The following is a 283919-nucleotide window of genomic DNA, read 5'->3' as shown; positions in this document are numbered from 1 at the left end:
TGTTTGTTATTTTAAAAAATAAATATTGAGATTAATTGTAAGGTATTCTAATTTTTCTTCTGTATTGCAAATATACGAAAAAATAAACATATAGTTTGATGTTAAGATATTTGGTAAATTCAATGTTCTTTCAAAATTACTTTTAACTTTGTTTGAAATGAATTAATATTTAATTTCAAAATTTGAATAAAAATGAAGTTATATTTTAAAAGACTTAAATTGTAACTTTCAATTGTGATGTAAAAATAATGAGATTGATGTAATATTTGTTACGATGATGGAGACAAAGATCGATGGATATTTTTGTTCACAAGAAAAATTTATTTTTAAATCATAGAATTCATTTTCATTGGTAGAAATAAATTTAGTGTAAATTCAATTAATATTAAATGAAATTCTATAATGTCTTTATTCTAAATATATAAAGTAGAAATTGAAAATGTGATTCCACCACAGAGGAGGTTAAATTTTGAATCAACATAAAATTTGAGGACGCCAAAGTGTTATTCTCTTTAATTAACATCAAAAGTTTATTTTATATCATAATAAAAAAAATAAAAAATTATAATTTTTCTGAATATATGTATGGGAGCAGAGAGCAGGAGGCGAGGAGGACAACAAATTATAAGGGATTTAGTATTATCCAAATTATTTATTTATGGGAAATAGATTAATAGAAGACTTTTCCTTCCGACTCCATCCAAAAATCAAAATCAGATGTGGACTTGACTTAACCATTTATCCAAGTGGGGCCGGGCCATTTAAAGGATAAAGAGCAGTGTATGGGCTGATTGCTGGGACTCACTTTTAGATCGTGTCCAGCGAAGTACCCTATACTTGCTTCTGATCTCGGTGAGCCTTATACTTGGACTTGGGGCAGACAGATAATGCAAGCTCTCATTCAGACGTACCGGCAAGTCAAACTTGCTCCCATCTTACCAACATATTGACTATTGATGTACATTGTCAATTATTAACCCTCGTTATTTATTCATAGTAAAACATGGTTTGACTAAAGTTAGAAAGTATTTTACTATTTTGCCTTCAATTTTTAAAGTCTTTTTTTTTCTTGTATTATTATTATTATTATTATTATTATTATTATTATTATTATTATTATTATTATTATTTATTTATTTTTAATCCCAGCAATTGTATAAAAATTTACACTTAGCTGTTATTGTCCCATTATGTAATGTTTTTTACTCATTAGTAAATCTCTATTCTCCATACTAAAAATTAATATCGATATATATAGAATCACTATATCTATTTTATCATTTTAATTTTATGTTTTTATTAAATAATATAACCTGTCAATCTTCAATTCCGTTTAATAATAATGAAGAAGATCCAAACCCGACGAGATGACTCCACGGGTATGAATATATAAATTAAATAAATTACTTTTATATTATAAATAGTTGCTTAATTATCCGTCCAACACGGCTCTCCATCCATAAAATAGCAATACCACGTGAAGCTAACAAAACTTGCAACTCGCCATCTCTTCCCCTCCTCTTTTGCCCCTCCCCAATCGCACAACAGGGAGAAATTAAACAGACAAAAGAGAATCTAATTCACACAGAAGAAGGGTCCGGGAAGAAGAGAGGAGAGGAAGAACGGCCGGCCGACAAACCCACCTTTATCCGGTCGCCATTGCCACCTCTCCAAGTCCCAACTTAATTTGCCTCCTCCTCCTCCTCCTCCTCCTCAACCCCATTAAGTTTACACATGTATATATATAGATAGCCAAGTTTTCTTAATTCTAAAAAGATTGATTAATATTGATCTTGATCTTGTTGTGATTCAAAATGGAGTCTGAATCGGGGTTAGGTTGCCAATCAGTGATGTTTAACCCAGTTCTCACAGTGGGAACCCAGTTTTCCATCAGCCTTGTGCTCTGCCATTTTTTTCAGCTCCTGTTAAAGCCATTCGGCCAGCCCGACCCCGTTGCTCAGATTCTCGTAAGTACGTCTTTTCAACACACCTGCCCTGAGTGCATATTCCTCTTTCTTTCATTAATTACTTTGCCTTAGATATCTAGTCTTACCTTTGTTATCTAGAAAAAAAAGGGGGGGAAATTGGAGATTGTTGACTAAATTGGTGTAATTTTGTTGTTCGTGTCACAGTCTGGATTGGTGCAAGGTCCCTCGGGGTTGTCGAGAATAGAATACATAAAGAGGGTATTCTTCCAGGAGATGAGTGCAGATTACTACGAGATAATGGCATTGTTTTCTCGGACCATTCTTATGTTCCTAATCGGCCTTGAGATCGATCTTCGCTTCTTGCTGAGGAATCTACGTCCGGCTAGCATTATCGCCGCTGGAAATTGCATAGTTTGCACCATATTTGCAGCCGCAATGACCCCTTTTATATACCACCAGACCGCATCTAATGGCTCTATGATCACCATGGCCGTAATGCTCACGGCAATCATGTCTAATGCCGCCTCTCCGATTGTCATCCGCTTTGCGGCCGAGCTAAGGTTCGCCAATTCAGATTTTGGGCGACTGGCGATATCTTCTTCTCTGATTAGTGACATTTACGCTGTCCTAATGTTGGTTTTGAGCTCAAGAAAAAGACTGGGAAGAGAAAAAGAGTCGTCAATTTTATTGGGTTGTGTTTCGCTTTTCATGATTATAGCCGTTATCATTCTCAACGTCCACCTGGCGAATTGGCTGAACAGAAGGAATCATAATCAGAAAAACCTTAAAAACAAGGAAGCATTTGGGATTTTGTCAGTGGTCCTGATAACAGCTATGGCCCTCGAAACTATGGGATTTAACAGCATCATTGCCTGTTTTCTCATCGGCTCGATGTTCCCAAGAGGTGGGAAAACAGCTCGAACATTGCTGCACAAACTCAACTACTCAGTTCACAACTTTATATTCCCAATTTACCTGGGCTACGTGGGTTTCCAAGCAGATTTAAATACCATAAACAACATCCCCAATCTCATCCTCGTGGTAGTATTTATCGTGTTGAGCCTCGGCAGCAAGATCAGTGGTGTCCTTGCAGCTTGCTCCCACCTAAATATTTCCCTGAATGACGGTGTTCTTTTAGCTTTCTTAATGGACCTTAAAGGCCATGTTGATATTGTTACCCTTTCTCTCGGCCTCCAAAATAAAGTAAGTTTGTTTTTTTTTTTTTTTGTTCTCTATTTAATTCGGTTAATACTTAGCGTGGTCATTAGTACTCAACATTTTAGTGCATATTAAGTAAGTTGGGTACGTTGGGATTAGTGCAGATGATCAGTCCAGACTTTTATCATTTGATGTTGACAACCCTAGTGATTAACACGTTGATAGTGGGGCCAATGGTAGCTTTCATGGTGAGAGGAGAAAATGAGTCCCTTGGTTACAAGCATGTAGATTTGGAATGGCTAGAACCAGAAGTCGAGCTACGAACGCTAGCTTGCGTACATAATCCTCGCCATGTGCCCACCATTCTCAACCTCATTGCAGCATTGAGAGGCTCAGACAAAGGCCCTATCACGCCCTACTTGATGCACCTGATTGAGCTCACGCATAAAACCAAGCACAATCTCTTGTACAACCAACGAGAAGATGATGAATTCAGTGATGAAGATAGCTATGGCGGTAATGATGCACTCGAAATTAACGAGGCCATGGATGCTTTCGCCATTGAAACAGGAGCAATGGTTCACAGGGTGAAAGCTGTCTCGCCCTTTACAAAAATGTATATCGATGTGTTGGACCAAGCAGAAGACATGCGAGCATCAATCATCCTCTTGCATTTTCACAAGCACCAGAGAATTGACAGGAAAATGGAGGTTGGCAAGGAAGGGATAAGAACGACAAACCAGAAGGTGCTTCGATATGCAAAGTGCTCTGTCGCCATTTTGGTGGATAGAGGGTTGATGTGCAGGTCGGAAGGTATTGGATCAGAATCTCTACAACATGTTGCAATCTTATTCTTTGGTGGAGCCGATGACCGAGAAGCTTTGGGATTTAGTCGACGACTTTCCTTGCACCACCACTTACACCTCACGATCATCAGGTTCCTACCAGCATCATCTAGGAACATAAATGAAGGGGTTAATGTTTCTCACAAAGAGACAAATGTTTTACTAGCCATATCAGATCAAGAGACCGAGAGTGAAGCAGATACTGCAATCCTCACTGACTTCTTTAATAGGTAAGTTGAAATAGGGAGTGCATGGCCTTTATAACCCGATATATGATATATGTTCGAAGATGATTATAGTTCCACAAAGCTTTCAAATAATATTCTTTTATATTATTCTAATGGGTTTTGGTTGGTGGAATTAATATTAGGTATGTGACATCAGGGCAAGTGGGGTACGTAGAGAAGTATGTGGAAAACGGGGCGGAGACAGCAGCAGCGTTAACGGAGATAACAGACATGTACTCATTGTTCATTGTTGGAAAGGGTAGACGCGGATACTCGCCATTAACCACTGGATTGAGTGATTGGGAAGAGTGTCCAGAGCTCGGGACAGTTGGAGATCTCTTAGCTTCTTCAGACTATGACATGAGCGGTTCAGTTTTGGTCATTCAACAACATAAAATTTCCAAAAATGATGATGAATAGTAGTAATGGTAATTTCTTAAGGCATCTAATTCCCAAAGTGGTTCATGTCGAGGGTTCATGACAAATGGAAAAGAATAAGCAAATAAAAGGGTTGTTTCAATTGAATAAGGTATAATAACCCATTCTCCGATTGAAGTTCAAATCTCTTTGGAGCTATGCTTCCATTGAGCATACTTCCACACAAGAAAGTTGCCTGTGCACAAATATTTGGAGTTCGAGGTAAGGATTACAAAAATGGCCGCTGATGATACTTAACAGTGGATAGGCCATTTTCACAAGTGAGCTCCATTTTTAATTATGTAGGATTTTTTTTTCATAGGATTACAAACCTGTATAGAATTTATCTTCTTTTCGCTTTTTTTGTGGTTTATTTGTTATTGTGATTTTGTAATTTTGAGAGAGTAAGGAGGTTAATTTTACAAGGAAACTTGAGTGGAGATGAAGTTGCAATTCAATCTCATCTTGTTTCTTTTAAAAATAAATGGAATATCATCTCTTTTTTTTCTTTTTTTGAATGCCAAATAAGCAACACAAGAACAAAAAACTACCAAAAAAAAAGACAAGCATCCACTTGGAAAACTTTGGGCCACCTCTTTACAAACAAAGCTAACACCATTTATAGATTTAAAGAACAATAAGCTACACGTAGATTGCAAGGCGTAGATCAACTAATAAAGGAAGAATGTGTTGGGGTATTGCTTTTTGAGCTTCTAAGTTCCGTATTCGAACCCTAACTAGGAGATAGTTTAGCAAGTAAAGAGCGACCTTGAAAAATGAAAAATGCTTGCCGCCTTCATGTTTGCGGTTGTACTAGGGGTCGAAACCTGTTTGTTGGATTCTCTAATTTACTTCGCATGCTGAAATCATGGAGTCAAACAGCAGGGGCACTCGTGATGGCACGCGTGTTAACAAAAAAATAATAATATAATAATAATAAGCTACAAACTACTTAACTTACACAGCAATAAAAACTAAAAAAACTTAAAAGAAACAAAAAGGGAAATTCCTAATCACGATTCTCACGAAGCTCTAAACAAACAAGCCCTTATCAAACTACAATAAAAACCCACACAAGGTGCTACATTTGATCCCTAATTCAATCACCACCCTCTTGGGTCCCAAATCTGAAGGGAGAAACATTCCAGAGACATCTTAGACCAATACTAGCCCTTGAGGATATATAAAACCTAAAAGCTGGTTGGAAATCCCATTTGCTTGTATGGTTGAAAGTTTTAGAGCACTAACTATTAGATTGATAACATGAAAGCCTTGAAATGCCACGTCACTTTATCTTTTCTTGTCCCAAAAGTGAAGTCGCTCACCCTAAGCGCCCCCACCCTCAGCCCGACAAGAATGTGGGGGGATATTAATCATGGTGACTCAACTTATCACAACGACTAGACCAGTGCTCACTGCGCATAAGGAGCTCCACTCACGTGAGAGATTACTCCCACACTGCCGCTGGCGAGACTTGGTCCTTGTCCCAAACTTCACCATTTGCGACCAGTTGAGCTGCCCATGCAGGCCACTTTTAGAAATGGGGGAATCAAATATTAAAAAATAATTAAATTAAAAGTTAATTAATCTAAGATTTAAATGATTAAATAATTAAAAAACCTTTAAATCAATTCAAAAAAATGTTAAATAAAAAAATTATAGACATGCAATAATAAATATATAAATAATTTTCTTATATGAATCAACAAAAAAAAATGGTGCTACCTATGCGACTCGTGTTATATTCAGTAAATGTTCAACTAACATTTATCCATATATCTATTACATTCATCTCATGAATATTGGCATGTGACTCATTATTCTTTAATATTAATATTTCATATTAATTAAAGTAGTAGTCCATGTGTCAATTTATAATCAATTTATCATATTTTGTTTATGAGAAATATAAGAACTATCCATTTTATTTAAGGATGATAGGTTAAAGACATGTTCAATTTAGCCTCTAAAGATTTCAACAATGCCAGTCACAATAAGATGGTGAACACATTTACTACAAGAATTTAGACTTGTTCTGATAAACTAATTCGTCGCAATAGGTATGAAAATTCCAACATCATACTTATTGTAACGAAATGACACTATAATAAAACAACAATTTAGAGACGGATTTTTCAGACGAAATTTTTTTAAACAAATTTAGAGATTGGAGAAAATCCATCTCTAAATAATAATAATAATAATAATATTATTATTATTATTATTATCTACATTAAAAAAAGAGATATATATGTACATATATCTATATTTAAAAAAAGAAAGAGAATGTAGGCGGACCGGGTCGGATCCGCCTACTAAAAGGAAAGGTCGACCCGTGCTGATCAGGCTAGATATAAATAGGATGGGTCGATGGTAGGAGTAGAAAGTTCCCCCACCAATTTTGCTCTCTCTCTCTCTTAGTTTTCTCTCAAAAACACCTTTCTAAATCACCGATTTATGCCATATATCCAACCATTCGATCGTCAATCCAACAACGTTTTAACTATGAAAGTGAACTCAATGTACAAGTAGACAAGTCTTTCAGTTTCATCAGCACATTTTTTTTAGTATATATCCATGATGTATGTATGTATATATGGGATTTGGGTGTTTGGCCGAAAGTTTAAACATAGATTTACAAATATTCGACTGTTAGATTTTGTTAATTTTTGGGTATGTTAGTTGATGGGGGCAAGGGTGTCGGGTGCTTGTCTCTGATCGTCGAAAACGGTCGATGGCAACTGACAGTGTTTCACTTCGTTTTTCTAAACTTTCATTGATCGTGCAAGCCATCTCTTTAAAAGTTTGAGGGCTTATGTTTTGTTTATTTAATTATTTTGTCCTTTTTTGTTTTGGTGAGTATGTTGGTAGGAGAATGAATGGTGTTGAAACTCAAAACATGAGCATTTTCATAGAAATAATGGTGCTTGCAACACACTATCAAATTTAAGTCATAATTTAGATACTAATTCAAAATTATATTCCTAATTCTAAAAGTAAAATAGTTTATTATCGAACTATTATAAAGTATATTGACTAATTTGATTCAAGGTTAAATATTTATTTGATTACTTTTCAAGTATTATGACTATTTGAACTCCTAAACTTAAAATATAATAAAATATTTGATAATTTATTTTTTATTTATTTACATAATAATTTATTTGACATTTTATTTTTATTTTTTTATTAACTCGACAATCAATTTAGATAACTAATTTTGATGTTATCATTATCCTTTCTATTTAATATTATGTAAATAAATATAAATGGTAAATATATACATAAATATAAAAATGAATTAAAGTAATATTTGATATTCAAGAAATGATAATAAAGATTATTATTGAAAAAGTATATCTAATAATAGAAAAGTACATACACAGATGAGAAAGCAAAAAGCCACTTTTGTATAATTTATTATTAAAAATATATCTAATAATAAATTTTTATGATTTTTTATAAAAATTATAATTTTTTAATATTTTATAAACCAAGTTGTGTGACACAGCACTTAAAAAAAATTATTAAAATTTAATTAATAATTAATTATTTTAAAAAAAATTCCAAATCCCCAAATCCTTCTTTCCCTCTCCCACTCCCTCTGTCCCTCAAATCCCTAACTCACTCCGGCTCCCCCCCTCTCTCTCTCTCTCTTTGAACTCACGCCCGAGGTCTCCGCCTTTGCCTCCAGTCGTCGTCGCCGCCTTCGTCTCCCGCCTCCGGTCGTCGTCGTCGCTTCCTGATCCACCTCCAGTCATCATCGCCGCTGCCTCAAGGTCTGGTTCTTCCACCTCCAGTCGCTGCTACCATTAGTGGGAAGTAGGAGGAGAGTGGGCTATTGATAGTTCCTGTGCGTGTGTGTGGGTGCACACAAAGGTATGCCTCATTTCTCTCACATTTTTTGGCTAACAATATGCGTTCGGATGAAGCCAATGAAGGAAACAGTTGATTGTGTTGGACTACTATCTTATTTTGTATATCTTACTCATGGTCCAGCGGCCGCAGAAATGGTAAAAGAGTGATCCATTCTCACTGGACTCTCTCTCTCTCTCACAAATCTAAAATTAATTTGGTGAAACAAATTAAGGAGAGAACAGAGATGGTGATGGAACACTACCAAACCCACCATATTATTATTATTATTAGATTAGATAGAGATTAGCAGTTTGGTGATACAAAAACGTTGACATATGTTAAAATTCCGTTTTGATGGAAATAATTGAATATAAAAAAATATATATAAGGATGGTTGGTACGCATCACTCACACATTTAAAATACTCAAGTCAGTACATGTTGAAGTGGCAGACATAGAATCCTTTACCAATATCCTACCATCATAGAATCTTATATATATATATATATATATATAAGATTTTGATTTAGATTTAAAATCAAGTTTGTAACATTGTGGTGTGGCCATCAATACTCAATTGTTTGTAATTTACACGAAATTAAACAAATATTTGTCCTTGTTTTTCTTCCTTCTCAGACATATATGGAATGTGATGATTTCAATTAATGCTGATACTCCCCTACATTGTTCTTAGTTTAGATTATTTACCCCTAAATCCAGGCTCATTTTTATTAGTTTAAAAATGTTTTTGAATGAAGTGTCGAAGGAGAGTCGAATGATTTTTGGACAAATAATATAAATTATAAGACATTAATTTAGGCATCAAATTTAAAAAAAAAAAGGTCATTTTATTATGAGTGAGTGTAATGAACCGAACCACCAATGATGAATAATAAACTGCAATTAAAAAGAACAAAAAGAAATACATAGAGAAATATAATGTCATGATAGGAGCAATCAACAGGAGATGAGGGCTGTTGGTGATGGGTATTAAAACTCATGATTAATTTTTCTTTGTGGGGTCTTGTCTTAAGAGAGAAATATAGTTTTATAACTTACTTTCAAGTGTTTAATATTTTTAATTTTATTGTAGAAGCCATTAATTTATTCTTTCTTTTTTATAAAGTCATATGACTCTTGTGATTATATAACTACACAATTATATAATCTTATATAATTTTGTAGTTACGATTATCCTACCATCTTGCCTTTCCTATTGGAGGCCCAACTTTGTGAAACATCTTTGTTAAGGTTGGGCTACTTTGGATTGCTTTCATTGTTTTATGCGGTTTCTGGATTACTTATATTTGGGTAAATGTTTGTCTCATGCTTATTCTTCTGTTGCACATGCATTACAACCACTAAACATCTTAATATGTTTCTATGATTCGCTTTCTGTTGAAAACATCTTTGTTAAGCATAATTGCTCTTTTCATTTCCTTTTAATTTTCTGGAATTGCTTGGGGTTTTTCACTTGCTAGCTATTAATTTGTGTTCCAGAATCATTGTTCTTGCCAGTGGTCACTTGCTTTGCTAGCTATTAATTTGGTTTTTCACTTGCTTTTAATTATGGTTTAAGAAATTATCAAATCACCACTAAAAATATAATTGATCTTGTCTACCAAAATCAAATTTATTCACCTATTTAATATCTCTAACAAAATCAAATTTATTTCAATCTAATCATTGTCTTATTTGCCAAAAAAATAATTGATCTTGCATTTTCAATTGTTATTTGTGCGAATGATCTATCATTATGAACATGTTGGTAATTCTCTATAAAATGAATTTTGTTGTGATTTTAAACAATCTTACAGGAGGTGTAGTCCGGTTAGAGGGGAGACTCTACTGGACTTTAAAAGGAAATAATATTAAATAAAGAATATAATTAATTAAATAATTTTCAGCAATTTAGTTAGATTTGCTAGAAGTTAGCCTTAGATTCCCTTTCAGTGACTTCCTCGATGGAGTGAGGAGGTCACTGAATTGTCTAGTTGGACAGTCTGAAAATTTGATATCGTGTTGTGTGCCCGACGAATACGTATTAATTTACTCATGCCTGATACAAAAATTCGGTAGCATCTTATGTTGTTCTTTGGTTGTATATAGGAATATGTTTTGATTCATGCGATTGACTCAAATTGAGTGTAACTTGTACGAATCGACACATAATCCTTATCGTACATCTGGAGAACTGCGTTGAGATGCTGCCAAAATTTCGTACCGTGAGTAAATGCGCCCGCTAATGATCATATCACAACTCATTTTTGGATGGGATAGGTCCCAACCTTCAAATTTTAAAGAGGAGTTATAATGAGTGGTTTGGTAGAAAAAAATTAAAAAAACTCAAATAAAAAAACTGTTGTAATTATCCTTGTATATATGTGGCTAAGGGGCTATTATATATATTAGCCATAGGGGTTGAGAGTTTTGATGTGTGCTAAGAATTGATGCGAATCTATTGCAGATCATGGATGTACGTGAGCAACGAGTATGGATGTATGACAGAGTGGCACCTAATTGTCGAGGGATAACAAATGAGTTCATATGTGGAGTTGAGAGTTTCATACATTATGTATGTGCTCGGCCACAGTTCACATGGGACGATGAGACCTTAAGGTGTCCATGTGTTAAGTGTCGATGTAGAAAATTTCTAAATGTGGATGATGTGCAGTTGCATCTTTATCAGAAGGGATTCACGGCCCATTACTATTACTGGACATGCCATGGGGAAGAGGAGCCTCCCATGGAATCCCAGGTCCGAACGAATGCTGGTGCTTATAATGAAGCACAAGGGGTTTACGAGGATAATCCAAATGCATATGATGCAATGGTGATGAATGGTGCAGGTCCTTCTGTTAGAGCCTATACATTGGAGAATGAAGAAGAAGAGCCCAATGTAGATGCGCAAGACTTCTATGAAATGTTGGATAATGCAAGAACACCTATATATGATGGTTGCATTACTCACACCGAATTTTCTACAGCGGTGAGGATGCTTAGCATTAAGGCTGATTTCAACTTACCTGAGCAATGCTATAATGCTTGGGTGCAACTAATAAATGAGTTGATGCCTGAAGACAACTGGATGCCCAAGGACTTTTACAAGACAAAGAAGATGGTTTCTAAACTGGGCCTTGGGTTCCAAAAGATCTATTGCTGTGTTAATATGTTGCTTTATTTTAAGGATGATACTAATGCAACAGAATGCAAGTTTTGTCATGCCCCATGATATACAAGCCGTAAGGTAGGACCTGGGAGGCGAAAGGATGTTCCCATTAAACGGATGTGGTATTTACCTATAACACCTAGGCTCCAAAGGCTTTACGCGTTGAAGACAATAGCTGGGGAGATGAGATGGCACTATGAAAACTCACGAGAGGCAAGTGTGTTGTCCCACCCATCTAATGGAGAAGCATGGAAGCATTTCGATAATGTACATCCTGATTTCGATAATGTACATCCTAATTTTGCTTGTGAACCACGCAATGTCAGGCTTGGGCTGTGTGCTGATGGCCTCACATCGTATGGTCAATCTAGGAAAACCTATTCATGTTGGCCCGTGATTGTCACTCCTTATAATCTTCCTTCATGGATGTGCATGTGACATGAGTATTTGTTTCTTACAATAATCATCCCTGGTCCTCACAATCCGAAATCCAAAATAGATGTGTTCCTACAACCTCTCATAGACGAGTTGAAAATGTTATGGGATATTGGCCTGCCAACATACGATATTTCACTAAAACAAAACTTTCAAATGAGGGTTGCACTGATGTGGACTATTAACGACTTCCCAGCCTCTGGTATGCTATCAGGTTGGATGACTGCGGGTAAATTAGCATGCCCGTATTGCATGGAGAATTCAAAAGCATTCACGCTGAAGCATGGTTGGAAGACATCATTTTTTGATTGTCATCGAATGTTTTTGCCCATGAATCACCCATTTTAAAGGAACCGAGATGCATTTGTTAAGAATAAGATTGAGAAGGGTGGGCCTCCACCACGGTTGAGCGGTGATGGCATATGGGGTCGAGTTTGGGCGTTGCCAGATATAACTGAAACAGGTCCAATTCGCACGCAAGGCTACGGGACATACTACAATTGGACAAGGAAAAGTATTTTTTAGGAGTAGCCATATTGGAAAACAAATCTCATTCACCACAATTTGGATGTAATGCATATTGAGAAAAACATATTTGATAATGTTTTTAACATTGTGATGGATGTCAAGGGCAAGACAAAGGACAACATTAAGGCTAGGATGGACATAAAAGAGTATTATTGACGTAGGGAACTTGAGTTAGTAGCATAAGGTAATGGCAAGTACTTAAAGCCAAAGGCTCGGTATGCTCTCAATGTGGAACAAAGGAGAGTACTGTACGAATAGGTACGTCAATTAAAACTTCCTAATAGATATGCATTTGATTTGGTTTGTTGTGTAGACATGCAAGAAGCAAAGTTGTATGGCATGAAAAACCATGATTGTCATGTTTTCATGGAACGCCTCCTCCCAATTGCACTAAGAGCACTCCCAGACCCTATATGGAAGTCTCTAGCAGAGTTGAGTCAATTTTTTAGGGAATTGTGTTCTTCAAATCTTAGGGTCGATAAGCTAGAAATAATAGAGGAAAATATTAAGGTAACCATTTGCAAATTGGAGCAAATTTTCCCACAAGGTTCTTTAACTCAATGGAGCACTTGCTTATACATCTAGCTTATGAGGCACGTGTTGGCGGCCCAGTGCACTATTGTTGGATGTATCCATTTGAGAGGTAATTAGAATGGAAACATTACACAATATCCTTTGTTATGTGACTTAGAAACTTGAGTTAATATATTTTTGTTTACCCCATAGGTTTTTGCACACATTGAAGCGTAAAGTTAAAAATAAGGCACATGTGGAGGGCTCCATTTGCGAGGCATACATCATAGAAGAAACCTCCACTTTTTGTTCGCATTATTTTGGACCTGATGTACAATCAAGAATCATACGAGGTCCACGAAATGATTATGGTGTTGACCTATCGCCAGATCATTCAACTTTTTCCATCTTCAATCATTCTGGTCGACCATCAGGTGTATACAAAGATTGATTATTGGATGATCGAGAAATAGACTGTGCCACATTATATATTCTTCTAAACTATGATGAGGTCCAACCATACATTAAGTAATCACTCATATCCTCGGTATTACCAACTTTAGGTTTCTCATTTGCATATATGATTAACATGGCCTATATAAACGTAGTTTATTTGTGGATTCTATTAAAGCGGATGCACCACACATGGCTGAAATTGATGTAGATAAGAGGATATAGGTTGATTTTCTGAAATGGTTTAAGGAACACGTAAGTATATCTTAAATTACTGAACTTATTATCGTGACAAATATATGCCATGTATTTCATATGCACAGGTGCATGATCCAACTAATGAGATTAGTGATTAACAAATACGTGACATGTCATGGGGGACCTTGAGAATGGTGCGCACATGGCCTATGTACATCATCAATGGGTATAAGTTTCACACAGATTCATGGAGTCAAGGCAAGCCAACAAGAAACAACGAAGTTTGCATTAGAGGGTCAGTATATGGGCAACCTGAAGATGACTATTATGGTATACTTCAAGAGGTAATCCAATTGGAATACTCGGGATTACCAATCAAACAAGTGGTGCTATTTAATTGCATATGGTTCGACCCGACCCCTAGACGTGGGACTCGAATACATGATCAATATGGAATAGTTGAGGTCTGAGCTAACAGAAGGTACAATTGGTATGATCCTTTTATACTTGCCTCTCAAGCGCATCAGGTTTATTATGCTCTGTATCTATCTTGACAACGAAATTTGGTAGACTGGTGGGTGGTCATTCGAGCTAAGGCTAGGAGCACAGTTCATGTCCCAACTATTGAGAGACCAAGAGATGCATATCAGGCAGATGAGGAAATGCCAATGCAGTCGACTGCAGTTGGAGATGAACAACTCGACACCCTTAGAGATGAAGTTGGTGAATTTGAATGGGTGGATGAGTACTCATTTGATTAAAACCTTGTTGCAGCTGATGAGGAGCTACACGTTGAAGAAGTCGAAGATGAGGACGAAGAGGAGTATGAAGATGAGTAGTCAGACGACATGGAATAGCTACATAGGTGATAGTGAACAATTGGAATCTTATCCTTACATTTAATCTATTAGTTCAAAAGCACAATTTGAAACACGAGTTCATGAATATAACATAAACCATTGTTCTATATGATAAATCATATTTTATTTCAAAAGTATTTAAAAGTTGCTATCACAATCGGTATGATCCTTTTATAGATTAGAAAGTTTGCTTGCGTCATCCTTCAGGCGAGCTGAAGAACTTGCAATATTGTCCAGTGTTCTAAAAATCGGCCTAGGCGCCGGTGAGGCTCTAGGCGGCCCCTGGCCGCCACGAATATGGCCTAGGCTGCCCCTCTAGGAGCCGGCCCGATTAATCGGGCAGCGACGGAGCCTAGGCAGCCCAAGCCATGCCTAGCTGCCTAGGATGCCTAATTTTTGTGTTTAAATTTTATCTTTCGTCGATTTCGAAGCCTCTCTTACTCCTCTCAACCGTCGCCCTCTCATACTTCTCTCACCCCAAGGCCCGCCGCTGCCTCAACGCCGCTGGTACCTCCTCGCTGTCTCGAGCTCCATCGCGACCTCCTCACTACCTCTGCACCGTAAAGCTCCATCCTTGCTCCGCGTCCTCGTTGCGTTAACGCCACCGCTGTTGTTGTCAAGCTCCATCTTTACTTCTGCTTCCGACCCCCCATCTTTCTCGCTCGCGCGCACTGGCGCTGTTGGATCTCTCTCTCTCTCTCGCGCGCGCGCTGTTAGGGTTAATATAGGGTTTATTATGTTATTTAATTTTTTTTGTTTATAGGTTAGATATATATATTTTTCTATTTCTATTTATATGTAGTTATATATATATTTTTCTATTTATATATATTAAATATATATATTTTTATTTATACGTTAGATATATATCTAATATATATATATTAGATATATATTTTTTCATGTCACTTTTAACTATGATTTAATTAAAAATAACATTAAGTTACATCATAAAATTGAAAAATATAAAAAAAATTAACAGTTTTTCTAAGCCCGCCTAGGCGCCCTAGGCACTAGGCCCCAGCCTGACGCCCGACTAACGCCTAGCACCTAACGCGTTTTAGAACACTGATATTGTCTCTAACTTTTGGCTTTCGATCTTTAGTCTTGAATGGACAGAAGTGAGTTACCTTGTTGACTTCTTTGAGCGTTCTTAATACAATTAATCATGGCAGCATTTGCATGTTTGGGTACATAGTATGTTAGATTCCCCCATATCCTCCACCTTGATCCACATGCATTGCACAAAATTGGCTTGTCAGGTGGTCCATTCCTCCACATTGGTGTGTCTGTTTAATATGTGAATCTATTAGCATTCAAAACAAAAAACCCAACTACTTGTTCACCTACATAGATTGATCGCTTATATTGCTCTCATTGAGGCTAGGATGCTACATGAATTTGTAGAAATGTTATAATATATACTGAATACCTGAATGACCAAGTCCTTTACATTTTTAATATACATGAGAACGTTTAATTCTATGTGAACATGAATGACAATAAATTAATTCTACAACACATCACTGACCCATCAAGAAAATAATGAAGTAAAATCGATTTCCAGGGTAACTATGGTAATTTCTGAGGCTGGAATGGCCTGATGGAGAGGGCAATACTAAGTTGTTGAACTCAATATGTCTTGACCTCGTTTACAAACACAAACATTAGCATGCAAGAAATGATAGAAATGCATCTTTTAAAGCCTTAGCATCTAAGGATGTCAATAAATTCAAAACAGAACTGTAATTGCAATTAGCTTAATTGAACGCCTTTTGGCTTAGTTAGGCATCAAGGTAACTTTGGAATTAATAATGTCTTTGATATGTAAAAAATATGTTGTTTTCTATGAAATATGGACATGTATGTTTCCATTATGTCTGTACATGGATTGCAGTCCATGTTGTGCTCTTTGTAACCCATCACTTACTTGGAAACATTCATGCATTAGGAAATCAGATTTAGTTATCACAAGAAATAAACATTATTTAGTCTAATGCCAGCTTTTCTCTTGAAGTATCACAAGCTAGAGTTCCTAGCTAGCATGCTTTTCTGGATATTTAGAAGGTTATCAGGTTAGTAGTGTCCTTGCAGGATATGACATTAGGCATTGAGTTGGGATGGGATTGCCAGAGATGAAAAGGGAGAGGGTAGTGGCAACAAAGAGAGGGTCTAAGTTTTTCCCAAGGGCCTCGTCTCTATCTCTCTAAAGACACGTGGCCTCTTCTTTTGATATGGGACTCTGTTGGTAGAAATTAGCTGATAACTGAGGTGGTAAGAAGCATGCCAGACCGGTCCTACATTTGATGTAGGACGAGTCTGGTTTTCTGAGAATACTAACTGGTTGGAGGCTTACTTAGTGTTAGAAGGCTACAGAAAACTGTTGAAAAGGCTAGGGTTATGTAATGGGTTGATAAGCAATTTAGAGGTAAAATATGGCTGAAAGGATGAAATTTGGGGTCTGAAATAAGGTCTGGAAGTAGGGTTTACGAAAATAAGAATATAAAAGTGAAAGTAGGAAAAAGTGAGAAATATTTTCTAAGCATCTCACATAGGTTTCCATAGACATCACATTGAGGGTTAAAATTGCATCATGCACTTCAATAAAGCATACAATGCTTAGAGAAAACTGCAATAATTGTTCCATTCACTAATTAAAAAAAGAGAGATTAAAATGGCGTTTGTAGGGTTCTAGTTATGCCATTCCAATTAGCATATGAAAATTCTTTTCCCATTAGGAAACTAATAAAACTGATAGCAATACTCTAAGGAAATACCATAAATAAAACCTAAACACTATAAATAGAGTTAACGAAAGACTTTAGGAACCATTATGCCGAATAACAAAATTGCCCAATGTATAAAACATAAAAAATTGAAATTTAACAAAGCTTCTAGGAGGGGTCTTCTTTAGAAACATCTCAAATCATTGCTAGGGCCTTAGAACTGGTTTTAAGATGCTTCTTATGTGTCTTTAGAGGCTGCTGTGAAGTCCTCCACCAACATTATAGTAAAGGCACCTTTAGCTCTATTATTACCTATTTAAACTTGATTCCTAGAGGATGAGACCATAGAGGTGTGCATTATTGTCCATATGCCACCTCAAGAGGCTGCACATGGAGTCGCTTTTGATGGTTATTCACAAATCATGACGTGGAGGTGCGAGGTGTGTCATTGGGTAGAATTGATATGCACACTAACAATTTCTTTAATCATATTTATATGGAAAAAAGATAGGAACTTCAAGTGGCTGGGCTATCTTTACCAAGTAGACTTTCATCATGCAACAAAAGAGTGATATGGAAGAATGGAATTGATGTTCAAACTAGTTAAATGGAAGAGTGGAACTGTTAAATAAGATTTAAACCAAGAGATAGTACAAGATTAAGCTAACATATACTTGCAAATCCTGGAAACTGATGAATCATGAAAATAAAATATTAAACTAACTGATGAATTATATTTTATTGTGAAAGTATTTAAAAGTTGTCATCACATGCCTACTAACTGTTGTTTGCCTTATATGACAAGATATGTCACAAAGAACACCATATGGTCAAGGTATGTGACGTCGTCAGTTTAGAGAGAGTGCTAGCGAGGACCACATTGGTACACTCTACACCCCATCTTTATCCTATTCATCACTTTGCATGTTGAATCCCTCACAATTATTTATTTTTGTAGAGGGGACATTCATCTCCTTCTGATGTGAGATTTGATTCCCTTAGCCCACATACACCCAGTCCTACATTGATGGTCCTTCTTCCACGCCTGCTGAGGTTGAGGGTTTATCAACGCCCACTGCTACCCCTTAAAACCGTACCATGATAAGTCCCTTATGTTCCTCGTAAGAATTCTTGATTTTATTAATCAATTTTTATTTGCACAAAGTTTTAGTAGATGTTTTCACAAATTAATGTGTGTTTCAACAGATTTGATAACATTTGGTGCAAACGAGATATAACACGAATAATCCAAAGTAAGTTTGAGAAGCCATCCCCAAGTTGGAAAAAAACAGATCCTGTTGCCAGGGATATGTGGTTTGGCGAGTTTAAGGTAATGTGTTACTTTAGTATATCTATACTATTTAAAGTTTTAGAAGCCATACTTGTTTTTGCTTTTGACATGTTTTAACTCAGTGGATAATTTTTTAATATATTTATGCCCTAGTAGTTTAGCATTTAAGCACTAAACATATGTAAAATATGAGCTCTACCAATAGTGTTTTTTATTATCTATTCTCTATTATGTTACACACAAAGTATTATTACAAAGAAACTTTCTAAAATGAAATATGTAATTTAATTACAGTAATGTCAGATTGTGTTGTAATTCTGTGCATCTCATGAAAGCTGAATACATAGCAACATTTAAATACACTCCTAAACTTTTTATAGACAGATTTGGATCAAAAAATAAAAAATTAAAATGAACACATCAAACATAGGTGTGTACACATATAACTTTTCAGCTAACAACAAGCACGAGCAACATCCAATTATATAGGTTTTATTTGGAATTTGTTGTAAATTGTACTGAAATTAAATATTCAACCATCTATTTTAGTCTTATACTGAAAGCACCTATCTATATACATATAGACATCACAAAATAAATTAAGAATTCCTTAGATAGTGTAAAACATTTCTCAGGTGTCGACAACAATATTTAGTTCAGTAGAAAACTTCTCTTCTAAATTGAACTTCTTTAATAGCTTTTGTTTTTCTTCTTTAGTCAACAATCAGTGTATAGGCTTTAGGGCATGCTTGGTAATATTAACAAGCAAGTCCGTGATCTAAAGAAATAAAAATGAGATATTAAGGACATCAAACAGAAAAATCATAAAAATTAAGCAAATTAGTCTAAAGGGGTTGTTTACAAAAGCAATTTTTTAAAAGGGAGAGAGAAAGTCAAAACCAAAATCGCATGTGTTCCTAATGCCTAAGACTCTCTACTTTGTGAGGATTGGGAGAAGATCAAAACTAAAATACTTCAACCAATCTAGTATCTTATGTGACCACTTATCTATATCTTTCCTTACATGTATTATGTTAAGATTGTCTTGAATCCAAATTTCTATTACTCAATCCAAACTAATTGTAGATTGTTTTCAGTAATTTGTTTTCGTTTTCATTATTTCGAAAACAAAAATAATGTTTATAGATTGTTTTTATTTTCAAAAATTTCAAAAACTTTTGGGAAAAACAATGAACATAAGAAAAAAGTATTTTCACATTTTTCATTTTATTTTTTTCTTCCCACCTCTAACAACACAAGGCAAGAAATGTAGGAGAAGAGTAAAATATGCAAAAAATTAAAAATAAATTAGAGTTATTAAACAACATGTTAAGTTTCATTTCTTTTCTTAATGAAACAAACATAGAGGAAAATTTTCATGCCTAGTGTTAATAATATGCTCAATCAAGTTAGAGAATTATTTAAGAAATATGCATATTGCCATGCTCACCAAATCACAACTAAAGAACCTGTTAGAGAGATTTATTCCTTACTCAACACTTCAATTTTTAAGAAGTAACTTTTCCAACATAGCTCTCGAGAATACTATTAGCATATAAATAAATAAAGTAACTGTTAGATATGAGCCCTAAAGACCAGTTCCAGTGACACAAAGGGACTCGATCTTGTAATTCTTTAAATATTATTTAAATGGCAAGTTTATGTTTTTATTTAAATTGCAATATGGTTTAAATTATAAAACATATATCCATTAGTATAATAAGAAGTGGATACCATTCTTAAGTGTTAAGAATACGAGTTATGGATAATCCACAATTTGTTATACTATAAACATGTTCCTGGCCATAGAATTCCTATCATGGATGATAGCAACTCGTAAAGGCCAGCACATTGTCTTCCTCCTTGTTTCAGTATGAGATACTGAAAGATAAGGTTGGTGAGTCTCGTGCCATTCTGTATGAGCTATAGAAGGAAGATAAGTGGGTGCTCGTTACAAGAACGAGTTCACTGAACGGAACTGTTAACATTAAATCACATGGGTTATTTCTCACGGGTCAATGATTTAATGTTAGCTGCGATTTTACAACTAGTCCTTAGACCTGAGATGACATGGATATCTGTGTATTGGTGGATTAGGATATCAACGATATCATGTGGTTGTTCTAATCAAGGATAATCATACGTATCTATGTGCCTGATTCAGTGATACATGAGGTATGTGTGCATTAGACATGGAATCTATCACCTCGAGATTTATGAGGAAGATATCCTATGCGATCCAGTAATCACTTGACGATAAATCCTTGACCGAGGTAATATGACGATGGAATTTGTTCCATACGGGTTGTGTCATAATTTGTCAAGATTGATTTTGGATTTGGTCATATGACAAGATTAAGAGATTCGACCTACTGACCATGATCTCATATCTTGTCGGGATATAGGATGATAGAAGGACCGTATTGTATGGTAACGTAGTAAAAGGTTCACAATACCCGCTTCACAATAAATTGGGTAATCATGATATATTGCTAGATGTCACTCATGATTTACGAGAATTAATTGTTGATTATTCTTGTTGCCAATTTATTTGTGGACCCAGAAAGTCCCACCCAAAAAGAAATTACTTTCAAAGAGAAAATAAATAAATTAGTAATTTTATAATTACTAATTATAGTGCATTTATTTATTGGATAAATAAGAATAATTAAATAATTATATTATGAATGTAATTATTTAATCATAGATTGGGTTGGGCCTTTTGCTAGTACATTAGGCTTGGCCCAATGGCACTATTGGATTCAAATAAATTCCATTGGATTGGGCTTGGTCCAATTGCATTAAATGGAATGGGCTTGAGAAGCCCAACCCATTTAATGAAGAATAGTTTTTAATTGGAACTATAAATAGCTCCAAACTCTTATTTTCTCTATAAGTGTCTTCTTGATTCACTTGAATGTAGAGAGAATTTTGGAGAAGTGTTCTTGAATCTAAGAGGTAAGTTAGAAATTTTTGTGAAAAATTTCTTCTACTTATCTTCTCTCTTTGATATTCTTGAATAGAAGTGATTTCGGGTGGACCGACTCGGCATCCTACACTTGGAGGATTATACGGCGGGAAATCTAACGGTGAAATAAGATTTCATCAAAGAGGTATTTTTCGTTTATGCCTTCGTTTTATTAAACCATAATTTCTGAAAAACGGGATACCTCCAAATTAAATTTTAATTTCCGCTGCGCATATGATAAGATCAATGTAACTCAGTAACTTGTTTATAACTTGCTTTAAGTTGTTGAAAAACTAAACCTTGAAGATCATTGATCTTGATTTCAGATAAAGTGCATTTTAATTAGTTTTTTTGGAAAATAGCAATTTATAGGATTGACATTTAGAATTTTGTTGATGGGCATTCTTGGAATCTAATATTTAAGGTTTGATTAATCCAGAATAACTTTATTATTCATCACACACGTTTGCAATAGAAAAAATCAATAATTTGGCAATTTACATTTGCAAATTGTAGGAGTTTGAATTAGGAAAGATTAATTTAACTTTTGATTTTGTTTTGCTTTGCTTTTTATATTAACATTATAGAAGAATTGGTTTTGGGAGAGTGAATTGGAATATCAAATAAGGATAAATTTTGAAAAGACGGCCTCTGATCGTTTGTCCGACCTTTTGTTCCGTGTGAAGAGGGACTTGACAAAAAAACCATCTTGGATGTGTTATGTTGTATTTGAAGCACTCAAGGAGTATTAGAATACTCCATAATTTAAAAACAAATCAAAAAAGACCAAGAAAAATCGGTTCTCAAATGTTGGAGATAGTAAGCATATTTGTGGTTCCATCTCCATGTCCAAGCATAGGAATAGACTAATAATATTTGATATTTTTATTATACATAATTATTTAAGTATGATTGCATGAACACTTTATTTTTTTCCCTTGCAGTCTAAGCTATTTGGTTGTCCACCTACACAGACTAAGTTATTCATTGCGATGCACCAAAGAAAAGATAAATCAAGATTCGTTGACAATAAATCCGAGGAAATTTATGTAAATATACAACAATACTTGTGTCTTATATTTTATTATGCTTAATTGGCCTTTTTAATAGTACAACTTATTCCATGTATATATATACTTGCAGGTTGACTACCAAACACACCAACATGATGCATCATCACAATCATCAGCAGTTGGCTCGACAAAAGATAGTGACGCTGTTGGACAGCTCTCGCAGCCAGCTTTTGATGAGACATTATTATGGTTGGAAAAAGAATGATCGTGTATGAGATGGGTCAAAAGCACATGTTATCCCTGGTTTCTATCATATTTTGTCACCATCGTCACCGCCTCCACAGTCGTCATTGATCTCACTTATAACCCAAATTCAACAAGCTGTTAGCGTAGTTATACAATCATTTCACCATCGCTTGTCAGCCATAGAAGAAAAATTGCATAACTCTTTTTCATCTCCGTTGCAATGTAATATCTATTCATGGCAATGACGGATCCTCCTAATGATCCGAATGATTTGAGGGCAACGGAGATGAAAAATGGTTATGTAATCTTTCTTCTATGGCTGACAAACGATGGTGAAATAGTTGTATAACTGCGCTAACAGCTTGTTGAATTTGGTCTACAAGTGAGATCGATGACAACTGTGGTGGTAATGGTGACAACATATGATAGGAACCAAGGATAACATGTGTTTCTGACCTCATTCCATGCACACACACTTTTTTTTTCTTGTCTATAACTTCTAATCATAATAATGTAAATTGGCTCTTAGGGCACACTTTTTTTTTCTTGTCTATAACTTCTAATCATAGTAATGTAACTTGGCTCTTAGGGTTATCCAGCAGCGTCACTATCTTCTGGGCCCACCTTTTCTCTACCCACGTGCAACCTCCACCCCTGTATACTTTTTGTTAGTTATAATAAGGGTGTACAATTTTATCATTCACTAAAGATAATTTGATATATATATATATATATATATTTTAATAAAAAAAACATGAAAGGAGGTGCCCTGGGCCTATATATATATATATTTTAATAAAAAAAACATGAAAGGAGGTGCCCTGGGCTTGGGTCACGTCATTATGTAATTACCTTGGTGAACTTGGATGCTAGTCACCTCTTGGGAGCTTCTATACTATTAAACTTTGGATTATATATTTATCAAAAAAATAAGAAAAACTTTGGATTATACACGTTTTCTTTTGAAAATTTTCTTTTTTAACGTAACAGGGTAGAAACTAGAAGGTTAATTAAGTTAAAAGTTAATTACGAATTTGCTTAGTAACATATCTTATTAAAATCTTCTTATTAGATTTCACTTAAATTTGTGAATATTTATTTTTTATATTTTACTTTCATCTTTTTTTTTTATCTGGTGGGTACCATACTATCTATAGATTCGGTGATTCAACTTATATTCAAAATTAAAAAAAAAAAAAAAGAAAACTCAACAAAAATATATACGATTAATGATGTGTAATTATGATATATTATTGATATATGGATAAGTCTTTTGCAATAGTTCTAAGGTAGGCCGTGGAACCCTAATTAATTAGCTCCCAGTTCAAATCTTGTGATAAGTAAAATTATTTTAAAAAAGTTTAACCGAATCCATTTGATTTGTACTGATTTGCTATAATTTTGGTCATTTGTAATTTAACAATTCAATTGTTTGTATTCTGTGGGGTGATCGATGATCTAATTAATTATATAATATTCTTCATTTTGAGAATAGTTTAAAGGATAGGCATGGTTGGCAAACTTGGCATAGAGATTGTAATTAATTACAACTTAGAATTAAGCCCGTGTTTGTGTTGGCATGGTTGAAAGGGATGTTAATTAAAATTAATTACTTTGTTCTAAACGAAGAATTGATTGCCTCAGAATTGAGGGTTCTCTGTCCCGATTCCCCCCATAGTGTTTGTTTTCTACCTGGATTTTCTCGCCCGTATATGTTTATTATATATATATTGGATCATTAATCACTAGGGTAAACAGTGTAATTAAATTATAATACTCAGATTCACCCTCTCTTCCAGCAGGTTGGAACAGTGACTTGTAATTGACGTTTACCTGCTTGTTCAATTCTCATATATATATATATGCTCTTTGTTTCACAATTGGATACCTTCCAGCTGGTTATGGAAAATTAATGAAAATGACTTAATAGTAATTAACATTAATTAATGATTAATTACCCCTCCCTATAAATTCATTCCCCGAAACTCACAGATCAGTACGTACGTGCTAATTAAGACATAACATTAATGGCAAAAATCTGCCTCCACCTACTTCTTCTTCTTCTTCTTCCCCACCTTCATCTTCTATCTCTGGTGAAGGCAGATGTGGCGGCTATTTTCATATTTGGAGATTCAACGATGGACGTTGGGACCAACACTTACTTGAATGGGAGTGTCGTTCGAGCCGACAGGCCCTTCAATGGGATCGATTTCCCTTTCTCTGAACCCACCGGAAGGTTCAGCAATGGCTATAACACTGCCGACTTGCTCGGTGAGTAATTAATTTATTTCATCATCTACTGTTATCCAAGCATAAATAATTAGCGATCTCTCTGACAACGCTTGATCACGCTCCCCGTTGTTAATTTGCCTGTTTAATTAGTGAGACTACTGAGTGAAAATTACAAGAGAAGTCCACCACCTTTTCTCTCTCTTCTCCGTCACAATTCTACCTTCAAGAGAAAGTTGCTGCTGGGCGCCAACTTTGCTTCAGGGGGATCCGGGATTCTCAATACAACTGGGAAAGTATTTGTAAGCTCTCCCTCCCTCCACAACACCCCCCCCCCCCCCCCCCCCCCTTCTCTCACTCTCTCTGACTATATTTATAATAATATATAAAAGGGCAATTTGGGTATGGGGTCGGGACCGCTTTGCAAGTACTTACTGTATTACTTTTTTGCAAAACGGCTATTTCAATCGGCTGAACTTTATGAAATCTTGATTACAAAAGAGAAATTTTACTACGGTACGTATTTACATTAATGGTGTTGAGAACATGAACCATATATATATATATATATATATACATGCAGGTAGAAGTTGTCTCATTAGGAGACCAAATCCAACAATTTTCAACAGCGGTGGCGAACATCACGGAGTTACTGGGACAAGACAAAGCAGCTGCTCTCATCAGCTCAAACTCCTTGTACATCATTAGCGTAGGCAGCAATGACATCTTTGAGTATCAACGCAATGCCAGCAACGTGTCCAATGAAGCCTTCCTATCCACTCTCCATGATGAATACCTCAGCCATTTGAAGGTAATTAAATTAATTCCCTATAATGTTAATTATCTAGTTTGTTCTTCATGATCATTAAATTATACTTTTTGCAGAATCTGTACAACCTGGGAGCCAGAAAGTTTGGAATCATAAGTGCTCCCGCGATAGGATGCTGCCCTTACGAACGATATCTCAATCAATTGTACAACAATGGAAGTGGGGGTTGCTATGATGAAATGAACGACTTGGCTCAGTCCTTTTATAATTTAACTGAGATCATCTTGCAAGAATTCAGCTCGCAGTGCAGTGGAGTGGTATACTCCCTTGGCAACGCGTATCAGGCCACCATGGATGCCATCAACAACCCATTACCCTTTGGTAAGCACTCTAGCACCAGTATGGAATATAGGTTTCAGTAGACTTGAAAACTGAATTGAATTAATGTTATTTGATCGATTCTGATCAAGTTTGTTTGGGTGTGTAGTGTTTGATTTTCTAGACCGATAGACCTCAAGTTTGGTCGAGGTTAACATCAAGTTGGAACCAACTCGACCAATATATATCGATACCCCCTAGGCTGTATGTTGTAGCCTTGTAGGTCTTTAACTAACTAAATTATATTTTAGGCAAAACCCATGCATGTATTTTGTCACTTTTGTATACTTAATTAATTTCGTGAACAATATCAAATGATGATCAGGTCTGAAGGATGTCCAAACGCCGTGTTGCACAAGTGGAACGTTCACTGATTTGGGGTTGTGTACACAGTCAGATAACCTTTGCCGAAATCGGGAAGACTACTTGTTCTGGGACTGGTATCATCCCACCCAGCATGCCTCTCAGCTGGCGGCTCTCACCCTCTATGGCGCAGCACCACCGTTTGTGACGCCGGTGAATTTTAGTCAACTGGTTCTGTAATATACGAAAGCCTCAAAACTTGTCTTGTAGCTCATTGAGCTTAATTAATTGTGCTAAGGCCATTGCTTTTATAGGAATTTAATCGTCAAAGACCTCCGATGCAATAATGATTGGTCTAGAAGCACTGAAGTTTGGCTTTATCTTCAACTTGAAAAGTGTTGGGTGATCTTGATTAATAAGAAAACTTTCAATTTCCTTATTTTTCTTTTTGATAGATGTTGAAAAATGCACCGCCAGTATTTGAATTGATGGAGAATGTTTTGGCAGTTAAATTAACGAAATCGAAAATTTGTCTTGCATGAAAAAATTGAGAGGGCGTAGGTTTTATAGAAATGAAATTCAGATATATTCTTGTAAATTTGCGTCGGACAATATATCGGTCTTGATTAAATTAAATATATTTTTTTTTCCTAATCTACAAAACCGAGGTTAGGACCAGCTAGGAGCGTTTCCAAAACTGCACTTTGAAGTTCAAGTCAATATAAATAAATATGAAAAATGTAGGAGGAGGAGGAAAAGTGCCAAAAAGAAAGAAATAATTACAAAGGATAGAAGTTAGAGAAAGAAAACTGACTTCTCATTTAAGATGGCCCTCTCCAAACGAACTAGACTTTAACCTGGGTTGTGGCCCTATAATTAGGCCCATCAACTGGGCTTCATTTGGGCTTAGTCTCATCGCCACGTCAATTTTCTTCAACCATATTTACACAAGTAATGAAATAAGTAGAAATTTTATATAAACATATATCATGCAATTATAACTATTTATTAAAAATAGAACTTTATAAAAGTGATAGTCATAATTGTACAAATATCACTGTCACGCCATTTTATTAATATTTATATGAAATATTTTATAAAAATACTATCATTACCATTTGCTCTATAAGTTTTGTCCCAGCATCCATGTGATCGAGGATGATTGGATTGGGCATCCTTTGGAAGAATGGTGCGTGCCGTCGGGCTCTTGTGTTCCGGCCCATCCAATTCTCATCTTTTTATTTTAGCCTTTTTATGTTAAATCTCATCAATGACCTCTTTGGTTGGGCCATTTACTCTTACTATTTAAAGTTTTTGATTTTTTTTTTTTTTTTTATAGATTACGCGCTATCACTCGTGCTCCCGTCGAACCCGCCCTAATATCATTACGAGAGAGATAAAATAACATAAAAAATACCCCATCCCAATTAAGTCAATCATTCAAACTTATTGTTTTTCTTGTTCGGATAGTTGTTGGCAAGGGCGAATCCAGGAATTTTAAGCAAAGTAGGCAAAAATAACTTTATATTATCAAAAAAATTAAAACAACATAATATTAAAAAATATAAAATTTATTTTTTAATTATTAAATTAATAAATTTTGCTACCGTTGTTAACTACTGTAAATGTTAATTTTATTTTATTTTTCATCCATTTAAATTATTTTATATATTTAGAATTTAAATAAATATATTTGATTCATGAAAACAACATATTGGAAAAGGTCTTCATTTCTCTCAACTCATTTCTCACAGCTTAATAAATCATACAAACAATAAAAAAAAAAAAAATCTAATTCATCCACGCTGATAGCTTTGAATTTTGCCAATACTCAATGCTGATGATATCTGCCGAACACGACTGATCCAAATTTATCGACATTTTCTTTTGAGATATGAACAAAATTACCAACGAAGCTCGGATCCAGTTTTGGAATAGGGTTGGTTTTTGAGTGAAACTGATTTTGAACATTTTGAGAGTTTGCATTCCTTCAAAAAGACTAAATAAACTTACAAATTGTTAACCTAAAAATTCACACATAATTAGCAAATTAAGTTCAAAAACTGAAAAAGATTAAGCATTTAGTGTAGTGGCCCACTACCGGATAGTCCCGCTAGCATAGGATATCCGAAAGGAGGTCATCACAAGTGTGATATAGAACAATAACATACAACACCATAATACTATCCTTAGATAAACTCAGCGGAAGCTAACATAAAGGTTTACAACATCTTAGACCATAGTCTAAACAAAATGAAATACAAGGGCACTAACAAATTTTACAACATAAAATTTCCTCACACTTGCCCTCATCACAAATGCTAACATAGACCATCTAATTTGGAAGGTCTCTGTACACTTCTAACCCTGGGCTTTAGCCCCACTGGGCTCGCCCTCAACCACTGCTCTACTTGTACCTGGAATGACATGAGAGTAAACAAGGTGAGCCACAAGGCTCAGCAAGTGTATTTATAAAGCATGGAGATATAGAATCAAAGGCAGGGATAATCAAGATAGAATAAACAACTCTATGAGGAGATATTAGTATAACGCGACTCATAAGTTCTCGGTTTACATTAATTTCTCATGCCGTGATTATTACATATATTATGCACTCGTTCCCATGCTCATGCATATGCACCAATAGTAGGGAATTTTTCTGCATAATTCTCAAGGCTCTCACGGCCTATATATATATATATCCATATATATATATATATATATATCCATTCATGAATATATATGTATCATGAAAATACATCAACAAATGATAACAATTTGAGCCACGCCTTCTGGGTTGATGGCCACCTCACCCGCGTCAAGCGCTCATAGGATATCCTTTCTCATCCACGGACTTAGCCGTCGCGCAAAATAATAGGTGCGCAAATCAGTATAATCATGCATCACATATGCATATCCCCATTTCATGTCAATCCTCAATGATTAAGAAAAATCTCAAATCATGCTTAACATGCACAATTACATAAATTAAAGTGTGCACTATCTTATGATCACAGGGTAAATTTTAATACATTTATTGACTCATACTTATAGAAATGCCCAAATCAATATTTACGGTATATTTTTACCCCAATAATAATCGCAAGGAATCAAAATTTATACATGCAAGAAACACTAAATCTTGCATGACACTAGACCCTAATGAATAAATGTCATTCCTTAAGAAATGTAGGGTGACACAAAACCCTATTTAAATTTTTGCAATGTTCAACAAGAAAACGAATTAATATTGCAAGATTTATCGAAATAAGGAAAATAAAACCCTTTTATCCAACAATAAGGGTTATCAAGAATAATTCAAAAAAAACAATGGAAGAACTATACAAAAATCATAATTTTAAACGTAGGAATGATAGACTACATAGGAAGAGTTGAATAACAACATATTTCATAAATTTTCAGATTTCAAGCATATTTTCAAAAATCCAATCTGGGCTCAATATTTGGTCAATTACCACAAACGATATACCAAATCAAAGCCTAATGAGTCTAGTTTCTGGAACATCAACTGGATTTGAAATCGGAAATAATCACAAGGAGATATTCCACAAAAACCGAAACAAGGCAGAATTTGTAACAGTAATTTACAGAATTCTACATAGAATTCAACAAGGTTGTTATGGGTACAAATCATAACCAAAAATTTCAAATCTTATACTGAATCGAAGCCCATGAAGTCTATTTTATAGAAAAAATAAATGGATCACAATTTGGATATAACCACAGAGCATTATACCCCCAAAACCGAAGCAAGAACAGATTATTCAAAAATAGAGCAGAAAATTTCCAGATTTTGGGCAAGAATTTACAAGGATACTGTAGGCTCAAAACACATCCAAAAATTCTAAAAAATTTACCAAATGAATATTATCAAGTCTAGTTTATACAAAAACAAACGGATCTTGAATCAGATATAACCACAGAGAGTTATACCCTAAAGAGAACAACAAGGTCAGTTTACTCGAAAGCAGTAAAATTTCCAGATCTTAGCAGGGATTTACAAGGCTATAACATGATCAAATCTTAGTCAAAAAATTCGATTGTTGTGTCTAAAATGAATCCTAAGATGTCTAGTTTACAACCCAACAAACGGATCTCAATTTGGATATAAACACAAGGAGTTATAGACCAAAGAACATAACATGGTCAGTGAATCCGAGAATAAGAATTTAAGAGCAACAACTTAAAAATGAAGGAAACAAGCCTTCTAAGATGGAAACAAGGTTGAAGAACTTGCATTAAAAAATAATCAAGAGAAGAAGAACTTACACAATCATAAGGAGAAGAAGAAGAAGGAGATCTTGAATTTGAAACAAGAAGGAAGGGAACTTGCCTTAGATGGTTGCAAATCCAAAGAGATGAAGACACCCCTTGAAATTGAAAATTCCATAGTCTCCACTTAAAGCTTCAATGAAGAAGAACAATGGAGGAAGAAGAGACAATCGGGAGAGGGAGAAGAAGAAGGGAACAAGAAAGTAAGAAGAAGAAAAGGAGGGAAAAAATGTGGGAGACTTGTCTCCCAACTCCTTTCAATCCATCTCCCTTTTAATTTTCTCTAATTTACCCTTCATACTAACACACACAATTCACATATCTTTTACCCATTTTGGTCATTTTATCATTTTCTTAATTTTTTTTCTTTTTAATTAAGATACCATTCTCTATGCCCATGGCCCAAGCCTAAGTCAAAATATATAGCCCAAGCCCAAGTCAAAATATATGGCCCAATCCAATTAAGGCCCAATGGACTTTTCTTGAGATTTGGGTTCAACCCAATTCATTTACACTTAAAATTTAATTATTTATCAATGGTCTAATTCAAATAAGGCCCAAACCCATTTAGCCCACAACTTTGAGACTTTTTCACACCAAATATTATTTTCATTAATTTACCCCCATTACCAACTCATATAATATTTTTAACAATTAATTAATAAAGGCAACAACTCTAATGTGCAAACTAAAATACCCATAACACCTAAACCCACTAACGGGTCGTTACATTTAGGGTTCATCTTACTTACTATTGGAGGGCAAAAATTCGGATACACAACCGTACATTAAATCTTGAAGTCTAGCTTAAACTTCATAAAGATTGTAGCGACAGCCTCATAACGATCTCTTACTGGAAGATGGGCAGGGAGATTAAAGGCATTTTTGGCACCAAAAGCCTTGTGGATAGTTTTAAAATCAGTAGGTCTTTCTTCGTTACAGAAATAAGGGGCAAAGATACACCATTGGATATAATTTTTTTCTCAAGAACCTGCAGGCACCGCATCGAGAACCTTATGCTAGAGTTATGGATAGAGTTGCAACCGGGGCAACAAATGAGGTTGAGAGAGCATTATCGACAGTAGTAGCGTCAATGGCTATGACAGTTTGTTTTGCTCTCTGGTAAATAATGAAAAATAAGTAATTATTGTAACACTCGAGAAATTTTCCAGAAAGAGGTTGAAATGACATTATTCTTGAATCTTCGAGAATGAAATGGAAGATTTAAAATATGAGGATCATAATAGAGCTATTGGGAAGTTTAGGGGTTTCAAGTAAGGGGGCCAAAATGAAATTGAAAAGTTGTAGAAGGGCTAAAGAGCAATTTTTGGAAACTTACACTGTCATGGCTGACCAACTATTGCCAGTCGCCGACCGACGCCTTTTGACCATTGGGATCTTGAGGGAAGTGGCCAAATTTTCAAGTTTTTGACCGTGTCTTGGTCGGAATATTTCGGGGCCCTATAAATGGGTTTTCGAGGTCAGATGTCACTAGTTTTGGGGTCATCCAATAGGAGATTGAGGCATTTAAGACCTTGGTTCAGGCAGCCATGGCCGTTTCGAGGCTCAATTTTAGCTATAAATAGCCAAGACTTTTGTTCCCCATGTTAAAGAGGTTAATATCTCTAAAAATAAACTAGATCTAATGACTAAATTTCCGTAGATCTAGTTTTTAATTTTCAGACAGATTTAAATAAAAAAAAAAAACACATTGCCCGTCGCCGCCAGCCACCACATCCAGCATTTTCTAGCGATCCAAGACCACTACTCGACTCCCTTACCCCCTTTGTCTAACATACCCTAAAATCAATAAAATCCAATGGTTGCAACCCCGTAGATCTAAGATTAAAATTTTGGCCAAACAGAATAATGCATATATACATAAACACATCATGAATCTATGCTAAAAGTAAAGCTAATAAAACTGAAAAGCTTACCTTGTTGTAGATCGAGATTGATTTCACGGTGATAATATGGTCGGATTCAAAGATCCAATGATTGGATTTTGCAAAATAGGTGATTTACAAAGCTTTCATGAAAGAGATAGAGAATGAGGAAAACAAATGAGAGAAAGGAAGAATACGAGGCTACTCGTCATGGAGACAACACTCTGCAAAAACTAGCCACGATATTTGTAGAAAGTCTGCGAGACATGCTGAAGAAAAACACGAAGACGCGTTGGGACCGCGACAACATCTGGACGGCAGAGAGAAATTCGAAGACACGCTAGACGCATAATGAGAAAGAAAATAATATATATAATTTTATATATAATTTTAAATAAATTTGTAACAATATATATATATTTATATATTCTTTTTGATTATTTATATTTTAAATAATTTTTTCTCTCGAATTTTGTTTCTTTTCAATTTTACTTTTACATCATTTCTCACATTCAAATCCTATCTCCATGTTGAAAAATTCTAGAAAGTTTGACGGGTTTATTGACTGGGTTACCGAAAAGGGGCAAAAAGACGATTTTGCCCCTACGCCCTACTCTCTCCTTCCCCTCCCATAGATTTGCCCCACCCTTGCTGTTCTCGTCTCCCCTACCATGGCCGCTGTCGTTGCCTCGCTGCAGGGCGGGGCAGTGGCCCGCTTTGCAAATTTATAAAGTAGACGGAGCTAAAATCGTTGTTTTATCCCTTTTCTATGAGCCGCTCAATAGGCCTGTCGAATCTTATAAGACGACTCCTCCACGTATATCCTCTAGACTATTCCACTCACGATGAAGTCAAAGACGCTTTATCTCCCTACAATATGGTACTACCCCTCCACGTGTCAACCCTCATTCATCCTAGCCAACCGTCACTTTCTTAAAGTTGAAATTGAAGTTTTAAAATTGAAGGGCGAACAATTAGGTGGCCAACAGTAATAATTTTTGAAATTGAAGCGTGGGCAATCCGCCCCTGGCTGTTGGAAAATTAGTGAGTTCACAAATTTAGGTGAAATGTCACATTTTTTATTGGATAAAATATGAAAATTGACTAATAAAACTCCAGCACTTGAATTCCCCAAACTTTATCCTTCTCATTATATTTGAATTATAAAAAAATAAAATAATTTATAGGAACTTGAAATTCTAAAAGTAAAATTGTAGGCACCAATAAGAACTCTTGATTTAATTGAAAAGGTGTTTGAGAGTATTTAAACCTTAAATCTTAACCATAAATATAAATAATTTATATGAAAATGAGTCAAACCATGTTGAGTGTATTAGTGAATTTATATTTTGTTAGGTCGGGGGCCAAACCTAGATCTAGATTTGCAGTTTAGGTTTGAAGAAGGTATTGTAGTTTTTCTATTTTAATTTTTTTATTCAACATAAAGGGCAAAAAAATTCAATTAACTAGTTGTGTATCTTATTCTCTAACGTATTGATGTCCAAATATTATTGTTGACTCCATAAGCGGCCGTATGACATGAAAATCTGATAGGATGTTTAAAAAATTGTACTAGTTAGTAGTTATCTCAGTAATTATTATTATTATTAGTAGAAGTTTGTTTTTAGGTTGGAGACGAGATCACCAACTAAGAACCCATAAAATCCCTCAGACCCCACCTTAACTGAATGGGCTTGGATTTCAGTGGGCCAAGTGGGTAGTGTACAAAACAAACCAATGCACTCAACGTATTCTAATTTCATTAGTTTAGTTTAATTTTAGCAGAAAAAATACTAATTGTAAAATATTTTTCACTTATTCAAAATAGTTTTGTAGCTTTTTTTTTCATATTTTTCCCTCATTTTTCTTTTTTAGTTTGATTAGATGATGGCCCGTTTGTTACAACTTAATTAAAGAAATTATAGCTTATACATTCTTAGATTATAACTTCTAAAACTTAGAATAAGTTGTGAACCTGTTTGCTGCAACTTCTTAGAAGTTGCAGTTAAGTAGTTGTGGTATTTGATACCATAAGCTGTAAAATAACTTATTTTTGTATAATTGTCTATAATATCCTTAGTAGTTATAGAATGATAATTTAAAAATTAATTAGTGTATATGTATAAGTTTCAAGTGTTATAAAAAAATTAATTAAAATATAGAGAGAGGAAGATGACGAGAGAGAGGAAGATATTTGAAATGAAAATAGCGGTGAAAAAGAAAAACCTATGATTGCGTAGATAAGAGAGTAATTCTTTACTAAAAATAAAGGTAAAATTGTAATAAAAATATAGTTATTTAAGTAAAAGTTCTAAAAATTGAGGTATCTCAATTTTGAAAAAATCAACTTCTACCCCTTCTAAAAGCTAGTAGAAGTTATAAGTTAGAATTCTATAAATTATAACTTTTAAATCGTAAGCCGATGACTCGTATCGATTTTAGCCCCCAATATTGAAAGATTAATTAATCGCTGGAAGGTTTGAATATTTTTATTCTAAATCCAAGACGATACCATACTTGGGGCCATATCATTCTTACGATGGTGACAATGCCTCGAAGAATGTCTTAATCAAAAGTTCATCTCCTTTGGACATGACTCAGCGAAAAGAGAGCTGAAGAGAATCCATCTGTCTGGTGCTTAGTCAATAACACGCTTATCAAGATTCAAGATTCATCCAATTACACTTACACGGCCAGCGAAGAACAATTAACACGAAACATCTAAAGCAGCAAGTTGTAGAATGAGAGAACTTTCAACTGTACAATTCCACCAAAACCCTATATTAACAACTTTCAACAAAACCGTCGCCTCGCCTGCGTCTGTTGCAAGTAAGTTCGTCTCTAGGAGATGCATCTCATGGAATACATCGGCACCGGGGAATCCACCGCCGGCGCTCCGTACACCCTCGGGTGATCGCTCTCCAGGCCGTAGTCCATCATTGGCCGGTGCTCCAGATCCTCGTCGTGATCGTACACAAAATCAGGGATCTCGATCTCGTTCCTCCGGACGTGCTCCCACAGGTAGTCCAGCCTGCTCACGTACCTCAGTTTCCCGTACAATCTGCAACCGCAAGAACTCCGATCAGATTCGAATCGGTCGGCGTTTCAGACCACAAACGAACTGGCAGGCTCACGTTAATGTAACTCGCTACGGAAATGCTAAAATGCCCCAAGAGAGATAGAGAGAGAGGTAGATGATATTTCTTACCCTCCGCCGAACATGAAGCGGCCGAAGGTAGCGAGGAAGAGCCTGGACTGCAGGCCGGGGTGGAGAAAGTACACGGCCTCCAGATTGACCCTGACGCTGATCGGAATCGCGTCGTAGATCGACCGAAGGGCAGAGATTCCTGGAAAATTCTCGCTCCGCTCGACATCCGTGTGCACGTAGAGCACCGCAAACGGCTTCTTCTCCAATTTAGGAAAGATATTCTCTTCCAGATACTTCTTCACAGTGTCGGCACTCACAACCCGAGCTGATCCAAATCAACGCATCCAAAGAACAAAAAATAAATCCAAAATCCACTAAAAAAAAAAAAAAACAGTAGAAAACATGTGTTCCGGTAACGTACGTACCGGGGAAGAACTTTCCGATGATCCGGAGGATGCTGCGGCCTTGCTTGTCCCTGCCTTGGATCTTGAAGACGTCGATCTTCTGGATGAGAAGTTCTTGATCCAACGGAGAATCGTGCGAAAACGGGGGCGCGGAATTCATCGATTACTTGTAGGTATGTGGATATACAAGAAGTCTCCGGTGAAGAAAACCGCGAAGTAATCTTGGGTATATATACAGAGGGACGGGAATTAGGAAGTCAGAAACAATAGAATTAAATAAGATAAAAGCGGTTGGGATTGTGATTATAATAATAATAAAAAAAAGAAATGGGGATGGAGAAGACAAGAGGAGGCCCAATTGCCATTATCCAGAGAGCGAGAGGGAACGTGAGCTGTTTGAGGAGATAAACAGGGGAAGGTGCACCGCGGGGAAAGGGAAGAATCTGAGGAATATTCTCAGGAATGTTCCCTTTCTGGAGTCGGGCAGGCTTTGGACTCTTCTCCCTAGTGCAGCAAGCGTTGTGGGCCGTGCCTATCCTGGCTGGCTGTGCCCAGCCCAGGGCTACTCGGCCCGTCGCCTGGCCTGCTACTTAATGGGCGGGGCCGGCCGGCACGGTTCGTTTCAAATATTTAAGTAAATATGATTACATGAATTTTATTTGTTAGGTAACATACTGCCATTGTTAAATTGAGTACAATTTACGTAAACAAGTTGTATGTCTTACTTTTGACTTAAATTACATAATTTTTATTAGTGCTAGCTAGCTAGGGACATATTATACTCATTATAACTGTCATTTTAATTTAATGTACTTTTTTAAGATAGAAGAAGATTGGAGATACTAATGATAAAATAACAAATCTGTGCATAAGTGATAAAATACATAAATAAATCCATAACATTATTCCAAGAACAATTTTTTATGCATGCATTTTTAGTATTATCTAATCAATTAAAATTTTATAATATTTTTACATTAAGAAATTAATAAAAGTTAATGTCAAACCTTCCTAATTACCCCATGAGCTGGCTCTGCCCGACACGTTTAGGGATTAATAAATATGGATAGTATAATTTCTTCCCCATACTTTGTCCCCAACCCTTCTAATATCTCTATTCAATTCTCAATTATTTCGGGATTTAACGTCCTAGCAGCACAACTAGGTGGCAAAAGGAAGGGACTGTAAAGTCATGCTGAAGATTGCTAGTGTAAGATTGATTTATAGGGAAGTCAAATCTGCATTCTTCTGAGAGTGGTACTTAGTAAGTGTCAGTAGACGTAACTTCAAACCCCATCTAGGTATATTTTTTATTTATTTCCTTTGTGATAATCTTAAAATGGGTTCGATGGAGCACGAGTTAAGACACGTAATTTTAAAAAAAAAATTATTTGAAAACTGAAGGAAAAGACAGACAGACACAGGCTGTTGAGCAATGAATGAATGGGAATTGGGAGGGAGGCGGCTCACTCGCTATCTTGTGGAGAATGCTTTCCTAGTTGGCAGCTACTACAACTACTGCTTGCGTCCCACATCGGAAGCGAGCGAGAGAGAGGGCTTGAAGGTTGTACTTTAAAAAAGGGTGTCGGGGGAAGGGGTAAACTATCTTTGCGCTTGGGGCAATGACGCAGCTAGTGAGGTTCTAACCGAGGCGCGTCAATTGCTGGTTGAAAACTATTTCCAAACCCCCTCTTCGGCCTGGGTTATGCCTTGGCCGTCGAGAATTTCTGGAAGGGCTCCCTCTAACCCAGGGTAAAGCCCTACATTACAAGTCCTAAATTTTTCGAGCCTGGCTCCCAAATAAATATGGGAGATTAATTTAGATTAATTTCTCGTTTTATTGAAAGGTTAAGTACCATTTTATAATGTCTTAGTCATGTTGGGATCTGAAGTCATGATATTTCCGCCACATGAACTTTCTACAAATGGAGTGCCAGCAACGAAGTTCCTCAGCAAATTTTAAATTCTTGTTTCGGGTTCAGTTTGTCACGAGAAATTCTTAACCCATTGCAATTTTTAAATTCATTTTTTTCGTCCATATTTCAACATTCTAATTGCAATTTTTGTTTCTGTTGGCTCTTGAACCCATTGGGACATGCGAGTTCGAAAGCTTGGAGACTCATATTTAGGAACTGCTATAATACTGTCTATGGGGAACCATATCCATTGGGACATCATTGTTGCACAACATCATCAAGTTCGAATCCAGATACACTTGCAAGCTCTGACAATTCCTGCTCCCCACTAAGAACCTACACCGAAGGAATGGAACATATTAGATGCAGTTTTTTTTTTAATGCATGAATGAGTTGGGTAAAACACACGGTTTTGTTTTACCAAATCCCATTTAACAATAGAAAGAATATATGTGATTCTGGCCAGCCAACACAACGAAGAAAAGTTGGCGATAGAGGATCCTCACCTCCCCGTTAATTACCCATGTTGGGAAACCTTCAATTTGAGCATCAGCGCAAGCCTTGACTATTTTAACCCCTTTCCTGTATCCATTAGGGAAGCATTCCACATAGTCTAAAAACTCTGCAGCTTCACGCCCAAACATCTGTGTCATCAAAGCAGCAGTCAGAATTGCTCTAAAAATAACAGGTTTAGTAGGAAAATTTCATTATCTCTACAGAGACTACTTTAGTAGATTTTAGCTCCTCCTGAATACTTGCTTATGTCTTTGAATCAACATTCAATGTAGAGATAGAGGTTCGTAGCGGAGGAGGCAGTACCTGCTTCTGCTCAAGGCAATGTGAACACCAGAAAGCTCCATACATTTTAGCTCCTACAGAATGTAGATGTCTTGCAAGAGCAATAGCAAAAGGACTTGATTCTGTTGTAATCTCAGTTGTAAAAGGTTCCAGATCAATCTCAGCAGAGCTGGTAGAGGAAAGGAGAAGTTCAAGATAAATGCTCCCTTAGAACTAGTCAAAAGGATGCCCATGAATATCAGTATTTGGAAAAACACATCAGAAGTGAAAACAGCAGCAAGTCTTTACTGCTAGGAGATTAAAAGTTAAAACACATCAGACTTAAATAATTGCAATCTGTGAACAAGTCTTGCATTGAGCAGGCTTGAAAAAATGCTAGTCCCCAAGAAAGCCACAGGATTACCAGAATTGAAAGGGAGAGAGGGTTGAGAAAGTGGACAGTGGAGAGAATATCTGAGGTCATAAAAAGGGCAAATCGAAACTCTGAAAAATGATATTTTTATATTATATGATGGTTTTGGGGACCCCTATTATGGTGGAGATGTCACATCAGAACATTGATATACCCAAGGATGTGAGCAGTTTCAGTTTACTATGGTGTCATAACTCCATTCTTGGAGGTAGTAGCGCAATTATTTTTACACATAAAAAAGTTGGTGCAAGATGGTTTGCATTTCTCTCGTGGTAGGTCAAGGCAAAGTCACCTTTGAGGTGAGCACTTCACTGAGTCCATCAGGGCCTCCAAGTCACTATATCTTCCAAACCCACATGATGTGAGATACTAGGCCTGTCTCAACCTAGTTTCTTGGAGCTTGGAGTCATCATATAGCTAGATTCACAAGTCATTGAGATCAAGCTCAACAAGAGTCCACCAGTCCGCATGGTGGAGGGAAATACCCATCAGGTCTAGCCTCCAATTCACCAGTTCTTCCAAATTCAAATGAAGTGAGACACTAGGCCCGTCTGAACCTAGTTTCTTGGAGGATTATATAGTTAGAGATTGACAAGTCATTGAGATCAAGCTCAACAAGTCAAGAATCCACCACTTTGCATGATGGAGGGAAATACATAGACCTCGCCTCCTCATGATGGAAGAAGAGAAGGGGGAGAGTACTTCATTACAGCAGACCCTTAAAGGTCAGCCTCACAGCATGAGGCCTTACATCGTAGGCAACCCTAATGGAAAGCCGAATGCTCCCGCCAGGAAGCCTAATATGAATTAAGATACTTGCACTCTAGTGGAATGGCTTCACTAATCTGGAGCCAGCGTTTTGCATATTCACAGTAAACCATCCTGACCTCAGAATTCTTCTGTCTCATCCACTTGTTAATAACGGATCTTGGGAGTCAAATTAGGATACTAGGATAAAAATTTGTATGATAGTGGGAATTATTACCTTACAGGGACAGATAGAGAAGTATTATACGATGTGCCTAAAATAGCCACCACCAATCCCGCTAAACACAACTGTAAACCCACCACTTTTTGTATTTCCTGCAATCCAAAATCCTGCAAACAAACCCCAAGGGAAGATTTTCTAACATTAAAACCAAATATTTGATTGTCAGCAGGTCACAAAGAGATTAAATTTACTAAAAAATAAAAAAATGTGAAACCTTTATAGTAGTAAAAAACAAGCCGAATGACAACAGAGCTGACATCAAACAGTATGAGCAAGGTGTTCCTGCAAATTTTGTGCTTAGAATGTATAAGAAGTATGCACTGGCAGTAGCCATGGAGGTGGTGCATCCAAGTAATATCAAACGTCCACCATTTTCATCCATCTTGAATGGCAAGTTGTTTTGAGCCAACTGTATACCAAATATTGTAACTAGTCCATATGCAAACATTCCGATCAATGGAAGAGGAACACCTGGCAAATGGAAAAGGAGTTCTAAATAACTTCCATTAGGTGATATTTATTGTCAACTAGAAATTACACACTGGCTAAATAATAGGACATAATAGATCAAATAAAATGTAACTGTACATTCAGAACCATACCCTCTCCAACCCCATGCCCAATTAAAAAGGAAACTACAAACAAAATTATTCACAAGCAATATGAGATATCATGTGAAAGGCGAAGGCCCTGTTGCATATTGAACATTAAACAGAACAGTCTATTGTCAAAGTAGCTTAGAAATCAATTGATATAGGTTCCCAGTAAATGACACAGTCACTTGTCATTGTATTGGTCATGGAGGTATTCAAACAAAAGCCAAGTTTTTATAGGAAGATTGAGCACCCAAAGAAGCAAATCCATCCAATTCAAGTACCATATATTATGAATGCCCAAAAAAGCTTACTGAAAATATTGAATAAAAGGAAGAAGCAAATTCATCCACTAGAACTCTACATAAAAGGGCAAACCAGATCACAAACCAATTAGTGTTAACATCTGATGAAGAAAAAAGTTTGGATAGCTTTATATCATACATTAGATAAAAGAAAAATAAAAATGGAGAGAGAAACCTCAATAAAAAGGGTAATGCTGTACAAAGAGAAACTTCTATCATAATTTTTTACCAGAATGATGTGGCCATTTTTCATTCTGCAACTTTGAAATAAACAGGCAAGTCATATTTTTAAACCTACTATTGCCACAAATGACATATTGTTAAAAATTACGGTTGAATAGCATTTCCAAATAAAAAAAGTTTCAAGATGTCTCTGAAATCACTATAAAGAAAAAATGGATGTAGTTGATCCATTTCAAAAAATTCAACTTCTAATCATGTATTTGCTCTAACCCAATTCAAGGAAAATCCAAATGCAAGGAAACCCTTCCGCCCCTTAAAAGCCTAGTTAAATTCTTTGTTCTAAAAGCATTCACTGAAATGCTAACTTATTTCTGTTGGTTTGGGTTTCCCTTCTCGGTGGAGGGAAAGCCCAAGGCCTGTATAGTCTAAAACCCATATAGATGGTATTTACATAATTTGGTCAACCTGTGTGGAGTTCTATTTAATGAAGACCCTGGGCATATAATGCAGCGAGAGGATTTTTTTTGAAGAAGAAATATAATGAAAATTGCAAAAAAGAGCAGCCATCAAAAGAGAAGAGAAAAGGGAGTGTTCAGTTTTTTATAGGATTATGCAACTTTCATCAAGCTGACGAATTGGGTGGCAATATCCTTTTCAATCGACCTGAAATTTGCACGATGGAGATTTAATTTGGTGTCCCCTAGTTTGGGTTTCTGATCCTGTGGTTTTTACTCCTCACTGTGAGGAACTTTTCTACGTAAATTTGGTGTTCTTTGTGCCTTGTTTACCAGCTAAAATTTTGTTACTTTGCTCTATATCTCTCCTTGATCAAATTCCTCTCTGGGGTCACACAAGAGGTTGAATTAATTTTTTCTCAGTATTACAGCATGTATTGTTCCTTTACTGCATTCTCTCCCATCAATTTCTACTTAACGTACCTGTTGAGACTTCCGAAATAGAATATGATATATTACAATAAACCAAAAGCCAGAATCAGACAACAGACACAGAACTGCATACACAAAATCAACAATAAACCACAAACAGAGAAAGAAGAGAAGAATACCAAAAACAGAGGCGTAGTCGCTGTTGAGGATGTTGCCGCAGGTGCCCCCGCCAATCGGGCAAAAGGCATCGGAATTGGTGACCTTCAGGTACGTCAAGTAACTGGTTTCAAGAAACCCAATCACTCCGAGACCCGCACACCAGCTGTATGTCGAAATGCTCCTGGAAGCAGAGCCAGATGCAGCAGAAGCAGACGACGTCGTCTCAGCTTCAGATTCCGTCTCTCTGCTCGGCTCCGTCAAGCACTTCACCTGTAGCATCATCACTCGGCTGCTATTCTTTAACAATACAATCACACAAAACCGTCTTAAGTGACTCAAACCAAGTAAATAAAAGAACGAATTCAGATATCCGGAAACGGTTTTCTTTTTCCTTTTTCAAGGAGTACCTTGATTTGGCAAAGCGAAGGTGGAACAGAGAGACGATGAGTCCTAGCGAATAGTGGAGGAGACAAATTCACAAAACTTGACATCGTTTCCTTGAATACAGGTCGCCAATTCCTTCCCCTTCTTCTGTGTTCAGTGTTCTGGTGCCAATCTTCAGCTCTTCTTTCTGTTAACAAGTAACACTGCCTTGCCTTGTTCGAGTGCTTTCGGCACTGAAATCTTCCTTAGCCCACTTTTGAGGATGGCCCAAATCAGTTGCCCCAAAATGGGGCTTCCTTCAAAGCCCAACTATATTATGGGCAAAACGTTGGGCCCCTTGAAACAAGGCCCCAATCAGTTTACCCTAAATGGGCTTCCTTCAGAGCCCAACTACACTGACTATGGACAAAACATTGGGCCTATGGGCTAAACATTGGGCCATGAAGGCCCACAAAAAACCGTGGGGAAATCGTGTTCAGATAAAACCACTAGTTTATCTGACACACAGTGACAAATCAATTCGTCTCAATCTCATCTGTGTTGAATGTGGTGGTGTCAGCGACAACCATGATGATTCTAAATTTTATCCGGATAAGGACTCGAAAGCGGCGTGCGTGTCCGACGATTCACGCACGCATCCCGCCAACTTCAATGCCAACACTTGCTCCCATTTCAATTATCCATTCTAGCGAACCATGACCACTATATACACACACACACACCCATTTCAATGTTCATCTCGTTCCTCAAATTCTTCCGGAAGTCTCTGTCTCTCATTTTGATTGATACACACCGCATCGAGGACCGCTTGTGTAAAGTACAGTGGAGGAAATGATGGCCAAGCTCTTAGTTTCAGCCCCTTGTTTATCAATTCCTCAAAGCTTCAAACGGAGGTCAATCCAGGCTACTACTTCTCTCTTTGAATTTATATCTATAATATTGTATACATTTAGTCGTTCTCCCGACCCATTTGCGTATATAAAATTCGTCTCTTGTAGGTGGGCTCCAGCTTCATTGCCGCTCGCGGTGATTTCTAGGTTCCAAGCTCCCAAAAGGCGTATACTCGGCACGGAAGACAGATTCTCGGCCTTCGAGTAAGTGTTCGATGAATTTAATTTTTGGGTGTTTCAGTTCGGCTTTTCTACAAGCAGTTGGACGCGTTATTGAGTGACGGGAATTAGCAGTTGGATGGCTACGGCGGGACGGGGTGTGGAATCTGCAGCGGGTGTGCCGACATCAGTGCCGGTTCGAGTGGCCCACGAGCTTCTTCTGGCTGGACACCGGTATTTGGATGTCAGGTATTTGTGATTCACTCGGTTTTTTGCAGATTTGAGTTGTGATTTTTCAGAATTGGTTTCTACTGAGGATTGGTTGAGTAGAAATGTCATTGTATGGTACTGGGTATATGCATGCTCCGATTATTGTTCTTATGTTGTTAGTGGTGGATGTGGTTATGTGCAGGACGCCTGAAGAGTTCACTGCTGGGCATCCTGTTGGGGCCATCAATATTCCTTACATGTTCAAAGTTGGATCAGGTTTATGTCTAATTTGTTATTTATAAGTTTGGATAAGGATGATCTTGCTTTTGGACTGAAAAGGCATTGATTCAAGCGCTAGATATTAGAATGTACATGCGTTTTTTGGTTTCTAAACCATAATAGTTTTAGAAATTGCCGGCATACGAGTCCAAATCTTGTTTTGCTCTTGCATGCCTTTAGTAAATTTCATATTACTGAGGATCTTCCAAGAAGAACTATCAATGTTTCTTATATTAATAATCAGAATTGATGAGCATGGTGGAGCGCATAAATCGAAGTGTTCTATTGTTTGGCAATGTTGGTACTTTGAGGCAACTGTGATAACATTTGTTAGGCATCATTAAGTTGTTGCTCTGTTCTTAGGTTGTTTTTTCTTGCAGGCATGACAAAGAACCTTAAATTTCTGGAGGAAGTATTATCACACTTCGGGAAAGATGATGAGATTATTGTCGTGAGTTCTAATGTTTGCCCACTTCACTATTTTGCATGAAATTCTTAATTCCTTTAATTGACGTCTTGTCGAGTTGAGTTGACCAATATAAAGTATTTTTTTATCCCTCAAGCAGAGAAAATATCATGTCAAGTGAGTACAAAATTTCAAAAAAATGTAAATGATTATCTATTGTCAAACCTTCCTCCACTCATAAAGTGCAAAATTTAACAAATTCTTGTCATTTAGAGGACTCAAAACGATTTTAGTTGAGAAGAAGGTAACTGACAACAGCAGAATTTGACTATAGAAAAAATGTTTATTAGACTTTGTAGATTGGTTCAAATTTATTTTAACAATATTCAACTTGCTTGTGTAAAACATTTATTCATGCAAATGATGTCTAGGGAAAAGAAAAGGAGAAAAAAAAGAAAAATACAAGTCTTAGTCTCTTAGCTATCTTTTAAGAGAGTTTTACTTCTTCAATTTCAGGGGTGCCAGGCTGGCAAAAGATCAATAGCGGCAGCAACTGATCTTGTATCAGCTGTAAGTTCATCCTCTAAACAGAAGGGACTCTAAAATGATTCTAGATCATATCTATGTCCATATATCGTTTGGTCCTGTTCCTGTTTATGCTTCCATTAGAACATGCCTACTAAGATAAAAAAAAAATGGTGTTTTAGAATGCATGAATTGCAATGCAGATGTTAATTTTTAACTATTTTTAATTTTTTGAACAAACATTGAACCTTGCTGATATTGTGGATCTGCCTAAACATGTTTTCTTTTAGTTACCCGGTTACTGACTTTTTGGTTCCGCTGATAAAAAATGTTCTATTGATCACCATATGAGGCCTTATTGTTGCTTAATTTGTTGAATCTAATCAGTCCTCTCACACATTGTATGTGAAATTTTTTATCTCGCGTCTCCCATGTGTTTCGTTATGCAACCTCCTCTTGCTCTTCTGATTCTCTATCTGGGGGTTAAGGATGATTGCAATGTCTGCTGAAACTTGTTTATTGTGATGGAAAGACATGTCCAAGAGTAGACAGACCTGTCCTGTAGACATAAGAAATACTGTGGTGGTAGTTAGAGATGCTGCAGATGGCTAGCAAATACTGCAAAGACATGCGACAAATTGTTGTTGTTGGCCCTTGTGCACGGACTATTTGTGGGTGATTCATTTGCAGATACATTGGTCGTATGGGATTGAATATTTTTCAGCTTCTTATTCAGTGAAAGTTTCATGATTTTGATTTAACTGTTATGATCAAGTGAAGGAAAATGGAATTGTACACTTCTTGGAATCATTCCATTTGTGCAGCTGGAAAGTTACAGGTCTCTGCTGAACTGAAAGGAAATTTCAATTGTTTTGATGCAGGGTTTTACAGGTGTCACAGATATTGCTGGTGGGTATGCTGCCTGGACACAGAATGGACTTCCAGCAGAGACCTAAAATGCTGGGTTTGAAATAAGTCTAGGGTTTTGATGTACAAAATTAAGCACTTGAATAAAATGAATCTGGTAAAGGTTGACAGTATGTACCATAGATCCTGGGATACATCATTGGAAATGGTCGTCTCTCATCTCATCCACCTGTAATTAACATATAATAATAATACGGACTACTATACTAGTTTCAGTGGCATACCTGTTTTTATATTTATTTAGTGGGAATTGAGTTAGAAACTTAGAATAGCAAGAGTATATATGACAAGCTCACAGAGTGATAGAAGAAAAGTTATTAAAGAAAAAAACTTACAAAATAGCTCTTCACAGTAAAATGAGAGTGAAACCCCATTATATATAAATTGGGTATGGCTTCTGCTATAAGTATGCTTCCATGTACTCGAACGGAATAGTTATTATTTTTTGCTTATATATGTAAACGTGACTCGCACAAGGTTGTTCGGTTAGGTAGCTTGACCCAAGACATAAGCCTACAATGAAAAATGTCAAATTACGGTAATATAAGAGAAAATATTTAATACAATGACAATATCACATTATCGTGTTAAAACAGTACTGTAGCTTCATAAAATTTATTTCATCAAAAACCTTTATTGTTAAAAATGATAGTTAATTTTTTAAATGTGAAAATTACTCTCAAATTTAAAATTCCCTCTCTTTGAATTAAATTCAAACCGATGTGAATTTTACTGCGACCCCTACAATGTCATTCAAACCTTACGAATGATTATTGATTTTTTATTAACTTAAAATCAAAAGAAAATTTAGAAAAAGTGATTTATAGTGATTATTAGAATAACGACATACAAACAATACATACAGGCAGAATGATGTATAACTCTATTAAATTGGTTTAGTATAGAAATTTTATTAAAATATCATATATAGTAATATTATATAATCACTACTTTTTACTGTCATATACTGTTGAATTTAAAGATCAAATTTGTCGCCGTCTCAAGGTGCGCGGAAATCGAAAATATTTCGAAACCAAACGTGAAATTCATCCCAGCACGTTGCCTTCCCGTGGGGTTTCATAATTACGTCCCCCTCTCTCTCTCTCTCACGCACGCACGCACGCGCGCGCACACACACAGAGGCAAACATGGCGCGCACCTTCCTGATTTTTGGTAGGAACGTCAGGCAAGTTTCCATAGGCTGAAATTTATAAAAACAGAGATTTAAGCTGTCGTCAAGGAGCTAGTTTAGAGACGCAGACGTCCAGCTGAAGGAATGGGGAATTCCCGGCGTTGGTTTGGCATTCTCCGTACAAGACCCTTCAAAACATCTCCTCAAGAAACTGTCACCGTCTTCCACACCATTGACACCACCACAACCTTCAGCCAAGAACTAACTACGCCTAGAGAAGCTGCCAGCGCTGAACTAACCGCATCCGAGAAGAAAAAGCTGTCTAAAGAGGACGATGCAGCCATCAAAATCCAAGCGCTCTTCAGGGGTCATCTCGTACCACTTCATCCCCTCAACATTATTCTCAACAACATTGCTTTTTCACGATACTACACAGGTTTAACTAATAAGCTTCGTTCTTTATGAATTTTGTCAATAGGCAAGGCTTGCTTTTCGGGCACTAAAGAGCCTGGTGAAGCTGCAAGCTGTGGTCCGTGGGGCGTCCGTTCGAAGCCAGGCCCGGATTGCCCTCCACTGCATGCATGCGCTCGCTCGGCTACACGTCACCGTCCGTGCTCGGCAGCTCCTCGGCTGATGATTCATTCCACCTGTATATTAACTTTCTTTTTCTTCTTTACATTTTCTAGTGAAGCAAGCAAAAAGGAAACCACGAACGATTGATCATCCCAACACAATACGCTTTTGATATAGAAACAATTAACACCAAAATGGCAATCTTTATCCGTGAAAATTCCAAATTACTTAAGTTCGTCTACTTTGTCAAATATGCCTTGGTTAAACACATTAGGAATAAAAAATAAGGCAGGTATATTACAAGTTATAACTGGGCTCAACACCAGGAGGAATAATGTGCAATGCATTTTCGAATTGTGGAAAACGATGACCTGCAGGATGACTTATTATAACATTCACACCTTTAGTGATGACCCCCTTTTTTGAAGGCTGAGAAGAATCCACTGAATGATCCATCCTTGTGATGATCATTTCCATGCTCTTCCACCTGTTTCAACAAACTTACATAACTGAAAATGCCAGTTCGTGAATAATTCAATGGTAAAGAGTTTGACATGGTAAAATGACCCACCTCCTTGGCTATCTGCTGCAGGATCTCCATAATTTCAGAGAAGTTGGGTCTTAGAACTGGGTTTTGCTGCCAGCAACTCTCTAGCAGCTTTGCCAGCTTTGGATGTGTGTGCTTGGGAATTGTTGGTCGCAGACCCTGAGAACCATATCAATCAAAACATAATAATTGAAAAGATCATTTCCCACACACTCTACACGAGCATTTTCCTAACTTTAAGGAAAAGGATTCCCTGTGCACATGTGCGCCTGCATAAACTACAATACCTCTTGTACAACACCAACAGCTGCTTGCAAAGGAGTCAAGAACGAGTATGGAAGCTGGCATGTTGAATCATACAATGTAAACCTGGTTATTACAATTGAGATACAGGAAAAGGAAAAAGGAAATCTGCAATGAGGAGAAACAAGAAAAAGCTTACCTCTCCTGTCAAAAGCTCCCATAGGACTATCCCAAAACTGAAAACGTCTGCCTTGTGACCATATGGTTTGTGTCCAATAACCTTTGGTCCATGCATGCCATTTTATGGAGAGACCAACTATTAGAACAAGGGACTTTCAAAAAATGGATAGTTAAAAACATATATGAAGGTTATAAATGTGCTTGTGCCGAACATAAGAAAGGTAAATTACGTCATTAAAACATAAGGGCAGACTAGAAAAACCAAAAAAATATATATCTATATATATCCCATCTCCATGCGACAATTGTGGGCCTGGAAACCAAAAATTTATTGAGGTTATCAGCGAACAACTTTAACATTCGTCATCTAGTAAGTCACAATAACACAGTTACAAAAAGCTTTTTCACTGCTAGCTGCACAAGGCCATCAACAAACTTGAGCATAAAAATGTGTGACAACTCACAACAAAGATACAACAACGATTACTGGTATTCTGAAAAGGAACCTCTACACAGGTAGCACCCAAAAAGAAACCAGCACTCCACAAGTAACACAAATCAACTTTACATTCAATGTGTGAAAACAATGCCTACCTCTGGAGCCATCCAACGGTATGTCCCAGTTTCTGCAGTCATTACTCCAGATTGAGCTTGCACTCTAGAAACTCCAAAATCAGCAACCTTAACTACCTGGCAAGAGAGGAAATGAATTTCATACAAGAAAATATAACACAAACAAGGAAAAGAATTGCAATACAATGATCATAAGATGTAAATTAATCCAAATCACCAACCAAGAAGATCACTTTCACAACCAAGCACATCCGTTTTTCTGTTGAACAACTAGAAAGAGTAGAAGGAAATAAACTTATCCCAGTACCTAAATGAACACACTCTAGTGTTAACAAAGATCCCCGCTTTCTGCTCTACAAGCATGTTCAAAACAAAGTCAACATGCCTGAATTATCAAAATGAGAGCAGTGCCATTACATAATATGGTCAGATATACATCACATTCAACTCATTCAAAATTCTATACAAAAGAAGCAATGAAGAATTAGTTACAAATAGATGAAAATTGTATGTTTCAAAAGTCTGCTTATTCCCAAAGACCCAAGGAAAGTGATATCTCTTCCCTTTCCAGACAACTAAGCTACATATAACCATGCCTCAACCATGATTTTTACTTTCCACCTCATACCTCATAAGTGGCAGGATATACCACTCAAGCTAATAGATGAGGTGGAAAAGGTAATACAACAGAAATACCTCTCAAGATACAACATGAAAGATCAGAAATATCAATATCCCTTCAACTATACTTGTGATTGTCATGTAGGGAATGTGGCAAAAGCATCCATATTGCTTAGTTAATAAATATCAAGATCTAACACAAGTCTCCAATAAATGGGAATGTGGCAAAACCATCCATATTGCTTAGTTAATAAATATCAAGATCTAACACAAGTCTCCAATAAATGAATCAGCCACTTTGAAATTAGTAAAATATGATATTGATAAATATAACTAACCAATCAAGCAGAACTTATTCCCTATGGCTAAAACTCAAAAAGTCAATCAATCTTTACATATGATATTATAACGTCTTTGTATAACAAGTGATGACGTCTTTGTATAACAAGCGATGAATATTACACCAAAAGACAGCTGGGCATTGATTTTTCAAACAAAATTGCCAAATACGAATGCATCACACTAGTCAAATGTAAGGTCATAGTGAAAAGACAGACCAACTAGTTTACTATTTCTATATCAAGAAGGTAAGATAATATTCCATTTGACTTCATTAAGAGGTCTTTTATGTAATTATATGTGTTACCAATGGTTTAAGCATAAATATAAACTGAGACAAACCCAATTAGGTGTCCAGTTTTTCCTTTAATTCTGTGTAAATTTCACATGGTATCAGAGGGTTTTGATCTGTTGTAACTATTTTGAAATCTTCATAACATTGTTCATTTGGATTTTCTACACATTTTGGAGTTGTTGAAATCAGAACACATGGTACATACACTGCATTTACACGGAAATCATATGAAAGCCATTGTTTGGACGGAACAAGTAGAATGGAGGTTCATCTACTTAAAGCAATTGTGGCACTTAAAGTAACTAACTGGAAAACCTGTATTGTATTTAGCAATTTGGGCCAGCAAGACAAGCTTTAGTTAACTGAACTTGGGATGATTGCACAAAGCTCAAGACCACAGATTTGGAACACTGGACCTGATAACTACCGGTTAGAATGAGAGAGAGAGAGAGAGGGAGAGAGAGAGACTCGGTGCCCTTGAGGTTTGGCTTAAATGCAAGCAGTACCCCTGAGAATAGCAATTGACCTTCCTCGACTTCATAAACCATGGTGCACAAACCCCCCTGCCATTGCTTAACCCCAGTTAAATTCTTCAAAATGACCCAAATACCCTCACTCTCTCTCCCCTTTCTCCTCCTTCACCCTTCCCTCCTCTCCCCCAATGTGATGTGGCCATGACCGGAGCTTCCTCGATGGTGGTGGTGGGTAGCGGTGGTCTCTCTCTCTCAAATGGCAGAACCCAGATGGGTTGGCTTAAAACCACAGTAGGGTCTCTTTTTTCTCTGTTCTCCTCCCTCAACTCTCTCTGTTCAATTTAGCCATGGCAGTGGGTTCCCCTTCTTTCAGGAGAAGGCAGTTGAGATAGAGTTGCAGTGAGAAAGAGAGCTGTTTTGCTGAAGCTTTACAAGAAACCTCTGAAAGTGAACGTTGGGAGGACGAATTTGACCCTTCCCATTGAGGCAGATCTCAGTTCAGGTCATTACCAGACACTACTCTCCTTCATTCCAACTCTTCTACCAGTTCTGTCTCTGCATCAAGAATGCTTCCACTTCCATTTCAATCTCTACATATATATATATGCACAATTCAGATTGTTCAGTTTTGTTTTGAATTTCTTCTATTTTTGATCTTTCATGCATACATTGGACTGAAATGCTAAAGCCATATGCTCAGAAGGCCCTTACTGGATCTTACGATTAAAATTATAAAACTTACTTCTTCATCATCATTTTCTTCAGGCATTTATTTCTTCTTGTTTTATGGGATCTACACATTAAGCCTCATTACAGACATTTCTTTGTTTCTTCCATTATTTCTGTTGTTACACGATTACAACAATAAATTTATAAAATGGGAAACCACCGATGGATGACCCTCGTATGGTGTATCTGAGCGATTAGTGAGTCTCGTAGGGCGTTTCCGAGCGATGGATGAGTCTCCGGAGGTGTTTCTGAGCGATGGATGAGTCTCGTAGGGCGTTTCCGAGCGATGGATGAGTCTCCGGAGGTGTTTCCGAGCGATGGATGACCTATTAGAGAATAAATCGGTTAGGAGCGCAGGCAAAAGTCCCCGCGCGGACCCTCCGATGCCTAAGTTAGATCACCGTAGAAATTGAGTATTCGAAAGTAAGAGAGTAAATGCGAGAGTCAGAGATTGCATACCGAATGAGGGAAAGTGACCTCCTATTTATAGCAACAAGAGGGGCATCCATGTGTCGCGTGTTCCGAGTTTTGTGGCAAGAATCTCGGAGAGGCTTTGACCAAGCCTCGCGGGAATAGCCTTAGGCCGAGTTTCTTGGAGGCGGTGGCGCAAGGATAGGGGGCACGTGGCACGTGGATGTCAGTGCGGCGCCTTGGGTGACCCTCACCTGGGGGTTTGCACGAGTGCAGGCAAGGAGAGCACGAGGGGTCGTGCGCGCAAGTGCATGGGACCGGTTGCGAAAGGGGGGCGTGCGCGAGGGCGCGCGCGGGAGGCTGTGCGTGTGAGCGACTGCGCCCACGGGCGGCTGCGTGCGCGGGCGGCCGCGAGCAGGGTGTGCGCGGCCGCCCGCCGGCAAGGGCGCGCGGGGCCGCCTGTGCACAGGGGGGGTGCACTCGGGGGTACCTCACCCCCGAGTGACCCTCTCTGGGGGGGAGGACCGCGCCCAAATGCGCGCGGCCGCCCTTGTGCAGGGGCGCGCGCGCAGCCGTGCGCACGCCCAGCTGCGCCCGCGCAGCTGGGCGCCCCCGGGCGGGGGCACTCGGGGGTACCTCACCCCCGAGTGACCCTCTCTCGGGGGAGGACCGCCCGAAAACGCGCGCGGCCGCCTTTGTGCAGGGGCGCGCGCGCAGCTGCGCGCCCGCAGCCGTGCGCACGCCCAGCTGCGCCTGCGCAGCTGAGCGCCCCCTAGGGGGGGCACTCGGCGGTACCCTACCCCCGAGTGACCCTCACTCGGGGGTGGCCCCCGCAGGCTAGGGGCGCGGCCTCCGCCAAGCAGCCGCGCGCTGCTTGGCCGTGCGAGCGCGGGCCTGCGCGAGCGCGGAGGGCCGCGCTAGGCGCGCCCGCGCCCCTGGGTGGCCTCCTTTGGTTACCCAGGCCACGTGGCGCTTTTTCGGGCTGCCATGCTTGCATCGCTCTTCAGTATCTTCACACAACAATTTCCATTGCAGAAATCGAATCCCAGATTGCTGGGGTTCTGTGATGCAACCCCTGCAATCTAGGATTAAGGGAATTGATCGGGTGTCACAGCCTGGCCGTGACAAGCCGTTCTACTAATCCCGAAGTGAATGAGAAGGTGCAAGAACAGAACAGAGTAGAGAAAGAAGGAAGAGAACAGAGAGAGAGATATAGAGGAAGATTAGAAGTAGAAAGAAATTCAGATTCTATTTCATGATAGTCTCTCCAGAGAGCCTTGGAGAGGATATACACTAGCCGGAGGTAGGATAGGCCCGCTACAACAGATCCTATTCCCTCTTTCGGTTGCAACCAACCTTTTTGTCCTATTCGCCCCATTACACGTGGGCCCTAAGGTCAAACTAATTCTCAACAAAAAATGACAGAAGGTTAACTAAGAATTACAGAAGTAAGAAATAACAGAAATTACAGCTATGAAGAAATTAAAAATTTGAGCAAGCTAGGTTCATCTCGTGACAACTGGATCCTTGCGAAAGGACCTCTGAATCCGACGAACTTGACTAAAAAGCTCCCAATTAGGTCAGTAGCTGGCTGAATGGCTGATAGACCAAATAAGCACAATAGCTGTTTAGAGCCAAAGGAGGCTCTATTTGGGATTCTATAGCCTACACACTTGCCTTTAGGGTATTGAAGTTAGATGAACTTCCATTGGTTTGATGACACCAACGAAGGAAACCAACGCAAAGGCTCTCAAAGGCATTCTTCTTTTTGTTGGTTTATAGTCCACATGGGGTTCTAGTCTTGTTACTTTATGTTTTGGAGTCAATTGATCCCTCGATCAAGTCCTAACTAGAAATATCTTAAGAGAAGAAAAACGAGAAATCATTTGGGTTCAAGGCGAAACCCTTCTCCCCGTTATGGAGTTCTTCTGCTATAATCTCCAAAATCAAGGGTCAGACTGGGGAGTTAGAATTGATTCATGCAGAGATGCTCCTCTAAAGCTGAAGTAAGGGATTGTCCACCTCACTGCCTCATTTTGGAATATATATATATATATATGAGATTTGATTCTATCAAATCTAAACAATCTTGTTTTTTTGAACATGAAGAGATAAAGAAGCCATTGCCATTGCCAGAAACACTGGAGATGGAAGTCTTCTTTCATGTCTTGACAGTGAAGTAAGACCAAGCTGGCTCATGACCTTATTATCCTAGGTCGAAACAAGTTGATAGGATCCCCCTTTTTACGTCCCCATGCCCCCATTGAGTATGGATCCGAGTTCCCCAAAGGCTAGCAATCAAGCAGAAATAAATGGTATTAGGTGGAACCAATGCTGAACTGTAGTTTTTTTTTTTTTTAATTTTTACTTTTCCTAAAATCAGAGAGGAGAGAAAGGAGGGGTATTTTGGTCACTTTTTTCATCTTAAACTACAAGGGAAGTTATCGCTATTTTTAAAACATGAGGGTAGTCTCTGCAGTTAGGGAGAACTCAAGGGTGGTTATTGTAATACCCCCCTCCCCCCAAAAAGAAAAAAAGATGAGTTTAATGGATTTGGGGTAAAGGCCATGCAAGGTTTGGGCTAGGGCTGTGGGTTAAGAAAAGTCAAATAGGTTTGGAGCTTAGATCAGGATACAGATTTGGTATCAAAACGAAAGGGTTTGCAGCCCTACTTGTCTTCCTCACTTGGACACAACTAAACAGGAAAATCTCAAAGAATGTCACAGCAATCCATGGCTGGAGCATCTGACTCTAGCAAGGGTTCCAGTGAGAATAGAACAACACTGAGGAAGACTCCTACCTATTATTAGCTAAATCAACACTAGTAGAATGTCATGGTTGCAGTAAAAACAGATATTGACTTTGATTGTGACTGTAACATCCCGCATCGAGCGATAGGAAGGATCGAAACAACTTACCTTGATGAGCCTACGCAAACTTCCCAGGGGTCACCCATTCTTAAGCTTTCTCAGCTCAAACATACTTAACCCGGGAGTTCTTGGCCTACATTCAGCCCAAAAGGTATCCAACTGGTATTGTTTCATTTTTTACTTATTCTCGATATATACTACCATTCTCTAGGCTCTTGAGGTATTACAGTGACTGACAGAAAAAAATTGCAGCAAGTAGTTGGGTATAATGGAGATGATTCTGCATTGGTGTGGTGTTGCACAGGCTGCGGTGGATCAAAGTTTACTCTGAATCCAAATTTAATGCAAAACCAAGGGAGGAAAAGAAGAACAAGGAATAGGGAAGAAAGGAAGAGGAAAAAGAAAAAATCAGAGAGAAAGGAGTAGAAGAAAAAGAGACAACTAGCTTGAAGCAATTCTAAAATTTAATTTCTATCCATTAATGCAACCATAATTTAAGTTTATTCTGAATCCAAATTTAATGCAAAACCAAGGGAGGAAAAGAAGAACAAGGAATAGGGAAGAAAGGAAAAGGAAAAAGAAGAAATTAGAGAGAGAGGGAAAGGAGTAGAAGAAAAAGAGACAACTAGCTTGAAGCAATTCTAAAATTAAATTTGCATCCATTAATGCAACCATAATTTCCATTTATTTGCTTCCCTTTAGATCGTGCTCCCATGTCTTCACATGCTAAACTGTCTTCTGAAAGGCAAATACACAATACATTCATAATTTGCCTGCCTAGATCAATAAACAACTCAAAGCAAGTAACGCATTACATAAACTTCACACTAATTCACATATGAAGAGGTTACCCAAAAAAAAATCACAGACGAGGAGAACACCAAGCTATCATAGCTCATTTGGTTAGAGGACCCATTTTGTAAGTAGGAGGTTTTGAGTTCAACTCTCAAAAGAGGACATGTTTTTCATTTTTAATTTCAGTTATTGAGTAAGGACCAAGTAATCTCTTCAACACTTGTAAAAGTATTACGCCTTACCCTAGCTGGTCCCCCGCATGGATTAAAGAAGAGGGGGTACATTAGGTAGCTAATGGTCAGCAAAAAAATTGTCAGATCTTTAAACTAGAATTTTGAACATGTTAGTATCTGAGTTCAACTAGAATAGTTTTCTCCACGTTTCTTTCCAATTTACAAGCTTGTAGTGCAGTTTTTCATAAATTTTAGCCGCATTTAATATTGAGGGCCTTGTCACATACAAAGGCAATGCTACTCCCATCATATGATCCTTTTTTTGTGCCATTTGCTAGCCTTAATCTAAAGCCAATCACTCTTTCACAGACATCCTTTAACCTTGCACATAAAGATAAAATTGATGCTATTTTAGATGAGAAGATTGTATTCACCAAATGGAGAGATCCAACGTTCCTTTGTTCATTAGGTGGATCGCCAAAACTCAGACTGCATCTAAATTATTATAGAGGCATAGTAGCAACATGATCTAGATTTATGGGAATTCAACAAGAATCAATCAGAATCTTCAATTGACAGGGTCAATTTTTTCCCACACCAAGACCATTCAACCACTCAGCTTATAGTTGGGCATTGGAATTTTGAAAATCAACTAAACTCAAGGCTAAGATTTCTCCAACAAGGGAGATGAATACAGTCAAGAACCCATTAGATGATCATTAATTTTAGGATTCTTCCATTTTAGTTCTGTTTCCATATTGTACAAGTTGGTTTTACATTATCAACTATGTAATGGAACGTGATAATGTCAATTATCTTCATTCACTACCATCTCATGAAAGTTCTCCATATGAAGATGGTGTTGGAACTTTATCTAATCATTCCCTCATAGAGGGTTACATCAAGAAAGGTGTTTGATAAAAAAATTTGACACGTTGTTGTGCATGGGATTTGTATTACCAATATGACTTTTAGAAGTCAATTGGCATTATGAATGCCATGCCACCGACCCTAACTTTGTTAGGATAAAGCACAGTTAAATATGATGGTAAATTCAATGATATTATGATATAGTTTGGTCCTCAGAAATGCGTTGATCATTTTGTCTCCTACAATAATTTTACAGACTGTAGAACAAGACAACAGATCCTACGTTGATCATATTGTAAATAAGATTGATGATAATAAGGGGATAACTGAACTAAAATTGTTTCTACATTCTCTTTTTCATGCTAAAAATTGGGAAGTATTTCTTGAGTACTGAGATGGTTAGATCCCAACTCAAGTATGTTCATAATTTATATCTGAGACAGGAGTGTCAAGAGCCAAGCCTGTTGAAAATAATTTGGACCAAATCCAAACTTATAGCACATAAGAGGTTATCTATTGAGTGATCCAAACCAATATGAAAGACTAGTTAGGAAGCTGAATTAGTTCACTTTTACTTGACCAGATATAGCATTTGTAACTAGTGTTGTCATTAGCTCTTAGACTAACCACATACAAGTTACTGGCATGCAGTAATTTGTATTTCAAGATACCTTAATTTGCACCAGGAAGTGGTTCTTTTGTATCAAGACCATGTTCATATATGAATTCAGAGATGCATAGATATGGATCAGACAGCTTTCCATCCAATAGCAGTCTAATACAAGGTATTGTATCATTGTGGGAAGTAGCTTAGTATCATTGCAGGGTAAGAAACAACACTGGCAGCTCCATCTAGTGCTAAGTCTGAGGATAGGACCATGGCAGATAGGACATGTGAGTTCACAGGGTTAAAACACATTCTTGTAAGTCCAGCATCCACAGACCATGAGGGTAAGACAACAATCCACATAACATAGCTTCCAATCTTAGGCTTTATGAAAGGACTAAGCACATAAAGGTGATTGTCATTTCATCCAAGAGGTGTTACAAAATGTTATTAAAACCACCCATGGGGAATCTAAATATCAACTTGCAGATTTGTTTAGCAAACCTTTTGGGGAGCTAGAGTTATAACAAGCTTAGAGTGCAGATGCATATGCCCCAGCTTGACGGAGGAGGGGGCAGGGTGCAAGGTATTGTATGTAATTACATGTATTATTAGGGTTTATGAATAATGTCAATGTCTTATATTTCTTATTATAAATACAAACTGACACAACCCTAAAATTTAAGTCTCAGATTCCTTCATTTCATGTAAACTTCATAAAATTATAGATGAGGCAAAAGAAAATGGAGAAACGCCCAAACAGTAAGGTAGAAACTCAAGTTTCAAGAGATAAGAATTGGATTTATTATAATGATGATATATAGGTAAAATAATATTTTCTATAGGCAACATAAATGATACTGAAATACCAAGGGAAAAAAGATTCTGCATAAAACAGGGCCATATTATGGCATAAAACTTCAAACCTCGAAACCATGATGGAAGAATAAAAAGTGCCCAAAAGTGATGAAATAATCTTGGCCCGTATGAGATAATGTGTGAATATAAATTAAAGTAAACAGACAATGAGTAGAAATGCAATCCAAAATGGGTAGCAACCTATCATGTGCCTATTAAATAAAAGGCGGGAAACAGAGATAGCCGTAGCACATGGTAGTTAGCGGTTGTATGGGGCTTTTGGGCGGGAGCTATTCATTTTTCGAATGGCCCATTTGTCTGCCCACTGGACGGAGAAGATCAGTATAAATTTACACTAATCTCACTCTCAAGGTAGGAATGAATTGAATCTTAAAGTCTTCTCCCAATTCTCCCGCTCTCTTTCTCTCTCTCCTTATCTCCCTCACGATCAGATCTCTCATTAGAATTCTCTCGAATTTCTTGCGGAATTCCTGAGATAGATCGGTCAGACCCGTAGGATCTGACAATTTGGTATCAAAGCGATCCTAGCCAGGCGAAGCTACAAGAAGAATTGGTGATGGAAGACGGCACATGGATGAAGAACATGGAGGCGCAATTACACCAATTTGGTTCCACGGTATCAGATCTACAAACGAGAGTTGATAAGCTAGAATTGGGATCCAACCACAATTATGAAGCAATCATCTCCATTGATTGCAAATTGGACGAGGCGGTCAATCAAATCCGAGAAGTGGGAGCGTAGATTCGAGAGCAATTACAAGGCTTCGTGGTTATGTTCACGCGACAGCTAGTAAGTCTCTCCCCAGATTTTCCTCCTAGGGAGAGAGTAGATCCGATTCTTCTCGGCCATGGGATGTGTCAAAGGAGACCGGGAACCTCTGAGGTTGGGAAGAACTAGGAGAAACAGGGGAAAATGTGGTTGGACGAAGGCAAGGAATGAATGGAGGTCTTGGCCATCCAGGGATACCCATGCCAAAATTGGATATCCCTATGTTTGATGGGAGTACACCTTGGTGGTGGATTAGACAGCGTGAGAGGGCCTTTGAATGGTTTGGGATACCGAAGCATCAGAAGGTAAGTATGGCAGCGACCTACCTTAATGATGGTGGGGATGATTGGTACCAAGGATGGGCCAAAATGAGAGGAGAATGCACATGGGCAGAATCTGCAGCAGAATTTTGCAAAAGGTTTGGTGAGAGAGGGATGACGGATGTGGTGGAGGAGTTTAACAAAATCAAACAGAATGGACCGGTGGCTGAGTACCAGAGGAGGTTTGAGGAGCTGAAGGCGTTGATGCTCAATCATAATCCATATTTGACAGAGGCTTACTTCGTCTCTAGTTTTATTAGTGGATTAAATGAGGAGCTAAGGCCCATGGTGAAGGTGTTGCTGCCACAAACCTTTAAGCATGCCACTGACAGTGTCCGATTGCATGAGCTGACAGTGGAAGCGCTCATGAAGAAACAACGGATCAAGAATAAGGGAGGAACACATAATGTGTAGACTCCCGTTGGGAAGATTCAAGTTAGAGAAAATTGGAAGGGTATACAAGGGGTGAGGAATTCACAAGCATTGGGCTCGAAGACACAAAGTGAGAGGTTGATCGAACAGAGGAGGCAGTCTAATCTTTGTTTTAAGTACGGGGATAGATACTTTCCCGGGCATCAGTGCAAGAAGCAACTGTTTCTATTGGAAGGAGAAGAGGAGGATGTAGGAGAGGAAGAAATGGGGAATGTGCTGGAGGAAGGAGACGAAGACAATGGAGAGATATCTCTACATGCCTTGAGGGGACTGGCTAATAACAAAATCATCAAGGTGGAAGGGAAGGTCGGAGAAAGTAAGCTAATGATCCTCATTGATAGAGGGAGTACCCACAATTTTTTGGATGAAAGTACTGCCAAACGGTTGAAGTGCTCCCTGGTTAGCACACAGCCACTTTCAGTAACAGTGGCCAATGGGAGTAAAGGGATGAGCAAGTCAGCTTGTGCCAATTTCTGTTGGGAGATGCAGGGTGAAGAGTTTGAGGTAGACTTGAGGTTATTAAAATTGGGGGGGTGTGATGTGGTGTTGGGGGTAGATTGGATGAAGCAGGTGAGTCCCATTTGCTTCGATTTTAACAAAATGGAGGTGACTTTAGAGAGAGAAGGAAAGGAATGACACTGGTGGGCAACAAGGAAGCTGGAGTATGCAGGATAATCACAGGAAAACGTCTACAAAAGATGCTTAAGCATAAGCTAACTTAGGTGGCCCAACTTTTTTCTATACAGACGATGGAAGAAGAGGAGAAGGATACAAGGGAAGATGGTGAATTGCTCCTGGCAATCAGCAACCTTTCTCAATTAGAGTGGGAGGTAAATCAACTCAACCTACTTCATATGCTTTTGTTTGAATATGAGGATCTCTTTAAGGAGCCAATTAACTCTACCCCCTTCCAAAACCCACGACCATTCCATTAATTTGAAACCCAATTTGGGACCCTTTAATGCAAGACCCTACCGATACCCCCCTCCCCAAAAAACACAAATAGAACAAATGGTCAAAGAAATGTTACAATAGTCCCTAATCCAACCTAGCCATAACCCTTACACATCCCCGGTATTACTGGTAAAAAAGAAGGATGGATTGTAGCGTTTTTGCATAGATTACCGCCAGTTAAACGCCGTGACTATCAAAGACAAATACCCCATCCCCCTCATTGAAGACCTTTTAGATGAACTAAATGAGGCCACCATTTTTTCTAACCTCGACCTAAGAGCTGGCTATCACCATATTCAAATGAGCCCAAAAGACATATCAAAAACTGCCTTCTGAACCCATCAAGGCCACTATGAGTTCTTGGTAATGCCCTTTGGCCTTACCAATGCCCCAGCTACTTTCCAATCCTTGATGAACCTCATTTTTGAACCTCACCTAAGGAATTTCATCTTGGAATTCTTTAATGATACACTAGTGTATAGTCGAATCTTTGATCAGCACTTGACACACCTTAAGACCACCTTCGAGATCCTTAAGAGTCAATCAATTGCATATTAAGAGGTCGAAGTGTTTTTTTTCTCAAAGGCAAGTGGAGTACCTCGAATACATTATATCAAGCCAAGGAGTCAGTACGGACTCAAAGAAAGTATCGGCCATGCAGTCCTGGCCAAGACTTACGTCCCTAAAAGCTTTAAGGGGGCTTCTAGGTCTAACGGGGTATTATAGAAGATTTGTGAAGAACTACAGAATCATCAGTAAGCCCTTAACTCAATTACTGAAGAAAGAAGGGTTCAAGTGGGGAGATCAAGCTGAGGCAACATTTGAACAACTTAAGAGGGCTATGAGTGAAGCACCGGTGTTGGACCTACCTAATCTTCACAAGACCTTCGTGCTGGAAACAGATGCGTGTGAAACTGGGGTTGGGGCAGTGTTAATGCAGGAGGGAAGGCCTCTAGCCTTTCTCAGCTAAGCCTTAGCTCCTAGGCACGAAGGGCTAAGGTGGTGTTCTCTTTGTGTTTCAGTTTTGAGTTTTGAGTTTTGAATTCATTTTGAGTTTTGTGTTTTGAGTGTCTGTTTTGAAATTTTTAAAAACGCGTTCTCTTTGTTATTCTAAAAAATTGTTTCTCAAAACAGAAAATTGGAAAATGCGTTTACTTTGAAATTTTGTAAAATGTTATTTTATGATAATTTATTTAAGAAATTTGATTCAAAATAAATTATAAATTTCATTTAAAGAATTTCAAATATAATACAACTTATATAATTTAATCATATCTAATATATTAAAATTACAAAGTACATTCTAAGTCATTTTTAATTTCACTCAACTATTAATTTCATAATAAATTTATTTTTACCTATAAATTAAATTTGATATTAATTTTGAAATTTAAATTATTCACAACATAAATATTTTAAAAATATATAAAGCATAAAATAAAAAAATCTATATTAATTGGGCGTGGAGGCGCGGAAGGGAGAAATGGCAGAAGGCAGTGGCGGGCGACTGGATTTGGGCATGGCAGGCGGTGGCGGTGGCGGTGGCGATGGCTTGGGCGTGGAAGGCAGTGGTGGGCGAGAGCGATGGCTGTGGCGATGGCGGATCTGGGCATGGAAGGCAGTGGCCGACGGTGGCTGTGGCAAATCTGGGCTTGGAGGGCAGTGACAGGCGAGGGCGAGGGCGATGGCGATGGCGATGGCGGTGGCGGTGGCCGATCTTGGCATGGAAGGCAGTGGCGGTGGAGGATCTGGGCTCGGAGGTCTATAGCGAGAGAGGGAGATGGCAGTGGCGGGCGGATTTGGGTGTGGCAATGATGGTCGTGGCAAGCGATTGCAGTGATGGCGGTGGCATGGACGATGGAGGCAATCGAGCTTGAATAGAAAAGAAGAGAAAGAGAAGAGAGAAGAGAGGTTGAAGAAAAGGGATGAAAACGGTGGCTGTTTTCCGTGTTTTGGATGGAGGCTGGTTTTGGCTGAAAACAGCCAAAACGTGTTTTTGGCATTTTGAGTTTTCTGTGTAAATTTTTTGTGTGTTTTACAAAATGCGTTTTTGAAAATGAGTAAGTAAACGCGTTTTGAGTGTTTTGAAAAACTGAAAATTGAAAACGGGCTGAAAATGCCAAAGAGAACAGCCCCTAAGCATCTATGAGAAAGAGTTTATAGTTGTACTGATGATAGTGGACAAATGGAGACACAACCTTGAAGGGGGCCAATTCGTGATCAAGACTGATCACCAAAGCTTAAAGTTTATGTTGCAACAGAAGTTACACACCCAATTACAAAAGAAATGTATGGAAAAATTGATGGGCCTTGACTATACTATACAATACAAGAAGGGAAAGGATAATGTTGTAGCCGATGCATTGCCCAGATGTTAAGAAGAGGGAGAAGCAGTAGCTATAATTGCTTTCCAAGAGGTGGCCACCAGTTATGATAACGACGAGCAGAGAAGAGGGATACAAGAACAGTTGATTTTGAACTCTTCCAGCAAACCAGGATATACACTCAAGAATGGGGTCATATGATACAAAGGGAGAATAGTAATTGGGGACAGACAGGATATCAAGCACAAGATACTCCAAACCTTACATGAGTCTCCACTGGGAGGGCACTTGAGAATTCAAAATACATATCACAAGGTAAAGCAACTCTTCTTCTGGCCTAAATTGAAGGAAGTAGTGGTTAAGTTTGTTATGGCATGCGATACTTGTAAGAGATGTAAGCATGAGAATGTAGCGACATCGAGATTGCTACAACCTTTAGCTGTCCCAAGACAAGCATGGGAAAGTTTATCAATGGATTTTGTGGAAGGTCTACCTAGATCTGAAGAGAAGGATTGCATATTAGTGGTGGTGGATAGATTCACCTATTTTGCTCACTTCTTGAGCCTATCTCACCCATACACTACCCAAGAAGTTGCCAGAGTATTCCTGGACCAGGTCGTCAAGATACATGGAGTCCTGAGAAACATCACCTCTGACCGAGACAAGGTCTTCACCAGTCTAATGTGGCAATCCTTACTGAAGTCCCTGGGATCTAAGCTGAGCATGTCGTCGACCTACCACTCCCAAACTGATGGACAAACAGAGAGAGTCAATCAGTGCTAAGAAAACTACTTGAGGTGCTTATGCTTCCATCATCCCATGAGTTGGCACAAGTGGTTGTCATTAACCTAATGGTGGTATAACTCTAGCCACCACACCTCTATCAGAATGTCCCCATTTGAAGCCTTATTTGGATATAAACCCCCCTTACTTCCTGCTATCCAAGAGATTACTAATGTGGCAGCTGTAGAAGAACATCTCCAACAAAAGCAGGAGATTTTGGGACAATTAAAGAAGGATTTAGCATTGGCCCAAAATAGAATGAAACAACAGGCTGGTAAAAGAAGCGAGAGGGAGTTTGCAGTAAGGGAGAAGGTATATCTAAGGCTAAGGCCAACCCACATCCGTGCGCTAATTTCAACACCAATGACTAAGCTGAGCCCCAAGTACTATGGTCTTGTCACGACCTCGCCCTTGTAACTGGAAGTTGCTTCCTTTCCGATAGAGTCGTAGGGAGAAATTTAGTAGGTAGCGAAGAGAAACGGAGAAGAAAGAAGGAATTAGAGAGAGAGAAAGTGAGTGAGGGAAAAACAGAATTCTGATATTCTCATGCATGCCCCTTCATGATGGAGGGACGCAGACATATATGGGCTGTTTGGAGGGGATATTCCCCTGTCAGAGGTGGGCCCACACCTGGTACGATCCTAACAAACTATATTCTTCTTTCCACTGGCCGATCGTTGCTCTAATACAGCTAATACTCAAATAGCAATGGTAGAGTTCACACACCGAACTACTACCAAAACAAACTAAGTACAAGAATTTTAAAAAATGCAATGGAATTAGATGTTGGAGTTAATGGGTCATTCTGTGACAGGTCCCTTCCCTATTGCGGCAAAATTGGGTAAAGTGACATATCGGCCCCAGCTACCGGAGATTCCCGTATCCACCTGGTGTTTCATGTATTCCTGTTGAAGAAGGGTATTGGAGGTCAACAGGTGAGTGCAAGCTTGCCCCAGGGTACCGGCAACAGTACGCCCCAAGCAGAACCTGCGGCTATTTTAGATAAAAGGGTTATCTACAAGCATGGAGCCCCCATGACTCAGGTGTTGGTGAGGTGGTCACATCTCCATAACGACCACAATACATGGGAGTATCTACCTGACTTCCTTACACAATTCCCGAGAGTAGCTTGTTTGCTTTGTATTTCTTGAGGACAAGAAATGTTTCATAGGGTGGGAAAACTTGTCATGTGCCTATTAAATAAAAGGCGAGAAATAGAGATAGCTGTAGCACATGGTAGTTAGCAATTGTATGGGGGTTTTGGGCAGGAGCTATCCATTTTTCGAATAGCCCACTTGTTTGCCCACTGGACGAAGGAGATCAGTATAAATTTACATTGATCTCACTCTCAAGGAAGGAATGAATTGAATCTTAGTCTTCTCCCAATTCTCCCGCTCTCTTTCTCTCTCTCCTTATCTCCCTCACGATTAGATCTCTCATTAGAATTCTCCCGAATTCCTTGCGGAATTCCTGATATAGATCAGTCAGACTCGTAGGATCTGACACAACCATAAGGGAATAAACAAATGAGATTAAATAACACAATCTGGACCCCTTCAAATGCACATATAACATATATGTGAATGGATGGTTGACAAACTTACAAAAAAATCAATCACATATCCCATCAGTCTCTTACCTCATTTTCATCCATCAGAAGATTGGCAGTCTTCAGGTCCCTGTGGATAATATTGTTTTGATGCAAATAGTTCATTCCCTTGGAAATATCAAGTGCTACTTTGAGTAGAGCAGGTAGCTTAAAAACACCCCGTTGTTTATGCAGGAAGTTGTAAACACTTCCTCTGGACATGAACTCTGATAAAAAGAAAATGTTCACCGATAAATTATTACTTACCTAATAACGAGAATGAATTAGAAGAAAGAATTACACCATAAGTACCAGTCAAGATGCACAGGTTTGGAGACTGTGTGCATGCACCAATGAACTGTACAACATTCTTGTGCCGAATTTTCCTGCAGGAACCAAGAGAAGTAACAACTAAAATAAGAACAGTTATATTTCCCTTTGGGGAGAAGCTGTGTACAAATAGAACCCTCTCTTGTCCCTCGAAAAGCAAGGAGCATCATGCACTAGGGACACCCTAAAGGAATAGATGGATATGCAAGTAACTAAAAATGGAATAGCTGCAATCAAAGATAGAGACACCATGTTCATCAGTTAGCTGTCTGCCTTAAGGGTAAGTCTATAAAGATTCTGATCCCAAAACTCTAGTTTGTGTGTGTGCTATGTCATCAAAAGAAATAGGAGAAAATTCCAGGGCGAAAAAAAAATGCTAACACTGTTTATAAATAAATTGCAGAAAATACAAGGGCCATTGGGAGGTCATAAAGAACTGGGTTTGCATCAATCAAATATATGGATGCATTGAAAAAGGAACCATCCACATTCAGTCTTCAGTGTAGTTGACTGCATTCCACATAGATGCCCAACTCAAATTGTGGGCTTTATGTGTTGATGTTCTGTTCTATGTTGGTCAGCTTGTTTTTTGCCTAGTTGATGTATTGATTCAGGGGATGATTGGCTATGATCTCTAGAGATTCATTAGTCAAATCATCCTTGATATAGACACTGATCTAATCGTCATTTTTTTGGAAATTATTGACATTGATTATTTGTCCAGATTTAGATACTTTCCTATCCTTAGTACAGGAAATCTTTTTATACTTTGTACAGCTTAACTTTCCTATGTTATAATCTCTTACCCTATTAATAGGGCTGTATCATTCATACGGAATATGAGACATTTTTCAGTCTATTTTTCCAACATGATGAATTGTCTACGAGGCTTGTACATTGATCTAGGATGTTTATTCTCTACTCTTGTGCCTAAGGTAGAGGAATTTGTTGGAGAAGATAAGAAAAAAATAAGTTCAAGTTATGAATGGGAGGCTAAGAGATAAGGTTGTTATGAGAGAAAAGATAGGAGTATTTCAAACTAAAAGGATAAATGGAAGAAGAGATGAAGCAGTTCCAAAACGGATGAGAAGAAGTCAAGTTCAAAATCTGTTCTAATCTGTAAAGTATTGTTTTTGAATTTGTTGTATCCTATCCCCATATTTTAGGAAATATTGTAGGATATCTTTTGTATATATGTCAGTCTACGGATCAAAGCAAAGTAAGGAAGAACATTTATTTTTCATTCAGCCTCCAAAACACTCAAAATAATTCTCCTACCCATCTTGATTATTTTCTGTTCAGAATTGTATCCTAGACTGCTAGTGTTTGTGTTTTGCATTCATTATTTGTTATATATATGTGAAACCCCAGTATTTTTGTACCTCATTTATTTTTCCAATTATAATTCTCACCTATATGATACAAAGTAATAATAGTAAAAGGCAGAAGAAGAAAAAGAATAAGAATTAACTAATATACAATGACTAGCATAAAGGACATGCTAAATATTCAAGGAAGCACTATAATATTTCTATGCATAAGCACGTGGCTAAAAACTTGATATGCCTCGAGTCATGGTAGAAAAGAACTAGTTACCACAGGACAACTGGCCTTGAGAATAAGCAAACTCGTGTTCACCAGTGCCAAAGCCCTTCGTGAGGTAACATATGTAATTTGCTAAAGTTATGGCCTATTGCTGAATAAATATAAGGGTAAATAGCTTCCAAACACCGTGTGGTTTGGGTCATTTGCATGGAGACCCCCCTGTACATTAGTTTTGTCTCTGGAGATCCCCATGTTTACCTTTTTTTGCTCGAACACCTCTCTGTTAGTTTTTGACACATATGGCACTAATTAAAATCAACTTAGGTTAAATTTAACAAGTTTTCACCTAATCTCTTACTCTAATTACAAGAAACAAAATAAAAAGAAGCCCTGAAGAATAAAACCTTCAGAGAAGGTTACCAGTAGAGGCATGTCAGCCTCCACTGCAAGGGAGGGATGGGGAGGAAGGGAGGAATCAAGTAGATGACCGAGGAGGATCTTGCCACCTATGGTATCATCACGGTCACACTTACTCTTCATCTCCTTCCAGCTTCCTCCTTGAGGTGCACTCACGAAACTCTAGCCACCAATTAGCCAATGAACCTGAGCCCTCACTCAGCCACCACTGCCCCAATTTGGTGGAAATCCTGAGGGGAAAAGGCCTCTGCACGTTCATGGTATCCACCGAAACCGACATCCAAAAATTCAGATAAAGATTTCGGTGAACAGTCCAGTGGTAACAACAAAAGAACCAAATTGGTCAAGCATTCAGAAAATTATTCACTCTACCTAAAAGATTTTCAGTTTGCAGCTCCCAAGTGTAATTGTGCACAAGGTGCACTCAAAAAATCTCTTATCAAGTTGTTCTTTTACAAATAAAATCCCCAAACAAATTTAACATCATTCACTAGGTCATGTTTTCTTTTCTTTTCTTTCTTTCTTCTCTCGAACAAGCAAGTAGATGTTAAAGAGGTAAGAAGGGGGGTAATGATATCCATTAGGTATTAGGACAGCTCAAAAAGAAAAAGAACCAGTCATCTCAGCAAGATTGAAACTCACGGACCTTGCAAAAATTAAGCAGAGAAACATCTAAATAATATTTTCTTCTTAACACCGGGTATGAAATGCAGACAAGTAGTAAGCAAAGAAAAACAATGGCTGAGATGACATTTAAGGAGGTCTGAGAGAACCTGTATGCATGTTAGGTACAGAAGCAGTTCAGAAAACCTTCTTATAGAAAATATATTTTGGAAGAAAATGTTTGCCATACCAGGACCTGGCCAACTGCGTGGCACGTGGGGGTGAAGCTTGCAGATTCTGACGATACAAAGGAGGGAAGAAAGGGACTCGAGTTCTGGGGAAGGAATTGAGGGTTTCAGAAGGGTGGTTGAGTAAGGAGGCTGTGGAGGGTTAATGGACGAGGCTGTGCAAGATGAAGGAGAGGAGAAGCAAGAGAGGTGAGAGGAACTTGAAGGCAAAGAGAGATGATGAGAGTCCAAAAGGCAACTAGGCTTCTCATGGCAGCGAAGATGGCTGTGAGGTAGGGGCTAGCATTTTGGAGGTGCAACAATGGGTGGAGATATATGAGCAAGACTCCTCTGCGTTTGTCCTCTGTCTCTTCTCCTCTCTCTCCCTCCCTCTCTCAGCCGTTGCCAACAGTGACCCTTCTTTTTCCTTAAGTACTGCTGCCAGCAACATTCTCTGAAGAACAGAACCTCTGTTCTATTCTTTGGGGCCTTTTTTTATTTTTTGTAATTAGAGTGATAGATTAGGCAAAAATGTGTTAAATTTTAACCTAATATGATTTTAAATAATGTTGTAACAGATGAGGTGTCTGAGCAAAAAAGGTAAATCACAAGAATCTCCAGAGACAAAAATAAACTACAGGGGGTCTCCATGCAAATAACCCAAACTACAGGAGGCCTAGGGGCAATTAACCCTAAATTTAAAGATAAGTTAATTTTGTAAGAGAATGTAAAGGCCATTGTCTTGCCAGTAAACCCCCCTGTGAACCTAGTACTGTTACTTCACATAAATGCAAATTAACAAGAGAACTTTGAATCTATCTTGCATCATCTATTATATCACTATATTTCAGACTAGATTGAAGGCAAAGCAGAAAGCAACCTCTTCAGCTGGTCCCAGATGAAAATATAATTGATTAGAATGATTCAGAACTCCTGCAACAAAAAGGCCTGAAAACATTGAAAGATTTCACCTGGACAATAAAGAACCCACTAAAGTAACTGCCTCTTGCAAACCTCACATAGATACATATGAGCAAACTCGTTCTCTGACTACATAATTTTGGCATAGTCTCTATATTCATTAAAGAACACTCCTTTTGCAATGAGGTTTGAAAAGGATGAACTAATCCTAGATGCCAAGGGCTGAACATCAGTAGCAACAAAAAGTAAGTTCCAAAACAAATTGTGGAGAAACCAACAAGTGCCCTCAAAATAACCAAATAATTTAACAGACCTCATAATGAACACTTCCTGGGCAAACTCTCTCAGCATATCTTCATTCACCCGCTCAGGCTTCAGGACTTTGATAGCCACTTCTTGACTACAATATGTACCTTTATACCTGACGACAACAAATCATAAGATATGCTGGAAGTCACCACAACCAAAAATAGGTTTGAGAGAGAGATAAAACTCACAGATCCCCAAATGAACCCGATCCAACTTTGTGTTCATATTTCAGCAGGCTGGCATCAATTTCCCAAACATCAGCTCCATCAGTAGGTATTTTCACATAATCAGCAGAGGAATTGGATTGGATTTGGTTATGGTTGCTAATAGGCAACAATGATTGTTGATTTGAACAAAATCTTCCCTGCAGAATGTTTACTGAGTATCATTTACCAATAGACGTATATGACACACAGAAAACAAAAGGGAAGAATTAAGATCTGGCAACATAAGTGAAACATGGTCAAGTTCTGAAAACTGTCTTCAAAGGCCACACCGCCATTGAGATGGGAGAAGAGGGTAGTCAAGGCTAATAAGTCAAAGACAAGCAAGCCTACTAATTAATGAACAATGAGGAACAATTATTCATCTATGCCATGCAGAGCATACCAAAAAGCTGTTGGATAAAACTTTTGTTAAGACATTTGTTGGATAGAAGTAATGCCGATTTACATTCAACTCTCATTTACCTTTGTTTCTCCTGCCAAGTTAATTGTGACTCTGAATGTATGTTGGGGCTACTTAATATTGAGAGCACAGCACAAATGAAATATGTTATGTTCTTAAAACGAAGTGAACAAAAGACGCAAGTTGGACTGTGACTCCAGCAATCCAACAAAAAAATAATGAGGACAACATAAAAATTAGTAATAGCTAAACAAGATCTATAATAGTTATGGAATAGTATGCTCAAAACTTTTAAGATGCATTCTGACAAGTAGTTCAATTGTCTCAAAGTGGATGATAACCCCAACAGTATCCCAGATAATGAACTATGAATATCAACCTAAAGTAATTGCAGATGTACAACCCATGAAGAGATTCTTGGCAACTGAGATCATACAGCTGCATCCTTTCATGATTTCGCACCATAAAATTAATGTGATTTTAGATTGTAAGCAGTTAGCATTTATCCAGGAGTGCTCAAAACATGAGAACCAAGTACTAATTTCCATTAACATCCTGCATATTTGGTAATATGTTTTGAAAGCTAACTCAGTATAGTTTTAAAATCTAACTTTACCAAGTTGCATATTTTTTGTATAGAACATAAATCAAAATAATTTGTTCTGAAGATGCCATTCACAAGTTCAGCAAACTAGGGTAAAGGGAGGGCCGGTGGTTTCTAGATGTTATATTTCTGATTTCTCCATAGCTTCAATTTTATTTATAGAGCATTAAAAACAGGCACATGGAGGATCTCAAAGATGATTTGAACTACCAAGTCATTATAATATCATAAACCTAGGGTGAAGCCTCCACTCCCCAACAACATCAGGTATGATTTTCCATTCCTGAACCCAATAGCAATAACATGTCCAAGTCATTGTCAAACTTACTGGCAAGCAAACATTGGGAAAAGGAAAAACATTTACATGTGTTGAGAATTCATATTAGCTTGTATTAGGTGTACTGTATAGACTAGTTGTACTTTGTACCTAGCTAGCATAGGTAGCTTGTACACAGCTGTTACCGTGTTTTGATATAAATACTAGTAACCCTGGCTTAATAGATTTGATTAGTTCTTTTCCCTCCAATTTCTCTTTTCATCTCATCTTTTTCTCTCGAACTATTTTTTATTCTCTCCCCCCCCCCCTCCCTCCCTTCTTTTCCCTCCAATTTCTCTTTTCCTCTCTTCTTTTTCACTCAAACTTTTTTTTTATTCCCTCCCTCCTTTGAAAATATGAGCTGCTTCAGAACTTCAATAGCAACATAATAAAATATATATATATATATATTTCACAGAGCACATGATAGTTGTACATCTTTTAAAGCTAAACAGGAAAAGGTACCATCTCTCAGCATACCATAAAACATCAATGCCAATCAACAACAAAAATTCATCAGCTTTATCTTTCATGGTAAGAAGCATTCATGCCAAACCAATACACTCTGCATAACCATTGGTTAAACAAGCTAAACATTGTAAACATAAGAGAGTAACTACCTTAGACTTTAGAATTTCCTTCTCGAGTGTATTTCTGAGCTGCTCAGTTTCCTAGATGTCTCCAAAATGGAAGTTATTCAGCATAAGATGTCATGAAAGAGTAATAGCAAGGGGAAAAAAAAGAAAAGAAAAGAAGAAAACTACAATGGTTTGCATCAATATCTCAAGGAAGAAAAGAGTTAAGAAGACACCAAAACCAAGAAAACTCCATATTGCTAAGCATGACTAGACAGAGAGAGCAATTATCAATATCATACCTAGTTGCAGCCATTATGACACCGTTCTATGATAGAGAATTTAAAACAAATGAAATCTTGAAGGTTCTTGGACTGCTCTTGAACCTAAAAACTATCTCTGATACCAATTTGTTATCCTAGGACTATGCGGAATGACCATTGGATGATATATGCCTCTCTCAACACTCTCAAATCCACCCAGCAATAATAGGAATTGAAATAGAAATTATAAGCAATCAAAAAATAGAATGAAAATAAGAACAAGAAACAATCAAACCACAAGCAATAGGCACGGATTTATCTTGGTTCGGTTTCCTTTGAGGAAACCTACATCCAGCCTTCAAACACCCCTTCAAGCAGTCTTTATTTCCAGACAGAAGATCAGTACATCACAGCCCTCATAGTCCACAAACCCTGAGTACAACACCACACTGTTTCCCCAAGAAAAAACCCCAGGACTTGCAAACAATCTTCCTTTCTTGAACAATGCCTTGCACTCATAATACAAAGGACTAGAGCACTCACAGAATGATTCTATCTCAGCAGGCGCCTTGCCCTCTTATTTTTTATTTTATTTTTTTTACATATGATGATGAGGATATACTAAGGCCTTATCCTCATCATCATATTTGATGTCTATGTTCTCAAGATCCAAACATAACTTGTTAAACTTATCTATGTGCTCCTGCAGTTTCTTACCTTCATCCATTCTAAAGGAGAAAAATTTAGTTTTCAAATATAACCTAGTAGACAGGGTTTTAGTCAAGTAAAGAGTCTCCAATCTTTTCCAAAGGTCTGATGCCGTGGTCATTTTGGCCACTTCCCTCAAGACTTTGTCCCCTAAACTTAAAATCAAGGTGTTAAAAGCTTTCTTGTCAATATCTTTCTTTTCTTTTGATTTTTCCTTTTTCTGTTCTTCAGTGGAGGTTTTAGGCAGTGTTTCTTCCTCATCTAAAGCCTCTTCTAGTCCTAGATTCCTTAGCAATGCTCTCATTTTCATCCTCCAAAGGCCGAAATCATTCTGGCCATCAAACTTCTCAATATCATACCTAGTTGCAGCCAACATGACATTGTTCTATGATAGAGAATTCAAAACGGATGAAATCTTGAAGGTTCTTGGACTGTTCTTGAACCTAAAAACTATCTTTGATACCAATTTGTTATCCTAGGACTATGTGGAATGACGCTTGGATGATATATGTCTCTCTCAACACTCTCAAATCCACCCAGCAATAATAGGAATTGAAACAAAAATTATAAGCAATCAAAAAATAGAATGAAAATAAGAACAAGAAACAATCAAACCACAAGCAATAGGCACAGATTTTTCCTAGTTCGGTTTCCTTTGAGGAAACCTACATCCAGCCTTCAAACACCTCTTCAAGCAGTCTTTATTTCCAGACAGAAGATCAGTACATCACAGTCCTCATAGTCCACAAACCCTGAGTACAACACCACATTGTTTCCCCAAGAAAAAACCCCAAGACTTGCAGATAGTCTTCCTTTCTTGAACAATGCCTTGCACTCATAATACAAAGGACTAGAGCACTCACATAATGATTCTATCTCAGCAGGCGCCTTGCCCTCTTATTTATAGAGGAGGCGGACACACTTGGGCAACTAACTAACTTAGGGAAATTACATATTAACCCCAACAAAATGTACTAATTACACTTAACCCCTAGCTGCCTAATTTCTTCAGCCGAGACTACTCCTTCATGCTCCCTTCCGATTCTGCTATCTTTTAGGACAAAACTCGAGGCAAACTTCAACACCTACTATAATGTAATTCAACACTTCACTAGTTTGTAAAAGATAACATGCTGAGCCCATATAGAAACCAGTCAGAATATACAATTTGGATACCAAAAAAGAATACATAGTAGCCAAGGCATGCGGAAGAGCAGGTTCAAACCTGGGACATGAATGGAGAAGTTGAATTAAACTGTTAAGGTTCTTCTTGCCCTTGGAAACCCAACTACTGTAAATACCCCATGGCTCAAATAAAGAACATGATACCACATATACTTGCAATCCAATTGAAATAACTTTCTACATCAGAGCATGTTGTAGTTAACAATTTTTTTAAGATGATTTAAAATAATTCTATAGAAAAAATATTCATGTTTAAAATTATGGCATCTCATGTCCTCAGAACTTATTTGCTTTAGTAATAGATGAACTCACTAAACACATTCAGACGGAGGTATCATGATGTACGCTATTTGCAGATAACATAGTGTTAGTGGATAAAACAAAAGAGGGAATGAACACTAAGCTTGAGTTGTGGAGAAACAATTTAAAATTTAAAATCTAAGGGATTTAAATTAAGTAGAAGAAAAACAGATGGTATTGAAACTTCATTTCATCATTACTCTACTCCGCCAGGGGATGTTATCCACTGTCGGTCCCAAGCCCGAATAAAGGAGGATGGTTGCGTTAGGTAGCCGATAGTCAGCGTAAAACCTAGTCGGATCCAAATATAAATTCTAGACAAACTATCTATTGGAGTGTAACCCATATAAAAGTCTAGAATTCATGTAGCCGACCCCACATAGTGGGATAAAGGCTGGATATGTTGTTGTTGTTGTTGTTGCAGAAGAAAAACAGAATATATGAAATGTAAATTTAGTAAGAATGCAAGAGTGAAGGATGTTATAATAAAATTGGAAGACCAAATCATACAAAGAAAAGACCATTTTCAATATTTGGGATCAGTGATTTAAAAAGATGGAGAAGTTCATGAGGATGTCACGCATAGAATTAAGGCAAGTTGGCTAAAATGGAGAAATACATCGGGGGTGATATGTGATGGTAAAATCCCATTAAAACTGAAAGGAAAATTCTATAGGACAACTATAAGACCAGTTTTGTTGCATGGCTCAGAATGTTGGACAGTCAAATACCAGCATGATCAAAAGACGAGCGTAGTGAAGATGAGAATTGTAACACCCGGTGTAACCGGTGTTAAGAGAATGAGAAAGGGAGTAAGAAAACTTTCAAAAATACCCTTGAGAATGTGCTAGATCCTTGAGATTGAGGATGCCCTATGAGAGGGACATTTTGGTAATTTGGATAATGGAATTCAACAAAGGGTAATTTGGTAAATTGGAAATAATTCCTATGTGGAATTAGGTGAGGAAGTGAATTTAATCCCAATTTTGAATTATGTGGAGATATGGGATTAATAATTCATGAAATGGGTATTTTGGTAATTTGGAGTGATTCCATAAAGGAATTTAATTATGAAAAATATTGGGAAATGGTGGATATTCAATTATATGTGAAAATAATTAATTTTCCCTAAATTGGTGAATTAATGTGATAATGCCACATGGATGACCAAGATAAAGAATTGGAAGCCAAGTTTGTGTCTTAGAATGACACTTGGCATAATCTTGAAAATTTGAGAGAAAAATTATATATTAGAAATGTGGGAGCATATATATATATATGTGTGGATTTATGAGTTGGAGAAGGATTTAATTAAATGCAAAAAGAAATTATTTTAGTCTTTCAAGCATTTAATGAGAGGCATGATGGTGTTGAATTAAAAGAAAAATCCAAAAGAAAAAGAATTAGTCATGCATTAATGGTGGAAAATGGTCCCATTAAATTAAATGGGAAAGAAATTAATTATGTCTCTCAAGTGTGATGGTTATGAAAATGGTCTCATTTAAGTAAATGAGAAATAAATAGAAATTTCAAGAATCCAATAAATGAGATGTATTCTTGAGAAAGAGAATTAATCCAAGGGTGGGGATTTAAAGAGAAGTAATGGCATGGATTGCCAACATATTAAAAGTGTGCTTTCTTTTAATGGTGAAGATGAAGTCTTGTAAAGGCAAAAGTAATCCCATGGGTGAGATTTAAAGGAAGGAAATGGCATGGATTATGTTTCTTCCAAGAGAGATGTATTTAATCTAAAGAGATGGATAGTTGGGATTTTCTCTCAAAAAGCAAATGGAAATCAAAGGCTAAGATGAAGTCTTGAAATGGAGATTTCAAGGCAAGAGTAGTATTTAAAGGGAAAGTAAGCCTTTGTCTCAAGTTTTGCCATTTCAAAGAGAGAAAGAAAGTGAGAGGAAGGAAAGAGTTGTCTTCCAATGAGAAGAAAAGAGAAGAAAAGAAAGGGAAGAAGATGAAGGTAAGGGTTCTTCCTTAGTCTAATAATCTTTTATTTCTCTTGAATGGTAGTAAGTTCCTTTTGGGATACCATCTTAGATGGGAGAAAATGAAGATGGAAGCTCTCTTGAAATGAAGATTTAAAGGTTCAAGAATGAGGTAAGGGATGGCCCCATGTGGAGGAGGCCTTGCATTGCATTGTAAGTAGGTTGCATAAATTTTTATGTATCTCTTTGCATGCTTTACTTGTACATGAGACCTATGGCCATGGGGGTGGGAAAGAAGTGGTAGGTTGATGCCTCAAACCATGTTGGGTTGTGAGGATGGAATAACCTAACCATGCCTGCATGCATTTGCCATTACATAGACTTGTTATGCTTGTATTTACTTTGCATATGCACCCTTACTGAGCTTTGTGGCTCATGAGGTTTTACCCTCCCCTTGTAGGTTGTTCTCATGTCAAAAGAGAAAAGGGAAAATTGCAGGCTTGTGGTTGGAAGCCCTTGATGTATATTTCTTGTTTGTTGTAAATTTATGGCTTAAAGAAGCCTAGGCTTGTGGTATTTATCTTGTGGCTTTATGTCTCGGGGAAGCCTATTTATTGTAAGTGCTTCTTATGATGTAATTTAATGGTTTGCAATGGCTTGTGAAGGCCTAGAACCATGGAGGTAATTTATTTGGAATAAATCATGACGTTGGAGAAAATGAATTTTTGTTATGAAAATAGGCTTGGGAATTGAAAATGTGGAGATTTTCAATGCATTTTTTTTGGAGTGTTATTTCTAGAAATTTTTGGGTTAGAAGGCCCAAGGAAAAAAAAAAGGTAGAAGCAGCAGGCAGCAACCCCGCGCGCACAGGCAGGGCCGCGCGCGCGCGCGGGCGGCCCGCGGGCGCCCAGCAGGCTCGGCCAGTGCCCAGCGGGGCCCCGGGCGTGCCAGCGGGCCCCGTCGGCTAAATTTTTTTAAAATTTGAAATTTTGGGAATTAAGGGGGCATTTCTAAATTAATTTTGGGCCCCGGAGGAATTTTTAAAATAAAGGGGTTTTTTGGGTATTTTGGGGAGAAATGACGAAATTTTGGAAAATAGAAAATGATGAATTTTTCCTCCAAAATTAGTAATCAATCAATGGATTGATTTTAATGGTGATTTATGGAGCTCGGTAAAAAATTATTGGATGGAAAAGAATTAAATAATAAATAAGAAAATGGTGGTTGGGCATCTTCATGAGTTTTCTTTTCAACCAAATGCAGTGTGGTTGAAGCCTAATTCTGCTAGTGAATCCTGGGGTTGAGGGAATGGAAGGACGAGCCTAATTCCCACCTAGGGCGTTTCGTCTTGAAACATGGTCCACCCTTCACCTAAGGCCGGGCAGGTGGATAATTCGGGTAATTGTTCACGAGTAACACTCGTAAGTGGGAGCGGGGCGTTACAAGAATACTAAGATGGATATGCGGCCATACAAGAAAAGATAAAATTAGAAATGAGGTCATTCGTAATAAGGTATGAGTAGTACCAATCGAGAAGAAGATGAGAGAGACTAGACTAAGATGGTTTGGGCATGTGAGAAGAAGACCAAGAGACGCTCCGATAAGGAGAGTTGATGAAATAGAATAATTAGTCAAAAAAAGAGGTAGAGGCAGATCCAAAAAGATTTTGGGAGAGACATTAAAATTTGATATGAAGTGTATGGACCTAAATGAAGATATGACAAAAGATAAAAATATATGGAAGTCTAAAATTCATGTAGCCGACCCCACGTACTGGGATAAATGCTAGATATGTTGTTGTTTCATGTCCTCAGAACATGTCATATCTAACACAAAAATAAAATTTTGACCATGTAAAACTAATGAACAATTATAACATATCAAGCCTTAATCCACTAGGTGAGGTCAGCTATATGAATAGGCATACATGATTACTTATATAAAACCTAAAAAAGATGTAAACGTTACCACTTTGTGAGGAATCATTAAGCTGAGACTTAAAAATCAAACTACGAATACCATAATATTGCATGTTATGAAATAGTTAAATGTTTTGCCAAACCTTTATGAGCATGTCAGTTATCAGAAAGACCTTTAAGACCATACCTCATGAGGCCAACCATCAACAACAAAGACATCCAAGGAGAAGCCATCAACAGTTGAAAATGCATGGGCTTCTTGAATGTTCAGTCCAATCTCAGAAAGCAAGGAAGTCAACTGGATGTTTAACGTAATATAGATGTCAAAACATTGAATTAGAAAAGTTAGCATGGAACAGTAGATAAATTTTTAACTTAACAGCTGTCATTGTATTTTAATACACTTTTCCTGTTCTTTTATCTTCTTTCTTCTATTTTGCAATTGTCAAAGAAAGGTCAACGGTATAAACAGATCAAAGACATATTCTTATTCATAACACATGTGACGGCTCCATGGAGTTACCAATCATGATCCACAACCTTATCTCCATACATGCCTTCAAGAAAGGCAACAAATTACCAAATTCTTATGCATAAACAGATCAAAGACATATTCTTATGCATAACACATGGGACGGCTCCATGGAGTTACCAATCATGATCCACAACCTTATCTCCATACATGCCTTCAAGAAAGGCAACAAATTACCAAATTCCAAGATTTCAAGACTGTTGGAAACATTTTTTATGCATAACTTTGGGAAAAACAAAAACCAACAGCATCCATATTGGACAGGTTATCATGTTCCAGATTGCCAATTTGCAAAAGGTGACTAATATAAATTGTTCAAGAACAAAAAATGGAAATGTACATGAGCAATTTGCAAAGTCAAAAGGCTCTTGATGATCAGTTAATATGTTTCTTTACATCATCAAGCCCAGACCCTCTTCTGATTAGTCTCATCCTCTCAATCTATTATGGTATTCAGGAAACTGAAAAGATTCAACCATAGGGACTTTATGCTTTATGCTATAATATTTATTTTGATAATTGGAAGAAAGAAGAGAACGCAAGGGAAAACATGCAAGAGAGCCTAGTATCAACTGGTTTGAATCCTCTGTTTCATTTTCTCATTTGGAAAAACATAAGGGCTGGTTTAGTTGTGGAAAATGATTCTCAGTTTTCTATCCCCAATTTTCTATAAGATCTCTGTTGAGTTGTTTTTGCATCGAGAAGAAGATCTAGAAGTGAGCAGTAAAGTCCTGATCGGTTTCAAACGACAGTTAGTTAGATTGTTTTATTCTAACAGTACTATGTAACCTAGGGGTGTTTTGGGTATTGCAATATCTGTTTTATCCCTAGAAGTGTTCGCACTAATTTGTCTATAAATATAAGGCTAAGGCAGTCGTTTGAGGGAAAAAAACTGATCATTCATTCTGATATTGTGTGAGTGCAGTGTGTGAGAGGAAAGGCTTGTGTCAAGAAAGTTCTTTGTAATCTCCAAGAAAGATTGTACTTGGGTGGGATAAGAGTGAGGGATTTCTTGTATTGTTCAAAGGTTGTATTTCTAGTGAAATTGCTCTTGGACTGAGTCTGGATGTAGGGTTTTTTTTTCATGCAATTCAAACCAGGATATTCCGCTTGTCTCATGTGGTTTGCTTTACTTTCTGTTATGTTTCTCATTTCAGTTTCATTCTTTAATCTGTTCTTTCAATTTTGTCCGTGAGTGTGTGCGGTTGAGTGTGGCATAATTTCAGTCTAAGAAATCTGATCCAGTGACCCTAGGTATAACAATCTCTAGTTTTCATTTCCCATAAAAAATTGAAAATTGCTTTCAAATGTTATAAGTACAGAAAACTCATTTCTAACCTAGAAAATTGGAACATATGTTCACAAATGAGAGTGTGAGAGGTTTTTCTTGTGTAGCTTACAGTGGAAAACCCCATTTTCCAAATCTCCAAATTAGTAAGGGAAATTCAGAAAACTCATTTTAGGAGTTTTCCAAGTTCAGTTTAATTTTGGAGAACCATGTTTTCCAAATCTCCATTTTTTGGTTAGAAAGTTTTTGTATTTAAACAAAGTTTTCCAATTTTTCATTTTCTGAGTAATTTTCTCGGTAACTGGGTTATTTTCCACAACTAACAGCTCCTAAATATTTTGCATATTTTCTCTGCAATGCATGGTATCATTCTCAAAATGGAAAGCACAAAATTCAATATTTTATTTTTCAAATCATTCAAATACCAATATTTGCTAGTTACAAGCAGCTTTCCAGATCCATACTGGACCACCCTATTTAGCATATTTAAGTCCAGCATGAGGCTGGATCAAAGATATCTATGTAGTGCACTTGCTAAATGTCCGGTAATCCAGTGAAATATCATCAACAGACATTATTTTCACTTTACTTCTCCTAATCTTTTAAAGATTCCAACTAGATCATCAAAATTCAAGATAGATCATGTTCAGAAGTAAGTCTAAATTTTAAACAAACAAACTATCATATAGAAGAATGTAAGATTCCCATTTCTCCACCTGCATGGGCTTGCGCTAGATGAACATACAAACATTAATTTGGATGTGAGAGAACTCTGAGAAGCATATGATGGATATAAGATTTTAATACAAATTTCTACTCCAGCTACCAATAGAGGACTCAGTACTATGGATCACTGCACTCAGTAAAATATATCTGCTACAACATGTGCAAAAGGGGTTGCTGTACCCATCACCACACAAAGGAAAGGATGGAGAAATTGCAATAATATGAAACTGTAACTTCATCATATGTTAAATTATCTATGTGCCTAAATGAAATGAAGATTAAGATCAAGAACCAGGCTGAAAATTCAAATACATAGGGTTCTTATTAACGTGTATAAAAAGCTACAGAAACATCAGTCGGTTGCCCATTTTGAGTTATGTACAAATGCACTTTAGCCAAAGATATGTCACTAAATGGCCAAAATTTTGCATGTGGGAGAAACATGTTAAGAAAATGAAATTATCCATCATGTGACAGACGGGAGAAGGGAATAATCACCAACCTGACTAAGGAGTTTTGGCTTGTCCGCAGTCGAAAATGTGATCTCATGCATTGGCCTGCATGGCCAATTTAAAATATCATTTGAGCAGGAATTTAAAATTATTAACATTCAACACAAACAATACGTCGCATGCATGTTCTGGAAACAACAGACAGAGAGGAAGAAGTAAATAGTCACTCTTTAAGAAGCAAATCAACTTTCACAAGAAGACTCCAAATGCAGCACAAAACGGGAGGCCAGGATAACTTCAATGCACCTCATATTTCATACTTAGCAAGACTACAAGAAATTAAACTGTTTATTCCCGTAAGAAATTCAAGAGAAAGATGAAAGGAAAGCAGCCTTAATGTGTTGGAAACTAATCTAAAATGTTATGTTTTTCAGAAATTTCTAAATTCAGTTTAGGATTGTTTCTTAATTCCAATTAGAGATGGCAAATGGGCCAGGTGGCCCAAGGGCTCGCCTCCCAGCCCAGCCCGGCCTAGCCCGGTAGTGTAGCAGACGGGCCGGCCAAAAGAATGCAAGCCATGCCAAGCCAGTGATCTGTGGCCAACGGCCCAGCCCAACCCACCAAAATGGCCCTCGGGCCCGCCCGACAAGGCCCATGGACCGGGCCAGCAAAATGGCCCTACAAGGCCTGGCCCGGCAAGGCCCTTGCAAATTTCTGATTGAAGCATATGGCAAGAATAATTGGTTTGAGTTTTTTTATGTATTTTAATAGTCAATTATTTTAATAGTCGATTTCAAATCATACTAACTTAAGCATCGAAGTGCTCTCGAGAGCAATTTCGAGGACAATTCTTTGCAAGTACTTATACAATTTGAAGGAATCAAGGAGGTTAGGCAACACTAAAATATCAGTTTATTTTTTTAATGTCATTTAATAACCTATTATTCATTTGAATCTTAATATATGTTTGTTATTGAAATCATACTAACTTAAGCATTGGAGTGCCCTTGGGGTTGCCCCCAAGGGTATTTTTTTTGCAGGTATTTTTAGCATATGAAGGGGTTGGGTGCCCTTTAAGAAGAGGGACATTGAAAAATACAAAATCAACAATCGCTTGTAATTACTTATAAATATATTTTAAAAAATATTTGTTGCATTTGAGAAAAAAATAAAAAAATATATTTAAAAAAATATGTTTAAAAAATTAAAAATCAATGCCCCACCGTCCGGGTCGGCAGGCTCGCGGCCCGGCCCGCCTTGGCCCATATATTAAGGGCCACAAGGTCGTGTTAAGCCCCAATTCCCATTGCCTAGCCCGGCTCCCTCGTGGACCAAGTGGGAGGCGGCCCGACCAGGCCTACCCATTTGCCATCTCTAATTCCAGTTTAGGATACTTTCCTAAATTGTGTTATTGTAATCTTCCCTAAGTTGTAAATACACAACCCTATAACTATGGTCGTATCCTAATGAGAAGAATACACACGGATTATTCCATTCTCACATGGTATTAGAGCCGTGGTCCTAAAAATTTTTCTCAACCTTCATTGCATTCTTTTGACTCCAGCACTGTGTTTTTTCCTGACCTTCATTGCCATCATTTGGTTGTTAGTGCTATCAACTCCTCATTGTTGTTCTACCTTCAATGCACCATCCTACTCTGTTTATCCCAAAAAAAATACGTCAAAAATCTCTGAGATTGCTCCATCTATGACAACAGGGAAGACTAATTCGCTTGATCAATCAACGAGGAGTCTTCCTACCAAGGATGCACCATTCCTACTACTTGGACGCAAGAATTACTTATAGTGGGCACAATTGATGAGGACCTTTCTAAAAGGAAGAGAAAAGATAGCCCACTTGACAACACTAGGCCCCAAGGCATCAAATCCCGGATTTCCAGCTTGGGATATAGAGGATTCCATGATCATGTCATGGTTATGGAGTGCTATGCAACCTGAGGTAAGTAGAAACTACATGTTTTTGTCTACTACAAAACATATTTGGGAGATAGTTAGATGTACATACTCTAAGGTTCAGGATGCCTCGGTGATTTTTGAGATTAAAATAAAGTTAAGTAGTACTAAGCAAGGGGCATTAATAGTAATTGAATAGTGCAACAAAATGAATGGATATTGGCTCGAACTTGACAATTACCAAGATATTAAAATGGTGTGTAGTGAAGATGCAGCCACCCTTAATAATATTCTTGAGAGGGATAGGATTGTGGAGTTCTTGGCAGGTCTCAATGCAAAATATGATCAAGTTAGGGTGCAAGTTCTTTGAAGGGAAAAACTTTGACACAGCATGTAGCGCGCGTGTGAAGAAAAACACACCAAAATAAACTCTTGAAAGAACAAACTTCAATGGCCGAAACTTGATTTTCAAGAAGACACAAAAACAATACCGTTTTGCTAAGAAAACCTAAATAAGTTGTCGAAATTTGTATTAAGAAAAACTGATTACAAACTCTAGGTTCTAAGCATATTTATAGTGTTTGGCTAATCCAAATCCATTTAATATTTGTAAACAAAATCCAACTAGAATCCTAATAAAAATAAAACCCTAATCAAATATGAAATAAAATTAAAATCCTAAAATATATGAAGTAGAATAGAAGTAAAAATCCTAAAAAATCTAAAATCCTAAAAACTTATGGAATTCTACTATAGCAATATTGTAGCGCTACAATTTCAGCGCTACTGTAGTAGTAATGGAAGAACTCACTAAACACATTCAGACAGATGTGTCATGATGTATGCTATTTGCAGATGACATAGTGTTGGTGGATGAAACAAAAGAGGGAATAAACACTAAACTTGAGTTGTGGAGAAACAATTTAAAATCTAAGGGATTTAAATTAAGTAGAAGAAAAACATAATATATGGAATGTAAATTTAGTAAAAATGCAAGAGTAGAGGATGTTATAATAAAATTGGAAAACCAAATCATACAAAGAAAATACCATTTTCAATATTCGGGATCAGTGATTCAAAAAGATGGAGAAATTCACGAGGATGTCACGCATAGAATTAAGGCAGGTTGGCTAAAATGGAGAAATACATCGGGGGTGTTATGTGATGGTAAAATCCCATTAAAACTGAAAAGAAAATTCTATAAGATAGCTATAAGACCAATTTTGTTGTATAGCTCAGAATGTTAGGTGGCAATTAAATACTAGCATGAGCAAAAGACGAGCGTGGCGGAGATAAGGATGTTAAGATGGATGTGTGGCCATACAAGAAAAGATAAAATTAGAAATGAGGTTATTCGTAATAAGGTAGGAATAGTGCCAATCGAAGAAAAGATGAGAGAGACTAGACTAAGATGGTTTGGTCATATGAGAAGAAAACTAAGAGACGCTCCTATGAGGAGAATTAATGAAATGGAACAATTAGTCAAAAAAAAAGGTAGAGACAGACCCAAGAAGACTTTAAGAGAGACATTAAAGTTTGATATGAAGTGTATGGATCTAAATGAAGATATGACAAAAGACAGAAATACATGGAAGTCTAGAATTCATGTAGCTGACCCCACATAGTGGGATAAAAGCTGGATATGTTGTTGTTTCAAGTAATGCTTTAGACATTGAAGGTTACACAGATGCGAATTATGTTGGATCCTTAATTGATTAAGATCTACTACCGGATATTGTGTGTTTCTAGGTGGAAACTTGGACTCTTAGCGAAGTAAGAAATAGAGTATTGTGCCAAAGTCAAGCGCTAAAGCAGAATTAAGGGCTATGGCACTTGGTTTATGTGAGTTATTATGGCTAAAAATTGTTCTAGAGGATCTGAAAATTATTGCTAATGGTCCAATTAGATTATTTCGTGATAATCAATCAGCCATTAGCATTACTCATAATCCTATACAGCATCACAGGACGAAACACATAGAGATAGATCAACATTTTATAAAGGAGAAGCTTTAGAAAGGTTTAATTCATATTCCCTATGGTTCCATCTAAGAAACAAGTGGCTAATCTTCTAACAAAGGGGCTGGCTACTAAAAGATTTGAAGACCTGGTATGCAAGCTGGGAATGATTGATATTCATTTACCAACTTTAGGGGGTGTTGATTCCCGTAAGAAATTCAAGAGAAAGAGGAAAGGAAAGCAGCCTTAACGTGTTGGAAGCTAATCTAGAATGTTATAATTTTTAGAAATTTCTAAATTCAATTTAGGATAGTTTCTTAATTCCAGTTTAGGATACTTTCCTAAATTGTGTTGTTGTAATCTTTCATAAGTTGTAAATACACAACCCTATAACTAGGGCTATATCCTAATGAGAAGAATACACACGGATTATTCCATTCTCACAACAACATTATATAAAATTAAACAAAATAGAGAAAAGAAAACATAAATAAAAAAACTACAAAGCCAATCAAAGATTATCCCACAGCAAACTACTTGTCAACTCTACTATGATCAAATTCTCCTTGGTGGTACTAGGTCATTAGCCTTTTCCAACTCAAGTAGGCCCGTCTCACAACCAGGTATGATCACCTATGTAAGTCTTATAACACCATAAGTTTGATAAATAGCAAGCTTCAATCTGTTCCCATTACTATCTCAACCCATTGCAGTTTTAGTCTCTCTTCACTAGCATTACCTTGATGAAACTGTTGAATTGTTAACAGCCATCTCATCTTAAGTTGTTAGATAAAGGTCTTAACTTTATCTTTTATATTATTATTTTTACTCTCAACATGCCCCCTCACGTGTAGCCAAGCTTAACCACATAACTAGTTTAAATGCATGCAACTATTTAAATATTTGATTAGCAATGAAATTTGAACTCAAGACCTTTTGCTTGCTCTGATTCTATGTTGAATTGTTAACACACCATCTCATTTGAAAGATTTCATTGCTAGATAGAGCATCAATTTTATTTATTATATTATTATTTTTATTCTTAGCCAAAACAATGTTATTTCCTTTCTGGTGCAAATATTGGTCTTTGATGCACATGACAAACCTATCTCAGTTGTTTCCTCTCATTTTATCTCCATTGTTTGCAAATGTTATGACCCAACAAATTCTTATTTAACATTGAATTTTGACAGACTCATTTATATGTTCTTGTAGTCTTCTTTTAAAATTTCCCTTTTTCTTTACAATTTCCCATTTAAATATTATATAAATTATGCAATACACCAAAATACTCCCATTTGTCCCACTCTGTTCTTATACTCTTTAAAAAAAAAAAAACCAATATCTTCTTCTTTATTGTAATAAAGCCTATGTGGCAAATGTTCGAATTCAGATAGATTTTTTTCTTGTGGGAAATGAATAATTTCACTTGAGATCGTTGCATGCTAAAATTTGTTGTTCATTAATATGGCCCAGTGAGATCATTCATGTTAATGCTCAACTCAAAAGCTTTACCGAGTTAACCGTGAAGTCGAATCAATAACACTGTCTCCATCTTCAATTTGAGAACCATTAGCTTGAAGTACAAGGGCTTCAAGATTTGGTGATGAACCAAAGGTAGGGGGTGGATGGATTCTGGAATAATGAGCAACACAGAAAGGAGTATTAATTCAATAAGAATGCAAAGAAAAATTAAAAGATGTGAAAAACAAAGAAAAATTATCACATGGGGTTACATTTGTAGATATTTGAATAGACAAAACAAATAATAAGGAACAACATCATATGAGTAATAGTTTACCCCTGTCTAGTAAACTGATTCAAACAACTTTGAGCATCATCTCTCAATACAGAATCCAAAAGCTTAGATTCCCCTGAATTTCCAGAAGGGACTGGATGGACCTGCATAAGATGATTCAGAAAGCAACATGTAAGGCGTTGAACTGAAATAGATTAAGCAAACACTTTGAAGTTTCAAAGCCAAGCTACAGGACCCATATACCTAAGAAACATGGATAGGAAAACATACTCACAGATCAGGATACAAACATAGGGATGCAATAATAAAATAAAAAAGCAACACATTGCAACAAAACCACAACCAATAAATATGTTATAAACAGAATCATGGTTTATTATATCTATACACAAAGAGATCATTATCCCATGTTTTATACATTGGTAAATAAGCGAGAACAAAAATCTTAAGACCAATCGAGTTGATCTGCAATTATACACTTGCATTACCTCGAATATCACTTTGATATTCATACTTCTGATTGCAACGGTGAAAATCCTACACTTTGTAGTTACCATGCCAACTCTCCATTAATAACTGCCATTAACATCAACAAGAATTAACCAAATTGTTGTTGCTTGACCTAATCTCATACCACTTTGAATACTTCTTTCTTTCTAGATTCACTTTGGTTCCCCCACATGATAGATAAATGAATTTACATCCACCTACAAGGATGAGTACATTGAAGACAAAATTGACCAGGGTTCTTTTATCATCAAATTTGAGGACCTCCAGGGACAAACATGAGATCTATGAGAAAAGAAGGATGGATTTATGGTTCTCTCTATCTTATTGAAAAAATACGTTCATAAATAGATTCGTACTTTTAGGTTTAAAGTTCTTCAAACTAAGAAACCTAAAAAATGAATATGTTAAACTTTCCACCAAACTCCACCATAAGACTGGTCTGATTTTAACAATTAGTAGTCGAGCTGCCAAACTCTGTCCCTCAAAGAAATTGAAATTGCAATGTGAATTTTTATTCATTGGCTCTCAAGTCATTCCCTTAAACTTGAAAGGTGCTCACTGAGTGACTAATAGATGATATAAATGCTTGAACCCCGAGATCCAAGTTCTGGAAATACAATATATTTGGCTGGAGGTCTAGAAAGTGACCTGGCATCTTCAACAAAAAGACAACTTTCTTAAAGTTTCCATAAATCTTATCCAAATACCCATCCTATTCCTGTAAATGTCAGATCAGAAATAGAAAACCTCATTCAGGCATCAAAAAGGAGTGTTTAGGGATCATATAGTACTATCAAACATGAGTTTAGAGATCTACACATCTCATGCCCAACAAGAGCATGGAAACTTGTCCTAATCAAAACAGGTTATCAAGGTGACAACATTTGTGTTCCAAGTTGTGGGCATAATGGTGTGTTCAACCTTGCATATTAGAGTTTCAAAGCCAAAGTCATAAATTAAGAGCAAAAACTCTGAGCAGGGCTACTAGTGATGTTTCAGTGTGAAGCTTCTTGTTGTTATACGAGAGAAGCAACTGTATGCCAAGTAGTGTAAAATAATAGAGCAGTGCAAAGTCCTATTGCACTCCTTAGCATGTGTGTTCAGATAAGTGGTTGTAACATACAAGTGACTTTTAGTGCTTAAGTGTGGGGCAACTGTAGCCATGTGACTAACTGATGTATCACAATAGCTTATACCATGCAAATGAAATTGTCAATTTAGTAGAGGACCAAACTAGCACATGATTGGACAACTATGCAAGGTGGTGCCACCACTGAAAAAATTATGTATGTTGTGACATATGTTGATAACTTAGATGCAGACAGCACCGCAATGGGCCATTGTTCCAGACAACAGCATGTCAAAGAGCATTTATGATGACAAAGCCTTTAGCAGGGAAAATGCTTCACTTCACTTGTTAGCAAGTTAGACATTCCAAAGCAACCAGTTAGCCTTTAGTTGGGAGCAAACAACCAAGTTTGTATATTTCCATGCTTGAGGCTTTTGTTGATAAGGCTTCTAACCATGAAAATGATAAAGCAACATGTCCTAGAAAGTCAGTTATGAAGCATTTGGACTTAATAAGTCTAGTAGACGTAGAAAATATATCCATCAAGTGGCAGTCAAACATTGATGTCATAGAACAAAGAGGCCTTACCTATAGCACCAAGGAGATGTTCGAGACCTTAAAGAGTCAACAAATCATGATTTTGATTTTTACTTATTCATATGCTAATAAGCTAATGTATACATTACTCAAGTGATAGGGTAAAAGTGATAAATTGATGAAACCAAAGCACAATTAAACATTAGAATTTTTTTTAAAGTGAATCATAATTCAAAATGGAGGTAACTTGCCATTCTATAATGTAAACCCAAAGTTAAAAATTTTAAGGCATAACTAATTGTGGGAAAGAAGATGCAGTGACTTAATGATAAGTCAAGTACAGTTGAATTAAGTTAATACTGGAAGCGTAATGTCAATTAGTAGGACTAGTGGAAGTTAGGGCCTTTGAAGTGGCAAAGGGAGGGAACTAATGCAACTGAGCAATAAATAAAGGACTGGTCCCTCTCAGGTGGAGCAAGAGGTGGTTAAAAAGAATATCGCAAGTCATCCCAAATATCAGAAAAATTCTATTTTGTCTTGTGATATCTCTCTCTCCATGGCTAGCCAATGAGTTTTGTGTGCTACCGAGACAGATGAAGTCTAGGAATTTCAATGATACCACTAGTCCTCATCTCCAATTCAAAAGTTTCAAACGGTAGTGCCTGGAGAAGAATGACCTTGGGGTTTTGCCTAGGACCCAGGATACTCAAATTTAACCAATTGAGGTGAAATATTATGGAGATGATCCCACTAGGGAGAATACTAAGAACATAGTACCTATAGCGGATGCCATGGGCATTTATCCTAAGGCATGTGATAAAAAGGCTAGCTTTGGGGCCTAAATAGAAGCACTGTGTGGTATCTCTTAGCTAAGGCAATCCCTATCGAAGAGGAAATTAAGCATTTGGTGAATGATTCACCTTATAAAACTGATTTCTGATACTTGAGGTTAGGCATTTAGTAGAGAGGTACTTCGACTTTGCCACGTGGCAAGTAGCTCATGATGCAGGATGATCAAAAGATTGATTTGATACCAAATTTGATGTGGAATGACCAAAGATTTGGAGAACAAATAGAAGAAAGTAGGGGAAGAAGGAGCTTGTGAAAGAAATAGAAGAAACCTGATAGAGAGAAGAGTGAGTGAGTGAGAGAGAGAGAGTAATCAGAAAGGGAGATCAATATCAAGTTGTCAGACCTTAACTGATTTGACAGTGAATTCCATAGAATTCGAAGAATTCTCTAGAGTTAGGGAGATAGAATCCGAGAAAGAAAGGAAAGAAAGATCGGAGAGAGAGAATTGAGGAAGAATTCAAAATGAGTTTGATTCAAAAATTCAACATGCTCCATACAGTTTGTGCGGTCCTTTATATAGAGAGGATTCCGCGTGTCTATTCTCGCCAAGGAGAGTTTTATTTACATTAGTGTCCCCTTCTAGAATTAACTACATAACTGCCTACCTGTGTGCATGTGACACTCGCCACCTGCATGACTTATTCCCCTGCTTGTGACTTATACCATGACAAATTCCCCCAGGCTTGAGACATTTCTTGTCCTCAAGAAATGGTGACTAGACTGGCTGCTTGCGGGAATTGCCTGAGCAGGTCAGGTAAGTATTCCCAAGTGTTGTTGTCATGGGAAATGTTGGACCATTTAACTAGCACTTGAATAATTGAGGCCCCGTGCTTGTAGAGTACCCGCCTATCCAAGATTGAGCTCAGTTGTGCTGTAACGTTCGCCTCCCTTGACAATTGCGATAAATTAGCAGCCACCTGCTGATCTCTCACTAACTTCTTAAGTAAGGAGACATGGAAAACCGGTGGTGGATCCTGGTCTCCTTTGGCAATTTCAGCTTATAGGCCACATAGCCTACCTTAGCTTCAATGGAGTAGGGCTCGTAGTACTTGGGACTTAACTTGGTTATCTGCTCTTACGCAATTTTCTTGAGGTGTGCTGGCCGGAGTTTCAAATAGACCTTTTCCCCTACATCGAATTCCCTCTCACTTCTCTTTTTATCTGCGTACTGCTTCATGCGGTTTTGGGCCACGGCCAATTCTTCCTTGAGCTGTTGTAATACATTTTGTCTCTTTTCCAACTAAGCCTCCACTGTAGCCACCGTAGTGCCCTCCCCAACAACTAGAAGAAGTGGGGGTTGATAGCCAAACAGTGCTTCAAAAGGTGATCGTTTAATCGAGGCATGGTGACTGGAGTTGTACCACCATTATGCAAGAGAAATCCATCTATGCCATCCCTTAGGGTGGAGGAAACATAGGCACCTTAGATACCCTTCCACACACTTATTCACCCACTCAATCTAGCCATTTGTCTGAGGATGGTAGGCTGTAGACATCTTCAATCTCACTCCTAAGGCCTTTATAAGCTCCTTCCAGAATAGGCTAGTGAAAATCTTATCACGGTCGGAAATTATTGAGTGGGGAGCCCCATGCAGCTTCATAACTTGGTCGAGGAAAGTTCTGGCCACTTCCTGAGCAAAATATGGATGAGTTAACCCAATAAAGTGAGCAAACATCGTGAGTCTGTCCACTATGACCATAACACAATCTTTTCCTTCCAATTTAGGTAAACCCTCTATAAAGTCCATGCTGATGCTTTCCCATGCCTGAGCAGGGATAGGTAGGGGTTGTAATAAACCCAGGGAGGCTATTGTTTCATGTTTGCATCAGCTACAAGTATCACAGGCCATCACAAACTCAGTTACATACATTCTCATCTGGGGAAAATAGAAGATTTGTTTCACTTTGTGATAAGTGTTATGGATTCCTAAGTGGCCCCCCACAGGTGACTCATGTAGGGAACTCAATATCCTCTTCTTTAAGATCTCATTGTTCCCGATCATCAATCTCCCCTTCTGTCTCATTATCTCATGACTTAGTGTATATCCATGCTTGTTGTTGGGGCTTAGGATTAATTGTTCCTTAAGCTCTTGCATCTTCTGATCTCCTTCATAACTTTCCTTTACTTCTTTGTATCAGTCTGGGGTCACCATCGTGAGGGTGGCAATGTGCCCTTCTTCAAAGCACTTGGAAAAGGCATCAGCAGTCACATTCTCCCTTCCTTTCTTATATTGAATGGTGTAGTCCAAGCCTATAAGTTTGGCCATCCCTTTCCGCTGAAGATGTGTCTGCAATTTCTATTGGAGAATAAACTTAAGACTTTCGTGGTCAGTGCGTGTAATGAACTAACCACCTTCTAAATAGTGTGTCCATCTTCCCACAGCCATCACTACTGATAATAACTCCTTCTCATATATGCTCAGTCCTTCATGTCTGGAAGATAAGGACTGACTGAGATAAGCCAGAGGTTTGCCCTCTTGCATTAACATTGCCCCTGTCCCCGTTCCACAAGCATCTGTCTCAAGGATGAATGGCTTACTGAAATTCGGTAATCCCAGCACCAACGCCTTAGACATGGCATCCTTCAACTGCCCAAATGCTTTCTCTGCCTCCGGTCCCCACTTAAACCCATCTTTCTTCAGGAGTTCTGTTAATGGCCGACTTATGAGGCCATAATTTCTGATAAAACGCCTATAATGGCCTGTAAGTCCCAAGAAACCCCTCAAAGCCTTCAAGTTGGTAGGCTTTGGCCAATTCACCATGGTTGCTACCTTCCTGGGATCAATACTCACCCCAGCCCCTGAAATAACATGCCCCAAGTACTCCACCTGCTTCTGGCCAAAGGCACATTTAGACCGCTTAATATACAATTGGTTGGACTTGAGGATATTGAATGTAATCCTTAGGTGTTGCAAATGTTGGGTGTAAGTTTGGCTGTAAATTAGGATGTCATCAAAGAAAACTAAGATGAATTTACGTAGGAAAGGCTCAAAGACTTGGTTCATAAGTGATTGGAAGGTAGTGGGAGCATTGGTGAGCCCAAATGGCATCACCAAGAACTCGTAGTGGCCATGATGGGTTCAAAAGGCAGTCTTATGGATGTCATCAGGTTTCATGCGGATCTGATGGTAACTTGAACGTAAATCCAATTTGGAAAAAATTGAAGCATTCTTTAGTTCATCAAGTAAATCTTCGATGATAGAAATTCGAAACTTATCTTTGATAGTTAAGGCATTAAGTTGACGATAGTCAACACATAAACGCCATGCACCATCCTTTTTTTTTTTTACAAGTAGGACAGATGATGCATATGGACTTTGGCTTGGTTGGATTAGGGATTGCTGCAACATTTCCTTCACCATCTTTTCAATTTCGATTTTCTAGTGAGGGGGTATTGATATGATCGGATGTTAACAGGTTCGGAGTTAGGTTTCAGGGTGATTGAGTGGTCGAGGGATCTTTGGGTTGGCAGGGAGTTAGATTCTACAAACAATTCCTCATACTCAGCCAAAAGTATATTAAGACAATCTAGTTGTTGTATCTCTATTCGATTTTGATCTCAGTTGAGTGTTGTTAAGTAAGATTCTCCTTGCAGCTCATTCCCTTCCTCTACCTTCTCAATAGCCTGGATTGAGAACAATTGGGTCACTTGAGCCCACTTGCTTTTGAGCAGCTTCCTTCCCGTGATCATCTTACAAGCCCGGATCTCCTTGCTGCCTGTAAGAGTCATTTTCTTGCCCCCCTTTTAAAAAGTCACTTCCATTCAGTTACAATTGAAGCTAATAGGGCTCACTTGTTTCATCCAGTCCACTCCCAACACTACATCACAACCCTTTAGCTTGAGTAGTCTCAAATCCACCTCAAACAGTTCACCCTGCATTTCCCAACAAAATCTGATGCAAGCTGACTTGCTTAGCACCTTGTGACCATTGGCAACGGTCACCGACAAGGGTTGGGTCCCTGTCATCCTGCAGTGGAGCTTTTTAGCAGTGCCTTCATCCAAGAAACTGTGGGTAGAGCCACTATCGATTAAAATCATTAGGCTATCACCTGGTACCTTACCTTCCACTTTGATAATCTTGTTGTTGGTTAACCCCTTAAGTACATGTGTTAAAATGTTGTCTAGAGTATAGGTTAAATAAGATCAGTTATAACAGTGTTTTTTGAGGGCCAATGAGGTATTAAATAGAAATTGTAACCCAAACTATAATCAGTGATAAGTTGGGGGTGTAAATTGTAAATATTTGAAAGTCTTCATTGGGATTCCGCCTCCTATTATAAATAGAGGGCAAGGGGATAGATTTTACCATTCTATTCTATTGTATCGAGTGAACATTCATTTAGAGAGAAAGGTTGGTGTTCAAGACTGCCTTGTAATCTTGGAGAGTGAGTGTTGATTGTACTCGAGAATAGAAGGTTTTCTCAAGTTGTTGTACTGATCATCCTTGGTAATAAGAAGACTGCTCTTGGGGTGTTTGAAGGCTAGATGTAGGGTTGCTTTAAAGCAATCCGAACCAGGATATATCTTGTGCCTATTGTTTGGTTTGTGTCTTGATTGTTTCTGGTTTTCTTTCATTTAAATTTTGTTCTTGCTTTCTGTCTTTTGTTTTCTATTGGTTGGATTGATTTCAAGTGAGGAGTTGAGAGAATTGGCATTAGGAATCATTGATTGAGTTGTCAAGAGTGCTCTTAAACATAACAGATTGGTATCAGAGCCAAGAACCCTACAAATCTTTAGTTTTAATCCCTATTATGGCTTCCGCACCTTCTTCCGCTAGGTATGACATAGAGAATTTGATGGATCAAATGATTTCGGTCTATGGAAAATTAAAATGAGGGCGCTGTTGGGAAATTTGGGATTAAAAGATGCTTTAGAGGCAGAACAGAAACTGCTCGAGAATGCCTCTGAAGAACAAAAAAAGGATTACAGTGAGCGTCGGAAAGAAATCAACAAGAGGGCCTATAATACTCTAATTCTAAGTTTAGGAGATAAAGTTCTTAGGGAAGTTTCAAGGATGGAAACGGCTGAGGCTTTATGGTCTAAATTAGAGAGTCTTTATATGACAAAAACCCTGTCAAATAGGCTTGTATCTAGAGGCAAAGTTTTTCACATTCAAAATGCAAGAAGGGCAAAAACTGAATAATCATATAGATGAGTTCAATAAAATATGTCTTGAATTAGAGAACATAGATATTAACTATGATAAGGAAGATAAAGCCCTTGTATTATTGCATTCTTTGCCAAAAACATATGAAACCTTTGTTGATATATTAAAACATGGTAAGGAAAAGTTATCCCTAGAAGACGTTTTGGGAGCATTAAACTCTAAGGAGTTGCAGCAGAAATTAGAAGGAACAGGTTCTGCTGGTGATGTTTTGACAGCAAGAAGCAGACCTGAGAAAAGAGAGTTTAAATCAAAGGGGAAGTCAAGAAGCAAGTCTAAGAATCGCAAGAAACAGTTTAAATGTTTTCACTGCCATGGGGAGGGCCACTTCAAGAGAAACTGCCCAAATAGGAAGAAAAAAACCTAGGAGGAAACCAACCCCGAATGCTCAAGCACCATGTGTGGCTTTGGCTATGAGAGTGCGGATGTCCTATAGTTTTTTCTAGGTATGCAGTAAAAATAGCATAGGTCCTAGGGTTAGGGTGTTCTTCTCATAGGAAAAGGGTATTTACCCATAGAGTCATGGTGGAGGGGGGAATGGTTTGTCTAGGCATCAAAGTAAGGTTAAGGGAATTGGAGATGGTAGAGAATAGGAAGCATGGTGGAGCTATTCCAGATTATTGGAAGCTATAAAATATGTCCCTGGTTTAATAAGAAAGCGTAATGTCCTTAGGAATAATTGGATAGTGAGAATTGGAGTCCTAAGAGTTGCCAGGATCTCTTATAGAGATGGAAGCAACCCTCAAAAATAGAGAATATGTGGTGCATGCTTGCAGGTTTTGTGGATAAGCTGCAGCCACTAAGGATAGCCTATGATAAATTAGGTTAGGGCATTTCTTGAGGATGGCTCACAATGGTGAGCAAGGACTAGGAGAGGTATCTAAGGCTAAGGATATTAGGAGAGGGGAAAATTTGCAGGTGTATAGAAATAGAAACCAGGTAGTTTGAATAGGTCTCCAGATAAAGAAGTCTCCAAAATCAGTAAATTCCATTAGAAATCCATTTCTAGGATGTTTTTTGGAACCTATCTAGGCCTTGTCTCATGGTGGAGCTAGGTGAGGTGAACCTAGTGGTGATGGTGTGTTCCCAAGGAATTCCCAAGCGTATATGAGCTTGCTGGAATTTAGGAAGCTTGCTGGAAATTGCTTCTGGTGTGAAGGGTTAGGTGTGTGGAGTTGTGTAATAGGTATACCTAGGTCTCCTAAAGCTAGGGTCCTTACCTATGAGGGAAAACTCTACTAATAGGACATGGAATTAGTTGATTCTAAGGCCAAGGGATGGAATTTGGAATGCTGGCCAGCAAGGAGAATCCTTTGGGATGTCCTAAACTAACCTATGAACCAGAGTATAGCAATAAGGGAAATCTGGAAATTTTTTTGGTCATATTCATTGTGTAAGCTTGGGCAAGATTGTGAGAGGGAGGAAGCTAGTGTTTAAGATAGCTTTGGCTCTTGCATTGAGGGTCCTTGTGATCAGTGAGGGGAAATGGTGTGTGCAAGTGTGTCCTTGTATGGTGTAGCCATTATTGATCAAAAGTCCAGATTAAGCAAGGAAAGGGAAGGAGAATCATCTTGTAGGAAATGAGCAAGGGAATAGAAGGTTTAGAGTGCTGCCTAGGATGGGTAGTGATAGGTCTTAAGTTAGGTTCCAGTGAGGTATGAAATTTGGGTTTATAGGATGCTTATGCACTGTCTTGAGTGCTAAGGATAGGCTGGGATATAGAGCTCCTTGTATAAGGAAGAGGGCTGCACTCATGTCCAAAATGAATGGCATGGAGCCATGTAAATTTGGGGAGAAATCTTGGGAATGGGTGGAGTGCTGTGAAGTGTCTATTTGAGAATTAAGGAAGATGCTGGAAATGGGAAAAGTCTAGGAAAAAGGCTAGACAAATGGCCATTGGTTAAAACAGTTCATGAAGGCTTAATTTGGGTCAAACAGGTGTCTCTAATCAACTAGTATCCATGAAAATATTAAGAGAGAAATTGGTCTTATAGAGTAGCCCAAGGGATTAGAGGTTAGAGGGAAAGGTAAGCAAGGTTTATTGCTTAGAAGGTCTCTCTATGAGTTAAGTAATTCCTAAGCCAGAATATTATAAGAATTGGAGTCTCTTAAGATAGTCCAAGGGGTTAAAAATGAGTGCATGGGGTAGCTGTGTCTTTTTTCAATGGTATGCCTTAGAAAAGTAAGTTAGCTTCATTGATAGTTATCCAATGGGAATCTCAAGGTGTAGCTGAGGTGGTAGTTCAGTGTTTGAGATTGTTGGAAGGAGGAGAAGCTTGAAAGATAAGGCATAGAGGTTGGAATAGGAATAGGACAGCTCATGGCAGCCTAGGAGTACCCAAATCTCAAGCATACCTTGTTAAGCTGGAAATAAAGGTCGAGCAATCCTTTTGAGTTTGAAGCAAACATAAGAAGAGAAGACAGTGGTAAAGCCTAAAGGCCGGTTTTGGGAACTAGGAGGAAGTCTAGCCGTGTTAAGGCCAATCCGGGTAAGGTGCACTGTTGATGTGATGCTGTGTAAAAGGTTGGAACCTTTGGGATTAAGGAATAATATCATGTATGGATTTGGTTTATGGTGGAGTGTACCTAGATGAATAGTTATGAACTTAGGGTATATATATATATATATATATATTGCATTTTGTATGCAGCAAGAACCCTAAAAGAAAGTCTAGGTAGGAGGAGTTGAAATCAGCCAATGGGCAGTCCAGTTAGCTTAGTTTTTTAGTCCCACCATGGAGTATATCAATCATATTGATGTTAGGAAAAGTTATTCATTAGGAAATCCCTTGAGAAGGATAATATCTAATGAGAGTTGCAGGTTTAGTTATTGCAGCTGAAATTTATCCAAAGGTGATCCATTGTTATGTTTTACAGCATTGATTTGTTTCTTTGATCTGTTTGTGTTTTTTGAGTGATTAGGTGCAGCAGGAAGAACCCATGAGAGCAAGTCAAGTTCATCTATTGGAAGGCCAAGGCTTGATGGATGAAGGTTGAAGTATACTCAAGACAATGGTGGAGAATTGTTAAAATGTTGTCTAGAGTATAGGTTAAATAAGATCAGTTATAACAGTGTTTTTTGAGGGCCAATGAGGTATTAAATAGAAGTTGTAACCCAAACTATAATTAGTGATAAGTTGGGGGTGTAAACCGTAAATATTTGAAAGTCTTCATTGGGGTTCCGCCTCCTATTATAAATAGAGAGCAAGGGGATAGATTTTACCATTCTATTCTATTGTACCGAGTGAACATTCATTTAGAGAGAAAGGCTAGTGTTCAAGACTGCCTTGTAATCTTGGAGAATAAGTGTTGATTGTACTCGAGAATATGAGGTTTTCTCAAACTGTTGTACTGATCATCATTGGTAATAAGAAGACTGCTCTTAGGGTGTTTGAAGGCTGGATGTAGAGTTGCTTTAAAGCAACCCGAACCAGGATATATCTTGCGCCTGTTGTTTGGTTTGTGTCTTGATTGTTTCTAGTTTTCTTTCATTTAAATTATGTTCTTGCTTTCTGTCTTTTGTTTTTTGTTGGTTAGATTAATTTTGGGTGAGGAGTTGAGAGAATTAGCATTAGGAATCATTGATTGAATTGTCAAGAGTGCTCCTAAACATAACAGCATGCAACGAAATTTATCCATTATCTTCTTCTTCCATTCTCTCCTCTTTGCTTCCCACAACTTCTTCTTCACCTTCTAGCAAGAGTAATTGCCTCTTGCATTGGTGTCCCGGGTGATACCGGTCACCACATTTGAAACTTAGCCCAGCATGCCTCCTTTGTTCTATCACATTGCCACTCTGGCCTACCGATTGGCTGCCAGGTGCAGTCACTGTCACCCCCCTTGCCCCGAGGTTCGCTCTGACCAACTCCCTTCCATATCCTCTCACCATTGGCATCACGGGTCCCCCATTAGCTCCCCCGTTCTGCTACCTTTGTTTCTTCACGATCGCTTCTTCCATGATCTCCTGTAACCTTGCATTCTCTGCTACCTCCTCGACGATTTCCGACCTCAGCATCTTGACTATAGGTTGAAGCTCTTCGTTCAACACGCTTAAGAGTTAAGGAAACAACAACAACAACAACATATCCAGCCGTTATCCCACTATGTGGGGTTGGCTACATGAATTCTAGACTTTTATGTGGGTTACATCCCAACAGATAGTTTGTCTAGAATTCATATTTGGATCCGACTAGATTTTACGCTGGCTGTCGACTACCTACGCAACCCTCCTCCTTTATCCGGACTTGGGACCGGCAGTGAATAATATCTCCTGGCGGAGTAATGATGAAATGAAGTTTGAACACCATCTTCACATGGAGAAGTTTCATGAGATGGTGGTGAATGAAGATAATTGATATAGTTGTGTTCCATAACTTAGTTGACATGGTGAAACCAACGAGTACAATATGGAAACACAACACATAGGGGTTCAGGGTGACCATAATCGATCTCCGCTCTTCGAATCGTGCTTGATAAGCCTGCACACTTCATTCTTGTCTTGTTGAATTCTTCTACGACATCCTTCCTATTTCTGTCTCCAAACCTTTCGCATAATTTGTCTGTGAATTCCCCCCATGGACACTCTCCCCTACTCTGTGACCAACCTTGGTACCAGGCATCCCCCGCATCATTGAGGTATGCGGCTGCCAGGGATAACCTTCGTTCCCTTGGTATATTGTACCACTCAAACATCCTTTCACATCTTCTAACCCACCACCGCGGGTTACTCCCATCAAATACGAGAATCTCCATATTAGGCACAGGGAACCCCGATTGATTGTGGATAACTGGTCCATCTCGCCTAAAGTCTACTTCTACATCCTCTTCCACTCTCGGTGCTACCTCGATCTCAGCGGCCCGAGTATTTCAGTTCTTTCCTCCGACACCGGTGAGGACCGGTTCCGTCCTTTCCCTTAGCAGGAAATCAGGTGATAGGCTTACCTAGTTCTGGCGCGTAAACATTACCATGAAGCTCTACAACTGCTCGTGGATGTGGTTTCCCACTTCATCTCTGATCCCATCCAACCTCCTCTCCAAATTGCTGAGGGACGCATCCACCCTTCTGCCCATCATCGTGATTGCATCATAGTTGTAGTTGGATCCAATTTCCAGTAGTTCCACCGGAGCTTCCAGATCGGTTAACTTCGCATGGAATTGTTGCACCTGTGACTTGAAATTCTTCATTCGAGTTCCCTCCGCCATCTACATCTTCAGCCCAAAATGAGCTTTGATACCAAATTTGCCAAACCTTAATGCATCTAACAGTGAATTCCAGAGAATTCGGAGAATCCAAGAAAGAGAGGAAAGAAAGATCGGAGAGAGAGAATTGAGGAAGAATTCAGAATGAGTTTGATTCAAAAATTCAACATGCTCCATACAGTTTGTGCGGTCCTTTATATAGAGAGGATTTCGCGTGTCTATTCCCGCCAAGGAGAGTTTTATTTACATTATTGTCCCCTTCTAGAATTAACTACATAACTGCCTACCCATGTGCATGTGACACTCGCCACTTGCATGACTTATTCCCCTGCTTGTGACTTATACCATGACACGTGTGTGTATTCAGTAATTGTAAACTGTAAATTTTAGAATACATCATATGCTCATTTATAGGTAAAATAACATGATTATGAATTCCAACAAACTATAATCACCTCAATAAATGATAAAACCTACTCAAAAAACAAGATAAAACCTAAACCAAATATAACCCTCATCATCTAAATAGAAGATAAACTAAAACAAGATAAATAAAATACATCTTTTAATACAACAAAATACATCTTTTAATATCCTATCAGCTCATCATGCCTTTGCACAAATGGAGGGTGGAGCGTTGAATGGAGATCCAGGGGTTTTGACACATGCAGTGTGTGTGTGTATGCACCCATACTACCAAATCATACAAACATATTGTGGAAAGAAATGGCTAATGCTCTGAGAAGCACGGCAAAAGTAGTCCTTGGACAGACAAATGGTAGAGCCCCTAACCTTAAGGAGTTTTGGTGGTGGAATGAAGAGGTACAATTGAAAATTAAAAATAAGAAAACTTGCTATAAGGCGGTATATCAATGCAACAATGAAGAAAATCAAAAAAATTATAAAGAAGCAAAAAGAGCAGCAAAAAGAACTGTTAGTGAAGCAAGGTCAAAAACATATGAGAATCTATATAAACGACTTGATACAAAAGATGGAGAAAGGGATATATATAAATTAGCTAAAGCAAGAGAAAGAAAAACACGGGATTTAAATCAAGTGAAATGCATAAAAGATGACAATCAAAATGTTTTAGTAAATGAGGGAGCGATTAAGGAGAGATGGAAGGAGTATTTCATAAAATTATTCAATGATGGTGGTGACACAAGAGTTAGGTTGGGACATCTTAGTAACTCCGAAGGGAATGTGAGCTACACATTCTATCGACGCATAAGTTCAAATGAAATAAGGCAAGCATTAAAAAAGATGAAAAATCATAAGGCAATGGGACCAGATAATATACCAATAGAAGCATGGAAATGCATGGGAGAAGAGGGCATCTCCTGGCTAACGCAACTATTTAACGCCATCCTTAAATCAAAAAAGATGCCAGATGAGTGGAGGAAGAGTACTTTGGTTCCTATATACAAGAACAAAGGAGATGTTCAAAACTGTAAAAATTATAGAGGAATTAAGTTAATGAGTCATACCATGAAACTCTGGGAGAGAGTAATAGAACAGAGGCTCAGAAAGGAAATAAAGGTGTCAGAAAATCAATTTGGTTTCATGCCTGATAGGTCAACAATGGAAGCTATATATTTACTAAGGCGTCTAATGGAAAGATATCGAGATCATCAGAAGGACCTACATATGGTGTTTATAGATCTAAAAAAGGCCTATGATAGGGTGCCTAGAGAAGTATTATGGAGGGTTTTAGAGAAGAAATGAGTCAAAATAGCCTATATACAAGCCCTTAAGGACATGTATCATGGTGTAGAGACAAGGGTCAAAACATGCGGAGGGGATACTGAACCATTTACAACTACAATAGGACTGCATCAAGGTTCTGCACTAAGTCCATACTTATTTTCCCTAGTAATGGATGAACTCACTAAAGATATTCAGACAGATGTGCCATGGTGTATGCTATTTGCAGACGACATCGTGTTGGTGGATGAAACAAAAGAAGGAGTGAACACTAAGCTTGAGTTGTGGAGAAACAATTTAGAATCTAAGGGATTTAAATTAAGTAGAAAGAAAACAGAATATATGGAATGCAAATTTAGTAAAAATGCAAGAGTGGATGATGTTATAATAAAATTAGAAGACCAAATCTTACAAAGAAAAAACCATTTTCGATATTTGGGATCAGTGATTCAAAAAGATGGAGAAATCCACGAGGATGTCGCACATAGAATTAAGGTAGGTTGGCTAAAATGGAGAAATGCATCGGGGGTGTTATGTGATGGTAAAATCCCATTAAAATTGAAAGGAACATTTTATAGGACAGCTATAAGACCAATCTTGCTGTATGACTCAGAATGTTAGGCAGTCAAATACCAGCATGAGCAAAAGACGAGTGTAGCGGAGATGAGGATGTTAAGATGGATGTGCAGACATACAAGAAAGGATAAAATTAGAAATGAAGTTATTCGTAATAAGGTCGGAATAGTGCCAATCGTGGAGAAGATGAGAGAGACTAGACTAAGATGGTTTGGTCATGTGAGAAGGAGACTAAGAGACGCTCCTGTGATGACAGTTGATGAAATGGAACAATTAGTCACAAAAAGAGGTAGAGGTAGACCCAAGAAGACTTTGGGAGAGACATTAAAATTTGATATGAAATATATGGATCTAAATGAGGATATGACAAAAGACAAAAGACAAAAATACATGGAAGTCTAGAATTCATGTAGCCGACCCCACATAGTGGGATAAAGGCTGGATATGTTGTTGTTGTTGTTGTTTATAGTGTCTATCTACATGGTTAAGAAAAACTAAGACATGCTCACAACAGATGGCAAGCAAAGATAAGTCATCAAATGAACATCAGAAATGGGTGCAACTATTGCACACAATTCTTTTATTGATATTTGATGAAAAATAATAGAAAAAGAGATAGACAAAAAATGAATTAAGAACTCAGAATACTGTTACAACCCTAGGGTTTAGAAAGGAATTTGGTAAGAATGCAGGAAAGAAAGATCATAAAGGGAGGGAGAGGAAGAACATAATAGAGAGAATTGAGGGGGAAGAGAGGAAAATCGAGGGAGAGTTTGGAGAATTGAGAGAGGGAAATGGAATTCAAATTTATTCATAAGCTGCCATCCTCTAACTACTCTAGCCTATTTATAAGCTTAGTGGCTTACAATTGCATATACTAACAGCTATAACAGAAAATACAATCAAAATAAGAAACATATAATTCGTATGACTATTATATCCTTGGAGATTCCTTGGGGTTGTGACAATCCCCATCCCTTCAAACAATTATTGTCCCCAAGAATTTACAACTGTTGACCCTGTTCTTCATCCAATTCCAGCCTTAACAATCTGATTTATTCTTCTTCTCTTTTTTCTTGCTCTCCTTCTCCTTCTAAGCTTTGTCCCATCTTCCCTTATGTTATGTTGCTTTTGTTTTTCCTACACAAATAAAATGTAGACTCCAAGGATCACCATGTCAAGGCTCCCTTCTCCAATATCCAAACTCCTGAACAGTGTGTCAACAACCTCCTTTTCCATCATCTTCTGAACCACATGGTTGTTCTCGCTCAAAGCAGCAATAGGATTGCGCACGTCCTCAACCTCCCGCTTCTTTCTTTAATCCAAGTCCTTGTTGCATGGTCGTCTTTCATCAGTGACATGGAACCTATTTGTAACGGCATCCTCATCTTCCAATGCTACTTCTTCAACTTCCAGCAAACCGATCACTTCGATCCTCCCCAAACCTAGTCCAATTAACCTTAGTTTCATTCAGAGTACTGACCAGATACCTCCTAGCAAGCTGAATCAGCAATGCATCCATTTGGTCCAATTTTTGGCCAAGATTATCAAGACTTTCTCTGTATTTATCAATTTTCCCCTCCAGGCTACATCATGTGGTTGCCTTTCGTCATTTCCTCAAGTTACTTACCTCAAACAATTCATTATTCCAATGACTGTTTTCCAATACTTGATTTAGCAGCCTAAGTAAGAGCCATCGAGATCTACAGAGACTGCCTGTTGATATTTCGATCCACTCTGTTGCAACCACGACAATTGGTCATAATCAGAGTCGGAACTCACCTGACCTAACTCGCCTTCAAAAGTCGAACACAAATTGCCAAAGTTACAATATGAGGATTGACCTGTAGGTACTGCCTCTTGGATTGGCTACTCTGGATCTGCTTTGTCTTCAACTTATTAATCACCCAAAAATCACGCTACTCTCCTCGGAATTGCGCCTAGAGGCTACTCCCAAACCTACTTCCACTTCGCCTTCAAAGGATAAGCTATTCTCCTCGGAATTGCGCCAAGAAGCTACTCCCAAACCTGCTTCCACTTCACCTTCAAAGGATAAACTACTCTCCTCGAAATCGCGCCAAGAAGCTTGGCTACTGGACTACAGTGACCTACCCTAACTACCTTCATCGTAATCGACGCCTTCCGTCTCACCCAATCACCTACCTTGGCCAATGGATTACAGTGACCTACCCTAATTGCCTTCGTCGTAATCGACACCTTCCATCTCCCCCAATCACCGACCTCTAATTGGAATTCTCTTGAATTCTAGAATCGCTCAAAGGCTCTGCTTCAATTGTGCCTTCCTTTTTGCCTTAGTCACATGCACACCTTTCTTCCCACTTTCTATTCACGATCAGAGTGAATTCGAGATCACCATTGGAGTAGTCGCCCAATCACCATCCACTTCAAGCTTGTATTGTTGGAATCCGTTGCTTCTTCCCAAACCTACTGCCAGGGATTGTTGGAATTACCACCACTTTCGGAAACGCCTACCGCCTCGATGAGTTCCACTTCCAGCTGCACCTTCTTTCTCGCCTTGGTCACATGCAATGACCTAGATCCAATTGCTTGGAAACAACAGCTAAAGATGACTGGGTCATCGTCACCTTCACATGTCTTTAATTTCGAGCCGAAGTTTGCCTTGCTCGGTTTCGCCTTCCAAATCCAAGTTTGCTTTGCTCGACTACGCATTCAAATCTGAGTTCAATTCTGCCTTACTCGCTTCGTTACGATCAGCCCTTGGTTCCTTCGGAATCGAATCAGAAATGTTGGTCGATCTGATTTATTGAAGCTTCTTGTGTGTCGGATCAAATTCTGAGATTCAATCCTCCATTGAAATTTGTTGCACATAATCGCCTTGGTCAATCGCTACAACTTCCGAATAATAGCCGAGAATCGTCAACTCTAATACCAAATGCTACGACCCTAGGATTTGGCTAGGGTTTAAAAAGGAATTTGGTAAGAACACAGGAAATAAAGAGAAGAAAGGGAGGGAGAGAAAGAATAGAACAGAGAGAATTGAGGGGGAAGAGAGGAAAACCGAGGGAAAGTTTGGAGAATTGAGAGAGGGAAATGGAATTCAAATTCATTCATAAGTTGCCATCCTCTAACTACTCCAACCTATTTATAGGCTTACAACTGAATATACTAACAGTTATAACAAAAAATACAATCAAAATGAGAAACATATAATTCGTATGACTATTATATCCTTGGAGATTCCTTGGGGTCATGACAAGTACGTTTACTAAGAATATTAACAATTTATCTTGAAAATCAATTGCTTAGTCAGGATTCAAGATCACCCTTCACAATTTTACAAGATTAACTAAATAAAGCAATCCCCTTGCCTTGCAAATGCCAATGCCAACCCCAATATAACAAAGAAGCAGTTTCCCAGTGGGAAATAAAATAATCCTAGTAACACAGAGAGGCGCAAGTTCACCAACTTTATCTTAACAGTCCCCTAGGGGAGCACAGAGCATTGAATACTGTAATAGCATTCCCCAAGCACCCAAATTGCTGTAAATATTTCAAATAGGCTTGACATCTAGCTAAATTTCTGGTCAATAAACCTGAATACAATCAAACAAGTTTATAATTTTTTGAACTGGAAGAGTGCAAGAGATTGAGGCTAAATTTCACCAAAAACCCAAGGCAGTTCATCAAAGAGTTGTCCAACCACTTGGATCAATTATCAAATTTTTCCATCATAATTTTATCTAAAAGCCAATATCTTCTTAAATTTTCATCAGATAAACTAAAAATACTTGGGAGAGGGGCAGGATATTGCGAGATCCAACTTACTAATTAGAAGTTATTCCTCTAAAAATAAATAAAGACGGAGCCCTTCCAGATTCAAGGTAACAAATATTTGGTCCAGACACTTACATATTACCAACTCAAATCTTTTTCACAAGCCTATTCACAATAATGTATCTGTAGTTAGGCAATGTTTGAGAGAGAGTTAATAATGGGATGGAATAAAAAAGAATGGAAATGAATGTAAAATATTTTCTCCTTGCTTGGGAGAGTACGGGATGAGAAATAATGTAAAATACTTTCTCCTTGTTTAAGAGATCTATGGAAATGGGTGGAATGGTAAAATATTAAACAGCAAGTGACCTTAATACCTTTTTAATGAGAAAAATAGAGTTTTATTAAAGGCAAATTTGAACTTTCATAAATTATTAAGGCTAATATTGTCAACACACAAAAATAAAGTTCTTCATCCATTCACCCAATTCAACATGACAAAAATAGGGCTTTGGAGGAGAATTGATGGAAAATGTTTTTCTCCATTGCCGTTCCATCCTAATCCATTATTTTTCTACCAAACGAGAAAAATCCTTTTTTGACCCATTTCCATTCCATGCTCCTCTCCCAGACACGATTATTCTTGTATTCCATGGAAAATCATACTAGTTGAGTTACGTTTTAGTTGTACAGAAAATGTTGCGGCTGACAAACAGGACCTTTACAAATAGGTCGCCTTTCTTAGATCCTCAACCACAAGGTTGCTTTTGTTCACAGTGGAATATCTTGAAGACAAGGATCGTGACAGGTGACAATGGTAAGATTGAGGATGCAACAAATGAGGATGAGGTTTACCTGAACAAGGCGAACTTCAAAGGCTGGTCTATTGGCAGGATCTTCTGCCAGATGAAGCAATCTCTTGTGCATGAGTACATCTTCTGCCCTCTCCACGTTTACATCCAAAGCATATCTACATATCAGCAAAAAGGATTTCTCACCGAATATACTCCAGAAATAAAGAGAAATACGACGTGAACAAGCAGACGAAAAAACATCCGATAATTTGCTTAGTGTGAGTTAAATGCAACACATGGAATGAGAATACACAATACACGTCAACACACATAAATTAGCAAGAGCACGTCATTCCTTGAACACCGAACTCAAGCAAGAAATATAAAAAAATATATAAACATCCGTTATATACCCGTGTGGTTACTGAAAATTCACAGGAATAACTCGAACTGGAACTAGCACATGATACTCTGTAGTTTTCTGGTTTCCAAATTCCCCACTCTTCTCCGATAGCTAAACAGAGCGAGGAATGAGAAATAAAACATGAAGCTAGGGCATGGCGTAGGCGTACCTAGGAGGGAGACGATTGAAGTGAAGCCAGAGTTGGTCTTCGAAGGCCGGAATTGCGGCCTCTTGATGGTTCAAGTGCTGGAGTCGACTGAGCACTTCGTTGAAAACCTCCAGCCTCTGTCTGTTCTTCCGACTGTGATTCGGCGACGACGGATCCGCCGCTCTACTGCCGCAACTCTCCTCGTTGTCAATCGCCATTAACAGGATAACGAAAACGAAAACGAAACCGAATTTAATCTCGGTGCAATTTCATCCTTGGATATTTACCGCTGCAGAGGCTATAGATTGGATTCAGAATCTTCTTCAGAACCGAGTCGGTGGGGGCGCAGAAGGATTAGCCTTGGATCGATCGATCAAGAGAGAAAAAGCAAAACGGTGTGCGTACTGAGGGAGGGTGAAGAATCTATTATATGTATGTTGTGCGTTGGGTTGGAGAGAATGGCGCCCTTCCCTGCCCTTTGTTTTTGTTTGTTCCTCTTTATTATGCTCATCTGGTCTGGTCTCCTCTAGTTAGACGGTGGGGCGGTATCTCAAAAAGGTCCGTGGGTTTCTTTTCTTTTATACCTGGGAGGAAAGCGACTTGATTCATATCTACTTTCTCTTTCTTTTCTTTTTTTTTTTTCCTTCTATTTTAACTTTTTCACAAAAATATTTTTTATAATAATAAGAGTGAATCGATCTCCTAATAATTAATTTTTATAATAAAGGGTAATGGTAAGTGGCAGAAAATGCATTTTTATTTTAATTAATTTAGATTTATTATTTCTTGTAAATGCTGATTACATATTATTTTTCATTATAAAGTAATTATTATATTAATGATAAATGTAGTAAAATATAATACATTTATAATTAATCGGTTTGTAATTAAAAATAATATGTAATAAACACATCTTATTTAAAAACAAAATGTACTTATTATATGTTAATTATTTGCTGTTTAATGTGTAAATAAAATTTTAATAAAAAAACCGAAAAAGTACCAAATGGTTGCATCAATTAGACTGCAGATGGTAGAAAATACTCATTAATTATTCATTTTATGAATAATTTAAAAATGATATTGATTAATTAGAAGAACCACCCTCTAATTATTCAGCAAAATGTGTCACTTATGGCAATTCAAATAATTATTAAGTAATTATTAATTATTTAGATTAAAAGATATACATATTTTAGCCCATATGCCAATTCAAATAATTAACCCCTTTTTGACACTTTTGTTAACTGAAAGAGTTACGCATGCACATAAATTTGCATCTCCATTAAAAGCCCAAGGCATCCGCGAGGCAAATTCAATTATTATCCAAATTAAGTTTTATAATTTACTGTTAATATTATTTTATCTTTCTCGTTGTACCTAATGTTTTAGAGTTGTAGCTAAAAAGTCAGAATTCTAATCAAATTAGAGTCAAAATTTCTCAATTGCACCTAATGGAAGTCAATAAACAAACTCTAGGGTGTTTAAACTCCAAGGAACCCAAAAAGGAGAAAAAGAATAAATGCAAATTAACTAATGAATGAAAATGGTGCCATGAAAATGGCCCAAAACTAAAACACAATAATAACAAAAGAACTTTTACGTTCCCGAAATATAAATCAAGTAGCGAATAAGTAATACGTTGAGATTAGTATTAATAAGTCACGAATTCGATATTTGATTTAAATAAAAATTAAAAATTTATTTATAATTTATCTTTGTTATCGAAATCAAAAATACAAATAGAGAAATCACGCAAAAAGAGTAATGCTTCCCTAAAGGTTAAAAATTCATAAGTTTCTCCCATCACGGCGGCTGAAGGAGCAAATCCAAGATGCTGAGGTGGAGTCGACGTGGAGGGATTGGGGTTGACCGTGCTTGGGTGGCCGACATTCATTGCATGCGGCAAAACGTAGCTGCTTGTGTTTTGCTTGAATTTGAATATTTTGGAGGCCAATAATGTTAGTAAACAATGGAAGCTAGCAAGAGGCGGCCCTTATCCAAACCAAAGCGGCCTGCACATGGCAATGAAGTGGGGTAGTCAGTAGGGGTTGAATTCATCAAAATGAGAGTAGACAGAGATGCCAAAGACCACGTCATGGAGACTCTTCGCCAGTGATTTCAATCCCACGCTTCACCATTATTATGGATTTCAGCAGACTCGGCCCCAAAAGAGAGATGAAACGTGACTACTTTTGGTTTTTCAATTATTTATTTGAATGTAAAATATTTTATAGGAAAAAGTATAAAAATATCTCCATACTTTTCTAAAAATATTGTGTCATTCCAAACTTTTAAAATATTCCATTACATACTTTTACTCTAAAAAAATAAAATTATTAAACATTTTTTGCCTAATTAACAATGGACAACGGACAATTATATCGTAACAATTTTTGTGATAATCTAATTTATCGTGATAGTTTGATATTGATAAATCACAATAAATTGATAACCCAAAATTTTGAATACACTTTAAAATCTTCTCTCTTCCCAGCCCCCTCCCCCTCACTCTCTCTCAAAGATGACATCGTTGATTCAAGGTTGAAGATGCAACTTTCCTCTATCTCTCTCTTTCTATCTCAAATATCAGCTTCGCTAACGATGTAGGAGATGTAAGGAGAACGAAAGTCAAAAGAGATGTAACTGAAGAAAGAATTAAAAAGACACTAGAGAGAAAGAGCTGAGTAGATGGTACTGAAGAGAGAAAAAAGACATTGAAGAGAAAGAAAGATAAAGAGCTCAAAACATTGAAAATTTAAATTTTCTTTAATTTTAATTTTTACAAACTTCCTATCATCACATCACACGTGACACTTTCTATACATAGTCAATATATAATGAGTGCTTAATAATTTTATTTTTTTGGAATAGATGTCTTCTATGAAACGTTTTGAAAGTTCAAAGTATCACATGGTATTTTTAGTACCTCTTTTATTTATTATTTTTTATTTTATTTTATCTTATTTGTTTTTATTGTAAAAATTATTTTTTTAATTAATTATATGTATACATAACCATATATATATATATATATATATGAATCATTGATGTATACGTGAGTTCATGTGTAAGTATGGCAAAATACAAAATTTAACTTTTGAATTTTTATTTTTTTATTTAAATTTTTTGTTATTTCAATTACACAATTGAATTTATTGTTCTCAATAAATTTGTTATTTAATGACATAATTGAAACAATAAAAAGTTTAAGAGTGTAATTAACTTGAAATTGTATAGTTCAAGGTGTTTTTGAAATAACAATAAATTTGAGTGTATAAATAAAAAAATGTATAAAAAATAAAATATGTATTTTGTGTGTATATTTATATATATATATGTATATGTGAATTTTTATGAATATATATATCTATGTGCGTGTGTGTGTGTTAAAGGCATAAAGCACTGTGATTTGGCAGTGTGGCACTCCAATTTAGACTTTGATCCAATTGCCAATCGGTTGTCTAAATTTGCAACAATTAGAGAGCTCTCTGTTCAATCATGCAACACGTGGAATCACGCGGTCCGATCAATAGTGAGCCTAAACATTTTCCGGCGAGAAGCAATTCCCATGCGGCTTAATCTTTTCGCAATCTCCAACTCCACAAACATAGTCCGTGGCTTCCTGCAAGGTCGTCGTCGGCAAGGTCGGCTTAGCCACACCCCACTCTTCGCCGGCGGCAGACACGGCGGTAAACCGAGACCCTGTAGCGGTCTGGCCGCGCCCAGAAACGGCGGCAGCTCTGGTGCCAAAGGCAGCGAGAATAGCGGCGGTGAAGCGCCGCCGGGCAGAGGGGAACTGGTCGGGGCCAACGGTCGGCCCTTGCCAGGAAAAGATCCAAAATCTTGGGGGTCTGAGAATAACAGCTTTCGGGTTGTGGGATTTCTTTCACTTGCAGCTGCAGAGAAAAAATCGGAAATGAAAAAAAAAAAAAAACCGAAAATGGAATGGAAAATTCACAAGAAATTTCAAATGGGTTGATGAATTTTCCTCACCTGTGATGTGATTGCAAGACAGAGTAAACGTGGAAAAGATAGATTGAAGAGGGAAGCCATCTTTCTCGGACCAAGTCACTGCACGGTTTGTATGATTGGATAAGGGCGTGTTTAATTGTTGTAAAATAAAATAATTGAGAGAGATCATAATTGAGTGAAAATCTGAGTTAGGAGCTTTTTATGTGGTGGAAACGAAAATGAAAAATATTTGTAATAAAAAATAAATATATAAAAATGAATATTTTTTAAAAATAAACATAAATAAGATTTAAAATGAGAATGAAAAATATTTCAAAAATAGAAAAACGACTCTTATAAGATATTTTCGTACAACATAAGAAACCTTCCACGTTAAAAACTTAAAATGGTGAAGTTGGACACTTTTATGTTTTAGGACTTTAATATGTTAATATATGCATATGCATATGTGCATCAACATATATATATATATCATGTGTATATGTATTTATCTATAGATACATGTATAAATGTAAAAATGTTTCGATGAAAAAATTAATTTATTAATTTTAGTGTAAATAAAAAAGTGATTCAAAGATTTATATCTGTAAGCTATTTTATATCATTTAATATAAAGTTTCCGTTATAAATATAATTTTTTTTATCTATTTTGTCAAACAAATAGCAACAAAAAAAGAATTACATCCAAAAAGGAATACATGACTAATTACAGGACCATTCAAAACTTTTCTAAAATTCTATTAAGAGTCAGTTGAAGGGGGGTGAATAGTCTTTTTCACTTTTAAATTTGTGAGTAATATATTTGGATAATCACTCAATCAATTAATCATTTGCCAGTAAATTCAAAACCTCACTTCTCATGTCTCTATTTTATGAAATCTCACTTGCAAAGGTAACGAAATGACCTGCAACGAAAAAGTACACAAATTTAAACAAAGACTACTCTCTTGCTTGTAAGAATTGGTGAGGAAGCAAAATATGTAACTAAATACCAAATGGTCCAAATCTCAGTAAGTAAATCAATAACACATGCTTAAAAAAATAATTTTTAATGTGAAAGAACTCTTCAAATTGACGTGTAAATATCGGACTTTTGCAAGTCTCCCAACGCCGTAGCATTACCTACCATCTTTTACATCAAAGAATTAAGTTGCCTTTTTCTTTATTTTTTAATTTTCAATTTTAAATTTTGAATTTATTTTTAATTTTTTATTTTAATAATCTATTTTTAAAAAATTAATAACTCGTTCTCTTTATTATTTTAAAAAATTATTTTTTAAAATAAAAAATTAAAAAATACGTTCTCTTTAAAATTTTAAACATAATTTTTAATAATATTTTATTTAATAAATTTAATTATTCAATAAATTAAAAATATTTAATATTAATATATTATTAAAAAAATATATACATTTTAAAATTAATGAGTTTTGTAATATTTTTTATTATAATAATAAAATAAAAATAAATAAATAAATGTGTTTTGAGTTTAGAGTTTATTTTGAATAAAAACACTTAAAAATAATTTTTTATTGTTTTGAATTTTTTTATAATTTTTTTATTTTTAAAAATAACAAAAAATATATTTTTATTATTTTAAAAAATTAAAAATTAAAAATAATTTAAAAACATCAAAGGTAACGCAACCTTACATTTGGAACAGTGTGAAGGCCATGCACACGCCTCTAGTCCGAGCACCCGTTTTTTCAAAGCTTCAATCATTTGGCTGTCATCTTAATTTTGATAGTGGTTTGGTGATTACCTTTTTGAAACACTTCTTTTGAAGTCAAATGTTGATTAGGTGATATTATTGATTATTGTATTATCTACTTAACAAAATTTTTAATAATTAAAAATATCGATCAATTTTAACAAACTGTGAACCAATTTTTAAAAATTGTCGACCATCCTTTATACATGCTCATAATTATTTGTTGTCAATAGTTACTATATAATTTTTAATTAAAAGTTTTAAGAATTATCAATCAGTCTTTATAAACTGTTGATTTGACTTATTTAAAGTTTTTATAAAATAATCAACTAAAGATCATTTAAAGTTCTAAGAATTGTTTATCGGTGATATGAGTTTATTAAACTAATTATACAAACTACTTGAAAATGAATATCTTGAGAATAAATTTCAAAGCAACGGAGAGTTAGAAACCTGATGTCTCTTAAGAGTACGAAACACGTTAAAATACAAAAGCATTGATTCTAATTTAAAATAATAAGAAAATAAAGTTAGAAAAATAAAAAGAAAAGAAACAAGAAACCACAATGAGAATTTCTTAAAAAAACAAAAGGGAACAAGAAACCATACCCAAATAGAATTTCCAGAATAGAAGCAGATCTGTGAATAGAGTACATAAATAAAATTAAGCACTAAATCTACTCAGTGTAAATTTTGGCGCACTGCATGATGATACGATCCATTACTCTTGTTCAAGTTAAAAGAATAAACACAAACCTTTCTTAACATGTTATTTCTGGAGGGAGATATGAAAGAGAAACTGAGATATTGGCACGGCTCAATCAAACCAAAGGTCTACCCACAATGAGATATATATATATATATGTATACGGACGTTATATATATGTGTGTGTGTGTGTGTGTGTGTGTGCATGCCACTGGAGAAATTTACAAGTAGCTGGCTTCTGGGCAGATGCTTAATTTGTCTGAGTGAACCAGGCCAATATCAGAGTTACTCTTTCATGAAGAAGAAGAGGATATATTCATGATCAACATTGAGAACAAGAAGAAGATGAAGCAACCCAGAGATTCAGTTTCTTCTTCTTCCTTGAATTGCCAACTATGGAAGAAGGGTTGGAGATAGAGGGAGAGAGAGAGAGAGGAAAAATGATGATTTGGGAGGAGATGGGGATGGGAATGACCGAGGGTTAATTGGGATTTTAAGAGGCGGATCGGAGGGGAGAGGAGAGGCTCTCTGCAAAATTGCATTTAAAACCTCGACTACCAAAGCAGAAAGCAGGGCCACCGCATTTAACTCCATTATTCTCCCTTTCTCTCTCTCTCTCTCTCCAGATAAGACAACCCACCATCTCCAAGCATCTCTTCCCCTCCACAGTACTCTTGATTTAATAGGGGCACCTACATCCCAATCTCCGTTTTCATTTCATTTTTCTAACTCCCCCACAATTTGAATTTTGAAGCAAAATATTAAGAAAACAAGGGGGCTGATTTTCTTCCTGTATGTCTACGACGGATCGCATGGCCATGATCGTGATACTGGCTGTCCTCTCCTGTCCAACTAATAAGGCATCGCCATTAATGAGGGAATCTCTTTCTCTCTCTCCGCCTCGTTCTCTCTTCAATGCACGCATTGCAAGAGAGAGAGAGGGAGGGAGAGAGAGAGGGGTGCAGAGAAACAGATACAGCAGAAGAACATTAATAATGGGGCGGGGGGGAAGGGAGAAGGAATCAATTTGAAAACAATGGATTGACACATATATTGAATGAGGTTTCCGGGCAGTTGAAGAAGATGGGCTTTTGCCCGTGAACGACACCACCCAGCAGCAGCAGCAGCAGTAGCAGAAGCAGAGCAAAGGAAATTAAAACCTCCCTCATTTAAGACACTACTGTTCAGTTTTTATTCTTGCAGATGAAAGGAACAGTATAGCACCTACTCCTCAAACAAGGCAAGCTGCCCAACTTCCCCTTTTGTTTACTTTTTTTTCTTTCTGTCTCTCCCTGAAGATCTCTTTTAATATATATATTTTTTCCAAAGAACCAAACAGGAATTGAGGATCGATCGATCCTCATGACATTATTATCTGCGCGTTGATCATTAGCCATTAATCATCTGTGACTCCATAACATAAGAGTACGTAGTTGCATTGCATATGTATAGCCGGGGCGGGGGAATGCACTGCAATGCAGCTCATAATTAATTATTCCAGCTGCTTTTAATGTTAATTAGTCTCCGTACAAGGAGCATTTCCTGTCTGGTCTTGATTTGCTGAGTTTCCTACACCCCATCTACTTTTTCTTCTTCTTCAACTGCCCAGACACTTGAATGTCAGCCCGCGGCTTAATTTGATTCCCTCTTTAATGCTCCGACCTCTATACCCTACCACGCTCTCTCTCCCTCCTCACACATATATATACGCACAACTACTAGTAGTAACTTTTACAGGTACAAGTGATGGGATGCTATTCTTCTTCTACGATTTAATTTGTTATTTATATAATATGGTAGCACGTACGTTTAATTAATTGTTGGGTATATTTTAAACACGATGACTAAATATTGGTAACGAGTTGAACAATTTTATGCAAAGTGCAAACTTCTCTTTACAGCGGCAGTGCTTCGATCGACACATGCGGTGATTGGCTTGAGATGGCTGCAATTCTAACAGAAAATTACTTTAAATTACGTATAAAAGACCTGTTCAATACTTATTACATAAAAGATTATACAAACTTAAAAAGCAAATCCAAGTACCTAAAGCTATGTTTTTGAATCACAAATCCTCTAATAGATATTTGGTTATGAAGGATGGCATATCTATGGAAATTAAATAGCAAATCCAAGTACCTATATATATCTATGTGTTGCTTGTAGCATTTATTATTAGGTTGAATTTTCCCAAGGGTTATCATCAATGAAAGTGGGAAAATAGGCAACGAGTATCGTCACTATCACCAACCGTAAACTAGCTTTACATATCTAAAATAGTACCTTTTTAAATTTTTTTGGATAAATAATACCGTTAAAAATGAGAATAGTGTAAAGTGAGGCACTACAAGAATTTGAAAGATTTATCAACACACATAAATATGAGTAAAAATTACCTTATGTGTCAATTATAATTTTTTTTCACACATAATACAAATATCAAGATGTGTGGATAAAGAGAGTTAGAAAATAATTTTTATCCACACATATATTTATGTGTGAGTAAAGCTTAATGTATTACTCACACATATATCTGTAGATAAATATTTCTATATGTGTAGGTATTTTTATATCAAGAAGTTGTAATTAGACATGATTGATGATATGACTTTAATTGGATGATGATGTGACATGACACATGTATTTGTTTATATATAGGTAAAGTTAAGATTATGTGTAGGTAATAATATAAAAAATAACTGTTATGTGTGAGTAAAAATGTTGTGTAGATAAAAAAAATATTATGTGTGGGTAATAATATAAAAGATTTTGAATATGTGTGAGTAAAAAATAATATAATGTGGGTAACAAACATATTATGTGTAGGCAATAATATAAAAAATAATTTATGTATGAGAGAATAATTTGTATGTGTGTGGTTAAAAAACATATTATGTGTGGACAACACTAAAATTTTATATTTAAAATTTCAATTGTTGCAACATCTATTACAATCTAGTTCAAACATATACGCACCTAAAAAGTTATAAAATCAAAATAAGCATAAAATCATAAAGTTACCTAAAAAGTTCAAACATATATAAAAAAAACATAAAACAAATTATTAAATCTCATTCTTAAACTCTTGTCGCAGTATGTTTATGTCTCCCTGAAACTCTTAAAAAAGAAACTTCTACTTATTCAAATCTTCAACAAATTGTTTGTAGGTTGGACGATTAGACTCCTCACTAGTGCATATTGTCTCGAAAGCCCTAAGAGATCACCCTCAACCAAACAAACAGATAGATTATCGTCTAAGGAACTTTTCTAAGATATTTTTATCAGTCATTTTATCTGGAGGATTATCTTGCCCTAACTGCATCGTCTGTTCCTATACAAAATGCAACATATTCTTAATTAATTATTTTTAAATTAAAAATATAGTTTCAATTATACCAATCTAAAACACTTGAATCATCAAAATCGGCCATGATTTTTCACAAGCAATGTTCCAATAATTAGCACCCAAAAAAAAAAAAAATTAGATGATATGATGTCTAATAATTATCCCAAGATTTCTGCTTTTGACATGAGCTTGCTTCTTGTGCCAACTACATCAATTTCTCAACACCATAAATAAAAATCTAAGCATATCCATTTAATGCTATTCATGCCATTGATAGAAATATGATAGAAAATCCAAGTAACAACTAGATCTACACAAGAATAGTAATAAACACATTTGAAATATTAATCTCTAAATATTCAAAGCATGTAAATTAACAAGGTAAATGTCAAACTATACTCAAAAATAATTGAACCATATTTTCATAGTAAATGAAATTCTATGTTGTTCAAATTTATTTAGAGTTATAAAAGTAAATTGGCTATCAACTAGACTTCACCAAATATAAGGGGTAACTAGCCCTTATATTTGGTGAATTTATATCAATATATGATAATATTTGATTGATTTAGGATATCAAGAGAAGATAGACATGATTTATGTATTTACTATTATAATTATTTTAAATTTAATAAGTATGCTTCACTATTCTTAATTATAATTGGCTCATGCAAAGAAGGCTGATGGTATAGATTAATACGAAAAAGATTTTAGCCATCATATTTGACAATCAATTGCCTAATATTTCAACTCAAACAACAAAACGATAATCTTATAAATGTCCAATACAACTTCCATTCTAACTTTTAAGGGATTTTACCCTGAAACTCATGATGTTTTGATCCAATAAATTAGAAACATGGGATTGTGCACTGGTTGACATCATATATATATATATAAGACAAAATCTAATCCTGAGTATAATGTAACGTGGCAGGGTAAGATAGGCATCTAAATCCAATTCTTGCTCCATCCCCGACAAGTTCTTGATCCCTGCTCTAAACCCGATCGATGACTATTTGTAGTACCCAAAAAAATTTTCGGGTAAGAAATATGAGGTTTCAAAAGAAATCGGTATCAGAAGAGCCCGAGAAAATATCTGAATCGACTAGAAGGAATGTCTGAGGGCTCATATACCTAAAGAAATAGGCATATTCCTATTAAGAATTTCAAGAAATGATTTTTAGCATTGAGAAAAATTGGATCAGAAATGATTTTCGGTACAACTAAAAATACAGCTATGATTTTGACTGAAAAATCGACTCAACACAGGAGACCTTCGAGATGTCAACGGAACTACAAGAAAGTTAATATTTAATATGTAGAACAACCGTTCATTGGTTTCAAAAATAAACAAAATGATTTACGATCAAAATGAAAATTCGGGCCTAAGTGCAATTTCTCGAATTTGCCCGAGGGAGATCGAGATGACATTTTTTTTTGGAATATTAGAGGAAGAAATGAAGAGTTCAAGGCTTTACGGACTCAATGGAAGTTATAGAAAGTTCAGAGGCTTCATGGAAAGTCAACAATGTAAAGAAATCAAAATGAATGGGCAAAAATGCAATTTTCAAAACTTGGAAGCAGCCATGGCAGACCAAGCTTCTGGCCACCCCTCCCATCACCGAATTCGGTAGCAAAAGATCCAAGAAAATGGCAAGAGATGTCGAGGCAAGGCTCCAGAATCGATCTTGGCCGACAATTGGCTTTGGCTTGGTCGAAAACGGCCAAATTTTCGGCCGAAAGTAACTATAATTTACCCTATGTAAATCGGCTTTTGGGCAACTTTTGGTGCGTTTTGAACCAATCTAGGGCACGGGAAGACTTTAGTGGCTTTGAGTGATACAAGATCCGTCGTTTTGGGGTTCAAATTTGGCTATAAATAAAGGATGTAGTGGTTGAGAGTTTTACAACATTTAAGCTTCAAATCTACCTCATTTTTTAACAAATTGAGGCACAAAATCATAGGACTTTTGTTTCCTATGAGGTGAGGATCATTTTTGGAAAGTTTGGGTAATTTTGGAGTTCATTTGAGAGGTGATCGGAGTTTCGCTAGAAAAATTGAATCCCGCCAGAGTTGGACTGATTTTTGCTCGGATGAAGGTCTTCTAAGTGTTGTTTCAAGTTCAAATTTGACCAAAGTGATTGACTCAAGGTAAAATATCTTTTGGTATAGTCAGTTTAATTTTCCGGTGTGCCGGCGTAGGAGAAGATGACCGGAGATAATTTTTATTATTTTTAAATCTTGAAAATAAAGAAAAATAGAGTAAAAATAGAAATAAGAGGGATAAAATTCTGGAAAAATATCCAAAAATATAGGAAAAGATAATTTTACTTTTATGAATTTTTATTTTTGGAAATTTCATGATAAAATAATTATTTTTAATTTTCGAAAGGAAATTTAATTAGAAAAAATAGGAAGAGGTTTTGAAAAATTCCAAAAAAAATTATAGAGATTATAAATGTTATTTTAGGAATTTTAATGAATAAAAATTGAAGATAATACTTTATTAGGAATTTTTTAAGAATTTATGACTATAAAAAAGAGAAAAAAATAAGAAAAATAGAGAAAAAATAAGGAAAAGTCTAGAAAAATTAGATTATTAATTTTCTTTGAAAATTATTGGCCAAGAAGTGATTTGGCCAAGGATCTTGACAATTTGTATTATTTTCAAGGCTGGCACGCAAATCGAGGCAAGTCGAATTTTTGTTTTAAGGTGAGTGGTTTTGTCCCTATAACCCACATGCGATATGATTACCTTTATATGCATGATATCTACCTATGTTATGATCATCTTCATATGTTGTTGCATGAAAAGTCGTGAAGTATGCATGACATAATATTATTGTCATATTAAAACTCGTACATAGGATTGGAATGTCACCCTAAGAGTATAGCCGTAATTCTCCAAGAGCAATTGATAGAACAACGTTAGGATTATCCTGTAGAGATTTGGAATTTTGCCTAGAATTCTGTGTCGAGCTGGTGGACCAGGAAAGTTACACTAGGGTATTTGTTTATAAATGTCCATGCATCGTTCATTCATTCATACTTATATAACCCTCATTTAGAAGATTTCATCTTCTAATATTAGACTATGTTTCTGGAATATTCCACGTTTCAGGTGAGACAAGCGGTCGAAAGGGCAAGAAATTGATGGAGGCATGAGTTTGACGGAAATTTGTGGCCCCTATATGGGGCTAGGACCATTTATTACATTCAGTTGTGTTGTTTAAGGTTTTAGTAATATTTGTAATATTATGTTGGGTGAACGATGTATATGTACCCACGTATGTTATGTTTTCAAGGTTTCTTGCAAGTTCTGATCTTACATCCGTTTATGTTTAAAGTGTATCACTCATTCACCATGTTTGGGAGTGTTAATGTATAAAGGTTATGTTGAGAATTTATTGTTGGTTTATGTTTGATGTAAAAAAAAAAAAAAATTCTAGTACATATTAATGCCTTTTAAGGTGGGGTGTTACACTATTTCCCTTGGCCCAATCAAATTCAAGCATAACCCAACTTAAATTGTCACCCTTATTTCTTGCCATGACCAAATATAATGTTGTCAAAGTCGCAAATCTGCTCTTCAAAAGGGTTATATTTTATAAACAAAAATGTTAAAGCAAGTTAACGATATCTATAAAAAAATAATATGAAATTGATGGTGTGCAAATGATATTACCAGTGGTGTTTGCACTAATTGATTTACCTGCTCCCAGAATCAAGCACTAATTAGACAAAGGAAAATAAGATGATATCTTACTAAGGACAACCATTGTTTATAAATGAAAAGATAAATCAAATTAAAATGCCTACAGTCCCCTGAATTCCATTTTCTCTTTTCCCACGATCTTTCAAACTCAAAATGCAACAATATGCCCCCCAATCATAAATAACACAAATGTCTTTAAAAACCTTAGCCTTTTGCAACTCTATTTACTAACTTCCTCCCAATACCATATCTGTATATCTTATTTCAATATTTGATTACCATTATCTCAAATCCCTTTACAATATTAGATTTGACTACTAGCATCTTAACTACATAGTAGATTTAATTTATTCTTAGTCTTTTCTTTGATTTTTGGGTCTTTGTCCCCATTGTTCATGGATCTACCTCTTTATTGTTAATAATCCACAAGAGTTATGCTATTCATACATGAGAGTTTTACAGGTGTATATTCTTGAGATATTCTTTCATCTCCTCTCATTTCTTTCCCATTCTCCCTCCAGCAACCACTCATTTGACCCTTTTTCTTTTCAGCATCTACTATCATAACCTTCATCTCGTTGTTGCTTACGTCTTGCCACTCGCCACTCATCGTTGCCTCGCACTCATTGATGCATTCTCACCTGACAGATTGTCGTCTCTTACCTTGCCCTCGCCGCCCACTGCATCCTCGTATCTCGCAACGACAGTCAACGACTGGCAACAGTTGGGTAAGCAAGGATGTAGCGGGCGACGCACAATCGATGAGCAATGAAGGCGAGGTGAGCAGTGAGTGGCGGTGGTCTATTAGGTAAATAAGCAATGCAGGTGACGTGCAGCCAACGTGAGGCAAAGACCGGCAATAAGGGCGAGGCAACGACGAGAGGAAGGCTATGAGATGCAGTGCTAAATGAGGAAGGGGAGAGAGATGAGAGGAATGAGTAAAATGATCATTATAAGAAAAGAGGAAGGGACAAAATAGTCATTTAAATTCTTATAAGAGAAATTTTATTTGCAGTCACCTATTTTGTTTTCCACACCCACCTTTTAATATACCTAAAATATTCTCGTTTAAAAATTCATTTTTACCCTCCCTGTTGCAGCCATTTTCTCCCTCAATAAACTACAATCCAGCCTTCATACGCGGCCGCTCATTCACACCAAAGACGATACTGCCAAGAACGCTGTATACAAAGGGGCGAAGACAAAAAACAAATGAAAATACAATAATGGAGTAGAAGAACAATGGCGATGCATTCGAATGCATACACAGACACACACATATATACATACACAATCACACAAACACGTATATATACACACATTTGAACACATAAAAAGACACACACATATATATATATACACACACGCAGACACACATATATATACATATATATACACATGCAGGCACGCACACACATATATATACACATGCACACATACAGATATATATATATATATACATATATACACAGACACACACAATTGGCGGCGACCATACCCGTCGGCGACGACTGTTCTTCATAGCCTGGGTTTGGGGTGGCCTTCATGGCCCCTGTCAGCGGGTATGTCTGTGTGTATATATATATGTGTGTGTGTGTGTATATATGCGTGTCTGCATATGCGTTGTATATGTGTATATGTGTGACTATGTATGTATGTATATGTGTGCGTCCTTAAGTTTACACTCTTCTCTTATGAAGCTCGTCTTTGTGGATTTGAGTTGTTAGGATTTGAGGATGTGTTTTAGAGATGACTATACAGTGGGATGGCTATGGTTGTGTGCGATTGTAATAGAAAAGGGTATTTTTGTAAAATATTAGCTGCAAAGAGTTATTAATGTGGCTGCAAAGAGTAAAAGAGAGAAAGTGACTATTGGTTGCGAATAGCAAAAAAATTAGTTGCAAATAGAATTTCCCTTCCTATAAATTCATTAGTAAAAATGCTATATGTACAAATAGTATTATTCTAATTGACAATTCAAGGTTTGGCAATAGTTTTTATAACTCGTAGGCACCGCAAATCCACGAGCCTTCAGGTCAAGAGGTCATTTGTCCCTCTTCAGCTTTTTCTCCACTCCATTCTAGTAAGGCTCATTGTTAGCAATTTAAGACTCGTAAAAGTACAAGTATTATTGAACTTAACATATTTTAAATATAGTCAAACATTCATCTTACAAAAAATATTCAAAATATAATTAATTTGTGTTTAATATATTTCAATTGAATAAATTGGACAATAAAAATTTGACATACATATTATATATATAAGTATATAAATATATTTCTAATAAACAAGTAAACAACTCGTTAAACACAAAAACTTAATTCCATAATTTCAGCAATATTATAAAATGAGAATTGTTAAGACGATCCATTTATATATGCACACAAATATATTACAAATTTTGTTAAAACTCAGTATTTTTAAATTTTAATTTTAAAAATAATTTCAAAAATCAATTATTCAAATTTGTCATCTTACATTGTTTGATTTTAAAACTAAAAATTAATTTAAAAAATGTAACAAAATAGGCCCTAAATAATCTTCCGTGCATATAGATGAATATAAAGACAAAGAATCAACACAAAAAAAAAAAAAATCACTTTAAGATATGTTGAAAAGAGCACAAAACAAGAAATAAAATAAAGCGATCCAAAAACAAAGAGGCATAGAGGAGCTTTATAGTGTGAGAGAGAGAGATTGAAGTTACTAAATTTGATGAGAAATGAGGAGCGAGAACAAAATCACCAGAAATATAAACTCTGGAGGGAATTGTGGTCGAGGATTCACAGCAATGAGAATAGCTTATTTGAGAAGCCGAAAATAAGATTGACTCTAGGTGACAAAAATTGAAAAGAATATTGTATATACAATTGAGGCCTATAGGTGGGCACGTGAGTAGAGGCCCATCATGGCCATGTGGGAACAAGTGTTGTAGGTCTACACTGCAAGTCGACTGCGAACAATACAAGCAATGTAACACAGAAAGCATGTCATTGTCAACAAATTTTTCAGTTGATCCACGTTTTATACTTTGCAGACTTAAAATACGTGAATTAATCCAAACATTTCAAAAGTACGCAAATATAATACTTTTAATAAAAATATAAAATATTTTGTGTATTATACATGAATAATTCAGATGATTGCTAACATGGGTAAGGCTTGGTCTGGCCATCACCCATATTCATTTACACTCTTTTTTATTGGATTGAGGCCTAGCTCTCCATTTCATTGTTTTGGTCTTCCCAACAACCCCTTGTTTTTTCAATTGTGTTAAATTCAAGAGAATGAAATCGTACTTTTAATAAAAATCAATGGAAAAGATGTTGAAGAGGATTACTGACAGAAAGAGAGGGATCTACTAATAATGGAAAGATTGAGACTCAATGATGATGAGGGGATCTTCTATGGGTGATGAGAGACAAACGATGACGACTATTATCAAAAAGAAGGTAGATGAAGATGATAGCACTTAAAGACCATGTAGTAGTAGTAGTATATATAAGATTTCCATATGCAAATTAAGATTTTTGTTATTAGGTAGAGAGATTTTGAGTGGGCAAAGTCAGTTTAATTTGTTGGGCCTTCAAATTTTTCTTTTTCTTTTTATTGGATTTAGCTTTCAAATCTTTTTTTATGTTGGTAAGGACAAGAGAAGACAAGTGTTTTAAGTTATATTCATTTGAAATATGGTGCTATATGTGTTTTCCGTTTAGTGGGTTGTTATATAATTTAATTAGCAAAGAATAAAAAAAAAAAAAAAATCTAGCCATTCTATATATATAAAACTTTATTTTTGCATATACCATTACTATATACAAAATAGAGAATGATTGGTTGCCAAAATAATCAAAAACAACATTTAACTAATGCATTTTCGTAAATTAAATTAAATTTGTTCCACTCCTAATTCACCCTTAAAACATATATGCCTACATAACACTAAGAATCCTCAGTATTTATAGTTAAACACCAGAACATGAAGATCATTTGAGGATCGTATTACTTTGAATTTGCACCCTGAAATTGTTACATATTTCTAAAAGTAAGCAAGTGTTGATATGATGCAACATTAATTTATTCACTACCTAGCATTAAAATGCACAATTAATTAGTAGTTGAGTAATCTAATTAAGATGCGTGACTTATTTGTTAAATAAGAATATTCCCTCAAGGAAGTGATACGACGGTCGGAATGCCTTACATCTGCCGTGCCCAAATACCAAATTGAAGCATATTTTCCTGAGAAAGTAAAATTTTCTCGAGAATAATTTGATTCAAGTCATGCATGATTAGTAATGGTAGCTGAGTCATCTAACTCGGGTTGGCCATGAGGTAGGACCCCTAGTTGGTTAGGAATCTTATAAGGTCACTTACAGCTAAAAGCTTTAAATAAATTAATCACACCAAACGAAATATTTAATTCTCTCAATAAAATTTAAAAAAATCTAGAGAATAAAGAAACCATGCATGACATTAATGATAATTAATTATGTTCGCATAAAAATTCTATTGCTTGGCATGCAATTTTGAATCATACATGAGAATTATATATATTCAATCAAATATTATTATTATTCAATTAAAAATGGGGTAACTATATATACAAATCATCAATTGATCAAATTTAATATGGATGGGTGGGTGTTAGAAAGCTGATCATAATAAATTCTAATATAAAATAACACAGTCAACTAAGTTTAGGGAACTTTTCTGCAAAATTATCAATTTTTTAACATATCAGTGGCACGTCGTTTTAGGGGATGATGACTCAACCAAGAACTGTGATATATACAAGAGATTTTTGTTCTCCATATCCTATCCGAATGGCGACGCGCGATGGACCACCCTTTTATCGGCAACCAAACGGTTGCTCATGATGCCAGAAACAACTGCTATATGTAGGAAAAACCTCAAAGAAGAAGAGGAAGAAGAAGAAGAAGAAGAAGATAACCCTGAAAATTTTCAGAGGTACGTAATTCTTGCTGCCCGAGAAAGAGAAAGAGAAAGAGATCAGTGAAGCTGGAGTGATCATAGCTAGCTGTTGATTTAGTTGCAGGCATACAGATAAAGCGATATATCGATCATCGTTAATTCCGGCGCCGTCGATGAGACTTGAGAGTGAAGATATATATATACACGTATAGATAGATACATATAAATTGATGGGTCAGTGTGGTTCACGGCACAGCTGCAAGCAGAATGGTGAAAGGTGGGACGGAGCAGTCGTCGACGGCGGACGGCGGCAAGGCTGTATGTTTCTGGTGAGAGAGCAAAAGGCCAGATTTTACATTGCCAGAAGATGCGTTGTCATGCTTCTTTGTTGGCATAAATACGGCAAGTTTTGATTTTCTTTTTCTTTCTTTCTTTTTTTTTTTTATGCATTTTCTGATCGTCCCGCCGGGTGATAGTGTTTGTATTGCTACATCCAGATTGACAAAGTTATCATGTGAGATGACGATGGTGCATGAATTATCATCAGTTTAAATATAACTCATCATTCTAATGCCCTTAATTGGCAGATACAAGTCTACTAAAAAGTTTAAATATACATATTTTTACTAGATAAAAGACAATAGGGGCAAAGCTTTCATAGCCATGATGAATATTACATATGTAAGAAAAATAAAACTCATAAAATTACTATTTTCATATTAACTTGAGATATATATATATATATAAATTAACATATATAATCGATTATCACTTTTAAGTAATTATTAATTAAAAAGAAGACTCGTATACTTATTTATTATAATGTGGTAGGAGACAAGTCGTCACATATGTTTTTTAAATGAATAATTGTTTGAAAGTAATAATTTTGTGAGTGTCACTTTGTTTAAACGTGTATTTGTGTCTTAAATTAATATTTTTTTATGAATATATGTTTAACATATATTCAAGAAAAAAAAAAAAAAAGGAAATGGGTTGGGTGGAAGGTGGGAAGGTCCATTTTATATATACGTATATTGAGTAGAGAGAGAAGAAGACGGTGGCTTTAATATAATAATAATAATAATTAATATTAACATTGCTTAGTAGAAACCAGTTAAGACCGATTGATTGATACATAGATCCTCCATTAATCATTGGGCAGTATGATGATGACTGGGGATTATTTGGTTTTAAATTTTAATGCAGAGAGGCCAAAACTCTTCATTAAAGAGACAAAAGATGACACTAGAAATTGATTCATTTTGCATGATAATTAAATCTTTCCTTTCGTCTAATTAAGACCCAAAACATTAATTATTGAATATAGCTCAATCATTTGCGTTAATATTTTAACCAAATTCAAGGATATGCAATATGTTGTTAAGTAAATTTGTTTATATAGAAACGTGATTAATAAGATTTGTGTATATACTAATTAACTACGTACCAATCTATCAAGCAAATTCAAAAACCTACAAATTCAATACACATAAATTTATGTGCATGCGAATTCACTTCAAAAAGAGATTAAACTATAATTATTATAAAGGACATCACTCTATATATATATAATAAATATGATAGTAATTTTAATAATAAAAGTGTGAACTAACTGCAAAGAGAATCATTATAATAAACGACATGACAATGGTTTTTAATTACAAGCGAATGATATTGAGCAAAAGAAATTTAATGTATTTGTAGGTAAGTTAATTAAGACAATAAGCTTATGAAACTTGGTCATGTATAATATTAATTCCATTTTAGAGAGTGATTTTCCAATAGCATGTGTGGAGTAATAAAATCACTTGGAAGATTAAGAATTAATGTTGAGTTTTTCAACATACGGACATTAATGGAATATTATTTTATATAAAATTTCTATTTATGTATCATCACATTTCATTCATCATGGAAAAAAAACAAAAAACAAAAAAGGGGGGGGGGGTTAAATTACATTAAAAGGTTACAGCATGTTTTCCTCTTATTCATATAAAGTTATAACATTTTAAGGGCATTTGTGTAACATAACATTTTAATGACATATGACTAATTAATGTAACTTTTTTTAAAAAAATAAATACTTTCTATATTTATGCTAAACATTAGGGCATTAGTGTAATTTATATTTACAAGAACTATAAAAATGAAAACATGCAATAACCCATTTTTATCTGGAATTTACTTTGGTTTCGTGTTATTCCTTCTTTGTGAATTCAAATAAGCAAAGAGAATTGTAATATCTCAAAATTTGAAAAAAATAATAATAAAATAAATAAATAATAATAAAGCAATTGGGAGGCTGGAGGTGGCAACCGGGCATATGTATGTTCATGTTCATAAGATGTATATGTAGGGTTAACATAAAAATATAATAATAGTATATGTTATTCTATGCAAATGAATGTAATAGCTAGGAGAAATTAAAATTTAAGTGAGGAGGCTGCGGTGGTGCCTGGAATAAATATATATATGTATATATATATATAATTTGGGATGTAGTTTAATATTAGAGTTTATTGTATTAATGCTCATAGAAAATAAAAATAAATAAATAAATAAGCTAGTGGAAGTATCCGGCATAATGGACGCCCAAGAGCATCTCTTCCTTCATGAACCCTTAGCCATGCAGCCGTGTGCTGCCCATGAAGAATAAGATAGAATATAAAATTACTATACGGGAATAGCATAAGAGAAATGTAAGGCGGTGGGCTGTGCTGGCTGCCACGCGGCAGCGTCTGATGCCTCAATTTCCTTTCCTTTTAAGGTCGAGATCGGGCTGTAATTGAGAGGAATTTTATCAGCAAACAGAAAGGAAAATTGAAAGGAGAAGAAGCGCGCACAGTGAGCACGTAGAAGAAAATTTTGGGAGAAAATCTGAGATTAAATGAAGTTTAATCGTGGTTTAATTATTTCGATAAGTAAATAAATATGTAATAAATATTTTGTACGGTTGGAATTTAATGTTGGGTCTAATTTTATTAATTTTGAAAGTTTAATCTAATTTATAACGTGTATTAATTTGGTAGTATTTAAACGTGGAAACGCTGTAATTAGCTTAAACGAGACAAGTTCTCCTCTACCTTGCGATTTCTTTCCATTTTGTAAACCCCTCCGTCTTCCCTTAACTCATTTCGGTATTGCGTATTAATTATATATATAAATGGAGGATATTATTGATGTTATTTAATTTAAAATAAATATGAGATTTATTTAGATTTTATTTAAGGTGCGCCTACGTAGGATTTTAGGCGGTTAAATTATCTATATTACATGGTTAGATTTAATTAATGCGAGCCACGATTTTATTAATTGCTATTAAATATTTTACTTCGCAGCGGGAGTACAAGAAAAGTAAGAAACGACCGTGTAAAGGGAAGCTCCTAACTCTCTCCTCGTGTTCTTCAATTCCCGTGAAAGACCCTGTGATTTCCTGTATTTTATCACCTCCCTTACTTTAATTCGGCACCTACCCTTATTTATTGAATTATTATTTATTTTTTCTAATTTAAATTAAATCCGAGACTTCTAGAATTTTATTCGTTGTGAGCCTACGGGGGTTTGTACCGCCCCTACTCTTTTTCGGAATGATGTTGAACCAGTTTGGGGATTAGGTTCCTAGGGGTGCGGGTTATTTATGATTTTCTTGGATTTAGTTATGGTTCAGTTGGAACTATCGAGCAGTAGGGCAGGGGTCGATTGTTGGTGACATTAGGGTAGACTATTGTACGGCCCTGAAGTAGACCGTCGGGTGGACACTCCTAGTCACTGGCCGTTGACCAGTGCCGGGTACTGCTGACTAGCTCTACCAGTATGTGATTTACTGCACGTTTAGATTCATTATATTATTGTCCATGATTTGATATATACATGGGTACGGGTTGCATATTGAGATATTCATGTATTGAGTATGCTTGGACACGGGCATATTAGTTTGGTTAGGTTGCATTCAACACGGGTATATGCATCGCGTGTGGTTTACTATGTGAGCGGAGCATGGCCTGATGCTTGGATGTATGGGCGCCAGTGTATCACGTTGATGCTCACTACACCATTGCATTGTTATGTGCATTGCATGGTTACTAGTAGTATTTAGTTCTCGGACGGGAGTACCGTTCCGAGGAGCCTCTGGCTCGGGTGTCGGGAGTACCGACATGGATGGGTGTCAGGAGTACCAGCACGGATACATGGGTGGCGGGAGTACCGACCCGGGATGGCGCGCACAGATTTGCTGGAGGTATTTGTTACCGTCCAGGGCAGCGACATGTTAGTATGGGACTTGGGTGCCAGGTGTTTTGTGTGGGCCCCAATGACCGGTATGTGCTTTTATTATGCTATACTATTGTGTTGTAGTGTCTCATGACTTGTGTGTATTTGGGGGTTGGTGTTCTGGGAGAAGTTTATTGGCTTTGTGCAGCCTTCAGCCTTTCTTTTCTTATGCTTGCTGAGTCTCTCGACTCATCTTGTTTTCCATCATTTCAGGTAGTGGCAGCGTGGACCATGGCAAGGGAGTCAGTGTCTAACGGCAGAGTCGGTATGGTGTACAGGCAGTCCCGTCAATCCCTGTCAACTCTGATGTCTGAGTATGATTTACTCTATTAATTTGTACTGTGTCAGGTCTTTCCTAGAGTCTCGTGTATGTCGGCACAGGAATCTGTGTTTATTTATTTATCATGTGACCGCTGTAATAGCGGGGTACCCGTAGTGCATGCATGTGTTTAGCTTCGTTTTCGCTGTTCTTATTTTTGCGTATGCATGCCATGGTGGTTTTTGGTTTTATGTTCATTCTTTTTTTCCTTTCGTAGGCACTCCCGTTCGGATAGTCCGAGTGGTTGAGATATCCGGGCAGTGGTGCTTACAAGAGCGCTTATTTGAGAGCCGTCAATTAGTTGTTGGACACTTAGGGTGCGTTTGATTGCAATGGTAGAATTTGGATAGAAAGAAAATAAATTCTAGAGAATTAAATTACCTATAATTAAATTCTAGGGGAAATATCAATTGAAGGCGTTTGATTGGCTTAATTTTCTACATAGAAATTACCTAAAAATAAATCAAATATATTATACAAAATATTCAAAAAACCAAGTATACTATACAAAATATTCAAAAAAATCAAATATATACACACAAATACACACACACACACCCATACATACACACCCAGCTTTGTGTGTGTATGTATATACACAAATATATATACATACATAGGAGCAGAGCAAAGCCGAGAAGAGGGAAGAGACGATGATGGCAGCATCGTCTTCAACTGAGCAAGTTATCGAATTCAATTCTTTCCCTCTTTAACATTTCTTAATGGTGGAAAGCGCAAGACATAAAATAAGAGGAACCTCCATAAAGAAGAGAAATAGGATTGGGGAATTACCTGCTTGGCTCGTTTTCCGAACACAAAAAGCGTGGCATCAATCACATTGCTCTTCCCACTCCCATTAGGACCAACCATCCTGAAAAACTCTACAAACCAGCCGCGAGAGAGAGAGAGAGAGACCCTAACCTTGTGAAAGGGGCCGACACGTTGCTCGCCAGCGTACGATTTGAAATTTCAGAGCACCATTTCTTTGATGAAGAGCCTTGGGAGATTTCTGGATCTGCCTCCTTATCTACTGTCCTTGAAATCATCGTTCACGGTGTCGTCGGTCATCGTTGCTTCCATCGGAGTCCCCATCCTGGTTCTGCTCAGAACAAGCCTTTCCCGCCGACGAAGAAACCACTCGAACTCGCTTCGGATTGAGCTTCCCCTCCTCATCGCGACTGCTGGCCGCGCTTCCCCTCTTCTCCTCCTTCGCTTCCACTCCTTTGTTGTTTCCCGCTGCAACATCTTTTTCTTCTCCTCCCAAATGCCTGGAATTTATTTTCCAACCCCTCCCATAAGAATTGGTTTTCCATCTAAAGCTAGAATTGGGCATCCCGTGACCACAAATGGGAATTTGAATTACCTAAAAAATATGGTCTATCAAACAGCATCAAAATGAGAATTTACATAGAAAATGTCTATTTTTCATGAAAAATATGGGCAATCAAATAAGCCCTTGGGTCATAAAAAAATAATAATAATAGAAAGAGAGAGCTTACTCAAGACTTAGAATGGAAGTGATGACATCAAAGTTGCTAGAAAAAATGCCCCCAAGAAAAAAAAGAAAAAAATAGAAAAATAGATTTTGAATAAGGCAGTTAAATGGCCAAGATTTATACTTAGATAGTATTTGTTAATTAGCTAAAAAAGTGAGATATGAAAAATATTATAAATAAAAATATTTTTTATTTTATTTGTTAAATTTATTTGATAATTTCTTGAAAAAAAATCACATCACTTTTTATATGAAATTGTTTAGATAAATTTATTTATTCCCTTTTAACTAAATTTATCTTAAACCTTATAGATAAAAAAAAAATAACTCATATGTCTCATAATATATTTTAAAAAAATTAACCAAACAATCTAATAAAATCTTAAAATATTTTTTAATCTTATCTTGATAATTCTATATCTTAATTTGAAAAATATTTTAATCTTATATTTACTCATTTTAATAAATATTATCTAAGTTAATTATAAGAGAGGTCTATCTGATTTTAAAAAATATAGTGATTAGTGCAATTCAAGCAAATTTTAAGGAGACGGTGTGTGTGAAATTTACTCATAATTTATTTAGTAAAAAATAAAATAATTGATTATAGAATCTTATAATAATTAAAAAAAAAATCTGTCTAGAAAATAAAATAGGATAGAATACGCACGCGTGGGCATAAAGGATTGGCAATTTGGTACAGTAAGGGAAGAAGAGGACAACTGGGAACGGCCATTTGGGATATTTTCAGATGAATCTTGGAAAACCCCCGCCCTAGCAGACACCAGACAGCAACCAAATAAGAATGTAAATTGAAGACCGATCCTTTTCTAGTTTCTATAGCCAACCAAACCGATAACTCCAATGCTTCCTCCTTACTAAACTCCAAATTCATCTTCTTCTTTATCTTGCAAAGGCCACCAAAAATTTCTCTCTCTCTCTCTCTCTCTATCTCTCTCTGTGAAATGGGCGAGGCTTACAGGTGGCTTCCGCCGGGGCTGCAGCCGGACGAGGCGTCGCCGGAGTGGCTGAACAAGGCGGACAACGCGTGGGAGCTGACGGCGGCGGCCATGGTGGGCCTGCAGAGCGTGCCGGGCCTGGTGATTCTCTACGGCAGCATGGTGAAAAAGAAATGGGCCGTAAACTCGGCCTTCATGGCGCTCTACGCCTTTGCAGCGGCCCTCATCTGCTGGGTCCTCTGGGCACATCAACTCTCCTTTGGCACCGGCTTGGCCCCCATCCTGGGCAAGCCCAACTGGGCCTTGACCCAGCACTACCTCCTGGGCCAAGAAGCCCGCTCTTACGTGCCCAGGGCCGACTACGTCTTCTACCAGTTCGCCTTCGCCGCCATAACCGTCATCTTGGTGGCCGGGTCGCTGCTCGGCCGGATGAATTTCTACGCTTGGATGTGGTTTGTTCCGCTGTGGTTGACCCTATCGTACACCGTCGGGGCCTACACCATCTGGGCCGACGGTTTCCTTAAGAAGGCCGGCATCATTGATTTCTCCGGCGGCTACGTTATCCACCTGTCCTCTGGCGTCGCCGGTTTTGTCGCCGCCTATTGGGTAACAATTCAACCCTTACCTCCTAGCCCTGTATAAGTATAATAATAATACGATGATGGAAGGAATATCGATAGACTCATAGTCTGATGGACATTGAAAATGTGGGTGTAGGTGGGGCCAAGGCATTCGCACGACAGGCAACATTTCCCGCCAAACAACATAACACACATGCTGGGAGGAGCGGGGTTCCTGTGGCTGGGATGGACAGGGTTTAACGGTGGATCTCCGGTGAGCGCCAATCCGATAGCGTCGCTGGCCGTTCTGAATACCCATATCTGCACGGCCAGCAGCCTGTTCGTGTGGCTGTCGCTGGACATGATCGTATACAGGAAAAGCTCCGTCATTGGCGCCGTCCAAGGAATGATCACTGGCCTTGTCTGCATCACACCCGGCGCAGGTTAGTTTATAATATCATTATTATAAGTACGGATTTAAAAAAAATTAAGTATCTTCTTCTTCTTTAATATCATTAGTTAACATCGCACCTATCTACCAAATATTTATTTTTGATATTGTTATAGCTAGCTGGCTTTAATCACATTAATTAATTAACATCAAAATTAAAATTTCTAAGAAGACTAAAATGCTAACTTAGAATTTTTGTGTAATAAAAACTAAACAAATAATTGTATATTAGATTTATTAATTTGTTAACATGAAATGGGCCAAATGGGCCATGAGCTTAGCCTAATGAATGCCGAGTTGGCCAGGCCATTTAAGCAGGTCGTGGGCCCCATACCCTAGGGCAGACTCACTAGCTATAATAGCACCAGACTAGCTTATCCCAATTGATATTTCAACGTCCTTGAATATGATTTTGAAGTGAAACGTGATAATCTTTGCATCAACATAATATTTATTTGACCTAAACAAATTTAGAGGCGGTATGACCCTTTTCCTCTCTCAATTCTTTGCATACTCGTGTCGGATAATTCACGTTGGATACCGACTCAAAACTTTAATTTTAAATCTAAGTCTAAAAACTATTCGAGTCACCCTTTAAATCTTAAAAGTTTCACTTTACATTTTAAATTTTAAAAATTTTCCTTTACATTTTATCTCTAGTTACGAATAAACACTATTAAATTTTCAGAAATATCCAAAAAAAAAAAATGACCTCAAGGCTGAGGCTCACTCTCTCCTATGCTTTTTCTTTCTCCCCATCTCTAGTAACCTCCCCCCTCCCTCCCTCTGGCTTTCGCCCAACAAAAAACTTATTTTTTTTTTAATATTTTACTTTCTATAACCTGAAGGAAGGGAGAGGAGATAGAAAGAGAGATTGAATAGGCAGGAGTAAAATGGTCTTCTAATTTAATTTTCTTAATTAATATTAATAGCAAGGGTGCTCATTGTAAATAAATTTTAAAAAGAAAGGGTGGTCTTAAAAAGTGATTTGTGTAATTTAGCCTTAATAGTTGAGAGGTCCAAACTTGGTTAGGCGGAGTTGTAAAATACGTTTTGGTTTTGTGGGGGTGGTTGGCAGGGGTGGTGGACTCATGGGCCGCACTGATCATGGGAGCCATGTCCGGCTCCGTCCCGTGGTACACCATGATGGTATTGCACAAGAAATCAGCCTTCTTCCAGCGAGTCGATGACACTCTCGGCGTCTTCCACACCCACGCCGTCGCCGGAGCTTTGGGCGGCCTCCTCTCCGGCTTCTTCGCCGACCATAGACTCCTCTACTTGTTCTACGGCAAAGAAAACATGTATGGGCTGGCCTACGGCATAGCCACGGGGCATCCACGCCGCGGCCTGCATCAGATGTTTATTCAGCTTCTCGGAGCCGTCTTCATCACCGTCTGGAACATCGTCGCCACGAGCCTCGTCTGCTTCATCATCAGCCGCATCGTCAATCTCAGGATGGACGAGGACGACCTGGAGATCGGCGACGATGCCGTGCACGGCGAGGAGGCCTACGCGCTGTGGGGAGACGGCGAGAGGCACGCGCCGATGATTCGGATCCACATGAAGCCCAGGTTTCGAAACCTCTGGAGGCGCCACCATTGATCGTGGCGTTGAATGGGGTGCGTGAGTCGTGACTGCGAAAATTGATGAATAAGACTGAAGGAAGATGCAAAGGTTGCCATTTTTGTAAAAATCGGAATGGGCGAATGGCAGACGGCCACAGGAACAGGGTAGGTGGGTGGGCGGGTGAACTTGTGATCCATCCCTGATGCAGATTTGTTCAAATGGTTTGATAATACTAAATTTTATGATATCCAACCATTAATTAAAAATTGCAAAGGCAGGCAGGCCAATAACATCTCCAACTCATTTTCATCAGTTAAATTACTGTTTTTTCTGTTTTCATCCAACTTGTTTGACCACACAAGTGATTGAAAGCGATATAATTAACAAGTTTAACATTTATTAAGATAGTGTTTATTAACTAAAATATAAATTAAAAAAATAAAATATAAAAAACATTCCTAACAAAAGTATTTTCTATTATATTTGTTAATTTATTTTTAAAAAAATCACATGATGATTTCTTATCTTGAACTTTCAAAATAAATTTATTCTTTTCTTTTTTTGAATAATTTATTTATCTTTTTAAATTTTATAAATAAATTATCTTAATAAAATTTTATCATACTAATTTTAACAAACACTACTTAACTATAGATATATATATATATAGAGAGAGAGAGAGAGAGAGAGAGAGAGAGAGAGAGAGCTTTTAAATTTATTATACATGAACCAAATAACTGTGCGTTCATTTTGCATTATACATGATGTACCAATGTTTACATACAAACAACTTGCAAATACATGCAAGAGAATTTATTTTAAGTCGCATTTACCTGTATTTTTGCCTCAATTATTTGCAAATTTCATGGTGTTCCTTTGTAGATATAGGACTGCCACCACCGGCATCTACTGATTGAATAGGTTCATCTGCGAAGCAAATCACAGAACAAATATAAATTTCTAAAGGGTCATTATAATGAACCAACTATAACCCATGAACAAGTTTTATCATTTGTGTATAAAACATACCTGTATGGTTCTTTAATGTTCATGTTTCGACTCACGGAGCTCCTTGAGTTTGTCTCTCCACATGGCTGACAAAAATTAACCAGTGAATTCGGTGGTGGAGGCAGGAATCATTTTCTAGATAGACTAATTAATTGGATAACATGCCAATGGAGCCTTCATGAAAAAGCAATATTCTTGTTTGTGTGTGTGTGTGTGTGTGTTTAGGGGTGGTGGTCCTCTTCCCTTTTCTTTCAGTCTGCCAATACCAACAGTATAAGATTCTATAACGTCGACAGTGTTAAATGAAGTCAAGATACACAGGAGCTTGTTAGCAAGTCGATTTTACTCCCGCTGAAATACCTGCATCGCTGTATCTTTCCTCTTTGACAGCTAAGTTCATATTCTGCACCAGTTCTAATTCCAGAGCAAGCAAATCTGGACCATCTGCAGGACTGGATATGATGTGAATCATTCTTAAGAGGCACAAGAAAAAGACAGTCAAAATGAAGTCAATAAAGTAAGCAGAATGTGTACCTGTCTAAAGACACGTCGTATATGGAATTTGGATTCCGCGTTCTGCCTATCCCATAGGCAATCCTAAATCCATCTGTCAAAACAATTTGTTTATTTACATATATGGGTGCCTGCAAATATCATTTCATCGCACAGTTAGCTGCCAGGGGAAAGCAGTGCCATCTTATTTTAGGATAAAAGGTTTTGCTCAATTTTCCAGATGCAGTACTTATGGTGAATGTTTTTTTAGCAGACATTTCTCGGTAAGAACCTGTGAGTTAATTAACAGATGAATCCTCCAAAAACGACTTCAGGAACTATTCAATAAAAGTAGGCAAACATGATACGAGGAATGATGTCAAGAAGTGTTCAACAATATACATGCTTCTTTGAACTGGCGGACTCCAGACCAATGTATGCTGCATATAAAAGGCTGTCCTCAGAAGTTATTCATAGTCAACGGTGTCTACTAGTTTATGTAATCAGTGCCAGATGCATCAAGTGCAGTCCGGATTTAAGTATCTACTTGTGTATGGAATCAGTGCTAGATGCCCTACATGAAGTCCTTGTTACTACAAGGCCTCAATCGACCTGATATACCAAAATAAACTCATCTTTCTTTAATTAGCTTGGCCATTAAACATCTTCACTTAAGCAAGGGAAAGCAAGTCTATCAAATTCTCAAAACCCACCATACAATTTCCTAGTAAGTTATGCAACCAATGCCCAAAGCATCTGGTTTTACTTGAAATCTGAATATTTCACTTACACTTGGGCCAACAAGAGGCTAAAGATAGTTTACCATGCATCTCTTTGCCACATTTATGGCATCTGATGGACGTGCATCAACACTTAGAATATCATTTTCCCCAGGCTGCAAGGATGAAAATGCCAAAACAAATGAGGAAAAATTTCTTAAAATCATATAGCTTGCTGATAAAAATTCACACAGGTTTCTAACCTATTATTACCTTGGAAAAAAATATCCTGGCAAAGTAAGTGTTCACCACTCTTTCTGTAATCCTCACCATGGTAACCTGAAATTGAAATATTAGTACACAAGCACCAAAGCGATCTTAGTACAATAAATAGGTTTCACATTAATTCCTCACACATTAGTACAATAACGTTCCATTTGGTTATGGTTTACAGTTTCTAGTTTTGGAACCAGATAAACTCAACAAAAGCAGAAAAAAGTATTTCCATGAAGTTTGTCTATAAGTACCTCAGTTTTAGGAAACAACAAAACAATATATTGAAAGAACCAATTCAGCTCCTAATTTTTATTAAGATAATCAATCTAGTGCAACTGTTAAATCGTAATAGATCTTACAAAGACAGATAACATATCTTCTACATTGCAACGCCATTAATAACTGATGTATCTTCTACAAAGAGAGATAACATATCTATTCAAAAGTTTAAAAAAGAAAAACTAGGTTATGTGACACTTTTCTGCTACTGTCCACATTTATCTGATGAGTTTTTCTTAACTAATGATAAATTTAGTAGACTTTTTCCTTCCCTTTCCTAGCATGAGAGAAACTTGGCATTTTTAAAATGCTAGGTTTGAATTTCTTGTTTCTTTATTCATTTTTGACTAAAGCCTAGACGTTGCTCCCTCTAGGAGACGTCAGTTGTTGATAGTGCTAAAATATGAAATCATAAAATCTGTTAAATTGCACTACACAGTGCTATTGCACTAGGTTGATGATTTTAACATAGAACTTAATTAACTTTAGCCTCAAAGTTCAAGCACAAGATTACAAGTAGAAGAACGTGATTGACTTTTTTGCTAAAGTTCAAGCACTGAATTGATTAAATTGAAAGTAGAATAGCTTAATCGACTTTTTTTTTTCTCAAAGTTCAAAGACTGATTGTTGTGTTTTCCTTTTAATAATAATAGGACAGAGAATCTTCTTGCTTTCTCAAATCAATGCATGGTAGTGAGGCAGTTTTTCATGCAAAGGAACTTGGCATGGAAAATTTCTACACCATAACCCTGCCAATATGGTGGCAGAGCCACATATAGATGCCCTGTCTTAAAAAGTACATATAAGGTATATAACTTTTTCAAAATTGCCCAGTCTTAAATCTATAGAATATGGATCAATTTGAAAATGTATAAAAATAAAAAAAAAATGGTTATTAAATAAAAATTGGTTAAAATATTCAAGGCCAATAAAGAAAATGAGGTATATTTTGTATAAACTTTTAAAATGTAAAAGATATCGATCTGTGCTTTTCATAATCTTCATGATATACAAAATTAATTTTTTTTTTTTTTTACAATAAAGGAGTGTCTTTATTACTTCATTGCTGCCTTTGATGCATGATAATTGATTCAGTGATTTGTTTCCTTTAACAGTTTATTAGTTGATTGAAAATAAATATTCGAAAGAGAACTTTTTCTTTGTTGTCACTTGATAAAATAAACAAATAAAATATTTTCTTTGTGGACAATAACTGCTTGAAATTACTAGAAGAAAGAAAAATACGGGAAAGGGGGTGAGAGAAGAAATATCATTGAAGGAGGATAAATAATCTTTAGCAATAGCTGATAAATATAGTTGTATAAAGTGAAGGAAAAAAACGTTTGTCTTTTTTCATATTAGTATATTATTGTTATACTTATTTAGGATAAATAATGTTAATTAATTATAATTTTTTATTACAAACTAAATGATGCATTTGAAGTTATATTTATTTCTTAAGCTAAAATTTATTTATTTTATTAGTTTATACTTGTGGACAAGTTTCTTAAAAGAAAAATGGCATTAAATAGCCAGTCATCTCTTTAGGAATTTGATAACTAAGATGATAAAAAAATTTCAAAAATTCAAATTAAATATAGAATATGTGGTGATATTATACCATAAAAAAAAAAAAAAATTCCCACCATTAAGCTGAGGTCCTGACTGTGCCATTATCCCAATGGGATATAGAATCAAGAGTAGCTAAGCAAGGAAAAACCAAACTTCGACCCAAACTATGGTCTCCCTCAAGCAACAATCAGCTACAGTTTGGAAATTTTAGGGAACAGCGGTTCCATTGCAGTTGCAACAATCAGCTATGGTTTGGAAATTTTAGGGAACAGCGGTTCAATTGCAGTTTAAGATCAACCAATCACATCAAGCATGGGTGTTCATGCACATGTGCACTTGGGAGTAAGCATTTGAGCAAAGACCGAATCACCAAGAGGAATTTTTCATTGTTTCAGTCTCCTTCACTATGATCACTAATGGGGTATGTACGGGAGCCTGTAACTGCTTTAGATGCTATCAACAATTGTCAAAATCCTACAAGGCCCTTTTGAGAGGAAAGATCTATCAAAGCAGATAGTCCATATCAAAAGGTTTGGCTGTCAAGCCAATTTGAAATCAGACAATGACGGGGCGGTCTCTGATTGAGTGATAGATTGATTGATGCCCGAAGAAGGCTCAACTGTGAGTCACAAGGTGAATTTTTAGCCCCAATGGGGGATTTTTCTTATTTTCAAACAATTGGGGTTTTGGTTTAGTGTATTGGAATTGAAGATGTTCATTAGGGGCTCTCTTTTCTTTCTGCATGATTGGGGCTCTGATTTTATGGTTTTTTAGTTCAAGATGCTGATTAGGGGTTTTGTTATTCCCTTCTTTTTCTTTTTCTTTTTTTTTTTCATCTTCTCGGGTTTTGGCTATGTTGGGTGTTTTGAATCTTTCAATTTAGAGGTTTGATTATGCTATTTGAAATTGAATTGAGGTACAAATTAGAGGTTTGACTATGTTGGGTTTTGCTATTCCTTCTTTTTTGGCCTTTAATTTAATTTAATTCTAAATAACAAATAAAGTAATATATGATGTGGCATTACATACCATGCACTTCTACCCCTTGGAAATATGTGAAGATTGGATAGCTGGCATCATCAACAAAGATCAGACTTCAATTGCAGAACAACTTTTTCTGTTCAACAATCCATCAATATGTCAAAACATTGTCTCCAAATATTGAGCTTTTGTACAAAAAACAATTTATGATGGGCCAGCAATATTAAAACCACCTGCCTATCACCCTGTTTACATACAAATAAAGTAATACGAGTTTTGCTATTCCCTTCTTTTTTCGGCTCCAAATCAAGGAGTCCAATTGAAACCGAATCTGAGATTCGATCCTACTAAAAGTACAGCAGGACCAATTTTAAAGAGTAGAATTAACAAGAATTTTTAAAATACATTTGAAGTCCAAATTTAGTTCTGTTAAGAGATAAATCCCCTCTAGGCTATAGGTTATAGTTAAAATTTTTGCCTTTTATTTCGCAAATGGAATCTCAAGTAGACAGCAACAAAGAAGATGCCTATCACAAGGAAATGTGACAAGAAGAATAAGATACATCTATCCCAAAAACAGGTGAGAAATGCCTTTTTTTCAAAAAAAAAAAAAAAGGGGATGCAAAGTAGTAGGCTAAAAAGTGATGTATGGAAGCATTTTACTCAGACAAGTGATGAAAAAAGCTTGTTGTAGTTACTACAATAAAGTTTATGTTGCTAGTTCAAAAAAGAAAGGGACAAGTGCAACGTGAAACCATCTAAAAGAGCAATGATGGAAATTCCCTTTAAGGTTCTTGTCCTTTGAACCTAAAAAAGGAGATGAGGTGGTACACTTAAGCTACAAATTTTAATCAAGAAGAATTAGAAACAGTGTTGCTTAAGTTAATAATCATTGATTAGCTTTCTTGTTTGTACAGGGGTGAATTTTTAAAATGTATTCTCAAGCTTTAGAACCAAGATTTCAACAGTGTCCAAGTATTAGTGGTAAGACAAACTCAGTGAGATCTTAGGATTTTCTTCAATTTCTTTTTCTCTTCATTAAATAATTTCAAACAATCTCTAGGAACAGTGAATCGGCATGGAATTACAACTCTTGTCCCAAAGCTTGTGAATACATCCTAAACACACCTCTCTACGAACTTGAAAGGTAACTTCAACAATTATAAACATAACTAACGCCTTTCTTAATTATTCTTGATTAAACTCATAGCTTAAGTATACCATCTACATCTCCCTTTCTTAGGCTCAAAACACAAGACTTTCTGATTTTTTAGTTGAACCCTTAAAGGGAACTTCCAACATTACTCTTTTAGATGGTTCAAGATGGAACTTACCCTTTTCTTTTTGTTTAGCAGCATAAACTTTCTTGCAATAATTACAAGAAGATTTTGTTTCATCACTTGTCTAGTAAAATGCTTCCATACATCACTTTTTAGCCTACCATTTTGGGTCTTTTTCTTTTTTTGGACAAGAAATTTCTCTTTAATTTTGGAGATAGATGTACCGTCTTCTTCTTTTGACTTCTCCTTCTGATACACTTCTCCTTTGTTCTTGTCTATTTGAGATTCCATCTGCAAAATAAAAGGCAAGAATTTTAACTAGATGGTATGTATCTCTAAAAGACTTGAATTTGGACTTTAAATATACTTTAACTAGATGAGATGCATCTCTTTAAAATTGGTTCTGCATTACCTTTAGTAGAATGAATCTTAGATCTGGTTTCAATTGGACTCATTCATTTGGAACCTAAAAAGAAGGGGCATAGCAAACATCATATATTACTTTATTTGTATATAATCAGTGTGATCAGCATGTCAAGAATAATATTGTTAGGCCATCATAAATTGTTTCCTTTATACAAAATCCCAACATTTGGAAACTAAGTTTTGACATATTGATGGATTGTTGAACAGAAAAAGTTTTGTGCCACAACTGAAGTCTGATCTCTGTTGATGATGCCAGCCATCCAATCTTCAAATATTTCCAAAGGGTAGTAGAAAATGGTATGTCATGCCACATTGTATGTTACATTATTTTTTATTAGAATTGAATAGCATAAAAGGCAAGGGAATAGCAAAACTCAACATGGATGTCATGACCTAGATGAACAAAGAAGTTATTTTTTATTTCAGTTGTTATGTCTTTATATAGTTGTTATTTATAGTTATGTTTTGGAAGTAGGGGTATTATTTACAGTAATTTACAGTTATGGAGTGATGGCAGTTAGAGTAATGGGTAGGTAGTGGAGGAGTGGTAACCGCTTGGTATAATATGTTGGTTAGCTTAATAAATAAAGCCATAACCCACAGTGTCAAGATTAAGCATAAATTGTCAAGAAGTTATTGAAGTCTGTCATTTCCCCCTATTGTTCTCTCTATTTCTCCCTACTTTCTATTAGTTTCTCCCTTATTTTTGTCTGATTCTCTCTATTATTCTGTCTATTTCTCCCTCAATTCCAATTCTATCTTCAAAGAAAACATTAGTTAGGACTAGGGTCTTGACAATAGTCAAACCTCTAGATCAAACCGAAACCGCAATTCAATTTCAAATGGCACAATCAAACCTCTAAATCAAAAGATTCAAAATGCCCAACATAGCTGAGACCCAAGAAGACCAAAAAAAGGGAATAACAAAGCCCCTAATCAACATCAGCAATTCAAAAACCCTAAATTAAAACCCTAATGATGCAAAAAGAAAAGAGAACCACTAATTGACATCTTCAACTCAAATCCCTCAATCCAAACCCCAATCATGCGAGAAAAAGAAGAAAAATCCCAAAATTCCATGCCCATACCTAATCAGCTATTAGAGCGAAGGAGATTGAAACAACGAAAAATCCCCTTTGGTGATTCAGTCTCACGTGAGAAGGTGAGGTGGCTAGGCCAATGGAAGGTACCGAGGGGTATACACTTTCTTGCCAAATGCCAAGACACCCTAATGGGTCTGTGTAAGAGTAGGCCAACCAACATTGGCCAACTTCAGCCCCTTACTTCTATTAATACCAATGCTTGGTGCATTCAGTTGGTTGGGGTTTTGGTAAACCAGAGGCTTAAAAATCAATCTAACTGGTTTGGCCAGTTTTTAAAATTTCCAAACCATAGCAACTACTTCCTGAGGGAGATCACAATCTGGTGCAGTCAATTTTGTTCTCCATAACTCAGCCCTAGAAGTTGGTGTGGTTCATATATGCTTCAGTTGTGCAAGATTTGAAGCAATCCTCAATAACAAACTGAGGTCAAAACCATGAGCTCCGATGATGCCCGTGAAGCACGGAATTCATTCCTTATTGCTTCTTTTCATTGAGCATTGTTAAGTCAGGGCGGTAAACACTCTTTTGCCTTACATATGCTGCAATCTTGGAAGGTATGGTGGTTGCGGCTCTAGCTATGGGCATAATGCAAAACAAAAAAACCACAATAGACACTCTTAACTTAGTGTCAGTACTCTGGTAACTTGTATAAAAATATAGCGACTGTAACACCCTGACAAATCAAGATGCCCAGAAACAGTAAGAATAATATTTTGGGACAGTTACGAGGATATGGAAAATCCCAGAAATGAATTCTTGAGGACCAAATGCTGGAAATTAAATTATGTAAATTGTAAAGATAATGCATGCTTATAGGTCATATTGGGTCCCTTGAGGTTTCTTGTAGAAGGGTTGTGGGAAGCCAAGGTCTAATAGTGATAGTCCAAACTAACTCATCACCTTTACTCCATTTCTCATTCTTATATTTTCCAATTCACTTTTGATCAACTTCTGCAAAGAAATAAATAACCCAGACTCTAGTAGGGTACCATATACAAAGAGATGTACAGGTCATTAGAACTTCAAAATATTGCTAATTCAAACTCATAAGCAAAAAAAGAGAAAGGGGGAAGAAAGAAAAAAGAAGTCCTTACCCTATAGCCAAGATGTTCCACAAGGTTTCTCACAAGCTGGAACTGATTTGGGCAATCCTGTGCATCCAATATGTGAGCGCCAAAGCGAAAATAAACAAGCAGTGATATTACACATCAAATTCCAATTAATTACCCAGCTGTCATCCTCATTTGAGGAATCTATAAGCTTTTCAATAGCAAATTCCCCTGCAGAGAAAATAGCATAATTTGCATAGTTCCATGTAGGTCTTTCAAGAGATTGTAATGAAAATAATTCCAGCAAATACACAACATTCAACTGATCATGTTGGAGTTTCATTTACCTACAATTATCGGTAGCAAGAAGTCTCCGTCACAAGATATTTTCAAAAAAATGGTGGGACTCTGAAAATGACGTAGAAATGCCGGTCCTATGGAACTGACCTCATTTCTAGGGAAAGACTGCGCAGAGGATTGCCATTTGGCTTCTTCTTGAAATCCTTGCATGCGCATTCGGTAGTGCCTGATAGTTTCTGCAATTGTAGAAATCATGGACATTTATGATTACACAACCATGGAAGCACAAAATAAAAGAGGAAGCCTTAATCTTTTAATCGATAAATGATACTTACAGTTATTAAGTATCTAGTGATAACCATAGTCATAAAATCCATAAAAAGAAAGTAACAGGAAAAAGTATTGTCAGTATCAACTGTGGCTGGTCAAGTGACAAGTGTTACCAGATAACACTAATGAACTAGCAATGTATAACGTGGAATGAACTTTCAAAACATTGTGCACTTTCATTGCCAAACAGAAAACAATATAATATTTCCTTAAAAGCTTTTCAGGGGAGGAAAAGATCAAGTAAATTAATAATAAACTAAATAAAGAGAGTGGTGTGTTTTGGTACTTGGTACGATGAATTAGATATGGTAATGAATCATAATGGTGCTACTGTTACCAGAAAATATATTTGAAGGACACATTACTTTATGAAATATGTTGTTCTTAAATTTAGGCTCAGTCGAGTACCTTAATTTTAATAGTCTATTTTATAAAAGTTCACCCGACTGCCTACATTGTAGAGCGGTGAACATGTCAACAACAACGTATACATATCAATATTTAATCCCACTATGTCGGGTCAACTAACAAATGTGGATGGTGCGATTTGAATCTTAACCTCTCTACAATTTTTAATTTTACAGGAAACTAGATTTATTGTTTTGAGTGTAGCACTTACAGAAAATCATAACAACATGGGTGCAGATAATTAACATGTAACCAAATTCGCCACGAAAATGGTGGGCACTTATATTTGTTTTGGCCAACAGAGTTATATCACATAATAATCAGTCCCAGAGGATTAACCAAACATGGAAGCATGCATATTGATTCTTACACAGGTGAATGATGATTGTATTTGAATTCAAGTTGCGACTCACACGCAAGCCTTCTGTACGAATTCCAATAGGGATTCTCACACAATTACTATTGAAAAAAAAAGTGAATTTACTGAATTCAAAATTTGGAGACAATTACCAAGTAAATCCTAATGGCAATCCAAGAACTGAATCCGCCAGACTTACAACGCAATGATCGAAAGATATAGTAATGACAGAGAGAATCGAGACCTGAAAGAAGGACGAACGCTTCAACATAGTCGTGATCAGGCCCACCGTTGTCGTCCGATTCGGGACCAAAGCTCCGAGAGGACTTGCAGCATATGAGAACCGATTTTGATCTGCCACAATGCCGGTGCGACAAACCTAATCGAAACGAGAACCGAAGCAGCGAGGAAGAGGAGTAGTGACAGAGCGAACTCCGAATTTGACGGCCCGCATTCAATTGGTCTGTGAAACCAGCAAAGCCGCAAACTGCACGGCAGCAGAGTTGAGCGCCAACCATTCTCCGGCGTCGAATCCAATGCGCGGCCAGAGAGGCTTAGCTAACCGCCAACGCCCCAACGGGGAAGAAAAGAGTGGAAGTAGAAAGTGGAAAGGCACCTCTTTGGCGTAAGGGCTGATGGTTTCGCAGATTCCTAGAGAGGAAAAAACCGCTTCGAGCGAGGATGTAACATCTTCGGATACACTTAAATTTAATATTTATATTATAATAATAATAATAATACTTTATATGATAATAATAAATATAAATATCAAATTTAAATACCATTTTCATAAGATTTTTGATTGGGCGCAGCGCAAGCCCACAGTTTTGGGTCACTTTCTTAACCCATTCCCCTAAGTTTCTTTTTTTTGCGCTTTTATTTACTTTTCTTAAAAGTACCTTTTTAAAGTAATTTTTTTAAGGTATAATTTCTCTCTAGTCTAGTCTTCTCTTTACAATTTTAAGTATTAAAAAATCAAGAAGGGCAAGAAAATATTTTTATTTACTTAATTAATTAAATATCATTATTCACTTGTTTTATGGGTAAATTATTAAAAAATAATTTAATTTTTATTATATTTTAAAACTTACAACTTATTAACTCTACGTCTCATAATCCATTCGATTTGCTTAAATTATTTGACTCTTTTGAAAAAATATAAAAAATAAATCAAATATTTTTACAATAATTAAGTTTGAAATTAATATTTAATTATTTAACCATTACTTGTTAAGAGTACTACACACTAGTTTTATAAGTAATTTTACAGTTAATTACAATAAATTTAAAAATAATGGATTCAATTTAAAAACACTATTTTATAAGCTCCAAATTATGGGTCTACATTCTAATTTCATTAATTCTGAATTATTTTTTACATTATAAAATTCATAAGTTTAATTAAAAGAAATTCAAACAAAGATAAGACAAACACAATATTTTTGAATTTCTTTAAATAAGGTGATCTTAGCCAACTTACTATCATTTACCTAATAATTGATCATGAGTAAAATTAAAATAAAATTATTATAAATAAAATAAACATAAATAATTTTGAGATTTACAATTTAAATTTTAAAATTGAAAAATATCAAACTTTTAAAATAGTTAAAAGTTTATTTAAATCGTTATAAACAAAAAAATATGTTTAAAATATTTTTTAAAAATTTGCATAAACAAACTCATTTGACTTAATAATCTAATTTAGTAAGACCAAACCTGACTCAACACATAACATGGCTCACTCAACACGGGCCTGACCCGACCCCTTTATTAATGGCCTAGGAGTCGGGCCAAACCCCATTTTCTAATAGGAGCCAAACTAACACCATTTATTTTAAAAAAATGATTGAATTTCACCTGACCCACCAAAAGAAAAGGCCAAGACAAGCCAATCGGCCTGCCTATTAATATCTCTATTGTTAACTTTAAAATAAATAATACGAAGACATTAATTTTGAGAAATAATACTAATATTTTTGCTTATAAAGTTAGCTAATGTCAACAAAAGAAACGTTTCCATGTATAAACACACTGATCTTCTGGCACAGAGAATTGCTATCTCAAATCAGTATTTACAGTGTTGCAATCACTTCATAGATTTAACGAGTATATCTACAAGAAAATTGCCCGGTAATTGTTAACGAGTACAGCAAGCAGGATCAATAGTAGAATTTCAGGTGCATAAGCAGCAGAACCCGGCACTTGTATTTGTCCTGTGGGCCACTCTGCCGCCAGTGGGCTCATTTGCATTCTTTCTTTGCCAAGAACACATGATATTTGGCGAGCCAATTCGATCAGAAGTAAATCTCACTTGTTCATGTAACAAGGGCATGATGACACAGGAGTAGGGGCAAGGCAAGCCTCTATTCTCGCAAGCTAAGCTTAGTTCAGAAGTCTGGGTTCAGTGTCATCAGTTTGATCAGCTCCTATGCGAGCTTGCACCAGTTACTGAGGCTTTGGAAGCTGTTTCATCAGCTTGATTAGCTCATAGGTCCTTGTGTCTCGACCAGAATAGAGGCAGAGATCAAGCGGGGTGAGACCATCCTGAGACAAACATGGTTCAAATTGCATCGGTAAACCTTTGCTGTATAAAAGGCACAAGGTAATGTAACTGAACTAGTGCCCGTAGCAACTTAACATGGGAAAAGAGAGGAGAAAAGAAAATATTTCAGGTGTACTTTCACCATGAAAAATCCAAAATCACCTCAATTTGCAAGGTGATAATTCTGTAAGCAACAGTAGGCTAATCAATTCACTACTTCCCTTTGTCTCCTCATTAGGCTAATCAGACAACAAATAGTCTTCCCTTGCCCTTGCTGCCTCATCATAATGAGTGCTTGCAACATGTCGACACTCAACAGTAGCAAAGGTTTTCTTTATAACATCTGAAATGTTATTTATAACGGTCACCTATGATAAGAAAAGAATGCACCCCCAAGAGAAGTTCTAAAGCATCTACCTCTAAAGAAAATAACAAAGCAAATAGAACAGAGGGTTCATTACACTACAGAATGAATAAAAGGTGACTAGATGTTTACCTTGTTTTTGAGTGTCTTGTCTGCTCCTTTAAGTAACAGAAGTCTCACTATATCTGTTCTGCGGGTTTGAACAGCAACATGCAAAGGAGTCCACCCATCCTGAAAGAGGACACACATGAGCAGCCTAGAGTATAGCCTGGACTTTGGTAAGAATGTGTCAAAAAAAAAAAAAAGGAATTATTAGCATTACACTATCTTGGAGATCTATATCAACATTATATAACAGCAGAATTTTTATCATCTGACTTGAAGCTGTCCGAACAGCATAGTGCATCAAGGTAGCTCCTTCCTGTTACCCAAAAATTAGTGGGTCAGGGGGCAATGAGTTAAAAGATAATAACAAAATCAATATTTTAAATTCGGGTAAAGCCAAAGCACACAGTGGCGCAGATCCAGGAGACTTTGGGGGGGGGGGGGGGGGGGGGGCTTCATTCTTATATGAAACTATGACTTCCCAATTTCCCAACTATGATTATACACCAACACATGCCAACTATTTTTCATATGCAAATGAGACACACTTATAATTAGTGATTTGAAATATAAACATAAATAAATTGAAGCTTTAAAGTGTCTAACTTTGCTTTATCATTTTTCAATTTTGCTTATTCATAAATTTATGTACAGAACTGTGGCCCGCACATATTCTACTCATACCATATTATTCACAAGCATAGTAGTTTAAAAGGTGGCCCACAAAATGACCTCTCAAATTCTTTTGGGGGGTTGAACATAAAAAAAATGAGGGGCTGAACTAAAACAAATTTATTTTTGAGAGGCTAAGTGAAGGCAGTACAAAGAATTTTGGACAGTGGGGGGATCGGCCACTGAACACAGACTTTGCATTAGTTATTCAGGCTACATAACTTAGTCAACAAACTAAGCAAAAAATTGATATCTGTACCTTTCACATTTATCTAATCTAATGAACAAAATGCTGTTAGTACAAAATAACCACATTTTGCAGAAGTACAGCACTACATCTAAAACCTTAGTTACAAGGACTCAAACAACATTTTCTGGTCTCCGTGTGTGTTTATGGATTGGATGGACCTCCTTGAACCATTAATCTGGGTTATTAGGATATTCCATAAATTTAAGCATTGTGGACGCTGAGCATATATTGTTATGAGATAGGATGAATTTAAGGGATAAAATAAAATTTCTCACCCTCATCCATATGTAACATTTTTTTCTTTTTTTGGCTACAACTTTAGATCTGAACATTGCAATTAAAAAATGAGGAAATTATAATGCTTACTTCATCCTGAACAAATGGATTTGCCGATTCTCTCAAGAGAAAGTTAAAAATGGCCTGCTTTTTGGAAAGTATTGCTTTGTGAAGCGCAGTTAGTCCACCCTGAAAATGAATTGACAGACAAGAACTTACACCAAGAGTAAAGACAAGAAAAAGAATGCAATAATTGGCACTTTCAGGCCATGCATACAAAAAAAATTACTGAAACAAATGAACAAAAATGAAGAAGGCATCAAGCCATGTAAAGTGGCAACATAAATCATAATGGCTGTTCTACATGCCTTGTCTTGAATGTTGATATCAACATTGTGTTTTAACAAAGCATTAACAAGGTAAAACTCTCCTGATGCAGCAAGTGTATGCAGAGGTTGCCACTTGCCCTGAAAGAAATTAAACAGAACTTGTTTTAGGACAAGAAAATAAAAGAAAACCAAAAATAGAGAACGGGACAACAGTTTCAATCATCCGGTCCACTGAAATTCAGGAAAACATAATCTGAATATTAACACATTATTCAACATAATAATGGCTCAAAACCATTGTCAACTGCAATCAGTAACACAAACACACTGGCTAGCCAAACACAGAATTTGAAAGCAAAAGCATGTCATCTAAACCCTGAATATTGCTATCCTCCTCTAAAACAATTCATACACACAACATATTAAAAAGCTGTGGAGGATCTTAGCAAAAGGGAAAGAAAAGAAAAGCAAAGAGAAGAAAGTTATGCAGGAGTCCAGCAGAGAGAGAGATAAAAGCATAAAAGTGAGGAAAAATTTTTGGACTAACATCATTCACGTCATTTTATGAAACTTACAGAGGTAGCAGCAGCCACATCAGGTATCCTCATATTGAGAAGGATCTTCTCGCCCTTCGTAAACAACTTCCGATGGCCTACTCATTTTAATATAATAAAATAAGATATCCAACAGATAAACCCTTCACACCATATCTACAAGATATAACAAAACATACCAAGGAGATTCTTACTTCAAGAGAAAAGCATGTGCAATTTAAAGGAACACAGCAAAAATAAAGGCTCCATACCATCAGAAAGCTAAAAGATAGAATATGAATCATAGGAAATCAAGTAAAGTTCATGAAAGCATATGAAGGAAGCATCATACTCTAACTGGAAAGGGGAGAGGTTTACAGTTCAGTAGTCAGATTGGGGAGCATTTGTGAAATAAATAAATATATATTAATTAAAATTATATAAAATTTTAAAAAAATTATCACATAATAGTTATGTGATAATTATCACCAAGGTGAAGAACAGAAAAGAGAACCAGAAAAACAAACAAATAAACCAGGCAGTGCCAGCTACACGGACAGACAAGGTTACCAAGCAATTCAGCTCTTGTTGAGAGGAGACAACAGCCAGTGGTTGCATGTTAACCGACACCCAAACAAGATGAAGTCACCAAGTACAATTCGTCAACTATAATGTGCCATAAAGTATGAACAGGTTATGTTCCAATTAACATCATCTTCAGTAAGTTCTCAACACAAATTACTACTTACAGGTGAGAAAGTATAGAGAAACGCAACTTAAGGAATATTGCAATTTGCAACTCAATCAATTCAATTGTAACTCTGATTTCTAACACAACCCAACTACCTTACCTAAAATTCCTCATTCCATGCTATTATATAGAACTTAAGGTTGTCGCATTTTCATATATGTTTCACAGCATATATGAATCCAATTCATGCATTCTTGACTTGAAGATGCCTAAATTATCATTCATCACAAAAATTATTAACATAGTAAGACAGTAACACAAACAGAGATCAATCGCCATGTGCAAAGAGTCACAAGTTTACCTTCAGATCTCTGGGCAGCATTGGGGTCATAACTTCCACTACTAAAAAATTCAGAAACATCATCCAAAGTACCACCATAAACCGCCAATCTAGGGTTCCGCGGCGCCACACGGCTGCTACTCGGAACACTGGCATCGCCTCCTCTGGCTCCACCGCTGTCCTCCACCACCTCATTCCCAGCCGTAAAATTCCGTGGATTGTCGAGAACAAGAGGCTTCAACTGCGCCAGCTTGTCGTCCCTATATGCCCCGTAGTCCTCCGCACTCACAGTCCTTATCGGCATGAGATCTCGCTTCCTCTTCTCAACCCGACGACCAAACTCCAGCTCCCGAGCAATCCTCCGCCGCTCCTTCTTCGTAATGTTGATCTCGGCCTGAGCGTCTTTCCACTGGTCCGGAATCAAATCCTCAGCCTTCACTCCGACAGAGGCCTTAGCGCTCTTCTTGCTGAAGTGAGGAGCTCCGGAATCGAGGTCGGAATGAAGATAAGGATCGTCGAATGCGCCGTCTTCGAACACAACGCAGTTGCCGAGGACGTGGTGGTGGTCGTCGTCGTCGTCGTCGTCGTGGAATGAGGAAAGAGAAGAGGAGGCAGAAGCGATGGGAAAGGAGGGTTTTCGGGAGAGGGGTAGGGTTTGGGAAGGATGGCCAGAGAACCAAAGAGGAGAAGTTGGGAGGATGGCGAAGTGGGTCGTCGGGGTATGGGGTTTCAATAAACAGGCTGCTGCTGCCGGCCACATGCTTTTCTTCTTTGCGAGAGACAGATGAATTGAGATGGGGAGGTACATGTTGCTGTGTATTTACTATTTATATCTATGGAACTGGGGTGGACAATTTGAACAGAACAGACTCAATTTGGTTCATAGGATTCTAGAGTCAGAAGACAGTTAACTTCTTACAATAATAGTTTTATATATTTGGGTTAATTTGTTGTAAGTGGGAGTCTAGCTTGGATTAATCTACAGCCTTATAGAGAGGCTGTTCGACAGGTGCAGAAACAACAAAATTATCCCACCCAAATTGTAAATTTACTTGTTCTCGTGGAAAGGTGCAGAAATAATAAAAATATCCCTACCCAAATTGTAAATTTATTTGTTCCGCTGGTTCCTTGTCTGCCTCCGATCTCTTCTCTCTCTCTCTCCTTCCATGCCTACCTCCAGCAAACGCCAACCGCCGCTACATCACTCATCACCTCACAACGGCGGTCGACAAGACAGAAAGGCAAGGGCAGCTAAACAAAGACAATGCAGCGGCAGTCAGCACTTGCTGGAGGCAGCCACACAATGCAACGCAGCGAGACAAGATAGAGACGCGAAGGCAACAAGGCGATGCAGCAACAGTCAGTGCTCGTAAGAAATGGCCGTGAATAAGGAGAGAGGAGGTGGGTAAAGAATGAGCAGGGGAAACAAATTTACAATTTGAGTGAAGACGTCTTTGTTATTTTTGCACTCTTCAATAAGCCGATAAGACTGTCGGGCTGTGTAGAAGGATCCGTCTGGGTTCCTTCCTTCCTGAAGTTTGGATTGGTTTTCCTGTCTGTATATATTAAAAGTTTACAAAAGACGAAATTATATTAAACATCAGAGTTCATCGTCCTGCAGGCATCCCAATACCTTATTATATTCGTTTCATCTTTGGAGATTGCACAGCAGCTATTGCATTCTATCATCAAGCATCGGTTGGTTGGTAGACCACATACACATGCAACATAAAGCCTGTCCTCGCGCGTGGATGCTAACAAACCACAAAGAGTACCCTAAAAAACAAAACTCAGTTCCCTTTCCTACAATACATCAAACCGCAAGTTCCTTGGCATTTAAAAATAGGGCAAATTGTGTACCAAACCTAAACCTGCTAACGCATTAAATTTAATAACATGGGGAGAGGCCAAAACTCACAAGCCCAACAATTTAGTCAGCCTCTGCCCAGAATAACCACCAACTAGAAATTACACAATGCTCCATTCTTATGTTACAGAAACTCACTCCACCAAAAGCAACTGTTGAAAATGGAAACATGGCTGGCTGGCAATGTAGCAATCCTTAATCAACAAAAAAGGCGCCGCTCAGCAAGACACGGACTAAAAAAGGTTCAAAACACATCCCCAAAATGAGTCTTTTTGTCTGCCAACTTGAACAAGGATACCATCAACAACTGAGCAATGTTACCTAGAACGATGACTATAGTGTCGTCCAGGACTAGCATATGGTGAATATGGAAGTGACCTTGACCGCTCTCTTCTTGATCTTCCTCCACCATAAGGAGAACGCCTGGGGGAGTAATCGCGACCACCTTTATAAGGCGAGCGCCTTGGAGACCTGCGATACCCATAATCATCCCGCCCTCCACGATACCTTCCACGGTCACCCCGATAGCCTTTCACAAATGCAACAGATAACTTCACAGTTAGAACCTCATTGTCAAATGAAGAATTAAATATCAAACATTCAAGATAAGGGATCTTCAAGAATTGAAGTTCTAATTTCGGATTTATTCAAAACGCTGTCCACTTTATAGTTATGTCCCTGCTGCTCAAATTGGCATCTCCTTTCCAGAACATCTCTACAATCTAACATGAAAATGCTGTGTAACTATAACAACGTAACACATTAGCATGAACCATTTACAGCCCGTTTGGGAACACAGTCAGAATTCTAATTCCAGTGTGTTGATGATTCCAACTGATTTAGAATTCTAATTATTTCAATTGGAACAAAACACCAAAAATTAGAATTGAATTCCATTTCTTGTATTTGAAACCAAGCGGGAAATGGAATTAAATAAGTAATCTGACCATATTACCCTTAATGATTCAATCAAAGTAAAAATTTAATATACAACATTGTTATCTATTTTGTAGATAACATTTAAAAATTAAAATTAATTGTTTAATGGTCAGCAAAAATTAAAATCAATTGTCACTCTGTTGCTTTCTCTTGTGCTATCTCCAAATTTCAAATTTTGAACAAACACTCCATATTTTGTAATTTTGATGTAGCAGTACAGTTTCCCAACTTTACAGAAACTCAGGATCACAACATGATGCTGCTAGCTCTTCGGCCGTACGAAACAAGTTGAAAGGAAACTGTACCGTTTGATATATTAGAGAAATCCATAACCCATAAATCTTCCAAAGCAATCGACAATATTATGATCATCCAAAACAATCAACAATATTATAGCACTTCTATACTCACAGCAACTGCTTATGATTGATATTTAGAGTTTCATCCAAGTATCAAACTTTTAATATCTAATAAAAATCTTTTTTACAGCATGCCAAATGACCTTATTCAATTTTCAAAAAACCTTTTCTTTTCCAGGACAACTACATATGCACACAAGATAATTTTTTTATTGCTTTTAGACTAGTACTACAGAAGTTGGTTCTATCTTGGGCTACAATTATATTTAATTTTTTATGATATATTATTTAGAAATAGCCTTGCATGTTATATTTTTAATTTATATGCACAGAATGGAATCAATGTCAGTAATACTAGTTTAAAACCAATAAAACTTATCTTAATTGTGTGTATATGTAGTCAACTAGTCATCCTGGTAAAGATTTCCTAACAACTAAAATAAGGTCAGTTCAAATTCCCTATAAAAGATTTTATTAGATAATAGAACTAGATGAAAATCAAAAATATCAACTATTAAATAATTGTTGAGAATATAACAATGCTATAATATTGTTAATTGTTTTTGAAGAGACTGAGAATTTTGAAATCCACCCCATGGAAGAAAAATTAGAGGATATTGGGATGATTGTGTTCAAAGTTCAACTTACAATTTTTTCATATTTTGTTTAGTTTTGCATTATGCAAATGGGAAAGGGAAAAAAATACACTTGTGGGCCATCCTTCAAAACAGGCATAGAGATACAAGCATTTGCATTCGCATAGAAGATACAAATTATTTGGGGGTAAACCATGCAGTTACGGTAGAAATTTCACTTACCTATTCACTGTCCCTATTATTTGCAAACAAAATCCTTTCTGGATTACTTTCCACATTTTAAGTAAAATTTATTTTTAAACTAAAGTCAATTATGCAATTTCTAATCAACTTAACTGCAGAAACACATAACCAGTTCAATATAATTACTAATTTGAATCACAAACAGCCCCATAGTCTCTTGACAGAGCAAAATAATGGCTGAAAGTAGCATTAACATGAGACATAAAATAATAATAATGACCACAAAAAATCAAATAAGATACAAATATGTTACTGCTTACCGTGGTCCCTTGTGTTTTTCAGCCCAAGATAGTGACCAGGTGTGGGAGTTCTGGGGCGTTTCCTCCGGGACTGAGAAAAATAAATCACCTCAAATTAAACATATTTTAAGATATGAATCAGCTTTTACAACCATGCTTGCATCATTAGGAAAGATAAAAAGAATACACTATGGAAAGACGTTGCTAAAACCATTTCACAAGAGAAACATGTCAGAAGAGAGCCTCACATAAGCAGCCTTACTAACATGGAAAATAGATGTGATCATGCAAAGAAAGCACAAGATACTTGGCATATACGACTGGTATCCATCAAATGAATGCCAGGTATGAGGTACCATAACAGCCTGATTAGAATGTTGTTGGTAATGTCCGTTGATTAGTTGAGAGTTGAAAGTAATTGCTGAAGTTGTATAGTTGTTGATCAATATAGTTGCTATGTTAAGTTGATCAGATGCATGAGAAAGGCTGTTTTAGCTGGCCATTGATCAAGCTGTTTCACTTAATTGTTGAAATGGATGAACTCATCATCTGATTGCTGCCAACATAGCTGACGCAATGTCTTCTGAATATAACGAGAAACCTCCAAGTCAACATGAAAAGAGTTACAACCAAAACAGGATATTCCATACCACACAAAGAACAATAACTTACCCTCTCCACAGTAATGCATCGACCATCTAAAACTGACTGATGGAGACGCTTGATGCAGCGAGTAGCATCTTCAACAGTTTCCATTGTGATAAAGGCGAAACCACGAGAGGCACGAGTACGGGGCTCCACAACCAAAAAACATGAACTTACCTAAAAGGACAAGAAAAGCAATAACCATTAATCAGGGAAACAAAACTAGTTCTGGTGAATACACAGTCTAACATTTACCATAACATGCTCCCACACAGACACAGACTCATTCTGTGACTTCTCAATAACAGGGTTTGCTTCTAAAAGTGGCTATTTCAACAAGTTCATGTTGCTCATATGATACATTTCTAATACAAGAGAAAATGTAGAAAGAAACTTCAAACCCACTCATCGTATTAGTAACAGAATACAACCTTTCCCTCCTTGTTGAAATGGTCTTCAAGGTCTCTTTCAGTGACTCTTGTAGATAAACCAGTCACATACAATGTATTTCCTTGATTCACAACTTCAGACCTGCCATTCATAGGTTCAGACAAATTTCAAATCACCGGACACGCATAACAAAAGGACAATTCCAGGATATTAAAGCAATATACAAGTGTCATGTTTACAAGGTACAACACGGTCAACTTAAGAAAAAAGGCCCAGGGCAGCAATACCTTCCACGACTTCTGGACCTCGATCTAGATCTGCCTCTTGGCCTTGACCAGGATCTGGATCTTGACCTGGATCTAGATCGAGAGCGTGCTCCATAGGGAGAAGGAGACTGGGAATATCTGATATGATCAGTGCAAATAACATAAGATGGAAGTCAAAAACAAGTACAGAAGAAATCCAATATACAACAGTTCTAAAACAACGATAATATTCTCTTTCTATGTTTCACTAAGACATCCAAAACTGTTTTATGCTACCCACGGTAGATTGCCACATTGAAACCTAAACTTTATGCTACAAAAATGTTTTGAAATTATTTTTTCCTTTTTATATGAAAATAATTGAGAGAACTAAACTTTCTTATTCTACAGGGTCAGTGGGGGAGACACTGCCAATATAAGCCACAAGTCAATGCATGAGCATTCAGCATGATATCCCAAGCAAACCACACACTTCTCAGCTACTGGCTTGAGAAATTCATTGGGTTGATCATGCAAATTTTAAGACAATGCCATGAAAAGACAATCTATACGATTAAGACATTTTAGTAGCCTTTCTATTGGACAACCACAGAAGTTACTTGTTCATTCAACTTTTACACCCAAAGTAAGTTTCCCCAAATACTTTTCAAGCTCCAATATGATTAGATTTTAGCATTCATTAAACCCTTTTTTTGCATGCTTCCGTAGTCTTAATGGTTTTTTTTTGGCTAAGTTCAGTAAGCTTGGTTTGAGTTAAGTGAAAATAACAAAGGATAATAACTGCAGCTGTTTGCAGTTATTCCTGGTGAGTGCTTACAAGCCTTGTTTTGATTCTGCCACCAGCAGACACACATATGTAGGTCCATCTCATCACAAGGGAATTTTCACATCAATAATTAGCAAATTAGAGATCTAAGCAACTTCCATTGGTAATAGTGATACCAAAAGAACCAACACAAACTTGAGTTTGGTGGAGAAGGAGAGGGCCAAGTGCCCCTTCATATAGATGCTTAAGTTGACTATTTCTAGTCTCCATTATGGAGTCACAAATCTGCACTATCTTCTTCTTAAATAAATTAATTGAACAAATCATAATATCTTTAGGATACCATGAACTTCTATTAATAGGACAATGTTAAAATGCACCTTGTTTTTAAACAAGGTGCATTTATTGCATCTTGTTTTTAGTTTCTAGGCAATCGTATTAGTTCATTAAATGGTTCAAAACATGATGTGTAACACCCTAAAATTTTATAAGATTTTTTAAGTGTTAATTTCCAAGAAAAAATTATTAAATGGCATCTCAACGATTAACGGAAACGAATTTCGGTGACGAAATTATCTTGAGAAGGTGTGAGTTTAACACCCCAAAATTTTACAAAGTTTTGGGTGGTTAGTTTTGAGAGAACTTGTTAAATAGACATCTCGATAACCAACAAAAATTGAACTGTGGGGATGAAAGTCTTCAGAGTGGTGCACACCCAAAAATTTCACAAAATTTTGGTTTGTTAATCACTAAAATAGATGTGATTGAGCAATAAATTAAAAATCATTAGAATAGTCCTAATTGACAAATAATGAAAAACTTTGGTACTAGTGAGATTGTAAAAATTTCCCCAAGATTTTCAATAACATTTAGAAAATTGATTTTTGGAGAAAAATAGTAAAAAAAAAAAAAGAGTTTGACGGATGGTTATTCAAAATTTTAAATTATTAGTATAATTATTCAAAATTTGTATACTTTAGTGGTTTGGGAAAAGTAATTATGGTGGAAAATAATTTTTAGCATTATTTTATAACCAACGGTTGTAGAAATTGTCCTCAAGACAACTTAATTAGTAATCAAGTATTAGTGTTATTAAATTGTAGAATTTCAAAATTTATTTGATTTAGTTTCTGTGAAATTAAATTGATATTGAATATAGTAGAGTATTTGACCATATTATTAGTTAAACATTTAGACATATATATATATATGCATGTTTGTGGATGAGAAATATATATATAGATATATTAATTGAAAAGGGGGGGATTTTTTTTTTTTTTTTTTTTTTTTGGGGGGGGGGGGGGGGGGGGGGGGGGGTGTGGGGGGGTGGGCACCAGCAAGCATGTTGGCATTCCAGCAAGGTTTTAGCCCCTTTTAAGAAAAAGGGGACCTTTGGGTCCCAAGAATTTCATTCAATTGGGGACTTGGTCCTCTAGTTTCATTCTTCCCTAATACCCTCTTCCCTAAATAAACTTATGCTTGAATTAAAGGAGTCTTTTTCCATCAAAATGGAGGTGTCCTTCATACAAAATTTTAAATTTACTACCTCATTAGTAAGTGGAAATTTTAAAAAGATGATTGGGGCTCAAGCCTCTTGAACCCATATAAATAGGAGATAGAGTTGTCTTCCACCCTTATAAAGAAGACACAAGTGTTGATGGGTGTGGAGAAGTCAAGTGAGATTTGAGACAGGAAAGAAAATAGAGAATAATAGAGAATGAAGAAACGGGAGAAAGCTAAAGAAGGAGAAGAAGCCATGGTTAAGAGAGAATGAAGGAGGCAAGAAACAAAACAAGACTCCCTCAAATGCATTATCAAGGTGCAGGATATGAGCAAAAAAAATTTTGTATTATTTGATATGATTATTGACCTCATAAATGCCATTATGAATACCTTGTGAAAAATATTAAAGATGACTATGCATATGCTTGTTAGGTATTATTTGGAAAATGCATGCTATATGTGAATGATTTAATGCATTTGAAGTTTGTTAAAAATGCAATACATGTCAAAATGTTTATGCAACGCTTATAGCTTACCCCCAAAAGTATTTTTCCTTCTACAAAATGTATATATATATATATGTATATGTATATGTATATGTGGGAGCAAGTCTTTCAATGGCAAGAAGAAGATTGTCAAATGAAGGAAAATAGATTTGAATATGAAGCATATATAGTTAAGACATCTTATTTAGCTTTGGTTTCGTATCATGAATCTATTTCTTGTAAGCTCTTAAACTACATAGCTTTGGTCTCATTTTGATAGGGTTATGTATGAAAATGAATCCCTATGTAATAATATGTAGACCATTTAAAGATTGAGATGTAAGGCAACTTTGACATGAAAGTTTGGAAGGAGAAATCAGATGAGCTTTGACTACTTCCTGGGAATGGTAGACAATGTATTAAATTACAAGAAAATCCCAGATGATGGCTAAGGAAGTCTAGTTCCTAGCAAACTTGATTTCTCATCTTTTCAATTTTTGTGGAAAAAGATATGGCTAATTTGGTAACAACTACGCAATCCAGTCACTCGATTAGACCAGTTGACTTACAGTCAAATTCGGGAGATTTAAACCTTGATAAAATAAAATAATTTTTGGGTATGTTGTGGCTTATCAGATGCACTTTCTGAACGGTATATGACTCAAGAAGACAGTGGACAGTCAACTTTATGTAATTTTTCAAAGGATCGGTGATATGAGGTTGATATTTTTACACAATTTCATCTAATGAGTGTTATAGTTGTGAAATTTTCATAAATTTTGATAACTATTTCTGTATTTTAAATATTCAAATCGATGAGAACAACCATATTAAAGAAAAACTCTAAAAACCTCTTAAGCCTAAGGATGGGCTAAGATGACTCAAAAAGAGTATAAAAAGGTAAAATCAATGAGGTGCAATCTAAACACATTTAGATGCATTGAAACTTTTACTATCACCCTTAATCAAGGTCTTGGAATAAATGATTGCATTCTTTAATGGATTAAGCATAAGCTCTCTAGTAATCATTGGGCTAGCTTACTTAACCAAAGAAAAATGTGTTTTAAGAGATTCATTAGAGGAGCCCAGCAGAAAGGAATTAATTTAACAAGGCAAGCTGAATTAATTATAATTATTTGTATATAAAAAAAAACACCAATTGTTGGTTTAGTGACACGCCCAAACAGGCTGGGTGTTACACAATGCATTTAGAATAAATACACATTATCTGAAAACAAGCTGCATATCTTGCCACTCCATAGGCCAATGGTTAGCATTACCCTTCTTGTTAATGAACATACTCTAAGAACATTGGCTTTGGCCAACGTACATTGTATCATATTTGATGAACCTCATGTACCTTGCATATGCATCTTAAGCTTCATTTACACATTTCCTGATGTGTTTATTAAGACTACACAAATGTACATCACCATTTATGCATATGGTACTTAGGCACATTGCACTTATTGTGCAATCATTAAGAGCACCCAATGTCCAAACATCAACATTCCACCACTTGCTTTAATGACCACATTAGACAATGTTCATTAGATTTTATTGAAACTAGAAAGAGGCCGCAATTAAAACTTTTATCCTTATCCTAATTCCTAAGTAAATTACTAATACGGATCACATATTTCCATTCAGGCATCACAAAAATTAGCAATTCAATTAGATAATCAAAGAAGAAAATGAATAAAAAACTATAATGGTTCATCTCTAATATAAATGCCACATAATCTAGTTTTCAATTATCACACATTCAAACTATAAGCTGAACTCCAAAAACAGAAAGAATGCATAATTACATTAATCATAAGTAAATAAGTTCAATACATATGAACTACATATAATGCAAAAGGCATCTACCCTACCAAGACAAATTATGCACAATTTAAACCAAGCTTTGTTACAATCTATTCCTTGCCTCTTAACACTAGAAAATTAATCACAAGAAACAAGGTGCTTTATGAAAAATAGAATATCAATTCCATGCTAAGACTAATAGACAAGTATGGCTTCATTAACCAATTCCGAACTCCAAAGTAGCTTAGATCAAACATAAACATTGTTAACATTGGAACTGTAATCAATCCAGTGCACATAAATACATAATAATATATTGATTTTGTGTACAGTCACAATCCAACCCTTTTAAAACTGAATTTCTTTTTTTCATTTTATTTTTTTTTTTTTGGGGGGGGGTGGGGGGGGGGGGTTCGCTCTTGTGGCCCATACACTCAATGGAGAAGATGAAGCTGAAGATTTTGGATTTTCGGATTCTATATATATGTTTTAATAAAATTCTGCGCTCTCTTCTCTCTCAGGAACTAACACCAGCATTTCTTATTTGTTTTTCTTGTGGCAACTCTTCTTCTTTTCTCTTCTTAGCAATTATCCTTTACATCAGTAGCAATTCTATTCGCTGTTTCCTGCTGTTGCTACCTGAAATAATTCTCTTCTTCTACTACTGCTTCTTCTGTGCTACTGCTGCAGCAGCAGGCTGCAGAAATGCTGCTGCAGAAATTCTCTTAGTTGTACTGCATAACTAATTCCTGCTGCCTCCTCTTCTAGGTGTGGGCAGCAACAACAGCAATTCTCAAATCTCAACTAATTTTGTAGGTAATTAGATGTAGCTTTAGGTGTTTCCTTTTGTTTACCATGAAATTTCTGCCTTTTGGTTTCACAATTTAGGTTTATATTTTAAGCAAATTTATGAGACTTCTGATCCTCTGTTAGTTGGATCTTATAATACTCAGCCAGACCATATGATCCAAACTACAAGGCCCCTCCAATCCTATAACAATTCCAATGTTACTAACCATGACAATGAGCATAAAAACAAAATTTATCCCCCTAGTGGTATTAATGCTTGATATGTTGTTGATGCTAGAAATAATTACACAAACTTTTGTGTAGGTTGGTTGTGCATGAGTGGGGGGAGGGAGAGAGAGAGGATTGGACAGGTGCCTCTAGTTTAACATTTCTCTTTGTTTAAACCATAGGGCAAGATTGATTAACATGGGGAAACCTCAAAATATCTAAGAAATAGCCCCACAATTGCCTGGCCACATGCACTTTGTTGTCCTTTCTGGTAATTCCATTGAGCAGCTAGCCCACTAGTTGAAGCAGTACCACCCTGAATCAACAGTAGTCATAAAGCAACAGCCATTATAAAACAATAAACTAGCATCCATAAAGCTCTAAACTACCCTAAGTAGCAAGGCATAGGAGGCTAGGAGCTTCCAGCATCTGTCCACTGTTACAGCCCAAGGACACTGCTGTAATTAGTAGCATTGGGCATTATTGTAATTAGTAACCTATGCTGCACGTGGACACTTGGGTTTACTAACAGAAAGAGAGAGAGAGTTAGTTACTTGGAACTCTCTAGATTGTAAGCAGCCTATAAATAAAGCTATTCAGGGAAGATGGGGATCGTGTGAGGATTATACCACTGATCTTTTCCCTCTCTCCATTCTTCTACAATTCTCTCTCTCTCTCTCTCTCTCTCTCTCTCTCTCTCTCTCTCTCTCTCTCTCTCATCTTCTCCTATCCCACCATTCTTCTTCCCTCTTCCATAATTCCGGAAGAGTCCCCTAGTCAGATTACAGATCTGATATTGTCACAGCCCAAGGGCTGGTCTGTAATTAGAGTTGTGTAGCAGGGTATAAAGGGAGATTGATGTAACTGTAATAAGCCACTTGGCACATGGCAGCCTACTTGGCACATGGCCACTTGGAGATTCTAGAGAAGTAGTTAGAGGAAGTCTCTAGTGTAACCAACCCTTATAAATAAGAAGCTGCTCACGAGGATTGGGATATGTGAAGATTAATCCACAAGTCCTTTCCCTCCTAATTCAATCTCTATTCTCTCTTATTTCTCTCTCTCTATCTCTCTCATTTCCCTTCTTCCCGCCAAATCTCTTCCCAAACTTCGGAAGAGACTCCCAGTCAGATCCAGAGATCTGACAGATAGTACTTTAAAACAATGCCATATTATTCAAACCAGACCTCGTATTTCTGATCAAAATGAAAAGAAAAACCACGACAATAACATGCATGAATACAAAGAAAGTCAACAAGGCTTAATCCCACTAGGCAAGGTCAGCTACATAAATTCCAACTTACAACTCATCAATCATCTCAATAAAACTATTCCAGGCATTGCCCATATATCTCAATACCAATTCCAGTCAAACAAATTGGTAAGCAGGGACCAAAAAATTCAAATGATGATCAGAACCAAGGCACCCCTATGCACTTGACCGATAACCTCCTGCACTACCTCAAATAGAACCCCCAACCTTTTTAACATTAAACTCACTCCACAAGAAATAAGAAGCCGTAACTTCAAACTTCTCGCATCCAAATAATAATATACCAAAGCTGTAGAAAACATTCAACAACAGCCTCATACTGTTACTGACTAGACCATCGGGATACCCCCGGAGCTCTTCATCGTGTCCAAAGATTTTACTCAGATCTAATTGTCAGCACGATGCACAATATGCCAGACTTTTCAAACATCCTTGTACATATAATATCGAAAAAGGGGCATTTAAATGTTCCATCACCAATAACATAAATACATCTAGACCATTGAGAAGAAAACGAATAAAAACTAAAAAAAATTCAGTTTATTAGAGGAGAAACTCGACAGCAAACCCCATAAAAAAAGGGAAGAAGACCAGCCCACATGCCTTACCGAAGGGCACGCAGACACAACTAGGGATTTGGGCCTTTCGACAGACAAGATTGAACAGAAATCAGAAACCCGAGTGTTCTGTTAAAGAGTTAAAATATCGCAAACTAGGGATTGGGCATTTGATCGGACAATATTTGAACAGAAATCAAGAACCCGAGCATTCAGAACGAGAAATCGAACCTGAAAATCACAAAGACTAGTGCTACTATAATGTATGCGTATAAATACACCGCCTTACCTTCTGCGAGGGGATTCAGCCTGCGATGAATAAAAACCGATTAGAAAACAATTATTTTGCCATGCAATCACACACGCACCCGCATAGAAATGGAGAGAGAAAGGAAGCTTGCCATGTTCGCTGTGGAAGATGAACCCTCGAAGAGACGAAGGGCTTTCGATGGAACCAGAAATTCTATCGAAGGGCGAAACAGGAACCGACGAAAACCTAATTGCCAAACGATGCCGCCCCTTGATCGGATTTATAGGGGAAAATATCAGTGGAGAACTTTATTCGGTGCGGCAAGACGTTGCGTGTGCGTATTGTGGGACGTCTTTCGTGATGCCACCTCTCGCCAAATATTCATTATACCATTCAAATCATGATTAAGATTTCATTAAAAAGAGGTCTAAAAATATTTAAAAAAATATAAAGAATGGTTATATTCAGGGCCGGCTCAAGTTACAAGCCTTAAGCAAAAACTAATTTAAGGGTGGCAAGCTATTGCCAAGCAATAAGAGGAAAGGATGGTAGTCTGACAACCGAGGGCAAGAGGGAGGCCGATGGTCAGCAACGGGTAGTGATAGGGTCGAGAGACAGGTGAGACAACCCCCTTTCTCTCTTTCTTTCTCTGATCGTTGTCTGCGTCTGCACAAATGATGAACCGACTAGCCATCTTCTTCACATGTCATCTTCTTTAGTTTCCATCGTCGTCGCCTCCTTATGGGTGGTGGTCATCGACAACCACCTGATTCCCGAAGTTGGGCCTGAAATTTTTTGGGGGCCCCTTTAGTCGGTCTTGTCTCCATCGTCACCTTCTCCTAAGTGGTCGGTCGCCAAAAACCAACTTCAAGTTGGCTAGAAATTTTTTTGGGGCCCCCTCTTTTTGGGGGGCCTAGGCATAGGCCTTAACCGGTCTAGTTGTATTCGCATTTTAGTTTTAAATTTTAAATTAATTTTAGTTTTGTGTGTTTGAGTTTTTTTTTTTAAATTGTTAAAAATATATTTTTTTTTGTAAAAATTTTCATGTTTTATAAATTTTGAGCGTGTTTTTTATGAAAATAACCAAAATAATTTTTTGTTATTTTGAGTTTTTTACAAAAAAAATTCTTATTTTCAAAAATATATTTTTAAAAATATGAAAATAAATGTGTTTTTACTAGGGGTGTTCAAAAAAATCGGTACATCGCGAAAATCGGCCAAACCGAACCGAATCAAACTGATCCGATTGGTTTTTTTTTTTTTGCTGTCGAAAACGGTTTGGATTCTGTCCAAACCGCACGGTTTGCGGTTTGGACAGTTTGCGGTTCGGTTTTAAACCGAACCGCCCAAGAAATTAATAAAAAAAATTATAAAAAAAATATTATTTTAAAATTTTAATAATTGGCAGCCCATCCTATTTATGTTTTACACTATTTTGTCTTTATTTTTTGCTCCTATTTATTTACATTTAATTGTCTTTATTTACCAATATTTGTGTCTTTATTTATCATTTTTAAATATATTTTTTAATGATTTTAAATAGCATTTCAAACCGCGGTAAATCGCACCAAACCAGACCGCAAATGTGGTCTGGCGGTCTGGTTTGGTGCGGTTTGGCCGAACCCAAACCAGACCGGGGTCTGGTTTGGTTGAAAAACCGCACTAGCGGTTTGACGTGTTGAAAATGATTCAGACCAGCCAAACCGCACCACAAACACCCCTAGTTTTTACTATTTTGGAAAATGAAAAACGATATGAAAACAGCAAATAGAAAATGGCATAAATTTTACAAAATTTCTTTAAAATATTTAAAGAATACCTTAAAATAAATAAAAATACTAAATTTTATAAAAATTTCTAATGAAATCTGTGATAACAATAATTCAAGTGAAAAATAACAAAAAAATTTATTGAATCCATAAATCTTGTTCACAAACTCTCAAATGAGGTTTTAAACAAGAAAAAACAAAATAAACTCCATCAATTTTTTTGAATATTTGTATGTCTTTTATGAAATTTATGTTTTAATTGTTTTAGGCTTTTTGTGAAATATATGTCTTTTTTTGAATATTTTGATGTATTTTTTATAAAAAAATTATGTTTTTTATGAAATTTAGATTTTTTTTAATTAAATTGGATTTTTTTCTGATCAAATGTCAAATTTTTTAATTGTTAAGAAACTAAATATCAATTTTTTAATTATTAAAAATTTAAATATAATATTTATATATTAAGTCTAATAATAGTTAAAATATATCATCTTGACATGTTATACACGAGACACTAAATATTATATTTTTTAATTATTAAGAAACCACCTTCGCCCTAAAACTCTTGTGGGACTCCAAAATCCTGGCAACATAATTAGGAAACACAATTTTCAAGACGTTAAAAGGGATGTTTGATTACATTCTAAATTATGTCCTAAAAATAAGATAAATATCATTTTGTAGGACATAAACTATCTAAAATATAAATTTAACTGTAACTAGATTATGAGTCATGTATTTATCATTAGTGATAAATACTTGTTTTATAATCAAAAAAAATAATTTTAATTAATGGGTGAATTATTTTCTATAAATACACCTGGTGTTATATGAAATATATAGTAGTACATAAAAAAATATTTTTTTTTTATTATCGACTACTTCAAATCAATGATCGCAAAAAATTAAAAAGTTGAGACATTGATGTAAATAAATAAAAAAAAACCTCTAATAACTATTTTTAAGTGTTCATGATCATTTGAAATTGTTAAATAACAAGACCCACTTTCCTTTTGATTTATTAAATTACATTTATCAACATAACTTATAATTCTCACTTTTTAATTTTGATATATGACATTAAAGGTGTGTGAAAGTTCGGTCTAACGTAACTAGTTGAACTAAAATGATAACACTTGTAACATCTCGTATCGAATGATATGAAGAATTGGAACAATTTATCCTGATGAGCGTACGCGAACTTTCAAGAATTATCCATTTTTGAACTTTTATAGTTCAAGCACGTTTAATCCCGAAATTCTTTGTCTATATTCAATCCAAAGGGTATCAAACTAATGTTGTTTTATTGCTTACTTATCATCGATATATACTATAATTATCTAGGATTTTGAGGTATTACACATAAAGTCATGGTAAATGAGAAGACGAACATACATGGTGGAGAAAACCGATCACGACGAAACTATGCTGACAACAACGTCCTCCTCTTCAAGGTATTGCTTTGTGTTGTTACATGGATACAACAATAAATTTGTAGAATGGAAACGTCGTTTTCAAGCCGCTTAAGCCTGCGAAAATAAGAAAATAGTTAGAGGGTGCGGGAAGGTCCCCGTGCAAACACTCCAATACTTAAGTTAGACATTGAATATGATAAAAGATACTGCATTAAAATAACATCAAAGACGTTCCCATTTTTAGGAATGCATACCTGCATGTTTATAGAAAAATATGGAGTGATACAAACTGTAACATAATTATGATTATTGTAGATAACGTTTATCTTGATGGTGTCTATTTTTTATGGATGACATTTATCTTCCCATTTTTAGAGATGAAATTTCTTATAGACGATATTTATCTAAATATTTCATAATCATTTTAGAATTATAATTCGCTATGAAAAATTATCTATCATTTTCTTTGAATATTCAAAATAATTTTTAAATGTCGAACTTATTGTGTTTGCACACTTTGTGCGGTACCTCCCACATATGGGAAATTTATGTCTTTTAGTCCAAAAATATATTTTGAGTTTTTGGACTTTTTTTATCTTTTAATGGGCTTTTACTTATGACAGAACATTTTGTTTTTGCAATTTTTTTTTCAATTTCAATCGATGGTTGTTGGTTTTTTCTAGTTAATCATGGCAGATATTGTTCTTGTTTTTTTTTCCTCGATTTCTACAATTGCTTTGTTTTTTTTTTTTTTTAGTTTTTATCACTTGCTTGATCTGTTTTTGCTAAATTTGATTTTTTTGATATGTTTTTGTTGTTTTTTGCTGTCTGGGATTTGTGTTTTTTTTACTATTTATTGCTCTTTGTGTTTGCGTTTGAACTGTCGGATAATATAATTACAATAAGTTTTTGAGATAAAAAAAATGATAAGAAGTAAATTGTTTATAATATAATAAAAAGTAGAATAGAGAGTATGGTTGGATATAACAAAATTAATTAATTGGTTGATAAATAATAAGCAATTTAGAGATTATCCTATAAATGATTTGATTTTTATTGTTGAATGTATATTATTAAATTTAAATTATTTAAGCACGTGTTCAAAATAAGAAAACAAACTCTTTATGAATAACTAATGATAAATCCGTGCGATACACGAGAGAGTTTAATTTAAAAATAAAATATTAAACTTGTTATTTTAAATAATTATAACATAATTGATAATTATAATTTTTTGTAATACTTAAATTTTTATCAAAATTTAAGTTTAATTAATTATTCACTATTCAATATACTAATGGAGAACACTCTTAATTCAATGTATCGCCATTCAATGTGTTAAACAATGATTAATACATTAAATAGGTTATTTAGCAAAATACTTATAAAATTATTTATTTATAAATAAATATTATAAAATTTATAATATATCCACTCAAAGACTCGTTATTTTTTATATTATAAATTAAAATTAAAACTTTTAAATGAATAAATTTTCAATAATAACAAATTTTTAAAAATATGAATTTTGATTTATTCCATAGTCTTAAAAATGTGATATCTTAAATATTAATTAACATTAAAAAAACCAAGCATTTGACAATCTTAAATATATTTTTATGAATTTGTTAAGATATCACATTTTCAATACTATAATATAATTATTAAAATAAAATTAATAATTAATTAATCACTACATTTGATTTAATGCAAGTTTTCGAGGAAAAAATTCATCATTGTTGACACTTAACAAAATATTTTGCCTGATTATCAAATTTTAATATTATATATATGTATATAGAATAAATATATAAAGATAAAATTTTAAATAAATGAACAATTTTATATGAGTTAATTAATAGTTCAAGTTGTCTATTAATATTTCTCAAAAAACCCATTAAAATTTAATATAAATTTTAGAAGCAAAAACAACTTGGTAGGTTTTTGGAGAGAGAAAAAAAAATTACAAACTATTATACTTTAATATAATATATTATATATTATTATATTATAAAATATAAGATTTTATTTAATGAATAATTTTATTTGATTTAATTAATACTTTAAGTTTCTATTCATATTCCTCATAAATAATATTTATTTTTGATTGTTTGACGGATTAATTAAATATTTAATATTCACATAATAATGTATTGAAAAATCCATTATTAGCATTGAAAAATCATGTATTTAAAATTTATTATTAATTTTATTGTAATTAGTACTTATTATTTCAAGGTAATTGAAAAATTTAAATTATTAATGCAAATTACTAAATGCAAATTATTAATGCAATAAGTACTAAATGTAAATTATTAATGCAAGTTTTGACAGAATTTTTTTTTTTAGACTATCATATTTTTATATATATAAAGATATTATATATTATTATATTATATAAAGATAATATTTTATTTAAAAAATAATTTTCTGTGACTTAATTAATACTTTAAGTATCTATTTGTATTCCTCATAAATAGTATTTATTTTTTATTAATTGATGAATTAATTAAATATTTAATATTCACATAACAATGTATTGGAAAACCAATTATTAGCATTGAAAAATTCATGTATTTAAAATTCATTATTAATTTTACAATAATTAGTAATTAATATTTCAAAGTAATTAGAAAATTTAAATTATTAATGCAAATTACTAAATGTAAATTATTAATGCAATAAGTACTAAATGCAAATTATTAATGCAAGTTTTGAGGGAATTTTTTTTTTGACTATCTTGTTTTTATATATATAAAGATATAAATATATTATATATTATTATATTATATAAATATAAGATTTTATTTAATGAACAATCTTTGTGACTTAATTAATACTTTAAGTGTCTATTCATATTCTTCGTAAATATTATTTATTTTTTATTGATTAACAGATTAATTAAATATTTAATATTTACATAATGATGTATTGGAAAACTCAGTATTAAAAAGCTTATGTATTTAAAATTCATTATTAATTTTATAATAATTAGTACTTATTATTTCAAAATAATTAAAAATTTTAAATTATTAATAAAAATTACTAAATGTAAATTATTAATATAATAAATACTAAATGCAAGTTTTGGGAGGATTTTTTTTTCAGACTATCTTACTTTTATATATATAAAGATATTATATATTATTATATTATATAAAGATAAGATTTTATTTAATGAACAATTTTACGTGACTTAATTAATATTTTAAGAGTGTGTTTGATTGCACACATTTATCATGAAAAATATGTAATTATTATATATTTTATATAAAAAATAATCGAATACTCTTAACTTTTCTATAGAAAAATATGTATGGTACAAGCATTTAAATTTTTTTTTCATCAAATTCATTTTTCGAATGTGGGGTGTTTTTGTTTTCTAAGCAATATTACCTAGAATTAAATTCTAAGTAATGCAATCAAACACACCTTGAGTGTCTATTTATATTCCTCATAAATAATATTTATTACATAATAATGTATTAAAAAACTTATATATTTAAAATTTATTATTAATTTTACAATAATTAAAACTTATTATTTTAAAGTAATTTAAAATTTTAAATTATTAATGTAATAAGTACTAAATGAAAATTATTAATGCAATTTTTAGAATTTTTTTTTTCAAATTCTATTATTATTTATTTGCATTAGTAATTTTTTATTATTATTTATTTTTATTTGATAATAATAATCAATATCCAATGCTGCATTAATTAAGGTTTTAGAAAGGAAAAAAAAAGAAGAAAATCCCAAGAAGTCGAGTATTGTATTAATAATTATTATTATCGCGAATTCTCTGACGGAACCATCGACTCGTTTGAAACTTCAACTTCAACGCATTGACATTAACGTTAACGCGTATTCATTCGGTTCAACCCACATCGCCATTCATATCTTCCCACATTCTCAGCGATCAACAACGACGACAATGGCCTCCATCTACAGTTGCAGGCAGTGCGGGGCCAACCTCAACCTCCACACGGCCCACCTCTTCTCGGCGGAGATCTACTTCGAGGCCGGCAACAAGGACAGCCTCTCCTTCGCCCTCGTCGACGCCACCAAATTCACTTTCCTCAAAGAGGACAAAATCAGGCCCTTCTTCGAGTCCCTCAATTACTGGGGAATTCAGAGGAAGAGGACCAAGATCAAGTGCGTTAGTTGCGGCCACCTCTTGGGTTACATCTACGACGACGGCCCGCCGCTCACCGACAGCCCCGGCCAGTTCCATTTCGGCCCTAGCCAGGTCATCCCCAGGGCTCCAAGGTACCGGTTCAAGACCAAGGCTCTCCGGATTACTTCTGAAACTTAGACCGGATTTTCATGCTTCTGTGTGCATCAGTGCGTGGTTAAGAATTTTATAGAGGATTTGGGGTTTCTGCTGTATACTTGGTGCGTTTATGGATCCTGAATGTTGACTGTCTTGTAGCATTCCTACAATTTTATATATTCTTTGTGTGAGTGTTCAGATTTCAGAATGTATGATATAAATTTCAGGACGGCTTTTAGATCCAGTGGTGCTACTTGTCTTGATCATTACTTTCACCGTGTAAATTTGCTGTTTGATAGGATATATCTGATCCTCATAAGTAGCTTGCTTCGATTGTGTTTTTCTTTTTGTATATATTCATGTTTGAACACATCGTTGCCGATGGGTCTCCGTAGTATACGGTTATCAACTTATCATCATCAGAAATCAAAGCGAAGACAATTTTTCATTATCATAGAAGTGTCTGGTTGAAATGTTAAAATGCTAGATGGGGAACAACTGAACTACCTTTTCCATGGGATGGTTAAACATGCTTCATCACAATTTACATACACTGGCTATGCAGCCATGCTTATGGTCTACTTTTTCTAAATTAATGCCGACCTTCTATCAAGCTCAAAGTAGTTTTTTTTCCTCAAGACTGCCTTGTAGAACAATTAAGTGCTCATTGTTTCCATCCCATGAAATGGCTAGGTGCTCCATCTAATTGCACAAATTTGTTTGTCATTTCAAATTAATCCAGAGCCTTCAATCAAATTAGAGATGGTCTATTTCTTTTATGCTGCCTCATGTTACTGTGTCAAGAATTTATCCTTGTCCATTCCCTTTCCCCAAGTGAATTTTTTTTTCTTTTCTCTCTCTTTTATTTGGCATCACTAGTCAGCAGATTGCAGGTTGCAAATGTTTTAATATAAAGTGGCTCTGAAGGCTACAGAGTTGTGTTCTTTATTAATTTTAGATACTTTTGTGTATGAACATACAAGAAATACAAATCTCACTCTACACTTCAATCAGATACTTTCTTTGCATTGCAGCCAATTAAATATGCCTTATTTTGGAAGCAGGAGATTAATCCAATGTACTGTTCCTCAAAGAGCACTGATATTCAGTGCTTTAGTTTTTATGTTTAATAGTTTTCAAGTTCAAGGAAGGACATGAGCAGCTGCTGTGAAAATCCGGAGCCTTTTGAATATCTATCTTGTAGTTCCCAATTACACTTCCATCTGAAGAAGAATTGCTGTATGAATTAGATAAAAGAAACTTGGGTTCACATATAACATGGAATATGTACCACCATTATTTGGTTTAAAGCAGCCTCAATGTTTTGAATTACTGAATGAAAGATTTTATTTGATATTTGATGGATTCATTTCTTTTGAACTTTTTTATTTATTGCTTGATAAGTTTCCTGGTTGAAATGTCTTCAGACATCAAAATGAAGATGATTTTTCATTATCATATAAGTGCCTGGTTGAAACATCAAATGCTAGATGGGGAACAATTGAGCTGCCTTTTTCATGGGATAGTTGAATGTGCTTCATCTAGTGACACAGACCAGCTATGCTCATGCATGGTATTCTTTTCTTAAATTAATGCAGAGCCTTATCTCAAGTTCAAAATGGTTTTATTTCTTCAAGACTGCCTTGTAAAACAACTAAGTGGCCATTGTTTCATCCCATTAAATGGCTAGGTCCGCTAACTATTTGCTTAAATTTGTTAAGTGTGTTATTTCAAATTAATCCAGAGCCTTCCATCAAATTAGAGATGGTCCGTTTCTTATATACTGCCTCAGCTTACCATGTCAAGAGTCTATCTTTGTCCATCCCCTTGGGCTCTATGCTTGTCCCTAGTGAAAGATTTTTTTCTTTTTTCTTTTTTCTTTCTTTTTTAGTTGGCATCGCTTCTCAGCAGATTGCTTATGTTTAATATAAAGTGGCTGCTGTGAAGGTAGGCTACAGGATTGCATTTCTTTATTAATTTCAGGTACTTTGGGAACAAATCCTCTATGGACCATAGACTGTGGTTGAAGCAATACATATGCTTCTCATTTGCTATTTTCTATTCTCTCCTCATTTGTCATCTATAGTACTAGAGAGGATGTGGACGTATCCTAAGGCTTCTTATATAATCATTTTGATTGCGAACAAAAATGGAAGCCGATTCTTCAGATGCCTCATGCAGAGTATGAAGAAGCAAGTGGTTTTATTTTATTAATCTTCTATTGTTGAGGAAAGAAAATGAAAAGACCATTTGTCTGTATTTCTTATGGACATGCCAACTAAATATTCCTTGGAAATTAAGGATTATAATTCTGGAAGTAGAGGTCTCTCTGTCTTTATAGTTCCTAATTCAAATTTGTTTTGGGACTATTAGGCCTTGAGATATATTGATCTTCTCCAAATCTAAAATTTTCTTTACTGCCATTTTGATTTTGATCATGTGGCTCCCCATTTAATTAAATGGTTAGCGTCAATGTATGGGTGGAATCTAGAGGTTTGTAGTTACTCCTAAGAATCTCATTCTGAACCTGCAACTGCCATTGGTGTAGTTCAGTATTTACACTTTTCCAGCATAATGAGGAGTTAAGATTTTTTCAACCAGGTTACCCTGTTGGTGGAAGTTTTCATTTGTTTTAGGAATCCACAAAGTTAAAAAACATTTTAGTTTTTGGCCTTGATGATTCTGAAACTACGTTTAGAATTTGGATGGAATAGCAATATTTTCCCCAGTTTCTCGGTTAGGTCCCTTAATTTTTGTCTCATGGTTGGACAGACTGGTTGTGGGGTTAATCACTGAGCACATTTGATTAAAGCTAACATTTCTGGTGCAAGGAAAGCAAAATAATCGTAGTAGTTGTGGTCATTAAATTATGTTGAGTTCTCACTGAAGATTTTTTATGCCATCCACCATGTCATTCAACTTTCACTGCAATGATTTAATCCCTTTCTGCAATTTGCTTAGCCGAAGTTTAAGTAAATGATTTAATTGTCAGATTGATGCCTCTTCCAGGAGTTTCTTCTATCTGGATTGTCATTATATACAAATACCTTCTCCTCCTGATTATGACGTGAACTTGGCTACGTTCACTACCGGTCAAAATTCCCTTGTCTTCCACTCTTCAAATGGAAGAGGCTTAAAGGGTATTGGTATATGCAAAAGTTGACCTTGAATTAATATCTTGTGGACTACCAAACAATTTTGTCCAATCTATCAGTCATATTGAAGGTTAGGTTGGATTAGTAGCGCCATAAAAGTGTTGGTGACTGGTGAGTGTTGGACCTGAATCACTTAATCTTTATATTTCCTATCAATTTGTAGTTGCGCACTGCTTGGACTGACGGACACATCAAAGTGAAGTAGGTTTATTCCAAAGTTCTGAGAGGATGAAGCAGATGGGGGTGGAACCTGAAGGTGGTAGTGCCAAGTTGAAACAGGCACCCCTTCCCCCACCACCTTCTCCACCATTGCCTACATACAGGTTTGCAAGAAAACCAGCAGTTTTGAGTGTGACAAATCAAGAGATTGCCGAGTTCTGGAAGCAGAAGCGGATCAAAGAGGAAGATCATCTTCTAGCTGCTATTAAGGCTGCAGCTCATGTCAGGGCACGCAAACTTTCAGTAAGGACCACTTACCCAGTATTTTCCATTAACCATTTCTTGAATGATTGAACTTATTGATCCATTCAGCTCTGCGGATGAGCTTCTTACTGAACTACATGGAAACATTCTTGCTTTACAATATAAATCAGTTCTAGTAGCTATGCCAACTTTTCTTCTCTCTCTCTCTCTCTCTCTCTCTCTCTCTCTTGGTAGTTTTCTGTTTTCCAAACAAAATCATGCCTTCTAGATCCTGATGTATGCAAAATTTAGGGTGCTGTGGCTGGAACCGCCCCAGTTTGAAACCAAGCAAAGTCTCTGGCTTCATGGCCAGGATTTGTCGTTTAATACATCTTAATGATTAGACAGGATTTACAGTTGAACTACAAAACAGATGGAAGAAGCAACAAAATATGTGCGCTTCTCTAACTTGTGTTTGATGTCAACTGCCTTCTAGAGAGATCATAGCTACCCGTCAGCTAACCTTGTCACCTAACTCCTGATGCAACCACCGTTGGCACCACTCTTACCTAAAATTTTCCTTAGAAAATGGTAAATTATTTAGCAAATACAAGAAACCAACAGAAAGAATAAAAGTCGAGTTCGTCATCCACCTACAAACCTGGATGATGGCTGAGATGGAAACCATAAGGTCAACCGTGCCTTCATTATTGCATATGATGGTGACTTCAGATCTTGAATACTTGAGGGGACTGAGCTGTTTATTCGGTTACTATGCCTGAATTTGGCTAACTTGCAGAATGTATGGAACACAGGAGGATGATTACAAGTGCTTTGTAGCGTCGTTGGATGAGCATGGCGATAGCAAGGAAGAAGATGCCATGGCCACCTCCAAGGGCAGCAGAGAAGACGACAACCACAAAGAGTTGCGCGTGGGAATTAAGGACTGGTATGTGACTTCCCCTGGTTCTTCAGTATATAGAATGAAGCCTGTTTGGTACCCCTGAAAATGAGTAGTTCAGAAAAAAATTCAACTTCTTTTTTCCCGGCAAGCATGGTGTTCTGAGAATGAGCTTCTGAAAGATGTGTAAAGATGGAGAAAACAGAGTGAGATGGGCTATGTATTAACAGAGGTTCATTCAATTCAATTGCCATTGCAGGTGGACGAAGAGCAAGTATGCATATCTCAACCACCCAGCCATTGAGTCGACTACCGCGCCGAGAAGCCGAGCCTCTACCTACATTCCCAATTTTTGCAACTACCACCGTTCTCAGCCGCCGCCAACCACCACATTTGGCATTTTTTAGCCGGCTTCAACCCCCTTGAATTATGCTTCTACTCTCAGTCTCACCCCCTTGCTTTATTTATTTACTGTAATCAGTGTTCTATTATAACGTTTTGGATGATCTATCCATACATGGATTGCAACGTTACAGCTTGGATGAGGAGGATATGTCATAAACTGTCCAAAACAGATCACCAAACCATAACTAAATGGGAACTTCCTTTAACCGACCATACCGCTCTCAAGTCCGCCAAACAAGGAAACTATTTATTTCTACTCTATGTGAACCTGAAACAACTATTTGGGTCTGTGCTTATAAATCATGATATAGTAATCTATTATTTGAAATTGAAATGGATCGAGTTAATTTAAAATTTAACTTAAAATCACACAATAAGAGAAAAACAATGATAATGACAGTGGTTTTGATGATGAGGTGTTCTAGCTCTAGGGGCAAATATAAAAACATCCTTATAAAATGAGATTTAAATCAATAATTTAGATTTAATTAAGTTCACCAAAGTCAACTCCAAAAATTTGGATCTATATTTGGGTTAGGTTAAAAGCTCAATCTTAAAATTATTTATGCTAGGACAACATATAAGCTTGAACCTGAGTCCAAGCCCATATTATATCATTTGCTAACTAAATTCGCATAAAAGATTAAATTTGACCATTCACGTAATATAATTTTTGTTTTTTATTGTTTATGGGAGGAATCAAGCATTTTATTAATTACATCATTACTGTGTCATTTAATCTCGAGTATAGTGATTAACTTGAGCCTTCAATAATCTATTGAAGAATTAAGACTCGTTCTCATTTTTTAATTAGAGCAAATCCCAACCAAGCTCAAGCCAAGGATCGCGAAGAATACCTTGGAATTGAGAAAAACTAATTAATAATACAATCATTGTGCAAATTGGGTGGTGATCAGCGCGAAACCCCCATTATGCACGTTATTTTCACACAGTGTGCTTTATTATATATTATTTTTTACATCAAAATAATTTGATTAATTGATTAAATGTTTTAAAGTATAATGCATTTATAAGTAATCAATGAAATTATTTAGATGCTGAAAACAAAAAACAATAAATACGTTTTATTTGAAAATAAAATATATTTTTTGTGACCATCATATTATATGTAACATTACTCTAGTATCTTTATATATATAAAAGTAGAAGAGTCTTGAAAAAAGAAATTTCTCTCCAAAACTTGTATTAATGATTTGCAATTAATACTTATCCATTAAATAAAATCTTATCTTTGTATAATATAATAATATATAACATATTTATATTTATATATATAAAAGTATAATAGTCTTGAAAAAAGAAAATTTATCCCAAAACTTGCATTAATGATTTGCAATTAATACTTATTGTATTAATAATTTAAATCTTTCAATTGCTTTGAAATAATAAGTAATAATAAAATTTCCCCCAAAACTTGCATTAATGATTTGTATTTAGTACAATAATTTACATTTTGTAATTTGCATTAATAATTTAAATCTTTCAATTGTTTTGAAATAATATGTATTAATTATTGTAAAATTAATAATAAATTTTAAATACACAAGTTTTTCATTGTTAATCATGAGATTTTCAATATATTATTATGTGAATATTAAATATTTAATTAATCTGTCAATCAATTAAAAATAAATACTATTTATGAGGAATATGAATAGACACTTAAACTATTAATTAAGTCACGGAAAATTGTTCATTTACATAAAAAATTTGCCAAACTATTTTTTACATCTAAAATTTGTATTAAACTTGCATAAATTTTTCAATGCTATTAATTAATCAAAAATAAATATTTTCTGTTAGATATTCTCATTAATTAATTCGTCAATCAATAAAAAATAAATACTATTTATGAGAAATATGAATAGACACTTAAAGTATATTAACCAAGTCACGAAAAATTATCAATTAAATAAAATCTTATTTTTGTATAATATAATAATATATAATACATTATATTAAAATAAAATAGTTTGCAAATTTTTGTTCCCTCCAAAAATCTGCCAAGTTATTTTTTGCCTCTAAAATTTGTATTAAATTTGCATGGGTTTTATGAGAAATATTAATAGACAATTTAAACTATTAATTAAGTCATAAAAAATTATATATTTATTTAAAATATTATTTTTATATTTTTATTCTATATATATTTATATAATATTAAAATATGATACTCAAACAAATAATTTGACAAGTGTCAATCAATGGTGAATTTTTTCCCTAAAACATTTACATTAAATCAAATGTAGTGATTAATTAATTATTAATTACTTTAATAATTATATTATAGTCTTGAAAATGTGATATTTTAACAAATTCATAAAAAAATATTTAAGGTTGTCAAATGTTAGGATTTTTCAATGCTAATTAATATTTAAGGTATCACATTTTTAAGACAATGGAAGAAATTAAAATTCATATTTTTAAAATTTTTTTATTATTGAAAAAATATATTCTTACTCATATTTAAGAGTTTTAATTTATATTTATAATTACAATATAATAAATAGAAAATAATGAACATTTTTGAATGGATATATTATAGATTTTATAATATTTATTTATAAATAAATATAATATAATAAAAAAACTATAAATATTTTGTCAAGTGACCTACATAATATGTTAATTATTCTTTAACACATTAAATGACAATATATTGAATTAAAAGTGTTCTTTATTAGCATATTAAATAATGAATAATTAATTAAACTTAAATTTTGATAAATGATGAAAGATTAAAAAAAATTATAATTCTCAATTCTGTTAAAATTATTTAAAATAATAATCTTATTCTTATTTTTAAATTAAACTCTCCTGTGTATCAGTTCACCACTAGTTATATATATAAAATAGGGTAAGTTATCTAAGTATTTTGAGATTTAATAAAAAGACACAAACACCCTAATATTTAAAAAATAAGAAAAACTTTCCTCGAAATTGTTGAAAAACATTTGTTAATTTTATTTAAATGCCAAAATACTTTTTCTCATTTTCTTTTTCTCTCACAAATATTATAAAGAAAAAAAATAGAGAATTAATAGTGGTGGCTAGTTGCCTTGTCGGTAACCACTGATCGCTAGTGTGAAGAACCTACCAAGATGAACTTGTGTCGTTAACTCCTTTAAGATGAGAAAGAAAGAGATTAGGGAGAAATCAAGATAGATAAAGAGAAAGATGCAGAGACAAAAATATAAATTACAAAGTTATGATGGAATTGTTAAAAGAGAGAGACACGTAGAGAAGACTAGAGATAGAGAGATAGTTGTTGAGAGCAGAGATAAAACCCATTGATAATTTGATTTTATCAATGACATAATTGTTAGGTTTTTGTAACCCTATCACTAATAAAGTTGTTGAAAGAGAGAAAAATAGGAGAAAAACATTTGTTATCGCCAAATTATGAGATAGATTAACTTATCGATGCCCTTGGGATTTGTTGTAGATCGTCTAACAATAACTTGTAATAGAATCAATTCAGTGATAGATTGAACTTAATGTATAATCGAATGGAAGAGGAAGTGAACGAGAAGAAGAGAAACACGAGGGAGAGAAAGGAAAATAATTTAAGGGATAAAGGATAAAAATGGTCTTTTAATTAATTTTTTTTATATTGTAAAAAGTTTTTATTATGTTTTAAATATGAAGTGTTTTAATGTATCCTACAAACAAAAAATAAGTATAAAGCTCTGGCAGGTAGCACTGTATTTGCGCACCGATTTCTCACGAATACAAGGAATTAATTAAGAAAGAGGAAAAGAAAATTTGACACTGCCTTCATATTCTTCTTCTTCGTCTTCGTCTGTCTTCTTCTCGACCAACTGGTTTCAGATCTTGTTCAATCCATTTACAGGGTTTGGGAAACTGAAGTGCAACAGCAATGGCGGTGAAAGGGAGGCATTCGCGTGTGCCGTCTCGGAGATCGTCTTCATCGTCGTCTACAATCGTTTACTCTGCGCTAACCATTTGCTCGTTCCTCATTCTCATCTTTCTTGGCCTTCGCATTCTATCATCTCCCACCGATTCTCGAGAATCTCATAGGGTGCAGGATCTCACCTCAATTGTTCATAGAACCGTGGAGGGAAGGTACGTTGCATTCAGTCGAGTTTTATTTTGACAATTTGCTCGAGTCCCACGATCTGGTTTATCTTGTGGTCTTTTGGGTCCAGGAGTGACGTGGAGGATGGGCGAGGAGATCAGTGGGTTGAAGTGATCTCTTGGGAACCAAGAGCTTTCATTTATCATAATTTCTTGGTTAGTTGGTCGAATTTTTCTCTTCTTTTTATAGATTTGTCTTTCTTGCCCTTATCTTACTAGTAAATTTAATGTATTTGCTTGTGTAGCAGTTATGTCTATGAACTGAAAGGGCCATCAACATTTGTTAATTTCGCATAATTTTAGTTCTTGAAATTCGTTGAATTTTGTAAGGAGTCTGGTTTAAAAGAAACGGCAACATATTGTGCAAAGAATCAATGATAGGACTGGTTTGTGATTAATCATGGCAGAGTAGTGCATGGAGCCACACAAATCTTTTTACCTCATCTGATTTTATGTCTACATATGTACAATCTTATACATGTCTGAATCACTTTAGTCTGCAAAAGGATGTTTGGGTTTAGACTTTGTATTTTTCCCGTCCATGCTTGATCAGAGTTTAAATTCGATGTCATCTCATTAATAGCCCTAGATCTTCATTGTATTTCTGATGTGCAGTCTAAGGATGAGTGTGAATACCTAATTAATCTCGCGAAGCCTAATATGGTAAAATCGACAGTTGTAGATAGTGCTACTGGCAAGATTAAAGATAGCAGGTATGTGTTTCTTAAGTTCTCTCCTAGTATTTTTAATTTTTTTCCCAGTTTAAGCTTGCTTTTGTCCTGTCATTATTGCCTTTTACATGCTTATATGTCCACACCTTAGAGTTTCTTTTCTGCTTTTCTTGGGGTGCATATAGGGTACGTACTAGCTCTGGTACATTTCTCCCCAGAGGGCGTGATAAAATAATCCGGAACATTGAGAAAAAGATTGCAGATTTCACCTTCATCCCTGTAGGTAAGTAGATGAACAGCAACACCTTAATTCTTTATGCTTCACATTTGAGCAGTTCAAGGTTCATTTTATTTTTCTTGAGATTCCATTTTGATTTTTGGATACATTAATTGCAAAGGAGAAGGTTTTGTTAGAGTTTTGGGATGTAATCTTCATGAGATTCTGGAGATTAATATGCTTGAGACCTTTTTTTTTTTTTTCATTTCTGTGGTGGATTAAAATTATGATGCTTGAAGGGTCAAGATAATTATTAATCTCAGCATAATACGTGCCTCAATATATCAATTCCAATCTTTTGGTGCAAATTGACGGTATTCTAGGCTCTATAGCGAACCTTGTTGCCTCAAGTTGGATGGTAGAACAACTTAAAGGAATACATTTGTGAGTCAGTTAATTTACAAGTATATTTATGCAGTTTAGACCTCAGAAACAACTTTTGCATGCTAGGGTAAGGTTGTAAAAATCTGTGTCTCTGACCTGGATCAGATTGCACATGGTTGGATATTTGTGTGTTGGCTTACTCTTTTAACTTAAGCCCTGTTGTGGCAAAGATGAACTAGATAAATACAGCTGTCTGTGTGCATCTTTACATGCTTTACGTACTTGTAAAGGATAAAAGGCTATTAGCCTCTAAGAATGATTATTTCGATTGTCTATGATGCTTAACTAAAGGTGAATCTTTGGGTATAGTTTCATGTCCCAAGATTCTTATGACCATTTTACTAGTGGATTTTAATGTTTACCAGTTTTAGTTTTTTTCCTCCACAAGAGTACAACACTAAGGTTTGATGAAGACTTCATTTAGCATTTAGATTTTCAGTTGTTCTTCATTATTATGCAATTTGTTCATTCCTATTTTTTCTCTCATTTCATTGATTTGTAGAGCACGGAGAGGGGCTTCAGATTCTCCACTATGAAGTGGGCCAAAAATATGAACCTCACTTTGACTATTTTCAAGATGAGTTTAACACTCAGAATGGGGGTCAACGCATTGCTACAGTTCTAATGTACCTGTAAGTAATGTCTCGATCACATCTTTCTGGATAATAGTGCTTTGTGTTCTTTTCTGGGCCTTCTTATTTATTTGTCCCTGCTATCATTGGCACAGGTCAGACGTTGAAGAAGGGGGTGAGACAGTATTCCCTTCTGCCAAAGGAAATTTTAGTTCTGTGCCTTGGTGGAATGAGCTATCTGAATGTGGGAAAGGTGGACTATCTGTTAAACCAAAGATGGGTGATGCGTTGCTTTTTTGGAGCCTGAAACCTGATGCATCTCTGGATCCTTCAAGTTTGCATGGTTAGTTATTTTCATCTGATTAGCTTAGCCTTTAAGTGTGCAGTGTAGATGTTGATGGTTGGTTCATTATCTGCTATTAAAGGGATACTGGTCCAACTTCTTCTTGAATGACCTAGCATGCATTCTCTGGTTCTCCAATTTCCTGAGTCAACATTTCTAAATTGAATCTGTCAACTGACTTGGCTTTCAAGTTATATGTTTGTAAAACCACACACTTCGATTAGTTCCTTAAGAGTTTGAAACTACCTCCATCTTTCACACCTGCATGCTATTACAGCATATCCATGTATGCGGCTAATTAATGATTGAAAATTGTGTTATTTTAGGTGGCTGCCCTGTTATTAAAGGGAACAAGTGGTCGTCAACGAAATGGATCCGTATCAATGATTACAAAGCTTAATGTACAGAGTCAAAGGTAATCTTTCTCTTCTGTACCTAGACAAGGTTATTAATTAAAACCCATAATTTAACTTATCACTGTAATTGTGGTAAGTTAAATAATAGGTTTATAGAGGACTCTATGATTGTGGGACCTTACAGAATTATCTCATTTGGACACACACGCACACACACACATATATGAACATGCAACATCTGATGGGCTGTAGTTCGTCTGATGGGAAATTCAGTTTTCACAGTTCATTAACCAAGAGCTTAGTTTGGTTGATAGATTAAGTGGTCTTGAATTCTATACATGCTGATTAAGATCAATATCTTAAGTAACTGAGACAGAACAAGCATGCACCATCATATTGGATTGGAGGAGGCACGGCTAATTGTTCAGTTTCACAAATTTTGAGCAATTATATTTCTCAAACTGCTAAGAGCCGAAAATTCACTAGGTTCTGTATACGGTCTCTGTAAATTTCTGGGGTTTGATTTTCGTGATCATCTATTTAACTTCAGTATGATCGTAACAGGTGCCAACATATTAATTTCTTTATTTTTTTCTGGTTCATTTTATTTTTTATTTTTTTGTATTTTTTTTAGTTTAATAAAAAATATAAGTACATATGATGTTATGGTGAGATTTGAAGATTTAGTTCTCTCAAGAAAAGATCAGTTTATATATCTTGAATCAATCACTCAAAAAGATGGAGAAATTAATGAGGATATTGCCCATAGAATGAATTAAGGTAGGATAGTTAAAATATAAAAAGTGTGTCTACCCTTTTGTGTGATAGTGAAATTCTGTTAAAACTAAAGAAAAATTCTATAGGTTGATTATAAGACCAATTTTGTTATATGGCATGCAATATTAGGCAGTCAAGAAGACCAATTTTGTTATATAGCATGCGATGTTAGGCAGTAAATCACTAACATGTGCACAGAATATGAATGTAAAAATGAATATAAGTAAACATGATTATAAAACCAATTTTATAGGATGGATGTATTGTTATAAAAGAAGGGATTTAAGTAAAAATGATATTATTTGCAATAAGATTATAGTGTGTGTGACTCGATGGTTTAGTCATGTGAAAAAAAGACCAATAAAGGCTCTTATAAGGAGAGTTGATGGTATGGAAGAAATTTCTGGTAAAAGAGGCGGTTGAAGACCAAAATTAAAAAAAAAAGTGAAAAACTCTTACATACTGTATTAAGTATAACCATAGATATAGATGATTGGTGTGCTAGAATACAAGTATCTGACCCCATCTAATAAGAGATTTAGTCTTTATATGTTGTTGTACATTGTCTATTAATTTGTTCATCTGTGAAGTTCTCCCTGCTATGTTATAGTACAGACCGTTCTTCAAATGATTATGCGAGCATTACTAACACCTAGCCTGCAAGCGAACATGCCTGCTAAGTCCCCACACATGTATAGAATTGCCAAAAAGTTTTCCAATGAGTTGAGTCTACTTCCGGTTAGGTTTCTCTCTGTGCTGTATTTTCTCCCCGCTCTGTTTCCATTAGAAGTTTGCCCTCTTTGTATTCCCTTCAGACGTTGAATTTGTCCCGTTGGCTTAGGATTAATTCACTTTTACTATTTCTTTGATTAGTTAATGTATCTTTATGTTGACAGGTACATAAATGACTCCTCCTGCAATGAGGCTGTGTGCTTTGTAACAAAAGATGATGATACAAAAGGAGCTCCCCACAAGTGTGAAGTCTGTAACGCCATCAGTTTTGTTTTACATTTCCTTGCCTTTTAACTTAAAAATAAATTATGGGGAGAGAGGGAAGTTGTATGTCCTTTAAGCGTCGAAGTACAAGGGAATCAAAAATGTTGACTGGTGATGCACTAACGCCAACTTCAGAACAGATGATAATCCATTGCTGAATGCATCCAGCTAGCTCTCATCTTCAGGCAGCGTTCCAAATTATCACGGATTGTTGATTTTGTGGAATTGTATAATTGTTGTCAAAAGTAGCAGTAGTTCTTTTTCTCATTTTTGTGTTCTTGCCTTCTCTCAACATTTCCAAGACCCAAGCTTGTTCAAGCTTCAAATAGATTTTAATTCAAGAAAAGCTCTGCAAATATGGACCTTTCTATACTTTTGGGCATTTTATATACTTCAACACTGATTCATACGACATCATTAATCATGTCTTGCTCTAATTCAGTGGTAATGACGCCTAGCCAAACTGGACATTTGACATTATAAAGTCCAAATTTAAGGCTATAATTGCAACAGCGTTGTTAGATTTAGAAGAACAGGCTGCCGGCTCCCCCCTTTAATAGGACATAATACTCCGATGTATAAAATACCTATTACGTCACATCTTGTTCTTTTCACATCTACACATAAATACATCTCATTCATTAGGTAACGGTACACTATTCATTGAAGGTCTTGGCGCTCTCTGCATCAACCAATTTCCTAATAACATAGTGCAGGATGCCTCCGTGATCAAAATAAGCCAGTTCTACCTGCAATAGAAGTTTCCAGGTGGTTCATCACAAAATTTCCGAAGAATCAAGCAGCAAGCAGCATGGTCAGGTCATCTCTTACCTCTGTATCATACTGCAGTCCACATGTAAATGATTTGCCGCTGTCATTTGTGACTAAAACTTCTTGCCCAGGTCTGATCTCGCGAACGGTGCTTGGGAGGTCAATGGTGTAGCGTTCATGGCCCGTTAAGCCAAGAGATTCAGCTTCTTCCCCAGCTCCGAAACGCAGTGGGATAATACCCATGCCCACCAGATTGCTGCGGTGAGTCGTTTCAAAGCTCTTTGCTATTATCGCTATCACGCCCTGAATCCAAAAATAACTTGTGGTATCGCTGCAAATGTAAAAGGATATCAGAAGATAGATATTGAATGGCGAGTTTGCCAGTAGCATTGGACCTTTAGCAGCCCAGTCCCGAGAACTTCCTGTCCCATATTCAGCTCCGGCCAAGATAATGGGATCATGGCCCTCACTCTTTTACCTCTGTTGAGACGATGAGAATAAAAAAGAAAAAGAAAATCACTCCTCGAAGAATTGAGTTGTCAATTCGCCAAATCTTACCAGATATAGTGCTTATTCTGTTGCTTATGGTGTGTTACTGTTAGATTAGGTGATTCTGTCCTAGAAATAATTAAGATTGCTTTCCCAGAAAGGGGTATCGTCTAATAAGTATATTATTACTTATTTGCAGTCCCTACTAATACCACCACCAAGGCAAGGCATTAGAAGAAATTACCATGGCAGCATCAAACACAGAAAGTTTCTCCCCACTGGGGATGCGAATTGTTCTCGGCCCAGCTTCATCCAATAACTTGTTTGTAAGACGAGTATTTGCAAAAGTTCCTCTCATCATCACCTCGTGATTACCACGCCGGCTTCCATAAGAGTTGAAGTCTCTCCTATCAACGCCGTGTTTCCCAAGGTATTGGGCAGCAGGGCTGTCTTTGTGAATGCTACCGGCTGGTGAAATATGGTCGCTTGGAACCGAGTCCCCAAACTTGAGCAAGCAGTAAGCGTGTTTCACTCCGTGAGGGCCTGGAGGGCACATGCTCATCCTCTCAAAATAGGGTGGCTCCTTTATGTAAGTCGAAGACGGGTCCCATTCATAGAGGGGGCTTGAAGGCACAGATAACTGGTTCCACAGTGGATTTCCCCTGGCTATTGCCTCGTAAGTTGCCTTAAACATGTCTGGCAGCACATTCGAGTGCTCAACCTGCTGACATTTGAACAAGGAAAAAGGTTGTCATCTTCGATCTCTCGCACCAGTAGAACTACATTTAATTTAAAGCATGCATGTCAAGTAGCTCAACTCGGCTATTTCTTCATTCGACGGCCAAATCTCTCTCAGCAAGACCTCTTTCCATCCTTTCCCATCCCAATAGCTTCGGTCTCAAAATCAGTGTCGACCTGCAGAATGTTCCCTAATGTAACCAGCCAGCATCTTAAATTGGATTTGGGATGAGTAGTTCTGTGTGAAGATAAAAGTTTCAGAGGATGTTGATTGAGAAAAATTGCCTTACTGTGCCAGTAAGGGCATAGATCACCACAAGGGGAGGAGAAGCCAGGTAGTTTGCTCTTGTTAAAGGATGCACACGGCCCTCAAAATTTCGATTTCCAGACAGTACAGCTGCTACCACTAAGTCTGAAAATACAATCATATGCAAAACCAATAATTTGTAGAAAGTTCTAGCTCAGACATATAATCTCACGATTGAAAGTTACCCCTTTCAGTAATAGCAGAGGCCACTGGTTCATCAAACTCTCCAGAATTTCCAATGCATGCTGTGCACCCATAGCCGACAACATTGAACCCCAACTGGTTCAAATATCTCTGCAAGCCACTACAGATGCAATATCTGGCTGAAGAATGTAAAATGAAATGACAGATTTCCAAATATTGGCTGAAAGATTCAGAAGGATTTGTCACAATCCAATCCTTTAGATATTTCAGTTAGTGAGACCAAAAAATATATTTAAATCTCCCTTAGTAAATTACCCATCTGGGATTGAGTTGTGATAGAATAGTACCTCTTTTCTAGATACTTGGTTACAACCCCAGAGCCAGGAGCAGGACTTGTCTTGATCCACGGTTTCACCTAGTAGAAGATGAGCAGGAAATTAAAATGGCAGCCAACGAAATGCATAGAAGACGGATGCCAAGAGTGCAGACAATCTTGCAAAACCTTGTAAACATATCATCTATTAGGTACCTTTACCCCCCTCTCCCTCTTCAAATCCCCCCCCCCCCCCCCCCCCCAAAAAAAAAAAAGGAAGAAGAAAAAAACCAAAAAGAAGAAGATCATTCTAACCTCCAAGCCAAAATCACATGCTTTCTTTGCAACCAAAGCAGCTCCAATCATCAGACTAGGATTTGAAAAGTATTTGTGCAGCTAGTGATAGCTGCTATAACAACGCCCCCACGTCTGAGTTGCGCAGGAGTCCCGTGAAATGTGAAATCTACGACCTTTTCTTGAGACTCTTTTGGCACACGGCAAAGCCCTGTAAATTCATGATAGAATAGATGGAGACATAGAGACCTACCATTACGTAAATGCTACATAATTGACCAATCAGCTACATTGAAGCATTGGTATTGAATGATTGCATGAATGGTCTACTTGATGTTCCACATATGCAGAGACTTGGGTTACACCATTTTTTACTCTTTTTTGCTCGGCAGGCTACACCAATTTTAACAAACCTGACATACTCCTCACCGTAGAACTGCTATACTGATCGTAATAATTTTATTATGAGTGCGTTCCTTGTTGATGGTGTGAATTCTGATTATCTGCCCACCTAGCTTGTCATGCACGAGTTGGCTTGTGAACCTACCTAGAATCAGCTTAGAAAAGCCCTTCATACACTTAAAGCACTTTGTTTGAACTTTTATTCACCAGCCTTACATCCGAGGAGTGGATGTATGGTTTGTCATGTTTAATTATCAAGTGTCCAATTCCTAAACTTGGAGCCTCTGATGCAAAATTGGAAAGCCAGTTAAGACGGTGCAATATCTGATGCATATCACTTAAAAAGTCTTGCTAAAAGTATCACCTTGAACCTAACTTTATTGTCTAAGCATGCATGCCAATCGGCCTTCATTTGTTTCAAAGGAACACGATCATGTGGCCTGCAACAAAATCAACTGTTGAGAAGAGAGCTTGAGACTTGAAGATAAACATATGAAATACACGTGCATGATAATAAATTAAATATTCTAATGAAAACTAGGAAGTCCTACCACTTTGGCCCTGACACACAGGGTTCTACATCCTGAAGATTCAACTCTAAATAAGAAGTGTACACTCCTCTAGTCTGGGGCTGAGTTCACCATGAACAGTCAGAAAAATTTCAATGGATGAAATCGGAAAACACATACGAGTAAGAAAGACAGTACCTGACTATAATCCACGAACAAGTTGTTAGCCCGTAAGTAAGATTCTATCATAGATATCTACAAGAATAGTAGGTCAGTTTATGAAACATGAGTCATGACAACTAGAAATTGATGTTTTATTAATTGACCTACAGTTTCATCACTTTTTCCAGTCAGTCTCAGGTACTCCAGAGTGACATGGTCAACCGGAAAGAAGCCCATGGTTGCACCATAATCCGGCGACATATTGGCAATAGTGGCCCGATCTGCTAGTGAAATTTCACCCATGCCTTCACCGACATATGTAAGAAAATGAACAATTTGAAGTTAGAAAAGAGCCAGAGCAACAGCGGCAACTTCAGAACACATACATGTTTAATAGGATACAACTTTAACGGACAAGGTTACCATAAAACTCCACAAACTTGCCCACAACTCCATGTTTCCTAAGAATTTGTGTCACCGTCAAGACTAAATCAGTGGCTGTCACTCCATTTCTAATTTTTTCAGATAATTTGAAACCAACCACTTCAGGAAGAACCATGCTCATGGGCTGCAGTAGGGAACCAGTCAGAAATAAAATTCTCTGGAAAATTATAGCAAAAGATGTACAACAGAGGGCCTGGTACAAAGTAGTCTTGTTCTCTCCATGGAAGACATGGAAATAGACCAGCATATTCTTTCTTATACCGGACCGAGCATTGCAGCCTCAGCTTCTTGCCGGCTAACTCCCCAGCCGGCAATCCCTAATTAATCCATTTATCATGGTTGTGTGAAAATCAGTTCCAACAACGGTATCAGGGTAAAGGAGGTCGTTCGTGCTAAACACCACATTGCCAAGGTGTTCTAAGTTCACCTGCACGTGGTCATTTTCAAGTTTCAGTTGCCTCACACAGGCATCCATCAATTGGAAATGTGGGCAAAACATACTAGCCTCCAAATAAATAGAAGGGGTTGAAGAATATTAAGAACCTTCCACTAACCATGATGGGTCTAAAAACAGGTCTAGTCGAAATGAACCATATACGCTTTAATTATCACCTGGTGGGCAATCCCAGAGCCAGGAGGAACAAGAAGCATGTTGTCAAAAGCACTTGAGCCCCATCTGAGGAAAGCAAATTTTTCTTTGTTTTGTCGAAACTCAAGTTCCATATTGGCCTGCAACGCTTTTTCTGATCTTACCATTTCGGCCTCGACCGAGTGATCAATGACAAGATCAGCCGGAACCTGCATAAAACAAATTGTTATTCATCTAAGTGACCCTCAAGTGTAAAAATATCAACATGATCCAATTTTCAAATTAAATTCTTCACCATGGAAAGCAAAATTAGATTTGTGTTTTATGATTAATAAATAGTTCATCACACTTCATATCATTTCAGAGCTAAATATGGGAGGGAAAATCATGTAGGTTGGGGAACCAAATATGGTAGAGCTAAACATCATTTTAGAGCTCTAAATCATTTTCACCCCATGAATGTCTTGTTCCAGTAACACTAACTCCCCCTACTTTGTGTCTTAGATCAGTATCGAATTTGTGAGCATACTAAGTCTAACGAAGCTTTTAAAATCCTCAAAGAAACAGAAATTCAATTATTTCTTTTAACCTCCGGCCCAACCCTGTATTCTAAGTCTTACGCAGCTTTTAATATCCAAGGGTTCATGCACAGCTCTCCATTCGCATGCACTGGGTAAGACCGCACCCGAGAGAAAGAAACTCGTAGTTCTCGTGATCTTAATCCAGGTCAACCCTGTATTCTTACCAATTCCTTACCAGGCTAAAGAAATAGAAACAGAAATTTAGCTCACCATTGGGTTAATTTTCTTTGGGTCACTGCCGAGCCTCTTCATTGCAGTGAAGTCCTGAAACACCAAACAAGATCGTGTATACATAAACACATACCTGAAGAAGCACCAAGATAACGCAATTAATTAATATTTACCTGAAGAAGCACTCTGGCAGGCTTGAATTTCAATTCGTTTGGGAGAAGTATTCTCCCAATCAAGAATCTTCTCAACGTCCTTTAAGGTGACTTGGAACTCATCACAGTTCCGAATTGCCGACTCCAGAAGTATCCTAATTGAATATGGAAGCTTGTCTGCGGTATAGAAAGTAGAAACATTGTTCAGACAACTAACGTGTAAGTTTTGTATCAAATTAATTCTTTACCAATCTAAATAAATAAATAAATAAATATATATATATATATATATATATATGACCGATATTCTGGGATCGTTGAGAGCAGGCAACCTGTAATATTTTCCAAATTCACCGCTGCCATCAGGCTTCTCGAGGGTCCTCAGTATTCTCCGGAAAGCATTTTCATTTGCAGTAGCTGAAATTCATCAAACAGTATGATAGTAACTTGAAAGATGCGTAGAATTGACATTACACTTAACAGGCAGATGAGATTGTGAAACTTCCGTTTGGTTGCAGAGAAAACGGTGAAACATGTAAAACAGCGAGAAAAAGGACTCTGGGTCGTGGGTTGTTTTGCTTCATTTTCCATGGAAACAAAGGAAGAACGAGCATGAAATGCTTACCCATGGACACGAGCGCTATCTGAACTGCCAAAGCCGAGAAAGATCGGGTGTTTTTGTATGCATGATTTGGCTTAGGTTTTACGAAGGCGATAAAGAATACTGCAGACACCGAGGCAGCTCCGCCGACTGAAATGGCGGCCGGCGAATCGCTTTCCGGGGCGGCGGGGGGGGGGGGGGGGGGGGACATGCTACGTGTCGGGGTTCACGCATGCCACGACTGTGCACTGGTGCTGCCATGGCGTACTGTCAGCTTCAAATGGATTTGGAAAAGTCTTCCGAGTCAGATAGGCTTAGCGAGTTTTATCGAATTTGGGCAAAATAACAAATTTAGCTTCGCCTACTTTACAAATTTACAAAGCGGATGACTGTCCCTTTGGCTCTCTCCTCTCTCCTCGTATGGCCGCACCGCACCTCCGTTGCTTTTGCCTCGCTGTCATGCCGTCGTTACCTCGTTGCCGTCCCCGCCTCTCTTTGCCAACCGTCACTGCATCTTCTAGCAAATGTTGGCGAGGCGACAACGACAGCCAGGTGATGACAACGTAACAGCGAGGCGCCATGATGAGGCAAAGGCGGCAAAAGGTAGTGGAGGCACGACTATGGGAGGGGAAATGAGAGAGCAGTGGTAGTGGCCTGCTTTGCAAATTTGTGCAGGACGGGGACAAATTCGTCATTTTACCCCCATTAGGTAAGACGCTCGATAGGGCTGTTTGGCCCTGTAGAACAACTCAATGAATTTTGCTACCGAAAGGTAAATAATTTTTTTAAAAAATATTTTTCCTTTGCAAGACCCAATACAATACTTTTCGCCCAATTTTATCTCTCTCTCTCACACACATGATTCTCTCTCTCTTCCTCTAATGACCTTCTTTTCCCCTCTCACGATCGTCGCCCCCACCTGTTGGCCAATTTTAGACCAGAGCTATAATAATATAAAATATTTATTTTGTCTAAATCATATTATATATTTAATTAATCTAGGGATAATTACCACAGGCACACCTAAGATTAAGTGAAAAAGACAGACAACAAAGGTAATAACTCATGGTGTTAAAAGCCCTTGAGCCTTGAGATTGAGAGATATCAATTCTTAGTCAATTAAATTTGTCTAGCTAGCTTACTTTTTTCAATCTTAATTTATTGGATTTGATCTTTTTTTTTGGTTTAGATTTGAGTTTAATTAATCTCATTGTAACTAGTTCTATAAACAGGTTCCTAACATTTGCAGTTTTAATAAAAGGAACATAATTTTGGCTAGCTTTATAGTATTTTTAGCATCATCTGTTCATAATAAATAAGAGAGTGTTTTAAGCCATCTTAAAAAGTTTTTAAGCCTCCACAAGAACGCAGCCGATCAATCCTAACACCAGAAAACACCAATTTAATATTGGTACCAAAGTGCCAATCATTTTGGCTTGGCTGTTGCTTGAACTTGGTTTTATACAAGAAGAGGGAATTGTTGTTAATGCAGGAAGAAGCCGGCAGATTTTACAGATAGAGCTATGCGACAACGTACGAGTTGACAATGAAGACATACAGCTAGTGGCGTGCCGCCACTGCCCGACTAAGAAATCAGGCGAGAGGACCAATTATGCAAGGCTAGAGGCTATGGGTGATTTAGGGGGTTAGAGCAAGAGAAGTTCTATGCCAGACTCACTTTATGGCCCCACTCATAAATCGGGTTCCGACTGTCTTCTCAGCTCCTTTCCTTTCACTAGAGTCGAAGCCATTCACCAGCTCGCCTTGTCTCCTCAACTCCCATCTCTCTTTCCTCATCGTTTCTTTTCGGCAATGAAAGTCTCCTCGGTTTCCTCTCCATTTGGCCCATTCCCTCTGAAACTCTCTCTTTAGATCTATTCCATCCTCAATTGTGTCCTTCTGTTCGCCCAGTTCGTCATTCTTTCTCTCTCTCTCTCTGTCTGCCAACATTGCTGTCTACTACATGAAAAATAGAATTTTGATTCAAGAGGTAATTTTCTTCGTTGTCTATTAGCCCTACTTGTTGCAGCTTAAAAGCTATAACTTCTAGCTTCTAATTTCAAAAAAGTTAGGATATAATGTTTGTTTTAACTTATAGAATTCTAACTTATACCTTTTATTAGCTTTTAGAAATGGTAGAAGTTGGCTTTTTCAAAGTTGGGGTACCCCAACTTTTACAACTTCTGCTTAAATAATTATATTTTTATGATAATTTTGCCCTTATTTTTAGCAAAGAATTACCCTCTTGTCTACGCAATCATGGGTTTTTCTTTTCCACTGCCATCTCCATTTTCAAATCTCTTCCTTTCTCTCGTCATCTTCCTCTCTTTTTATACTTTAATTAATTTTTTTATAACACTTAAAATTTATACATATACACTAATTAATTTTTAAATTATCATTCTATAACTACTAAGGGTATTATGGACAATTATACAAAAATAAATTATTTTACAGCTTATGGTATCAAACACCACAACTACTTAACTACAACTTCTAAGAAGTTGCAGTAAACAGGTTCACAACTTATTCTAAGTTTTAGAAGCTATAATCTAAGAAACTATAAGCTATAATTTCTTTAATTAAGTTATAACAAACGAGGCCATTACCTGTATTAATATTTATTTTTAGTAGGAATGTTTAGTTTAGAGTATCAAACTTCAAGTTGTGTAGATGCTATTTGGCTTGATAATGATGAATGTAGAAATGTAGATGGAGAAAATAATGAAAAAGTTGCTTAGGAGAGGCCCATGCTAATAATTATATTCAAGATTTGGAAAATAAGTTTGTCAATTAATAGAGTAACAAATAGTGAGGAAGAGGCATATTAGATGTAATGTGATTATGATCATGTTTTGGACTTAGTGTTAAGAAATCAAAATGATATTATTATTTCATATGTATTAAAAAAATTAGATAAAAAAATTATTTATTGAAAGAAAGATGAAAGGATAAGAAAATTAAGGAGTATTTATGGAGAATCATCACATAAAAAATTGGATATGAGGACAAGTTGTAAGGCACAGGTTTTGTTTGAATGTGATGAAGATGATTTTTTTTTTAGAATTAAGCAATTAATTAGAGTACAATCATGAAATGGCCAAGTATTAGGAACAGCATTTGTTGAGATCTTCATGATCAATATCACAAAGTAGTGGTGGCATGTTAAATCCATGTTAAATGCTAGAATTTCACTTGTCAATACTTATAAGTATTTAATAAATGAAAGTGGTGGTGTGAAAAACATTGGGTTCGTTAAAAGGGATGCATATAATTATAGGCTTAATACATCTTTTCCTCAACTGTTGCAAAATATGACATTGACTCCCTCACCTAAAAAATCTCAAGATTCAATCTTTAAATAATTAAAAAGATATTTTTTTACTCCTTGTTGTTTACATTCGTTTGTGCGTGACATAACAAATTTATGTATATAATATTGTTAATATTTTGTGTGATCTCCCATGGCTATGGCCTTCTCTCTCTCTTTACATATATATATATATATATACTGTACAGTCCATTAATACCTACCCTCGCCCAGCTCTTTCTCTCTAGCAACGATGGCTGCGTGTGCGTGTGTTTGTGTATATTAGGGGGTGGGTGATGGCTGCGGCCATGGTTGGGGGGATGGGTAATGGCCGCGGCCATGGCAGTTGGCGGTGACTGCCATGGCCGCGACCCATTCTCTCTCTCTCTCTCTCTATATATATATATATATATATTGCAAAATATATCAAACCCACCACCTTCCATGGCCGCGACCCTCTCTCTCTTTCTCTCTCTCTCTCTCTCTCTATATATATATATATATATATACTGTACAGCCCATCACCCACCCTCGCCTAGTTCTTTTTCTTTCTCACAATGATGGTCGCATTCATCGCGGCTGCCATGGCAGGTGGGTGACGGTTGCATTCATAGCGGCCATATATGTGCGTGTGTTTGTGTATATTGGGGGGTGGGTGATGGCTGCGACCATGGCAGTTGGTAGTGACTGCCATGGCCGCGACCCTCTCTCTCTATATGTATATATATACTGCAAAATATATCAGACCCACCCCCTCCCATGGTCGCGACCCTCTATCTCTCTATATACATATATATACTATACAGCCCATCACCCATCCTCGCCCAGCTCTCTTTCTCTCTTACAACGATGGCCTCGTTCATCGCGATTGCCATGACAGGTGGGTGAAGGCTGCGTTCATAGCGGCCATGTGTGTGTGTGTTTGTGTATATTGGGGGGTGGGTGATGGCCGCAGCCATGGCAGTTGGTGGTGACTACCATGGCCGCGACCCCCTCTCTCTCTCTCTCTATATATATATATATATCTACTGCAAAATATATTAGACCCACCCCCTCCCATGGCTGCGACCCCCCTCTCTCTTTCTCTCTCTATATATATACATACTGTACAACCCATCACCCACCCTCGCCCAACTCTCTTTCTCTCTTGCAACGATGGCCACGTTCATCGCGGCTGCCATGGCAGATGGGTGACGACTACGTTCATGGCGGCCATATGTGTGCGTGTGTTTGTGTATATTGGGGGGTGGGTGATGGCCGCGGCCATGGCGGTTGGTGGTGACTGCCATGGCCATGATCCTTTCTCTCTCTCTCTCTCTATATATATATATATATATTGCACAGACCCATCCTCTCCCATGGCCGTGACGAGCTCTCTCTCGCATATATATGTGTATATATAAGTTTGAGACAAATATAACGGAGTCGTTTACTCACATTGATGGCAAGAACTAAAAAGATATATTTTTAATTGTTTAAAGACCGAATCTTGAGATTTTTTAGGTGAGGGACTCAATGTCATATTTTGTAATAGTTGAGGGATTTTAAGATGTATTAAGCCTATATAATTATACATGAGACGAAGACTTCTCCAATTGAGATTGGGATTCACATAGTTTGATGAATTATTTCATAAATAAAGGTAATGAGGAAGTGTTGTTTTATTGGGATGCCTAATTTGATCAAGATGGTTAAATGGCAAATTTCTTTTGGAGGGATGGGAGATCTAGGATTGACTATGATACTTTTGGAGATGCATCATTTGATACTACTTATTGAACAAACAAATATAGTTTAATATGTGCTCCATTAGTTGGTGTTAACCACCATTGGCAAACAATAATATGTTTGGGTGTGCTTTCTTATCTAGTGATACAACAAACACATTTGAGTGGTTGTTTAAAACATTTTTAGATTCAATGAGAGGTAAGCAACAAAAAACAATATTTACTGATCAAGATGCAACAATGTTAAATGCAATCAAGAAGGTTTTTCTAGAATCACGTCATCGTCTTTGCCAATGGCACATTGCTCAAAAAGCTCCATCTTATTTTGGCAGTCTGAATTCAAATCATGATTTTCAAAAACCCTTTCACAAATGCTTGTCCGAATGTTAAACAGAAGAAGCTTTTGAAGATACATGGCAGTATATGATAACTGAATATAGAGTTTAGGGTAACAAATGGTTAAATAACATTTACAATCTTCATCATAAATGGAGCACACCTTTTAATAATGACACATTTCATTGTGAAATTAAATCTACATCTCAGAGTGAGAGCACAAATCATGTACTCAACGGGATTGGTGATATAACAACTTTGTTGAAGGTTTTGAGAAAATGGTTAGGTGGTGGCGGTCTCGTGAGAGGGATGAAGACTTTCGATGTACAAATGGTGCTCCATCACGCATCATAAAGGAGTCTTATGTTGAAGCAAGCTGCCAAGATTTATACGAACTGCAGAATGTATATGATTTTTGAAAAAGAATTTCTCAGAGAGATAAGGTAACAACTTTTGAGAAGAAGTTAAATGTTCATAATGTGTATATTTATGAGATGGTGCATGACCCATGGTGGGGAGGATAATGGGATTAGTGCAGTGCATCTTATTGTAATACCCCATGGAATTAAGTAAATTGTAGTTGTAAAAAGTTTGAGTCCATTGGTATTCTTTGCTCACATTTATTTAAGGCCTTTGTTAATTGAAATGTTAATTATATTCTTGAAAGATACGTAGTAATGATGCTATGGACAAAGGATGTTAGAAGAAGAGTCCATATGTTGGATATGGGCCAATGTGAACGAAGTGGGGTGTGAGAGTGACATATTGTTTATAATAATTAAAAAGGTAATGAAAATTGATTATGATTTTGTTTCATCATTGCCAACAAGATAAAGGGGCAAGAGGTATTGTGTTAGGGGCACTTTAGGAGAGCACGAGAAACTAGAGGAGTATTTGAGTTCTTTAAACTTAGATGCATCTTCATCTATTAAGGATAATTGAGCCAAAGGAATATCAAGGTAACGACATAGTTGAAGAAGATGCTATCTTATCTAAAGAGGATAATATCTTACACGAAAAGTCTATTAAATGGATCCTTGTAGAATAAAAGCAAAAGGTGCACCAAGTTAAAGATTAAAGAATCATCGGGAGAAACGACAAAACAAGACATCAACTTCAATTCATTCAGGCATATGTTTGCTTAATTTTTTTTCAATTATATTTATATCCAAACTATTCATTTATCTCATATATAGGATGCTTTAGAGTTTTCATTTTTTGAATTATACAAACCTTATGCATATGATATAATTTACATACTACTTGTAGAGAAACGTAAAAATATAAGAGAAAAAAGCACCATAATTACTCCTAGTGTTAATTATGACTATTGGCACTATTCTAGTTCCATTAACACCATTGGTTTATATAGGATGGTAACAATCCTTACAACTTTATGGATACTTAGATGTCTTATTTTGGCCCATTAGTTTAGGTAAATTATATTTCTTGTACTGTTGCTAATAATCAGGTGGGGTGGGGGGATCAAGTTCCATGGGCATTATCTCCATCAAACATATCATTTTCAAGCATGTTTTAGGGTGTTTAACAGCCAATTATAATTAATGGAATGCAAGTAAGTTTATCATGCTATCGTGACTATTAAGTTGTATTGATTCTAATTTAATTTTAAGAATTTTTAATTTTTTTATCAAATATATAGTTTCTCAATATGAATTAGTCTAATAATGTTAGAGAACGCTTGTCACAGGTACAACACAATAAATTCAGGAGTTTAGTGACTTTGTATCATAAATGATATTTTTGTATTTGATTGTATAATCGGGATTTGCTATAATTAAAAATGCAAGATTTTGATTGTTGAATTAATTAAAAATGTAGAATTTCAATTATATGCGTAAGATTTTGATTCTCTTAAATGTAACCAAGACTCAAACTTTGACTTTGACTTTGACTTTGATTTTGACTTTTAAACTTTTTTTATTAACTAAGGTGTTGAGATCGATATTTTCCTAGTTCGACATCTGGGTAATTCGGATGTCGTCACAAATTTATACACTCTTAAACGTCCACGCAGTTAGTCTTCACTAAATAAGATATCTATGCTTCCATTAAAAGTTGATCCCTTGTTACTCTAAAAAAAAGTTAAAGAGTTTTATCACTCGCGTCATGTGTTAAAGGCTACTTCTCTTTTTTTTTTTTTTTTTGGATGACCTAGATATATAGACTTCGCCCGCCTAATCTTGAAAGAGATTGACCTTCATCGTTCTTTCATTCTCTTCATCTTCGCCGCCTGATTCATCTATTGAAATCTTTGACTTTGGTTCTTTTTGTTTGATAATGGTGAGTGGTAAGGAGGATAAGCGAATCGAAGGATTTGAGAGGGCGTTGATGAGGCCAATTGCGCCGAGGTTGGCAAGCAAAAATCGACTGCATCTCGCCCATGCTTTGGTCCCTTGTTTGGTTTCGCCATTACGATCGACGGCTTGGTCTACAAGCAACTAGTGGTGGTGCAATTAGGGAGAGAAAGAGACCGAAAACGTAGCCAGACAGAAATGAGAGCTGGGGAGACGCGAGAAAGAGAGATATTGGTGACAAGGAAATGTTGCCGGAGAGAGAGAGAGAGAGAGAGAGAGAGAGGAAGCTGTGGAGTGTCTCTCTAGTTTTTGAAGCTTTTTTCTGCCACATCACACGCGGCGGTCCCCTGTTGGCCCAGTCCACGAGGGGGGACGTGAACTGGGTCCGGCGTAGAGTTTAACATTATTGTATACTTTATGAAAGCAAAAATTCTTGGAGAGTGGACCCTGCGTTTTATGCTGTAATTAATTAATTAATTAATCTGGTGGTGTTCCAGTGCTCTATTGTTTCGCAAAACTATGGACTCCTGAATTAAAGCCCACATGCATGTTGGGGAATTAATTTAAACTAGATAGATAGATAGATAGATAGATCGACGTTCAATATGGATATATATATATATATATATGCATGGAAAATGAATGAATCAAATCTATGTGTGTTCTCTTGTTTCCCAACTAACGAATCTGCAAGTACTCGATCGATCCAATTTATTATTATTATTGTTTACATTTGCAAATACCAACCAATAATATGGAAATTGATGATGCGGTGATTAACAATAATTAAACCCTAATTAATTTCACCTCCAGAAACCATAACAGAGAATTAATGCATGGCGCTGCTAGCTAGCTAGCTAGCTCTCCCACATCCAGCGATATATATATTTATATATATATAGTTACGATGGTTTAATTAATTAAAAATAACAATTTCTTTTATTTTTTAAATTTATATATGTTTCTCCATCCATCATTTTAATTAATAATTAATTAAGCTTCTATATATATATATATAGTGGACCATATATATATATAGCTAGCTAGCTGAAACTTGCAAGATATATATTTCAACGAAGCTAGCTTGTTGAAATGAATGCATCTATCTATCTGCCTTCTATAAAATAATGATAATGTGATCAGCAGCACGCTTAAGCCAACCAACTTGAAGAAGAAAATCCAGCAGCATTTTGGCTAAGATATGTATGTACGTAGACATGGATACAGTCCACTATCGTCATTATTATTAATTTGTTTCCTGTTTTACATTGATTTCATCGTCGAGAAAAACCTCGAAGACAAACCCAGTTCACTATGTACTATATATTATATATATATATATATATATAGAGAGAGAGAGAGAGAGAGAGAGTGGCATGCATCTGAAAGGTTCTACCAGCATATATAATCAATCAACCACGTACGCAGCATGTTTTGATTTTTCACCATCTGAAATAACATAAGATTTCTGAACCTATTTTCACCGTTCAAAGTTTCCCATTTTTGCTAGAGAGTTCGTCCGTCAACGAGGACGCAGGAAGTGGGTGGCTAGCTAGAAGAGAGAGGGAGGTTGGACGTTTCGAGGCGTAATTATAAATATATATATATATATAATCTCTGTGACGTCAGACAGCATTTCTTTTTTTCTTTTTGTTTGTTTGTTTGTGTGCATGGTCACTGTGACAGCAATTTGATGAGGGCATGGAATGGGTGGTGAGGTGACAACTTGTAAAAGTAGTGAAACAATATTGTCCTCTCTCATTAATGTCACAAGATAGATAGATAGATGGATGGATCTGGATGTGATCATAATATTCCCAGATCGATCTCTTCTCTTCTCTTCTCTTGCAAAGCCAATGATGGAGGAGGAGCCATGCATGAATGGCTACGTACAGTTTGTGATTGAACCCTCGCAAGCAGGCAAGCCAACAGTCGTCTCTAAATCATCAAAATCCCACTCCACCAAACCATATATTAATTGCTTCGCAATTTCAACGCATCTCTCTCTCTCTCTCGATAGTTCGAGTTCATCTCCTTGATTGGGACCTCTTATTTACTCACAAACAAAAAATTCACATTATATTATTATTTTTTCATATAAGTACAATTATTATATTGCTTGAATATCGATGGAGATCCATATATAGATTTCCATATTATTTAGCACCCATCAATTCTATCATAATATATCATTGAACGACAAATAATTAAAAGGAAAAAAATAGAAAAAGACCATAATTTCTAACTATATATGATGGAATATAAAACTCTAACTTATTACTGCAGGGTACGTATTATATATTTTACTACAAAAAATGATCATCAGTTATAATATCAATATATCAGACCTTTTAAAGTAGTTACCAAATATTCATGGTCACCTTTTGAAGGGTATTAATTTTTGACATATATATAATGTTTCTAAAAAACAACTTTCAAAATCAATTCATATACTAAGTTTTTGAGGTGACGAAAGGGTAGTTGATGGTCGCCTTCATGTTAAGCCTAAGAATGAAATCAAGTTTGGTGGTTAGAGTGTGATCAGTCTTAAATGGGGGCCTCTTTAATGGTAATAACTTCCAATGGTGGCGAACCACCACCCCCCAAAATAAGTAATAACGTCCAATGGTGGCGAACCCCCCCCCTCCCCCACCCAAATAAATAAAAAACAAATTAAAAAGCTTTGGACCTCCACACATCTATTACCATTGATTATTATTATTATTATTATTCATTGCTTTTAACTAAATAATTAATCTTCAGCATCTATTTATAATAAATAATTAATGTCCTGTCTCTATCATATTCTTTTTTTCTAAATCGTGATATATTATCCGACAATTTTTATATTGTCTGATAAAAAATGCAAAAATAAGTGTGTGGGTCTCACACCTCTTATAAGGCCCACCCCTTGCAAGAACAGAATCACTTTCTTTCTTATTTTTTTCTTTTGAGTAGTAATTCTTATTTTTTCTTTTGAGTAGTAATATATTATATATCTGGTTCCTGTTCCTTGACAGTCTTGGCATTTAGGTTGGATTTGCCTTTTTAAGCTCTCAACCAGCTGCTACTTAATTGGTTCCTTGCTTCATATACTCTGGTAAATTAATTAAACAAATAATAATTATTATCATGACCTAATTAATCTCTCTTTATTTTCTATTAAGGTATTGTTTGTTAAAATGAGTAAGATAAAATTAAAATATTTTTTGAATTAATATATGGAATGGTTAAGATAAGGATAAGAAATATTTTAATATTTTTATTACACGTTAAATTTTTTGAAATGAATTAGGAGACATACGAGTTATTTTTTCTTATTTATAAGATTAAAGAAAAATTTATTTAAAAAGAGAGAAGATAAATTTATCTATAAAATTATAGATAAAAAATTACGTGACTTTTTAATTTTTTTTTTTATAAATTTAACAAATATAATAGAAAACACTTTTGTTTAAAATATTTTTTATATCTCATTTTTTAACTCACTTTTTAATTAAAAAATATTACTTAAAAAGAAGGTTTTCGAGCTAGTATCTTATTTTTTATATAAATTTATTAATATTTTTAGATAAAAATCCAGGAGGACGGCAAAAGTATGCCACACGAAGGGCAAAATTTGGCTGACCTTTTCCTAGTGCAACTTCTGCATCTCTTCTTCTTAATTTGCTTTGAAATAGTAAGCAAATTGGACTTCGGTGTAACATTAAATTAACGTCACACCTTTTCAACAAAATTAGGCCGAATTATGATTGGCCAAATTATATACCTCAAAATATAAAATTAGGCCCAATTTGACGTATAAATTGGTCCAACCTCAAGTTATTATTGATATTCTTTTTCATGATAAGTTGATTCTTATGCTAAAAATAAGATTTAAGAAGGGACGAGTATTTTGATATTAATTTTATTAATTGATATTTTTTTAAAATAAATAAAATTTACGATACTATTATTAAAATTCAATAAAAATTATATGATTTTTTAAATAACATATGAATGCACTCAAGCTGGGATAGAAGGTTAGGGCTCGCCATTTATGCACACTACAAGCTTACCCCTTGTTAAAAGAATAATAATAATAATAATAATAATAATAATAATAAAAGAAAAATAAGAGAAGACAGCAGCATTCAGCATGCATGCATGGTGACATGGTGATGAACGCATCGGGATTAGCTCTAATTAACACCTACCCATTGCTACTTAAGAGCGATCTGTGGACCACTGATCACGATCAATCAATAAAAAAATAACTAGATCGGACGGACACAATCAATTCCAATAGGCCCCGTCAGATGAAATTAAATATCTCCTCCCTCATCAAACCCACCTCTCTTACTCTCTCTCTCTCTCTCTCATGGAGAAAACGAGTGGTAGAAAAATCAAAATCTGGCCTGTGACCATTTGTGGACGACTTAGACGATGAAATTATGACATCCCCAATTTGTCAAAAAAGAAGCTTCCCCTCTGTTTGGCACCCCAGAAAATGAGAGAAAAACGAATCAATATACATTTTTTTCTTTCTTTCGAGTGTATGTATGTATAAAGAAACGGCAAGAAAATGTTAATATTTCTTCTTCTTCTTCTTCTTCTTCTGGCCTATTATTGATTTGATTTGCAAACAAAATGATGGAATCGGTATTATGAAATGAAATTACTTTTTATGGCGTCACTCAGAGGGGAGGGAGGGGGGGGGGGGCAATTAGGACGTTATTGCTTTGACGGCCAGGAAAAAGAAAAACAGAAAGAAAGAAAGAAAGAAAATTCGCTTTCTTGTGTTTGATTGATTAATGAGATCATAAACCCGATTTTATTCTGGCTGGTTGGCTGGCCCGACGGAGAGAGAAGTAGCTTTGATCCTGCAAGGAAACAGCTATAAATGCGAGTTGGTTCATGTGGGTTTCTTTTCACCTTCTCTTAGCGACTAAGTATGCAGCAAAGCCCTCTCTCTCTTGTTTCCTTTATATCATTCGCCTTCTCTTCTCTCCCCCTTTGAACCAGTCCAAAAGCATTTATTTTTTTGGATCGAAGCTCCAATCCATGGAGGTTTATGGCTACCCATCTCATTCCCTTCCTTCTTCCTCCTCCCCGTCTCCATTTTCTGTGGGGAATTTCGTCGACAGAGTTAAGGAATTCTTCCGATGCGCGGTTTCTGCGGTTATTGGGCATGTTTTCTCTGCGATCTTCACCTTCTTCTTCGCGTTAGGTTTGTAGTTCTTCCCTCGGTTCCACCCATTTCTGGCTCAATTCCGCGGATTTGTTGATCAAATGGCATTATGATTTTGTTTTCTGACCTCGGCTTGCGAAATCTTGGGATTAGGGTGTATTCTCTTTACCTTCATATTTTTGGAACATGAAATTAGGTTTCTCATAATTCTGCCCTTGGTCAACTTGGTAATGATATTCAGATTCTCTGTGAAGCAAATCATTTTGTGTTTCTTCCATTTCTTTCTTTTTTGTCGTTTTAGAGATTTACCGTAATTGATTTGATGGATTTTAGTTGAGTATTTGTGACGATGAAAAAGATTTGCATATGGACGAACACATTGGGAATCAATGCCAAATTTTGTTTTTCTAAGATAATAGAATCACAGTAGCAGAAAAAAATATGTTCTTTTGTCTGCTTAGACATTGATATTCATGGAGGAAGTCACTTGTTTTCTGCAGTGGGGACTTTATTAGGAGCCATGACCGGAGCCTTAATAGGCCAAGAGACAGAGAGCGGATTTGTGCGCGGAGCTGCAGTTGGAGCCATCTCTGGGGCTGTCTTCTCCATTGAAGTTTTCGAATCTTCTCTTGTTCTCTGGCAATCAGACGAATCTGGAATCGGCTGTCTACTCTACTTGGTACTATCCATCTTCTTCCCCCTTGAATTTTGATATCTGCCCTCTATGGTTAGAAAGATACGAGTTTGAGTCTTAGAAATATTCTCCTTTAAAAAATGCAAGGGAAAAGCTACATATAAATATAACCCAACCCTCGCCAAAGCGGGGAGCATTTGTACATTGGGGATGCCCCCCTTTTTAGCTTATGAGTTTATCATGAATACTCCATTCTCTGAAGGAAGATTTTAATCTTCATATTCTTGTGAATTATCCAGATTGATGTTATTGCAAGCCTTCTGAGTGGCAGACTTGTCCGGGAGCGAATTGGTCCAGCCATGCTAAGTGCAGTGCAAAGTCAGGTACTCTCAGACACAAATTCAAGTTGTTCAAAGCTTTAGCAATGAGTTTCGTACATTTGCTGATGCTTCTGATGTGGTGTTTAACCAGATGGGCGCTGTCGAAACGAACTTTGAAGAGATCCCCAATATCTTCGATACTGGGGGCTCGAAGGGTTTGCCTGGAGATTCAGTTGAAAAGATCCCAAAGATCACAATCACTAGCAACAATAATGTGGATGCATCTGGGGAGAAAGCATCCTGTTCTGTGTGCCTGCAGGTGCATAATTTTGATTTCTATTGATTCTTACAGGCTTGTGTGAATTAGATTGGTCAGGAAGAGCTTTATCTAATCAAAGACTATTTGCCTTTTAAATGACTCAGGACTTTCAGCTTGGAGAGACTGTTAGAAGCTTGCCCCATTGTCATCATATGTTCCACCTACCATGCATTGATAAGTGGCTGGTGAGGCATGGTTCTTGCCCCTTATGCAGAAGGGATCTATAATTATTACTTGATGTAAATTTCGGGACATGAAGAGTTCTTTAATTGTTTTAGTTGTAGGATCTCCCTCCCTGTTTTGTTCTTAAAAACACTCGGATATACCTTTCTTCATATAGTCTTGTGTAATCAGTCTGAGCGCGATGTATCTCGACGAGCTAGGTCATTGTACTTCACCATCATCATCCTGTATAAAATCCTTTTTGAGTTGTGATGAAATGATTCTATTACTACTGTCAATCTATGTTTCATCCTCTGTTTTCTTCGTTTCTTTCTGCTTAATTCCTGCTTGTCTTGTAATGCCAATTCCTCTTGGTCCCCCATTTGATGGATTGTGTGCTTGTCTGTCGTGGGTATAGCATAAACAAAGTGCTTCTTAGTTTTGACTGCAATTAGAATGTCTACTAAATGATAGGCACATAGGAATCCCTCTCCCTTCCCATGTCCAATTGTCGAAGAGGAGATTTCATTTACCTATCAGTCGAGAGGGGCGAGGCTCAACTATTTAGAAATGGGAGGAGTCTCGTACACTAGGGAAGCAGAATGATCAAGAAGAAGAACCAAAATTGCTTGTAGTGAATGATAGAATGGCTGGTTATGAGCATGAACTGAAGTGCAAGGACAAAGCACGCTTAGTAATTTTTATTACACATGTCAGGATGAGGAATACAATTGCTGATTAGTTGATTTCGACTGAGGACCACCGCCATCGGACCAGATCTTCGGGTTGGGATCTTCACGTCAAGATGATGAATTTTTTTTGGGGAGCAAATTAGACAATTTAAAACTTATGAGCTAATATGGCACCATTATGGCTCTGTGAAAATAACTGAGGGGTGCTGCGTGCTGATGTAACATATCAAAATGGAGATGCATTATGATTGGGAGGGTGGATGACACCGAGAGTTGAGAGTTGAGAGTTGAGACTGGCACACTCTGTCTGAGCCAAAACCCTTATCGCTTTTGAACCACCAAATTGAATACTCTTGCCATACCGTAGAGCTACCGCAATAAATGGCCTTTATGGCCCAAACCCAGTAATCCTCACTGCTATATCCGCCCCCCTAAGTTCTTGGTGCCTGCACCAAATTTCAGTGCCAAAAATATCTCCCATTTCATTTCTTCTCCTTTTTTAGATGTCTAGTCATGGGTGATGAGATCTACCAATATGTGGGGCTGATGGTTTCTCGGGAAAATATTTTCCCAGATGAAATGGTTGGCCCTTTCAATTTGTGGGTTGATGACAGACAACCAATCGATGGCTAAATATATACAATCCAATCAAGCTAATTCAAATGGGAAAAAAGACAAGGAACTGATCAAGATTGACACAATTTATGTATTAAGTAATCAAGTACTAAATTTTTAAATCCTGTGGCTTATGTGTACAAGTTTGGACGTACGCTTATCCAGTTTACAAAAACCAAGCATCATCGTGTACATGATGGAAAGTTTCAACCAATAATCCTTAAAACACACAAATTAACTCAGTCTTGTTGTAGAACCATCATTTTTTATGCCCCGAAATCACGCAGATAAACATACAAGACAGCAATGTTGAAGGAGTTTTGTTTGATAGTGGTCAATGACCTTTATCAATTGAACCTACAAGTGCTCTATTCTTGTCCAAATTCAAAAACTAGTATAATCTCTCTCTGTTAAGAAGACTTCTAAACAAAATACTTGTATTGATTTCGAACTCACCTTGGCCACATATGCCGCCCGAGTGTAAGACCAAGTCACAATTTAGAAACTGATCATTATAGGATGAGATTTGAAAATGCGCAGATTGCCGGCCACATACCGGTTTCTGCAACTTCTTATACTGCAATTTTGTCTGTATTAATCCCTCTTCCTGTCTCTCTGGTTGGTTGAGTAGCTTCATGCCAGCGAGAGCATGTCATCTCTTTGCCCGGCTGATTCTAATTGAAAAATGGCGGATTCAAGCACAACAGCAGCATCCAGCCCCCGGCCATTGAGAATTCGAAATTCTGTTCTCACCCATAGTCATATATGGTGGGGAGCTGCTTTTGCCATGGCAACTCTCTCTGTTGGTGTCTTTTTATGTTTCTGTATCAAGAGCAAGCTCTATCCCAGTTGCAGGCGGCCTAGAAAGCGCCAAGGTCACCTTCATCAAAATTCCTGCAACAGAAAGAACTAGTGAATTACAAATGCTTGGCTCTGTCTAAACCCCAAAAAATCTTCTTCTATGTTGTTTCCCTGTCTGCAGGAAAGTTGGATGCCGAGAAGATGGCATTGAGGCAATTTCAGCTCGAAGAACTAGAGAAGGCCACCAAGAATTTCAGCAAAGATTGCCTGGTGGGATCTGGTGCATATGGAAATGTTTACAGAGGCACGTTTGATGTGGAGGGAACCCTGGCAATCAAGAGGCCTCGTGATGATTCCATCCCGAGCACCGAAGATTTCCGAAATGGTAATTAAGCACCAATAACCTGTGCCTATGTTTCTTAGCCTGAAGGTACAAGTCAAGTATTTGAAGTAATTCTGCTGTAATTTTCTTGAAACAGAGGTGAGGTTGCTTTCAAAAGTCAAGCACAGAAATCTTGTGGGATTGGTGGGATTCTGTGAAGAACCTGGTAAGTCGATAATGCCCCAGATTTTAGCAATCCCCAAAGATAATGGTTCCAACAATTAGGCGGCCTTAATCATTTCATCAAATTTTCCTTTGGCAGGATTAAAAGGGGAAAAAGTTTGGATATATGAATATGTACCACATGGTTCACTACTTGACTACATTATCGGTATGTTCTAATTTGCCGCCTGAATCTACTTTATACCTTGTTACTGATGTCTGATATTAGTTGCATAGGAAAAGGAGGGAAGAGCTTATCCTGGAGGGAAAGAGTCACCATTGCCATCGGAGCAGCAAAAGGTCGGTCAACAACATCCTTTTCATAACATGAACTACGTGCAGTTTGTAAACCAATATGATTTCCAAACTTCTTGCAGGCATAGCTTATTTGCATGAAGAGATGACACCGAGCATAATACACCGGGACATAAAACCGAGTAACATCCTTATAGGAGAGGGCTTTGAAGCTAAAGTTTCGGACTTTGGGCTGGTGAGATCAGGTCCCACGGGGGAACAATCACATGTGAGCAGCCAGATCAAAGGAACACCAGGGTACCTTGACCCTGCCTATTGTTCAAGCTTCCATTTGTCTCCTTTCAGCGATGTATATAGCTTTGGAGTCATACTTCTGCAGCTTGTTACAGCATGCCCTGCAGTTGGTACAACCAGAAATCAATCTAAATATCACATCATTGAATGGGTATGTAAGCTTAGATCAAACCGGAGAAAGGAATCATGGTTCTTGCTAAAATACACAAAATTGGAAAGGAATCACTAGTTTTCATAAAATTGCAGGCGAGGCCAAGCTTGGAGCGAGGTGTTGTCCAGGAAATCTTGGATGCTAATCTTCTATTAGAGCCTTGCAATATGGAGATGATGCTGAAGATGGGACAACTTGCCCTGAGATGCGTGATGAAAGTTCCAAAGCAGCGGCCTACAATGACTCAAGTGTGGCAAGAGCTAGAGGCAGCTCTCCATGCAGCGGACAACTTCATTAACAAGCAGCCTTCAAGGGGTCCCTGTAGATCCATCAGTGCATCTGGTCGATCAAGGGGTCAAAGCAGTTGTAGGTCGATGGATTACGAGTATTCTCAAAGCTTTGTCAGCATAGATGGTGTCGGACTTCAAAGATTTCATGTAGATATTGATAGCCTCTCCTTCCAAAGTGCAAGCTTGAGATGTTTAGAAACAAGTAGTGTGAGCATTGAATTCGATACGAACAACCTGGGGGGAATAAGCGAGGAAACAAATACAGATAATAACGCGGACGTCAGCTTACCCCGGGGCTGATGTTGTCTTTTGTTTGGAGTTAGATGTTAGATTAAGTATATTAAATGGTTTCTGAACTGTCAGGGTTTAATGGACAGAGTTAGGACAGTTGAATTTAGAAGTTTTTTATTCTTTCCTCTTCTTCTTTCCTGGTTTGTTTGGCAAATGAGAAAGTTTGCTAGCAGCATAAGTAATGCCAGGAAAAAGTTTATCACAAGCAGATGTGCAAACTGATATACTGAATCTGCATAACATATATGATCTACTAAATCTAAATATGCCTGTCATTCTATTCCGGCAGGCTACAACTTCGAAGTATCTTATGGAAACAACCAAGCTGGATACCTGAACGTCATGTAACTTTCTATTTCTATACATCTTTTGCTGAACTCAGGATCCTGTTTCTACTTCTCAGAAAGGTTACCTTTCTAGTTTCCTGCCTCACCATTTCCACAGATGGCCACTAGGTCAGCATATATCTTTAAAGAGGTCTTTGAGAACTCTGTCAAGGACTCGAAAACTGAAGAAAATCCTGCCTGAAATCCATGTAAAGCCATCTGTTGCGTCTCCTCCATGCTATCCCAATGCCTTGCCTTCTCAACCTCGAGCTTTTTCCTTAACACATCCAACAGATCTTTCCTCTCTGCCAAGAACTCAACCTGCTTTCGAACATTGATCTCTGTCTTCTGTCGAGAAACCTTGGACTCCAGCACTTTTTCCTCTGCCCTTTGCAATGCGAGAACCCTCCTCTCAAGCTCTTTTGCAAGTCCATCAACCTTCCTCTTCTGCTGTTGCTCCTCCCCTTGCTGAGCCCACAAAGCCTGGATATCTTTTGCAAAACTTTTCATGGCATAGATTACTGACTCGTGCGGCAACTTTTGCAGGGTTGTTAACCAATCATGACACAGCGAAAACAATGGCGGCCCATTCATCTGAGGCCGCAAAACTGAAGATCTGACCCAGACAAAAGATCCAACTTCTGGAGCAATCAATTTAGATAGCCATCCATGGAGAGCTTCAGCATATGCCTTTTGAGCAGAAACATATTCAGCGAAACAAGCACGCCAATTTTGGAGTTCTGCTTCAAGTTGATGAGTGGCAATACGGCGAGAGTCATTGCAAAATTTCCCATAAGCAGGACAAGTGAAGAGTGTAGTTTCAAACATGGCTTGTTTTTGAGTTTCATGTGATTTCAACATTAGCTTCCAATTTGTCATTATACTGCAAAAAGGAATTAGAATGGGGATTAGGGACACAAATTTTCAGGTTACGTTCTCATTCACTCCTCAAAAAGTTGATTAGAATATCAATCATCTTACCCGTGTAGCAGCTCAACTAGTTGCGGCTGCAGCTCTTCATCTCTCAGTTTCTGGATTTTTTCAGAGATTGATTCAACAGTGCGTATCGCAACCAACATTCTGGAATACAGTTCTCTTACCTCGTCTTCAGTCTTTTCCACTGACTGGAGGCCCTTTCTCTTAGCACCCAGCTGGTTTCTCAACTGTAAGCATTTTTGCTCATAAAGTTTCCTCACGTCGTCTCCAGCCTGTGTACAGAGCAACAACATTTAAACATTCAGAAAAGGAGATTCAATAGATCACACAATAACAACACTGCATTAAGTCATTATCCCATTACGTGGTTCGAGTACGTAAATTCTATTTCGCCATTCATTTTTTATTTACAGTCTCATTTTCCTGTAAATTCCTCCCGGTAAAGTTTTTTCAGATCTTCCCCCATCTCTTTTGCTAGATCATACAAAAAGGGTAAATTAATTACTTGAATGGGGATAATATACTACCTTGACCTCTTCATAAATCTTCTTCTCCCACTCATAGAGCCTTTCAAGAGTTAATGAATGGCTTCCCGAATCCATCCCGCCATATTCATCACAAAGCTCAGTTCTCTTGAAATCTGACTCCCATTGCGAGGAACTCCGGCTGCCGGACGCAAGTAAGTTCTTCAGAAAGGAAGGAGAAGATGAAGTAGACCCATGCCATGCGATCGATTGCAAATTCTTATTTGGGTTGTCTGTAAATACGCAGCAATAATGACAAGAAAATCATCAGTGTGGGAAATATGTTATTCCGTGTAGCAATTCAAGAAAATTTCCTCAAGAAACAAAGTTCATAATTTGGTATGCTATTGGATGGCTTGTTACGTCATACAAGATCAAAATTAAAAACAACACAAATTTAACGTGGTTCTAAAACGTGTCTACATCCACGAGGCGCTCAAATATATGATTACTCGACGTGTAGTAATCATATATTTGGGCTATTTATAGAGAATTGATGGGTCAAGAATCCTAAGTTTTGAATTAGGTACAGAAATACCATCTCTATCACACAAATTTAGTTAACTGAATCAGAATTCAATGTAATCTGAACACATACAGGAAGAAACCCAAAAACCCAAAAAAAAAACTAGAGTACAGGGTAGTCATGAAGCTGAAGAGATGAAACTGAAAGGGAGAATAAGAAAATGATCTTAAAAATAAAAACCCACATTGGATTTCCTGGAAACAAGAGTAATGAAGAGGAGCCGTGTTGGTCTCCAGCATCCTGGAAACTTCCCCGCCACTCTCACAAGCCCTCACAAAATGGTCCTCCACGTCCTTCAACGCCTCCAGCAATTCCCTCCCTTTCGTGCACGTGTCAATCCCTCCTGAGCCCTTCTGTTCCCCCAGGGTCACGCTATCACCACCCCTCAGCAGAGGCTTGTGCTCTTCTTCCTCCTCCAGCTCTGCTCTCCCCTCTGCTTCCGTCGCCGCCCTCGGATCACCGTCGAAAGGAGAAAAGAAATCCCAGCGGAAAACATTCTCCGGTGACGGCAATTCCGGGGCCGAGTCGCCGTAAAAATGCTCACAGATCTCTCTTTCTTCTTCTTCGCCGCCACCGTCATCTTCTTTCTCTCCCTCTAGACTGGAGGAGAGAGAAGAGACCGCGGCTTTGAGAACTGGGTTTCGACCGCCGCCGCCGGCTGAGGAGGAGGAGGGGGATTGAGACGGGAGCGTGATGAGGAACGCCGACGGCGGAGAAGATTGCCGGGCCACGAACAGCCTAAGGGCCATGGCGACGGCGTAAAGAGAGTGGCTGTAATTACGGTGGGCATTAGCGAGCGAGCGGCGGCGGGCGACGGCCAATTTGATGAGGCGTTTGCGCTGCCTGCAGATTGAGAGCGCGTCGTCTTCGACGTTTTCTTCTTCCCTCCTCCTCCTCCTGGACATGGAAATGGAGGCAGCGGAACCCATCTCCGATTCTTGAGCTTCAAAAGGCGTAATTATGGTGGATTCGAAAAGTTGCTATCACAATGCGAGTTAGCGCTAGCTGAGAGATGTATGTATATCTATATATTCTATATATATATATATATGTATGCTGCAAAAGTAGTGGTTTTATAGAGAGAGAGAGAGAGAGAGAGAGAGAGAGAGGCATCGAATTCCATCGCCTACCAAATCTAATCTAAGAATGTTTTAGCAGAGATTTCAGCGTTTGCAGAGACACAGAGACATGCCCTTCGATCACTTCACGCGCTCCATTGAAATGCTGTCACTTAATTACTTCTACTATAGCATAGGCTATAGCATATATATATATATAGGCTATGTTGGGAATGAATGAATGAATTCATTCTAAAACTCAAATGAGTAAAAAGATGATTGATTCTACTGAGAGGAATTCACGTAGAATGTTTGATTCCATACCCTTTAAAATCCGCGCTTTCTTTAAATTATGTTTTAAATAAATTTATAATTATAATTTATATAATAATTATTTGTTCTTATCCTTTAAAATCATATATATATATATATATGACTAGAAAGGTTAGTTTAATTAACAGTATTTTTATTTCTACTTCAGATTGAGTTTCAGTGTTTATCAACTGTTTTGTCATTTGATATTTCATTATACGAGCCTAAAGCGTAGCTCGTGCTGTAGGGATAATTTTCCTTCTTTCCAATATTCAAGAAGAAGTCAAATCGTTTTACTGTGGATATATGCTGTAAGCAATAATAATGTTTTGCCTTTCTAGGTGGGTACCATAGATGAGATGAGATGGGTTCGTTCGTACGTGGGTAATGTGATTATTGGGTACGGCGGGGAGCCTGGAGGTGGGGGCACGAGAGAGAGAGATTGACGTTTGGGAGACAACAAACAACAATGCATGCATCGGCCATTGTGCCTCCTACTGTACTGATAAAGTCACATTGTCGACCAGATTGTCAGCCAGATTGGCTATGTAACATTTTATGTATTACTATATTATTATTATTATTATTATATATTTATATTAATAAAACATAAAATATAATAAATTAATATAGACATACACATATAATTAAAAATATCATAATTAAATATCTAATTGTGAATGTTCCCCGTACCGGCGGAGGGCTTCAAGTGTAATAAAGCCACCGCCGGACCCCCAACACTAGCATTAGCATGAGCGTTCGTCCTTGTGACAAAGTGTAATAATCTTTTTATCACCAAACCGAATTAGCTCTAGAGTGAGGTGACAGCATTGTTAATTGGAAACTAATAATACAATTTCCTTCTTAATATGTAACTTCACAAACATAAGCATAAAATTTGATGTCCAGCAGCGTTCTTCAGATTTCACATAAATGTAGATCACAGCAGAAACCAAATGATCGAGGAAAAATGGAAAATCAGTAAGTTGAAGACTGAAGAGACCCATCTTCAGGAAGCAATCCCTTACTCTTTTGATTTGAAGTTCTCTTTTTTCCTGATGATTCCTTTCTTTTCCTCCTTTTGTTTCTTTCTTCCCAAGAAACTCAGTAATGTGCCTGCCCCATGTTAAGCTAGGTGTTACATTGTACATTAAAGAATTAATCTAACAAGAAGTTCAAAAAAGGATAATGCTTGAACTCAAGATGAATAACTCTATCTTGGGGTCATATGGCACCCAGTCCAGTAGGTGTGGCATAAGCAGCCGAGCTTTTTGCAGATGCAGATGGATTCGCCCCGCCTCCTCTCAGCGACAAGGCAGGGCCTTTGACAGAGCTTGCTCTGCTCACAAGATTCGAATCAAGAAACACTACTACGACTGTGATATCGTCGTGGAAATGTCGCCTCACTCCACGGTCAATCTTCTTCAGATCCGAATACCTCATCTCTCTTTTCTTGGCTGCTTCCTGCAGTGCCGCTTTCACCAGCCTTCGAGCACTTCCCTGCATGAAGGAAGATGTCATTTGGGGAGCTCCACATTTGATGTCCTCAACCGACTCATTTTTACACTGGTTTCCACCACATTCAACCATCAAATTACAGTGCGGGATGGGGCTTATACAGGTAGCATGTTATCATAATATTGAGGGACACATTTGCTAGTGACAATCAATTGTTTATTGCTATGTCATGGATATTAATAGACTGGAAACTAGTTGATTAAAGGCATCTTAGTAATTGAATTTTTGTTGATGCAAAAAAGTGCAACTGGAACCACCTAATGACACAGACACGCATGAATTTCAAAAAAGCTTGCCAATCACCAACTCTGAATGAATTTCAAAAAAGCTTTCGTCCAGAAATGAAGAAGAAATTTGAAGCTTTAACTAGGTAATTGATGAAATTAATAGAGTTGGAAATTGGTAGGTGCCTAGTTAGTAAGTAAGAGGTTACACACTTGGACAATTAAGAATATTTTAGAAATGATCAAATCAATGATTGAGAAGTGCAATTTCCTTTCTTTACCTCTGGAATATAGGCTGCAAATCAGCATCAGAGATTGCATAGTAAAGAGTCCCCCGTTGTAGTTTTTACCCCTCATAGAGAGTACATCAACCCATTGTGGTTATTCATAGTCCCATTATGGGTGTCAAAGCTATCCGTGATACCCCTCACATGGACTTCAATCATGGTGTTTGGACTGGTTCATCCATGGCTGCCCAGGATAATGACTGAAAGGCTTGGTTTGTTAATACTGATGCTGAGTCTCCTATCTGGTGGGTGTTGGATCCCATCTTTTGTATTGTTGGTAGTTTGTGTCTCAATGCGAACAGTTTTCATGAACGGTTGGAATAGGTCTATTGTAGCCTTATTTACTAGTTGTTTATGCATCTGTCTGATTAGGGCTATTTGGCATTGTTCTTGGTATGCTTTTGTGGCTTTTGTATCTAGATCCTATGGGTCTCAGCTCCCAGGATCTCTTTCTTCTGTAATGTCATTTGGCTAAGCAGCCTTTTAATATAATTACTTAGCAAAAAAAAAAAAAGAGTCCAATGTTCAATTATGAATTATGTATTATGTATTATGTAGAGCATCAAACAACTAAATGAGAGGGCCAAGTTTAACAACTTACATTGTGAGGGTGATTTTGTACTATATCCACAGCTTCCTGATTGCTAAGTTGGTCCCACAATCCATCTGATGCCAATATGACAAATTGATCATCTGGCTGGAGTTCACACACAGAAATTGATGGTTCAGAGCTTAATATAGGCCTAGTAAAAGGCTCACGAAGGCGAAACTTAGCATATAAAGGCTCCCTGTTGAATTCAGCCTTCTTTAGATAAACATCACCTATTGATCTAGAAACCTGCAAAAATGAAAACGCCATAATATAAATGATGTACAGTGATGTGGACATTCAAACAAATCCAATGGATGGATGGTAAAATTGACATCAATTGTCAAAATAAAACACATATTTTGATCAACAGCATAGTTCTCAAATAAAAACTTTCACACTAATAAGCCTTTGTATAAGGGACAGGGTTACATCATGATGCAACAATTTTATTTGAAAATAAGACAAAAGAATATATATATATATATAGGTATATGTCCTTAAATGCATGCATGAAGAACAATTACTATTTCTTCATTTCTTAAGTAACATATCCACACACATGTATTACCAATTTATAGCAAACCCATGGTTTGATGGTACAAACTGTTAGACCATCATAATAAGAATACCACAAAAATGATCTAACTGGACAGGCATGCTAAAATGGATATGAGATTAGGAAGAGTGAGGATGCCATAATGAAGTCGGATTGAGAAATAAAAAGAAATGATTCAGCATGGCTTAATTGAAATCATGATCCTTGATATACAACCAGGTAGTGAGAAAACGCTTAGGAGACTTGAGTTGACTACTAAGAAGCAACTACACTTGAAAGTTGTCATGCCTTCTATGGAGGTGCCATGTCCAGGATAAAAATATGCACGCCCTACACTTCAATAAATTAGATCTAGAATACACGCTTAAACGAAATGTTGAAAATCAATTATAAATAACAACCACATAGACTTTTATCTATGAGTCCATCCCCCTCTGATCTTTTAATTTCAACACCTTTGTAGCCCATAAGTTTCACCTTATTTTATTGATATAGCTTTCTAAAATGTAAAAGAAAAAGCTAATATTTTCAATTACACATACAAATGTGTGCATGCGTGTGTATTTACATATCCTATATTTCATGTCCTAACTCCCAACTATTCCAAATATTGCCATTCTGGGCTGTATATGTTACATGCCATGTCCATAACTGTGTTTTTCAAGTTGACTACAATTTCAAAAGAACAACCAATCATTTTCCTGTCCCATTTTGGAAAGAATGGTTAAATAGGTTCTAATATATATCATCCAAAGCTCTATTTATAAACAAATTGAAAGCCTTAGGTTTGAGAACACCTAGAATTGAAAGACAAAACAAGAACGTAGCAGTAGCAACAAATTCTTCTTCTTCTTTACTTATAATACTTAATATCAAGTTATTTTCTTCAAATTTACAATCTAATTGATAGAGCTATGGATATCCTCAAATGTCTAAAACACAAAAGAGTGCATGTTTGGATGCATGCCCAACAAATTAGGTGGTGTCCAGCAATTATTGGTGCCCTAACTGTTAGTAACTACCACAAGAATAACACGTCAAAATAAGCCAAATCTCCTTTCGACATCATACCAAAACCAGTTCAAAGCAATTAAATCTACTTAAATACTAACACAGTTTTTCCCCCCTCATCACTGAAGATCCCATCCTCATATATCCTTTCTTGAACTTAAATACTAGTGAACTACAATCCAGATAAAATTGATATGAAACAAAAAATTAGCTAGAACGGATAGGGACAAACACCATTTGAGAAGGTAACTTACAAATAGACCTTGTATTAAAAAATATTTAGAGCATGTGACTGAGAAAATTTAAAAAGTATAAGAATGTAAATGTTTGATGCTAGGGCAATAGCATCATGATAGACTATTTTCTGAAACTTGAGATAATGTGATAAAAACTAGAAGTCGTGATTTCTTCACTCAGATCCTAGAAACTGACCAAGCCCTCTCCAATAACTTTACAGTTCCATACTCAAAATTGGATCAAGTAATTCACTTTTTTTTTTCTCCTCTGTAATGGGTTTTAGGGTTTAGGATGAGCAAAACTTGAAATTCTACATTTTTCTTGAATTAGATCTCACCCAGAGCTTCATTCTGGATATTTTTATAATGAATATGTCAGCTCATTGCCGGAAATCCAATTAATTAATTGTACTACTGCCTGGTATCATTCTCACTCAAGAATGCAAAACATTCTAAAAGGACTTTCAGTTCATTTCACTATAAACTATCAACAGAATAGCTCTCTGGAGCTGGCCAACTAAGTTCAGAATTTCCCATTTCAAACCATGTGTCATTTAAATGACAGTGTTATGACACCATATTGGTTTTCAATCTAAAACAAATTTCTGTTGTTCAAGCATGTAATTTTTCTTAGTCCAGGTAGTTCAAACCATATCATACCTAACAACATCTGTCATGGATCCTCATACATCCACACAAGGTAGGTACAATCAACATATCAAAGGTTGGGAGCCCCGCCCTTTGTTGTGGGGGGTGGGGGGGGAGGGGGCAGTGCAAAGAAATAAATAATTAAAAACAGAGGAGCTCAAGGGACCATAAAATGAATTAAGCAAAAAATTGAGCATTCTACTATAAAGGAGAACAGATAAGAGTGGGCAATGATAATTACCTTTAAGCAACCCAAAGAATCTAACAATAACAAAGGGAATGCAAACAACTCATAGATGGACTGGTGGAGCTAGGAACTTTACCTAGATATAGCTAATCAGAATTACCCGTTAGGACTGATGTAAAATTTCTTTTTGGACAGAAACAAGTTCAAATTCAATTCTTTTTGTCACTTTTTGGCCACACTGTTCTTGCTATATGCCCAAGTCTCATAATTACTCAGTACATAGAGAGGTCCAAACCAAAGATCTATTGCTTGCTCTAATACCAATTGAATGATTATCACCAAATCCTCTAAAAGCAAAGTGCACAGAGAGGGGGAGAGAGGGAGCAAGAAAGATTAGTTATGAATATCCTCAATACCTAAAATCCAACATTACTTCAAACAAAACTAGGCTCCACAAGGAACATAGTAGAAAATTATACAAATTACAACAAAATCTGCAAAATGTATTTCCAAATGCAACAATTATCTTTAGGAGCCTTTTAAAAGAATTTTGACATTTTTTTCACCTATTTCTTGGTCAAAGAAAAAGACAATGAAGAAAGAGAATAAAACCAATGAAGCAGTCAAAACCAGGTATCAGTTATACAAAGAAAACCCGTCCCCTTCATATCAAGTTCAGATCACCAGCTAACAAGTCCAAATTAACAGGACTCTTCTCATTATGAAAAACAATACTCGAACTGATCCCAAAAGGTAAGGGAGACAGAATAAATGTGAACAAGCCACTATGACAATGCAGTTATATTCTTTCACAGCCAAGATATAATGCTTAAAACGCTTAATTTGACCTATAGGATGTAGATGACTACAGAATAAAATAATAAATAAAAAAAAGTAGAGTATGAGAAGCAAGAATATCCATGATCAATTAGATTATAATTTTTTTGTATCATGCAAATAACATACCTGTATCAGTCCCTTTACACGCCATACATTATGTTTTCGAACTACAATCTGTGAGTCATCTGGATGCAGAGATCGCAATTCCTGTCTGACAGACTCTATGCTTGCATTATGCTCTGTTGACAGCTGTACAGCAAGAACATCTCCTGTTGCCTTGACAAGCTTTCCCATAACTGCACGAGAATCACCAAGGTTGGCAATGTAAAATGTCCCGTTGCAGATCACTCCAACCAGGCAGCAAGATCCAACAGCTGCAATCTGAGGTTTCATTGGCCACTGCTCAGCAACACGAGAGAGAAACCCCTCTTCTGTTGCTTGAAATGCCTTTTTTATCACATCCACTGACATCGAATGTTGCTTGGAAGTAAACCCTGCCAATTGAAAAAATGAACCGTCAGGTACAAAAACCAATCCCCATGAACACACATTAGAATCCAGTTTCAATATATGGATGACAAAAGCAACTTTATCGTGAATATGAATTTTGTGAAACAGTTGAACATCTCAATCACTGTGTAGCTTCAAATTGGAAGTGGATGAATCGAATCTCAAACACAATAATCTCCTGTTACACACTCTGCTTGAGATTGTCGCACTTACTCTTGAGATTCTCAAAAAGGTGATCATTGATATAGCGTGAGGTTTCAGCCCCACCATGACCATCATATACTCCAACAAATGTTCCATATGGGCCAGAATCTAGAAAGCTCAAGCAGCCTGACTCAATCTGACTCCGGTCCTCCAGCAAAAAGTTGGCTTGAACGACTGCCATTGAGTATTCACCATTAAAGTGCTGCCCAATGTCTTTGTACCAAAGGAGCCCATCTTGTTTGCCAGCCACATCTGAACTTGTATGCACATGGTCCGATGATGGCCGCCAGCAGGCCCTCAGAAAGTTTATCAACCTTGATAACATCCCTCATCTCATCAAGACCCACCACCAATGTCTCAACATCCAAGATGGATGCACTGAGCTCTCCCGATCAAAAAAGACGTATCACACGCTTTCACACCGGAGAACCAACCAATACCTGTATAAAGGAATTAAAATCAACAAAATTAAGACCACAAGAATTATGTTCCGATAAGAACTAATAAAACATAGAATCTCTTAAGATAATTCAGCTCAATGTATCATATATGAGAACAGGGACACCAACATCCAATTCTATTTTTACAAAAGAAAAAAATGGCCCATCCTAAATCTCAATATCAGAAGAAAAGGAACAGAGTACACCTAGCTTAAATTTCCAAAGTTGAATCCTTCAGCTATACAGTATAACATGCCAACACAGTAAATTGAAATGCCAAAAGCGAAGCAACAGCCGAAATATACAAATACAACTACAGAAAACAAAACCATAAACAAATCAATCACATATGGTTTCTCATTCAATAACACAAGGCAGGGAACTCACTGAATCATTAGCCGGCCCTTCGTGGTCTTTCAGGTCAGCTAGCGAACCAGACAAACGAAAACGACGGCGATCTGGCCCAAATATTTCAGTTCCTCGTGTAATAGCGAAAGTGTTAGATCTTTAGATCCATCAAATCACACTTGCTACACAGAATCCTTACTGGCCTTGTTTATTTTGAAGGCAATGAATCATCAAGAAGAAGAAGAAGAAGAAGAAGAAGCTAGAGACAATTGAAACGGGGATTTTTTTTACTTATATTCTTTTTTTTCCTTCTTCTCCTCAATCAGTGCGTTGATTGAACCAACTGTAACTTCTTGTTTCTATTTCTGATTTCTCACCCTTTCGAGTCTTGCTCAGCAGCTAAACCCTATAAAAGAAACAAACAAATCGATGGCTGACGAGCCATCACCGTAAATGGTTGCCACCGGGCTCCACACCACACCCCCCCCCCCCCCCCCCCCCCCCCCCCCTCTCACATCACGTACAGAAAGAAAGAAAGAAAGTATGCATATAATAGTGAGAAAGTTCTGCAATTTTTAAGCTAAAAAACCCTTTCCCAATCCCTGTGTCCCCCTTTTCTTTCCTTGGCGTTGAAGACTTCGAAATACCATAAAAATTTAAAGAATCCTGTGAGAAATGCCACAATGCATGTATTTCTAACGTAAGTGATTTTCTGTCAAATAAGGTGAATTTTTATTATTTTGCCTCTATTTTATATACAATCGTATATTATTATATGTATTGTACATAGTAATATCTATACAAAAAATTCACTCTTTTCGTCGACCCATAATATTCAATCTCAATTCAGATCGAATACTATTATTCTTATATTATAACCATAATATTTACCAACAAAATTAGTCATGTAATTTTAAGCCATAAACAATAACATAAATATCATGATGTAATATAGATATTCGTATTATATTAATAAAATAATATGATATCACATTTAAAATGATAATACAACAAAAACCAAGTTAAAGTAGGCGGCATCCAAATATTGTGTCACGCATGAAAAATGAGATTTAAAAGGGTGAATGACTTAATCATCCTATCAATAATACATTAAGAATTATCTATAATAGTCTAAACAAAACTTGCATATGGAATGGTCAAATAGAATATTAAACAAAAAATAATGAGATGATGTTACTATCGTAATGAACATATTTATTTTAAGACAGCGAGTAATTTAAATATTATAAACCTAATATGTAAATAAATATTGGTATTTTTTATAATTATGATCAAATCTTAAATCAATATTTTTATGTAATAAATCCTATAGAAATATGAAATCTCATTGCAATTGATAAGCAATAGTAGTAATAGCTTGACCATCCTCCACCATCAATTACATGCATGTTGATGAACATCTCTTTCAAGGTTTGGCATAGCTCTGTTGGGTCAACTATTGCATAGTCTGGCATTCTTATTGGAGGACCATTGATTCTATGAATTTGTCCACCGCGGGCGGCTTGAATTTGTCCACCGCGTTGCATCAGTGAGAAGGTCTAATGTGCCCAAATTATTGTAACATTTTTAAATGCTGATTCATTAAATTTTCAATTCAAAGTAAAGTTGAATGTAGGAACCCTTTGCTTCACATTATTTTTCCTTGCTCACCGTCCCTTTTACAAAAATCCCAAAATTCCCAATTGATGGCAATAGAGATAAGATTTCAAACTCTTGCACGAGACCTTCGTGGCAATCGAAGCAAAAACTCTTATCACCAACCTTATATAAATGATAGTAGAGTTTATAAATATTAGTGATAAGTCTTTCTTTCTTTTTTTTTTTTTTTTTAGATTTATCTTTGAACTCATCAATTTAGATTCATTGAATCTAAAGGGGTGGATTGTTATAATATTTAAATTCAATCAATCCAGATTAATCTAAGTTTGGTGTTATTTTCAACCCAAATTCATTCTCTCTCTTTGCAAGAGTCCAATGTCTATCATCACTAGTTGATGATGGGAAAGAAACCCATAGTGGATTATCGGCATCGATGGTATTCTATAATTTATTATTTATTTTTTTTATTTTTATTTGATTTTAGAAGAGAGATAAAGGGTATTTTGAGATTTTTCATAAAATTAACTTATGTTAAGTTGGTTAAGGGAATACTTGATACATATTAATTAACTTTAAGGGAGGTTAGTGTCATTTTCGAAAAATACAAGAGTGATTGATGTAATTTAGGCAAATCTTATGGTATTATTTGAAACTTACCCTTATTTTTAGGGTAAAGTGTCAAATTGACCACTATACTTTGGTCCAAGAGTCTAATTGATTACTAAATTTTAAAATAGGTTAAACCAACTACTAAACTTTTATAAATGAGGTCATGTTAGCCAATCATTAAGTTTCTTTATTCACGTTGTTGGGCGTAATTGATAATTGGCTAATGTGAGCTGCTTATGAAAATTTAGTGATTTCTTTGGCTTATTTTAAATTCTAGGCAATTTGGTCTTTAGGCCAAAATATAATGACTAATTTGACACTTTAATTTTTTTAAAAAAATAAAAATCATTTCTTAAATCTCAAATATAGATTTGTGAAATGTACCACTAATATTTATGAACTTTTGTGTGAACTTATACATCCTTATAACCTGGTGCTTGAATAAATTCTTGTGTGAATTTATGCACCTTCTTATACCAAAGTCAAAAAAATTTCTTTAGTGACTTAATAGGAATGTGATAAAATTATATGGAATTTTACCCACAATAATAGACCGGATCATGTAATTCACTACCCAATGGGTAATTAGCATTCTAAAATTATTGTTTTGATATTTTTCAAGTGTCTTTTTTCTTTCTTTTTGCTAAGTGAAAGTAATATTTTGTTTGTGCAAGTAAAAATTATATTAACAAAAAAAAAATGACAAAAGCCTACAAACACATGTAAGGCATATCCCGCACCAAATAATCAAAAGAAATGCACATCATCAACAAATGAGAGGAACCAAACTCAACAATAATAAATAATTAAACACACAAATAGCAACATCAAACTCAAGTTAGGTTTGTAATCACAAGGCGACTTGCGCTAAGAACCTATTTAGCCTTGAGAAACACATTCAGCTTCTTTCTCTCTTGTTTCCTCTAGGACTTGGACTTAATCGAAATGTGGTCAGAGCCCGAGTCCTTGGATAGAGAAACTTAAACAACACCTTCTTCATCTCGACCTCCCACAGATGACTACCCACCCACCATATCATGCTTAGTAACAAGCTCCATATCCATCGGACACTGTAACTTTCTAAGAGATAGGGTATCCATATCTTTCTTTGACACATGACAAAAATGTGTTGCCACCAGATCACTTGCAGCTCTCGAGGTACTAAGACAAGCAGTATTCATCTACTCAACACTATTAATCAAAGACCCACGTGATTTAACCCTCTCATTGTCATTCATTTGTTTTCCTACCACACCCGCAATTGAATTCTAACCTATCTTATCAGGATTCCGAGGGCATCAATCGAGGCAATGACCAAAAACCTTACATTGATTACATCTCGAGGGGATCTAACACTCCACTGGCATCCTCAAGAGTTTAGGCTTTCTCGAGCCTTCATCAAGACCCTGATCTAATATAACAAATTTTGGAAATTTAGAAAAGACATTCATCTCAACACACTCGAGAAAATCACACTCTAGTGCAGTCCTTAGTCATGAAATCGATATGAATAAGACACCTAATAACACTTGCTACTATGGCAATACCTTAATTGTTCCACCCTTGCTACTATGGCAATACCTTAGATAAATTCATGGCCACCTCCCAAATTTTTAATAACAAAGGCGTCTCACCCATCAACTGAAGATTTAGAGGCTGTTTGGCTTAGCGGTTTGACCGCTTATAAGCTGCATAGGTAGTGTTTAAGCTAGACAACATTTTTGAGTGAAGTGTTTGGCAACCCAAATTAGTTTAAACACTACTATAATAGCGTTTGAGAAAAGCTGGTATCTCCAAACTTTTGCACAAAACGCTACCACATTGACCAAGTAAAAGATTGTCCTACGCTACCCCATCATTTTCCCGTCGCTTACTGCCGTTGCCGCCTCCAACCATGATCGCAGCCTCCTCTTCCATCGCCAGTGCCGTCCCCGACTTGTAGAAGCCAAAGTATCTATATAATAAAACATGATGGTTTTTGAAAATATATACATTTCAACGGCTCAGATTAATTTTTTTCACATGAATGCAAGGTTGTTAAAATCGTAAAATCGTAAGAGGGTCTTCGACATGTAAAATCGTAAAGTCGAGTGCGATTCAACTTCAAAATCGTAAAATCGTAAGGGTTTTTGATACAAAAAATTGTAAAATCGGGAGTTTAACAACCATGCATGAATGGCTCAGATCATTTTTTTTCCCGCCCAATCACTTCTCCTATCTCTCTTTCTCCCTCTGCGGCTGTCTCCCCAGTCACTCTGTTTCTCTCATTCTATTCCACTCTCCCTCTCTCTTTCTCTCACCTACCCGCCTCCCTCACTCACTCTGCCTCTCTCTCTCCCTCCCACCCACCCACTGCCTCTCTCCCTCCCTCAGCCTCCATCGCGAGCAACTCTCCATCAGGCAACGGGCAACTCTCCATCTCGACCGGCCCGCCTGAAGCTCTTCATCACCGCGATCACCTCAAGCTCCCTCGCTGCCGCGTCATCTCCAGCTCCGTGCCTCCGCCTGTATGCCTCCAGCTCTATTGTGTGCGTGTGTATGTATATGTGTGTGCGTGGGTGTAACTGTATTTTCTGCATTTTGTGTGTGAACGTGTGTATGTATATGTGTGTATTTTGTATCATTTTGTGTGTGTGCGTGTATGTATTTTGTGTGTGTGTCCATGATTTGTTTGTTGAAGATAGGGGCAGAAGCGAGCTGTAAATACATGTATTTTGTGTGTGTGTCCATGATCTATTTTTCCAACTCTGATGGCAAGCATATAGCTCCATGAGCTTCTGGGTTTTTGTTTTTAATGCTTAACAAGGTTTTGGGTTTAGTTGGTTGGGGTTTTCTTTAGTTGGTCTCAAACCTTTACTTTTGGGTCGTTTCTGATACGAAGTTATTTTCTTTCTGTTTCTGTGTTTCTAACTTCCAATCTGTTCAATTTATATTAATTTCAGAAATTTTATGTAATCAGAATAGTGTCAAATGGGATTTCCTCTTTTACGTGGCCAGATTTTTCTTTCTTTGTTGCACTGCTGCTTGATTTTTTGCTATCAATAGGTTTTGTATATGTTGATGCAGGTATAGGTTTTGTATACATTGATGCAGGTATGGGTTTCTGATATGGACATTTGGGTTATATACTTGGATGCAGGTTTTGTACACCCAGAGCGAGAGAGAGAGAGAGTGAAATGGGCAAGATTCATAAAGATGAAAAATTAAATAAAAAATAAATTTAAAAAATTGGTAAAGCTTTCTCTGAAGCTTTCTCGACAAGTAGGATTATCAAATTTGTATTCGGGCTCTGCTTTGAGTTGTTGTACTCTTCTACTCTGATAAAAAAAAATAACATCAAATTTGATATAATAAAATATTTGATAGCATCATTTGATTCAATTAGCTTGGTTGATGGATATCATTAGCAGGATGCAGTGAGTTTCAACAAATTACTCCATTCTATGTATAGAATTTATATGTACATACAGTGAATGATACTATATTTTATGTATATATTCATTGCAAACAGTGTGTGTGTGTGTGTATGTACATAGATTTTTACATTTTGTCTGTGCTGTACATTTTTTACATTTAGTATTGGAAGCACCAAAAAATATAACAAAAGAAAAAAAATTGAGTTGGACCCACTCTAATAAAATTTTATCCAAACATTTTCTTAAAAAAATTATTCAATTTTTAACATTGGGTACAATCAAGTTGGACCCAAATATACAATTTTATTTTTTAAAAATTTTATGGGACAAAAATGAGTTATAATTTTATTTTTTATTTTTTTCATATGTATTTATGTGGGTCCCATTCTTATAAAATTATGTCTTTATACAATTATATGTGTTTATGTAATCTTACAAAATTTAATGTGTTTATGTAGGTCCCAAATATATGTATTTATATAGGTCCCACTCTCAAATTGCAAAATTATAACTTATTTAAATCCCCAGAAAAATTATGCTCTGATTTCTATAAAATTGTGCTTCGATTTTAATTTTATCATTTTAATATGATTGTTAAAATACATCTATTCTAAACATTAGGTTGGCCTTTTATCATTTTGGTTTTTTTTTTTTTTTCGTCTTCTCATCATCTATTCTATCCATGACAATTATTTATTTAAATAAAATATTAAATTTTATTATCTGATTTGGTAACAACTGATTTGTTTTTTAGGTTGAAGTGCAACAGTTATGGACAATATTACTATTTTTGATCATGTAAGTTTTTTTTTCTTCATATAAATTTAATGTAATGCCTATTTTGTTTTTTAAAAAAATACTTATCATATCTAATTTTTTTCTAATAAAATACTTTTTTCCTCATATTTTACAGGTGGATGGAGATTTATATCGAATCGTAATATCGATTCCGTTTACTAATTTTTTTATTTATGTGTATCAAGTTTTATTTTTTACTCTAAAGTATTTACATATATAGGTTTGATTTCTTCAAGAAAGAATTATTAAAGTTGTTATTCGCGATGAGCGTGACCTTAATACTATTTGCATTCGTGAGGTAAGTCTAAAAGTCACTTCAACATTAGACATGCATTTTTTTACCATTTAATTTTTTTTTATAAATATAGTCAGCTTATTTTTTATTATTATAGGCAAAGGCAAAAGAAAAAGGAAAAAGACTATCCCTTCTGGTAAAAGGAAGAAAAATGCCCATTCCGCAGTATGGTTTTTCAATAATTTTTAAAAGTTTCTTTTATGAATTTAGTGTCATATACTCTTTTTTATATATATTTTTCAAATACTTAATCTGAATTTTTCTTTTTTGAAGCAGGTTAAAGTAAACATTAATCTGAAGCATGTTAAAGTATTAAGAGAAAACACATATTGCAGTTATAGCATAGCATAATAATATCTAAAAATATAAGAGAAGAAAATGAATATGTGATGTAAAAATATTAGAGAAGAAAACAAATATGTGATGAAAAGGAAATTACATAATATAATTTTTTTAATTTTTATTTTTCTTATAAGTTCTTAAAAAAAATAACAAGAAGAGAAAAATTGAACATTAAATTTGAACATTTGTGTGCTTCATGTGTACAGTGAGTTTTCATTAACAACTCAACGAAGTGAAAAAAAAATGATGAAAGGGAAGCAAGAAAAGCAATAATCTTCACATTTTATGCACTTATTTATATAATATTCTTATTTTAGGCATACAATGATAATATGTTATCAAAAGCTGGCCCAACGCCTACAACGAGAATGAGAAATATCAAAGGAATGTGTTAACCCAAGACAATATTCTTTTAACATTAAATTGATAAACAATTGTATTTAATTTTTGAAATATATACTCTTACTATTACCACTTTATTATATAAATTTTAATTTGTTCACAATCCATTTTTGTAGCCCTACTCTTACAACTCTATCTAGAAATATTGGTGTGGTCATCTGTGATGAGCATGACCTTAATGCTATATGTGTTTATACGGTAAATACAAACATTGTGTTCGCGTGGTAAGTATAGATGGTTATTTCTGACAAGAAAATGACAAAAGCATGTCAAGTGATATCAGTGTATAAAATGAATTTGTTATTTTTGTATTATTTTTGTAGAATGATTGTAATATATTTTTCTGTAATTTGCTATTATTGTATGTGTTTTTCAAATTTATTTATTTTTATTTTGCATGGATACATGTGCATTTGTATGTTTGTTTTTCTTATGTAGTTATAATTTGATGTTAGTAGTATTAATTGGTGTGTATTTTAATTTTAATTTTTTTTACATTGTAGAGTACTGATTATTGTGCATTATTTGATATTTAATTTTTTTATATTTGATTTGTTTGAAATTGTATAATATAGGCTGGTATTTAATTCTAGAATACATGCTGATATTATTATATTTAAATTTATTATAAATTCTTCACAAATTTCAATATAATACGTATAAATTATTTGTTACAAAAATTTCAGAGGATACCCTATTAAATTTTTGACTAAGTATTCACTTTTTGATCTTTTTTTATTTCATTAAAGTCATGACATAAAAAATGATCAAACGATTTTCAATTTAATGTATATAGGGCAACATGAGTTTATACGTGTCTGAGTTCAGTGCTTGATTATTTCGCATTCAAATTCAATATTCGATTTTTTTTTAATTGCACCGTGCCTGAAGGCACGAGTTATTCCAAGTATATATATATTACACCTGTAAGTGTAATATTACTATGTAAGTATAATATTAATCTCTAAAAATTAATTTATAATTTTTTTATAAAAAATGATATTTTTGTAAATTTTATTTATATTATTTAACATCATATTTATTTTAGTCTTTTTGTCAGTTTTGACAACTTATCAACTTTTACAAACCAAACACATAATTATTAACTGACAGTTTAAAAACACATTTATCTAAACACATTATAACTTAAACACTACATAACTTTTATGCTAACTGCTAATTAATTTAAAAGTTAATTAAAAAGGGTAAGCCAAACAGCCTCTTAATTGGCGAATAATAGGCCAATTTTGTAGGGACACGATGGCTGTTGGACCCCACCAGATCTGCCCAAGTTCATTTTTCTATCCCATTAGGCCGCAACGGCGGATCATCATCAATAATGGGCTACTGATTATCGAGCCTGTTGGACCCAATTGGCCGACCGCCCCCTCTAAATTCATTGCCCGCACAGCCCAAGTCTTCATTTGGATCCCCAATAGAGCATTGGTCGACCCACCCACAGCTCTCATGCATGGGCTAGAACATGAAAAGCCCACTTCACCATTAGCCTATTTTAAGTAGTTGTTAAAAGAAATACAACATTGTAACTTACTCTAAACCCAAACTTTGAAAGAGAAAACTGAGCTTTCCTATTTATAAAATTTCAGTAACTTATTTAGCTTATTTTAAAGTTTAGAGGCCAATTTGGCACGTCACACTTTTATAAATATTTTTTTATAAAAAAAATATAAAGTGCCAAATTGGCTAAATAAACCATTAAATTTTCATAAACAATATTACATTAACCAACCATCAATTATTGATGGCGTTATAAATTTAAACCATCTAATAGTGTTAAACCAAAAACTTAAGTTGCGTTCTCTTTGTTATTTTTAAATCATTTTTAGTTTTTAATTTTCTAAAATAATGAAAACACGTTCTCTTTTATGTTTTTAAAAATATATTTTTAAAAATAAAAAAATTATAAAAAAAATTCAAAATAACAAAAACTTATTTTGAGTGTTTTCATTCAAAACAAACTCTAAAGTCAAAACACATTTATTTATTTATTTATTCATATTTTATTATTGTAATGGAAAAAAATATTACAAAATTCATTAACTTTAAAATATATATATTTTTAATAATATATTAACATTTAAATATTTTTAATTTATTGAATAATCAAATTTATTAAATAAAATATCATTAAAAATTATTTTCAAAATTTCAAAAAGAATGTATTTTCTAATTTTATGTTTTAGGAAATAGTTTTTCAAAATGACAAAAATAGTGCGTTTTTAATTTTCTAAAAACAGACTACCAAAACAAAAAACTGAAAATAAATTCAAAACTTAAAATTAAAAATCAAAAAATAAAGAAAACACAGTTTTAATGGTTGGCTAACATGGGGCAATTTACGCTTATTTGCTCCATTTTAAAGTTCAATGGTCAATTTGGGCCTAATGTCAAAATATAGTGATTAATTTGACATTTTTGTCTTATTTTTCTACTTAATCTCAATTAGAGATGTGGAATGCTCAATTTGTTTTTCAAATCAAAGCACTATTGATTTCTGGTACTTTTATCTTCATATATTGAATTGTAATAACTTATAAATTTATTTTAAGAGTTTCTAAAAATTTATGGTTAGACTATCCAAAAAGTCTTTTCTTTTTCCTCTAAACAAGGTATTTTGAAATTATTTAAAAATTTAAATTTCTTAATATGATTTATAAATTAAATTAGTGTGCATACACGCAAAGACATTGTCTTTATAAACTAAACCAAGAAAGGCGAAACCACTATAGGCAAACAATTAGATAGTGTTTGGTATAAAAAAAGTTTTTGAATTTCTAGGAATGTTAGGTTAAGAATCTATATTTTTATATTTGGTATAACTTTCTTAGAAAAGAATCTTGAAAAAATAGTATTATTAATATTTATTTTTAATCAATTTTCTCACAAAAAAAATTCTATGGGAGATTGTGAATCTTAGATTTCCATGGATTGAGGAAAGTTTTTAACAAATAAAAAGACTAAAACACTCATTACCCTCTTATAACCCATAATCATTTCACGATTATTTTTACTATGACTTTTTTCTTGTCATGCTCCTCGCATGCTGTAACCCTCACAACTTCATTCGTTGTTGCTCGCAAAAAGGATTGTCTCGGCAAGTTCAATTGAATATTTTGTATATAAAATTCTTTAAAAATAATTAAAGTAGATATTCATACAAATATATATATTGTGCATGTATATACACACACATATATACAAAATCTATAAAAAAATATGACGTTTTTTTATTTCCTAAAGAGGTTGTGGCTCCTAATATTTTATATACTAGAAAGAATTTATCATTTTTAAATAAAAAATTAAATAAGAGTAATTTTGAAAAAATAACATGAATATTGCATTTAAACCAAATATAAGAATGTTAAGATTCTAAAAACAAATACCCAGCATCACTGAAAATGTTTAAAACTAACCAAAAATAAAATTACATAAATTATGATAATAAAAAATTTCCAATAATATTATCAAGAATCTAAAAACTTCTCTTGCACCAAACGTCTCGTTAAAAAAATAACAATCCAAGTGAATTTAGAAAAATAAATAATGAAAGTGAACGGTAAAACGAAAAAAGTTTTGAAAACAAGATATAAATTATAAGAGTTGACAAATGAGAAATTTTTTAAAAAAAAATTAAATTATGACGTAAAAACACACTCTAGAAAGAAAAAAAAATCATACATGATATTTAACTAATTCACATAGATAATGGAATGTTTTTCATCCCCATTTGTGTATTACATCTTTTTATTTTATTTTTGACCCTATTCTCATCTATTACTCTATTGGATCCTCTTGACTTAAATAATAAAAATTGAAGATAATTTGATTATTTTTTTTTTTTATATCAACAGGAGCTTATTTGAATAAGCTATATTGGAAGAGTTTACAAGTTAAGTTACTTGTAACTTATAAGTTATTCTTATCAATTTTCAAAATAAATTATTAAAAAAGTTTATAAACTAAATAACTATAGGTAGAATTGTAAAATTATGAGAGGCCACTATTATTTATCAAATATGTCTGCCCACGAATATAATTCAGCAGTTAAATGCGTGCACAAGTTACTCCCAAAGAAATTTTGGACTATATATTACTATATAGTCAGTTATAGGTTTCGTGATTTAACTTTTTTGCAGAAATTTTGGGACTGAGCTGCGAGGGCTTCCGGGACGAGGAATTTCATCTTTTGCTCCCAAAGATCAAATATGTTTTTATTATTTTATTAAAATTAAAGAATATTTAATATAATTTATACTTAATTCGCATATATATATATATTTAAAATTTAAAATCTGAACAGTTGCAACAAGTATTATAATTTCTCAAAACTCAATTTGTTATGCATTTAAATTTTATCTATATTAATAGTTTGTTATAATTTATTTAAAAATGCCTTATAATATATCTGTAAAGTTTTATTAGCCCTTTTTAAGATTATATATATATATATATTATCCTTTCCTTGTTATAAATAAATACAAGTTTAATGACTACTTTATTATAAATTAGAGCCATGACCTATGAACAATTGTTGTTATGGGATTGGTTGGGAAAAAGAGTTGATGGACCGGCGGGGCAGGGGGCTTCTGTGGCGTTGACGACCAATGACGACTATACATTGCAGAATCTAAACCCGAAGAGACTGCCATTCTATTGTGGAGAAACTGAAAATATTTGATTTCTTTGAGATTCCAAATCCCTAATTTGACAATTGGCCTGCCGTGCTGACAAACCCGAATCCTATTCCACGGTTCCTGAGAATACAACTGAGCCCTAACCCCAAGCTTGTCGATGGAAGTCGAAGCTTTGCCCTCCTGAATTCTTCGTGGTTACGATTCATTTGGTCGGGGATGAGGGATTCAAGCCCTAAATTGTTCAATTCGATAAACCCACGCCAATCATCCCCAATGATGTCCCCTTTACCGTCAATTATCATGAATTTCTCTGCACCGCCGACACCGTCCAGCGACGACGGGGATCTCGAGGCAGCCTGGTACGGAAACATACAGTACCTGCTCAACATATCCGCAATCGGCGCCCTCACATGCGTCCTCGTCTTTCTCTTCGTCAAGCTCCGCTCCGATCACCGCCGCATGCCAGGGCCGGCCGCCATCGCTTCCAAGCTCCTCGCCGTGTGGCACGCCTCCAGCCGCGAGATCGCCCGCCACTGCGGCGCCGACGCCGCCCAGTTCCTCCTCATCGAGGGAGGAAGCTGCGCCGTCCTTCTGCCTATTGCGGTTCTCTCTTTGTCTGTCATACTTCCGCTCAATCTCTACGGCGGCGGCGCTCCGATGGATGACCAGTTTTCCAAGACTACCGTTAATCACATCACAAAAGGTTCGCCTTTACTTTGGGTCCACTTTTTGTTTGTTGTCATCGTTGTTGTTTTGGCGCATTTCGGTATAAATGCAATTGAAGAGCGGTTGAGAATTACTAGGTTTAGAGATGGTTATGGAAACCCCAGTGATCCCGGTGCGAGTTCAACTGCTATTTTTACTGTAATGGTACATGGAGTGCCGAAAACTTTAGGGTTTGATAAGACTCCTTTATTGGAGTATTTCCAGCATAAGTATCCAGGAAAAGTGTATCGGGTGATTGTACCGATGGATTTGTGTGCTTTGGATGATTTAGCTACGGAGTTGGTTAAAGTTAGGGATGAGATTTCCAAATTGGTGGCAAGGATTGAATCTCGGGTCTCAACGGTTGAATTTGAAGACAGTGAAGATGGATATTCTTCAGGGGGACTGTGGAACGGGGCAAGGTGGTTGCGGAGAAGAGTTAGGGTTTGCTGGGATCAGGTTCTTGGTGAATTGGGCTTTACTGATGAAGATAAGTTACGAAAATTGCAGGAGCTGAGAGCTGATTTGGAGACTGAAATGGCTGCATACAAGGAATGCCGAGCGAAGGGGGCCGGAGTGGCTTTTGTGGTATTTAAGGATGTGTATACTGCCAATAAGGCTGTTCAGGATCTCCGCTATGAGAAGAAGAGGCAGATCGGCAAGTTCTTCTCTGTCATGGAGTTGCACCTGCAGAGGAACCAATGGAAAGTGGAGCGTGCTCCACTGGCGACTGATATATACTGGAACCATTTGGGCTCCTCAAAGTTTTCACTGAAACTTCGGAGAGTGTTTGTGAACACGTGCCTACTGTTGATGCTTTTGTTTTGCAGTTCTCCTCTGGCTGTGATTACTGCCATCAAGAGTGCTGGGCGCATTATCAATGCTGAAGCAATGGATAGCGCTCAAATGTGGTTGGCCTGGGTGCAGAGCTCAAGCTGGCTTGCAAGTATAATCTTCCAGTTCCTTCCCAATGTTCTTATTTTTGTGAGTATGTATGTGATAATACCATCAGCTTTGTCTTATCTCTCAAAGCTTGAACGGCACCTTACTGTATCAAGGGAGCAAAGAGCAGCACTTATAAAGATGGTTTGCTTCTTCCTAGTGAATCTCATTTTTCTGAGGGCACTGGTTGAATCCTCGCTAGAGGGTGCAATCTTAAGAATGGGTCGCTGTTACTTGGATGGAGAAGATTGCAAAAAGATTGAACAGTACATGAGTGCGTCATTCTTGTCAAAATCATGCCTCTCATCTCTTGCATTTCTAATAACATGTACTTTCTTGGGAATATCTTTTGATCTTTTGGCTCCTATACCTTGGATAAAAAGGAAGCTTCAGAAGTTCTGGAAAAATGACATGCTCCAGCTAGTACCAGAACAAAGTGAGGATTATGTATTAGAAAATCAAGATCTAGAGAGACCACTTATGCGTGAAGGAGCATTCGACACTACGTTTGCCGGCAATGGTGTACCACCTGCTGCGAATCTCAGCGAGATAGATTTACCCGGAGAAATTCTTTCTGAATATCCAATCAGCAGAACCTCACCAGTGCCAAGGCAAACATTTGATTTTGCACAGTATTATGCATTCAATCTGACAATATTTGCCCTGACCCTGATGTATTCTTCCTTTTCGCCTCTTGTGGTTCCTGTTGGTGCATTTTATTTTGGGTATAGATACGTGGTTGACAAGTACAACTTTCTATTTGTATATCGGGTGCGAGGTTTTCCTGCTGGCAATGATGGGAGGTTGATGGATACAGTGTTGTGTATCATGCGGTTCTGCATCGACCTGTTTCTTCTTTCGACGCTCTTGTTCTTTTCAGTTAAAGGAGATTCCACTAAGCTGCAAGCGATATTGACGCTTGGGTTGTTGGTGATATATAAACTGCTGCCGTCTGATGATGATAGCGTTCAACCAGCTCTGTTGCAAGGCATTCAGACTATTGACAATATTGTAGATGGACCAATAGATTATGAGGTTTTCTCACAACCCAAATTTGAATGGGATACCGTTTGATCATTTATGCTTCCAATGTTTTTGTTCGTGATTATCATGTAGAATTAATTGTATCTGGTAGCCTTTCTGTGTGTGTATATATGCATACAATCAGGAGTTCAGTCTTCATCTTGTAGATCTTTCTTCTTTTCGGTGAGGATTCTCAAATGAGAATGAATTTGAACTTACACATAATTGCACTTGATGAATTGGGTGCTGTTTTTACTTGAATTTTGCTAAATTGGAGTATGCTTCAGAGTCAGTCCTGTTTTCTCATGCATGAATTTTACTTGTTTGATAGATTGCTATTTATTCTTCAGACCGGGCAATCAACTGCACATATTTGCCTTTATTCCATCAACTATTCCATTGTTTGTTTTGTCAAAAAAACTACGAATTTAACCAAACACCAAATGGTCTTCAAATTAATTTGTGGAAGGGCGGGCTTCTTCCTCAAACGAGAGAAATCTGTCTCTGATTTGAGTTTGTCAATGATGTAACTCAAATTGCAGTAATTTGAGTTAATTGATTTTGAGTGAATTATATACTTCACATCTTGTTCTTAAAAAAATGGAGTAATATGAGAATCAGTTAGCAATCTAAGCGGCCGAACCCGTCTAGTTCTGAAAAGTGAAAACCATATATGCAAGGCTAATTAAACTTTGTAAGACTTAGTTTAAATTATTATAATATATGTTTTGCCATACAGTAGCTTAGTTAACTTGGAACATCCCTTGAACAATGTGGGCTGAGTCTTCTTTTGCTGGTTTTCTTTTCTAAATTTACCCAAGGGTTGTCATACATGATGCATGCCATATTGCACGCCCATTCAAAGACAAACAAACTCAGACACCTTTGATTGTAAGTTATATATGTATATCATTTTTATTTTTTATAACAACATAATCTATTTTTAATGTAAAAAAGGAAAAAAAAAAGAAGAGAAAGTTAAAATTCCACGTGTAAAAGTGTTTTTCTCGTGAATAATTTTATAATAAGAAAAGTTTATAATGATGTTAAAAGTATTTAACTAAAAAGATTCCCACACGTAACTCGTGACAGATGGCTAGTGATGAGAATTGTGACGAAACGAGAAGGGCACCAAAAATGAAAATCGGTGCAAATGCGTGGCCATTGTCTCGTGATAATTGCCCTACGACAAAAAAAATGATGTCAAGGAATTTGTTTAATTTATTTTGTTTGTTGCAAAGTAATACACAACATTCACAAGCAAGCAAGCATAAAAGGGAGAAGAAAATTTCAATAGTGCAAAGAGAAAGTTACATGGACGAAATGAAATGTAGGCAAGTAGAGGCCGGAGTGAAGCTAGGGAACCACAGCCGACCAGTCAAACCTCGCCCTGCTACCATATTTAGCCAAGCAATTCCGACTTCTCCTTCACTTCCACTCCATCTTCAATCAAATATGGCTTCTGCGACAAGTAATCCTCTCTCTCTGTCAAGTGTGTGGCTCCTGTTCAAATTAACTGCGAATGCACTTTGGTCACAAGTAGTTAAATAGAATACCTCAAGTTTCTCCCTTCCTACTTCGATTTGCAAGAGAAATGCATTGTTTAGCAATGAGGAGCAATTTTGTTGAAACAGGCCAAGAGACGACGTCCAAGCTTGGATTCCAGCGCAGTGATCTGCTCGTTTGTCCAAAGCCTCGCCATCTCGCGTCCGCCATTCCTGAATTTCTCAAGCCTCTCAGGTGTGGCAAACGCCGGTTTCTTCCTCCTCTTTGCGTTAATTGATTCTCGATCGATTCCTATTTTGCTTTCATAATCAACAACTCATTTGTATTGTGCTCATTTATGCCATCAGCCAACTCAATACCGATACCGACGAAAAAAGGGAGGTTCTCAACCTGACTGCTGAAAAGGTTTGATTCAAAAGCCTAGCGATCGATTTCCCAAACAACTTCTTCGTGATATGATTTTCGTTGATTTGATTGATAACTATGCTCAATGCAGGCTGTCGATGGACGAGACTCTCCATTCACGATTTACGCGGGATCTCCCCCAGGCAGAACAGGGAATCCTCTGATCCATGATGTGCGGTTCATTCGTCAGATGGAGGTTTTTTCGCCGTTTACGCGGACGAAGCTCTCGGACAAATTCGGCGTCACATCTGCCTCTCCGTTCTGAGATCCAGAAGATGAGAGTATCCTCATGATGGAGTTTTACTGCAACGAAAGAACTGCCATATTTGAGGTTGTTTTTGTAGAAAGTGTACTGCTGCTTTGTGTAAGCTTCTTAATTTGTATATAACTGAGATAAATGCAGTCGATCTGTGTTAAAAATTATTGGTTTCTTTCTGATCTCTTGAATTCTTCTTCTTGGTTCGCGATTCGCCTCAAACAGGGGACGATACATACATACATACATACATATGCGTGTGTATATATATTTATTTATATTTACTTGCATAAATTAAATCGTATCAACATCAAATTCTGCACTTGTTTTTACGTGTATTACTATTTTCTTTTCACTTTTATTATTAAAACAGGCTATTTCACCAATTTTATCAAGATATTGGCCTGAGATGAAATTTTGGATAAAATGCAGGCTGAAAGTGTACTTTTTTTGAAAATTTCTGATAATGACTCGAACTCGAAGAGTGTTTTGATTTGAAATCTGAGCTCGAAAACAAACCAACTTCTTCAACGGTCAAATGGAGATAGCGACTGCCTGACGAGCCATCCTTCTGCCCCTCCCTCCTCTGAAATTTTTGCTTAATTCGTGAAAAGTCTAGGGTTTCAAATTCCACTTCTTTTGATTGTCTCAGAGATCAAATCCGAAGTGAAAAAATTTGTAAATGAAATATTTCAGTGTCTTCTTGATCCTATTGCTCTCGCTTTTGGGGTTTCCCAGCGGCAATGGCCGCATTTTTACCCTAGAAATGCATCACCGGTTCTCGGAACGAGTCAAGAAATGGTCCGAGGCCGCCAGGAACTATTTTCGGGCCGGAAATTGGCCGGTGAGGGGAAGTATTGAGTACTACGCCCAATTGGCCGGCCATGATCGGCTGCTCCGCTTCCGCCGAATCTCCGAATCCGATGCACCGCTCACCTTCTCTGACGGAAACTCCACTTTCCGCATCAACTCCTTGGGATTGTACGTCCTGTTTTATCTTTTTCTTTCTTTTCCCTTTCTAGAATGCTGTTTTAGTATCTAAACGTCTTCTTGATTTAAGATTCCTTGCTTTCTTATTGTTTTTTTTTTCTTTTTTCTTTATGATTTTTTAGTTTGCATTATACGACTGTAACATTGGGGACGCCAGGCTTGAAGTTTCTGGTGGCGCTTGACACTGGGAGTGACCTTTTCTGGGTGCCCTGTGATTGCAGCAAATGTGCTCCCACTGAAGGCACGCCTTATAGCTCTGTATGTCCATCTATTGTTGTTGCCTCTTGTGGTGATCTTTTGGGCTATTGGCGTAGTTTCTTGTTGTTCAATTTTCACCGGTGGGCTCTGGAGTCCTAGCATCTTGCCATGAGGAAATGGTCACGGTCGTTATAAAGCTCTAGTTTCGTAATCCAAGGCATTGACTGTTGTAACCAGGATTATTGTTGAGTTGAGTACATGACAAGGGATCAAATGTTCGTTAAGATGGTGACCTCATCTAGTTTACAGGTGGTTAAGGTATGGGCATCAGGAAGTAGTGTGCATTCAGAGTTTAGTTCATCTCTAAACTTGAAGCAGCAACAACAACAATCAGAAGCCTTAATCCCACAAGATCTTAGTAGCCTCCTTTTGCTTCTCTCTTATGTCCTCCAAAATTTTCTTTAGCAAAATGATTTGTGAAGTTCCAAGAGCTGCCGAAACATACTCAGCCTCAGCAGAAGACTGAGCAACTGATTACTGCTTCTTTGAGGACCGTGAAAATACTCATGAACCCAATGAGAAAACATAATCCGAGGTGCTTTTCATGCCATCTGTACAACTGGCCCAGCCAATATCACAATTGTCAATCAACTTGGACTCTAAATTCCTGCCATATTTGATTCCATAGCCAATGGTACATTGAATGCACCTTAACTCCCTTTTTGCAACTCCAAAGTGAATGTGGCAGGGATCATTCATGAATCTTGAAAATAAACTTGCTGGAAACATGATATCAGGCCTTGTAGCAGTGAGATAAAAGGAAGTTCCCAACCAAACTTCTAAAAGAGCTGCATATACCTTCTTCGCTCCATCTTCATTCTCCAATTTCTCATTCATGACCAAGGGTGCTTCAATTGATTTGCAGCCATACATCCTAAACTTCTTTAAGAATCTTCTTGGCATAGTTCTCTTGGAAAATGAAGACTCCACTTTCATCTTGGTGAATTTCCATACCAAAGAAATGGTGCAACATACCCATATCGCTCTTTTCATATTTCTTAATCATCTCTTTCTTGAAACTAGAGAGGTGGCCGGTGCTATGCACATGCAAAAAAATAAAGTGAAAATTCATTAGGTGGCATTTGACAGTAACTATTCAATTTTAATTTTTTTTAGGCAAAGTTTTAGCAAAATGAGTTTTGGTATAGTGGTAAAGTTGTTCCGAAACTTGGTTATTGTTCAAAGGTCTTGAGTTCAAATGTTCTTAACTTAGATAAGTTTTGCTTTTTAAGCAAAATACATAAAGGGTATTTTAGGAGAATACTTTATTGGCAGGTTATAACACCAAAACTTGGTGTTTGCTTATATAACAGCATAGATGTTCAACCAATTTGTTATCGTTATTGAGAACACCAAACCATCAACATAGAAAGAAACAATAAAAACACTGGCTTTACATTGATGCTTGATGTACAAAGTAGGTTCACTTTTACTTCTTCTGAGAATCTGAACCCCTTTCCTTTAAAGTAGTTCTTAATTTGGCTATACCAGGCTCTAGGAGCTTGCTTCAGCCCATACAAAGCTTTCTAGACCTTGTACACTTTGTCTTCATCACCTTGAATTTCAAAACCTCGTGGTTGTTCTGCACACACTTCTTCCAATTCTTTATTCAAGAAGAATGATTGGACATCAAGTTGGTATAGCAACCAGCCTTTGTGAGTGCTAGTCAAACAAGTGCCCTAAGAGTGTCAAAACGAGCTACTGGAGCAAATGTTTCATTAAAGTCAATTATGAACCATTCAAGATAGTCTTTTTCAACCAATTTTGACTCACTTCTTTGCACTGAACGGTTAGAATTATGTTTTACCTTGTATACCACTTCAGACCAATCACATCTTTGTCTGTTGACCTATCAACAAGCTGCCAATTCTGATTTTTCTCAATAACATCAATTTCCTCTTGCATGGCTTTTCTCCAAGCTTCCTCCATGGCTTCTTCACAATTTTCTGGTTCTACAACACAATAGTTCCATCTATCATATACATCACTCAAACTCCTTATTTTCCTTGGAGTTGAGCTTGTTGAAGTGTGTTTAAGCTTGAAAAGGATGATGTGAGGCTGATTCTTCTTATTTTCATCTTCCTGGTGAGTAGTGTTGTAAATAGAACATTCCAGCACATTAATATTAGCCATCAACATAGAGAATTGCAATGTCAGTGTCTTAATGTTTGTCCATGTCCCATAATGGTATATACTATTTGAGGAGTCTGTCACAAGTTAATTGTGGTTGAGAATGCACTTTGTCATTTAAAGTGTTTTGTTTAATTATCTGGTAAAACTGTTCTTGTCACATACTTGACTTGACTTCTGAGAGCCCTGATAGCTGTGAGAATCACAAGCAATGGGGACCAGTTTTCTTCTTCCCTTTGTTTGCAAATAGGTCCAAAGGGGAAAAATCACCTAATCAGGGATATGTATTGCCCTTTTTCTTCCTCTCCAACAACAATAAAGAAAAAAATGCAATATTTTGTTCCTAATACAAGTACCAAGGTGAGTGGAGTTCATCCATGAGGAGAGAATCTAATAAAAGGGAGTAGGAAGGACCCAAAATTCTAATGCATGCGTTGAAAGAAGGCTCATTTAAATGTACTTAGGGTCTACCAAGTCTACATGGCCAGAGATGTGTGTACTTTTCTATGACGCTGTCTAATTGCATGTGATCAATGGTTGGCAGGAAAAGGCCAATGGTTTTAAGAAGGGAAAGATAGATATTGATGTCCTTTTGCATATAATAAAATATTTGACAAGATTGTTGGTGTACCTGAGGATAGATTTACTGAAGGTTGGAAAAAGAAACATTAAATGAAGAAAGAACTTACACTAAATTAATACATGACTGAATTCACCAATGTATGCCTTTCTGGCTGATAGAGGGGCAAGACATGAGCATTGATAAATAGTAATGCGTTTGAGTTTGCCAAACCCACAGAGAATTCATTTTTTTTTTTGTTGTTTCCATTATTGAATTTGTTTTTAACTTATGCATATGTCCTGAACTGAATTATCCAATTATGGTAGGATTTTGAACTTGGCATATACAATCCTAATGGATCATCAACAAGCAAAAAAGTCACTTGCAACAATAATCTGTGCACACAGCATGATAGATGCTCTGGAACCTTCGCCCATTGCCCTTATACGGTATCCTATATTTCATCTGCAACTTCAACTTCAGGGATCTTGGTGGAGGATATTCTGCACTTGGAGACAGAAGATAGTGATCAAGAATTTGTTGAGGCATACATCATATTTGGGTCAGTTACCTTTTTTGTCTGACTAATTTGGGGATTTTATTGCTATAATGCTCGAGTTCTTTTACTTTTCTCTGATTCTGAAATTTGGCCCTCTCATATTAATGAGTACAACACGAAGCACATTCAAGATATTTAATATGAGCATGTCTCAATTGGTGTCCTGGCCCCTGAGCTGTGCATACCAAACCATTTTGCATATCCAATATGAGATAAAGGAGCAATTGAACTCTGTAGGTGCGGACAGGTTCAAACTGGTTCATTTCTAGATGTGGCAGCTCCAAATGGTTTATTCGGGCTTGGATTGGAGAAGATATCAGTTCCTAGCATTTTATCCAGCAAAGGTTATACAGCAGATTCTTTCTCTATGTGCTTTGGGCATGATGGGACTGGAAGGATTAGTTTTGGGGATAAAGGTAGCCCCGACCAGGAAGAGACCCCATTTCATATGAACCCAAAGCAGTAAGTGGTAATTTCTCACTTATTTGGTGCTTAATTTTATCCATGGAGCCTATTTTTATACTTTGTAATTTGCTTGTTACCATTCTCATTTTATTTCTCTTGTCCAATTTCATTTTTTGCATTCCAACATATAATATATCTGTAACTGAAACTCGTGTGGGAACTACTTTCATCAACTTGGATCTGACAGCCCTCTTTGACTCTGGGACCTCTTTCACATATCTGGTTGACCCAGCTTATACAAGGCTCTCAGAGAGTGTAAGCACTCAACATGATGAAAATTAAGATTCTCTTCAAAGTGACCAGTTCTAGAACATAGAACTTTCTGTTCTTGATGCAGTTCCACTCCCAAATTCAAGATAGACGGCATCTACCTGATCCAATGATACCTTTTGAATATTGTTACAACATGAGGTAAAGGCAACTCTATTTGATATATCATCCATTTTCTAGCTCTTAAATATAATTTTGTTTGTCTTGATAATGACAGTCCAGATGCAAATACTAGTTTGATACCTACTGTGAGTCCAGTCATGAACGGTGGAGGCCAATATGTTGTCTACGATCCAATTATTATCATCTCCACACAGGTAAAATTTTCCCAAGAATATGTGTCAATAAAATCTTCCGTTATGTTTATTATTCTTCTGCTCAAGGAAACATATTTTTGACTAATTATCGCAGCATGAATTTGTGTATTGCCTGGCTATTATCAAGAGTGCAGAACTCAATATAATTGGACGTAAGTCTTCTTCCAAGTTATTCTTTATAAAAGTTATCATGTCTACCGTGTACAGATGGTAGGCAAGATGGGTATCGAGCAGGAAAGTTTTTAATTCTTGCAAGTGCATGAATGCCAGGGACCTGAAGTCCTACTCAAACCTTGGATTTCAAAATAATTAATTTGGCTTTTGGGGTGTAAGCTAATTTGAAGATGAAGGGTCCAGTCCAGCTTTATGGTTGGCTACTTTCAGTAGTTTCTCCATCAACTTCAAGAGTTGCCTTGATTTAATTTAAGTTTCCCTGTTTCCAAGTTTTTGTTATCTGGACATACTAGTGCAACTTGATTGTGGTAAAGTCAACTTTTGGTTTCCATGGACATGAAATTGAAGTTTGTCTGACCTTGGCACTTGTTTATTAGTATATTTGGAAGTTGGAAAACACACATTGAAAAAATCCACGTTTTCATAGGCTTAATTTTAAAAACTGAATCATACAAGCTTTTGGTATAATTGATGTTTCTGTTTTCTTGTGTTAAAAATCCTGGGATTCGGAATGCCTGGTGCTCCATATTTGTAGAAAATGCTAATCAGTATACCCATCTTGGATGAAGAAACAACTAGAGTAGCTCTTTGAACTCTCAATAGAAGATCTAAACTCAACTACTCAAAAGTTATCTGTTCCATTTGTTTGTGCACTGCAATTGCTTATTCACTGATTATAAATGTTGTTACAGAAAACTTTATGACTGGATACCGCATTGTATTTGACAGAGAAAAGTTCATCCTTGGCTGGAAGAAGTCGGACTGTGAGTATTCCTGTTCCTTTCAAGTAATTAAAACCCCTAAGATCTTGTGCATAGAACTTAAAATTAAATTCTAATTGATCTGTTTGGCCCTTATCCAGGTTATGACATTGAGTATCCTATTGCAGCAGAGTCCTGCAACTCCAGGGATACTGATGTTGCTGCTGAACAAGGTAATTATCGGACTCCAATATCAAGAGCAGAAAACAGAAGTTTTCAAACTTCAGTTGCATCACCTTCTCTCAGAGGTCATGCTTCTGATCTGGCCTGCTGTTTCCTTGAACTTTTCTTCATTACTGTCTCTCTTTTCTTGCTGATCTAGCATCCTTATTTTAACAAATCAGTTGCAGTCACATATAGCACTAGTTTTTAGTTCATCCCTTCTTCATCGACCAAAAACCATCTTTACCCCATGCCAACTTAGGGGTAAAATTTGGGTAGCCACCGCCCAGAATATGTTTTGGTTCCGGCTGCATGTTGTATATAAGCAGGCAGTTACACAATAAGACGTCACCATATCACCATTCTCTGTTCACTCCTTGTTTGTTGTGTTTGGCCACGACGTGATCCATCAAATGAAGGATACGCGTAATTTGTTGAGTCAAGTCCAACTCCTTGTTGGACCCCCCGCATGTTCTTGTAACCTTTTTGCATCATGCTGTTTATGTTTAGGAACGGGAACTAGTACTTTTGCCATTCACTTGAATTTCTATGAGCAAAGTGGGAAAATTATTAACTGTTCCTTTCAGATTGAGCCGTGCAAAGACAGAAACCTAAATGAGATATAATTCATTCAGGAGTTTAGTCTAGATCTGATTGTATACTTGGAAGTTTTGGGTTTGAATGGTTCGCATCCAATGCACCTGGAACATCTTTTATATCAATAATTAGTGAACATTTTTGCTGGAATTGGAGTTTGTTTACTCTATAGAGGGGAAGGATCCAATGCAATTATACTTTTAGAGAGATTTCTCATCTTTTAAAAGCAAAATCTAACATTATAGTTACATATGGGGGGCTTCAAGGCCTCCTTCCTATTCACAGCCTTCGGTTCTCTTTTCCCCCTATTTCCAAAAGCAATGCTTGCTTATATTTTCGTACTTTCCTCGGAATATTTTAAGTTTGCAATAAGAAAGTGTAACAGGGAAGTAATGGACTGAGCTCTTAATATTTTCGTATTACCAGGCATGATTTTGTTTTTATTTTCTCCAAAAAAAGAATAAAAATATCAAAATAAACAAAAAATGGAATAAACATTTTTATATTTCCTCTTAGCTTGACTCCAAAACTTCATATTTTCTTTTTTGTTATATTATAAATAATTCACTTCCTATTTTGATTTTGTTTGCTCTAACCACACTTTCTATTCTCCTTTCTACTCCCTATTTTATTTATTAATAAACTTTAATTATATTTTACCTTACTTATAATTTTCACTACTATAAAAATTTATTATTTATTTTATAATTTAATAATAAATATTACAATATACAAAATTAATAATTAAATACACAAATAAAAATTAATAATCTAATACCCGCATACACAATATCAATAATCAAATATACAAATCAATAACTAAATACATAAATATACAATATCACTCATCCAATATACAAATAAAAAAAAAATTAAAATCACAAACTCAAATATATGGAAGACGATGAACAGCACGTCGTTGCTTGTTCTGCTTGTCATTGTGAGATCTGGTGATTGTCGCCTTGATTTACGTTTTCGTCACATCTGCAACTTCTCTTCTCTAGATCTGTTGGTCGGTACGTCTGTAACCCAAGTTCTCTAATTGATTACGTCTTTTCCCACTTCTGAGAAGGCCTCTTCCAATATTGATGGTCGTTGTGAAAGGAAAGATGGTGAGGGTGGGTTGATAGATTTCACCCGTCAAATCTAGTGAGGTTTTGGGTTTTGTCAAAATTTTGACAATGACATAACGTTGAAGGTGGGATTTTCTGTTTGACTTGCTAGATTTTGGCTTAGTGAGCAGTCTAGCTTGTTCCTTGGAGTCAGCCATACTCCCTTTAAATATGTGGGTAACATTTTAACAATATAATAATCTTATATTGTTATGAAGTTATACTAAAAATGTTTTAGACTATTTTTGGACGGCACTATTTGCATTGTCTCATTTGTTAATTTGAAATTTAAAATTTACTGTATGTGTAGTTCGTAAAAATTAAAAGACTTAAATTGATTAGATTTTAACCCAAAAATAAAGAGAATTTCAAATGACCTCAAAAGGCGATTTATTGGATGGAAAATGTTATTGGTACATTTTTCTATACACCTTGAACTACATAAAGATATACCAATAATAAAAAGTCTCTCATGAGACGCATAAAAACGCGTGAGACGCATTTAAGACGAAAAATATTTTAGTCATAATACTCCCTTATTTAATCTAAGATGTACAAAAATTATGTATAGCATGATTCTTATTACATACATACATGCTATACACATGTATGTATATATATAGATATATAAGCGTACACATACTTATGTCCATACATTAATACGAACTATATATAACACAACATATATTCATAAATACACACGCACACAAATTATATGTACATACATATAATTTGTGTTATATGTACATACATATAACATATTTATATACATACATGTATAATACGCATGTAAACACGTGTGTGTGTATACTTTTTAACCATAGAAGCATTAAATTTGAAATTTTCATGTAAACAATTATCCAAATACTTTCTAACTGGCATTTCGTAAGCAATTATCCAAAAAACAACATAAAAAGAAGAATTAACCCAACCCAACCCAATTTCTGGTTTATCCGAGGCTACGACAGAGACTGATTGTGACGTGAAATAACGTTTTCCTGATAAAAGAAGTAATACATAATTTTCAATCGTACACAAAGCACCCTCTTCACGAACACCTCAGCCAGCCGTCCCACTTTTGATTCAGGCAAGAGAGCGAGGTTTTGGAAACAAAAGGATCCTAAAAATAAAAACCAATCTATGAGGCGGCTTATGACCACTAAAATAAAATTATTAATGATATGACCAATAATCAACCAACACCTTTGACTGCCACACTGGGCACTTACAAACCACCCCATCCCCCATGCCAGTTTATAATGCCGATATTCATTCGGCATAACTCCAGCTTTACTTGCAAAGCTGCTGCGAATAATAGGGCAGATAGCATGGATGATTCTCTCATTTCCTGGCCAAACTTCGCAACTTTTCGCGGTTTACTGGAATATTACTGCTCGAGGCTACTTTAACTTGTTTAGACTTCATCTTGACTGACTTAACCATCGATGATAGCTCGTGTTTCTCTTTCTTTAAGGACGATTTATCAGGCCGCAACTCATTTTTGTCTGTCACTGGATCATCAGAATGCAACTGAGCCTGCTCTCTAGGTAATATTTTTTCCTGCTTTTTCCCGCTCAATTCCTGGTCACCCTTCCGTTGTTTCTGTGCTAACTGCCGAGCATAGGCCACACTCCTGCAACAAACCCACCCAGTCCATAAGCATAAGCAACAAATAAGAGGAGAGGGTCTCTTGTAAATTAAGTAACATATATATCCGCAAATATGTCCGAATGTTAGTAATTTACATGATCAAAGGAGAGCATGAAATGAAATCATTGGTGATAAGCACATCCAATTGCATCATCACTAGTAAAGGGGTTTATTATGGAAAAAAACCATATCTTCATAAGCTATAATCCAGGGGCCATACCTTTTGAACTGAGGATCTGTGGGATCCAGAGCATACATAGGTGACGTGAAGAGAGCTGAAAACCTTGGATCATCAAAGTCAGCAGTTGGTATTTTTGCCTCGTCAATAATTTCTTTAGATCTTTTCCCCTTGGCCTTCTTCAGTTTTAAATTGTATCCCTTCAGGCCAGTATCAGCTTCTCGGTCATCAGCCAGCAATAACTCAAGCTCTGCCCTGCTTGCTTCTGCTTCTTTAGATGTTTCCTGGTGCTTCTTTCCCTTCCGGACACTTTTTCCCTTGCCATCCTTACTTCCTTGAACTGATGGCTCTTCAAAGAAGTCATCCAGATCTTGTTTTGGCTCTTGATCAGAATCATCACTCTCATCCTCTGAGGAATCCTTTGATCTATGCTTCCTGGCTTTCTTTTTTTCTCTCCTCTTCCTAAGATATGCCTCCCAAACTGTTTCTGATTTCTTGTCCTTCTTCTCTAACAAGCGCTTGCTTAGATCTTCTAAACCAGTGTTGAAAGTGATCTCCATATCCTGATCCTGATCCTCCTCGCCATCTTCATCTGAACCTTCACCAGACTGGAGTAGAGCACGATACAAGTCTTCTTTCTTATGTTTCCTTTCCGATTGATCTTCCATGGTATCATCATTGTCATCTTCATCACTAACACCATCATCAGAAGCCAGAAATTCTCTCAATTCCAATTCAGCTAGCTACATGAAAACAGAACCAGTATCAGTAATAGGAACTAGAGTACTGCAGAATCCAAATTTCCTTCTTATTAACCGCAGATGACACATGCTTGACCATTTGAACAGTCCTTCACTCCTCTCATGCCATTCTCATTGTTAACTTTTCCTTGGCTGTCATTACTTCCACCATTTCAAGTGGAAACTAGTATTGACTATAATCCTCAATTTTTGTTTTGGGGAAAAAATTGCAGAAATAAGTTTAAATCCCCATGCATTTCCAATGGCCAAGGATCTATGTCAAATTTGCATGGAATTATAGCACAAGAATTAAGATATATGTAAGTGCTGGTATCAAGTAAATTCAGGAGCAAACAAGGACCCTCCAAAAGGAAATAATGAACCATCAATCTACCTGGTCATCATCAAATTTCCTTTTCAATGTCTTCGCACGTTGTGGTTCATCTTCATCCCATGAAAGATGTATTTTACTATTCTGCAATGCTTTAGTATGGAAATCCAAACCTTCATAGTTTGCTGGGGCCTGAGTAAAAATAGAAAGATTAACAAGACAAAAATCTAATAATAGTACCTCGTTGTTTAATCCAAGCCTAGTATCAAAAGAAGAGCAACATCTAAAGTAACTCAGTCAAACAAACAAACAAATAAAACAGAACAAAGTAAAACTAGAGTACAAGCAAACAACATCTAAAGTAACTCATTCAAACAAACAAATAATAAAGCTGGTCAAGAATTTGCGAATGTTTACCTCTTTGCCCTAGTAATGGATGAACCCACTAAACATATCCAGATAGACATGTCTTCTTATATGCTACTTGTAGATGACATTGTGCTAGTGAATTGAGACAAAAGAATGTGTGAATATTAAGCTTGAAACATGCAGGAACGCTTTAGAATCTAGAAGCTTTAAGTTAACAGTATTGAAAATCAAAACTATAAAAAATAAGTTTAGTAAAAATATAAATTTGAATGATGTTATGATAAAACTTTAGAATCGAGTCATTCCAAAAAAATCAGTTCAAATTTCTTGGATCAATCACCCAAAATAGATGTGCAGATTACTGAAGATATTGTTAGGGATAAGCATTATTCATTCAAGGCTGAATTTCTGAACCAACCTGATTAATTTCAGTTAGTTTGATTCAGTTATTTATTAAATTCAGTTCGGTTCAGTTTTTATATACCAAAAAACACAATTGCTTTTCAATTTAGGTTCGATTTTTAACCAAATTAACTGAAGTATATGATTATTTTAAAAAAAATACTTTTAGGTTTTTTAGAAAATTACCACCAAATTAAACCGTAATTGATGTCTATGGCCAAAATTATACTTATTAATATATCTTAAATTCATGCCAAACTTAATTTTGATTGTTTTGAATAAAGTTTGATTATTTGATTAGCTTCAGACATTTAGGTTACTTTTTGTTAATTTCAGTCATTTTGGCTAAATTGGCTTTTAAATTTTCAATTCAATTCTTTTTTGTTATATATAAATTCAGTTAATTCGATTTAGTTACTAAATTCTTTTATAAGTGATCGAGTTAACAAAATGATCACCCTAGATGTTACCGATAGAATTAAGGCACAATGGTTAAATGAAAAAGAACATTCAAAGTTCAATAAGATGGTATGATTCTGTAAACCTAAAAGAAAATTTTATAAAACAATTATATGATCAACTTTGTGGTATGACATCAACTTATACAAAATATGAACATAACTGAGATGAGGATATAGATAGATGCAAGCCTATATAAGAAAAGACAAAATTATAAATGAAGTTGTCCATACATAATAAGGTTGGAGAAGGGATGGCAACAGGGCTGCGCAGCCTCAGCCATGCGCAGAACCCCACCACTATCCCGACAGGAAACAAAACTAAACCCCAACCTCGCCCCCAATGGAGACAAGGCAGGAACAGGGATCCCCTTTCCCCAAAAAATTTCAAATTTTTTTATATTAATTATTTTAGAATAATAACAAGGAAAATATTACAAGCTATTAAAAAATTAATTCTAATCAAGTAAGCAAATTGCTGCTTGTTCACTCATTATATAAAAATAATCTATAACTGATGAAATAACATATTATAAAATATATTCTATAATTTCATATTTATATATACCATATAAATATAATGTTAAATTTATTTGTATACTATATACGGCAGGCTGGAGGTTACTAATCCCACCCTCGCCCCCCAAAAAAAAAATTATCAGGAATTTGCCTTGCCCCAAACCTTGGTCAAAGGCCGTTAACCCCACCCCAACCAGCGGGTCTCTGCAGGGACGGTTTTTTTTGCATCCTTGGAATGACTCCTATTGAAGACATTGATGAGACACAATTAAGACCGTTAGGGTTTGCATTAGTTAGCATTCAATTCTCGGGAGAGGGTCTTAGAATGTAATTAGGAATAATTTTGTATTTTTATATTTTATGAATCTAAAATGTAACGGAAACTAACTCTTATAAGTTAGTACCGGCAGTCCTATTATTTCATATAATTGCATTTTAGTCCCCTGTTGTAACTGCCTCTATCCCTTATAAATAGAGGCGGATAGGTTCTCAGTCATGAAGGATTCATTCATTCTTTTCTGTTAAGTCTTGCACAGTCTCTAGAGAGAATTGAGAGAGAGCAGCGCTCGGTCCTTGTATTCTCAGGAGGGAAGGCTACTGTTAATAGCCAAGTGTGTGCGAGAGAGAGTGCTGTAATTCTATTGCTTTCTAGTGGATTCTATCAGGTCTTCGGCAGTCTGGATATAGGGCATTTTATCCTAAGGGAGTGCCTGAACCAGGATAAGTCTTCCTGCCTCATTTACTTTCTGTTGTTGTTTTGATTTCCTCTGCTATCTGTTATTCTATTTCTGTTCTATTGGTTGTGAGTTGGCTGTGAGAAGTGGGGATTTATCGTGTGTATAATTGGTCCTATAGTTAACAAAGACAATTTAGTTGTGTGAAAATAAAACCAATAAAAATGCATGGAAAGTGACGGAATGAAAACAAACACAATAATAAAAGAGCTAAAGGATGATCAAAGAAAAATTTGGTGGGAGACTCTTAGATATGATATGAGTTATAAGGACCTTAGAAGATAAAACCATAGATAAAAATGGTCAGCAATCTAGAATTTATGTAACCGACAAGACATAGTAGAAATAAGGCTGGCTTGATATGTTATTCTTCTTGTTGTTTTCATAATAAATATTGGTTTATCCATCATGCCAAAAAGATACAATTCTTAGCATCAGGGTTAGGATATACATGAGGAGCAAGACGGGACAATAGAGGTAGAGAAAGTTATAAAAACATGGAAGATCTGATACTACTCACTAGAGTTGACGTCACGAAGTGTTGCAAAGGTGCACTTGTAAAAGATATGACATGTTAGCCAAGAAGCATGAACACATTAACATGGGATACAACAACACCACATTTTCACGGTTGAGATACTTTAATTGATAAAATAATTTTTTATATTTTTAATGGCAAAATAAAGTATCAAAACTATATTCCAAACTCATAAATATGCATTTAAAATTCATAAGCCAAAATTCCAAATGAATAACTCTAATCTAATTAGCAATCAACTCCTAGTCCAATCATCTTCGTCCCTCACAATCCAATTGATGTTCAAAGTGCTAGAGAATAGAAGTGCAAAAGGTGTGCAAACTGAACAGTTATGCAATTAAAACACAAAAAAACAAAAGAATCATGTAATTGCCATGTCAGAAAAATAAAATCAAAATGAAAAACTTAATCTTTTAGTCTTCAAAGTGTCCACATAGGGGACACGTGTGCCCTCTTGTATCCTTCTAGAAAAATTTAAGAAAGTGTTGGACACGCCACGTGAGCATGTCCCGCATTTATTGGAGGCATGTCAAAGTGTCCAACGCACCAGCGACACCAGTAAGGCAGCTCCTAGGAAGTGTCCGTGCTTTATAGCATGTAACCATTTGTTCCCTTAAAGAGGATGTAGTGCATAACATCTAAACAGGTGTTGCTTCAAATTGTTACTCTGTGCCTCTAGCATCAGCAGAGACTGATTTAATCAGGATCCAACCCCCACATCTCAAATGTCAATCCAAATGAGTTACCATGACTCCATGAGTTTAGGCTTCTGGTTTAAATTTGTCCAGCTAAAACCTCTCACGCATAGTATGAAGTTAAATATTATCTAGTGTACAATTTGTCTAAATAGGTTAAAAAATACCTCTGTTGCAACATCACGAGGGGGAAGTTTAAACTCCATGGAGTCAGGAATAAACCTCAGGTCTAGCTTATTTGATGATCGTTCAAACTCAACACCATCACAAGTTTTGTAAAGGTAATCTGCTGTAGCAATCGAATCGCATTCCACAACAGCATAATAGTACCTGAAGTGGAAACAGATAAAAGTATGGCTTGGCATTGTTGCTCAATATAAAAGATAAGACCATAACAGAGAAAGACATAAGTACATCAAACAAAAAATAATAATAATAAATAAAAATAATAATAATACTATCTTTTGTAGAAAGTCCCACAGTAACTTGGTTGTATTCATAGATGTAAAAGGCACACTAAGAACCAAAGAGTGCTTGGAGCCAAGGCTAGAGATGCAAGGCATGCGCCCCATGAACACAAGGTGCACATTTATGATTTATTCAAAAGGTGTGTAAAATACTTATACACCATTGTTTTCAATATATAACCATAAAGAGATAAATGCAAGCTCAAAAAATCATGAGTGAGAAATAACCAATACTATAATAACAACTAATATTATCTCAACAAAGTACTAGAAGTCTAAAACATCAACTTGAACCATTGTTTCAAATTTCAAGTTTTAACACAAATAGACAAATTCATAAAATGAAGAGCAAGTAAATGAAGTACAATTTGCACACAGCAAATCACAAATATTCTTTAAATCATAGTCTAACTTCTCAATTCATATTTTAACAAGACAGACCTCTGGCCACCACCAACAGGCTCGCCCCTAACTGATCTACCCAAATATGCTTTTATATTGATAAGAAACAGATTCTCCAATGACGAAATAAAGCTAAAGACTTTCAGAAATAAAAATAGATTTAAAAAAAGAAAACTCCTTTGATAGTCGAATTTGCTGATGAAGAGTAAGAATGAAGCACCACACCGCTAAGTTGAATGCTTGAATAGAGATTTGATAGTCAAATCTGCTGATGAACAGTAAGGATTGAAGATAGATCTACTTTGTCATTTTAACATCTATCAGATAGCTGATAGGATTTTGTTTTAATGTTTTTAGGGTTTGATAATTGATATATGTTTGTTTTAATGTTTTTAAGGTTTGATATAAGTTTGTTTTAATCTTTTTAGGTTTTGCCATAAGGCGTAAGAGGCACGTGCCTAGGATGGTGCCTCACCTCAATTGTGGAGAGGAGCACAGAGCTGCCCCTAGCACTAACTATGGTTGTAGTGCAACTATGTTCATGAATTAGTCGTTACTGCCCCTCCAACTTCTAGACAAAGCATACCACAGCCCCATCTTTTCCACAGATGGGGAAAAGGCAAGCAATCCCAGTTAAGCACATGCAAAATAGCAACAGAAAGCCCAAAAACTTTTAAGCTTGCAAACAAAGATATGAATTAACATGAAAATACCTCAGCCTACTTAATTCATATGCCCGCAATTTTTCATTGTCAATTTCATCATCATCATCATCATCACTCTCATTTTTCTCTTTATCATCATCAAATAAGCCAACTGGACCATGCAGTGCTTCTTCTTCCATTCGCTTAAGTCCAAACTCAGATGGATAGACAGCCACTGATAAGATCTGACCCACTTTAGGGAGAAATGAGCTCAATAATACATACAAATCAACTGCCTACAAACAAAAAGAGCTGACTGGAGTAAGCAGACACTTTTTTTTTTTGGGGGGGGGGGGGAGGGGGAGGGGGAGGTAGGGGGGAATTTTACTAGGAACGCCAAGTGTTCTCTGCAAATAAATGTCAAAACACTAGAAAGAGATAGAGACAGTACTGAGATGATGCTTAATAATAAGAATGGTCACTGGCTACTGAACGCTAAGGAAACAAGAATCAAGATTATTGAAATATTTGGACCATGAAGTACGAGAAATAGTTCATATACACGGGAGGTTTTATTGAAGTATTAAAAAAGGGGGAAATGGCTGTTGTTTCCATGCAATTGAAGAAGGAAGTGAATCTTTGTGAATGCTGGCAAACAACTTTAATGAGCAACAGGCATATTTGTAAGGCCATCCCTGAATGGAAAAGCCAGCAATTTTGTAAACATAAGAAAATTATTAATACACCAAGTGTAAGTCACAAGCACAAAGTTGTAACATTCAGAACAGTCTGCAGGAACAATTTTACCAAACCAAAAATTAAAACAGATTTTCACGTAAGAATATGAACTCCACATGTACTCTAGCAATAGTAACTTCTAAATCTCACAACCTGAAACTCAGTTTAAAACCAGCTTAAAAAGACGCAATTATCAACACTGCAAGCTTATGAGTAGACCATACTACCTCAGCAAGCTGTTCCTTACTAAAAATTGGCATGACCAACAGCTCTCTTATACCAATCAACTGAGTGGCATCCTAATGAAACTGTCAAAAAGAAGGCACTTATACTACTCTCAGCATTACCAAATTGCCTGCAATACTCAAAGTGAAATAATTTCCTCCCAACAAAGTTCCGTAGGGTGCCACTTGAATTATGCATAAAATTAGACAGAGAACAAGAATGTCCGCACAAAAAGACAGAGAAAATTGAATTAGACACGTGAAAAAAATAAATAAATACCGACACACGGATGAAAAGCACCATTTTTTTTTTCTTTTGTGTGTGGATGTGTCTAGAAGTCCTGTGAAAGTTCCTTAATGGTTTGTGACTGTTAGAGCACAAAGTTTCCATCGACCAATTGCTTGTTTGCATATGAAGGTACAATAACATTTGTTCGTGTCATAACCTTCAACATTGAAATGCATCATAGGTAACTTCAAAACAGATATTACTGACACACCTTTACATAACGCCAATCCAAATTAACTACAGCAAGTCTGCAAGTTTCTTTGTCGATCTCTGCCACATCTTCCTCCTGTTCCATATGAAATTGCAAAACAAAACTTGGTTTTAACATAGTCTTCTGTCAACACATTTAGAAATTATGATTCTCACAATTTCACCTGTACGAAATTATCCTCTTCCGAATAAATCACATCTTCGTCGTCCGTAACCGTAGTGTCGGTCGAAGAATCCTCATCGCTCTCTTCGCCTGCTTCCTCGTCACCTTCTTCTACCGATTCCGACGCATCCGATTCAATTTCCGGCTCCAAATTGGAGGATTGTCCACCAGGTTTCTTCAACTCTTCCTCACTCTCTTCGCTCTCCTGATCACTTTCGGTGCCTTTGTCCTCCGCTTGCGCTTTGCGTTTCAATTTCTCTCCTTCTTCTTCGAGGCGGTAGTAGTGCTTGAGAGCGTTCTGCGAGGCAGAGTCCTTCCTCGGCTTACCTCGCTTGTCAACCCGAGCGGAGGACGAAGAGAAACTCTTGTCGGTGAACATGCGGTCGAAGCGAGAGTCAATCGCAACCTTGGATTTGTGCTTCGAAAGCTTCGCAAACCTAGGGTCGGAGTGCACAGATGCGAACCGGGGGTCCGTGATGACAACTTTTCCGCCCCCACGGCGATTGCCGCCATTCTGCGCACGGTTACTTGGGTCAGCCTCGTTCTTTGGCTCCTCTCCAATGCTCTTTTTAGATTTCTTGTTCTTTGAACCCATTGTAAATAAACTGTTCTTCGCTGTGGAAATCAGAACCGGAAGGAGAGTAACGGAGCTTTCTGATCATTCGTCTTCGGCGACCATAAACCCTAGAAAGGGTCAACAGAGATTTTAGCGGCTATGCTCCCTAATGGATCGGTGATTTCCCAGATCCGAACCGCATCCGGATTTAACCGGGAGAGTCTGATTTTGCTTTTCTTAAATAAGTACACATTATATCCTTTAAATTTAAGATAATTATAAAAATTATCTTTAACATTTAAAAAAATACAACGAGTAGTCATAAACTTTAATACTATAATGCAATTCTTTTTATGTTGTTAGTTAACTATAATTAGAAATTTAAAAATAACCAAAAAATTCTTTTATAATTTAAAAATTATTTTCTTCTTTTTTATTTTCAACAAAAACAAAATAGCAAGAACGATAATTCTTTTATAATATTAACAGAACTAACTATAAATTTTTTTGTTTCAAGAATATGGAATTCATCTACGATGAGTCTATGTTTATGTACATAGACGAATATGATTGGTTTAAGAGTTAGTGAGGCCCTAAGTAGTCGACAAAGTAGTACAATTAATAGTAACTCTTTTTTTCCGTCTTACATGAGTATTGAGTAGCATTACCATCGCCTAACTTGCGATTGTACGTCTATTATTTCTAACTCTTCGTTTCCTTCCTCCCATCGGTGACTATTTCTCTTGGTCTCATGGCTCTCATCAGTGTCCACTCATTCCGTTGGTGTTCGCAGTCTCTTTCTTCCGACACTTTCTCTTTTTGGTGTCACTTGTCATTTTCTTAGAGTACCATCCCCCCTCTCTTAGAGGGTCTAAGCTTAAACTTTAGTGACTTATGCCTTAAGTCAACCTTATAGATAAATAAATATATATAAATTCATCATATATGCCACAAATTCTTTTTTTAGGTTTATTCATTTTCAATAAACCCTGTAAATCTAGAAATTATTTTTCCTCTCATTTCAAATAATCAAAAATTTTGGATAACCATTTGTATTTTTTTTATTTTTCTAAAATTAGAGAAGATATAAGAAAGAATAGATTAAAAATAAGATAGAATGAATGATGTTATATTATTCTTTTATTTAACAATATAAGAGATTATTGTTAATTTTAAAATATAAAGAATGATTCTTGCAATTAAGTTAAACTTCAGAAATAGTTATTATAATTTTACTTTTTATAATTGATAAATGACTAATATACTGAATTAATATAGTTTATACTGAATTATAAGGTATTTAATTTCACCATTTTACTAATTTTAACCTTCATTTAAATATTAATTTTAAAAAATAAACTATAACTTGTTAATTATTATCACCTATAAATAGCCAAAATATAGATTGCCAGTGAGGGTAGGCCCAATTCGTTTCTCTTGAAGAGGCTTGAGCTCGACCCAATATTGTAGCCCATAAAGTTGGATTTGCGGGCTTGGTGCAACCTTGGCGAGGCCTTTAGTTGTGGTGAATGGCACAATCAAAAATCAAAATCTTAATTATTTTTTTTTTATCCAAACAAATCCTAAAATATTTTGAATGAATATTTTCCTACAGTAAATAAATTTGTCTTTTAAAATAATAATTAAAATATTATTTTATTATAACATTTATAAAACAATATTATTATAACTTGTGGTTATTGATTGTTTATTTTTCAAGCAAGTACCAGTGTTGATGTGTTCAAGTTGAGAAAGTACTTACGTTGTTTATTTTAGTATGACATTCAAAACTAATTTTGAAATATACTTTACATAGCAATCTGAGTAAGTTCTACATCGAAAGGTGATTTATACATTTTTATAACATCCAGTGACTTAATCTAACATACAAATAATGTCCAAAAAAAATTGATTAAACCCCTATCAAATTTGGATAAGATTATCATAAGTCTCCATCCCTCAAACTTGAACTAGGGAAGACTAGGCGAAACTCAAATAGTGAAAATGGCCACTTTTGTCAGGAAAAAAAACACATAAATATACCCTCCAATTTTGTCCCCAGAGCCATTTGACCCCCTCAACTTAAAGTATCTTAACTTTTAATTTTGAAATAATCACACATATTACCTTGCAATTTTGGACCAATCATGCACATATTTTTCCTATTAGTATTGTGTGTGAAGTCATGCGTGGTACAACAATGTGATGGGTCAATTGTATTGCCATTGATGACCCACCGACTAGGAAGATGAAAAAGACGATGAACTAACCATTGACCTCCATCGCCCTGATTGAACAACATCTCTCACACGAGGAAGACGACCAGGAAACCCATTGTGTCGATTTGGCCTCCCTTGCACCGATCGATAGATCTCCATCGCGTGAAGAAGCACGAGGAAGAAGACTAAGAGACCCATTAAACCAACCACCGATCTCCATTGCATCGATTAACCGACCGCCTATCGCACGAAGAAACACGAGGAAGATGACCAAAAGACTTGAGACTCCGATCTAGCTTTCCTCACTTTGATCAACAAACCAACTGATCTTCCTCAATCGCCACTATGCTATATATGTCAAGATTTGCATCGCTAGATTGATCGTGCACCTCCCTCGCGGCTAGCCCATTTCTAGCCTCCCTTTCTTGCTTTGTCGACATTATGGATGGAGGCCTCCCCAATAGATTTGTAAATGGCATTGTGGATGAGAAGGGTTTTGCATAGCATGTGTAATTAACGCGTTCCCAATTGTCAAATAAGGGGTGTGATTGTTTCAAAATTAAGAATTGAAGGACATGATAGGTTCATTCTAAAATTGAGAGAACCAAATGACTCAAAGGATAAAGTTAAGGGCATATTTATACCTTTTGCCCTCTCATGAGTTAACCATTCATCATCTTAAACAAACAACTTGATGGTACAAACCAAGATTTGACGGATGAGAATTTGATTTTAAGCCCCAATCAAATAACTCATTTTGTTTCAAATCTTTACACATTGCATCCCGCATTTATAGAATAAATAAAACTTAAAAATAAGTGTAAATCCAACTTAATGGATAAAAAACGACTGTATGAATTTTACTAGTTTAACATTCATTTTGTTCTTCACAGGCAACATAATTAGTGGAATCACTGATTAAGTAATAATATTTTGTCAACATTAATATATACTTACTAAAGTCCACACATTGAGATCATTAATGTAGCCGATGCACGATTCGTTCTCTTACAATATTGACAAATGAATTTTGAAGTGGAAAAGATAATTTTACAGTTCCATGGATGAAGAGTGGAAGCCACTGTAGAGTACTTTGACAGTGAAACAAATGAAAGGAAGAGGACGATGAATGGTTGAAGGACACGGCAATTACTATAGGAATCGTTACACAGAAAATATTTGGATTCAAATGAGTGGAAAGTGGACTGATTGAGCCATGGAAAAGCCGAGCTGCCGAGGTGACAAGACGGCATGATTCCTATAATGAAATCCCCATCGCATGTTTCTCATCTCATCATTCCTCCTAAATTATTAGCCATGGATAAGAATTATTACTGTCATTGACCATTTGTCTCTTCTCTTCTATGACAGTAAATACTCCTAGATTTTTCCTCTGGTAGTCCTACTTAATTTTACTCCAATATATTCTAAGCTACACATGTAGAGAATAATTGTGGTGCTAACACAAATTTACACTGATTTGGATTAATGGTAAAATAGTGATGTAGTCGAGTAAAAGTGTTCATTTGACAAGTTACTATTTTTTAAATGGGCTTTCGAATGCTTAATTTAGAATTCGTCGAGACTTTAAAAGTGAGTTATAGATAAGGAGGAGATTTAGAGAACACATATCACATTTAATTTTTTGTTATGTCATATATTATATGTTTAAGATGTATCATTTTTTGGTAAGTAAAAAGATTAAGATGTGTACTTAAAAATTTTGATTTCGGTAGATTAGATTATCTATACTCATTTGATTTGACGAGATAATTTTGGAGAGAGATTTTCATCAAAACTTGGTAAGATTAGAAAAATTGATAGGAAACAAATTTTTACTCGTTTAAAAGTGACACACATGTGATAGAGTGAAAAGAATAGCAAAATGAAATCTATAAATAATTGTAATTGAGAAGGGAAAGAATAGACAATGTAGCTAACCAATCATGCAGGTCGCTCTCTGTCAACCTCCATACCAATACATTATATATAACTAATAAAGCCGAGCCTTGAAGATGAAGTTTGAACTTGGACGAAAATTTAACGACACTGATGGGTTCATTCCAACCACCTAAACCATTTGTTTTCTAAAAAGATTCAACTAATGCCGTCTTTATGCTGGAGCTGCTTTCCTTCATGCAATTATGCGATGCCATCCCACGTAGGGTAGCTAGCTTGCTAGTGATTATGTTGGAGCTAGTAATTAATCAATATTCAGTTCTGTTTTTTGATGCCATTAACTAATGGCTATTCTTTGAAGAAGAAAGGCTATATGACGATATTAAGCAGAAGAATTTATGCATACAAATGGGCACCCAACAGCTCTATTTATCACGATGAAGCAAAATGGCACATCATTTACTTTTATTTAGTTACTACTCGGAAAGAATAAACCATGTTGGTATTTCTTTGATGGCATAACAAAATTGGATATAATTACTATAAAAAAGTTGGGCACAAAAGTCTTCTCAGCGTGGCGTTTAATAAGTAGAGAATTAAATTGAATTTGTGCATGATGATGTGATGTAATTCCTTTTGTGTCTATTCGATGTGCATATAGAAGATGAATCATAATTGTTATGGTTTTGTGAAAGAAAAATGAAAACAAAAGATAAATATAGAACATCAACTTAGGTTTCATGATTTTAAAGTAAATCAACTGTTAAAATAATTTAATTATGTTATCAAAACTATCATCATGAGATAATCCTACTTGGTATAAATGTTATCTAATTCGTAAATATATACCATTTTCCATAAAACAATGCTCTTTATATTATCTTGCCCTAAATGCATTGACAAATGAGACATGATTTGGCTTGTGGGGAATGCTTAATTTCTACTCCATAATCAACATGCAACCTCAGCAAATTCACTCGAACCACCATTTCAAATCTGTCTCTCTCTCTCTCTCTCTCCCCATAATTAACATGCATGCTCAACAAATTCACTTCAACCACTTTTTCAAATCTCTTGTCCCTCCCCCTCCAAGAACATTATAAATCAATAACGTTGTTACAGCCAGCACCATCCATCAAGCACAAAAGAACAAGAGCTTGAGCTGGAGCTCCTAGCATAGTACCATGGCCGCCATTGCTGCAATTCTGAGCTCACTGATTGTCTTCTCACTCGCTGCTCTGGGAAACGCGCTGAGTATGAATTACTACCAAAAGACATGCCCCAATGTCGATGCAATCGTCACAAAAGCAGTCAAAAGCGCCATGGCACAGGACAAGACAGTGCCGGCTGCGCTGCTCAGGATGCATTTCCATGATTGTTTCATCAGGGTACAAGCCTGGAAAACACTTGAATTTCAAGAGGCTTTTAGAACTTTTCTTGGTTCTGTAATGTGATTCGTATGTGTTACTTGTTTTGGTTGAAGGGATGTGATGCTTCTGTGCTGTTAAGTTCAAAAGGGAAGAACACTGCGGAGAAAGACGGGCCGCCTAATGTTTCTCTGCATGCCTTTTTCGTCATTGACAATGCCAAGAAAGAACTAGAAGCATCCTGCCCCGGTGTGGTTTCTTGTGCTGACATCTTGGCTTTATCTGCCAGGGATGCAGTCATGTTGGTAAGTTGATTAAAACGTTCAGTATTGCTGACAAGCAGATTTTGTGAATTTGATTAGTTTTGGGGATGTTTTACTATTAAATCTGCAACAATTCTAATAGAAGCAACATCTTAAAGATGGCGATGTTATCATATTCAAAGTCACGTTATGTTGAATCTCTTATGATATTTTGTGAGTGAAGCGCACTTGTTGCATCTATATAATGATTTGAGACATCATGCTTCCAGACTGGAGGACCTTATTGGGCTGTGCCTAAAGGAAGAAAAGATGGAAGAACATCAAAGGCGAGTGAAACAATACAATTGCCAGCTCCCACCTTCAATTTTTCTCAGCTTCAGAAGAGCTTCAACCAAAGAGGTCTCTCCTTGGACGACCTAGTTGCCCTCTCAGGTCAATAAACACCGATAACCCAAATCATAATATCATTTTCATGATTTTGACTACAGAGGAAACTGACCCTTTTCCTCTTTTCCTGTCAGGTGGTCACACTCTGGGCTTTGCTCATTGTTCATCATTCCAGAACAGAATCCGCAACTTCAGCCCCACGCATGAAATTGACCCTTCAATTCACCCATCCTTTGCAGCAAGCTTGAAGAGCGTTTGCCCGGCTCACAACGCCGCCAAGAATGCTGGCGCCAACATGGATCCTTCTTCAACAACCTTTGACAACAATTACTACAAGCTAATCATGCAAAGGAAAGCCCTATTCACTTCAGATCAAGCTTTGATTGATTTTCCAAAGACAAAGGGTCTAGTATCCAAGTTTGCTACCTCAAGGGCAGCTTTCTACAAGGCCTTTGTGAACTCCATGATCAAGATGAGCAGCCTCACAGGAGGTCAGGAGGTCAGAAGGAACTGCAGGGTGGTCAATTAGTAAACTCAATCATATTCCTTCTATTCTTAAAGTTTATTTAGCTGGAGTGTAATAATAGTTATGTTGTGTCCTTCGTTTGAGAACCATAAATCAAGTGGCTGCCTCAATGTAACAAAGTCAAAGCAGTATAATATGAAATGTATGTAGATGTTCTTAGCGCTAGCTTCCAAGTTTTTGGGGCCCATGTATCCAGCTATGGATGAGTGACAGTATACCACAAAATGCATGCTGAAGACTCAGATTAAGGAGAGTCTTCCTGCTCTGAACTTAGATGTCAGACTACAAAATGCAAACAGCACCCAAGGAGATTCTCCTGCCAAGGATGATAAGTAGTTCAAATTCAGATCAAAGTCTTGATAGCGTCCAATAGGAAATTCCTGGAGATCAGGTTCCACAGTGCTTGGACTCGAGGCAAACAACAAAACTAATAAACTCGTCATTTACTTGGCTATTATTGTCATATGAACAGTCAACAAGCCAGTAGTACCAACTTGTAGCAGAAAAGATATTCATGAATAAGATAATTATTAATTACCCATATTGACAATCTAATACATCCGATCTCATTAACAAAATTCAGTGTCTCAACCTCAAAACCATTTTAGCCAATTGCAACAAGAAAATGTAATTTAAAGTAAATCCTTCATTATGTCAGAAAGGAAATGATTAAGCCTAAAAAAGAATGGATGTTCTGACATTTGACAGGCATATATAGACTTCTAAGAAAAAGGAAGCCTCAGCAAAGTGGGCAGCAGTCCACAAAAGTAGCACTCTAATGTGAAATAAACTGATTGATTGCATGACCATGGAGTTAAAGAGGCCATCTATCATTCAACATCTTAGTGCTAGTCTTTGGCATTTGTTACCTTGCGCTGTTTATCATCTAAAACTATTTCTGCCAATTGAATATTGCCACTTAGTCCAGATTCCTTGCAGGATGGCATAAAGGAAAAACCATCAATAAGTCTTACACACTTCAATCCCCATTTTGCCATTAGGAACTCAATGAGATGATGGCCACTGCATTGAAACAAAGCAAGTAGTTTTTTAAACAAAAGTAGAACACTGGTACCAATAAAATGTGAACTTTTAACTCTACACAAGGTATGATTTAAGTGAAAGGTGAAGATTACTATTGATGAGAAGTAAACTTGAACTTTTAACCCTTGAGAAGATTAACATTTATGAAACTTGAACTTTTAACCCTAAACAACTTAAGATATGAAGCATATAAATAGTACCTTCTGTTGTGATAGGTTGTTATGAAAACTGATTCTGGAGAATTTTGGAGTAGAAAAGTCACAGTGGCAAACAAGTCATCAAAGGCTTAATAAGACATGCACAATGAACAGCTCAATTTCAGCTTATTGGACCCAAGGAGGGGATGGGAGACAAATGGTAGCAGAATAGAAATAATTATACCACTAGTATCATATAATACATCAGCCCCAAGGACAATTTTTGGATGCACATTAAAGATGGCCTCATCCCACACACCCCATGTAAGTCCCAGTACCTGCAAGACAAGTCAAAATCCTCTAAAGCACCATATGCAACCATTCGTAAAACCTGATCATGACCAACAGTAATAGTAGTTCGACCAGATCTTATGCCATCATACCCCAATTTGCCCATATGCATAATGTAAACGTCCAGGTTGTATATAAAAATTAAAAAATAAGGAGGGTGATGGTTAACCTTACAATTGAGATTGTTCGAATCAGACACTCTGCGCATATTAGCCAGTACCTGCAGATCCAAGACAAAGGGATTTCAAATTATGTGATCTGTGATCAAATAAAAAAAAATGGCAGTCAAATGAAAAATAATATTCAAAAACCTAAAAGGATGAGTAGGAAAAATTTATATGGCAAGATGAAAGCCGTATGTGAGTACAAAGCAAAAAGAAATTTCTTGTATGAATTTCCCATCCCAGGCTCAGACCCCAATTTGCATGACATTTCACATCAGATTAACTTTACTCCAAGACTAAAAGATTCTTTCTAGCATTTGCATGAAATAGCAGACCCCTCTATTTTGGTACTTACTTATTTCTTTTCTCACTTACAAGCCGTCTGAGATAAGTCCCCTCTATTTTATTTTGGTACTTACTTATTTCTTTCCTTACAAGCTGTCTGAGATAACTCCCATTAATGCCTTCAAATGAAAGAAAAAAAGGTGAGGATAACAAAATTTAAGCTTGTTTCTAGCATTCACACGAAATAGCAGACCCCTCTATTTCGGTACTTAGTTATTTCTTTTATCACTTATGAGCTATCTGACATAAGTTGCATGAACAGCTTTGAATAAAAGAAAAAAAGTTGAGGATAATAAAATTTGAGCTTCATTCGTCTTCCAAAGTAATCAACAAGCGAAATAGCAGATAAAAATGCTTCCCCTCTACTGTTCATTCCAACTACTTGTATAAGCAATGCATGAATGACTACAGGGGGGGAAATGGCTCTGACATAAACTCCAGGAAGTGTCTCTATGTGCATTCATGCAGGCGGGTGGGCGCACACACACAAAAAGATAGAAGTTTCTTTTTAAATGGACTTATTTACAATCTACCTTGAATCAATTAACAGATCTGCTATTTCAGTAAACACCACAACTGGACCCTTTGAGTTTAAAATTTAAAATCTGGGTAGAAAATTATACAGTTCTCTGGGATTGAGATGGTACATTTAAGTTGAACTCAGACGATTGTAACATTAAAGTGGCAGCAATATATTATGGCATGAAGCTAAAATTGAATCTCTTTGTTTAATTGTTTGTTGGTTCACTCAGACTTAATAGAAGGCACAAGGGTGTAAAGATTTATTTAGCAATCAAGGATGACAATCAGCAGTGAGAACAACACAGAATTGACACTCAACCCAGTTAGACCATTTGGGGTATCTTCTTAAAGTCAATGAACATAAGATTGCTACTATAATTGTTGCTTTAAGTGTTCAATGAGATATGTCCAAAAAATCTGGCATATCTCCTTATATGCTAAGCCATATGTTCTTTTGGCCACTTTGAGAGGTACAAGGTTGATTTTGACATTTCAGCCACTGGACTCCAGAAGGAGGGGGTAAGACTATGGACTAATCTCATTCTGATTAAAATAAGACTGGGACCCACATACTCTGAACAACAACCTTGTTTAGACATTTTCCAGATCAAGTTCAGTAAGGTCCCAATAGCCACCAATAAAGGAATTATAATAGGTTGCTAAAATTGTAAGACTGCCATGATAGATTAGTTCATTAAAATCTTGCTCACCAAGACTTTGTGCAACCAATACATTAAAACGCACTAGTGTGGTGTTGAATTTCAGACAGTACAATAAAAAAAAAGTTTAACAACATCTATTTAACACCTCTGGTCTATCTGAGGCATCAGTCAGTGTGACATCAGAACCAACTTTTGCTGCAACCAACCCAGGCAAAGAAGTTCCAGCTCCAAGCTGTAAACTAGCAATTACATGAACTTGTTAGCCACATCCAGTACATTGAAAGTGTTTCACAAGAGAAAAAGAAAGTACAACATATTTAGAGGAAATAGCAACTCACGATACTGGTGCAATCATACTTAGTGTAGTTAGAAAATGAAGTTGCCAAAAAATGTGGATCAAGAATGACAAATTTCATTTCAAAATTTCTGCCTAAAATTGTGCAGTGAACACAACTAGAAGGAGATTGAAATGGGCCTTAGCCGTGGGGAGCAGCACCGCGAGTTTAACCAAATTTGTTTTTGGTTGAAAGCTGTAGATAAGAACAATGAAAGTCATCCTAATTGACAGGTACCAAGAAATCTAATTCCAGTTAAGTGAGAAATTCTATGTAAAATTTATGCATAAAATTGTGAAATGAACACAATGAGGAGGAGTACGTAAATGCAGATACCTCAAGCACGGAAATACCGGAAAAGCGCGACCGTTGTTGCCAAACATACTCAGCCAGAACAACACTACAGGGCCACACGAACAGCCCATAGTCTTCTTTCATACTCTGCCCCAGCATGAATAAAAATTGCAATTTAGAAATTCTCGATCATATCCGGTCAATCATCGAAGAAACAGAGTGATTACAAAAGAAAGCAATTTCTGTTCCTTAGAGCTCTTTTCTTCGGAACACAACACGACTTCACAGCTCTACCGAAGTTCAGAGTGTAACATAGAGATGGCGATTCAATGTTACGTACCTCGATGATGGTGATGGAGAAGGCATCGGCGCTTTCAATAGGGTCGCCGAAGTAATGGAGGGATGTTGTTATCATGTCGCGTTCGTCCGAAGACGGTGCAGCGGCGGAGCCGCCGGCGTCTCGCCCGTCGCCGGGAAGCACATGGTCCATTTAGGGCGCCGAGAAGTGGATTTGGGCTGGGCTGGCCTGGATCCGGTGACTTCTCAATATCTCGTGCCTGATGGGACTTGTCCAGCAAGTGGCCATTTTAAAAAAAGGGAAATTTTCCTTGAGAGAGTTGGTAATGTCTTTTTTTTTTTTTTTTTTCGTTTTAATTATAAAAATTCGTTAAAATAATTTATTTTTTTAATAATTTACCCTTTTCTTGTTTAATTGCAATCGCCTTCCCTTTACTTCACTCTCCTTCTTGCCTCTTCTGGAACCAACCCCAATCTGGTACGCGTACGATACGAAGCTCACCTCTTGGCTCGTCCATGGCCTTCGCTCACTACCTCATAGCTGTCCCCGTCGAAGCCTTCACTTCTCAGAAAACTTCAATTTTGACAGCATCAGCAGCTTCGTTGCCGTTGTCATCTTCTTCTCCGTCTAGCTCTCTGCTTCCCGCACTTTTCTCTTCTTCGTCTTCTTCCTCGTACTCTTCTCTCAAGTCCAAAGCTTGCAAGCTCTCTGTCTTCCCCAAACTCCGAAGAATTAGCCACAAAGGTATTTCTTCTATTTATTTGTTCATTACGGTATCAATATGGGGGAATCTTCGTTGTTCATTTATATTCGATTAACTCCGGCCGATCAAGTAGATATGTAATTTTTTTTAATACTCCAAGTGTAACTATTTCAGCTGTTTTAGGAAGCGCTGTTTTGCTGTTCATTGTCTTGCATGGTGGATTAGATGTTCAGTTGAGATTGAATTGACGATTGGCCCTCTTTTGAAGGCTGTGAACTAGCCGAGCGGGGTCGTGGTTTTCTCAAGCTTGTTTGTGTTTTATAATTAATGAGTTTGTTCATAAATGTGTTTATTTCATCTCTTTTCAAACCAACGAGCTCGAGTAGCTTATTTTTATACAGTTATAAAGCACATTGAACTTGCCGAACCGATTTTTCTTGGCAGCTTCAAACTGTCTAAAGATTTGGCTTGTTCACATAGAAAACCGATATTAATTGAGTTTTGACAACCAAAACACTAGTCAACCTTAAATAGATTGGATCAATTTAAACCCCTATTTGTAGTGGCCTTTTAAGTTAAAGTGCACATGGATTCTTGGCATTGGATCCATTTTTTATTGGAAAATTTTCACGGATCGTACCATTTCACATGTGCTTAAGAGCTTTAGATAGAAGACATTTTGTGATAGGATAACCATTGGTTTGGACTATCTCATGAATATATACAGATTGGTCTTCCATTTCTTTTCTTTTCTGTTTTATTTAGAGAGGGGGAGGGGGGTGCACTCTGTTAAGAATTAATTGGGATTACAACAATATTCTTCATTGCAACCAGATTCACCATAATTTTAGTAGGTCCAAGTTCTTATTGTATTCTTCAACTTCATATTGTAAAGTGGGATGTCCTCTCCTGATCTCTGGAGTCTGTATTCATGTAACTTATGGTGGGACTCTGTTATGTGCATTTCTTGTCACAGCTAAGACTAAGCCACAAGAGTCTGAAGTCAGTTTAGCTGCAGATACCTTTACTCAGTTTAAGCATATGCTTCTACCAATTACAGATGCGAATCCTTACCTCTCTGAAGGAACAAGACAGGTTTTCCCCTTCTCTTTCTGGCTGTTATATCTTTCTTTTCCATTGGTTTCTGTAGCTTAACTTATTCTTCCTTATGGAACTATCTGTCTCCTTCATAACTTATTTCAGAAATCCACAAAAGACTTCCCTATGAAAATTTCTTTCTTCTATTCCACAAAAGTTCACTATCTTTGCAACATAGATAATAATTCAAATCTATAGCTTCCTTATTTTGATATTTATACATTCCACCAGAGGTTGCCTGTATTTGAATTGTTTGCAGTTCATTCTATAGCATTTAATTGACCAGACATGGCTTATTTGATGTGTAGATCCTCCCTATAGTTGTAATAGAACTTCTCTGGTGGTTGATTGTACCTAGGTAATTATCCTGGCTGTTGAACGATCCATTATGAAGTGGATGCTGTCATCGATATATGTTCCATGCTGTTTTAACTCTCTCTCTCTCTCTCTCTATATATATATATATATCTTCTCTGCACTGTGTAACTATTATGGGTTGGCCACAACTCTTCTGAATAGTACCTGTCTTCCAACATGACATCGTTAAGCATTTTCTGTCCTGTGTCCTGTCTGCCTTCCCCATCCCTCATTTTAGTGAATGTCCAGAGGCTTTCAACTTCAGTTAGACATTGTTTAACCATTAATAGAATATATATATGCTCATTTACCTATCTAAGAAGAACGTTTTGGTACTCTAAAGTTTAGATAAAGGTAATTGTAGCAGTGTCATTTTAATGGCAATTGTAGAAAGCAGTATGATAAATCTGAGCTTAAACCAAGCAGCAAGTCTGATGTTAAATTTTGCTGCCTGATAAGTCAGTTCCTCCTTTAATTTGTACCTTGCTGACTTGTGGTTCCAATCTTTTAACAGGCTGCAGCAACTACTGCTGCTTTGGCAAAGACGTATGGGGCTGATATTACTGTAGTCGGTATGTCAACGTAACTATTCATGTTGTATGTTACTGTAGTCAGTATGTTAACGTAACTATTCATGGATATAATTCTTTCTGGGGCAAATTACAGGAATAATCTCATAATTTCGGCCCTGTTTCTATTTCGTCCTTCTAGTCCTAATTGTGCCAATTTTATCCTTTAATTTTTTAAAACATGCACAATTAACCCAATCAAATAATGACCGTCAAAAGAGTAGAGGGACTATTGCTTGTGTTACTCATGTCATCATCATCATCATCACAAGCCTTAATCCCACATAGTGGAGCATGTGTTGCTTTTGCAAGGAACAAAAAATAAATTTATTATCTAAGTTAACTCTCAGCTTGAAATTGAGTTAATTTAGTTAGACAAAAAAAAAACTAAAGTTAAACAACCCACCCAGTTAATTCACTTATTGTGTTGCTTGATGGCAAGCCCGCTATCCTTCTTGTTCTGCTTCTGTATCCGTGGCCAAAATCTTCTGCAATTACCAACAATTTTCAGCAATATATCTTTGAGCAATACACCCAAACCACCATTGCTATCATTCCCCTCAAGTAGCCTTGGCCACCTTCCTTCTGATTGACCACCACTGTTTATCATCCACCACCACAACCATTACTGCCACCCCATCTATCCCATCAACCACCTATGGACATCTTCATTCTGATTTATCACCAGATCCCCCTTGTCTTCCACCTCTTCTGCCTCTTCCTCTTCTTCCTACTCTTCTTCAATATCCAAAATTGGTAAAATTCTCTTGCTTTGAATATATATACATATAAACATATGTTTTTATGTATGGATATCTATTGTTTTTCCCTCAGTATTACATGTCTTGAGATCCTACTGTTGATTAATGCTTTCAGTTGAGATTGTTAAAGATTGAAATTTCTATGCAAGTGAATATTAGGATATGGAAAAAAAAATTGAGTTTAAAAGTTGAAGAACGGCTACAGAGGAATGTCTATACGAAGCCTTCTACTTTCAAGTGCAGATTTCACCATGGTTTTAGTAGTTACTTCAGGTTGTGAGTGCTGACGATGGAGTTCTCTAACAGAAGGCATGGTGGTTCGCTTCAGAGAGTGTGTGATGGTGGTGGAGTGCTTTGGCAGAAGGGAGGTGGATCAGCTTCAGGTTGGCATCTGAAAGGGTTGAGGTGGTTGACTGTTTAACTGGCAAGTGACTTGGGCCAGTGCATGGTGGCTGGGAAGAACAGAGGGAATTCCAGGCAATTCCCAAAGTTTCAGTGGTTCTTGGAGATTGGGGATGGGTGCAAAGCAGCTGCTCTGATTTTAGGTGGCAGGCTAGAGTGACACAAAGGGTTGGTGAGGTACAGAAAAAGGACATGGAGAGGGAGAGAGGGGGAGAGGGGGGAAAAGGTATATATGAATCTAAAATTTTTGTCCACCATGTCAACTGCACATTTAACTTCTCATTCTTTTGAATGCCCCTTATTAATTGGATCAATTGTGAATGTTTTAAAAAGTTAAAGAATAAAATTGGCGCAATTCACTCTACGAGGACAAAATAGAATATGAGGCTTAAATTGTAAGGACTATTACTGTAATTGCCCTTTTCTCTATGCCAATTTTACCCTGCAAGATTTCTAGAAATGTGAAGTTTAATGTTCTTTGCAGTTATTGATGAAAAGGAGAAAGAATCCTTGCCAGAGCATGACACTCAGCTCACAAGCATACGGTGGCATCTGTCTGAAGGTATGCATGCACTCTCATAAACGCATGTTCCATGCATTTTTAATTTCTATAACTAAGAGAAAAGCCAGATGGTTAAAATAGCATGTGCAGTTGGCACGAGTGTGCTTCCATGTTTCTCTCTTTTCTTTATAGTTGTACTGCAGTTATTACTTGCTAAGGCAGGTTCCTACTACGTGATTCTTGTCCAAATATTTATTTGAGTATGACAAGGTTCTTTTTTTTCCGTCTAAAAAAAGGAATCTTATGAATGTAATAGGGAGAAAAATTTTGGCTTGAAAAAAAAAAAAAGAGGCTAAAACTGACCTGAGTGTTTAATAACTATTTTTAAAAAATAGTTTTTTGGTTAGTCATTTTTGTAGAAACATATTCTAAGACTTGTGATAGTTGCTGTACTTTTTCTAGAAACATATTTTAGAAAATGATAGAAACACTCCTACAATAAGAAAGTTGTTTTATCTCATGAGAATGGTTATATTATGAAATATGCTTTGTCTCTTGCATTCTAATGAAAAAAGCACGACAAAGACACTTTTTATGGTTGTTTTTTTTGTATTTATAGCTTTTTGTGCCTTTTTGGCCTAAAATCCTTATTTGTTTCAAGAAGTATGCAACCAAACTCATCTAGTGTTTTTTTTTTTTTTTTTTCCAAGTAAAAAACTATTAGAAGGAGCTGGTGTGCCAAAGGAAGTCATTTTGAGCTAAACTTGGCAACAACTGTGAACAGGTGGGTTCCAGGAGTTCAAGTTGTTGGAACGACTAGGGGAAGAGAAAAGGCCAACAGCTATCATCGGCGAGGTTGCTGATGATCTGAATCTGGATTTGGTAGTTATGAGCATGGAAGCCATCCATTCCAAGCATGTGGATGCTAATCTGTTGGCAGAATTCATACCTTGCCCTGTCTTACTTCTGCCGTTATAGACTGGAAGCCAGTAATCCCTCTAAATGAGTTATTAATCCGTAGCAATTAGCGACTTCTGACTTTCTCTGGGTTCACTCCTGTTTAGCTCTGGTTTTCTTGCTATTCGGGTAGTTTTTCATTTACTATTTGCAGTTAAGCTTGCTTTACTGTGGGTTTTGAGATAATTGCGGGCTGGGCTCAATGTGTTATGTCTGTTTGTAGGGGAGGGGGTGGCTGTGGAAAGTTTGTGGAATTTATAACTTAAAACCGTGGTGTGAATTGGCAGGTTTTTAACAGCTCACGGCCACAATTTGCTGACATTTTGATTTGGAACTGCATTTGGCTGTTTAAAATCTTGGGAGTCTAATCCTATGAAATTTTAGCATTTTAGGGCACTTATGTTTACGAGTTCTTCTGGTTCAAAACAAAAAACCAAAAATAGGTACGTTTAGTAGACTTGTTTTAGGAAATGTTTTCAAAAAAAAAAAAAAAAAGATTTTAAATGACTTGGTTTTAAGAAGTAATAACAATATTAATTAATTATTGTCACTACTTTATAAATAAATAAATTCAGTACACAGCCAATTTCAATTGAATTATTTATCACTAGGGAGTAGGAGGGATGACCGCTGGATCATACTCCCCTGGGACCGCTCTAAGCACAAACCAGTGATAGGATGCTGCTGCGAACGCTCCAAGGAAAGGCCCCACCCAGAATATCCACTGCTCATGTATAGTTGCCAACACACGATCAGAACAAACCATATATGCATGGATATATTCATATATCCAGCAGGCAGGATACATATACTAGCTAGATTGATTGAGGCCTACGTACGTACCTGATCGTCCCAGCTGTCGTAGATCACGGCCGCACCGAAGCTCCTCGCCGGATTTATGCCCGTTCCTGTGATGGGGATGGTGGCCAAGTGCGCCATAAAAACCGCAAATCCGATCGACAGCGGCGCCAACGCCTGGTAATTATAATTCATGTTATTTATCTGGAATCTAAATTTATGTTCCTTGATTATCAGATTAGTTTTCCCTAACCCTGATGGATTTGAATCCAAAGACACAAAATGGAATTGCTATAGAAAGAAAGAAAGAGGAACTCACAGTAATATGACGGTCACGTGCTTGTCGCTGGGGATCGGCGGCGGAGAAGACGGTGTAAACAAGCAGGAAGGTGCCCATTATCTCGGCTCCCAGGGCGGAGCCCTTGGAGTAGCCCCGTGCAACAAAGTTGGCGCCGCCGCCGAGCATGGTGTGCAAATGCTTCGTGAAATCCTTCACCAACTGCGCTCCGCAAGTGGCCCCCAGGCATTGCGCCACCATGTACGCCACCGCTCGCACCAAGCTCACTCTTCTCGCCACCAGCATCCCGAAGGTTACCGCCGGGTTTATGTGCCCCCCTGCGACAGTACTCTCCCACCCACCCAATCAAATAAATCTATGTCATTGCGGTATAAAAAGAATTTGTTTGGGGACTCTTTTATCAATCATAGTTTGACATAAAAAATAACCGCGGCCCACGAGAATTCTCATGCCGAGCCTCTTACTGCACAACTAGCTAGTTCATCATTGAATAAAACTGTGTTGAGAGAGTACTAGCTAGAACATCTCACCTCTTTTTGGCGGGAGGGTTTTTGAGAACCATAGGGATATAGGGATCATTCTTTCACAATAAAATAGTACAGGCCAAACCCATATATCTCTAATCATCAAAATGAATAATGTGTCTGATGCAAGACGTAATCAAAGCTTTAACCTCAGTAAAATGCAAAGATTGATATTTGGTATATATATTCAAATTAAGGGCTCCCCACCGGCGGTATAACTCACCAGAGACGCCGGCGGTGCAGTAGACGAGGACGAATATTGTGCCGCCAAAGGCCCAAGCGATGCCTAGGGTGCCGACGCCGTCCAAGGGCCCAGTCTGCTGCTTTTGGCCGATGACGGTGGCCAAGGTGACGTAGAGGAAGAGAAGGGTGGCGACAAACTCCGCAATCACGGCTCTGTAGAAAGACCACAGATTCAGCTCCGCCCAGTCCAGCAGCGGCGCGGGTTTTGGGTGGACGTAGTCCGTCCCGCGCTGGTTGAAGCTCCGTCCTCCATCACCGCTCACTTGTTCTTTCCCCATCTTCAACTAGTTCTGAAATGAGCTCACACGCACAATAAAATATATGCAAGAAGGAATGAGATGCAAGTGGAGTTGTTTCAAGTAACGAATGAAGTAAGGACTGGAAAAAGCTTGCATGGGAGAATTTAGATTGGGACCATACAGTGGAGTGGCATCACCTGTGCCCCGGATAGTGTTAATTATCAAATGAAGCAACGAATCTATTCTTGTTGCTGAGATACAAGGGAAATTTGCAAAAATAGGACTTTCGGTACTAAACTCTTGAAAAATAGGACACTTTACAAATCTTTTGTAGAATTAGGATTTTTAATTGTGTATTAAACAAAAATACCCTCGCTTCTCAATTTGTTCTCTCCTTGTTTTTTTTTTTTTCAATGGTGTTTCTTCTTCCTCGCTAACACCTATATGTAGTATGTTATAAATTTTCTAACACGTGAAGGATCAAGCGCTTTTCAATTATCATTCTTTCATACCACCATCATTCATCACCGCATACGATGGAAGACGTCATCAGAGTCAACTTCTCCCAAAGACACGGAAACCTACGAGACCCAAACAGCTTCCACTATCGTTGGATCTTTGGTCCAAAATGTGAACTTTTACATAGGTAGGGATGCTCGTTGTTGTTAATATCTTTAATTCATACATAACACTTAAAGTGGAGTGTTCCATAAAAATAAAGAACAAGTTACAGAAAATTAATGCTATTTTGTATGTTTCATCTACTTTGTAACATAAATCATTTTTATGTTTCTTTGTAATTTTTGTTATTATTAATATATATTTAATCAACTGATATTTTTAAATTGATATGTTTGCACCAATATCTTTGAACTGATATCTATCAACAAGCAATATATTTGAACTAATATCTAATTTGAACCAATATCTATCAATAACCGATATTTTCGAACTAATATCTAAAACTGATATTTTTGGATAACATTTATGTTTCTTTGATAGAGAATTTGCAGAAGATGAAGAAATAATATATATATATATAATAGAATAACAACTTAAGTGGAAAAAATAGGACCCACAGTCGCTATGTAACGCCCTATTTTCTAAGCGTGCTATAACTTAGAATAATTCTGTGATAATAAATTTGTTTTTCTTAAAAACTAGTGTTAAATCATATCACTTCTCATATCAATTCCAAAATCTCCATACATTTATCTCAAAAGAGAATTATCATAAACATCAAATGCAGAAGTTAGAATCGAACATAATATCTTAACATTAATCATAAATCAATTCTTATATCCCCATTAACTATAATTAAGGTTATATATCATTATTTCTCAAAACGTTCAGAATTTAAAGTAGCAGAACTTAAATATATGGGCTACATAACATACATTCAACTCATCATGCACTTTGTTAAGTGTCATTTCATGTCTCATTCATCCTCGTATCTACTACAATCTTCATCTTGAACGTTTGAATATTCTAGGGGCAAAACTCAAGTTAGATGATGAATCATCTAAGTAAGGGAACAAAACATTTAATACTCGTGTATGTATGCAATGCAGATAACATCATAACTCTCATATTTGGGTCGACTGCACCTTAAGATTACCCGTCATTTTTACAGTCTCCCTACCAGACCAGGGTGTACGGGTGCATCATTGGCAAATCAACGACGCCAGTACCTAATCCCCAAACTCATGCAACGAATGACCATGAATCTCATCATGCTCATATGCATATTTCATAAATCAAAACATGTAAATACAATCTACATAACATACTCACATCAAGGCATGGCAACATGATAAGATCATTTATATAAAATCGGATTTTGGAATCCAACCACTTACAAACCAAATATTTTCATAAAACTAAATCCAGTTGAAAAATACCACTTACAAACTAAGCATTTTCATATAACTAAATTCAGTTGGGAAATACCACTTACCTTTTAGCTTATCGGGTTACCTTGATATTCCCGCATTGTCTCGAAATACGAGCATCATCTCGATTTGTGTGCCAACCTCAAAATTCGCACAAGTCACTTCAACTTAAGCCTTAAAGCACCCTAATCATTATATTTATTTAAATAAGTTTTAAAACCTATTTTTCCATAATTTCTTGCATTTTATTTATTTTCTTCCATTTTCCCTTCTAAAAATCCAAATAAATACCTTCAAAACTATTTTCTCCAATATTTTTCCACAACAATTCATTAAAGTCTAAGTATATCAAAGGAAAATTACTGGACTTACCTCAAACCCTCGTTTGCATGCAAAACGAGGCTGGTCGATGCAAAAATCGAGATATCAGGAAGGCCAAATCCAAATCTTTTCGCACAAACCCCCATAAAACATTTTTCTAGAATTTATGAAATTTTTCCAGCCCTCCACGCACCCTCACGCGCTAGGGTGACTAGTCGCGCTTAAAGACCCGCGCGTGCAGCCCACGCACCGGTCATCTTCCCCGGCCACGGCACACTGAAAAAATTGGTTGACTCTATCATGATGATCTCCTCAATCATTCGATCCACATGGCACCCTCCTCGGCCTGAAAGAACAACTGGAAGGCCCTCAACCGGGCGACCAAAGCTTCGGCTCGGCCGTCTGCCTCCTTCTCTGGCGAGGTTTCGAACAACCTTTAAATCTCTTCCAAAACGTCTTAAATTCTTCAGAATTCATCCTTAGACTATGGGCAAAAAAAGCCATCTATTTTGGAGGCTCAATTCGTTCGAAATTGGGAGCAATTTGAAGCTCTATTTCTTTGAAACTTTCGGCCATGCCATTACTTTTTATAGCAAAACCCAAGCTTTGAAACCCCTTTGGCCTTTCAATCCAACCCCTAAGGCGTCTCAACCTCCCATGGATTGACCTTGAACGAGCCTTTTCCGACCAAAATCGCAAATTGCAAGTCACGACAAATCGACCAACTTTCTGGTCGGTCTTTCTGCAAATTTCGGCCACCACGGTGGCTGTTGTTGGCCCAACCTTTACACAAAGGCTTCCCAAACCAACCTTCATGCAAACCCTATGGTCCAAAAGGATAAAATCGACAACCGACGACCTGCTGGTCGGTTTCCCATTGCAAGCACTTTTGCTTAAATGCATTTTGGCCCTTACAAGTTTAGGTTTCACACTTTGGCCCATTTTCACTTAGCCCCTGAATTTTCATAATTGCTTTCAAGACCTTCAAGTCCTAAAACATACATTTAACCCCTGAAGATTCCGAAAAAACATTGGTTCGACCTTCCTCTGGTAATTTTGAAAAATTACACTTAGGCCCGAATCTTCGTTTTGGCCGTAAACCCTTTCGTTTCTTCCTGAAACCATTGAAATGTTGTTCCCTATGAAAAATCAAAACCCTCTCAAGCTTCCGTTGACTTCCCGGAAGTCCCCTATAACATTTCAGTTTTTCAACCTAAATCACAACTGCATTTTAACTGTATCAAAAATCGTTCTTGATCCAATTTCTTCTGATACCATAAATCATGCATCGAAATGCTCGTCAAAGCAGTATCATTTTTCTTAGATATCTCGGCTCCAGGGCACTCCCTACAGTCGATTTGATACTTATAAATATTATTGAGTTAATTTTTCAGTATTCTAAACTTACTTAAATTACGTGGTATTCTCATAAAAATATGGGTTCTTACATGCTATATGTGGCGGACTTTGAAATTTTTTTTCAACAAATTAATTAACGAGAAAGAAGAAGCGTCATTTAAAAAGAATAAAAAAAATAGAATAGAATAAAAGCTTAAGCAGAGAAAGTAAGATACACAGCCGTTGTGTGTGGTGGACTTTGAAAATCTTTTCAGAAATTAATCAACGAGGAATAAGAAGTGCCATTGAAAAAGAATAAAAAAAATAAAATAGAATAGCATTTTAGGTAGAGAAAGAAAAACGCACAATCATTGTGTATGGTAGACTTTAGAAATCTTCTTAGTAAATTAATCAGCGATGAAGAAGAAATACCATTGAAAAAGAAGAACAAAGAGAAAGCTAACTAGAAAGTGAGGATATTTTTGTCTAATACACATTCAAAAATTCTAGTTTTGGAAATATTTGTAAAGTGTTATATTTTTCAAAAGTTTAGTATCGAAAGTCCTATTTTTGCAAAGTTTTTGAAATATAATAATAAAATTATTTTATTAAAAACGTCATCGTTTACTCGCTTGAAGTTATAAAAAAGAAACAATCTGAGTGTGCACGAAAATTTTCACGCAAACACTTTGATGTTTAAATTAAACATTAAAAATAGTAAAAATTATATTAAAACCTGTATTAGAGAGATATTTTTTCAAAAATAAGTATATTCTTATTTATAGAGAGATATAAAATAATCTTAAGTAATCAAATATTAGGATTTTCATATATAACGTCTATTTTGACATCTGAGAACCCATTAGAATGAGGAATTTTATATTTTTGAGCCTGTTAGGATTATAATTTTTATGAATGATATTTATACTAATATTTTAAAATTATTTTAGAACTAAAATTTTTTATGAATAATTATCTATTATTTTTTAAAAATATTTAAAGAGATTTTTGAATGTCAGGGCCACTTCCATTGGCTTGAAGTGGAATAAATTAATTCATTCTACAAACAAAATTTTACGTAGAATTGTTATATAATTGATTAATGATATATCATTTTGACAGCGCAAACAATATCTGATATCTATGGGCCCAAACATAAAACGGGTTAAGTTCAATAACGTTAAAGGATGGAAATATGTTATTGTTAGGTCATTGGGGTGGGGCTTTAAGTGGGTACTCAAGCCTAAGGCCCATGGGCCCAAATGGGCAAATTAATTCAGATTTATTGTGATTTGGATAATTTGTATGAAGGTTTTTCATTTTGAAAACATATTTGAAGGTTTTTTTTTTTTTTTTTACCTATTTTGTTCAAACACCATCCCTATTACAAGTCACATTAATTAACATTAATTTGACTTAAACGTGGATTCAATTAACTTAATTTGAGTTTAATTAATGTTATTCGTAACGGATAACAATGGCCTATAAACTAAAAGATAAACCGATTGAATCTTTTAAAATATTTTTAAATGATTAAAAGTCTTCGTAAAAATGACCAAAATTGTAGAGGTAATAGACAATTTATCCTAAAATAACTTTTATTAAAATAAGATAAGGTTATATCAAGATAAAGTTTAAATATTTTTCAGACTAAGATATAAAATAGTCAAGATAAGATTAAGAAGTATTTTAATATTTTTATCATATTATTTATTAATTTTTTTGGTTGATGGGCATATAGGTCATTCTTTTTTATTTGTCAAATTTAAGATAAATGTATTTGGAGGAGTAAAAATAAATTTATTTAGAGAATTTTAAATAAAAGTCATTTGATTTTTTTTTCAAGGATCGGTAATATAAATTTAATAAAAAAGTACTTTTATCTATAATATTTTTTATATTCAATTTTTTTCATCTTATATTGGTTAACAAATATTACATAAATAAATTATTTAAATAGGTCAAAAAAAGGTTGACGAGTGTTAGGTTTGATAAAGATGAATGAAATGAAAAATGTTTTTTTTCTAAAAAGGGATAAAAATAAATAAATAAATTGTCTCAAATCCTTACTTTGAAGTTATGAATTAAACTATTTATTTGTTACGTATATAGGATAATATGAGAAGATAAAACGTAATATAATACATTTTAATGTTTTTCTTTGAACTTTATTCTCCATATTCTTTAACGTAGTATTAATAATGAAATAAAATAAAATTCAATTAATATATTTTATGTAACAAATCATAATTTTTATTTCTTATTTTGGAAATAATTAAATAAATTTAAAAAAAAATATTTGAAAAAAAAAATAATAGCACGAGGCTTGTAAATTTGTAAAATCGAACTCGTAACGAGTAAAGATAATACGACACATAATTTATGAGTAACAAAGTGTAAATTTATGGTCGTTCTTGGTGGGTGTTAGAGGTTTCATTAGTTTTAATGAGTAACAATTAAATTAATTTGAGATGGGGTGGTTGTGTATTTGACCATAGTGTCAAAGTGTAAAAAAAAATATATATATATATATATAATCAATAAAAGAAAAAAATAATAAAAAGGAGGTGGGGGCCCGGGGGGTTTGTGCCAACAGCTGGCCAAGGAAACGGACATTCCGTCTTTCTATTTCCAGCTTTTCACTTTGAAAAAGTTGGAGTGAAGCTTAAATATTTTTTTATGGTATTCTTATCTTTACAAATATTAAAAAATTATATTAGAATGTGTTAAGAAATTTAGTGTTTTAATTTTATGGGAAAGAAAATTAATAGATTTGTCAAAAGTCTGTCAAAAGTTATTGAGTTTGTCACTTTGTGGCTCTCCCAAATCCTCTATCGTTGGCTATGGATTTTTGAGAGTTTCCTTTTACTATAAAATGAGCACTCCCCCATAAATCATTCAAAATTTGTATTTTCCTCTCTATCATTTGTATTTATCTTTTTAAAAATTAATAAAGTATTTTTAGTAATATTCTAAGAGGTAGGCTAAATTGATCAAACTTCATTAAATTTTGATATTTTATTTGTTATTATACTCAACAATTTTTGTCAGATATATTTTTAGTGGTGTTAGTGATATATTATGCTATTAAATATATGTTTAGGAAAAATCTACCTTAGAAATTTGGATTTTAAATGGGACCGCTTGTGATTCTTCCAGTCTTTTTTGAGATTTTTCTTGATATAATTTTTTGAGTAATTGTTCATACACTATTCACTTATATGAGTATTGTTCATTTAAATGGTATTATTTACGATATAGTTGAATTTGAGAAAAATATCCCAATTTTTTTTAACATGTCATAGTTTTAATTGAGTGATTTGTTCAAATCATCTCAAAATAATGAAGTAATGAGTTTAAAATAATTGAGTATGTGAATGATTAAGATAAGTTTAAGTAATTTTTTCAAGTGTAAGTTAATCGAGTAAGATTTTTGTGTAATCAAGTAATGCTCGATCTATTCTAAAAATAATCAATTATAAATATAGAAATAATCGAAGAAAGATAGAAAGTACTTTATTGACTTAATCTTTGTACTTAAGTAGATATATTTTTTTGTAATCGAATAAATATAAGTTGAAAATAGACCAAGTCTTTGAATTTAAAATTTAATTGAATGCGAATCTTTGTACTTGAGTAAGGATAATTATTAATCAAGTAAAATTACTTTATATTCTAGTAGACAAATAATTTTT

General features: G+C 36.2%; 27 protein-coding genes, 1 non-coding gene and 1 pseudogene across 51 annotated transcripts; 16 read left to right on the top strand and 13 right to left on the bottom strand.

The window, feature by feature from the left end:
* Positions 1–2162: 2162 nt before the first annotated feature.
* On the top strand, positions 2163–5021 carry LOC127803864 (cation/H(+) antiporter 1-like). The gene is made up of 3 exons (XM_052340444.1): positions 2163–3131; positions 3251–4161; positions 4302–5021. Exons 1-3 carry the CDS (start codon positions 2202–2204, stop codon positions 4576–4578), a joined length of 2118 nt encoding a protein of 705 aa, XP_052196404.1. The 5' UTR covers positions 2163–2201; the 3' UTR covers positions 4579–5021.
* A 3166-nt stretch (positions 5022–8187) lies between these two features.
* On the top strand, positions 8188–26942 carry LOC127803865 (GDSL esterase/lipase At4g28780-like). Of its 8 annotated transcripts, none has more exons than XM_052340451.1 (11): positions 8188–8454; positions 18121–18198; positions 18274–18436; positions 18522–18645; positions 21633–21719; positions 22519–22623; positions 22718–25104; positions 25216–25364; positions 25646–25873; positions 25948–26212; positions 26535–26942. In XM_052340451.1, exons 7-11 carry the CDS (start codon positions 24861–24863, stop codon positions 26750–26752), a joined length of 1104 nt encoding a protein of 367 aa, XP_052196411.1. In that variant the 5' UTR covers positions 8188–8454; positions 18121–18198; positions 18274–18436; positions 18522–18645; positions 21633–21719; positions 22519–22623; positions 22718–24860; the 3' UTR covers positions 26753–26942. The 8 variants fall into 8 exon arrangements, with proteins under 8 accessions (XP_052196411.1, XP_052196407.1, XP_052196412.1 ...); XM_052340447.1 differs by having other exon boundaries at positions 21630–21719; XM_052340452.1 differs by lacking the exon at positions 21633–21719.
* Positions 26943–35300: 8358 nt separating this feature from the next.
* On the bottom strand, positions 35301–36658 carry LOC127803858 (uncharacterized). Its single transcript, XM_052340436.1, has 3 exons — positions 36265–36658; positions 35900–36164; positions 35301–35752 (listed from the first exon to the last, which is right to left on the bottom strand). Exons 1-3 carry the CDS (start codon positions 36401–36403, stop codon positions 35533–35535), a joined length of 624 nt encoding a protein of 207 aa, XP_052196396.1. The 5' UTR covers positions 36404–36658; the 3' UTR covers positions 35301–35532.
* A 1189-nt stretch (positions 36659–37847) lies between these two features.
* Positions 37848–38003, top strand: LOC127805350 (U4 spliceosomal RNA). The gene has a single exon (XR_008024087.1). It is a non-coding gene; the product is annotated as a U4 spliceosomal RNA (small nuclear RNA).
* Positions 38004–38220: 217 nt separating this feature from the next.
* On the bottom strand, positions 38221–43087 carry LOC127803857 (thiol-disulfide oxidoreductase LTO1). The gene is made up of 7 exons (XM_052340435.1): positions 42895–43087; positions 42508–42784; positions 40575–40831; positions 40355–40467; positions 38979–39126; positions 38666–38803; positions 38221–38495 (listed from the first exon to the last, which is right to left on the bottom strand). The coding sequence occupies exons 1-7, from the start codon at positions 42976–42978 to the stop codon at positions 38418–38420; spliced, it is 1095 nt and encodes a 364-aa protein (XP_052196395.1). The 5' UTR covers positions 42979–43087; the 3' UTR covers positions 38221–38417.
* A 389-nt stretch (positions 43088–43476) lies between these two features.
* On the top strand, positions 43477–46488 carry LOC127803860 (thiosulfate sulfurtransferase 16, chloroplastic). 3 transcript variants are annotated; one of them, XM_052340437.1, is made up of 7 exons: positions 43477–43764; positions 43870–43965; positions 44053–44169; positions 44333–44406; positions 44790–44872; positions 45332–45385; positions 46222–46488. In XM_052340437.1, exons 1-7 carry the CDS (start codon positions 43703–43705, stop codon positions 46294–46296), a joined length of 561 nt encoding a protein of 186 aa, XP_052196397.1. In that variant the 5' UTR covers positions 43477–43702; the 3' UTR covers positions 46297–46488. The 3 variants fall into 3 exon arrangements, with proteins under 3 accessions (XP_052196397.1, XP_052196398.1, XP_052196399.1); XM_052340438.1 differs by having other exon boundaries at positions 43490–43764; positions 44056–44169; XM_052340439.1 differs by having other exon boundaries at positions 43494–43764; positions 44790–44860.
* A 141-nt stretch (positions 46489–46629) lies between these two features.
* Positions 46630–48040, top strand: LOC127803861 (protein IQ-DOMAIN 20). The gene is made up of 2 exons (XM_052340440.1): positions 46630–47774; positions 47878–48040. Exons 1-2 carry the CDS (start codon positions 47544–47546, stop codon positions 48031–48033), a joined length of 387 nt encoding a protein of 128 aa, XP_052196400.1. The 5' UTR covers positions 46630–47543; the 3' UTR covers positions 48034–48040.
* Positions 48041–48155: 115 nt separating this feature from the next.
* On the bottom strand, positions 48156–108409 carry LOC127803856 (serine/threonine-protein kinase STY8-like). The gene is made up of 16 exons (XM_052340434.1): positions 107895–108409; positions 107384–107498; positions 87204–87304; positions 86918–87037; positions 81582–81636; positions 78721–78831; positions 72267–72317; positions 70288–70463; positions 70104–70211; positions 66060–66133; positions 65799–65974; positions 49537–49632; positions 48962–49042; positions 48807–48860; positions 48544–48678; positions 48156–48459 (listed from the first exon to the last, which is right to left on the bottom strand). Exons 1-16 carry the CDS (start codon positions 108089–108091, stop codon positions 48376–48378), a joined length of 1734 nt encoding a protein of 577 aa, XP_052196394.1. The 5' UTR covers positions 108092–108409; the 3' UTR covers positions 48156–48375.
* A 2760-nt stretch (positions 108410–111169) lies between these two features.
* LOC127804660 (uncharacterized) lies at positions 111170–112951 on the bottom strand. The gene is made up of 2 exons (XM_052341567.1): positions 111870–112951; positions 111170–111772 (listed from the first exon to the last, which is right to left on the bottom strand). The coding sequence occupies exons 1-2, from the start codon at positions 112015–112017 to the stop codon at positions 111390–111392; spliced, it is 531 nt and encodes a 176-aa protein (XP_052197527.1). The 5' UTR covers positions 112018–112951; the 3' UTR covers positions 111170–111389.
* A 20167-nt stretch (positions 112952–133118) lies between these two features.
* Positions 133119–136232, top strand: LOC127804866 (ammonium transporter 2 member 3-like). The gene is made up of 3 exons (XM_052341925.1): positions 133119–133916; positions 134028–134313; positions 135400–136232. Exons 1-3 carry the CDS (start codon positions 133317–133319, stop codon positions 135921–135923), a joined length of 1410 nt encoding a protein of 469 aa, XP_052197885.1. The 5' UTR covers positions 133119–133316; the 3' UTR covers positions 135924–136232.
* A 362-nt stretch (positions 136233–136594) lies between these two features.
* LOC127804867 (bifunctional nuclease 2) lies at positions 136595–147150 on the bottom strand. 7 transcript variants are annotated; one of them, XM_052341926.1, is made up of 10 exons: positions 146713–147150; positions 145420–145608; positions 145251–145303; positions 145118–145174; positions 138380–138445; positions 138211–138282; positions 137430–137539; positions 137256–137347; positions 136917–136981; positions 136595–136814 (listed from the first exon to the last, which is right to left on the bottom strand). In XM_052341926.1, exons 1-9 carry the CDS (start codon positions 146984–146986, stop codon positions 136929–136931), a joined length of 966 nt encoding a protein of 321 aa, XP_052197886.1. In that variant the 5' UTR covers positions 146987–147150; the 3' UTR covers positions 136595–136814; positions 136917–136928. The 7 variants fall into 7 exon arrangements, 4 of the variants coding, with proteins under 4 accessions (XP_052197886.1, XP_052197887.1, XP_052197889.1 ...); XM_052341927.1 differs by having other exon boundaries at positions 137256–137339; XR_008023760.1 differs by lacking the exons at positions 136595–136814; positions 136917–136981 and adding an exon at positions 137790–137827.
* Positions 147151–148492: 1342 nt separating this feature from the next.
* LOC127803271 (ankyrin repeat domain-containing protein, chloroplastic) lies at positions 148493–153611 on the bottom strand. 2 transcript variants are annotated; one of them, XM_052339374.1, is made up of 7 exons: positions 152595–153608; positions 151585–151661; positions 151049–151147; positions 150771–150869; positions 149700–149798; positions 149510–149608; positions 148493–149015 (listed from the first exon to the last, which is right to left on the bottom strand). In XM_052339374.1, exons 1-7 carry the CDS (start codon positions 153379–153381, stop codon positions 148917–148919), a joined length of 1359 nt encoding a protein of 452 aa, XP_052195334.1. In that variant the 5' UTR covers positions 153382–153608; the 3' UTR covers positions 148493–148916. The 2 variants fall into 2 exon arrangements, with proteins under 2 accessions (XP_052195334.1, XP_052195335.1); XM_052339375.1 differs by lacking the exon at positions 148493–149015 and adding an exon at positions 149029–149356 and having other exon boundaries at positions 152595–153611.
* Positions 153612–154372: 761 nt separating this feature from the next.
* On the bottom strand, positions 154373–166076 carry LOC127803272 (serine/arginine-rich splicing factor SR45a). Of its 5 annotated transcripts, XR_008023488.1 has the most exons (8): positions 165929–166076; positions 165817–165836; positions 158139–158255; positions 157893–157992; positions 157489–157638; positions 157083–157399; positions 156838–156907; positions 154894–154969 (listed from the first exon to the last, which is right to left on the bottom strand). XR_008023488.1 is itself a non-coding variant. In XM_052339377.1 (7 exons), exons 1-7 carry the CDS (start codon positions 165929–165931, stop codon positions 154758–154760), a joined length of 672 nt encoding a protein of 223 aa, XP_052195337.1. In that variant the 5' UTR covers positions 165932–166075; the 3' UTR covers positions 154373–154757. The 5 variants fall into 5 exon arrangements, 1 of the variants encoding a protein (XP_052195337.1); XM_052339377.1 differs by lacking the exon at positions 157083–157399 and having other exon boundaries at positions 154373–154969; positions 165929–166075; XR_008023485.1 differs by having other exon boundaries at positions 157083–157638.
* Positions 166077–172788: 6712 nt separating this feature from the next.
* On the top strand, positions 172789–176374 carry LOC127805027 (uncharacterized). Its single transcript, XM_052342189.1, has 2 exons — positions 172789–173356; positions 176244–176374. The coding sequence occupies exon 1, from the start codon at positions 172896–172898 to the stop codon at positions 173274–173276; it is 381 nt and encodes a 126-aa protein (XP_052198149.1). The 5' UTR covers positions 172789–172895; the 3' UTR covers positions 173277–173356; positions 176244–176374.
* Positions 176322–178230, top strand: LOC127805026 (uncharacterized). Its single transcript, XM_052342188.1, has 4 exons — positions 176322–176459; positions 176553–176851; positions 177607–177740; positions 177952–178230. The coding sequence occupies exons 2-4, from the start codon at positions 176618–176620 to the stop codon at positions 178097–178099; spliced, it is 516 nt and encodes a 171-aa protein (XP_052198148.1). The 5' UTR covers positions 176322–176459; positions 176553–176617; the 3' UTR covers positions 178100–178230.
* A 3599-nt stretch (positions 178231–181829) lies between these two features.
* Positions 181830–186964, top strand: LOC127804055 (probable prolyl 4-hydroxylase 10). The gene is made up of 8 exons (XM_052340775.1): positions 181830–182204; positions 182288–182372; positions 182832–182929; positions 183073–183170; positions 184051–184180; positions 184276–184463; positions 184790–184878; positions 186493–186964. The coding sequence occupies exons 1-7, from the start codon at positions 181999–182001 to the stop codon at positions 184861–184863; spliced, it is 879 nt and encodes a 292-aa protein (XP_052196735.1). The 5' UTR covers positions 181830–181998; the 3' UTR covers positions 184864–184878; positions 186493–186964.
* Positions 186965–187065: 101 nt separating this feature from the next.
* LOC127804054 (aconitate hydratase, cytoplasmic-like) lies at positions 187066–193619 on the bottom strand (annotated as a pseudogene).
* A 12095-nt stretch (positions 193620–205714) lies between these two features.
* Positions 205715–207854, top strand: LOC127803519 (NEP1-interacting protein 1-like). Its single transcript, XM_052339786.1, has 5 exons — positions 205715–206159; positions 206621–206799; positions 207054–207137; positions 207226–207393; positions 207498–207854. The coding sequence occupies exons 1-5, from the start codon at positions 205847–205849 to the stop codon at positions 207618–207620; spliced, it is 867 nt and encodes a 288-aa protein (XP_052195746.1). The 5' UTR covers positions 205715–205846; the 3' UTR covers positions 207621–207854.
* Positions 207855–209547: 1693 nt separating this feature from the next.
* LOC127803517 (probable serine/threonine-protein kinase PBL7) lies at positions 209548–211497 on the top strand. Of its 2 annotated transcripts, none has more exons than XM_052339783.1 (7): positions 209548–209737; positions 209845–210048; positions 210143–210211; positions 210308–210376; positions 210445–210507; positions 210591–210907; positions 211003–211497. In XM_052339783.1, the coding sequence occupies exons 1-7, from the start codon at positions 209548–209550 to the stop codon at positions 211495–211497; spliced, it is 1407 nt and encodes a 468-aa protein (XP_052195743.1). The 2 variants fall into 2 exon arrangements, with proteins under 2 accessions (XP_052195743.1, XP_052195742.1); XM_052339782.1 differs by having other exon boundaries at positions 210585–210907.
* A 407-nt stretch (positions 211498–211904) lies between these two features.
* Positions 211905–215127, bottom strand: LOC127803516 (protein ALTERED PHOSPHATE STARVATION RESPONSE 1-like). The gene is made up of 4 exons (XM_052339781.1): positions 213985–215127; positions 213278–213507; positions 212796–213022; positions 211905–212697 (listed from the first exon to the last, which is right to left on the bottom strand). The coding sequence occupies exons 1-4, from the start codon at positions 214727–214729 to the stop codon at positions 211905–211907; spliced, it is 1995 nt and encodes a 664-aa protein (XP_052195741.1). The 5' UTR covers positions 214730–215127.
* Positions 215128–215975: 848 nt separating this feature from the next.
* LOC127803518 (probable protein phosphatase 2C 60) lies at positions 215976–223252 on the bottom strand. The gene is made up of 5 exons (XM_052339784.1): positions 222811–223252; positions 221993–222423; positions 221396–221763; positions 217801–218037; positions 215976–216670 (listed from the first exon to the last, which is right to left on the bottom strand). Exons 2-5 carry the CDS (start codon positions 222306–222308, stop codon positions 216395–216397), a joined length of 1197 nt encoding a protein of 398 aa, XP_052195744.1. The 5' UTR covers positions 222309–222423; positions 222811–223252; the 3' UTR covers positions 215976–216394.
* Positions 223253–234837: 11585 nt separating this feature from the next.
* On the top strand, positions 234838–237839 carry LOC127804911 (CSC1-like protein At4g35870). Its single transcript, XM_052342009.1, has one exon. The coding sequence runs from the start codon at positions 235125–235127 to the stop codon at positions 237627–237629; it is 2505 nt and encodes an 834-aa protein (XP_052197969.1). The 5' UTR covers positions 234838–235124; the 3' UTR covers positions 237630–237839.
* A 1112-nt stretch (positions 237840–238951) lies between these two features.
* On the top strand, positions 238952–239912 carry LOC127804987 (uncharacterized). The gene is made up of 3 exons (XM_052342131.1): positions 238952–239318; positions 239432–239489; positions 239581–239912. The coding sequence occupies exons 1-3, from the start codon at positions 239173–239175 to the stop codon at positions 239752–239754; spliced, it is 378 nt and encodes a 125-aa protein (XP_052198091.1). The 5' UTR covers positions 238952–239172; the 3' UTR covers positions 239755–239912.
* Positions 239913–240213: 301 nt separating this feature from the next.
* Positions 240214–247395, top strand: LOC127803268 (aspartyl protease family protein 1-like). Its single transcript, XM_052339371.1, has 10 exons — positions 240214–240726; positions 240858–240993; positions 244012–244247; positions 244482–244706; positions 244829–244964; positions 245047–245120; positions 245197–245296; positions 245391–245448; positions 246163–246234; positions 246333–247395. Exons 1-10 carry the CDS (start codon positions 240428–240430, stop codon positions 246551–246553), a joined length of 1557 nt encoding a protein of 518 aa, XP_052195331.1. The 5' UTR covers positions 240214–240427; the 3' UTR covers positions 246554–247395.
* A 1630-nt stretch (positions 247396–249025) lies between these two features.
* Positions 249026–258596, bottom strand: LOC127803649 (pre-rRNA-processing protein esf1). The gene is made up of 7 exons (XM_052340050.1): positions 257855–258596; positions 257692–257766; positions 256299–256525; positions 254884–255046; positions 251065–251193; positions 249973–250673; positions 249026–249735 (listed from the first exon to the last, which is right to left on the bottom strand). Exons 1-7 carry the CDS (start codon positions 258446–258448, stop codon positions 249444–249446), a joined length of 2181 nt encoding a protein of 726 aa, XP_052196010.1. The 5' UTR covers positions 258449–258596; the 3' UTR covers positions 249026–249443.
* A 4916-nt stretch (positions 258597–263512) lies between these two features.
* On the top strand, positions 263513–265243 carry LOC127803650 (peroxidase 64). The gene is made up of 4 exons (XM_052340051.1): positions 263513–263915; positions 264011–264199; positions 264427–264589; positions 264679–265243. Exons 1-4 carry the CDS (start codon positions 263712–263714, stop codon positions 265071–265073), a joined length of 951 nt encoding a protein of 316 aa, XP_052196011.1. The 5' UTR covers positions 263513–263711; the 3' UTR covers positions 265074–265243.
* Positions 265244–265698: 455 nt separating this feature from the next.
* Positions 265699–269512, bottom strand: LOC127803651 (uncharacterized). Of its 3 annotated transcripts, XM_052340052.1 has the most exons (7): positions 269265–269509; positions 268967–269071; positions 268441–268527; positions 266772–266822; positions 266496–266589; positions 266315–266399; positions 265699–266093 (listed from the first exon to the last, which is right to left on the bottom strand). In XM_052340052.1, exons 1-7 carry the CDS (start codon positions 269412–269414, stop codon positions 265919–265921), a joined length of 747 nt encoding a protein of 248 aa, XP_052196012.1. In that variant the 5' UTR covers positions 269415–269509; the 3' UTR covers positions 265699–265918. The 3 variants fall into 3 exon arrangements, 2 of the variants coding, with proteins under 2 accessions (XP_052196012.1, XP_052196013.1); XR_008023545.1 differs by having other exon boundaries at positions 266070–266093; positions 266315–266411; positions 266498–266822; positions 269265–269512; XM_052340053.1 differs by lacking the exon at positions 265699–266093 and having other exon boundaries at positions 266305–266411; positions 266498–266822; positions 269265–269512.
* A 137-nt stretch (positions 269513–269649) lies between these two features.
* On the top strand, positions 269650–274738 carry LOC127804851 (uncharacterized). Its single transcript, XM_052341900.1, has 5 exons — positions 269650–269966; positions 270902–271020; positions 271895–271952; positions 273597–273674; positions 274399–274738. The coding sequence occupies exons 1-5, from the start codon at positions 269738–269740 to the stop codon at positions 274590–274592; spliced, it is 678 nt and encodes a 225-aa protein (XP_052197860.1). The 5' UTR covers positions 269650–269737; the 3' UTR covers positions 274593–274738.
* A 347-nt stretch (positions 274739–275085) lies between these two features.
* Positions 275086–276743, bottom strand: LOC127804850 (aquaporin PIP2-7-like). Its single transcript, XM_052341899.1, has 4 exons — positions 276415–276743; positions 275689–275984; positions 275415–275546; positions 275086–275295 (listed from the first exon to the last, which is right to left on the bottom strand). The coding sequence occupies exons 1-4, from the start codon at positions 276710–276712 to the stop codon at positions 275179–275181; spliced, it is 843 nt and encodes a 280-aa protein (XP_052197859.1). The 5' UTR covers positions 276713–276743; the 3' UTR covers positions 275086–275178.
* Between the last annotated feature and the right edge of the window lie 7176 nt (positions 276744–283919).

Source organism: Diospyros lotus, chromosome 6, assembly GCF_014633365.1.
Source record: "Diospyros lotus cultivar Yz01 chromosome 6, ASM1463336v1, whole genome shotgun sequence".
In the NCBI taxonomy this organism is placed as follows: Eukaryota; Viridiplantae; Streptophyta; class Magnoliopsida; order Ericales; family Ebenaceae; genus Diospyros; species Diospyros lotus.
This window is presented reverse-complemented; position numbering and strand designations above follow the sequence as displayed.

Bases quoted from the DNA above. Each gene is read 5' to 3' on its own strand.
- LOC127804987 (XM_052342131.1), top strand. From the start codon at position 239,173: ATGCATTGTTTAGCAATGAGGAGCAATTTTGTTGAAACAGGCCAAGAG. The intron at 239,319-239,431 runs GTGTGGCAAACG...TTATGCCATCAG, and splicing joins GAATTTCTCAAGCCTCTCAG to CCAACTCAATACCGATACCG. The intron at 239,490-239,580 runs GTTTGATTCAAA...TGCTCAATGCAG, and splicing joins TCAACCTGACTGCTGAAAAG to GCTGTCGATGGACGAGACTC.
- LOC127805026 (XM_052342188.1), top strand. From the start codon at position 176,618: ATGAAGCAGATGGGGGTGGAACCTGAAGGTGGTAGTGCCAAGTTGAAA. The intron at 176,852-177,606 runs GTAAGGACCACT...TATGGAACACAG, and splicing joins TCAGGGCACGCAAACTTTCA to GAGGATGATTACAAGTGCTT. The intron at 177,741-177,951 runs GTATGTGACTTC...TTGCCATTGCAG, and splicing joins CGCGTGGGAATTAAGGACTG to GTGGACGAAGAGCAAGTATG.
- LOC127803861 (XM_052340440.1), top strand. From the start codon at position 47,544: ATGGGGAATTCCCGGCGTTGGTTTGGCATTCTCCGTACAAGACCCTTC. The intron at 47,775-47,877 runs GTACCACTTCAT...TTTTGTCAATAG, and splicing joins CGCTCTTCAGGGGTCATCTC to GCAAGGCTTGCTTTTCGGGC.
- LOC127803650 (XM_052340051.1), top strand. From the start codon at position 263,712: ATGGCCGCCATTGCTGCAATTCTGAGCTCACTGATTGTCTTCTCACTC. The intron at 263,916-264,010 runs GTACAAGCCTGG...TTTTGGTTGAAG, and splicing joins TCCATGATTGTTTCATCAGG to GGATGTGATGCTTCTGTGCT. The intron at 264,200-264,426 runs GTAAGTTGATTA...TCATGCTTCCAG, and splicing joins CCAGGGATGCAGTCATGTTG to ACTGGAGGACCTTATTGGGC.
- LOC127803268 (XM_052339371.1), top strand. From the start codon at position 240,428: ATGAAATATTTCAGTGTCTTCTTGATCCTATTGCTCTCGCTTTTGGGG. The intron at 245,449-246,162 runs GTAAGTCTTCTT...ATGTTGTTACAG, and splicing joins AGAACTCAATATAATTGGAC to AAAACTTTATGACTGGATAC. The intron at 246,235-246,332 runs GTGAGTATTCCT...GCCCTTATCCAG, and splicing joins TGGCTGGAAGAAGTCGGACT to GTTATGACATTGAGTATCCT.
- LOC127803518 (XM_052339784.1), bottom strand. From the start codon at position 222,308: ATGTTATCAAGGTTGATAAACTTTCTGAGGGCCTGCTGGCGGCCATCA. The intron at 221,764-221,992 runs GTAAGTGCGACA...TTCAATTGGCAG, and splicing joins CCTTTTTGAGAATCTCAAGA to GGTTTACTTCCAAGCAACAT. The intron at 218,038-221,395 runs GTATGTTATTTG...TCATTTTTGCAG, and splicing joins GTGTAAAGGGACTGATACAG to GTTTCTAGATCAATAGGTGA.
- LOC127803856 (XM_052340434.1), bottom strand. From the start codon at position 108,091: ATGGCGATTGACAACGAGGAGAGTTGCGGCAGTAGAGCGGCGGATCCG. The intron at 72,318-78,720 runs GTATGGTCTTAA...GGAGACATCTAG, and splicing joins TTGATGGTTGGCCTCATGAG to GAAACTGAGCAGCTCAGAAA. The intron at 48,861-48,961 runs GTAAGCTTTTTC...TCAACATGCCAG, and splicing joins GGGAGCTTTTGACAGGAGAG to CTTCCATACTCGTTCTTGAC.
- LOC127803858 (XM_052340436.1), bottom strand. From the start codon at position 36,403: ATGAATTCCGCGCCCCCGTTTTCGCACGATTCTCCGTTGGATCAAGAA. The intron at 36,165-36,264 runs GTACGTACGTTA...GATTTGGATCAG, and splicing joins CATCGGAAAGTTCTTCCCCG to CTCGGGTTGTGAGTGCCGAC. The intron at 35,753-35,899 runs GTAAGAAATATC...TTGCGGTTGCAG, and splicing joins CGCTTCATGTTCGGCGGAGG to ATTGTACGGGAAACTGAGGT.
- LOC127805027 (XM_052342189.1), top strand. From the start codon at position 172,896: ATGGCCTCCATCTACAGTTGCAGGCAGTGCGGGGCCAACCTCAACCTC.
- LOC127804850 (XM_052341899.1), bottom strand. From the start codon at position 276,712: ATGGGGAAAGAACAAGTGAGCGGTGATGGAGGACGGAGCTTCAACCAG. The intron at 275,985-276,414 runs GTGAGTTATACC...GTACTGTCGCAG, and splicing joins CTGCACCGCCGGCGTCTCTG to GGGGGCACATAAACCCGGCG. The intron at 275,547-275,688 runs GTGAGTTCCTCT...TATAATTACCAG, and splicing joins CACGTGACCGTCATATTACT to GCGTTGGCGCCGCTGTCGAT.
- LOC127803519 (XM_052339786.1), top strand. From the start codon at position 205,847: ATGTGGGTTTCTTTTCACCTTCTCTTAGCGACTAAGTATGCAGCAAAG. The intron at 206,800-207,053 runs GTACTATCCATC...TGAATTATCCAG, and splicing joins TCGGCTGTCTACTCTACTTG to ATTGATGTTATTGCAAGCCT. The intron at 207,394-207,497 runs GTGCATAATTTT...TAAATGACTCAG, and splicing joins CCTGTTCTGTGTGCCTGCAG to GACTTTCAGCTTGGAGAGAC.
- LOC127804660 (XM_052341567.1), bottom strand. From the start codon at position 112,017: ATGATCTCTCTCAATTATTTTATTTTACAACAATTAAACACGCCCTTA. The intron at 111,773-111,869 runs GTGAGGAAAATT...TTTTCTCTGCAG, and splicing joins GTCTTGCAATCACATCACAG to CTGCAAGTGAAAGAAATCCC.
- LOC127803864 (XM_052340444.1), top strand. From the start codon at position 2,202: ATGAGTGCAGATTACTACGAGATAATGGCATTGTTTTCTCGGACCATT. The intron at 3,132-3,250 runs GTAAGTTTGTTT...GGATTAGTGCAG, and splicing joins CTCTCGGCCTCCAAAATAAA to ATGATCAGTCCAGACTTTTA. The intron at 4,162-4,301 runs GTAAGTTGAAAT...AATTAATATTAG, and splicing joins CTCACTGACTTCTTTAATAG to GTATGTGACATCAGGGCAAG.
- LOC127804867 (XM_052341926.1), bottom strand. From the start codon at position 146,986: ATGGTTGGCGCTCAACTCTGCTGCCGTGCAGTTTGCGGCTTTGCTGGT. The intron at 145,304-145,419 runs GTAAATGAAACT...TTTTCTCTGCAG, and splicing joins CTTGCTACCGATAATTGTAG to GGGAATTTGCTATTGAAAAG. The intron at 138,283-138,379 runs GTAATAATAGGT...TCATCCTTGCAG, and splicing joins CCAGGATATTTTTTTCCAAG to CCTGGGGAAAATGATATTCT.
- LOC127803271 (XM_052339374.1), bottom strand. From the start codon at position 153,381: ATGTACCTCCCCATCTCAATTCATCTGTCTCTCGCAAAGAAGAAAAGC. The intron at 150,870-151,048 runs GCATGTAGAACA...ATTCATTTTCAG, and splicing joins ATATCAACATTCAAGACAAG to GGTGGACTAACTGCGCTTCA. The intron at 149,799-150,770 runs GTAAGCATTATA...TTTGGGTAACAG, and splicing joins ATCCATTTGTTCAGGATGAA to GAAGGAGCTACCTTGATGCA.
- LOC127803857 (XM_052340435.1), bottom strand. From the start codon at position 42,978: ATGTCAAGTTTTGTGAATTTGTCTCCTCCACTATTCGCTAGGACTCAT. The intron at 39,127-40,354 runs GTAATAATTCCC...TTCCTCTACCAG, and splicing joins TCTCTATCTGTCCCTGTAAG to CTCTGCTGAGATTGATCTGG. The intron at 38,804-38,978 runs GTACTGCCTCCT...TTGATGACACAG, and splicing joins ATTGCCTTGAGCAGAAGCAG to ATGTTTGGGCGTGAAGCTGC.
- LOC127803865 (XM_052340450.1), top strand. From the start codon at position 24,861: ATGGCAAAAATCTGCCTCCACCTACTTCTTCTTCTTCTTCTTCCCCAC. The intron at 25,105-25,215 runs GTGAGTAATTAA...CTGTTTAATTAG, and splicing joins TAACACTGCCGACTTGCTCG to TGAGACTACTGAGTGAAAAT. The intron at 25,365-25,645 runs GTAAGCTCTCCC...ATATACATGCAG, and splicing joins ATACAACTGGGAAAGTATTT to GTAGAAGTTGTCTCATTAGG.
- LOC127803272 (XM_052339377.1), bottom strand. The intron at 157,639-157,892 runs GTTGTATTCTGT...TTGTCCTTTTAG, and splicing joins ATTTCAACAAGGAGGGAAAG to GTAAGTTCATGTTTTTTGGT. The intron at 154,970-156,837 runs GTAAGCAGTAAC...CATTTGTGAAAG, and splicing joins GAAAAACACAAGGGACCACG to GCTATCGGGGTGACCGTGGA.
- LOC127803651 (XM_052340052.1), bottom strand. From the start codon at position 269,414: ATGGACCATGTGCTTCCCGGCGACGGGCGAGACGCCGGCGGCTCCGCC. The intron at 269,072-269,264 runs GTACGTAACATT...ATGCTGGGGCAG, and splicing joins TCTCCATCACCATCATCGAG to AGTATGAAAGAAGACTATGG. The intron at 266,094-266,314 runs GTACTATTTATA...GTTTCAATGCAG, and splicing joins ACAACCTATCACAACAGAAG to TGGCCATCATCTCATTGAGT.
- LOC127804055 (XM_052340775.1), top strand. From the start codon at position 181,999: ATGGCGGTGAAAGGGAGGCATTCGCGTGTGCCGTCTCGGAGATCGTCT. The intron at 184,181-184,275 runs GTAAGTAATGTC...TCATTGGCACAG, and splicing joins GCTACAGTTCTAATGTACCT to GTCAGACGTTGAAGAAGGGG. The intron at 184,464-184,789 runs GTTAGTTATTTT...GTGTTATTTTAG, and splicing joins GGATCCTTCAAGTTTGCATG to GTGGCTGCCCTGTTATTAAA.
- LOC127804851 (XM_052341900.1), top strand. From the start codon at position 269,738: ATGGCCTTCGCTCACTACCTCATAGCTGTCCCCGTCGAAGCCTTCACT. The intron at 269,967-270,901 runs GTATTTCTTCTA...TTCTTGTCACAG, and splicing joins CCGAAGAATTAGCCACAAAG to CTAAGACTAAGCCACAAGAG. The intron at 271,953-273,596 runs GTATGTCAACGT...TGTTCTTTGCAG, and splicing joins GGCTGATATTACTGTAGTCG to TTATTGATGAAAAGGAGAAA.
- LOC127804866 (XM_052341925.1), top strand. From the start codon at position 133,317: ATGGGCGAGGCTTACAGGTGGCTTCCGCCGGGGCTGCAGCCGGACGAG. The intron at 133,917-134,027 runs GTAACAATTCAA...ATGTGGGTGTAG, and splicing joins GTTTTGTCGCCGCCTATTGG to GTGGGGCCAAGGCATTCGCA. The intron at 134,314-135,399 runs GTTAGTTTATAA...GGTGGTTGGCAG, and splicing joins CTGCATCACACCCGGCGCAG to GGGTGGTGGACTCATGGGCC.
- LOC127804911 (XM_052342009.1), top strand. From the start codon at position 235,125: ATGAGGGATTCAAGCCCTAAATTGTTCAATTCGATAAACCCACGCCAA.
- LOC127803517 (XM_052339782.1), top strand. From the start codon at position 209,548: ATGGCGGATTCAAGCACAACAGCAGCATCCAGCCCCCGGCCATTGAGA. The intron at 210,508-210,584 runs GTCGGTCAACAA...AACTTCTTGCAG, and splicing joins TGCCATCGGAGCAGCAAAAG to GCATAGCTTATTTGCATGAA. The intron at 210,908-211,002 runs GTATGTAAGCTT...ATAAAATTGCAG, and splicing joins AATATCACATCATTGAATGG to GCGAGGCCAAGCTTGGAGCG.
- LOC127803860 (XM_052340437.1), top strand. From the start codon at position 43,703: ATGATGGCCAAGCTCTTAGTTTCAGCCCCTTGTTTATCAATTCCTCAA. The intron at 43,765-43,869 runs GTCAATCCAGGC...CGTCTCTTGTAG, and splicing joins CCTCAAAGCTTCAAACGGAG to GTGGGCTCCAGCTTCATTGC. The intron at 45,386-46,221 runs GTAAGTTCATCC...GTTTTGATGCAG, and splicing joins CAACTGATCTTGTATCAGCT to GGTTTTACAGGTGTCACAGA.
- LOC127803649 (XM_052340050.1), bottom strand. From the start codon at position 258,448: ATGGGTTCAAAGAACAAGAAATCTAAAAAGAGCATTGGAGAGGAGCCA. The intron at 250,674-251,064 runs GTAGATTGATGG...GTTTTCATGTAG, and splicing joins GGAAATTTGATGATGACCAG to CTAGCTGAATTGGAATTGAG. The intron at 249,736-249,972 runs GTATGGCCCCTG...GGTTTGTTGCAG, and splicing joins ACAGATCCTCAGTTCAAAAG to GAGTGTGGCCTATGCTCGGC.
- LOC127803516 (XM_052339781.1), bottom strand. From the start codon at position 214,729: ATGGGTTCCGCTGCCTCCATTTCCATGTCCAGGAGGAGGAGGAGGGAA. The intron at 213,023-213,277 runs GTAGTATATTAT...CTCTGTACACAG, and splicing joins AGATTTATGAAGAGGTCAAG to GCTGGAGACGACGTGAGGAA. The intron at 212,698-212,795 runs GTAAGATGATTG...TCCTTTTTGCAG, and splicing joins CTAGTTGAGCTGCTACACGG to TATAATGACAAATTGGAAGC.